This window comes from Aquarana catesbeiana, linkage group LG01, assembly GCF_042186555.1.
Source record: "Aquarana catesbeiana isolate 2022-GZ linkage group LG01, ASM4218655v1, whole genome shotgun sequence".
In the NCBI taxonomy this organism is placed as follows: Eukaryota; Metazoa; Chordata; class Amphibia; order Anura; family Ranidae; genus Aquarana; species Aquarana catesbeiana.
In genome coordinates, this window is record NC_133324.1 from 106,201,006 (window position 1) to 106,447,606 (window position 246,601).

A 246,601-nucleotide genomic window follows, 5' to 3' on the forward strand; every position below is an offset into this window, starting at 1 on the left:
GGAGAGAAGCCATCTGGACATTGAGTGAGCTCTTGAAAGTCTAAAATATTATTAGTTAGGGTGGCAGTTCAGGTTCGTTACAGAGCAAGCCCCACTCTAGTAGATGGCCCACAATGAAGACTAAATGCAAGACGGAGGTTCCTGGAATTAGAGAATTTCAATTTGTGGTGGAAGATAAACCAGGAAGCCAGCAGTAAAGCACTGATGCTCTGTCCTTGGTTCCCAATCTGTTTGCCCACATTGCTCAATCCTACAAGTTTGGATGGAGAAGGGGTGGGATTGGGATTGGTTAATGTAAAGTGAAGCCAGCAAGTCCCTGTGAAACCTAAATCTTTACCTGTTATTCATGTAGTGCTTACCCCTAGTGTTAGTGATCCACTAGACAATACTGCACTCCCTGACACACTGAGACTGAAAAGAAGGGTTGTTTGTTCCAGCAGAGTAAAGGCAAACTTTCTGTTTCAAGCATCGCTTTATGCATTAACATACCTCCCCCAGACCTCGGTCCACCCAGTCAGTATGGTCACTGTTTTGCTTGGTGTCTACGAAAGGTTCTTGCAGTAAAAGCCAACGAAGTTTAGACCTCCGTAGTGTATTAGTGCTTTTACTCAGTGGGAACCCAGTTCCGGCACCTCCTGGACTGAATGTATGTAATGGTAAGGGGTGCTGGGGTGTGCTGAAGGTTCTATTGATCCTCACTGCTGGAGAGATTTATCCCAACTGGAGGGAATCTTTTTTTTACGGGGGGGGGGTCTATTGTTGCTGGTGGGAGACCTACTGTTGCTGGGGTGGGTCTTATATTGTTGGGGGGGTGGTCAGTTGTTGCTGAGAGAGATCTACTGTTGAGGGAGGGATTTATTGTTGCTGGCTGATGGAGAATCTATTGGTGCTGGCTGTGGGGAGATCTGTTGTTGCTGCCAGGAGTCTATTGGTGCTGGGGGGAATTTTTGTTGCAGGTGGTCCATTGTTGTTGGGGGGATACATTGTTGCTGGCAGGGGGCTATATTGTTACTGACTGCAGGGTATCTATTTTACTGCTTTTCTTGTTATCATTACCATATGCCATACAAATCACCTAGCACCACAAAATGATACTTGGTTCTGTATTCTTTAAAAGGGCATTACTGGGAGGTGGGTAGTGGGGGGGAACCAAGGAATGGTGCTCGGAGGTGGGTAGGGGCGGAGAAAAGGGGTGACTCAGAAAAGGGGAGTTCCTGCACCTATTCCCTGAGAAAAAAAGCCCTGTTTTTACTAAACAGAAAAAAAACTACATATAAAACTGCAGGATACACAATTACTAGTATGCAAAGTATTCCAAAATATGCTTACAACATGGACAAGCTAATTATCCTTTCTAGCAAAAATAAGCATGTACAATATGTATGTAATATGTAGTTTCATGATGGGGTCATCAAGATGGAATATTATTCATTGTTCTTTGCTCAGAGTCCAACAGACATGTTGCTTCTTTGTGTTCCAAAACAAATCTCTTTTGTCCCTCACATTCTTGTTCAAAAGTCCTAAACTCCTCCCCATACATCACATACATCATATCTTCTGCTTAGCTCCTAAACCAATCCGACTGGTTCATTTGCATATCGGTAGGAGGAGCCTTAGATTCTTAAAACAGCACATGGGCTTAAAGTCTAACAATTAACAAATAAATATGCTATAAAATCACCCAGAAATATCCATAGCAACACAGTCACCTACTAAATAAGCACCCTCAACAGACAGCTCAACTCTTCAATAATGGCTGAACCAACTAGCCTCAACATACAGGTAAACTAGAATATACCATATACAGACATGACAATAACAAGTTGCAGGTACAATAAATTGTCGCTAGATATCACCAGCAAAACATTTATACATACATAATGAAATCCAATGAAACTGGGATGGATACATGATAAGTGTTACAAAATGATGGGAGCTAAAAAAACATAGTCCCTCCTTATCACCCTCCCACAGGCCAGTGGTAAATAGTTGTCAGCAGCCAGTTTTGGGACCCAAAGTCTGTATGGAGCACTCTAAAGAGAGTTTTTTAATTGACAGCAGTGTGGTAGGCCATGTGGCAGACCAAGCTCAGGCAGTTGCATTAACACAAGCGTCAATGGCTGGGCATGACTACATTTACAATATGTGTACTAAAGCTGGGTTGACCGAGAAGCCTTATGCCGTGTACACACGGACGGACTTTTCGGCATCAAAGGTCCAACTGTCTTTCCGACTGACTTTTGACAGACTTCCGATGGACTTTCGAATGAACGGACTTGCCTACACACGATCACACCAAAGTCTGACGGATTCATACGTGATGACGTACGACCGGACTAAAATAAGGAAGTTGATAGCCAGTAGCCAATAGCTGCTCTAGCGTCGGTTTTCGTCCGTCGGACTAGCATACAGACGAGCGGATTTTTCGACCGGACTCGATTCCATCGGAAAGATTTGAAACATGTTCCAAATCTAAAGTCCGTCTGATTTTCGACCGAAAAAGTCCACTGCAAGTCCGATGAAGCCCACACAAGGTCGGATTGTCCGACGGATTTGTCCCGTCGGACCAGTCCGGTCGAAAAGTCCGCCCGTGTGTATACGGCATTACAAGCAGGGAGGGGTGGTTTTCAAATCCCAAGGACCATGTCTAGGTTTTTCCCTTGACATGTCTACTGATTAAGAATAGTTGGATCAACCTGTGAGAGTTAGTGTGTCTTTCAGCTCAGGGAGCCACAATTAACTGTAAAGTTGCTGCACTATGGCTGCCAGTGCTTTTTTCAGCCTGTTTTTGGCATGCTGTTGTTTCCAAAGAGGAACACTACTTGGAACAAGGGATTAGTTCGGCAGAAGCTAGTTTTGCTATTTATGTATTTATGCATCTGGATGTCTGTAGAGGCTTTATGATTCATTTATATGTAGCCAGGAACTGGCTATTATGCCTGCAATTCAGAGACATTTTGCAGTATTATTAATGTGGGGTTGGCTCCCTCTATGTGTCATTTACTTTTTCTTATGACAAAACTCGGAGCAAAGTATCATGGGATCTGTAGTTCAGAACCCTGAAGTTTCCATTCTAGCAGGACTGGCTTGAACTACGACTACCAGACTGCTGGGAGCGGCCTGCATCGCTCTCTTGGGACGCCGGTGTGAATCTGCCAGCAGGGTGCTCTGCTGCTGGTTAGTGGCTTACACAGCGGGGAGCCTTTCAATTGTACCTCTGCAGGCAGCATTGTTTCACTTCTCCAGCAGACTGGAGGCTGTTTCAGGTTATCCCGCGATGCCTGCACTTCAGATTCGGGTAGGCCACAGCATGGTGTGGTGGACTCCAGACGCCATTTCCCAGAGCCAGGATCCAGAGAGAGAGTTCCTGAAATAGTCCCATTCATCGCCTGCATTGCTCCAGCAGCTTCTTTATCCAGGGTGGTGAGCGGGCATAGCCCATTTAGATGATTGAGAACACTGCTTACAGACACCATTTACTCTGCTCAGTTTGCTGGTACTTGTGGTACCACTGGAAATTAGTTCATATATTCTTTAGAACGCTGTATGCCGACATCTATGCCTGTTCACATCTTCGCTATTGGTAACCTGACTGGATACAACACAGTTAAAATCATATAGGAAGAGTTAAAGTAACATAACACTACAGATCCACCAAATCTGTTATACTCTATTGCCAAGGATCCCTTTGATCACATCATTACAAAGCTAGTGGAAGACATCTGGATTTCAAGGAGTAGCACTTTAACACTTTTTACCATCTCTTTGTCTGCTCAAGTGACTAAAGTTGTTTTAGCATAGAAGGTCTATTCTTATTTCCCTGGAACTTTATTTAAAAGAGCCAGCCAACTTGAACAACAATAGTTTGCATATTGTTTGTTATGTTGTAATATGGTTAATGGCCTGTGGGTTGAGGAAATAGAAGGGATTAAGCCTGACATAGGAAGTAAAGTGCCAGTTCCCCCTTCTGCTGACCTGTTCACAAAGGTTTCTGTGTTTTGGGTAAATTCTAACCGAATTGGAATCATACTGTGTATTTTGTGTTTTCCTAGCTACTGAAGGGTTTCAAATCACTAAGTTTGCCTTTCATAAATAGAGTTATAGTGTTCAGATAAAAATACCTTTTACCATTCAGTGTGTGTTTTATATTTATTATTATTATTATTATTAGTATTATCTCTTATTATTGATACGGTTGGTAGGATGACTGAACCCAGGGTGTCAGAGGTGAAGGAGGATTTGCAGAGTCAGGGCAACCAGTGGGGTACAGAGTCTATTAGCAGCGAGGGTAGCTCTACATATATAATTCAAATTTTATTTAAATTTATATATATATATATATATATATATATATATATATATATATATATATATATAGAGAGAGAGAGAGAGAGAGAGAGCGAGAGCGAGAGGGAGGGAGTGTATATTGGTTTATTCTTTTTGTGACTGTTATCTTTTCATCAATTAGACAGTCAAAGATTCTTGTTTGTGGCAAGCTAATAACTTACAGCCACATATATGACCTGTTTCTATTTCCTCAGACCACTTCCTGATCACTTAAACCTTGCTTAAACCTGTTCTTTGAATATAGAACACTGAAAAATAATTTTAAAAACCCATAAATATCTTTCAGCAAACTTTCATTGTAATATTTGTAGTGCACAGACTTGAACGGGTCCCGCTGTTTGTCCCAAGTTCTATTCCCAAGTGGGCGCAGGCAACCAGGCACAGAGCAGTTTCCTAGTCTTTCTGCATGATAACCAGGCAGCAAGTGTCTTTTAGAGGTTTAATTTTGGTTAAAGTGATTGTAACATCTCGTTTTTTTTGCTAAATGACAAACATGCCATACTTACTTGCCCTGTACAGTGGATTTGCACAGAGCAGCCTGGATCCTCCCTTTCTCTTTGGCTGAGTGACTTTGATTGACAGCAGTGGGAGCCAATGGCGCCAATGAGGAGGGGAGTACCAGGCAGCTGAGACACTCCTACAACATCGCTGGATCGAGATGGGGCCCAGGTAAATATTAGGGGGGTTGCTGCACACATAAGGCTTTTCATCTTAATGTATAGAATGCATTAGGATAAAAAAATATTCTGCCTTTACAATCACTTTAAACTTGGTTGGGGACTACTGTGAGCACTGGGATACTCCAAGTCTACTGCAATATGAAACTGAGGACACTCTTTGGTTGTAGATAAACTCCCTAGAAAGAACCTCTTCTGAGAGATAGTGGACATACAGCTTAGGGAATTCCCTCTTTGAAAGCAGCCCTAAATCACACACTGGAACAGCCTCTCAATGGGTTAAGCAGCAACAGTATCTCTAGAATCTCTCTCTCTTTTAGGCCTTTACACACCGGATCCCTGTGCACATTAATGTCCCCTTCCAATACCCGCCAGACCCAGTACTGTGAGTCCCAAGGCCAGATCCTCAGCAGTTTAAGTTTTAATCACTAGAACTGAACAATGTCCCTCAGTAGGCAACGGCTACCAATAGTAACAGACATTAACGCAGCATTTTTTTGGCTCATAGCTTTTTCCCTGCATATTACTAATTTCTTGCATTCTAATTGTTACATATGATAGTAAAGTTGAGTTCACACCTATGCATTTTGGGCATGTTAAAAAAAATTCTGCTTCCTGCATCTTTGATGTGTTTCATGAAAACGCATGCTATATAGAGTGGGTAACATGCCTAAAATGCCTGTAAAACATGCCTGAAATGTACCTTTAATATAATTTCACACGGGGCTGTCCGTTTTTAGTACTCCGCTTCCTCAGCGGGGATCGCTCCATTGATCCCCGCTGAGCTGGCAGATGAAAAGTCTGTCTCTCACTCTGTGCAGGGACGGACCTGTAAGAGAGTCTACTCTCCCCTATGGGGGCATCGGATGATTATGGATGGCCTGTCCGTTTTCATCCGATCCGATAGTCGGATGGAAAATAGGACATCCATCTGTCTGGATTTTGCGGAGCGGATGGGATCAGGCGGATCGGATGTCAGCGGACCTGTCACCACTGACATCCGACGCTCCATAGAAAAAACTGAAAAAACTGGCAGGCGGTTCTGAACGGTCCGCACATGTGAAAGGGGCCTTAATTGTTTTATAGCAACAACAAAACATTTCTACAACAAACACATCTCTTGCAAGAGGTCCCTGCTAAAATTAAAGTCCAAGTCTGGATAAAATTAGTTGTGCCACATATGATAGGGAAAAAAAGGAAATGGATTAACAGCACAGAAAAAATAAGATAGTATGAAAGTAATAAGCCAAACAATTTAAATACTAGAATATTTCATTATTCCAAAATACATGTGACAACCATGACTTTGGCAGTTCCTTGTTGTATACCTCTTCAATACTACGCAAGGGTTACTGGCAGCCAAAGGTGGTACAATCCACACCATCACAGTGGCCTCTTTATAGTGCTATGCTCCTCATAAACTCCATTACCTTGAAATCATATTCATTAAACTAACATATAAATAAGAAACGTAAACTATTATTCAGAATACTGCCACTAATTTAAAGCAGGATTAAACCCAAAACCAAATATGTACTATTTACTAGTTTACCAGTTCTTAAATATGGTAACAGCATTACATTTCCTTTTTAGGCACCTCCTTATACTTACCTGAGCCCGATCTTGAACCAGCTATGTGCATGAGAGCAGTGACTCTCCCAGGTCTCTATTTCTGTGACGGGAGTCACTTTGGGGCGGGGACCCATGGAACCCAGAATCCCTTGGGGAGGTTGGGAAACCCTTGCTTCAGCTCCCCATACACCACCTATGTCTAAGTCACCCTGTGTCTCTAATAGGGGCACAGGGTGACCGAGAAATCCAGTCTGATCTGTACCAATCAGACTCACTGTACAACTGGAATGTTGTATGTATGTGTGTGTGTGTATATATATATATATATATATATATATATATATATATATATATATATATATATATATATATTGTAGGGTTGTCTCAATTTCATTTTGTTGTGTACTCTTTGCTGAGTCATTTGGGGTGTGGCTGTATTCCATTGTTCTATTGTGTCTGTCTGCCTTGGAAGAAAAGTATATTATGGGATGTATGTCTATGTGGAAGGGGGGGGGGGATTCCTCCAACAGCCCCTCCCTGCTGATAAGACTGTTTTCTGATGAGACCTTTGAATACACCTGACCTGTGTGTCTATTGTTATTGGACAGTTTACCCCTCCCTGAATGCAAAGGGAGGGGGAGGGGTTATCCCTGAGTGTTACCTATCTGTACATGTGTTTCAATAAACAGTTCATGTTCCAACTTGCAGCCAAATAAGTCCTGCCTTGTTCCTGGTTGTAATATGCGGCTCTTATCTAATATCTATATTCAGACTATATAACAAAAGCACTCAAGTGGAGTGTAGGACGTTTTGTTACAATCTCCTCATTGGCTCACACAGCAGGGGCAGCTATTGTCTCTTCCTGCTGTCAATCACAGCCAGCCAGTGAGCTAATGAGGAGAGGGCGGTGGGTGGGGATGAGCCATGCTCTGTGTATGAATGGACAATGTCCATTCACAGGAGCGAGCCTGCTCGAGTGCCCCCATGTTTGTTATTTTTTTTTATTATTACAATCTTTACAATCAATTTATTTTCACCAGTGGGGACACAGACAGCAATACAAATCGAATCCCTCACCAATCAAAATGAAAAGAAAAGTTTAGATACACTTAGAGGATGAGGTGAGATCGGAATTATTTTTCATCTGATATTTCACTGATTGAAGCAATAAAGTATGTTTTACCCCAAAAAATAACATGAAAAATACATGTACAGTAAAACCTTGGATTGCGAGCATAATTTGTTCCAGAAACATGCTTGTAATCCAAAGCACTTGTATATCAAAGCACATTTCCCTATAGGAAATAATGGAAACTCAAATAATTAATTTCATAACCATTTATTCATAAGTCCTTCAGTTTATAGTCCATATAAAAAGACTATAGCGATGTGATATAACAAATGGAAGCCTGCACAAGGGGATTATAAGCAAAATCCAGGAGCTACAGCAGGGGTAGCCTCTTTTGCCGGCACGCGAAGCCTCTTTTGCCGGCACTCGACTCCCTCCCCATCAGCAGAGAAGCGCAGGGAAATGTCAGTGAGACACTAATGCATTCCAATTTCAGAATTCCCCACACCGCACCTGCACTGAGGGGGAGGCACTGTGTGGCACTGTGCCTCCACACATTGTAAAAGATGGGAAACACTGTTTGGTTCTCTAACTTTGCTGTAGCTGTGATCGTCAGCTTTTGTGATGGGGAAGAGATTGGGTGCAGTTCTGCTGGGGGTGGGGGGGGGGGGGTGTGCTGCTAGCCCTGTCCACCATCTGGAGGAAGATGACTCGCTTGGTTGCCACTACCAATCTCAGAAAGAAGGGATTTCACTGTGATTGAGAAAACCACAATCAGGTAACAGTTTGTGAAATTACTGTTGAGTTCCTGGGAACTTTGTTGAAATTATTCCCGAACCTTTGCGTCACTTACTGCTGAACCCTGCACTCTGTGTCCCTTTAAGCCAGAGCCAGTATTCAGTGCAATGAAAATCATACCCAAGAGTTGGATAAGCAGGATGAGTTTGCCAGGACAGGTAGATGTGTCTCATCTCTGCTTCCTTTCATCATTCTGCATATCATGCATATCATAGATGAGAAGAGGGTACAGCGGTAGAGCAGATGAGCAGGAGGATACAGTGGTGAGGAAAATAAGCAGGAGGGGTTCAGAGGTGGAACAGAAGAGCAGGAGGGTACAGCAGTGGGGCAGATGTGCAGGGAGGTACAGCGGTGGGAAAGATGAGCAGGGGGGGCTCAGTGTTGGGGTAGAGGAGAAAGGAGATACATTGGTGGGACAGATGAGCAGGGGGTTACAGCCGTGGGGCAGAGGAGCAGGGGGGTACAGAGGGGGGGCAGATGTGCAGAGGAGAAAGGAGGTACATTGGTGGAACACATGAGCAGGGGGTTACAGTGGTGGGACGGAAGAGCAGGGGGGACAGTGATGGGGCAGATGAGCAGGGGGTTACAATGGTGGGACAGATGAGCAGGGGGTACAGTGTTGGGCCAGATGAGAAGGTGTTACAGCTGTGGGAAAGATGTGTAGGGGGGCTCAGTGTTGGGGTAGAGGAGAAAGGAGAATTATTGGTAGGCCAGATGAGCAGGTGGGTTCAGTGTTGGGCCAGATGAGCAGGGGGGTTCAGTGTTGGGGCAGACAAGCAGGGGGGTAGAGCAGTGGGGCAGATGTGAAAGAAGGTGTATTGGTGGGGTAGATCAGCAGAGGGTTACAGTGGTGGGGCAGGAGAGCAGGGGGAACAGTGGTGGGGCAGAAGAGCAGGGGGGTACAGAGCTGAGACAGATGCGCAGAAGGTACATTGGTGGGGCAGTTGAGAAAGCGGGTTACAGTGGTGGGGGAAATGAGCAGATGGGTTCAGTGTTAGGACGGATGAGAAGGTGATTCAGTAGTGAGTCAGAAGAGCATGGGGAAACCGCGGTGGAGCAGATGTGCAGGGAGGTACATTGATGGGGCAGATGAGCAGGGGGGTTACAGTGGTGGGAGGGAAGAGCAAGGGGGTACAGTGGTGGGGCAGATGTGCAGGAGGTACAGTGGTGGGAGGGATGAGAAGGGGGTTCAGATGTGGGACAGAAAAGCAGGGGGGTACAGTGATGGGGCAGATGAGCAGGGGGTTACAGTGGTGGGAAAGATGAGCAGGGGGGTACAGTGTTGGGGCAGAGGAGCAGGGGGGGTACATGGGGGGGGGGGCAGATGTGCAGAGGAGAAAGGAGGTACATCAGTGGAACACATGAGCAGGGTGTTACAGTGGTGGGGCAGAAGAGCAGGGGGGACAGAGGTGGGACAGATGTGCAGGAGGTACAGTCATTGGGACAGATGAGAAAGGGGGTTACAGTGGTGGGGCAGAAGAGCAGATAAGTTCAGTGTTAGGACAGATGAGAACATGGTTCAGTGGTGGAGCAGATGTGCATGGAGGTACAGTGGTGGGGCAGTTGAGAAAGGGGGAACATTGGTGGGGCAGATGAGCAGGGGGTACAGTGGTGGGACAGAAGAGCAGGGTGGTACAGTGGTGGGGCAGATGTACAGGGGGTTACAGTGGTGGGGCAAATATACAGGGGGTTACAGTGGTGGGACAGCTGTGCAGGGTGTTACAGTGGTGGGGCAGATGTGAAAGGAGGTGTATCGGTGGGGTAGATGAGCAGGGGGTTACAGTGGTGGGGCAGGAGAGCGGGGGAACAGTGGTGGGGCAGAAGAGCAGGGGGGTACAGAGCTGAGACAGATGTGCAGGAGGTACATTGGTGGGGCAGTTGAGAAAGCAGGTTACAGTGGTGGGGCAGATGAGCAGATGGGTTCAATGTTAGGACAGATGAGAAGGTGATTCAGTAGTGAGACAGAAGAGCGTGGGGAAATCGCGGTGGAGCAGATGTGCAGGGAGGTACATTGATGGGGCAGATGAGCAGGAGGGTTACAGTGGTGGGACGGAAGAGCAAGGGGGTACAGTGGTGGGGCAGATGTGCAGGAGGTACAGTGGTGGGAGGGATGAGAAGGGGGTTCAACTGTGGGACAGAAAAGCAGGTGGGTACAGTGATGGGGCAGATGAGCAGGGGGGTAAAGTGGTGGGAAAGATGAGCAGGGGGGGCTCAGTGTTGGGGCAGAGGAGAAAGGAGATACATTGATGTGACAGATGAGCAGGAGGTTACAGCGGTGGGGCAGAGGAGCAGGGGGGTACAGGGGAGGGGCAGATGTACAAAGGAGAAAGGAGGTACATCGGTGGAACACATGAGCAGGGGGTTACAGTGGTGGGGCAGAAGAGCAGGGGGGACAGAGGTGGGACAGATGTGCAGGAGGTACAGTCATCGTGACAGATGAGAAAGGGGGTTACCGTGGTGGGGCAGATGAGCAGATAAGTTCAGTGTTAGGACAGATGAGAAGATGGTTCAGTGGTGGAGCAGATGAGCATGGAGGTACAGTGGTGGGGCAGTTGAGAAAGGGGGAACATTGGTGGGGCAGATGAGCAGAGGGTACAGTGGTGGGACAGAAGAGCAGGGTGGTACAGTGGTGGGGCAGATGTACTGGGGGTTACATTGGTGGTGCAGATGTACAGGGGGTCACAGTGGTGGGGCAGATGTTCAGGGGGTTACAGTGGTGGGGCAGCTGTGCAGGGGGTTACAGTGGGGGGGCAGATGAGAAAGGGGGTACATTGGTGGGGCAGATGAAAAAAGGGGTACATTGGTGGGGCAGATGAGAAAGGGGGTACATTGGTGGGGCAGATGAGCAGAGTGGCACAGCGGTGGGGCAGATGTACAGGGGGTTACAGTGGTGGAGGAGATGAGCGGGGGGTAAAGTGGTGGAGATGAGCAGGGGGGGTACAGTGGTGGGGCAGATGTGCAGGGTAATACAGTGGTGGGGCAGATGTGCAGGGGGTTACAGTGGTGGGGCAGATGAGCAGGGGGGTGCAGGGGGGACAGTGATCTGAGTTGTGGAGTTGCAGGAATTGGGGCTGATCTGAGGCGTGAGTGCAGGATGTTAATTTCTCACTACTAAAGTAGTTTACAGCATTTACTTTATAAAAAATCATTTTCATGATTGAGAGTTTGAAGTTGACATTTTTTTGTTATAAAGTCATCACGCTCAATTTCTTTGAAAACATTTTTCGGCACACTGTGCTCAAAAGGTTGCCCACCCCTGAGCTACAGAGTATAAAAAAGAAGAGAGGCACCTCTCATGCCCCATACACACGGTCAGAAATTCCGCCAGCAAAAGTCGGATGTGAGCTTTTGGTCAGAAATTCCGACCGTGTGCATGCTCCATCTGACTTTTGCTGGCAGAATTCCAGCCAGCAAATGATTGAGAGCAGGTTCTCACCGCGTTCTTGACGGTCGAAAGTTCAGAGAACTTTTGTGTGACCGTGTGTATGCAGGGCAAGCTTGAGCGGATATCCGTCGGAAAAACCATCCAAGTTTTTTCTGACGGAATTTCTGATCGTGTGTATGGGGCATAAGTGTAGCAATATGGTTACATTTAATGAAGGTACAACATTTAGCAACTCACATGGTTGATGATTAAAAGAGGCACATCTAAGTATGCAGGCATCCGGGGTAAAGCTGTCTACATAGACTGTCCTCCGCACCGTCAGCTCTCTCCGCTGTCAGTCTGCAATTGTGACCGGAAAGATTACCCTGCAGTAGATCGATCTGAAAGAGAGGTTTGAACCGCTCATGGAGCGCAGCGTGGAAGTGACGAATTTGATGGCAGTGCAGTGGATGGTCTATATCAGCAGTGTCCAAAACTTTTTGGAAAGAGTGCCAGATTTGATGGAGTGAACGTGCGTGAGGGCCGACCATTTTGCCTGACATTCTTTGAACCATTAAATTTGGTCTAAGTGTGTTCGTCCGAACACTAATACACTGCCCAACAAGAATTATCTTGCCTTTGTGACTGTGTGTGGTAAAGAGATGAGCTTGGGCATGTTAATTGGCTATTTTTTGGCGTATTTATCGGCGTATAACATGCACCTTCACTTTAAGGGGAAAGTTTCAGGGAAAAAAACAAAATTTTTTTTATAAAGAACTGTGAAGCACAATAAGGGTCAGTGCCCATGAATGCAGCCTAATCAGTGCCCATCTGCAGCCCCACCACTGCCATGAATGCAGACCCACCCTTGCCATGAATGCAGACCCACCCTTGCCATGAATGCAGACCCACCCTTGCCATGAATGCTGCCCCACCCTTGCCATGAATGCTGCTCCACCGTTGCCATGAATGCAGCCCCACCTTGCCATGAATGCAGCCCCACCATTGCCATGAATGCAGCCCACCTTTGCCATGAATGCAGCCCACCTTTGCCATGAATGCAGACCCACCGTTGCCAAATATTTATATATATGTATATTTATTTTTTTTTATACTTTGCGGACAATACTGATTGCCATTGGACTTTATCACTCCATTCTCTATGTGGATTTGTGCGCCTTAATCATTTTGTAGCATTTACATCTGCAGCATCCATCCTTTTTTCCTCTCATCTCAGTCCATTTATTTACATTTTATTTAAGTTGATTCTGTATTTGGGCCACCAGAGGGGGCAATTCCTGAGCAGATACTGAGTGTGGGCGTGCTCATCTGTTCCTATGTGCACGCATCCACACACTCACAGCTTCAGGGAATGTCAGCGTTGCAGCGGTCGGAAGTAGCGGGTGGGGCGCAGATACACCCGCACTTCCTGGTTATCCGGGCGGTGTGCGTTCCACCCATGAATGACAGCAGCTGAGGGAGTAATCTCATCTTGTAGGGTTCACCCTAGCATTATCTTATTACCCACAATATGCAACAAATATGGGGGTGGTACAGGTAGATTATACACTTGACCACCTCCTAATGGGAGGCTTATTGCCTCCCCATGCATTTCTATACCATTTTTATTATTAGATACCGCCCTGCCACCTAACAATATCTCCACCGCGCCTACTAAAAAGTAAAAATAAAGGTGTAATTACAAATTCATATATCTGTATAACAGAATAACAAAATGTGTGGTAAACCGACTCCCCACAGCTAAAGTGAAGCTGCCCCTTTAAAATAAATCTAATATGAAATATTTAATCTAGTGCGTCTGTATAGTCATAAGCTGCCCACAGACACCCACAGAAAAAATAAGAGGCGCTAATAATCAATACAAGTGTTCATGTGCTTCAAACCAGTGATGGTGTGACCCCCTAAAGGTGTCAGCGTATCCACATAAATAATGAGAGTAAACAAAATTATATATAAAGAAAATTGTAAAAAAAAAGTTCAAAACCACACACTAAATATGCTAAATGTGTGGTAGCAATACAGTGATGGTGTGACCCTCTCCGTATATAAAACTCACAATCAATGAGTGGATCTTTTAAACAAAAATATATAAATACCTCTCCAGTGATAAAGTGCAAGGTAATCATGCAAAGCATGCACTAAATTAAATACAAAAAAATCACACTTTCAAAAAATCAGTCCAGAAAAATGACATGACATCACACGTGATGAATAGTGTCCTAAACAAGTGATCAATCTTGATGCAACCAGGTGATAACATGTATCTTCCACCTCTCCCTTGGTGCACGGTGCTTCCACTCCCTCAAGAATAACACTCACCGACTAGTTTTGCCAGCACTCTCATGCACGGCAAAAATCGCTTATTTACCACCCCCGGGTAATAGGATCAATCGTTGTTTCCACGGTGATTGTTTAAACATGAGGCCCACATGAAAGAAATAATAAGTGCTCCAATAGTGTGAACCAATTTAACACTTTTATTAAAATCACTGCAATCTTCTAATATTTCACTCACATTTAAAATGATAAAAACCAGCCAAAAATAAGGTGCAGATCACATCAAACTGTGTGTAGTGGAACCAAACTGTAACAAATGGTCACGGCGGACCCGAGGTGTGTCGGCGCACAGCGTTCAATCTCACCACCTCCCTGAATGCTCCTCCGTGCCTCCGTGTAACAACCTTTCTCCCTCCGTAAGGATAGCAGTACTGTGTGTCACGTCTCACGGCCACGCCCCCGACATGTTTCGTCACAAGTTGACTTACTCATGGGATCCCATGAGTAAGTCAACTTGTGACGAAACATGTCGGGGGCGTGGCCGTGAGACGTGACACACAGTACTGCTATCCTTACGGAGGGAGAAAGGTTGTGATTACACGGAGGCACGGAGGAGCATTCAGGGAGGTGGTGAGATTGAACGCTGTGCGCCGACACACCTCGGGTCCACCGTGACCATTTGTTACAGTTTGGTTCCACTACACACAGTTTGATGTGATCTGCACCTTATTTTTGGCTGGTTTTTATCATTTTAAATGTGAGTGAAATATTAGAAGATTGCAGTGATTTTAATAAAAGTGTTAAATTGGTTCACACTATTGGAGCACTTATTATTTCTTTCATGTGGGCCTCATGTTTAAACAATCACCGTGGAAACAACGATTGATCCTATTACCCGGGGGTGGTAAATAAGCGATTTTTGCCGTGCATGAGAGTGCTGGCAAAACTAGTCGGTGAGTGTTATTCTTGAGGGAGTGGAAGCACCGTGCACCAAGGGAGAGGTGGAAGATACATGTTATCACCTGGTTGCATCAAGATTGATCACTTGTTTAGGACACTATTCATCACGTGTGATGTCATGTCATTTTTCTGGACTGATTTTTTGAAAGTGTGATTTTTTTGTATTTAATTTAGTGCATGCTTTGCATGATTACCTTGCACTTTATCACTGGAGAGGTATTTATATATTTTTGTTGAAAAGATCCACTCATTGATTGTGAGTTTTATATACGGAGAGGGTCACACCATCACTGTATTGCTACCACACATTTAGCATATTTAGTGTGTGGTTTTGAACTTTTTTTTACAATTTTCTTTATATATAATTTTGTTTACTCTCATTATTTATGTGGATACGCTGACACCTTTAGGGGGTCACACCATCACTGGTTTGAAGCACATGAACACTTGTACTGATTATTAGCGCCTCTTATTTTTTCTGTGGGTGTCTGTGGGCAGCTTATGACTATACAGACGCACTAGATTAAATATTTAATTTTTATTATTACTGTTATCATCATCATTAATTTTAATTTTTAACATGGTATATTATTTATTCACCCTCTGGCTATGTATGTATTGGGTCACTGTTATAAACCCCTATGGTGTTGCACTCCAGCGATTAGGTACAGTTGGGGAGGGCTTCACTATGTGGGTGGGCGTGTCTTATGTGGGTGGATGCTGGCAGAGATTGAGGCGCACAGACACACATATATAGTGTGTGTGTGTAAGCAGACATTGCCCATTTAGGCTCTGAAGAATAGGGGTTCTCCCCCGAAACGCGTCAGCTATTGCTCTATCTCAGCCTTTCTCAACCAGTGTGCCGCGGCACACTGGTGTGCCGTCAGAGGTTCTCAGGTGTGCCGCGGGATCAGGGGAGAGAAGGGCTGTCAGATGAGCCCGATCTCCCGATCCCCTGCCGAACTGTACATCGGCACTGTGAGAAGCTCCGTCAACCTCAGCAAAGTGAAAGTAAAGTGCAGGGGAGTGTGCTCTGCTCTCTGCTTCCCCCTACAGTGCAGTACCAGGCTGAATGAGGAAACTGGAAAGGTACTGTGCTAGAAGCTAGATTCGTTTTAAAAGGGCTTTATACATGTGTCTCTGTGTGTGTGTGCATGTGAGTGTCTGACTGTCTGTGTGTGTGTGTGTGCATTTGTGTACATGTGTCTGTATGTGTGTCTGTATGTGTGTTTGTACATGTGTGTGTGCATGTGTATGTATGTGTGTGTGCACGTGTCTGTAAGTGTGTGTGTATGTGTGCATGTGTCTGTATGTGTGTGTGCATGTGTATGTGTGTGTGCATGTGTCTGTAAGTGTGTGTGTATGTGAGCATGTGTCTGTATGTGTGTGTGCATGTGTATGTATGTGTGTGTGCATGTGTCTGTAAGCGTGTGTGTGTATGTGTGCATGTGTCTGTATGTGTGTGTGCATGTGTCTGTATGTGTGCATGTGTCTGTATGTGTGTGTGTGCATGTGTCTGGTATGTGTGTGCATATGTCTGTATGTGCGTGAGCATGTGAGTGTCTGTCTGTATGTGTGTGTGTGTGTGTGTGTGTGTGTGTGTGCATGTGTCTGCATGTGTGTGTGCATGTGAGTGTCTGTCTGTATGTGTGTGTGTATGTCTGTATGTGTGTTTGTTCATGTGTGTGTGTGTGCGCATGTGTCTGTATGTGTGTGTGTGCATGTGAGTGTCTGTCTGTATGTGTGTTTGTACATGTGTGTGTGCATGTGTCTGTATGTGTGTGTGCATGTGTCTGTGTGTGTGTGTGTGTCTGTATGTGTGTTTGTACATGTGTGTATGTGTGTGCATGTGTCTGCATGTGTGTGTACATGTGTCTGCATGTGCGTATGTACAAGTGTCTGTATGTATGTGTCTGTATGCGTGTGTGCACGTGTATGTGTCTGTATATGTGTGTGTGTGTATGTTACTTTTAATCCTGACCCCCCCCCCATTCCTGTACCATCAGAACTGCTTTTGTAGGTCTTGTTTGTGATAGCAGCAAGGACTGCTTCTCCTCTGAAAAGCAACCTATGCACAGATTGCTTTTCAGAGGCATTTGACAGGCGGTAAAGAGGCATTATGTTGCCTCCTCACCACCTGTTTTAATGCAGCATCACTACACCGCAACTGTGCAATGTACACAGTTGCAGGGTAGTTGCAGTTCAGCCCCATTCACCCTGGGTATACCTCCAGCTGCAGCCACAACGTGTACACCCCCAGCTGTTGTCTCTACAGCTAAAGGGGAAGAATTTGGGGGTGGTAAAAACAGCTTAACCATGTGCTTTTACCACCCCTCCAACCCGACATGTGAACAAGCCCTTGGTTCACATCTGTGTTGCTGCATGCTGCATGTAGTGCAGCCCATTCATTTCAATGGGCTTCCCTAACCACAAAAATTCAGGGAAGGAAATCCCCGACCTTTTTTTTTTTAACTTGCACTGCACCAAAAGCACCCCACATTTTCCAATGTGTAAGGTACCATTAAGAATTAATGGCACCCCTAAAGAGCAGAGCATTTGCCTGTGTGTCAGGAACGAGTGCGATTTTGCGCATGTTCCGCGACACACAATAACGTGAACTAAGCCTTGGACTGGGGTGCCTCAAGACTGAAAATACTTTTTAAGGGTGCCCCGACTGGAAAAAGGTTGAGAAACACTGCTCTATCTACTTGACGTCAGGTCCTGATCTGTTGGTTGTCATATTGCCAATGCCTGTGATCCATGCTCGTTTGTGAGTATACACTTTGCTGTTTTATGCTTCAATAAAGCTTTACCAGTGGTAATGCACTAGGTCGGTGCGCCTTCCTTTTTTCTTTTTTTCTTCACGCCTTACCATTGCCAGGAATGCAGACTCACCATTGCCATCAGTACAGCTTGATTGATGCCCATCTGCAGCCTCGGAGGGGACAGGGAGGGGGCGGGACAAGCACCAACATATTACATACTGCAGAATCTGTTTTCTTGGCGGCCTCTTTAATACAAAGTTCCGCCTCCTGTGATGGACAGAACAGTCGTCCAATGGCAGCGCAGGAGACAGGACTTCCTATTACAAATTGCAAACAGGAAATTCACCTTTATGTACGGCACTCGTCCCGCCTCTTCCCTGTCCCCTCCAAGGCAGCCAGCATGTATATCTTTTGTGGCTCCCGGCGCTCGGGGATTCATTGGGGGCCACAAAAGATATACATGTCCAAATTACCAGGCGGGCTGTTCGAAACCGGAACCGGACTTTGGACATGCCTGGTCTATGTGAACAGCTTTACTTCAGATGTCTGCATACTTAGATGTGCCTGTTTTTTTTTTTTTTTCCTTGTCAAAAGAAGTTTATTGAGTATACAATGTTATAAAGATACATAAAGATACATAAAGTAAGTTTACAAGGATCTATAAAGTAAGCTCATTGTTTTACAGTAGGGTTTATATAGGTAAATATCATGAAATTTCAAATATTAAACATTGGGTTCACGTAAACCTAAATTAAAGATATATATCATTTCCTTAGTTACTTTTGTAGGTATTTAAATGATTTATACCTACTATACATATTGTTTACAAGTAGAGTGTATATAGGTCAAATAAATTCTGATAATGAGCTTTAATCGTAAGGTGGAGAAAAAGGAAAGAGAAAGAAGAAAAAGGGTTGAAAGGTAGAGGTATGGTCCACAAGGTTGTCCCGCTCGTCAGTTTATTATTCTTTTTAGTTCTTTTTGAAGCCATAGAATGGGTGTCTCTGTAAGTCATTTAATCTGTTACCATGGCAACAGGACAGAGTCATTGAAATTTGACAGGAACTGTTGTTTTATCCAAGGATGCCAAAGTTTTTCAAATTTTGGAATTTGATTTTGATCGATGGCTACCATCTTAGCATGGGACATTGTATTATTCATTCTGTGAATTGTTTCTGCTAGTACCAATGTAGGAGATTTCCATGCCTTGGCCACTGTTTGTTTTGCAGCCGTTATTAGTTGGATCATAAGTTTGAATTGAGAGAGTGTTAACCATTCCGGTTTTAGATTAAGTAAAGTTAAATATGGATCTGGTTGTATTATTTTTTTAAATATTTTAGATGCAATCACGAAGACTTCCTTCCAGAAGGTTTGGATTACTGGGCACGTCCACCATATGTGTAAATATGTGCCTATTTCTGGGCATCCTCGAAAACAAAGAGTTGAGGTATTAGGTGAATATTTTGCCACTCTAGCGGGTACAAGGTACCAGCGAGTTAGGACTTTATAATTTGTCTCCAGTGCCAAGATGTTGGGTGAAGATGACTTAGATGTGAGCCATATATTAGACCAGTCCGTGTCTTCTAAAGTTCGTCCCAGGTCCTCCTCCCACCTCTGAACGTAAGAGGGTCTATTAAGATTTGCTACTCCATATAATTGATTATAAAGTGATGAAATTGTACCTTTAGCAAATGGATCTTTTGTACAGATTGATTCAAAAATGGATAATTGGGATAATGGTGTATCCCCCTTTAGGAATGGTGTATAGAAATTTTTGATTTGGAGATATCTAAATATCTCAGAGTTTGGTAGATCATATTTTTCTCTAAGCGATGGGAATGAAAGGAATGATTTAGATGCTATGAAGTCATTTAGTGTCTGAATGCCTGATGTTGTCCAAGCTTTAAAAGAATTTGGGTAGATCCATGCCGGATAAAAGGCCGGATTTCTGATAAAAGAAAGGAGAGGATTGTGTGGAGATTGTAACTGATATTTGGTTTTTAGTTTATCCCAGAGAGATAAGAAGTGTTTAGTTATGGGATTATGAATTTTAAAGCGGTCTTTAGGATCAAGCCATAATAAATTTGATATTAATAGAGGGTCATTTTCTGAAGCCTCTATAAATACCCATAATGGGATTTCCTGTTTTGCATGGTATTTGGACAGACTGGCCAAATGTGCTGCTCTGTAGTAGTTAGTAAAATTAGGGTATCCCAGGCCTCCTTTATTTTTGGGAAGATGTAGTGTGTGTATAGGTATACGTGGTTTAGAAGAGCCCCATATAAACGAAGTTGCTCTTTTTTGTACTATTCTCAAAAAATAGGAAGGAGTTGGAATAGGGAGGACTCTGAATAGATAAAGCAATTTGGGTAGAATAGTCATGTTGATTGCATTAATCTTCCCTATCCAGGATAAAGGAAGTTGCGACCATTGTTTTATTAGATTTGTGATCTGTCTTAATACAGGAGGATAATTGGTTGAGAATAAGTCAGAATGAGATGCTGTTAAATGAATTCCAAGATATGGGATTGATTTTTCTGCCCATGTGAATGGGAGTGCAGCCCTAGCCGGGATCAATTCCATGTTTGTGAGTGAAATATTAAGCACTAGGCATTTCTTAGGATTAATCATAAGGCCGGATAGGGCTGCAAATCCATCAAGAGCTGGTATTAAGTTAGGACCAGAGACCTGTGGTGATGATAGAAAAAGTAATATATCGTCTGCAAATATACATAATTTGTGTGTAATACCTCCTACTTCAATGCCAGTTATAGTTTGGTTTGTTCTGATGTATTGGGCCATGGGTTCGAGTATAAGGGCAAATAATAAGGGAGATAATGGGCAACCCTGTCGGGTACCTCTTTCGATATTAAAGGCTTCAGATTTGTATCCAGCATATTTTATATAGCCTTTGGGTTTATTATATAATGCTTTGATCCATGTTAAAAAGTGGGGTCCAAAACCCCATTTTTGTAATGAATATTGCATATATTGCCAGGATACTGTGTCAAATGCCCTCTTAATATCGAGAGATAGAAAACATAAAGGGATAGGGCAGGAGGCGGAGCCTAGCAGAGCAGACATGCATTGTTAGATCTCCACACCGCTGAGGAGAGAAGAGAAGGACAAAGCGGAGCCTGCAGGCTCAAAAGGTATCCATTTGAACCTTTTTGCCCCAGGGAACAAACTGTGAAAGTTTGGGCAGGAAATATGGTACTGGGAGGAAACCGTGGCAGAAATAAAAATCACCTCACAAAGAGCTCACAGGCACTCACTGCAGCTGAAGCAGCTCCAGTCACCTCACAAGATACAGCATCAGGGCGCTCTCACAGACAGAAAATGTCACAGCAAGACTCTCCATTTGAGTCAGATACAGAACAAATCCTCTCACAAACTTCTCCACAAGCCTCCTCAGTATCCCCAGTAATATTATTACAATTTGAAAAGATGCTTCATAAGGCTTTAAAACAAACCTCAGACCAAATAACAAAAAGCCTAACCAAAGAAATAAGAGAGCTGGGAAACCGCACCGCAGCCTTAGAAATAAAAATGGATGAAATTGAAATTACAACCCAAGAAAATATAACAGAATTGGAACAATTAAAAAAGGAGAATTTAATACTTCAAACTAAGCCCGAAGATTACGAAAATAGAGCCAGACGTTCAAACTTACGCATAAGGGGAATACCTGAAACTGTGACAGACCTGCAATCTACTATTACTGCTCTATTACAAGAACTAAAGCCAGATATCCCTATTGAACGTTTAGAACTGGACAGAGTACACAGAGCCCTCACAGCCAAAAAGAAAGATGGACCCCCACGTGATATAATCACAAAATTTCATTATTACAGAACGAAAGAACAAATACTAATTGCTGCAAGAGAAAAAAAGGAACTTAATTTTCAAGGACACAATTATCAAATTTTTGCTGACCTATCCCAACTTACTATTACTAAAAGACGATCCATGAAACCCCAACTAATGGAACTGCAACGCCACAACATTATGTATCAATGGGGCTTCCCCTTTTCAGTCAGATTTAACTACCAAGGTACAATTTACAGAAGCAGATCAGCAGATGAACTACAACAAACCCTTTTAAAATTAAATCTGACAGAACCCACAAGCAGCAACACTCCCACACGCAGAAGAATGGCATCATCTTCACCTTCAGGCAGCACCCAGAAAATTTCAGAACAAAATGGGAATCATCATTCTCACAAAAGAGGCCGTTATGCCACATCATCCATGGACCAAGAAGATTCAATGGACTGACATCTTAATTCCTGATATCTCTTCATTTATTATACTAAGAGATGGTTCTCTATAAAAAACCTGTATTTATAACTGAATGTAACTGCATTCTGATAGTCACACACTGTGTGGGATCATGTTACATTCCAGTTATATTTCTTATTACTTCTGATTCATATAGCCTTAGAATATATAAGTGAAATAAGGAAATTCTTGTTCAGTTATATATTATCAGGTAATAACAATAGATTTATTACTTTTTAGGACAAATATGTTCAATAATCCAGAAGTAATGGAAGCTTTTTCTTTCTTTTCTTAAAATAAATATATTATTACCTAACTAGTTCCTAGAATTATGTTTTTGTTTATTCTAATCTGAAGCAATACAACCTCAATTTTATGAGTTAACATATCTAAACAGTTACGTATGAATAAAATATGTAATTGTTTACTCTAAAAGGGTTAAAATCCCAAAATAATTCAAACTATCTTCATCAATACCAAAGTTATTAACAGTACCTTTCTAACTGAATTATTTAGCCTAGGGCAAGACTAACCATATACAACCACCCTGGAATACATAATTTCAACAAAAACTATATTCTGCACTCCAATTAATGAAACATCATTTTGATGTCTTTTGACATAGCACTTCTCTCCTGTAAGCGGAAGATCCGTGTACCCCCATTAGCCCTCCTCATTCTCCCAACCATATTATGTGGGAGTGTGACGAAGGCACTTATTCCCCTGAGAGAGATATTTATTCTCTTTCACGGGTAAATTGTGATTACTTGCAAAAAATAATTTATACAATGTATCATCTAATCTCATATGTTTTTTGTTTACTCTTTACTCCAGAATTCACTGGTTTCTTTTCTATCTATTCATCTCTTCAGTCCACACAGGTTGATCTGCGCAGTCAGCTCTGCATAACAAAAAGTAAGTCAAAACTATTTGATCTATTGCCATGGCACCACTGAATATACTTTCCCTGAATGTTCAGGGAATAAATGTCCCTCAAAAAAGGACCAAAGCCTTCCGTACTTTCCATAACAAGAAGGCTCACATAGTATGCCTCCAAGAAACACACTTCACCAAAGATTCTACTCCAAAATATATTTCTCCTTTTTATCAACAAATTTACACGGCTTCTGCCTGTACCAAGCAAAGGGGAACTCTAATTGCATTTCACTGATCCACACCATTCACCTTATCATCAGAAATTAAAGACCCAGAAGGTAGATACCTGATACTCATGGGTTATATAATGGATACAGCAATCACTGTGATTTCCTACTACGCTCCTAACAAACAACCTACACCATTCCTCTCACATATATTACAAGTGATTAATACACACAAAATAGGAACAGTGATAATGTGTGGGGATTCGAACCAGGTCCTCCTCCCATTTCTAGATAAATCACCTTTTACACCATCCAAAATAACCTCTAGATTACCTTTTTCTCAACTTCTTTCCAAATACAATCTGGTAGATTCGTGGAGAGAAAGTAACCCAATGAAAAAGAAATTCACTTATTTCTCGCACCCTCATCAAACCTTCACCAGAATAGATCATATTTTTCTAACAATAGGAATGATACCAGAAATTATTGCATCAGATATAATTCCGATTCCGTGGTCTGACCATAATGCAGTATACACTACTATAGCCTCAGCCATACCAAAAGCGCATGACCCAACGTGGTACTTACCGGACATAATGCTCAAACACCCATTACATCAGATGGCCATTGAACAAGCTTTAAAGGAATACATATCAATTAATAATACAACAGACATCTCCCCAATAACACTGTGGGAAGCTCATAAGCCTGTCTTGCGTGGTACAATACAAAGACAAATGGCACTATTTAAACGGGAACGCAAAAATCTAGCAAAAAAACCCAGAACTCAATTTTAATGCAGCCCACATATCATTTCAAGATAATCCATCTCAGAGTACAAAATCTCATCTGGAAAAATCTAGATTGGAATACGATCTATTTCTCACTGAGTCAGTTGATAAATCCCTCAAACGCTCCAAACACAATTTCTACATGAATACAAACAAACCAGGTACATATTTGGCTCGGGCATTAAATTCAACTAATAAATCTTTCAAACCAATATGTTTGAAATTATCAAAAAATGTTTACACTTGTAATCCAGTTAAAATAGTCCATAAATTTCACTCACATCTCGCAACTTTATACAAGACAAACAATGAATTTAATCCTACAGAGGCTGAATCCTTCTTCTCAAAAATAACCTTACCTGAGTTATCTCAGAATCAAAAAAGCAGTTTGGATGAGCCTATAACTATAGATGAAGTTGCTAACGCCATAAAAGACCTAAAACTTAACAAAAGACCAGGCCCAGACGGCTACTCGGCTTTATACTATAAAACATTCTCAGAAATACTCTCTCCCATTCTCACTGAAACTTTTAACAAACTTCTAGATGGACATTCTTTTCGGCAAGAAACACTAATGGCAATTGTTTGTATGATCCCAAAACCCCTTTCTGATGATACTTCCTGTGTGAATTATCGGCCTATCTCTCTGTTAAACCTCGATATTAAATTATTAGCAAAAATAATAGCAAAACGCCTCAATAGCATTATAGGAAAATTAATACATAGAGATCAAGTAGGCTTCATGCCAAATAGACAGGCAGGCGATAATATACGCAGGGCAGTGTTATTGGCACATATTGCTAAAAAACGGAAAATCCCTTTATGTTTTCCTTGTCAAAAGAAGTTTATTGAGTATACAATGTTATAAAGATACATAAAGTAAGTTTACAAGGATCTATAAAGTAAGCTCATTGTTTTACAGTAGGGTTTATATAGGTAAATATCATGAAATTTCAAATATTAAACATTGGGTTCACGTAAACCTAAATTAAAGATATATATCATTTCCTTAGTTACTTTTGTAGGTATTTAAATGATTTATACCTACTATACATATTGTTTACAAGTAGAGTGTATATAGGTCAAATCAATTCTGATAATGAGCTTTAATCGTAAGGTGGAGAAAAGGAAAGAGAAAGAAGAAAAAGGGTTGAAAGGTAGAGGTATGGTCCACAAGGTTGTCCCGCTCGTCAGTTTATTATTCTTTTTAGTTCTCTTTGAAGCCTTAGAATGGGTGTCTCTGTAAGTCATTTAATCTGTTACCATGGCAACAGGACAGAGTCATTGAAGTTTGACAGGAACTGTTGTTTTATCCAAGGATGCCAAAGTTTTTCAAATTTTGGAATTTGATTTTCAGTGGTGCCATGGCAATAGATCAAATAGTTTTGACTTACTTTTTGTTATGCAGAGCTGACTGCGCAGATCAACCTGTGTGGACTGAAGAGATGAATAGAAACCAGTGAATTCTGGAGTAAAGAGTAAACAAAAAACATATGAGATTAGATGATACATTGTATAAATTATTTTTTGCAAGTAATCACAATTTACCCGTGAAAGAGAATAAATATCTCTCTCAGGGGAATAAGTGCCTTCGTCACACTCCCACATAATATGGTTGGGAGAATGAGGAGGGCTAATGGGGGTACACGGATCTTCCGCTTACAGGAGAGAAGTGCTATGTCAAAAGACATCAAAATGATGTTTCATTAATTGGAGTGCAGAATATAGTTTTTGTTGAAATTATTTATTCCAGGGTGGTTGTATATGGTTAGTCTTGCCCTAGGTTAAATAATTCAGTTAGAAAGGTACTGTTAATAACTTTGGTATTGATGAAGATAGTTTGAATTATTTTGGGATTTTAACCCTTTTAGAGTAAACAATTACATATTTTATTCATATGAAACTGTTTAGATATGTTAATTCATAAAATTGAGGTTGTATTGCTTCAGATTAGAATAAACAAAAACATAATTCTAGGAACTAGTTAGGTAATAATATATTTGTTTTAAGAAAAGAAAGAAAAAGCTTCCATTACTTCTGGATTATTGAACATATTTGTCCTAAAAAGTAATAAATCTATTGTTATTACCTGATAATATATAACTGAACAAGAATTTCCTTATTTCACTTATATATTCTAAGGCTATATGAATCAGAAGTAATAAGAAATATAACTGGAATGTAACATGATCCCACACAGTGTGTGACTATCAGAAGGCAGTTACATTCAGTTATAAATATAGGTTTTTTATAGAGAACCATCTCTTAGTATAATAAATGAAGAGATATCAGGAATTAGGATGTCAGTCCATTGAATCTTCTTGGTCCATGGATGATGTGGCATAACGGCCTCTTTTGTGAGAATGATGATTCCCATTTTGTTCTGAAATTTTCTGAGTGCTGCCTGAAGGTGAAGATGATGCCATTCTTCTGCGTGTGGGAGTGTTGCTGCTTGTGGGTTCTGTCAGATTTAATTTTAAAAGGGTTTGTTGTAGTTCATCTGCTGATCTGCTTCTGTAAATTGTACCTTGGTAGTTAAATCTGACTGAAAAGGGGAAGCCCCATTGATACATAATGTTGTGGCGTTGCAGTTCCATTAGTTGGGGTTTCATGGATCGTCTTTTAGTAATAGTAAGTTGGGATAGGTCAGCAAAAATTTGATAATTGTGTCCTTGAAAATTAAGTTCCTTTTTTTCTCTTGCAGCAATTAGTATTTGTTCTTTCGTTCTGTAATAATGAAATTTTGTTAATATATCACGTGGGGGTCCATCTTTCTTTTTGGCTGTGAGGGCTCTGTGTACTCTGTCCAGTTCTAAACGTTCAATAGGGATATCTGGCTTTAGTTCTTGTAATAGAGCAGTAATAGTAGATTGCAGGTCTGTCACAGTTTCAGGTATTCCCCTTATGCGCAAGTTTGAACGTCTGGCTCTATTTTCGTAATCTTCGAGCTTAGTTTGAAGTATTAAATTCTCTTTTTTTAATTTTTCCAATTCTGTTATATTTTCTTGGGTTGTAATTTCAATTTCATCCATTTTTATTTCTAAGGCTGCGGTGCGGTTTCCCAGCTCTCTTATTTCTTTGGTTAGGCTTTTTGTTATTTGGTCTGAGGTTTGTTTTAAAGCCTTATGAAGCATCTTTTCAAATTGTAATAATATTACTGGGGATACTGAGGAGGCTTGTGGAGAAGTTTGTGAGAGGATTTGTTCTGTATCTGACTCAAATGGAGAGTCTTGCTGTGACATTTTCTGTCTGTGAGAGCGCCCTGATGCTGTATCTTGTGAGGTGACTGGAGCTGCTTCAGCTGCAGTGAGTGCCTGTGAGCTCTTTGTGAGGTGATTTTTATTTCTGCCACGGTTTCCTCCCAGTACCATATTTCCTTCCCAAACTTTCACAGTTTGTTCCCTGGGGCAAAAAGGTTCAAATGGATACCTTTTGAGCCTGCAGGCTCCGCTTTGTCCTTCTCTTCTCTCCTCAGCGGTGTGGAGCTCTAACAATGCATGTCTGCTCTGCTAGGCTCCGCCTCCTGCCCCCCTAGATGTGCCTGTTTTAATCATCAACCATGTGAGTTGCTAAATGTTGTACCTTCATAAAATGTAACCATATTGCTACCCCTAGAAGCGCTTCTCTTCTCTTTTATACTCAGTTGTGACATGGACTGTACTTGTATATCAAGACATCGCTTGTATATCAAGTCAAAATTTATTTTAAAAAGTTACACTCAAACCAAGGTTTTACTGTATACTGTATGTACTTTAATGATATGGTATGGAAATGAAGCCTGTTCTTTTTTTTACTGCATCATTGTTATAGACATGCCTGTTGATCCTGTCAGTTCCCCTTCTGCTTTTTTTCATTCTGACCATGCCAAGTACAAAAGCAGATCCATGCTGGCACGGTCAGTTCACATCTTTATGCTCCTTCTGTGCATACAGGATGGCATGCCTTTGCACAGTGTGCCCGTATGTACTGTAGCCAGTGCATCTGCAATGCCCCTAAACCAGCCGCTCTTTTCCCCTTGTGTATATCATCCGTTCTGATGGTTTCCTTTCTGTGTTCCAAGTTGTTGGCTGCAGCTAAAATTGGAGAGAGCACAGTTAGTCTTTATTCAAGCATCCCAATTGAAAAAAAAAAGGGAGCAACTCCAGCCAGTACTAGCGTGGACCGTACAAATTAAAGCTTTTGAACATATGATACATACACAGGTGGAAGCACCCAGTCTCTCCCCACTATATGCAGGGCTGTCTTAATGAGAGGGCACACCTAGGCACTGCCCAGGGGCCCCAGCTGCATGGGGGGCCCCTGCACTTTCCCCAAAGCAGCTGTTCCTTGAGCCCATGCTTCCTCAAAATTGGGGGCCCCATGATGGCACTGAGAGTGATGGGTACACAGGGGAGGCAGGCTGGCAGTGGTGCGCCGTGCTGTGCAGAGCGATATCTATAATTTCACAGCCAGCAGGGAGGGGCAGGGCCAGAGCACCAGTGATGCTCTGATGCCGCCCATGCAGCTTGAATGCTCGGGACTCGAAGGCTGCGTGGTAGGAGCTGGAGTGGGAGCTGCTGAGTTGACAGCACTGAGAGCCCACCTGCAGAAGTAGCATTGTGGATGGTGTCATGGTGAGCCCAGCTGTCCAGCACTGTTTGCAACGAAAGGCTCTGAATACCCAGAGGGATGCTCCCTCCTCTGCCCCTCCTTCTGCCTGGTTGATTGGTATAGGTGAGTGCAGTGCTGGAGGTGGGCAGAGAGCCAAATGTTTACATGCACTGTATCTCCACTGGAAAAGGGGGTACTACATGGATGGAATAATGGTGCAGGGGGATATCAAGGGTGTATGGGGGAAAACAATGCTGAGGGGGGATCTGGGTTGTATAGGGGGTAGCAATGCTTGGGGTAGCTTGGGTGGCTATAGTGCTAGAGGTATCAGGGATGTAGAGAGGCCACAGTGTAGGGGGTATAATAATATGTCCAAACCATTGTGACTGATATGCTTTGATATGCTCTGCTATTTCAGTATACAAGATAGCTTAAATCTGCAACTATAAAAGAATGCTTAGAAAGATGCTTGCACAAGCACTGTACTCTATATATATCATTGTGGGTTGGTTTGTCCTTCTTTGTTCTGTAGGCCATGGGACAGGATGCATGACTTATGACTCATAACCAGATGGCCTGTTGACCCGTGTTAACTCATGATAATGTATCTTAAAGGGTAACTGACTTGTATAACCATATAACTATATATTTCTATACAAATACATCATTTACTAACCACTCCCCCCTCCCCTCTTTCTATTGGTATGTTGAACCATATATAAGATGTAACACACCTAATAAAGGCAGAGATTTTACGAATGCACAACCTGCTTCTCGTTTTCATTCGGTGTCTCCAGATATCTGAGGGCCCTGTTGGCGTACCTAATAGAAGGTTGGTCATCCAGAATACCTACTATTTCTTTTCAGGGGGTATCAGGGATGTAGTGGGGTCACAATACAAGGGGTATCTTATGGTATTTGGTTACAGTGCTGGGGGGAATATCTAGGGGAATATCTAGTGTGTAGAGGGGTCAGAGTGCTGGGGGATATCTAGGGTGTAGAGGGGTCAGAGTGCTGGGGGGAATATCTGGGATGTAGAGGTGTCAGAGTGCTGGGGGGAATATCTGGGATGTAGAGGGGTTAGAGTGCTGGGGGGAATATCTGGGATGTAGAGGGGTCAGAGTTCTGGGGGGATGGGGTGTAGAGGGGTGAGAATGCTGGGGGGATATCTGGGGTGTAGAGGGGTCAGAGTGCTGGAGGAATATCTGGGGTGTAGAGGGGTCAGAGTGCTGGGGAATATCTTAGGTGTGGAGGGATCAGAGTGCTGGGGGGATATCTGGGGTGTAGAGGGGTCAGAGTGCTGGGGAGGCATCAATCTAGCAGATATATTACATTCACAGGACAGCTTTGTTACTTTATGTATGTAGTATTTTCCGACTGTTTCTTTGCTGTACAGAATGATTGTTCATGTAGTTAATTCGGAGCTCTACCCAAAAGGGGAAGCTCCGCTTTTCTGCCTCCTATCTACTTGATATCTGTTCACCTGCACTGTTTCCATTGCAGGGAACCTTTTTTTATTATATAAATGGTGAGCTACTATTAGTTGGACTAAAGGGTATTTTTTAAATTTAGATGCTATTATCTTTTGTATAGGGTCCTCCACATTCACTGCTTCCCACCCATGCCAATGTTGTAATTGTGATGCAATAAAGTATAGTCTTGCATTAGGTATAGCGATTCCCCCCTTATCAATAGGCCGTTGTAGTATTCAAATCTATTTCTAGGTTTTCCTTCCCTCCATACAAAGTCCCTAAAAACTAAATTGATGGTTCTAAATAGTCGTAACGTCAGCCATATGGGGCAGTTTTTTAGTACATATAACATCTGGGGCATCCATACCATCTTCATCAGATTCGCCCTCCCTACCATAGATAACGGAAATTTACACCATGTTTTACTCAATTGTCTAAATGTAACAATAAGAGGGAGTATATTCCTATCTGTATATTCTAAAACATTTGGTGTAATTACCACTCCCAGGTATTTAAATTATGTAACCCAGGCCATCTGATGAGTCTGGCATGGGTGCCCCACATGCTCAGGGTCCACAAGCAGCATTACAGATTTGTCCCAGTTAATATTAAATCCTGAAAAGGATCCATACAAGTCTATCAAGGACATAACTGCAGACATGGATAGTCCCGTATCCCCCCAAAACACTAGAGCGTCATCCGCATAGAGTGCTATCTTATCTTCACCTGTAGATCTACGAAATCCCACAATATTTGTAGACGAGCGAATAGCCTCAGCCAATGGTTCGATGGCCAGAGCAAAAAGGAGAGGGGATAGAGGACATCCCTGCCTCGTCCCCCTGGTCATCGAAAAAGGGGCAGATACACATCCATTAACCTGTACCCTTGCATTTGGCGAGTTATAAAAAAAGTTGTATCCATCTAATAAATCTGGCACCCAACCTATATCGTTTTAAACAATTCCACAAATAGACCCACTCTATACGGTCAAATGCTTTAGCCGCATCAAGTGACATTATAGCTCTATTTCCCATATTATCAGTTGGGAGTTGTAAATTTAAAAATAGCCGTCTAATGTTTTTTGCTGTAGATCTATTAGGAATAAAGTGGAATAGTTTGGAGTTTATTCCCTTAATAAATGAAATAATAATTTATAAACTGCACCTTGGGAAGGAGCCTGGAGGCAGAGTCTAGCGGGACAGACATGGAAAGCTAGAGCTCTGCTCCGCTGAGGGATAAAGCCACCTTCATAAGGGACATAGCAGGACAAAAAGGTATCCTTCAGAACTCCCTTGTACCAGGGAACAGGCAGATATAATTTTAAGCCACCATAATGGTGTTGGGAGGAAACCGTGGCAAGTTAAAAATTCTCACAAAGGACATACAGGGGTGCACTGCAGCTAAAATGGCGGCGGCTCCCTTCTCATTCACTGCCAGTGCGTTCCCACGGGCAAAAAGCACCCCAGCTGACATATAAAAAAAGCACCAGTGATGAATAATACCAAAAGAAAGCTCTATTTGTGTAAAAAAAATGATAAAAATTTTGTTTGAGTACAGTATTGCAGTGTCACGCAATTGTCATTCAATGTCTGACAGCGCTGACAGCCACAAATTGGCCTGGGCAGGAAGGGGGTAAAAGTGCCCAGTAAGCAAGTGGTTAAAGTCAGATGGAAGTCGGATCGATGTCAGACCGAAGTCGCAGGGTAAAGTTGACTCAACAGTCACGCGACCTATAAATGTTAGTATCCAGTTATATTATGTACATTTAGGAAAAAATCCAGGCTTTTTTAAAGCAATCTACTGAGCTTGACAAAACCAGCTCTTGAGGAAGTCTATTCCACATTTTCACAGCGCTTACTGTGAAGAAGCCTTTCCTCTTTTCCTCCAGATGTAAAGAGTGCCCCCTTGTCCTCTGTGATGGCCCTAAAGTGAATAACTCAACACCAAGTTCACTATATGGACCACATATGTACAGTATTTATACATGGTGAACATATCCCTCCTTAATCTCCTCTTCTCAACTATTGTACATCCCCCGCCCTATTCAGCTAAATGTAAACTGTGGGATGCTGGCTGACATCATTAACCATATATGGGCACAAAGCCATAATTGGCCAATGATGTCAGCCAGGATCCCCTGCCCCTTTGTTTACATTCAGTTGCTGACTTGTGAATCTCCTGGTAAGAAGTGATGAGGGGGATGAGGCCCTTATCCTGGATAAGGGTCTAGTATAGATGTTGAAGGGAACCCCTAGTTTGTTGTTTGCAAACAGAATTAAGTCTCTGGGAACTTTTTATATTTACCAGCAATTTAAATAGTATTTTTTTGTTCTGTAAAGGTCTATTTTGCTTTAGTGCATTATACAAATGTGCCATTTGACAAGCAGGTTTAGAGCATACCCCAAGCATGTTATTTGAAGTCATTGGGTATTTTCATTGTTGCCCTTTAAGCTTAATTAAAATAATATTTTGTTTTTTTTGGCATTGGTATGTGTTCCCCTGGCCCAGCTTCCCAAATCCTTTGTTTGACAGTCCCTTCCTATTAAACTTAAAAATGGGAAAAATTCAAAGAGAAGTATGGGTTTGGGGTTTTTTCCCCCAATCATACTTACCTAGGTGGATGCAGCATGGGACCGATGCTGCATCTGTCCCCCAGCGTCTCTGCACTGAGAACCGAGCGGTCGAACATTGCCGATGGCTCAGTTCTCTCGGTTCCCCGAGCAGAGACCTGCTGACTGTCAGAAGCTGTCAGAAGCTCTCCTGCTCTGCTCCTCCACAGTCACTGGAGCGCTGAGCTGCAGAGGGGTGGGGAGCGGCCATCTCAGCTGAGAGGCTGAGAGGGCTATCAGTCCAGGCACCTAGGGCATCTCTTATGCAGTGACAGGCAGGTTCCCAACTTTGACCAATATTGCTATCCTCCTTGCTTACTGCAGGAGTATGAAGGTTGTAGTTAGGCCCTTGCACATCCACAAGGTTCTAGGCTCCTGCCTAAGATGCCTTGTGGATGATCTGTTCATCATGTCTTTCTAGTCTAGTAGTAGTTTATATTATTTTGATGTATATATTTCAGGGTGATTCTGGAGGACCTTTACTATGCAAGAAAATGTTTCAGGGAATTGTTTCCTTTGGTCAAACACAATGCGGGAACGCTGAACAAGCAATTGTCTACGCATTCCTCACCAAAGACTATGTCAATTGGATTAAAAGAGTAATAAAAAAGAAAACAGATACAATTTACTAGCCCATTTGTATCTAAAATTACTGCTAGTAATTACGTTTCCCCTCTCACCCCTCCCTCCCTCTTCCACACTTCTTTTTTTTTTGCTTGTTTTTTTTCTTATTCCTTTTCTTTCTATTTTTTTTTTTCTTCATTCCTTTTCAGTCCTACTCCTAGTTACTGCTTGTGATGGAACCGCTTGGCACCCTGGTCTGTCACACTTATACTTACCAGTATTTTGTTGGATTTGCCTTAAATATAGATCTATACTTCCGGTTCCCGCGCCGTATGGAGTAGCTGCTTCTCCCACCAGCTCCCGCAGCTAGACTCCAAATTCAGCCTATAAAACCGGCAAAACCCGCTCCAAGCTCTGGCAGCCTCTCCCCCTACACCCGGTCATCACATGGACCGCTTTGTGGAGAAGACCGGCCCGCGATCGTATGCGGCCGCAATGGGCGAACGGCACAGCCGCAAATCAAGGCCCCGGCTTCGGCCTAAACGGATCATCCCACTGAATCAGTGCCTGACATGGAGGTAGGCGGCAGCCCACCCCCCTCCTCCTCACAGCATGACACTGCCCCACAGCATACTGGAGATCATCACACAGAGCTTATTGCCCAGGCTGTGGCAGCTCTCCTCTCCCCCATGGTAGCAGCCTCTATGTAAGGCAGTCAGCGCAGGCATGCAGAAGCTCCAGGCCCAATTACGGGAACACGCTTCCAGAATAAATGAGGCCAAGCACCGCATTTCCAACATTGAGGAAGAACTCTACCAGGCTCAGTCCTCAGAACAGGCTCAAGACAAGACGAACAAATATATTTTAGAGAAATTAGATGATTTAAAAAATAGATCCAGAAGGAGCAACCTGCGATTCGTTGGTGTCCCAGAATCATTGCAACCTTCAGCCCTCACGGACCTCTGCGCGAGGCACATACCCGAAGCACTAGGTCTCCCAGGCCCCTGCATTGTGGAACGTGCCCACCGTGTGGGAACCTTTAATTCGGATCGCAAATCGTCCCGACCAATTATTGCAAAATATCTGAACTATTCCGACAAAGCTTTCATCCTACAGCAATACAGACAATCCAGATCTCTTCAGATCGATGGAACGAAGATCCTGATATTCGCAGATTACTCCATAGAAGTGTAGCACTAACTCATGGTGGAGCTGCTGGTTTAAGCGGGTCTGTTACCTTCACTTTGCTTCCCTCTGTTTGACCGGCACCGGGTCTAGGGGTTCCGTTGAGTTTACTGCTGGACGACACATGCACCAACACTGGAGTACGTTTTCAATGCTTTATTAAACAGTCAAACTTTAGGAAGTAGCAGGAAAGAGACGGAAAAGGAAACCTTCAGGAGAAACTCACATATCTTCTTACAAAATCTTAGTGACAAATGTCCCGGTAGAATTCAGATAATTATGTGGAATGCATTCCCCTCATGGGACGCACTCTTTGCTCGTCTGGATAGGCCTCTCTCACCGGTCTAGCAGCCAGCACGCAGCACGAATCTAAAGTCTCTGCCACAGACTTACTTGGGGGGTAAATCTGCATGATCCTCTGCCACAGGATGTATCAGATCTTCTGCAGTGAACAGTCAGTCACAGTGCCTGAACCTTTAAGCCGAACCGGCGACACTATGCTGTATAATTACTTCTTTTGGATACATCCTGCAACCGAGTCACCAGGCCCCTCTATAGACCAGCACGCTGCGTGATCTCTCCAAGACGGGTCTTCCCCTGGGATCTCCTCGGCTGTCCAGCTTCGTCACACAGGACCGACAGCTCAGGACCATTCCTCGGCCGCAGTGGTAGGCCCCAGACAAGCCTCTGGACCCACCCCTGCGCCGTAGCATCGTGGGCCTCCCGATCGGAGGAACACGAGGTAGCTCCTTAACGCATACCTGTCGGCCAGGAGGGCCAGCAGGTGGCTGTAAAACGACCCTAGAACATGGCGTCTGTCCCATAAATACCCCCTTCCCAGAATGCAACTCGGAGGACCACCTCCACCGAGCTTGTCTCTGAGACAGAGGAGCATCTATACACTTCGACACGTTGCCCTTCCAACACTGACTAATGGTAACAGCGACACCCACCGGTCAGCACAGAAGAACACACAACGTCAGCCAAACTGGAACAGAGGCGAACTTTTAACCTTCCTAACACCCAATTTACTAAATTTACCTAATCTGCCGTAAATTGTAAATCTACCAGCGCTACAGAAGTATCCAAGAAAAGAAAAGCATTTCAACAAATATGCACGGAGCTGCACCAGCAACAAATAAAATTTACCCTAGCCTTTCCAGATATCCTCTGGCTCAAAGCCCCTAATGGCGACCAACTCTCCTTCCATGACCCATCCGAGGCGGAGGCCTTCTTAAGATCGCTACGCAAAGGGCCGCACCTGAGCCCTATGTCCAAAACAGCCCCCATCAACCGTCCTCTTGATCAAAGGAGCCCACGCAAGGACTCCCCAAAACGATTCAGAGCCTCTGGACCGGATCAATGTCACTCCACGCCTCATTGAGTGATCTCTTCAAATGGCACTACTGCCTCTGGTAATATTACTACTCAACCAGCCTTATGGACCAGTCCAGGCTAAGATGACTCTCTCTCTACCCCTCATCATACCTCCTACATACTGGTAGGCCGAACCTTTATAATAATGAGCACAATGTTAATCTGTTACTACTAGTTCAATGCTTTTTTTATTTCTCTTAAAACGCAGTTTTCTCCCCTGGCTTCCCTGCGTAGATCAGACCACGCCTCCCGACCACAACCTGACCTGCCAGCATGATATACCCTCCAACAAGCAGGTTTAGAAGCTGCAGTCACAGGGTCTTGTAATGGGAGCTGGACTACACAGTGAGCTCCATGCGGAAAAAAGCGAAGTTTTACAGTAATGTTGTATTGTTTCTACCTCTCACCCCCTTCCTCCTAAATCCTTTCCTCCTCCTCGTACTTCCATCCCTTGATTCATTAGCACCAACAGACCCTAACTCAGCACTCTCATATAGCTTAGCCTCCTACATATCCCTGTGGGTATTCGCAGCGCTCCTACGTATGATCTATCACTCAATTCATACAACGTCGGCCCATACCTCAATTATGGCCCTCCCAACATGAAAATAATCTCCTGGAATGTGAAGGGACTTCGTTCCCCATCCAAGAGAATGAAAATTCTTCACCATCTCAAAAGGCATAAAGCCGACATTGCCCTACTCCAGGAAACCCACCTCTCCACTCCTGACTTCCAACATATGAAAAAAATCTGGGTGGGCACGGTTCTAGGCTCTGACTCAAATGGCCGCAAAGCAGGGATTCTAATACTCATACATAAAAACTTCCCCTGCAAGGTCCTATCAGTTGACTCGGACTCTCAGGGATGCCTTTTATCTACACATGTTCAAATAGGGACCAGAGACCTAGTAATCTCAAACGTATACGCACCCAACAACCCCACAAAACAGATTTTTAGTGAGCTAACAACCTGGCTCCTTCGCGACCCACACCTCCCACACATAATTGGCGGGGACTTCAACACTACCCTCCACCTAATTGATGACAGATCCTGTCCCAAACGCACAAGACCCCTCCATGACCCCAGTGCTCCATCACTTCTGGCCTCCACAATGGACTCCCTCCATCTTCATGACATTTGGCGCCTTCATCACCCCACTGATAGAGAATTCACATTCTACTCTAACCCCCATAATGTCTTCACTAGAATTGACTACCTTTTCTGTTCGGATAACCTTGTCCCACTGATACCGGATGCTGACATACACGACATTGTTATATCTGACCACGCACCCATCTCAGTGACGCTAGACAACCCTGACCTACACCCAAGTCCCAAAATGTGGCGCTTCCCTTCCTACCTTCAAAATAATTCTGATTTCAGATTATACATGGAAAAGGCATGGTCAGAATACACCTCGACCAACGCACCACATGCAGACAACCCAAATCTGTTCTGGGAAGCAGGCAAGGCCTTCCTCAGTGGACACATTATCCCTTATGCTGCCTCTTTCAAAAAGACCACGCTTAAAAATTACAAAATGGCCAGCTCCCGACTACACCAAGCTCAACGTTCCATGTACACGGATGACTCCCCTGACAACAGGAAGATTTGGCAGGTAGCTAAACAATCCTTTGATACTTGGGCTGAAACCCTGGAATTAACTAAAAAAGCACACTTAGATGCCACCCTCCACAAATTCGGCAACAAGGCAGGCAAACTACTTTCCAGGGACGCATCAGGCACTATCCAAACCTCACAAAAAGGCATAAACGAAGCTATGTTACACTACTATTCCTCCCTATACGCGACTGACCCTATAGACAATTCAATAGCTTTCTCCTTTCTTGAGAAAGTAACCCTCACATAAATCTATCCCTCCCAATTGGATGCTCTCAACGCACCCATCTCCCTTCCTGAAATATCAACTGTCATTTGGAACCTAGCCCCTTCTAAAGCCCCAGGCCCAGATGGCTTCACGGGCAAATTCTACAAATCCCTATAATCAATCCTAGAACCCACCCTCCGCGACGTCTATCATCACATTTGGACAGGCGGCCCCCACGGGTAACCAAGCCATTATTAAACTATTAGCAAAAAAGGGTAAGGACCCACAAGAACCAGGTTCATATAGACCTATTTCACTTTTTAATCTTGACTTCAAGATTTTCTCCAAAATTATAGCCACCAGATAAGCCTCTATTATCCCCTCTCTGATACACCCTGCCCAATCGGGGTTTGTGAAGGGCAGGACTGCCACCATGAACCTCAGAAAGGTAATGATGGCCCTGGAACACGCTAAATGCACTCCAGAGGGTAACCATGCTATCATCACCCTAGATGTGGAGAAAGCCTTCGATAACGTAAGTTTGGAATGGCTTTCCATGGTCATGACCAAAATGGGTTTCTCCGGCCCCTTCGCTCACCTTATTACCACCATGTACACCGCCCCGGCGGCTAGGCTTGTAACAGCAGGACTCCTTTCGGATGAATTCCATCTCCACAAAGGCACAAGACAGGGATGTCCTTTATCCCCACTCCTCTTCAACATAGCCTTGGAACCCCTATCCAGGTACCTTTCCTACATAGCCCCATTACATGGCATCAAAATCGGCGAACATGAACTACGAACTTCACTCTTCGCTGATGATGTCCTTATTTTCAAAGCGATTAAATCTACCTTTGACCAATTTAGATTATGCTCAGGCCGGCGCATAAATTACAATAAAAGTGAAATAGTTCCCATAGGTACTCAGTCAAAACCTCTCTGGCCCAACAAAACATCTTCACTGTCGCAAAATCCCATATCACTTACTTAGGAGTAAAAATAGGGAAACTTCCCTCCTCTCTCTACCACCTTAACTATCCCCCCTTACTCACAAAAATTTCTCAGGAACTAGATAACTGGATGGATCTCCCCCTCTCGCTCCTGGAAAGATGCCATCTGGTGAAAATGGTCAGTTTTGCCCGCCTACTCTACCCGCTCCAAACCCTTCCTTTGCTTCTACACCATAAAGATACGAAATTCCTCAATACTGCCATCTCTAAATTCCTTTGGCGAAACAAAAGACCACGCATAGCCTTCACAAAGTTATATCTTCCCAGACGCGAAGGGGGTATTAGCCTCCCAAACATCAGAACATACAACTTAGCCTGTCTACTGAGGATAGGTCTGGACTGGGTAGCCCAAAAGTCTTGCTACTCCAATTATCATCTGGAAACCGCATTGACACACCCTTACTCCTTGGTAGCCCTCCTCCACTGCAAGTGGAAATCCCTTCCACCATCACTTCAGCACAACCTCCTGTTACGGGACACTGCAATTGCCTGGAGAGAAGTGAGGAAAAGCCTCAAACTACCACCCTTCATCTCTAGCCATCTTCAGATACAAGGAAACCCAAGCTTCCATCCAGGTCTGGAACATCAACCCTATGTCACATGGCAACAAAATGGCCTCACCAAATTCTCTTTACTATGTGACATAGAGACTGGTCGGCCTATCAATTTCCAAACTATAGCTGACAAATTCTCACTCCCACCATCACATGCCTTCCAATATTGACAATGCATCAGCTTTCTGAAAAATGCCTGCAGAGACGACCATAAAAGGTTCAAGTCATCTTTCATGGATATCCTTCTCTCTGAGGACTCATACAAAATTTCAGATATTTACAAACCTCTTCTTCTGAAAACCACTCCCCCTCTCACAGCCTCATCAGCGGCCAATTGGGCAAGAGACTTTCCGGATACTGAGCTGGTGGATAAAATTCTACAAGGCCTTAATGCCATCCACAAATTGGTTCCCAACAAATCTTGGAGGGAAACCCAATTGAAAATAGTGCACCGGGTTCATATACCCTTCCTCTCGACCAAACAAGGTCAAACCGCCTCTATCTGCCCTCTCTGTCAACACCCCAGGCCTTCCCTGACTCATCGCTTCTGGTCATGCACATATATCTCCATATTCTGGGATCGAGTCCTATCCTACATCTTTGAAATAACCTTGCTGAAACTGCCCAAAGACCCCCTGCTCCTTATCTTTGGCCACTGGGACCACCAGCTGCTGCCCTAGTCACTCAATTCTACCTCTTCTGGCAAAGACTGGTCCCTAATATGCCTCCTACTAGCCAGAAGAGCCATCCTGAAAAACTGGATCTCCAGCTCACTGCCGAACACCTCACAAGTCAAAAGAGACCTCTTACAACTACTATTTAAAGACAAACTCAACACAGACCTATCGCATGAAAAAAACAAAACATGTTTCTACCACACATGGCAACCTTTTATGGTCTCAACGCTCACTCCTATGAATTAAACAAAACTCTCATTCTCATACCATGGGCCTCCCTCAACACCGTAAGTGAGGCTGCTTTCTTCAACTGAAAAACCCACTACAACATAAGGTACTCACCTTTACCCGTGAGACAATCTCGCACCCACCAACTCCTTCTCCTCATTCAAACGGAGAATGCTACCCTCGACTCCACAGCCACAACCTCAAAGCCTACCCCCAAGATACCTCTTTAACATGAACTTGGTGCTTATCCCCTTCCCCCCATCCCCCCCCCCCCTTTTTTTTTTCTTCCCTCTCCTCTCCCCACACCTCCTCCTAGATCATTCATTGGTATTGCCTTGGTTAATCTAGGAACCCTTCTCCTTAGATCCATCCAGTTACCCCCCTTCTTTTTAATCTGAAGGCTACAACTTATGATCCCCTATAAGACATATTGTTACTGTTATTTATGTTGATTCTTCCATCATAACTGTTTTTTCTCTGTACAAAAAATACTGATACTGTTGAAATTACACTCTGGTATGTAGCATCTTTCAATAAAATCTAAGGAAAAAAATATAGATCTATAAACTTATTGAACTATTTTATTTTCAGCTTACTCGACCTTTGCCTACTATTTTTGAAATAGTGATTCTGCTCTAAATACCATCATGTTTCCTTGCATAAAATGTATTGTGTAATCTCATGAATAAGTATGTAATGTAGCTGAAACTTTGAAATTAATCTTTTTTGTTCCTATATACCTTTGAAAAATAAAGACAAGAAATGTAATTACTGCTAGTGATATTCAAGGCATCCAGGTCTTGTATAAAACAGGTGGAGAGAAATGTGCATTTTATGCCGCGTACACACGGTCGGACTTTTCGGCTACAAAAGTCCGACAGCCCGACCGACAGACTTTCGACGGACTTTCGATGGACTTTTGGCGGACTTGCGGTGGACTTTCTAACGAACGAACTTGCCTACATACGATCACACAAAAGTCCGACGGATTCGTATGTGATGATGTACACCGGACTAAAATAAGGAAGTTGATAGCCAGTAGCCAATAGCTGCCCTAGCGTGGGTTTTTGTCCATCGGACTAGCATACAGACGAGCGGATTTCTGGGTCCGGCGGAGTTACGACGTAAAGATTTGAAGCATGTTTCAAATCTAAAGTCTGTCAGATTTGTGGCTGGAAAAGCCCGCTGAAAGTCCGGGGAAGCCCACACACAATCGAATTGTCCGCCGGATTTGGTCCGTTGGCGTATGTCGGACTTTTGTAGACGAAAAGTCCGACCGTGTGTACGCGGCATTAGTCACAGGAAAAAAATCTCATGCTGGTTAGAAAAAAGAAAACAATTGCTGTGTCCCTGCTAAATGTTCAGTTTGTGTGTTATTTCATGCATTGTATTAGACAATAAAGCTTTACCTTCTAGTCATCCTTTTTTTTTATCATTTCTTCCTAATAACTGGCTTATTCACTAAACTAAAAAATGTAAGATGCGTAGCTCAACTATACATAGCAAGGTATTAGAATTCATCTCACACCTTTCTCACATGTCTGATTAGCATAAATTGACATTATATTTGTCGCTATACAGTGGTATATTAAATGAGGAATTCTAGTTTATTAGAAGCCAGCAGCCAGGAGTAGGAGCATTGAATTGTAAAGGGACTGTAAAGGCAGCGATCTCTAGCAGTCATCCATTCTCTCAAAGTGATACTAAATGTTCCTATTTTTTAGAAAAATAAACATGTTTTACTTATCTGCTGTGTGCAGTGGTTTTGCACAGAGCAGCCCAGATCCTCCTCTTCTCGGGTCGCCCGCCTGCACTCCTGGCTCCTCCCCCCACTGAGTGCCCCCAGGGCAAGCTGCTACTGCGAGCCTCCCCTGCTCCCCTTTCACTGGCTATGACTAACATCAGCAGGAGCCAATGGTTCCCACTGCTGTGTCTTGGCCAATAGCTGGATCAGGTTCGGGCTCAGGGGAGTATAAGGGGGACTGAGGGGGAATCCGCACACAAAAGTTTTTTTTTTAACCTTCATGCATAAAATGCATGATGGTTAAAAAAAAACCTTAAAGGGGTTGTAAACCCTTGTGTTTTTTCACCTTAATGCATCCTATGCATTAAGATGAAAAAGCACCTGGCAGTGACCAGCCCCCCAGCCCCCCTGTTTTACTTACCCGAACCCTGGAATTTCACATGCCGGAGACACTCTCTTCCTCTGCCCGGGGTTCTCGGCTCTCGATTGGATAGATTGATAGCAGCACAGCCATTGGCTCCCGCTGCTGTCAATCAAATCTAATGATGCGGACGATGGGGGGCGGGGCCGAGTCCGGCATTCATGTCTATGGACGCAAATGCTGGACTCGGGAGTGCGCCCGCAAGGTAACCCACCGGTAGAGCGCTTCTCATAGGGGGTTATCTCATGCGGGGAGGAGCCACGAGAGCCTCAGAGGGACCGCAGAAGAGGATGTTCGGGGCCACTCTGTGCAAAACGAGCTGCACAGTGGAAGTAAGTATGATATGTTTATTTAAAAAAAATAAAAAACAATCCTTTACAATCACTTTAAAGTTTTACTAAACCCAGGAAACTGCATTCACCATATCTGGTCTCCCACAGTACACATAACATGGAAATACAATAGTTTTAGTAAATATAAACGGCTAAATACTTTTTCTCATCAGCAGTTAGAACAGTCCTGTGACTTCTATCAGTGTCTGGTTAAAGCTTGTAGGAGGAGTTTTAATTCTCCCCTGGTTGTCCTATAAGGCTGCAGGGCCCCTGACCCTCTGTCTAGACAGCGCTGATTGGCCCTGTGCTGATCACATGCACCCTGCCAAGAAAAAAAAACTCTGCAATACACACCAAACTAAACATGTGCAGCTTGTCCCCTAGCCTCTGTTCTATGAGGAGATGGCTTGGGAACAGTGGAAGAAGAGGAGGAACAGAGAAAATAGGATCAAACAGCCTCTTTACAGTGTAGAGGATTAAGCCCTTAGTTTCCACAGTGACTATAACAAGCATGTTTTACTGCATATACAGGCTGATTTTACTGCTGTTGGTTTAGTAACACTTTAAGCCTTTTGAACCACTTTAACTGTCTCCTACAACATGTCCTAACCACACCATTAGCATGCCCAGTCTCTAACGATTTCCTATAGTAAGTCTGCACACTTTGGAAGTTTTCTGTAACATTGCATATACTAAATATTATGTGCAGCCCTTTCATGATATCAGGGGTGATAGTTGAGGGCACCTATATCTCCTACGTTTGTGGACAGGGCTTAACGCACTCGAAAGGGGACACTGGGAACTTCACTTGCTAATACCTGTATGGTGGAAGCTGTGGTCATGAGAACTCTGCACTCCAACATAGAAGTGTGTAAAACTTTCAGTACAATTAACACTTTGTGCACAGTTCACTTCACCATGACTTCACACTTGTTTAACCACATTGGCCATCTTCTTCACCATGCAGCACTTCAGAGGGGAAACCGTAGAGCCTGTATCCCGCTTCTCCAGCCTAACTTTGATGTCACCTCACTCACAGTGATATACTTGGGCTTCTCAATAGTATTAAATATAAACTCTCTGAGTTTCTGTACTTCTGAGGAGACTCTCATTCACTCTTCCCCGAGACCTAAAGGCTCGCTAGATAGGGGCTTCACTCCGTGATGTTGGTCCCATATACATGGCAGCGGTCGCTAGAGAGGGGGTTCAACTAAGAAACCCCCCCCCCCCCCCACTACCAGAGCACTTTGTCATCCCTGCCAAGTCCCACTATGTACTCGCCAGCTGGCAGCTAAAACACCGAACACTCCTCTGGTTATTCATGGCAATGGCAATAAATATAGCCTTTACTTTACAGCATTTATCACCACTTGTTAACCCTTGGTAGTGCTCATCTCCTGTTGTAAGCCATGTTCTTTTGTACGCCTTACATGCACCCCTTTGTAAAAAATTCAGACCAGGCACTTTTAGAACTTCCAGAACATTTACTTTAATGTCTTGCAGATACAGAATTAATGTAACACAGTCTCTTACAAGTGTCTCCAAACACAGCTCTAGTTCATCCTAGCTTAGGCTGTCCAGTTCCTACCTCTTAGTTAGGAACATTTCCTTCAGTAGAGTGCATGATCTGACTTCCGACAGCCCAACTGGGTACCCCAAAAGGGGAGGCCACATGCTCAGAGGAGAATTAGATTCGGCAGCATTTCTGCCTATCTGTTCCCATGAGGAAGGCCAAGAACCCCAACAGGTTGCCTCCCCTTGAGATTACAGCCCACCTCAAGGGGAAGATCTATGAACACCCAAGAGTTAGTAACCCTTACTCGTTCCTGGGCAGCCTGCTATACACAAACCTTATTAACACATACTAGAAACAAAGTAAATGTTAATAACATGAGGTTGTGTGAACCCCACAGAAGGCACCTACCTACAAGTTAACAACCACTGGCTTACAGTGACCAATTCCTTTGCATATTCTAGTAAAAGAAACAGGATCACTTAACTCCCCATCTTCCCACCAGTAGTTTCTCCCCTTTTGTCACTGCTGCTTCATTCTGCTTGGATAATAGAAGTGGAAGTGTAACCTCCAAACCATCCTTAGCAAAGCAAATTTTGATACATACAGGGCTGGGTTATTTGACAATACATTTCTTTAAGTAGTTGGTAATGAATGTGTAAGGTCTGGGATTTGGCAGGGCAGTAACTGTCTCACTTCAGATAACATCTGACTCCTGACACTCAAGCTAAAGGTTTAGGCTCAGACAGAAGTAGATAATGAAAGGTTCGTGGGTCCAGTAGCATATGCTACCATTTTTGCTGCACAACTGTTTCCATGTGATGCTGCACTTTGCATGTCATATTGTGCTGCATTATTTTTTTGGGGTATGGGTACCAAAATAAAGGGTTGATGGCTAAGATAAGAGGTATCAGCTCTGTGGACATAGTTATGCAGCATGCATGGCTAACATCCAAAGGACTCTATGTCACTTGTATGAAAGTTTGGGGTTTTTGTGTCAACAATTTTCCTGTACAACATGTAGGTAGGTGCAGTCTGCTTTCTCCACTGCAGGTTGCGCTTGAAGGAAGCAGTACCACAGCTGGAGAGGAAGTCAGGAGAAACTTGGTTTCTCTATGGTTTTTGGGCCCCCTGAGGCAACGTTCCAGTTGGCTATGCTACATTCAAATGACCCCTGGCAGCCATCTTGGGTCAGCGGAGTGAATGTTTCCCGGTGGGGCATTCTCCTGCTGGGCTAATTGTAGCTGAGCATTCTCTTCAATACAAATTGAGTTACAGTACCTGCAACCAGGCTCTGTGTCAATACTGTCACTGCACCTGCCTACAAACACACACATATTGAGCAGACAGGGATGTATAAAGGTTCACTTTATACATCAGCCTTCCTTTACTACTCTAGTACAATAACCTTTAGGTGTCACAGTAGTGTGCCCAACTCAACACATTTTAAATGTCAGGACAAAGTTGTCAAGGCTGACCTACTGTTAACCTGACTACTTTCTGTTGATTAGTGCTCTCTTTAATGTAATATCACAGTTAGACCAAAACAGACATTACAACATACATTATTAGTAAATGGAAGAAGGTGCCAAAATGGTGTCCTATGGTGGAATTAGGCTGCAATACTTAACCAACGTAATTTATGCACGTCGACTCCGTATACTGCATATGGCATTTCATATTATTAGTCCCATAGCAGGGGTGTATCAATCGATTGCTCCATACACCATGCAATCAAAGTGGGAGTACTGGAGTTTTCCAAAATCAAAAATGATTAGTAATTACTACACTTGATCAGAAGTAATTTTTCAGTTAAGCAACCGGATCAACTGGTTAGCACTACACCCAGTACTAGTTCTAGTAGTAGTTCTCCCATAGGTACCAATAGACTATTATTAGCAAAAATACTGTAGATTGTACCCTTAAGACAGGATTTACACTGTTCCATGTTTAGTTATTTATTTTTATGAGCACATAAATGGATTAACTAGCTTAAAACTGCCAACATTTAGGTGCCAAGTTTAATTTCACTCTTCCCACTTTCAGAAAGTGCGTAAAGGCCAAGTACACCAGGAAATTCACTCACTGATGCCAGTTCCTTCTGTCAATGGCTGTACAAACAAGGCTGTTTTGATCACCCTGCTTGCCAGTGTAGCCAAGTCCTGGGCCTCTCCGGGCCTAATGGTGACTTCCAGAGTTATGCTGCGTACACACGAGAGGACTGTCCGACAGAAAAAGTCAGACGGAAGCTTTTCATCGTATATACCGATCGTGTGTAGGCCTCATCAGACTTTTTTTTTCAAAAAATCTGATGGGCCTAGAAATAGAACATGTTCTAAATCTTTCCGAAGGACCCAATTCCTATTGGGAAAACCGATCGTCTGTATGCTGATCCGAAGGACCAAAAAAGACGCATGCTCTGAAGCAAGTACAAGACGGAAGCTATTGGCTACTGGCTATTGAACTATCTTTTTCTAGTCCCGTCGTAAGTGTTGTACGTCACCGCGTTCTGGACGGTCGGACTTTGGTCGGACTTTGGGTTGACCGTGTGTAGGCAAGACTGCTTGAATGGAATTCCATCGAAGTTACATCGGAGAAACCGCCGGAGTTTATTACGACGGCTAGACCGGTTGTGTGTATGCGGCATCAGGGACAGCTGACATCCTTCTGTGTAGAATGGGTTACAAGGCATGGTGGGTGCAATGTAAGGTAGATTAATGGGCGCCAGACACTTCTTGAATGCAAAGAGATTTATTCTCTCTTAAACAGAACTGTGGGAGAGGGGGTTAGGGACAGGACACCCTTCAGTAGTTGCAATGTTAATTAGCAGACTTCGAGACTTCTATAGGTAGACAGCCATGCAGGGAAAGACACCCAGCCGGACGCGACATCCGCATGTGTAGACACGCTGTCTCTCTTATGGCAACAATCTTAAACAGTTTCTAACAAAGGTTGCAATTAACTCTTTCACTTCCTCCACAATCTCCTCTTTCGGTCTTCACTCAACTGAGCTCACAGCCTATCACCTAGACCCACTGATCCCCTGCCATTGAATCTCCTGAGCTCCTGCAATCTTCTCACTGAGTATCTTCCTCAAGCGTCACCCCCGCGTCCCTGCTGGGTCCCTAGCATGGCACTCACAGATTTTCCTCAAGCGTCACCCCACTGGCCTGCTCGGTTCCAGGCTTGGCAAACAAGACTGCCTAGCAAGCATCACCTCTGCTGGCTGGGTCCCTGTCTTGACACCTGCCAAAGTTTCCCAATTCTTCACCATCCCCGGTTAGTGAGAATGCTGCTCTGGTACTTTCTTCGCTTATTTACGGTGGTCCCTGGTAATAAGGTGGATGGTCCCTTAGTGGCAACAGCTTCCTCTCTACCTTCGACCATGACAGGTTCTCCGTCCAGGAGAACTGTATGCTTCTCTCTTGCTTCTGGATAGGCCCTCAGACAGCCTAGCAGCCCAGGGCAGGATAGGCCTCAGGCTCTGGTCTAGCAGCCCAGGGCAATACAACACACGTCCACCCCGACAGCCGTCCAGGTGGCACAGAACCCGATCTCCTGACCTCACCCAAATAAATAGGCTCTCCCAGCAGGCCAAGGGACCCAATAAAATCCCTGCCCATTGGCTGAGATACCACATCTATTCCTAATCCTTAGAATGCTCTTGTCTTATCTAATGCCACCAGATACCCGGCCATCTAGTGACAGAGAGAAGTGCAGCAACTCCAGAATTAGGGTGGAATCAATTGATCTCATATCAACTGGCCAAGGCAACTATCACTTGGCAGATAAATTTAAGAGCAACCCTGCCTAAACAACAGGGTGCTACACCAGCTTGTGTAAAGTGACCCAAAGGTTTTGGTCCGCCAGACTAGCATACAGAAAGAAAAGGTCCGGTGAAGCCCACACACGATCGGAATGTCTGACGGAATGATTCTGTCGGACCTTTTCTACCCGGAAAGTCCGGTCGTGTGTACGTGGCATAAGGCCCCATGCCCATGGGCATTTTAAAAAATGAGCTGCAAAGCTAGTACCAACGCTAGGAAAAAAATCCGCGCCAAAAACGCAATTTTTTTCACGTTTTGCTTTGGCGTCAATGCGCGTTTAGCCACGCTAGCTTTGAGCCGTGTTTCTCTGTCTCTATTCAAAATCAATGGTTCCCTATGGGAGCCCATTGATTTGAATAGAAGTCGCACCAGAAGTCGGATCCAGATGATCAGACTTGCGGTGTGACTTGTGTGCTGAGAATCTTGAAGGGGAACCCTGACAAAATTGTGCGTGAGGTTCCCCCCAAGATCCATGCCAGCCCCTTATCCGAGCACGCAGCCCGTCAGGTCAGGAAAGGGGGGTCCATACCAGGCCACATGCCCTCAACATGGGGGAGTTGGTGCTTTGGGCCAGAGGGGACCCCTGCTCCCCCCCCCCACCCCAATGCACCTTGTCCCCATGTTGATGAGTACAAGGGCCTCTTCCGGACAACCCTTGCCCGGTGGTTGTCAGGGTCTGCAGGCGGGGACTTATCGTGATCTGGAAGCCCCCTTTAACAAGGGACCCCCCAGATCACGGCCCGCCACCTTAGGTGAATGAATATGGGGTACATCGTACGCCTACCAATTCACCTATATAAAAATGTGTAAAAAATAAACACATTACACTGGTCCTGGTTTTTTTTTTGGAGCTTAAAAACGCCTATGCCACTTACAGCTCAAAAACGCGTTGGTGGGCATGAGGCCATAGGTTAACATGGAGAGGCGTTTTTAAGCTGCAAAAAACGCTCATAAAAGCGGCTGTAAAAACATCTGTGGGCCTGAGGCCTTAAAGGCATAATGTCCTTCGGGTCTCTTTTATGTGGAATTCCCAATGGGGCTGATGTCTCAACTTGCCTGACTAAAGACTACAAAGGGCTGCCTTTAATGCTGGGCAAAAGGGGCAGCTGCCCCGGGTCCAGTCATTCTTGTGGGGCCAAAAGCAGCTGCCCCTTGAGCCAGTGCTGCCTGGAAATAGTTGTTCAGTGGATTTGTCTATCACTCACGAGATGGGGGCGGAATTGAATGTTGGGAGTGCTGGAGATTGGTTGGGGGTTATGTCTGTAGACTTTGCGGTAATTGACCAGCTTGGTAAGGTAAACCTTTTCTGGGGAGAGCGTCTGTCAGTCCTGGGCACAGTCACACAGACCCCTCTCAGTCATCGACCCGCTGCAGAACTACTTCACTGGAGGGTTTGGCAGGGTGTGCCTGGTGTTCGCCTGACATCCTCTGGACATAATCAAGGTGAGACCGATGGGGGGAGACAGGGGAGGAGGTCCTGTGTAATGATGGGGGTAGTATGAGGAAGGGGGTCTTGTGTAATGATGGGGGTAGTATGGGGGAGGAGGTCCTGTCTAATGATGGGGGTAGTATAGGGGAAGGGGATCCTGTGTAATAATGGGGTAGCATGGGGGGAGGGTTCCTGTGAAATGATGGGGGTAGTATGAGGGAGGGATCCTGTGTAATAATGGGGTAGTATGGGGGGAGGGATGCTGTGTAATGATGGGGGTAGTATGGGGTAGGGGATCTTTGGTAATGATGGGGATCAAGCTAGGGACTTGTTTGTGGACCATTTTTTTATGTTTACATTATTAAAGTTCTTCTTAGATAAAGTATCTCACAAAAGTGAGTACACCCCTCACATTTTTATTATATCTTTTCATGTGACAACACTGAAGAAATGACATTTTGCTACAATGTAAAGTAGTGAGTGTACAGCTTGTATAACAGTGTAAATTTGCTGTCCCCTCAAAATAATTGACACACAGCCATTAATGTCTAAACCTCTGGCAACAAAAGTGGGTACACTCCTAAGTGAAAATGTCCAAATTGGGCCCAAAGTGTCAATATTTTGTGTGGCTACCATTATTTTCCAGCACTGCCTTAACCCTCTTGGGCATGGAGTTCACCAGAGCTTCACAGGTTGCCACTGGAGTCCTCTTCCACTCCTCCATGATGACATCACGGAGCTGGTGGATGTTAGAGACCTTGTGCTCCTCCACATTCCATTTGAGGATTCCCCACAGATGCTCAATAGGGTTTAGGTCTGGAGACATGCTTGGCCAGTCCATCACCTTTACCCTCAGCTTCTTTAGCAAGGCAGTGGTCGTCTTGGAGGTGTGTTTGAGGTTGTTACCATGTTGGAATACTGCCCTGCAGCCCAGTTTCCAAAGGGAGGGGATCATGCTCTGCTTCAGTATCAGTGGCGGCTGGTGAAGTTTTAGGATGGAGGGGGCGCCAGACCCCGCCCTTCCTTTTTGACTCCTCCCACTTGGTGAAAATGGGTGTGGTTTCAGTGAAATAATAGGCGTGGCTCTAAGGTGGTGTGGTTAGCGTCTGAGATGAACAAGGGATGGAGGGACAGCAGCCCAAGATCCTACACAACAATAGAAATATGTGTATTCTAGAATGTTTAACAATCAGCAGATAAAGATATTCCAAACGCCTGGTGTTAGCACTTCAATCATCCCGGTACCATGGTTGTTATGATGTCAGGATGATTGAAGCGCATTATTTCTATTATTACATTGTAATATAAAATGAAATCATTCAACTCACCATAATGCAGAATCAGTGGGAGCCCTGAGCGTCTCACTAGCCATGTCGCCTGCCACCAGATGCCATCAGGTGTCCCCAGCGGAGTCCGTCCTTACATCAGGTGCCCCCAGCAGAGTCCCTCCTTACATGCAGCCTGTCTCACATAAAATGCAGCCTGTGTCACCACCAAATGCAGCAGTCTGTGTCACCACCAAATGCAGCAGCCTGTGTCACCACCAATTGCAGCAGCCTGTGTCACCACCAATTGCAGCAGCATGTCAAAGCCACAAAATCTCTGCGCTTAGGACAAAAAACCAAGGAGAGAGAGGAGAAGAGGAAGAAGAAAGAGGTCGGGAGAGGTGGGGATGAGAGAAACAAGGGGGTGTATACCCCACTAAAGAGAGAGAGGTCAGTGAGGAGAGATGGCGAGAAAAGGGAGAAATAGCTGAGGAGATGGTGTGCTGCCTCCCCTAGTTAAGCCCTCAAAGAGGGCTAACGTATGTATCAGAATATAAATGGGGGTATGGCGCTACCTTGTGGGGGGTATATAAGTGGTAACAGTAAATGCTGGTAAGGATGTTATATTAAATAGTATATTGATTAATATATACCATACGCAAAAGGTGAAATAGTGCAATAACTCATAAATGGATAAATACCATAAGTATATGCCATACACAAAGGGTGAAAAAGTGCAATAACTCATAAATGGATTAATACCATAAAAAATTGTGAGTCCAACAAAATGTGATGAAAACACCCCATAATTCATGCACATATAATAACAAGTGTGAGATGTTGGTTAGTTGCAAGTAATGACCACTAGGTGCTACTACTATATGTAAACTGTGCCACTCTTGTGTTGAGTCCAACGTGTTCCTAAGTAAATGACAAATGCAATCCAATCGGAAAAATAAAGAAAAAATATATAAAAAAATATAATAAATAATAAAAAAATATTAAATAAAAATACAAATACAAAATACAAAAAGTCTATTCAAAAAGTGATATATTCCCAAAATGTAGATATCATGACAAAGTTCCAAGAGCTTTAGTGACTGTAGTGCCCACAGAGGAGAATATCCGTGACTTCTGTGCTCCCCCTTTTGGCTCCCCACTCACCGGCTCCCAATACCCCTGCAGGGGTAACAGACACTTTAAGATCCCAATGCCGTCCTCTTGGTGGGTATCCCGTGGTTGCTGAGATATGGTATCCTCTCTCCCAGGATTTCCAGGTCACTCCTCCATATCACCTTATCACCTTACTCCACGTCCAAAAAGGGAATCGCCAGAAGAATCCTCATAAGAAAAGATGCCACCTCATAGTGTAGTATGTGTCCCCAACAAAATGCAGTAACCTGCGTCACCACCAAATTGCAGCAGCCTGTGTCACCACCAATTGCAGCAGCATGTGTCACCACCAATTGCAGCAGCATGTGTCACCACCAAATTGCAGCAGCATATGTCACCACCAAATTGCAGCAGCCTGTGTCACCACCAAATTGCAGCAGCCTGTGTCACCACCAATTGCAGCGGCATGTGTCACCACCAATTGCAGCAGCATGTGTCACCACCAAATTGCAGCAGCCTGTGTCACCACCAAATTGCAGCAGCCTGCCTGTGTCACATCAAACACCCCCTCCCCCCGTTACTTGCCTTGCTGTGTGTTGTCCTCTCCAGCGGTGTCTCCTGTGGAGAGGTCCGCTCCTCTCATACTTCCTGTTTCCTCTCTCTCTGGCGCAATAGGAAAGAGAAACAGGAAGTGACATCAAATTGAGATGTCAATCAAATCTGAAGCGCGGAGTAGTTTCCGCTCGGCGCCTGTAGTATATATTACTATAGGCGCCGGGCGGAAGCTACTCGGTGCTGCAGAAAGCGCCGCAAGGCAGGCTAAACGCCCGCAAATGTAGTGCCAAGTCTGCAATCTTGTGATTGCATAGACGTGGCGCTTCCCATAAGTGCGTCCGAACACAGTGCACTTAAGGACCTTTTTTTGTATTTTTTTTTTTAAGGGCCAACTTTAAAAAATTTTTTTTTTTTTTACAATTTTTTTTTGTGACTGCCTGGAAGGGGGGGGGGGGGGGTGGATGTGCGGCGACCAGGCACCCCCTATGGATGGGCCACCACTGTTCAGTATGTCACAGTACATGTTGGCATTCATGATTCCCTCAATGAACTGTAACTCCCTAGTGCCGGCAACACTCATGCAGCCCCAGACCATGACACTCCAACCACCATGCTTTACTGTAGGCATGACACACTTGCCTTTGTACTCTTCACCTGGTTGCCGCCACACACGCTTGACACCATCTGAACCAAATACAGTTATCTTGGTCTCATCTGACCACAGGCCATGGTTCCAGTAATCCATGTCCTTAGTCTGCTTGTCTTCAGTAAACTGTTTGCGGGCTTTCTTGTGCATCACCTTTAGAAGAGGCTTCCTTCTGGGACGGCTGCCAAGCAGACCAATTTGATGCAGGTTGCGGCGTATGGTCTGAGCACTGACAGGCTGACCCCCCACCCCTTCAACCTCTGCAGCAATGCTGGCAGTACTCATACATCTATTTCCCAAAGACAACCTCTGGATATGATGCTGAGCATGTGCGTACAACTTCTTTGGTCGACCATGGGGAGGCCTGTTCTAATTGTAACCTGTCCTGTTAAACTGATGTATGGTCTTGGCCACTGTGCTGCAACTCAGTTTCAGGGTCTTGGCAATCTTCTTATAGCCGAGGCCAGTGATGGCAAACCTTGGCACCCCAGATGTTTTGGAACTATATTTCCCATGATGCTCATGCACTCTGCATTGTAGTTGAGCATCATGGGAAATGTAGTTAACAAAAAAAAAAATCTGGGGTGCCAAGGTTCGCCATCACTGGCCTAGGCCATCTTTATGTAGAGCAACAATTCTTTTTTTCAGATCCTCAGAGAGTTCTTTGCCATGAGGTGCCATGTTGAACTTCCAGTGACCCGTATGAGAGAGTGAGAGCGATTACACCAAATTTAACACACCTGCTTCCCATTCACACCTGAGACCTTGTAACACTAACAAGTCACATGACACTGGGGAGCTAAAATGGCTAATTTGGCCCAATTTGGACATTTTCACTTAGGGGTGTACTCACTTTTGTTGCCAGCGGTTTAGACATTAATGGCTGTGTGTTGAGTTATTTTGAGGGGACAGCAAATTTACACTGTTATACAAGCTGTACACTCACTACTTTACATTGTAGCAAAGTGTCATTTCTTCAGTGTTGTCATATGAAGAGATATAAAATAAAAAATATTTACAAAAATGTGAGGTGTGTACTCACTTTTGTGAGATGCTGTAAGTCAGGGGTAGGCAACCTCAGCACTCCAGCTGTGGTGAAACTACAAATCCGATCATGCCTCTGCCTCTAGGAGTCAAGCCTGTGATTGTCAGGGTCTTGCAATGTCTCCTGGGACTTGTAGTTTCACCACAGCTGGAGGGCCAAGGTTGCCTACCCCTTCTGTAAGTCTATGTGTGTGTGTTTGTTCTTTGGAGTGTTGGGGTGGAGAGCGAAAATGCATGGGGGGGGGCAAGAAAATTTTTGCCCAGGGTCCAATCAATATTAAAGATAGCCCTGAGACTACATGAAGCGGATCAACGAAGAAACCAAGAAAAGACCATAGATCTGTATAGGCAGGCCTTTCTGGTTGGTCCCACTTTTAACCCAGGTTCTGCATTCTTGATTATGCAAACAGCCAGGCACAAGGCAATTTTCACAGCCAGGTGCACACAATCTCAGTATTGCACACACGGAACATGCAGATAGTGTCTCTTTTGTTTTTTTACTGTTTGTCGAACTGGGATGGGGCTAGGGATAGGATTACTCAGAACTAGACAAACTTGATCAGGGACACTATCTAGAGCACAGCTAACTCCTATAGAACAGTCTCTTGTGCAGAAAATTATGTAGAGCCCAGCACAGGGGGAATCCCACAGTGGAAACAGCCTTGGCAGCAGGTCTGGAACAGTCCCTCCTCAAAAACGTCTTGTCATCTTTTTGATGATTTCATGGTGTTCTATAATTGAACAAAGGGCATTGGAATGTTGTAATGTCCCCTTGTCCATTCAAAGAATGCCTTATAGCCTTTGAAAATGGCTTTACATATACTTTAATATTTCACATTTTATTTACCAATTCCAGTTTTTAACCACTTGACCACTGGGCACTTAAACCCCCTTAATAACCAGACCAATTTTCAGCTTTTGGTGCTCTCACATTTTGAATGACAATTACTCAGTCATGCCACACTGTACCTATATGAAATTTTTGTCCTTTTTTTCACACAAATAGAGCTTTGTTTTGGTGGTATTTAATCACCGCTGGGTTCTTTATTTTTTGCGCTATAAAAGAAAAAAAGACCGAAAAATCTGTAAAAAAATGCATTTTTCTTAGTTTCTGTTACAAAATTTAGTAAATTAGTAATTTTTCTTCATATATTTTGGGCAAAATTTATACCGCTACATATCTTTGGTAAAAATAACCCAAATCCGTGTATATTATTTGGTCTTTGTGAAAGTTATAGAGTCCACAAGCTATGGTGCCAATATCTGAAAATTGATCACACCTGAAGTACTGACGGCTAATCTAATTTCTTGACCCCTTTTTGGAAAGAAGACATTCCAAGGTATTTAGAAAGATGCATGGTGAGTTTTTTGAAGTTGTCATTTTTTCCCACAATTCTTTGCAAAATCAAGTTTTTTTTTTTTTTTTTTTCACAAAATTGTCATATTAGAAGGTTATTTCTCACACACAGCATATGCATAGCACAAATTACACCCCAAAACACATTCTGCTATTACTCCCGAGTATGGCAATACCACATGTGTGAGACTTTTACACAGCGTGGCCACATACAGAGGCCCAACATGCAGGGGAGCACCTTCAAGCGTTCTGGAGCACCCAGGCCAATTCTGACATTTCTCTCCTACATGTAAAAATCATCATTTATTAGCTAGAAAATTACATAGAACCCCAAAACATTATATATGTTTTTTTAGCAAAGACCCTAGAGAATACAATGGCAGTCATTGCAACTTTTTATCTCGCACGGTATTTGCGCAGCAATTTTTTGAACACTTTTTTTTGGAAAAAAAACTGTTTTGTGCTTTAAAAAAGAAACAAAACAGTAAATTAGCCCAATGTTTTTGCATAATGTGAAAGATGAAGTTATGCCGAGTAAATAGATACCCAACATGTCACCTTTCAAAATTGCACGCGCTTGTGGAATGGCGCCAAACTTCACTACTCAAAAATCCCCATAGGCGACGCTTTAAAATTCTTTACTGGTTACATGTTTTGAGTTACAGAGGAAGTCTAGGGGCAAAATTATTGCTCTCGCTCTACCGATCGCAACGATACCTCACATGTGTGGTTTGAACACCGTTTTCATATGTGGGCGGGACTTACATATGCGTTCGCTTCTGCATGCAAGCACACAGCAACAGGGGCACTTTAATTTTTTTTTTTTTATTGTTCATTTTACTTTATTTTAGTTTGACACTTTTTTCCAAACAAACATTTTTTTGACCACTTTTATTCCTATTACAAGGAATATAAACATTCCTTGTAATAGGAATATGGCATGACAGGTCCTCTTTACAGTGAGATATGGGGTCAATAAGACCCCACATCTCACCTCTAGGCTGGGAAGCCTGAAATAAAAAAAAAGATCCTGGCTTTGATCGTAGTGGTGAGTCGGTAGAAGCACCGGAGGGCGGCGGGAGGGGGGGACGTCCCCACTCGCCTCCCGTAAGAACGATCAAGCAGTGGAACAGCCACTATGATCGTTCTTATGGTGTAGGGAATAGCCGGCTAAAAAAGTTGATATCAGAATGATACCTGTAGCTGCACCCATCATTCAGATTTCCCCGCACAAAGTCAAGGACGTCGTATGACAGCCGGCGGGCAGGAAGTGGTTAAAACACATTTTTTTTAACACAAACTTGTACATTTATACAATATTTCTAACACATAACATGTACATACCAAAAATGACACATGTGTGAGACTTCCACAGCCTGGCCACATACAGAGGCCGACTACAGCCGAGTATAGCAGAGTATGGCTGAGCATGGCTGAGCATGGCAGAGCATGGCAGGGTATGGCCAAGCATGGCTGGGTATGGCTGAGTTTTGCAGGGTATGGCTGGGTATCACCAAGTATTGCAGAGTATGGCTGGATATCACCGAGTATTGCAGAGTATGGCTGGGTATGGCGGGGTATGGCAGAGTATGGCAGGGTATTGCAGAGTATGGCGGGGTATTGGAGAGTATGGCAGATTATCGCCGAGTATGGCTGAGTATGGCAGGGTATTGCAGGATATCGCTGAGTATGACTGGGTATGGCAGGGTATCACAGAGTATTGCAGAGTATGGCTGGGTATAGCAGAGTATTGCAGGGTATTGCGGGGTATTGCAGAGTATTGCGGGGTATTGCAGAGTACTGCGGGGTATTGCAGAGTATTGCAAGGTATTGCGGGGTATTGCAGAGTATTGTGGGGTATTGCAGGGTATTGCAGAGTATTGCGGGGTATTGCAGATTACTGCGGGGTATTGCAGGGTATTGCGGGGTATTTCAGAGTACTGCGGGGTATTGCAGAGTATTGCGGGGTATTGCAGGGTATTGCGGGGTATTGCAGAGTATTGCGGGGTATTGCAGAGTACTGCGGGGTATTGCAGAGTATTGCGGGGTATTGCAGAGTACTGCGGGGTATTGCAGAGTATTGCGGGGTATTGCAGAGTATTGCGGGGTACTGCAGAGTATTGCGGGGTATTGCAGAGTATTGCGGGGTATTGCAGAGTATTGCACAGTATTGTGGGGTATTGCAGAGTATTGCACAGTATTGTGGGGTATTTCACAGTATTGTGGGGTATTGCACAGTATTGGGGGGTATTGCAAAGTATTGTGGGGTATTGCAGAGTATTGCGGGTATTGCAGAGTATTGCGGGGTATTGCAGGGTATTGCAGAGTATCGCACAGTATTGTGGTGTATTGCAGAGTATTGCACAGTGTTGTGGGGTATTGCAGGGCATTGCAGAGCATTAGGGATGGCTGGATGTCACTGAGCAGTGCTGTGGGCACTACACATCCAGCCCACAACGCTGCTACCATCCATCCATCCATCCCCCCCTCCGCTCACAGTGTACCGATCGGTACACAGAGGGGAGGAGAGGAACCCACGTCATGAGATGACACCGGTTTGTTTACATGTGATTGCTCCGTCATTTGACGGAGCGATCACATGGTAAACGGCCGCGATCAGCGCCCATTTACCTGGATCCATGGTGCGCCGGGTCCTCTGGACCCGGCGGTCACGGATGTGTTTGGGTACACGCCCCAGGGGGTGCGCGAGAGGGGAATTCTGGGAGGACGTCATACAAAAGGTAATAACTGTGGGGAATGAGCTTATGGAGAAAAAGAAAGTACAGTTGTTAGGTGGAGGCAAGATAGGATTCTCTGAATAGAAACTTTTTTTAGGAATTGCCTAAAAGTGGACAGAGTTGGAGCTAGTCAGACTAAATGGGGTAGGGAATTCCATAGGATGGAAGAGACTCTGGAAAAATCCTGGAGGTGAGCATGGGAGGAGGTGACGAGGGAGCTAGAGAGCAGGAGGTCTTGGGAGGAGCACAGAGAACAATTTGTTTGAAATAGTAAAAGTGAAACTGCAAACAAGGTGGTGTCTGCCCACAGTGTATATAACTAAGATGAAAACTCCAGTTGCTATCTTTGCTGTTTAGAAAAACCAAAACCAAGATGCTCCGTTGGGTTTCCGCATGTCTGTTAGCTTCCCTACTGATTCCAAATGGTAAGTTTGACCTATGAAAGAGAAATCAGTACAGGTAAATGAAAGGCATTTTCTTATCATAAATGCTTAAAGGCCAGACTCATGTTTGCTTTGTAATTTTTACACAGTTTATCAGTAATTATTTTTTTTTTTTAAATATAACATCCACCTAAATTTGAGGTAATTTTTGATGACACATATGGCTTTCTACATAATTACTAAATTACATTTGTCAGATTTTTTTTTTTTAACTTTACATTTTTATTAGCATTATAAAGAGCAATCCAAGGAGTGTGAACATTCTTAGTTACAGTAAGTATATTATGGTTAACATTATTTAACAACAAACAACCGTAAATTTTTAAACCATCGTACAGTACAAGATCTTGCAGTGAAATAAGTTTGTATAGTGTCCTTTGATCCGCCTACCCAATGGGTGCTAACTATAGACGGATCCAATTCCACTCTTTATAAAGGTGACAAATACAATAAAAATAGATCAGTAGTATCCAATATGGTATTAATTATACATCACAACCTTTTAAATAGTTAGAGGCTCTTTGATTTTTAAGCCATTCTTGCCAGTTTCTTATAAAATTATTAACCGAGGAGTTTTTCTGAGCTAGAAGAAGCTCATATTGTGCTTGAGTGTTTATTCTAGCGACCACCCTTGACAAGTAAGGAGTTTCTGTAGATTTCCACATGCTTGTGATGGTTAGCCTTGCTGCTACCAGAGTATGTGTTACTATCGTCCTAAAACATAGTGGGTATCTTTTCAGATTTATTTCTAGTAAGGCCATTTCTGGTGTCAAATCTATTAACATGCCTGTGAGGTCTGCTATAAAAGAGGAGATAGCGTTCCAGAAACGTGTTCAATTTTTGCAGGCCCATAGTGTATGGTATAGGTTACCTTAAGACTCATTGCACCTCCAACATAATGGCGATATGGAGGGGAATATTTTTGCCAATCTATATGGGGTCAGATTTTTTGAGAATTGTCCCAATATTCAATGCAAGCAGATGTTTTGTTATTGTTGTTGGCATGTAATTTTTTTTGGGGTGGAGCGGAAACCCTCTTTTTAGAGGGTTCCAGCTCCCACTTCCTCCCGGGGCACCTCAAAGTATGTTCACCTCTCCCCCCTCCGTCTCGGCAATCATCTGGGACACGTCACAGGTCCCAGATGATTGCCTGGCCAGTCACAGCGCGGCTCGCGCATGCGCAGTGCGGCTCGACTGTCGCTCGCAGTGACAATGACAGCACCGCAGAGAGGAGGGGGAGAGGAGCGGGGCTTCATTCCCCCGCATTGCTGGACCCTGGACAGGTAAGTGTCGGATTATTAAAAGTCAGCAGTTGCAGTATTTGTAGCTGCTGACTTTTAATTTTTTTTTTTTTTTTTTAGTCGGAACTCCGCTTTAGGTTTTTCTTTTATCACGGACAAATGGCTTTTTTGAGATAAAATATAGGTATTGTTCCTCCATAATTTGTTATTAGTACAGATTCGGCCTGGTTTGATTTCCAATGTTATTGGAGCGTGGTCAGACCAGGAAATTGTATGGATCTGAGCTTTAATTACATTTGGGAGCAAGATTTTGTCCGTGATGAAATAGTCAATCCTGGAATAGGATATGTGAACCTGGGAATAAAAGGTGTAATCCCTTTCAGTGGCATGTAAATACCTCCAGGGATCATACATATCTTCCATAGAGAACATTTTATTGAGTCCAGATCTATTGGGTTTGCCTTGCTTGGTGGTGTTGATATTGGAGTCTAGAGGTGCATTAAAGTCCCCACGTAATATTAGGCGGCCTTTCTGTATTTTTCGAGGTTTGTGTAGAGTTTTTTGGATAAAATGTTGTGGGTTCTTGTTGGAGCATATATACAATAGTGTAGTTTTCATCCTCAATATTTGCAGCTAATATAATAAATGTTCCTTGAATATCAGTCTTGACTTCTAATGGTTGAAAGGACACCGAGTCTTTTATTATCGTTATTACTCCTTTCTTTTTCCGAGAGTAGTTGGATACATATATACGAGGAAAGTTATTATGAGAACATTTCGGAGCTTTATCCTCTGCAAAATGCGATTCTTGTATGCATATAATATTGCTGTTCAATTTTAATATGTCTTTCCAAAGAGCTTTCCATTTGAATGGGCTATTAAGGCCCCTTACATTCAGTAACATAAATTTAAGTGCCATGAAAATGGTAATTTTGGATGCTAAAGAAAAACATAATTGAATTTATCCTGATGGTTTTTAATTGTTGTATCCTATTTTGTCCAGTAGGTGGTAGTCTTGTACCATTTATAAATCCAGAGACGTTTTAGTTTCCAACTGTTCAACAAAAAAGTCAAGGTAACAATAACAAGGTAACAATAAACTTGGCAATATAAAAAAGAGAGAGATAAAGATATACTCCCGTGTACAGTTTATATGTACTTGTTTTTGGGGTTAACATAGAAACAGTTCAACTGAAAAACAATAATTTTCTGGTTTAAGGTTCCCTGAGCTGAGCTTTCGTGAGAAGCTACTTTGCCTTATGATTGGATAGATTTTTATATTTCAGTATGTATTATTTAGAGGCAGATCCATAGAAAGGTAATGAAGAAAGCGTGTCATTTATGGCTAGTTTGCCATTGTGTGGCTTTTTCCCATGCGTTATCTTCGCTTGGAGGTAATAAGCCCCATTTTTTCAAAAGTTTCAGGCCATCTTCCATATTCATGATGGTATATTCTTTTCCATCTCTTTCCAGCATTAGTTTTGTAGGGAAACCCTACAGTACAATATTATTCCCACATATGGGCCAGGTAGTGGTGCGTTATGTCTTGCAAAATACATTGGTTGCTCCTTCACTTCGAAAAAATGAATTTTAGCAATCACATCTCTGGGTAGTTTTTCTGGTATATGTTCGGGTTTAGGTAGTCTATGTGCTCGGTCTATCATGAGCTCTTGATGTGAGATTTCAGGTAGAAGAGTCCATATCATCTCTTTTAGGAAGCGTTTCAAATCAGAAGGTTTAACATTCTCTGGAATACCTTATAATTTTATATTGTTCCTTCTTGAACGATCTTCCAAATCAATTACCTTCAATTTAAGGTTTTTAACTTCATCTTATAATTCAAAATGTGCATCTACCAGCTCATTGTGTGCATCCGTAAAATCGCACGTTTTATTTTCCACATACTCCACTCGTTCTCCTAGTGCATCTATTTCTTTTTTGGATTGATTTATAAAACACTTCATATCATACTACAGTGCTCCTCTTAGAGACATTATTATGTCCTTAATAGTTGTGTCAGAGACAGGCTGACCTGTAGTGGGTATAGCTGTAAGTTGTGCATCATAGGGGTTTTGTTCCATTATAATAGCATTGTCATGTATAATAGCACTTACATTCTCCTCAGATAAAGTGATTTTCCTCTTCTACTTCAGAGGGCTGCTGGTGTCATCCTGGGCATGCAGAACTTTCCTTGCTAGTTCTGCTTGTGATACATTTCCTTCTGCAGCATGTTCACCTTGCTGCCTCATGCTGTGTGGAGCTGAGGAGGAGTCAGGGCCATCTTGGCTTTCTCCATGTGTTCCGGCTGGGCTGCAGAAATTTTCTAGTTTGCGGGGTCCCCCGGGATCCTTTCTCTTCCTTATTCTCCCTGGGTGATCTCTGATGTCCCCTCTCCCTGTCTGTGCTCTCAGGGAAGCTTTAGGTCGCGATTAGGGATGAGCCGAACACCCCCCGGTTCTCACCAGAACCTGCGAACGAACCGAAAGTTCACGCAAACTTTAGAACCCCATTAAAGTCTATGGGACTCGAACGTTCGAAATCAAAAGTGCTAATTTTAAAGGCTAATATGCAAGTTATTGTCCTAAAAAGGGTTTGGGGACCCAGGTCCTGCCCCAGGGGACATGTATCAATGCAAAAAAAAGTTTTAAAAAAGGCAGTTTTTTCAGGAGCAGTGATTTTAATGATGCTTAAAGTGAAAAAATAAAAGTGAAATATTCCTTTAAATATCGTACCTGGGGGTGTCTATAGCATGCCTGTAAAGTGGCGCGTGTTTCCCGTGCTTAGAACAGTCCCTGCACAAAATGACATTTTTAAAGGAATAAAAGTCGTTTAAAACTGCTTGCGGCTTTAATGTAATGTCGGGTCCCGGCAATATGGATGAAAATCAGTGAGACAAACAGCATGGGTACCCCCCCCCCCTCCCAGTCCATTACCAGGCCCTTTGGGTCTTGTAAGGATGTTAAGGGGAACCCTGCACCCAAATTAAAAAAAGGAAAGGTGTGGGCCCCCCAGGCCCTATATACTCTGAACAGCAGTATACAGGCGGTGCAAACAAGACAGGGACTGTAGGTTTGTTGTTAAGTAGAACCTGTTTGCAATTTTGAACTGGTACATTTTTAAAGTGTAGCTCCAGCCAAAAAAATCTATTTTTAAGCTTTTTGGAAAACATAGGGAAGGGTTATCACCCCTGTAATATTTGTTTTGCTGTCTGTGCACCTCTTCAGAAGATTTCACCTCACTTTCTGTCCCAATGACGAATGTTTTTTGAAAATTTTGGGTTTTTAGTGAAACAAGGATTGGTGATAAAGCATCAGAGGAGAGGAGACACGTTTTTCCCATATTAACTCTTACAGGAGAGAATTTCCCTTCCTAGGGATATATTTCATCTCACTTCCTGTTGTCTCCTTCCGTTAGCAAGTAGGAGTCGTTTGTAAGTTGGATGTTTGAAAGTAGGGGCCTGCCCTATATACTCTGCAGAAATTGGGGCCTTAGGTGTTGGTGTTGCTACAACACTGTAAGCCCTCACAGTTACTCTTGGTAGGCGCAGGAACGGGCTGTGCTGTGAAATATTACATCAAGAATTGTAATTGTAATTACATGCCATTGTTGAACAGTGGTAGAAAAATTGGGCCTTTGGTCGTGGTGGTGGTGGTGGTGCTGGTGCCACAACACAAGTCCTCACAGTTACTCTTGGTGGGCTCTGGAACGAGCCCTGCTGTGAAATATTATATCAAGAATTGTAATTACATGCACCTGTTGAACAGGGGCAGAAAAATTGGGCCACAACACTGTAAGCCCTCACAGTTACTCTTGATGGGCGCAGGAATGGGCCCTGCTGTGAAATATTAGATCAAGAATTGTAATTACATGTCCCTGTTGAACAGGGGCAGAAAAATTGGGCCTTAGGCACTGGTGCCACAACACTGCAATCCCTTACAGATGCTATAGTTGGAGCGCAGGAATGAGCCCTGTTGCAAAGTATTGCATCAAAAATTGTAAACATAATAAAAATGCAGCACTAATGTGACATACAAAATCCCCAGAGTAACCCCCAGGGGTAAGTATTTGACTGATGGCTGCTCATGATTGAGAAGCCAACACCCAGTGAATATAACATAAGGTGAATCAAAAAAATCAATATACAGTGAACAAAGAAAAAAATGTGATAAACAAATCCATAAAGTTTTGGTGAAAGAAAAACCAGCAAACAGTCCGTGATGAACAAAAATTTCAACCAAACCAAAGTTTGTTACTAGCCGGATCACCAGATGAATTAAGGATAAAAGCCCAAAAATCGAAAAATTTGAGAAGGCATTAAAAGGCACGTAAGTAAAATCAAATATCGCAGTGGCATCAGCAGAGCCCGTCCCGACCGGTTTCATCTCAATAAGACACCATCCCCAGTCTGCCTATTGGAGTTCCCGGTGTGTATCATCTATCCCTCACCATCCTGGATGTGACCATTGAAGCACACCATCATACCATCTCTGTCTTCAATGAAAGATTTGCTGGATTGAATGATCCAAACGCCTGTCTGACCCACCGCCGTACGGCGTGTGTGTCCACTCTCTGCGGTAAGCGTACCCAATCTTTCTGTTACTGTACATACATATATGTGAATGTTATATAGAGAAGCCTGTGCATTTTAATCCATCATCTGTGGAAGAGGAATTACTTTAATGTTCCCCTCATATGAGACTATACCATACTTTATAGAGGAGCGTTTTGGTTGAAATTTTTGTTCATCACGGACTGTTTGCTGGTTTTTCTTTCACCAAAACTTTATGGATTTGTTTATCACATTTTTTTCTTTGTTCACTGTATATTGATTTTTTTGATTCACCTTATGTTATATTCACTGGGTGTTGGCTTCTCACTCACGAGCAGCCATCAGTCAAATACTTACCCCTGGGGGTTACTCTGGGGATTTTGTATGTCACATTAGCGCTGCATTTTTATTATGTTTTCTAGTTACTACACAGTTTACAACACTGTTGATGCTGGCTGCTGATTTATTGTTTTTTAGATTTTCTAGTAGCGCAACTTTTTTTCACGTATATGAAAAATTGTAATTACACGCCCCTGTTAAACAGTGGCTGAAAATTTGGGCCTTGGGCACTGGTGCGGGTGCCACAACACTGCAACCCCTCACAGATACTCTAGTTGGAGGGCAGGAATGAGCCCCGCTGCAAAGTATTGCATCAAAAATTGTAATTACACGCCCCTGTTAAACAGGGGCTGAAAAATTGGGCCCTGGGCACTGGTGCTGGTGCCACAACACTGCAACCCCTCACAGATACTCTAGTTGGAGCGCAGGAATGAGCCCTGCTGCAAAGTATTGCATCAAAAATTGTAATTACACACCCCTGTTAAACAGGGGCAGAAAAATTGGGCCTTAGCCACAGCTGCCACAACACTGCAACCCCTCACAGATACTCTAGTTGGAGCTCAGGAATGAGCCCTGCTGCAAAGTATTGCATCAAAAATTGTAATTACACGCCCCTGTTAAATAGGGGCAGAAAAATTGGGCCTTGGCCACTGGTGGCGGTGCCCAGAACCAAAAATGTTCTTACAAGCTATCAGCATGAAAATTGAGGAGGAAGAGGATTGTCAATCAATCGGTTACATCAGCATCAAGTGCTTGGTAGCTGGTGATCCAAGACTCATTCATTTTTATGAAGGTCAGCCGATTGACCGATTCGGTGGACAGGCGCACCCTGTGATCGGTTACAAAGCCTCCAGCAGCACTGAATGTGCGTTCCGAAAGAACGCTGGATGCAGGACAGGCCAATAGCTCAATTGCATACTGTGCAAGCTCTGGCCAGTGATGCATCCTCAAGATCCAGTAAGCCAGAGGATTTTCGGTGGGAAAGGTGTCCAAGTCTGATCTTGCCCCTAGGTAATCCTGCACCATGTGAATCAGATGCTGGCGATGGTTGCTGGAACCGATCAGACCTTGGGGCTGCGGACTAAAAATTGTCTGAATGTATCAGTGTGACGGCCACCTTCTCCATCGCTCCTTCTGTGACTGACTGAAGCCTCAGCAACACGTTGTCCAGGAGGACCAAGTCATTGTAACCTCCCAGGCTCTGGAAACGCGTTGCACAAACCTTTCTGCAAGGCCTCCCGAAGATGTTTCATCATCTGCTCCTTCTGCAACGGCAAGATAAGGTCCGCAACCTTACCCTTGTAACGTGGATCAAGGAGGGTTGCCAGCCAGTAATCATCCCTCCCCTTGATACCACGAATAAGGATGACATGATCCGCAGCCACCTCCTCCCAGCCACGTACAAGTCAATGGGTATCTTCGGACTGTAAATGATCCCTTGAAGACTGCTGCTGATGCTAAGTGCCAGGCTCCACCTCCATGCTGACAAAATCCTCCTCCTCATCCTCTTCCTGTGTGATCAGCGGGCACGCAAGAACACTGTCTGGATAAAGGAGGCCTTGAGAGGTAAGGAAGTCCTCCTCTTCCTCCCTCTGTTCTGCCTCAAGTGCCCTGTCCATTATTCCACGCAGCGTGTGCTCCAACAGGTGGATAAGAGGGATAGTGTTACTGATGCATGCACTGTCACTGCTCACCATCCTCGTGGCCTCCTCAAATGGTGACAGGACAGTCCATGCATCCCTGATCATAGCCCACTGGCGTAGGGAAAAAAAAACAAGGTCCCCTGACCCTGTCCTGGTGCCATAGTTGCATAAGTACTCATTGATGGCCCTCTGCTGCGTGTGCAGACGCTGCAGCATGGCCAACGTTGAGTTCCACCTGATGGGCATGTCACAGATTAGGCGGTTCTTGGGCAGGTTAAATGCCTTTTGGAGGTCAGCCAGTCGAGCACTGGCATTATATGACCTTCGGAAATGCACACAGACTTTCCTGGCCTGCCTCAGGACATCCTGTAAGCCCGGGTACCTGCCCAAGAACTGCTGCACCACCAAGTTAAGGACGTGAGCCAAACAGGGCACATGGGTCAGTTGTCCCTGTTGGAGGGCGGACAGGAGGTTGGTGCCATTGTCGCAAACCACCATACCTGGCTTAAGCTGGCGTGGCGTCAACCACCTCTGAACCTGCCCCTGCAGAGCTGACAGAATCTCTGCCCCAGTGTGGCTCCTGTCCCCCAAGCACACCAGCTCAAGCACCGCATGGCATCTTTTTGCCTGCGTGCTTGCATAGCCCCTTGAACGCCTACGGAGCACCGCTGGTTTCGAGGACAAATCAGCACAGGAAAAGGCCATGGAGGAAGAAGAAGAGGAGGTGGTGGAACAGAGAGGTGTGGCAGAATCACCACTAGTAGAATTTTGGAGGCGTGGTGGTGGAACAACCTCCAACACTACTGCACCCTGTCCTGCATCCTTCCCAGCTGCCAGAAGAGTCACCCAGTGCGCGGTGAAAGATAGGCAACGTCCCTGTCCATGCCTGCTGGACCATGCGCCAGCAGTAATATGGACCTTACTGCTGACCGCCCTGTCCAGCGAGGCCAAGACATTGCCTTCCACATGCCGGTAGAGAGCTGGAATCGCCTTCCGTGAGAAAAAGTGGCTTTTGGGAACCTGCCACTGAGGAACCGCACATTCCACAAACTCACGGAAGGTGGCAGAGTTTACCAACTGAAAAGACAGCAGTTGAAGTGCTAGCAATTTAGCCAAGCTAGCATTCAGCCGCTGGGCATGTGGATGGCTGAGAGCAAACTTCTTTCGGCGGTGCAGCAGCTGGGGCAGGGAAATTTGCCTGGTACAATCTGACGTCGGTGTAGCGATAGCAGATTGCCCAGAAGTACTTGGCTGTGACACACCTAATTCTACACCTTCATTCCTCTCAGTGCAGGTTTCAGAGAGGACTGAAGGTATAGTGGGGTTGGAGATCCCAGCTGATGAGGAGCAAGGAAGGGTCCGCATTTTTCTTTGGTGTGGGTCTTTTAGGTACGCTTGCCAACGAACTTCATGGCAGGTCGACATACGTCTGGTCAAGCATGTGGTGCCCAAGCGGGTGATGTTTTGGCCACGCGAGATACGCTTGAGACATATGTTGCAAATAGCAGCAGTGGGATCTGATGCACTCATCTCAAAAAAGGCCCACACCAAAGAACTTTTGGAATAACGCGCAGAGACAGCAGTGCCCTGCACATGCAGAGCTCTGCGGTGTGCTGCCCTTAAGCTGGCCCCTGGAGGGCATCCTGCCTCGTTGGAGATGTGCCTTCTCCTCCTCCTCTTCCTCTCTCCTATCAGGCACCCATGTGGAGTCAGTGACCTCATCATCCCCTCCCTCCTCATCACTGGAGCAAACTGGCAGTATGCTGCAGCTGGGGGAACATGACTGCCAGATTGCTGTCCTTCTTGGGCACCCCCTCTCTCTGGGCTCACGTCACTGCCTTCCTCTAGCTGGGTACCATCATCGGAGCCTAAACGCTGGGCATCCTCCTGGAGCATGTACCCAACACTGTGGTCAAACAGTTTGGGGGACTCCTCAGGAGGACATGGTGGGGCTAGGGAAGGAGTGACTAATGCCATTGAGGCGAGGGAAGAGGCCGTGTTGGCAGCTGCTTTGCCAAACAAAGTACCCTGAGCCTGGGTGAGAGAGGATGAGGAGGATGAGGACAGCTTGGTCATCCACTCTACCAAGTCTTCCGCATGTTGCGGCTCAACATGACCAGCTGCCGAAAAAAAGGAAAAGCGTGTCCCACGGCCACGTGCTGATGAGAATTCACCGTCTCCATGACCAGCACTGTTGCCTCTAGACACAGAGCCTGCTTGCCCTCTTTTATTGGCTTGTGACTCTCTGCCTCTCCTTGTTGGCCTTCCAGACATACTAATGGCCTGCAGTGAGATGTAACTGCACAAAGCTAGGATGTAAAGATATACTGATACTGCAGCTAGCAGAATCAACTGCCTGCCTGTAGTATTATTAGTATGAGAACACCAGCCATTGTCTTCAGGTAGCTTTAGGTGCACACTGTGCAGAGGACACAGTACGCTAACTGTAAACACTGCAGCTGCCTGCCTGTGGTATTAATAGGATCAGAACAGCAATTGCCTTCAGGTAGCTTTAGGTGCACCCTGTGCAGAGGACGCAGTACACTAGCTGTAAATATTGCAGCTGCCTGTCTGTGGTACTAAAAGGATCAGAAGAACACCACCAATTGTCTTCAAGTAGCTTTAGGTGCACACTGTGCAGAGGACACAGTACACTAACTGTAAATACTGCAGCTGCAACAGCAATTGTCTTCAAGTAGCTTTAGGTGCACACTGTGCAGAGGACACAGTACACTAACTGTAAATACTGCAGCTGCAACAGCAATTGTCTTCAGGTAGCTTTAGGTGCAAACTGTGCAGAGGACACAGTGCACTAACTGTAAATACTGCAGCTGCCTGCCTGTGGTATTAATAGGATCAGAACAACAGCAATTGTCTTCAGGTAGCTTTAGGTGCACACTGTGCAGAGGACACAGTACACTAACTGTAAATACTGCAGCTGCCTGCCTGTGGTATTGATAGGATCAGAACAACAGCAATTGTCTTCAGGTAGCTTTAGGTGCACACTGTGCAGAGGACGCACTACACTAACTGTAAATACTGTAGCTGCCTGCCTGTGGTACTAATAGGATCAGAAGAACACCACCAATTTTCTTCAGGTAGCTGTAAATACTGTAATAACACTTGCCTGCCTGTCAGTAGGAAGAGAATAACAGGAACGGATCTAGCTAAACCGAATACAGTGTATATATATATTTACAACAGGATGCATATATATATATACACAATACACTGTAAGTGCCGCTAACTGACTCACCTGCCTACTCTATCTAACTTAAATCAAATGACACTGTCTCTCTGTCTATCTCTCCGCCGCCACAACACACTACACAAGGCCGCCACGCAGGCGGCCTTATATAGTGTGGGGCGTGTACTAAACCCCCTGAGCCATAATTGGCCAAAGCCACCCTGGCCAATCATCAGCCAATAATGCACTGCACTCGAATTTGGCGCGAACGGCCCATAACATTCGCAATTCGATGAACGGTCGAACATGGGTTCGACTCGAAGCTCATCCCTAGTCGCGATGGGTTGCTTTAATGGGAGCCTTTGTAGCAGAGCTCTCTCAAGCTGCTTCCATCAGCCTCTGTAGCCGGCCCCGTCCCCTCACGTTTGTCAGATTTTTTAGTATTTCATAAGTTTAATAAGGTGCAATGTAAGCACCTCACTTAATTAATATCTAAACCACTGGTAACAAAAGTGAGTACACCCCTAAGTGAAAATTTCCAAATTGGGCCAAATTAGCCATTTTCCCTCACCCGTGTCATGTGACTCCTTAGTGTTACAAGATCTCAGATGTGAATTTGGAACAGGTGTGTTAAATTTGGTGTTATCACTCTCACTCTCTCATACTGGTCACTGGAAGTTTAACATGGCACCTCATGGCAAAGAACTCTCTAAGGATCTGAAAAAAAAAATTGTTGCTCTACATAAAGATGGCCTATTCTATAAGAAGATTGCCAAAACTCTGAAACTGAGCGGCAGCATGGTGGCCAAGGCCACACAGCGGTTTAACGGGACAGGTTCCACTCAGAACAGGCCTTGCCATGGTTGATCAAAGAAGTTGAGTGCACATGCTCAGCATCATATCCAGAGGTTGTCCTTGAGAAATAGACGTATGAGTGCTGCCAGCATTGCTGCAGAGGTTGAAGGGGTGGGGGGTCAGCCTGCCAGTGCTGAGACCATACGCCGCACACTGCATCGAATTGGTTTGCATGGCTGTCATCCCAGAAGGAAGCCTCTTCTAAAGGTGATGCACAAGAATTCCCACAAACAGTTTGCTGAAGACAAGCAGACTAAGGACATGAGTTACTGGAATCATGTTCTGTGGTCTGATGAGACCAAGATAAATGTATTTGGTTCAGATGGTGTCAAGCGTGTGGGGCAGCAACCAGGTGAGGAGTACAAAGACAAGTGCGGCACTGGGGAGCTACAGTTCATTGAGGGAACCATGAATGCCAACATGTACTTTGACATACTGAAGCAGAGCATGATCCCCTTGTTTCGGAGACTGGGCCGCAGGGCAGTATTCCAACATGATAACGACCCCAAACACACCTCCAAGATGAGCACTGCCTTGCTAAAGAAGCTAAGGGTAAAGGTGATGGACTGGCCAAGCATGTCTCCAGACATAAACCCTATTGAGCATCTGCGGGGCATCCTCAAATGGAAGGTGGAGGATCGCAAGGTCTCTAACATCCACCAGCTTCGTAATGTCGTCATGGAAGAGTGGAAGAGTACTCCAATCGCAACATGTGAAGCTCTGGTGAACTCCATGCCCAAGAGGGTTAAGGCAGTGCTAGAAAATAATGGTGGCCACACAAAACACTTTGGGCCCAATTTGTGAGTGTACTCACTTTTGTTGCCAGTGGTTTAGACATTAATTGCTGTGTGTTGAGTTATTTTGAGGCGCTAGCAAATTTACACTGTTATACAAGCTGTATACTCATTACTTTACATTGTAGCAAAGTGTGATACTGTATATATATATATATATATATATATATATATATATATATATATATATATATATATATATAATATAAAAAGCAAGGTCCCAGGCCTTCTTCGGTCTAATGAGTACCTCCAGGGCCAGAGATAGCTGACATCCTTCTGTATATGGTGGGTTGTGAGGCATGGTGGGTGTAATGCAAAATAGATAAATTGGGTGCCAGACACTTCTTGAATGCAAAGAGTTTTTATGTCTCTTGAACAGAACTTTGGGAGAGAGGGTTAGGGCCAGGACACCCTTAGGCAGTTGCAATGTTAATTGGCAGACTCCGAGACTTCTACAGGTGGACAGTCATGCAGGGAAAGGCATCCAGCAAGACACCACATCTGCATGGGTAGGAATGCTGTCTCCCATGGCAATCGCTTCTTGTAGTTCTTAAACCCACTGAGCTTCCAGTCTCTCTCTCACTAGACTAGACAATTCACTGCCACTGAATCCCTTGAGCTCCTCCAATCTTCACTGTAGTATCTTCCTAAAGCGTCGCCCCTGCTTCTCTGCTGGGTCCCTAGCTTGGCAATCCAGATACTTCTCAAGCTTCAACCCACTGGCCTGCTTGGTCCATGGCTTGACACCCAAGGCTGCTCTGCAAGCGTCACCTCCACTGGCTGGGTCCCTGGCTTGATATCTGCTGAAGTTTCCCGATTCTTCACTGTCCCCGGTTGGTGAAAATTCTGCTCTGGTACTTGCTTCAGCTACTCACTGTGGTTCCTGGTAATAAGGTGGTTGGTCCCTTAATGGCAACAGCTTCCCCTCTACCTCGGACCATGACAGGTTCTCCGGCTGGCAGAACCATCACTTCTGGTTGGACTGCAAGCCGAAATCCCAACCCTGCGCTTCTCTCTTACTTCTGGATAGGCCCTCAGACAGCTTAGCAGCCAGATGTGCCTGATGTGCCTGGGATAGACCCAAACTCCGGCCTAGCAGCCCGGGCACTACAACACACATCCACCCAGACAGCTGTCCAGGTGGCACAGAACCCTGATTATCTGACTCCACCCAAATATATAGATTCTCCCAGTAGGCCAAGGGATTTAGAAAAACCCCTGCCCATTGGCTGAGATACCCCATATACTCAAAATCTGACCTTGCATTGCCCTTGTCTTATCTAATGCCACCAAGTGCCCGGCCACCTTACGGCAAAAGAGAAAAGTACAGCAATTACAGACTTATGTCCCATACACACGATCGGACTTTCCGCCAACAAAACCATGGATTTTTGTTCAAAGGTTGTTGGCTCAAACTTGTCTTCCATACACACGGTCACACAATTGTTGGCCAACAATTACGAACGTGGGAACGTGGTGACGTACAACACGTATGACGAGCCGAGAAAAAGGAAGATCAATAGCCAGTGCGGCTCCTTTTGCTGGATTCCGAGCATGCATGAACTTTTGTGTGATGGATTTGTGTACACGCGATCGGACTTTCCGACAACAAAGTTTTGTTGGCGGAAAATTTGAGAACCTGCTCTCAAACATTTGTTGGTGGAAAGTCCGACAGCAAATGTTCGTTGGAGCTTACATATGGTCGGACTTTCCGACAACAAGCTCAGATCCAATATTTCCTGTCGGAAAGTCCGACCGTGTGTACGCGGCATTAGAGTGAAATCAATTGATCCTAAACAATTAGCCAAGGTAGCTATACCTGGCAGGTAAATCTAGGAGCAACCCTGCCTAAACACCAGGGTGCTACATCCTCCCCTGCCCACAAAACTATATCTCGGAATTTGCAGAAAAATAATTTGAGCTCTCAAGCCAGAGAGCGAATGTCCTGGCAAAAACTGGGATGGGTGGGGAAACAGGGAAAGAATAACAATAACAATAGTATATGTGGCGTACCACATTAAATGAACATAAGCATCAAACACATGAAATCGTAGATCATCTATGACAAAGAAATACAATTTTTTATGTACAGTGTCAAAGGTAGAAATAAGCAATGACTTTACTTCCTAATTATCTATCTAATATATACAATGATAATAACATATAAAAAGGGTTAGTGTTGTCATCAGGTTAGATCCCTGTCTCTCCTTGTCCAAGGAAGACGCAGCGATACAGCAACACCTGAAAGAGAGATCAACAGCAATGCAAATGCATCCTATCCTATTGTAACATGATGCAGTATATAAATACATAATTAAATGGTTTTCAATTGTCCTCAGCCGATGTCAGTATAGCAGTGTAAATACATCCTATAAAATATTATATACATAATGAAAGCAGGCCCCATTCTCAGCCGAGAATACCACTCCCTTTCCTAATCAAATATAAACTTTGTCATGGTTTCAACAAATAACACTCTTGATGCATGGATGAGTCCATTATTAAAATAAAGGTAAGAATTTGCCCTTCTGCCACACCCAGTGGCATATCCAGGGTATGGCACATATGGCAAGTGCCATGGGCGCCATATGAACAGGGCGCTTGTGAGTCGCTGAGCAGCAAGGCACTGACTTACCAGGGTCTCTTCTTCCCAGGGCCGGATTAACGTAGGGGCTATTGGAGCTGCAGGTCCAGGCCCCTACCATAATATTGACCCAATACAGAGATTCTACACACAATTACGGGCCGGCCGCCAGCCGCTACATTGCCTTGCAGTCTCGCCAGACAGCTGAATTATAGGCCCAAGACAGTTAGCCGGCCTGCGGCGGTAGCCGCTGCTTATATTGCCCAGCAGAGAACGCTGTGCTGCATAGCTTCTGTACTAGTGCGCTGAGGCTGAGCGCATTCCTCCCCTTGTCGTCCCGAGCGGCATGACATCATCCAGAGGCCAGCCCGAGAGGCTGGTGGGAAAGGAGTGTGTACGGCGCCGACGCTGCTGCAAGCAAGGTGGAAGAAGGGCTGTACAAGTACAAGAACAAGTAAGCTCTACCTCTGCATGGGGCTGGAGAAGTCATGTAGATAAGTGCAACGTATAACTGTTTGGGAGGGAGGGCGGGCAGGGGGCTGTCAGTGCCTCCTAGGCCTATCACTACCAGTGCTCATTATTGCAGTTCATCAGTGCCAGTGCCACCTATCAGTACCAGTGTCACCTATCAGTGCAGCTCATCAGTGCCACCTATCAGTGCCAGTGTCACCTATCAGTGCAGTTTATCAGTGCCACCTATCAGTGCCACCTATTAGTGCAGCTCATCAATGCCACCTGTTAGTGCCAGTGTCACCTATTAGTGCCCATCAGTGCAGCTCATTAGTGCCACCTATCAGTGCCAGTGTCACCTATCAGTGCCACCTATCAGTGCAGCTCATCAGTGCCACCTGTCAGTGCCATTGTCACCTATCAGTGCCAGTGTCACCTATCAGTGCAGCTCATCAGTGCCAGTGTAACCTATTAGTGCCCATGAGTGCAGCTCATCAGTGTCACCTATCAGTGCCAGTGTCACCTATCAGTGCCACCTATCAGTGCAGCTCATCAGTGCCACCTGTCAGTGCCAGTGTCACTTATCAGTGCCAGTGTCACCTATCAGTGCCACCTATCAGTGCAGCTCATCAGTGCCACCTGTCAGTGCCAGTGTCACCTATTAGTGCCCATCAGTGTAGCTCATCAGTGCCACCTATCAGTGTTAGTGCTGAATTATCAGTGCCCATAAATGCTGCAAATCAGTGCCCATCTGTGTAGCCCATCAGTGCAGCTCATCAGTGCCACCTATCAGTGCCAGTGTCACCTATCAGTGCAGCTCATCAGTGCCACCTGTCAGTGCCAGTGTCACCTATTAGTGCCCATCAATGCAGATCATCGGTGCCACCTATCAGTGTCACCTATCAGTGCCACCTATCAGTGCAGCTCATCAGTGCCACCTGTCAGTGCCAGTGTCACCTATCAGTGCCACCTATCAGTGCAGCTCATCAGTGCCACCTGTCAGTGCCAGTGTCACCTATTAGTGCCCATCAGTGCAGCTCATCAGTGCCGCCTATCAGTGTTAGTGCTGCCTCATCAGTGCTGCCTTATCAGTGACCATAAATGCCGCAAATCAGTGCCCATCAGTGTAGCCCATCAGTGTCAAAACATAATTTGTTAATTGAAAGTTTAAACAGCTTGACTTGTAGTTTTGTTAGCTGTTTTTTTTGTTAATATTATCTGAAAGATGGGTTTCAAATGTTTTGACATGAGCACAGTTTCAGTGCTTGCCATAGGTGCCATTTTCACTGGATATGCCTCTGGCCACAGCCTATTCTACCTAACTAATTACACATCCAGTGTCCATTACATGTCACAGTCCATCAATTTCACTCAGGGTGGACAAAATTTCCCAACAGTTTCCCTTCTTCTTTCAGGGACAACTCTGGGGACAAGAGGCACAGCTGCATTCAGACAACAAGCAGCCAGGCCATGGTGCAAGGGACCGCACTTTGGGACATAGGTCCCCTTGCAAAGATGTCCCCAATTTGTCCATATGACTCCAGGGGACTGAGATTTCCTTCGTCAATTGAAGAATAACAACCTGCTGAAGATCACAGGTCACTTTTCAGGGTGGAGCACCCCAGCAACTTCATTAGCCAACGTGGCTCAGGTGGGCACTCCCTGTATCTGCCAGCAGCATTCAGTCCAGCACAATCCTAGCAGTACAGCCCTCTGGAATGTTCCCCACTAGCAACAACTTTTATGTGAGTGTGAAGTGGCTGTCAGCATAGCGTCCTTGACATCACAAAACATATATTTTTAATCCACAGGGCAAAGAATGTATGCATCTTCATGAAAGTCACCAGTAATACCCAGGATCGGGCAATATCAAGCACTCTCCTTTTGCATTCACCGTAGTGATAAAGCTTTTAATGACATTCTTGTAGAGTTAAAGTGGAGTTCCACCCAAAAGTGGAACTTCCACTCATCAGATTCCTCCCCCCCCTCCGGTGACACAGTTGGCACCTTTCAGGGGGGAGGGGGGTACAGATACCTGTATATTACAGGTATCTGTACCCACTTCCGGCATAGATAGCCGCAGAATCGATTATTTACAGTTATTTACGCCACTTCCTGCTCCCTCCCCCCTCCCCGCTGCCTGCTGGGAAACACACGGGTCCCAGAGACAGCAGGGACCATCCGTATTGCGCTGCGCGACTCGCGCATGCGCAGTAGGGAACCGGGAAGTGAAGCCGCACGGCTTCACTTCCTGATTCCCTTACCGAAGATGGAGGTGGCAGCACCCGAGGACGGAGAGACGGTTCGGCCTCGGGTGCGGACATCGCAGGCGCCCTGGACAGGTAAGTGTCCATGTTTTAAAAGTCAGCAGCTGCAGTATTTGTAGCTGCTGACTTTTAAAAAAAAATTTTCGGCGGAGCTCCGCTTTAACATTATTCACATTAGTTCAACGAGCATATGTAGAAACAGGTAATACTGGGGCCTTAAACCCTGGGTACTATGCCATAGCCAACGATAATAACTTTTCATGAGGCTCATGAGGCGGCGCTATCTTAGCGACTAATGCAAATAGTCTTGCTATCCCAAGTAATACTTCATATTCCCATCGCACACGGTCCAGGTATAGGGTCTGAAGGTTTGGGTGCTGCAGCAACAACCAGCTGGATACTGGTTCAAGTCACAATGTAGATACTTGCCAGCACACCAAGGATCAGCACAAAGTGGCGTCCAAACAGTTTAGTTTATTGCATGATCACAACACAAAAAGGTGCAACATTTCGGAGTCACGCAGGACCCCTTCATCAGGCAGATGCACTTTTTTGTGTTGTGATCATGCAATCAACCAAACCGTTTGGTCGCCACTTTGTGCTGATCCTTGGTGTGCTGGCAAATATCTACGTTGTAGTTTTGCTATCCGGCACATCTCAACAACTTCATGCGTCAATCACTTTACTCATCTTGTACATCTTCCACTCTCTCTTTGCTTACCAGTCTCAGGCACCGCCAGGGAGGAACGGGAGATCGCCCACCTTGTTTTCTGCGAGATGAACGGACATACTGGGCCAGGCGAGTAAGAACCGTAGGGTCGCAATCCTCAGTAACAGTGACACCCGGGGTGGTAGTTGAAGCAGGCGCTTGAGTTTCCTTAGGAAGGAGGTGGGGTGTCGGTACTACTTGTTCTAGGATGGCAGTTGCTGTAGATATCTCAGATTGAACGATGGCAGTGGGAACTAATGCCCTGTACACACGGTCGGACATTGATCGGACATTCCGACAACAAAATCCATGGATTTATTCCGACGGATGTTGGCTCAAACTTGTCTTGCATACACACGGTCGCACAAAGTTGTCGGAAAACCCGATCGTTCTGAACGCGGTGACGTAAAACACGTACGTTGGGACTATAAACGGGGCAGTAGCCAACAGCTTTCGTCTCTTAATTTATTCTGAGCATGCGTGGCACTTTGTGCGTCGGATTTGTGTACACACGATCGGAATTTCCAACAACAGATTTTGTTGTCGGAAAATTTTATAGCAAGCTCTCAAACTTTGCGTGTTGGAAATTTCTATGGAAAATGTGTGATGGAGCCTACACACGGTCAGAATTTCCGACAACAAGGTCCTATCACACATTTTCCATCGGAAAATCCTATCGTGTGTACAGGGCATTACTCTTCCACTGTGGTCTCGGTGTGGTCACTGGATGAAATGTGCTCCTCTGGAGAGGGATCTACCCATGCAGGGACGGGCCGGCCAGAGTCAGCGGCAGTGATGCTGGAGGTAGGTTCCTCCACCGTAGCATATCCGCAAGTCCAATCTGCTCTCATCACCTGCGATGGTAGTGGCGGTCTGGCAGCCACCAGTAGCAATTATCCACATTGATAGCACCTATTCCATATGGTGAACATGTAATCTATGAAAGTGACCCCACTACAGGAAATATTCTTGAAATAATTCATAAGAAAAAATAAATTTCTTCACCACTCATGTCACTAATCATTTGCGTAAGTCAAAGCTGCTTTTGTACCCATTGCAGATCCACACAGCTGTAAATAATAATCCTGTTTGAATGAAGAATAATTATTTTCCAAAGAGATCCTTAACCACTTCAGCCCCGGAAGGATTTACCCCCTTCCTGACCAGAGCAGTTTTTACAATTTGGCACTGCGTTGCTTTAACTGCTAATTGCACGGTCATGGAATGCTGTACCCAAACAAAATTTGGGTCCTTTTCTTCCCACAAATAGAGCTTTCTTTTGATGGTATTTGATCACCTCTGCGGTTTTTATTTTTTGCGCTATAAACGGAAAAAGACCGAAAATTTTGAAAAAAAAATGATATTTTCTACTTTTTGTTTTAAAAAAAATCCAATAAACTCAATTTTAGTCATACATTTAGGCCAAAATGTATTTGGCCACATGTCTTTGGTAACAAAAATGTCAATAAGCGTATATTTATTGGTTTGCGCAAAAGTTATAGCGTCTACAAACTAGGGTACATTTTCTGGAATTTACACAGCTTTTAGTTTATGACTGCCTATCTCATTTCTTGTGGTGCTAAAATGGCAGGGCAGTACAAAACCCCCCCAAATGACCCCATTTTGGAAAGTAGACACCCCAAGGAAATTGCTGAGAGGCATGTTGAGCCCATTGAATATTAATTTTTTTGTCCCAAGTGATTGAATAATGACAAAAAAAATTTACAAAAAGTTGTCACTAAATATATATTGCTCACACAGGCCATGGGCATATGTGGAATTGCACCCCAAAATACATTTAGCTGCTTCTGCTGAGTATGGAGATACAACATGTGTGGGACTTTTTGGGAGCCTCTCCGCGTACGGGGCCCCGAAAACCAAGCACCGCCTTCAGGGTTTCTAAGGGCGTAAATTTTTGATTTCACTCCTTACTACCTATCACAGTTTTGAAGGCCATAAAATGCCAAGATGGCACAAAACCCCCCCAAATGACCACATTTTGGAAAGTAGACAACCCAAGCTATTTGCTGAGAGGCATGTTGAGTCCATGGAATATTTTATATTTTGACACAAGTTGCGGGAATATGACAAACTTTTTTTTTTGCACAAAGTTGTCACTAAATGATATATTGCTTAAACATGCCATGGGCATATGTGGAATGACACCCCAAAATACATTCTGCTGCTTCTCCTGAGTATGGGGATACCACATGTGTGGGACTTTTTGGGAGCCTAGCCGTGTATGGGGCCCCGAAACCAAGCACCGCCTTCAGGATTTTTAAGGGCGTAAATTTTTGATTTCACTCCTCACTACCTATCACAGTTTTGAAGGCCATAAAATGCCCAGATGGCACAACCCCCCCCCCCAAATGACACCCCAAGCTATTTTCTGAGAGGCATGTTGAGTCCATGGAATATTTTATATTTTGACACAAGTTGCGGGAAAGTGACAAATTTTTTTTTTTTTTTTTTGCACAAAGTTGTCACTAAATGATATATTGCTCAAACATGCCATGGGCATATGTGGAATTACACCCCAAAATACATTCTGCTGCTTCTCCTGAGTAAGGGGATACCACATGTGTGGGACTTTTTGGGAGCCTAGCTGCATACGGGGCCCCGAAGACCAATCACCACCTTCAGGATTTCTAAGGGCGTAAATTTTTGATTCACTCCTTACTACCTAAAGGGAAAAAAAGGCTGCGCTACAAATGGAAAGTCCATAAGTAGTTCTTGGATGGACAGTAACCAATTCAATCTAGTGACAAATACCAAGGTGAATCAGAGGTTATATCAAACGTGCCACCACCTGAAGAAAAACCTGCTTACCACCTGGCAGGTAAGTCGGGCAGTTGGCTTATACCCAGCCAGGGCCTTTCCTCATAGGGAGATCCGCTGAAGGACTGGAGGTTGGATAATAGGATGAATGGATTGGATGCTTGGACCCCTCCTGACAGCACGCGACCCGGCAAATGAGCAGCACCTCCTCTTTTTTAATCATTTTTATTGTTATCTCAGGGAATGTAAATATTCCCTATGATAGCAATAGGTAGTGACAGGTACTCTTTTTTGAAAAAATTGGGGTCTATTAGACCCTAGATCTCTCCTCTGCCCTCAAAGCATCTGACCACACCAAGATCGGTGTGATAAAATGCTTTCCCAATGGCGCTGTTTACATCCGGCGAAATCTAAGTCATGAAATGCTCGTAGCTTCCAGTTTCTTAGGCCATAGAGATGTTTGGAGCCATTCTGGTCTCTAATCAGCTCTATGGTCAGCTGGCTGAATCACCGGCTGCATTCTCAGGTTCCCTGTTGGGACAGGAGAGCCAGAGAAAAACATGGAAGACGGTGGGGGGGACATTCCCTCCCACTGCTTTTAAAAGCAGTCTAGAGGCTAATTAGCCGCTAGGATTGCTTTTACATGAAAGCCATCCGCTGGCTGAAAAGAATGAATGATACCAAGATGATACCTAAACCTGCTGGCATCATTCTGGTATAACCACTCAAAGTCCAGCAACATACCAGTACGTTGCTGGTCTTGTTGGGCATATATTGTAAACTTTTTTTTCATGCAGCCTGTGGGCTGAACGAAAAAAAGAGATTGATCGGTGGGTATGCCCACCATTAGAATACCTCCCTTCCTCCACCCACTTCTAACGCTTCGGCATATATATATAACTGAACGGTGTACCTGCTAAGCAAATGATGGTTAACAATAAAACAAAGTAACATTACAGTATAACAGTAAGACTTACCATACTTGCAAAGCAAATACAAAAAAAACATAGTAAAAATAAAACATTTTACGCAACCTGTGCCTAAAATATATATATGCTGAAGCATGGGGGCATCCTCCCGCAAAAGGTAGGAGCAAATCGCTCCTCCGCCCACTGCTGCCCCCACGCTTTGGCATATATGCTGAAGTATGTAACTGTGGTGGTGAAATCACCTCCGACAGCGCTGGAGTCACGGCTTTATGTATTGTGGGAGCAAACGCTGTTGCTGTCAAGATAAATAAATCCATCTGCAGCTGAATTGCGTACCTGAAAACAAAAAAATGGTTAACAATAAAACACAGTAAACCGTAAAGTATAACAGAATTGCATACCTATAAAGCAAACATGATAAAAACATAATAACAATAACACATTGCAGAATAGAATACAGTAAAAAAGAGCAGAACAATAGAGAGAATAGAGAGAGAACAATAAAACGACAACTATTTTTTTTTTTTTTTTTTTTATTTTTTTTTTGTTTTTTTTTTTTACTTTTTTTTGGTAACTTTTATAACTGTAAGCATTTCCAGGTTCGGGTCTCTCAAAATGCGATGGCATCTTAGGAGACCCTGTGAAAGTGTGTCCTAGTCTGTGCAGTGCTGTACCCTACGCTAAAACTCAACTAGTGTATGGTCGCGTTCAAAACATTCACCAATGCAAAGACCAGGATTGTCAGGACAGGAGGGACAATAATACCAGGTGTCACGCCTATATCCGTGCTTTCTGCAGACACGACATTTTCTTTGGGGGGCTCGTTGGGTAGGAGTACTCGGGAGGACATAAGGAAAATGCCTCTCATGCAGCCGGCTTAATGCATTTGGTTGGGGAAGGTGAGGTGGAGCACCATCTGGAAACAGAGGGGCTCTGACGATCTCTTCCTGGAATTTAAGGAAGGATCCAGTCCATCCTGAAGCTCTGTATAGCACATGAGCGTTCAGCAAAGCCAATTGAAATAAGTATACAGACACTTTTTTATACCAGCGTTTGGCCTTGCGGGCAACTAGGTACGGCGTCAACAACTGGTCGTTGAGGTCCACCCCTCCCATATTGAGGTTATATTTGTGGACACAGAGGGGTTTCTCCACAACACCAGTCGCCGTAGTAATTTGGACCATCATGTCTGCATGAAGGGAGGTAAGAACGAAAACATTCTTATTATCCCTCCACTTCATAGCGAGCAAATTATTACACTGCAAGCAGGCTCTCTCCCCCAGCCTAAGACGGGAATCTACAAGCCGCTGGGGAAAGCCCCGGCGATTAGGTCGCACGGTGCCACATGCTCCAATCTGCTCATCAAAAAGGTGACTAAAAAGTGTCACGCTCGTGTAATAATTGTCCACATATAAGTGGTACCCCTTTCCGAAAAAGGGTGACACCAAGTCCCACGCAATCTTGCCAGCGCTTCCAATGTAGTCAGGGCAGTTTGTCGGATCTACGTGACTATCTTTGCCCTCGTAAACCATAAAACTACATGTATAGCCTGTGGCCCTATCACAGAGCTTATACATCTTGACCCCGTATCTGGCACGCTTGCTGGGAAGGTACTGTTTGAATGACAAGCGGCCAGAAAACGTAATCAGGGACTCATCAACGCAGACAACTTGATGGGGAGTAAACAAGTCTGCAAAACGTTGGTTGAAGTGGTTTACGAGGGGCCGAATTTTGTAGAGCCGATCATATTCAGGGTCTCCATGAGGACGACAGAGTTCATTGTTGTTGAAGTGCATGAACTGCAAAATCTGCTGGTATTGTGCCCTGGCCATGGAGGCAGAGAACACGGGCATATGGTAAATTGGGTCAGTGGACCAATATGACCGCAACTCACTCTTTTTTTATTGTTTATCATTTATGCCCATGTTGAGGGAAAGGCCCAGAAAGATCTCAAATTTGCAAACCGTAATTGGTTTCCAATCTCTGGCAAGGGAGGACTGGGGAATAGTGGCGATGTGTTGAACAGCGTACAAATTGTTTTGGTCCACAATAGATCTATAGAGATCTTCGGTGAAAAACAGCAAATAAAAATCAATTGGCATAAAGTCAACTGTTTCCACATGAATGCCGGGTTGGCCAGTGAATGGGGGAAGTACGGGTGCTGCAGAAGTGGTGGGTTCCCAATTCGGATTGGCGAATGCAGCAGGAAGGGCACTATGGGCACGACGGGCCTGTGTTCGTCTTCTTGGTGGCAGCGAGTCACTACTTGTGCTTGCCACCTCACCAGCTTGAACTGCACTTATGGGACTCGCCACGTCACCAAGTGTTACTGCAGTGCTGGATGTATGACCAGGGTGTACTAGGCCGCTGGTGCTTGCCAGTTCATCAGAAGGAATAGCGGCGCTAGTACTACTCTGCTCCATACGAGAGACCTGCGGTTCTTGGACATCAAGGACAGAAGAAGAAGTTTGGGGTCTGGTACGCCTGACCTTGGCAGGGACCACAACTCCGTCAGAGCTATCTGTCATGGAGCCGCTGCTGTCTACAGGTTCGTATTCTGAGCCTGAATCTGACAGATGAGTGACTTCCTCTTCACTATCTGTCATGCTCAGAAATGTGTAGGCCTCTTCATTAGTGTACCTTCGATTTGCCATTTTGGGCTCTAAATTTATTGGTACACTAGTGAGACTCACAGGCAAAAAAGCTCCCGACTGTTAGTGACTGATTCAAAACGCTACCAAAAAACTGTTAGCGATCGCAGGGATCAGGCCTGACTCTGCGAATGCTGCAGTTATGTGTTTAGTGTTTTGTAAGTGAAAGTGATCAATCGATACTGCACTTGGGTGGGCTGGGCAGGGCTGGGCCGAGGGGCAAAACGCAGGTGCTAGCAGGTATCTGGGCTGATCCCACTAACACTGCGTTTTTGGGGACCCTAAACTGCTGGGGACACTAGTATAGATCTTATCGGATCAGATATTGATCCGTTCAGATACTATACCATTAAGGGAGGTGTATGCTGCATGCGTGCGTGTTAGCGGTACTGGCACTAACCTGATGCTGCCTGGGTCAACGCAGACCTTATCTGACCCTAAAAACTTAACTTATATCACCTCCGGGCAATTAGGGGGTTAAACCTTTATAAGGTAATAAACGGCGGGTGCCCTAAAGCTATGATAAACTAACTAACCAGCGTCACCCGTAACACTTATACGGTGATCACTGGTGAAAGGGTTAACTAGGGGGCAATCAGGGGGTCAGTATATGGGGGTTCCTGTCGCTATAAAACACTGACGGTGAACCTATATACTTACCTCCCTAACTAGCGTCACCAGTGACACTAATACAGCGATCAGAACAACGATAGCTTAGTGACACTGGCGACGGGGGGTGATCAAGGGGTTAACCTTTATTAGGGGGGGTTAGGGGGTACCCTAGACCTAAAGGGGGGTACCCTAGACCTAAAGGGGGCTAACCCTAACTGCCCTAACACTTATAACTGTCACAAACTGACACCAATGCAAAAAAAAAAAAACTGCTATTGGTGTCACTGTGACAGGGGGTACAGGGTGGTGATCGGGGGGTGAAAAGTGTGCCTGCATGTTCTACTGTAAGTGTAGTGTTGTGCAAACTCACATTGATGTCTTCTGTCCTCGGCGCCGGATTGAAAAGACCGGCTCGAGGAGAGATGACATCACTTCCTCTGCTTCTGTTTGCTGAGGAAGCTTGTCATTTGCCAGGAGCGATCGCGAGGGGGTGGCCACGAATGAGTGGGCTCCCCCTCACCTCTGATCGCCCCTGACCTGAATCCGACAGCCGCAGGCACCGGGGGGGGGTCCGATTGGACCCCCTGCCCGCGGGCAAGCAGGGACGTACAGGTAAGTCCTTATGCCTGCCCGTGCCATTGTGCCGACGTAAATCGTCGTGCGGTGGTAGGCAACTGGTTAAAGGGTTAGTTCCCCTTTATAGAAAACATGTAAAGGTGAATTAACACTGGACACTCTCCCCCTTCCCTCCTAGGTCCCCGCTGTACTTACCTCCCATTTCAAACCCACTGGAGTGACGTGGGGGGGCTGACAGCTCAGAAACCCTGGAGGTAAGTACAGCAGGGATTGGGAGAATGGGGGAGGGTGTCCGGTGTTAGTTCATGTTTACAGAAAAAATGTAATGGTGAACTAACACCGGTCCAAAATAAACTGTATTTGTACCTCTGTTTACCTCTCTAGGTGCTGGTGTTTATAGTGGTTGTTGTAGGTAGATTTGGCTTGGCTAGCAGCCAAGCCTGGGTTAAATCTGGGTCAGGACTGAGTGACTCAGGGAGGCTGGATGACTCAAGCAGCATCTCAGGTGACTCCCACCTTGGAGAAGCTTCCAGAAGCAGAAGGTGGAGTCTAGGAGGAGCTACTTGGAGCATTGATGAGGGCCCCAAACAATCCCCAGCACAGTGGGCTGGCAGGGGGCGGGCACCTCCTAAATACTCTTGGGTCATGCTAGCAGGGGCAGTTGGGTGGAAGATGGAGAAGGAGCACTGAGGAGGCTATCAGTGGCCTTTAAGGGTGCCCCCTAGTCTGGGGGGGTGACCTGGGGCTCGGGTGCTGGAGGGACCCTCTACAACACACAAAGGATATCCTTCCTGGAGGCACGGGAGCATGTGTGAGGATAGCGGGAGCATGGCAGCACATCCAAGAGTTCTCCAGGAGAAGTCAGCCAGGTGGGCTGGTGAGTGTGGCAGTCTAGGATTACTATGGGAAGTAGCAATGAGGGATAGTGAGAGAGGCAGCTGTAGCCAGGCAGGCTGGCAGTGCCTAAAGAGATGGTGCTGAGATCAGTAGCTACAGGAATGTAACCTGGACACTGGACTTTGCTAAACAAGTAATGGAGCCTGGGGTCCCTGCCTGTAAAGGACTTTTGCTTAATCTGGCTAAGTGCTTTGTCAGATTCATTAAAAGTGTCCCAGCTGAGTATGTGTCTTTTCTGAAAGCAGGTAAAGTGCTAGAGGAAGAGAAAGGAGTGTAAATAGCTGTATATAGGGAGAGTTGTCCCTGAAGAGCTTTGTTTCAAGTGGGCATCCCATAACATCACCACTCCCCATCCAAGTTTTATCCCTTCAATAAAATACAAAAACAACATGCTGGACTGTTTCCTGTCTCAAGTGTGCCTGTGGAAATTCGGTGTGCTCATTACCAGTGGCTCCTATGTGGGGTGCGCTACATATATATTATACTGACCAGCTTCAAGTAAACAAGGAATACAATGTGGAATCAAATGTGTAAGGCAATAATTTAGAAGGCAGTTTGGATTTAGACCTGACCACCAGTGCTGTTGTGGAGAACTTGTGCATCATTATTGTTACTGGGGTAGTTCCAGAATGAGAAGGTGTGGGATTAAAAAACAATGCTAACAGAGATTATTAGAAGCCAGTATGTGTAGAAAAGGAGCCCTGAGGGTATGACAGCAGGCAGAATGTGCAACAGAGAACTGCTCGGGGTATGTCAGTGGGCAGTATGTGCAGGAGAGTATTTCAGAGTATATGACAGAAGGCATTAAGTGCAGGAGGGCCGTACCAAGGGTATGACACCATGAAGTATGTGCAGGAGAGAAATTTTAGCTTGAGCTATTGAGTTCTGTAAATGATGGACTTTTTTAAGCAAAGAAGCTAAGTCTTCTAATCTGGTAAACATGTGAAAAGGAGCCTACAACTAACTGAAAATAAACATATAAAATATTCAGATACAGTATTTAATATTTTTCTGAATCAAAAAGTACAAACTATTTTTTATTCCAAACATAGTAAAAACATATTTTAAAAAAGTACATATTTAAAAAAGTACATTGCCTAGTTGCTGGTTTGACCCTTTTCATACATACCACTTTCTGAGCCTGTTTGTCAGTAGGGCTAGCCATGTTTTAAGGTGCCCATGTTTCTGACAGATTTATTTACAATGTTTTTTTTTTTTTTTCATATAATCTTTATTTTAAAGATTTTATACAAAACAGATCAGAAATCAACTCAGAAGGAAAAATAAAACTAGAGAGGGATATGCAGAAAAAAGAAATAAAAAGGAGTAGTCATCCTCATCCGAGGAAAACAATATCTTTAGCTAGTGAGCCATATCGTCAACATTTTTAACCAATAAAGGTACTCCTTTGTTCCGGACAATCAGTCCCTGTGAAAGTACCCCTTCCCCTAAGGGAAGGGGTAGGAGGTCCCTGCCAACTACAGACAATATCACAATCGACATACAGTCAGGTCCATAAATATTGGGACATCGACACAATTCTAATCTTTTTGGCTCTATATACCACCACAATGGATTTGAAATGAAACGAACAAGATGTGCTTTAACTGCAGACTTTCAGCTTTAATTTGAGGGTATTTACATCCAAATCAGGTGAATGGAGTAGGAATTACAACAGTTTGTGTATGTGCCTCCCACTTTTTAAAGGACCAAAAGTAATGGGACAATTGGCTGCTCAGCTGTTCCATGGCCAGGTGTGTGTTATTCCCTCATTATCTCATTTACAAGGAGCAGATAAAAGGTCCAGAGTTCATTTTAAGTGTGCTATTTGCATTTGGAATCTGTTGCTGCCAACTCTCAATATGAAATCCAAAGAGCTGTCACTATCAGTGAAGCAAGCCATCATTAGGCTGAAAAAACAAAACAAACCCATCAGAGAAAATATACAGTAGATAAGCCTTGCGAGCCACATAAGGGTTAATGCCTTATAAAATGTGGAATGAAACCTCAGTAAAAAGCAGCTGCAAACACTAATCACGTTCCATAACCGTGTGAATGGTGTCAAAGAAATACAAATGTGTCTGCGCTAAATTGAAAAAATACCATATAGACGATTACAATAAGTGTTAAGTGCCAGAATAACCAAACAAAAATGATAAATAAATGTGTTTAAACTGACCTATGATCAATCAGAAATAACTCTAAGTGATCAAACCTTATAATTTTCAAAGTGCAAAGTGCAATATAAAATACACAATCTAAGTGCCAAATCAGGAGTGAAATAGCAGCAATCCTCATAAAAGTCCTTATAATTCAAAAGGTGTATATCCAAAGAAATGTAAATATGAAGTGCTCAAAATTTGTGTCCATAATTAGTGAAGCTCTTCCATCTTGTTCTTCCAAAGGTGCAACACCATAAAGCATGCCTTAGTGTCTTTCAGTGACCCCCAAAAGCGTATGCGCTCACCTTACAGTGTGTGACACAGTAATTAAACTCTGTCAAACACGCTTTAGAGCCACTCCTGTGCTCAAATGGAATCAACTGTGCAGACCTCCAATGTTCCCAGTCATGATGTTATATGCAAGAGAAAAGAAACTCCATAGCGCAATATTGTAAGATAATGAAGGATCTTTTATTAAAATAACCCTCCCCTCATAGGGGTACTCACATGCTGTGGGTGCGTGAGTGCACCATCCTACATAGGCATAGACACAAACAGGCCGATCGTAAGGTATAACGTGCGGTGTGTGCCTCAACCTCTCTCTCTGCTGACAGCTCTGTCCAGGCCCCTCCCCTACGCGTGTTCGGCACCGGGATCACGTGCCTTCATCAGGGGGATTTGATTGGACGGACGCTCTATGATCCATTTATAGTCACGGCGGCCATTTTGCCTTAGACCGCGGACAAAACTAGCAACAGGCTACGGCCATGTATATCCCTGGCAGCCATTTTCCCTTAGATTGCAGACTGAGTTAGCAACAGGCTACAGCTATGCTTATCCCCTGTTGCCTAACGAACCCTATAATTATCATTCTAGCTATTTGTAGTCTGAGGAGCAAAGTGATTCAAAACCAGAGAGCAAAGCATATAGATAAAATCAAATAAATAGATGCTAAAAACCACTGTTATGGTGAACTAAATAAACCCCAGAACGGAGCTGCCATACATAGAGCCCACCGCCGCGCACCTCATACACAGAGACAGCCATAACAATCACAGTAATACAATTAAAAAACAGATAGTGTAATGAATACTAGATTCTAATTGATATATAGATACTCATGATACATATATAAAAATAGATATAGATAAAATCCCTGTAAGAAGTTAATGATAATATTAAAACATTTATTAAAATATATAATAAGAAACTGTAATCACTAAAATTGCTGTGGGGGAGTGACAACAGCAAAACCAAATAAAAACCAGAAAAACTCAGAATAGACTACTGTGTAAACAAAGCTCGTATTAAAAATGGGAGATATATAATGAAAGAATGAGCAGGAGTATGGGACAATATACTAATAATATAAATAGGGCCAATATACAATGCATGCCCACCTAAGCCCAATATACAGTGCATGTATACCAAAACCTAAAATATCAAACTAAAACCGTTAAAAGAGAACAAATAAAAAATCATGGAGGAAAACGCTATAGTGGAGTCCTCCGGCGGAGTAAATGCTATTAATAATTGCTGAGAAAGCATCTTAAATCGAACTCTCTATTTAGTCCACCGGGCACCAAAGAGCCAAGGTGGTGTATCCACCAGGATTCCCGTTTACTTATTTCTCTAATGAAATTCGAGCCTCTCCAGTGGCGTTTAGGTGCTTCAATTCCCCAAAATTTCATACCGGTGGTGCTCTGATTATGCATTCTTTTAAAGTGCACATATAAATTATGCTTATCAGACCCCTTACGTATGTGTCTCACGTGTTCCTCTATACGGTCTTTCAGGGCTCTGGTAGTACGCCCTACGTAAATCAAATTGCATGGGCATTTTAAAGCATAAACGACACCAATCGTGTCACAGGATATAAAGTCCTTAATAGTGTAAGATAAATCATTCCTAGGATTCGAAAATTCTTTTACCCTTCTAGTGTTGTCCGGAATCCTAATACAGCTGTAGCACCTGCCACAGCCATAGAAACCTTTAAGATCCCAAAACATTTTTGGTTTTGGGGGGGGTGGTTCCACTACGTTGTGTACCAGCTTGTCCCGTAAATTAGGAGCTCTTTTAAAAACAATCTTGGGTTTGTCTGGAAGCACATCCTTAAGATGAATATCTTGCTTTAGCACGCTCCAATATTTACATATAATCCTCCTTACTTCATTACTCTGCACAGAATAATCCAAAACGACGTTGATGCCCTCATTATTATCCCTATCCATTGCCCTGGTGTTATCTCTTAATAAGTCATCCCTGTTCATGCGTCCAACTTCAATCTTTTCCCTCTCCAAAAATTCCTTTCGATACCCCTTCTCCAAAAACATGTTGCTTAGCTTATCAGATTGGACCTCATAATCCTCAGCTCTTGTACAATTCCTTTGCATCCTTGTAAACTGACCTCTAGGGATGTTGCTAAGCCAAGGTTTGTGATGACAACTGGTGATCGGAATATACGAATTACGGTCCGTGGTCTTAAAAAAGGATCTGGTAGTGATGCCTTCATTGGTATTGAAAATTTCCAGATCTAAAAAGTGTATGCATTCTCTACTAACATTCCAAGTAAGAGAAATACTGCGATCATTAACATTCATGGAGTCTAATAACTCCATCAATGTTTCCATATCCCCTTTCCAAATAATTAAAAGATCATCAATAAACCTCTTATATAATAAAATACTACCACAGTCATTACTCAAAATCCCCTCCTCTTCCCATTTGGCCATGTACATGTTTGCTACGCTCGTGGCGAACTTGGCGCCCATAGCAACACCTTTCTTCTGTAGGTATATCTTACTGTCATACCAAAAAAAATTATGGCGCAAACAAAAGTCCAAACATTTCAAAAGGAATAACGTAAAACCCTCATCCGCTGAGTCTTCTCTCTCCAAGGCCCATTCTACAGCATTTAGGCACCCTCATGGTCAATATTGGTGTACAATGAGGCTACGTCACCCGTTGCCATAATCATATTCTCATGTACGGTACACTCACCAAGAAGTTGTAAGGTGTGTTTGGTGTCCTTGAGATAGGCCTTGGTTTTCTTCACTAAGGGTTGCTGATGGATATCTATATATTCTCCCAGTCTGGAAGTCAGAGATTCAATACCGCTCACTATCGGTCTACCCGGAGGGTTAATACTATCTTTGTGGATCTTGGGTAAGTAGTATATCACAGGTATCCTGCTGACCATGGGAACTAAATATTTGGCTTCCTGTTTGTTCAAATAACCTTCATCAATTCCATATTTAATAATACATTCCAATGTATCCTTAAAGGGTTTGGAGGGATTACTGCTGAGTAACTGGTATGTATCCGTGTCGCTCAATATTCTTCCCATTTCATCTTTATACTGTTGCAATGAAAGAATAACGACCCCCCCCCCCCCCCTTTGTCTGCTGGTCTGACCACTATGTCCGTTCTTTTTCCCAATAAGTCCATTCCTCTCTTCAGGTCCTTGTGTTCATACACCTTCTTAACCAGTAATTGCTCCAATTCTGTAGTAACCAGTTTTTTAAATAGATCAACATATTTGTTGTTCGGTATATGAGGGTTGAATACGGAATTGTTTCTTAAGCTCGTAAACCTATGGTTGGTAATGGTCCTTTCAACAGGGTTAAGGGCATAATACTTCTTAATGTTAAGTTTTCTAATCAACTTTTGTACACCAACATATGTTTCAAATTTATTGAGACCTTTTTTGGGGGCATATTTAATCCCCTTATCTAACACCAATATTTCCTCTCTTGATAGTTCTACTCCACTCAAGTTATATATTCCCTGCCCTAATCTTCCCGCCTTCTTTTTCTGTTGTATTCTTCGTCCAGCTCTCCCTCCTCTCTTCCTGGGTTTCGCGTTTCTCAGGTGGACCCTCCCCTGGTCCCCCCTAAAAAAGATTCATCCAGAAAGTGCTCATTATCTTCCAGAGGTTGAAAACTGTTATACACAGGTACCCTGTATTGATCTTGTGGGGGTTTTTCATACCTAACTCTTTGTGGTTTAGGTGAATAGTAAGCACCATCCCTTCATGTATCTTCTCTTGGATTAGGGGGATATCCCCTAAATGGAGCTTGATAAGATGGGGGACCCCTGTGCGGTAAATGGTTCCCTCTATAGGGTGTGCCCTGTTGGTACCCATAATTCCTTTGTTGTCGGTATGGGGTACTCTGCTGGTATCCATATTGTCTATGATACCCATATGCATTCTGCCGTCCACCTCTATACTGGGGGGGTGGGTTTGAAGGATAGCCCCTATCATAATGATTTCCTTCATACTGGGCTCTATTACCATTAACCTGATGGATAGGTGCCCCATAACCCCAATTCCCTTGATTGGGTGGTGGGCCATTTCTTCCCTCGTTGTTTGTCCGTCCTTGTTGATCATAATGGGGCCTCTTGGGTGGCTGACGGTAAGGTGTGTGGGGTTGTGTATCATCCTGTCGATACGGAGGGTATCCCCTATTGAGTTGCTTGATATTCTGCTGTTGTGGATTCTGCTGACCCTGTGGATGTGGTGCTCTCAAATACCCATTCATGGCTGTCCCTATCTGTGGCTGAGAATTAGCCACAGTGTTAGACGCCAGCGTGGATTGCCAACGAAAAACCTGTTTATTTTGGTAGTCCTCGAAATCCCTCAAATATTTTTTCTTCTTTGTATTCTTGTTCTCAATATCTTTCTTCTGCATATTTTTATGTAGCTCCCCCATGAGTCTAGTATATTCAGGATTATTAATGAAGGGGTTAAGTTTATCTCTAATCTCTTTAATCTGATTCTCTAGGAGCTTCAATTTCCGTTGCTTTCTTTTAATAAGAAATTCCATAATCTCTCTACCTTTACCCGCAAAAAATGAATACCACTCCTCTATATCATCATCACCCAGCAAACCATCATTAATGGGAACATCCCACCGTAGCTTCCTAGGAACCGTCCAATCAAATCCCCCTGATGAAGGCACGTGATCCCGGTGCCGAACACGCGTAGGGGAGGGGCCTGGACGGAGCTGTCAGCAAAGAGAGAGAGAGAGATTGAGGCACACACCGCACCGCACGTTATACCTTATGATCGGCCTGTTTGTGTTTATGCCTATGTAGGATGGTGCACTCACGCACCCACAGCATGTGAGTACCCCTATGAGGGGAGGGTTATTTTAATAAAAGATCCTTCATTATCTTACAATATTGCGCCATGGAGTTTCTTTTCTCTTGCATATAACATCATGACTGGGAACATTGGAGGTCTGCACAGTTGATTCCATTTGAGCACAGGAGTGGCTCTAAAGCGTGTTTGACAGAGTTTAATTACTGTGTCACACACTGTAAGGTGAGCGCATACGCTTTTGGGGGTCACTGAAAGACACTAAGGCATGCTTTATGGTGTTGCACCTTTGGAAGAACAAGATGGAAGAGCTTCACTAATTATGGACACAAATTTTGAGCACTTTATATTTACATTTCTTTGGATATACACCTTTTGAATTATAAGGACTTTTATGAGGATTGCTGCTATTTCACTCCTGATTTGGCACTTAGATTGTGTGTTTTATATTGCACTTTGCACTTTGAAAATTATAAGGTTTGATCACTTAGAGTTATTTCTGATTTATCATAGGTCAGTTTAAACACATTTATTTATCATTTTTGTTTGGTTATTCTGGCACTTAACACTTATTGTAATCATCTATATGGTATTTTTTCAGTTTAGCGCAGACACATTTGTATTTCTTTTAAACCCATCAGAGAGATAGCAAAAACATTAGGTGTGGCCAAATCAACTGTTTGGAACATCTTTAAAAAGAAAGAACGCACCGGTGAGCTCAGCAACGCCAAAAGACCCGGAAGACCACGGAAAACAAGTGTGGTGGATGACCGAAAAATTCTTTCCCTGGTGAAGAAAACACCCTTCACAACAGTTGGCCAGATCAAGAACACTCTCCAGGAGGTAGGTGTATGTGTGTCAAAGTCAACAATCAACAGAAGACTTCACCAGAGTGAATACAGAGGGTTCACCACACGATGTAAACCAATGGTGAGCCTCAAAAACAGGAAGGCCAGATTAAAGTTTGCCAAACAACATCTAAAAAAGCCTTCACAGTTCTGGAACAACATCCTATGGACAGATGAAACCAAGATCAACTTGTACCAGAGTGATGGGAAGAGAAGAGTATGGAGAAGAAAAGGAACTGCTTCATGATCCAAAGCATACCACCTCATCAGTGAAGCATGATGGTGGTAGTGTCATGGCGTGGGCATGTATGGCTGCCAATGGAACTGGTTCTCTTGTATTTATTGATGATGTGACTGCTGACAAAAGCAGCAAGATGAATTCTGAAGTGTTTTGGGAAATATTATCTGCTCGTATTTAGCAAAATGCTTCAGAAAATTGGATGGCGCTTCACAGTGCAAATGGACAATGACCCGAAGCATACTGCGAAAGCAACCAAAGAGTTTTTTAAGGGAGAGAAGTGGAATGTTATGCAATGGCCAAGTCAATCACCTAACCTGAATCCGATTGAGCATGCATTTCACTTGCTGAAGACAAAACTGAAGGGAAAATGCCCCAAGAAAAAGCAGGAACTGAAGACAGTTGCAGTAGAGGCCTGGCAGAGCATCACCAGGGATGAAACCCAGTGTCTGGTGATGTCTATGCGTTCCAGATTTCAGGCTGTAATTGACTGCAAAGGATTTGCAACCAAGTATTAAAAAGTGAAAGTTTGATGGATGATTGTTAATCTGTCCCATTACTTTTGGTCCCTTAAAAAGTGGGAGGCACATATACAAACTGTTGTTATTCCTACACCGTTCACCTGATTTGGATGTAAATACCCTCAAATTAAAGCTGAAAGTCTGCAGTTAAAGCACATTTTGTTCATTTCATTTCAAATCCATTGTGGTGGTGTATAGAGCCAAAAAGATTATGATTGTGTCGATGTCCCAATATTTATGGACCTGACTGTAGATATCACTACAGGTGCAACAAACTTGTGATAACAATGACGATGAATAATATGGAACCAACCTAATGTTCCCGCAAAGTTAACACTTTGTTCACCATGTTCACACCCGGTTCGATGGTCGCATATGCTCAGCCACCAGTGGGGTGTCAATCACAGGGTTCTGGTCTGCCAGGACCAGTTGTTTAAATTTGGGATCAGCCAGTGACATCAAGGCTGTGTCCAAGCTCGGCGAGACAGAGAACATCCCTGAAATGTGGTCTTTCCAAGATGCCCATGTGGAGTCAAATCTTTTCCGAGTATCCCTGCAGGTGGCGAGCCACTCCTCCACTTCCATGATCTCCCCCAATTTCCCCATCCATTCCGCTTCACTTGCAGTGCGCAAACTATTCTAGTAGATTGGAATGAGGGGCTTAGCTGCGTTGAGAAGTTGGGGGAGAGCACTATGTTTATATTGTGATAGAGGCCTGGAGGGGAGGTGGAGAAGGAAGTGCTTCAGTGAGTCAGGGATGTCCACACTGACACCATCAGAGGTATGCTTACTAACCATTGACCAAAAGGGTTTCAGTATAGGACACTCCCAATATATGTGGAGAAGCGTTCCTCTCTGTTTGCAAACCCTCCAGCACAAATCAGAGGTCGAAGGATAAATCCTGGCCAGGGTCACCGACACCCGATATCACCGTGAGAGTATTTTATAATTGTTTTCTTGAGTCTTTGATTCCACAGGACCCGAGTGTGTTAGGCAGTAAAGGTGATTCAATTGTTCGTTCATAAATTCACACTGGAGGTCTCGTTCCCATTCCCTAATGTAAATTGGTCTAGGGTTAGGCTTAGCTGCTTCTAGTAACTTGTAGAGCAGAGATCATGTGTGGCAGAGGGTCTTGTTCGGCCCAAAGGCTTTCAGAATCCATTAGGGTAGTTCTAATCTGCGACCCATGATGCTGCAATGCCACAAAATTAGCAAAGAAATATAATTTTAAGTGTATAGAGCAGTGATGGCGAATAGGGATGAGCTTCGCGTTCGAGTCAAACCCATGTTCGACTTGAACATCGGCTGTTCGATCATTTGCCGACTTGCGAACGTTATAGGCCGTTCGCGCCAAATTCGTGTGGTGCGTCACGGCCCATAATTCACTGCGGCATCACAGTGCATTGCTGGCTGATGATTGGCCAAGAATGCACTATGACCCGCATGCTTGGCCAATCACAGCGCCGTCGGTAGAGAGAGCTGTAATTGGCCAAAGCCAGGGTGGTTTTGGCCAATTATGGCTTAGGGGGTTTAGAACACACCCCACACTATATAAGGCCGCCTGCACGGCGGCCCTGTGTAGTGTGTTCCGGCGTGCTGAGAGAGAGAGACAGTGTCATTTCATTTGAGTTAGCTAGATTAGGCAGGACAGTCAGTGAGTTAGCTGCACTTACAGTGTATTGTGTATATATATATGCATCCCAGGTGTTGTATATATACATATACACTGTATTCAGTTTAGCTAGATCCGGTCCTGTTATCTTCCTACTGACAGGCAGGCTTGTCTTGTTACAGTTTTTAGAGCTACCTGAAGAAAATTGCTGGTGTTCTTTTGATCCTATTAGTACCACAATCAGGCAGCTAGACTATTTACAGTTAGTGTAGTGCGTCCTCCTCACAGTGTTCAGTTAAAGCTACAAGTTAGTTTAGTGTGACCTCTGCACAGTGTTCAGCTAAAACTACAAGTTAGTGTAGTGCACAGTGTTCAGCTAAAGCTACAAGTTAGTGTAGTGCGTCCTCCTCAAAGTGTTCAGCTAAAGCTACAAGTTAGTTTAGTGCGACTTCCGCACAGTGTTCAGCTAAAGCTACAAGGTAGTGTAACCTCTGCACAGTGTTCAGCTAAAGCTACAAGTTAGTGTAGTGCGTCCTCCTCACAGTGTTCAGCTAAAACTACAAGTTAGTGTAGTGAGACTTCTGCACAGTGTTCAGCTAAAGCTACAAGTTAGTGTAGTGCGTCCTGCTCGCAGTGTTCAGCTAAAACTACAAGTTAGTGTAGTGCGACCTCTGCACAGTGTTCAGCTAAAGCTACAAGTTAGTGTAGTGAGACCTCTGCACAGAGTTCAGCTAAAGCTACAAGTTAGTGTAGTGCGTCCTGCTCACAGTGTTCAGCTAAAACTACAAGTTAGTGTAGTGCAACCTCTGCACAGTGTTCAGCTAAAGCTACAAGTTAGTGTAGTGCGTCCTCCTCACAGTGTTCAGCTAAAACTACAAGTTAGTGTAGTGAGACCTCTGCACGGTGTTCAGCTAAAGCTAAAAGTTAGTGTAGTGCGTCCTCCTCACAGTGTTCAGCTAAAGCTACAAGTTTGTGTAGTGTGTCCTCCTCACAGTGTTCAGCGAAAACTACAAGTTAGTGTAGTGAGACCTTAGGACAGTGTTCAGCTAAAGCTACAAGTTAGTGTAGTGCGTCCTCCTCACAGTGTTCAGCTAAAGCTACAAGTTAGTTTAGTGTGACCTCTGCACAGTGTTCAGCTAAAGCTACAAGTTAGGGTAGTGCGTCCTCCTCACAGTGTTCAGCTAAAGCTACAAGTTGGTGTAGTGTGTCCTCTTCACAGTGTTCAGCGAAAACTACAAGTTAGTGTAGTGCAACCTCTGCACAGTGTTCAGCTAAAGCTACAAGTTAGTGTAGTGCGTCCTCCTCACAGTGTTCAGCTAAACCTATAAGTTATTTTTTTGAGAGCTCTGCACAGTGTTCAGCTAAAGCTACCTGTAGAAGGTTGGTGGTGTTTTCCTGATCATATCACTACCGCAGGCAGCTAAATAAGCTACAAGTTAGTGTAGTGCGAGCTCTGCACAGTGTTCACCTAAAGATACCTGTAGAAGGTTGGTGGTGTTTTCCTGATCCTATTACTACCACAGGTAGCGAAATAAGCTACAAGTTAGTGTAGTGCGAGCTCTGCACAGTGTTCACCTAAAGCTACCTGTAGAAGGTTGGTGGTGTTTTCCTGATCCTATCACTACCGCAGGCAGCTAAATAAGCTACAAGTTAGTTTTTGGTGAACTCTGCACAGTGTTCACCTAAAGCTACCTGTAGAAGGTTGGTGGTGTTTTCCTGATCCTATCACTACCGCAGGCAGCTAAATAAGCTACAAGTTAGTTTTTGGTGAGCTCTGCACAGTGTTCACCTAAAGCTACCTGTAGAAGGTTGGTGGTGTTTTCCTGATCCTATTACTACCGCAGGCAGCTAAATAAGCTACAAGTTAGTGTAGTGCGAGCTCTGCACAGTGTTCACCTAAAGCTACCTGTAGAAGGTTGGTGGTGTTTTCCTGATCCTATCACTACCGCAGGCAGCCAAATAAGCTACAAGTTATTTTTTGGTGAGCTCTGCACAGTGTTCACCTAAAGCTACCTGTAGAAGGTTGGTGGTGTTTTCCTGATCCTATTACTACCGCAGGCAGCTAAATAAGCTACAAGTTAGTGTAGTGCGAGCTTTGCACAGTGTTCACCTAAAGCTATCTGTAGAAGGTTGGTGGTGTTTTCCTGATCCTATCACTACCGCAGGCAGCTAAATAAGCTACAAGTTATTTTTTGGCGAGCTCTACACAGTGTTCACCTAAAGCTACCTGTAGAAGGTTGGTGGTGTTTTCCTGATCCTATCACTACCGCAGGCAGCTAAATAAGCTACAAGTTAGTTTTTTGTGAGCTCTACACAGTGTTCAGCTAAAGCTACCTGTAGAAGGTTGGTGGTGTTCTCATACTACAGGCAGGCAGTTGATTTTGCTAGCTGCAGTATCAATAAATATATATATATATATCTATATCTATATCTATATCTATATCTATATATATATATATATATATATAGATATATATATATATATATATATATATATATATATAGATATATATATATATCCCAGCTTAGTTCAGCTACAGGCCATTAGTATGTCTGGAAGGCCAACAAGGAGAGACAGACAGTCACAAGCCAATAAAAGAGGGCAAGCAGGCTCTGTGTCTAGAGGAAACAGTGCTGGTCGTGGAGATGGTGCATCCTCTTAAGCACATGGCCGTGGGACACGCTTGGCCTTTTTTTCGGCAGCTGGCCATGTTGAGCCGCAACATGCGGAAGACTTGGTCGAGTGGATGACCAAGCCGTCCTCATCCTCCTCATCCTCTCTCACCCATGCTCAGGGTACTTCGTCTGGCAAAGCAGCGGCCTCTTCCCTCGGCTCAATGTCATCAGTGACTCCTTCCCTAGCCCAACCATGTCCTCCTGAGGAGTCCCTTGAACTGTTTGACCACAGTGTTGGGTACATGCTCCAGGAGTATGCCCAGCGTTTGGAAGGCTCTGATGATGATACTGAGCTAGATGAAGGCAGTAACGTAAGCACGGACAGAGGGGGTGCCCAAGAAGGACAGCAATCTGGCAGTTATACTAAATTAGAAGTCCGCTATCTGGCAGTCATGCTCCCCTGCTGCAGCATACTGCCAGGTTTGCTCCAGTGATGAGGAGGGAGGGGATGATGAGGTCACTGACTCAACGTGGGTGCCTGATAGGAGAGAGGAGGAGGAGGAGGCGGCACATCACCAACGAGGCAGGATGCCCTCCAGGGGCCAGCCTAAGGGCAGAACACTGTGCAGAAAAAACCTATAAACCATGCGCTTACTCCAAAAAAATCATAGATGTAAGCAGCTAACACAACAAATAGAAAATTTGTAATAAATCATATATAACCAAGTGTAGCGCTAAAAAATGAGAAAGAAAATATTGCTATACCACATATAATAGCAAAATGAATTGTGAAAAGATAGTGTTTTGTATACTTTGTGAACATTCATACATATAGAACACTTATGTTATAAAGCCTTAGGGTCACCAAAAGTGATAACAGGATGTAAAAATGGCAATAAAGTCCAAAACTGAATGTGCAGATACGGTGAACATAAATTTTGCAATGGTGATAAATTCCAAAACATATACTCGTGAGAGATTTCTGTATGTAATCCAACATGTGCTGACAGACCCTTGTGCGAAACCGCCACCTAGGATGACTGGAGGCTTACCAGAAAGTTGGGACCCACCTAGCATACGCTATATGGGTCAAACAGGCTTGGATTGCTCACTGGCAATGAAGGTAGGGAACCAAGGGCTGGTGAATGGTAAAGTTGTAACGTTGCTATCCCAAAGAGGTCTTCTTCATATGGAAGCTCGGACACCAACGGACATTACCCACATGTAATGAAGAAGGGGCTCATAGCGTAATTCCGTAAACCATAAAAAATTTATTAAAAGGAAAAACACTTACATTTCAGAATAAAAAGCGCTTGCAAGTAAAATGGTGGCAGTGGAGTCCTCCCGACGCGTTTCGTCATACAAGACTTCTTGTATGACGAAACGCGTCGGGAGGACTCCACTGCCACCATTTTACTTGCAAGCGCTTTTTATTCTGAAATGTAAGTGTTTTTCCTTTTAATAAATTTTTGAGTGCATCAGATCACACCGCTTCTTGTATGACGAAAAGCGTATCTCGCATGGCCAAAACATCTCCCGCTTGGGCACCACATGCTTGACCAAACATATGTTGACCTGCCACGCAGTTCATTGGCAAGCGTATCTAAAAGACCCACACCAAAGAACTAAGAGGACCTCTCCTTGCTCCTCATCAGCTGAGATCTCCAACCCCACTATACCTTCTGTCCTCTCTGAGACCTGCACTGAGAGGAATGAAGGTGTAGAATTAGGTGTGTCACAGCCAAGTACTTGTGGGCAATCTGCTTTCGGTATACCAACGTCAGATTGTACCAGGCAAATTTCCCTGCCCCAGCTGCTGCACTGCCGAAAGAAGTTCGCTCCCAGCCATCCACATGCCCAGCGGTTGAATGCTAGCTTGGCTAAATTGCTAGCACTTCAACTGCTGCCTTTTCAGTTGGTAGACTCTGCCCCCTTCCGTGAGTTTGTGGAATGCGCGGTTCCTCAGTGGCAGGTACCCAAACGCCACTTTTTTTCACAGAAGGCGATTCCGGCTTTCTACCGGCATGTGGAAGGCAATGTCTTGGCCTCGCTGGACAGGGCGGTCAGCGGTAAGGTGCATATTACATGGTCCAGCAGGCATGGACAGGGACGTTACCTAAGTTTCACCGCGCATTGGGTGACTCTGCTGGCAGCTGGGAAGAATGCAGGACAAGGTGCAGTAGTGTTGGAGGTTGTTCCGCCACCACGCCTCCAAAATGCTACTACTAATGATTGTGACACACCTCTCTCCTCCACCCTCTCCTCTTCTTCTTCCTCCATGGCCTCTTCCTGTGCTTTGTCCTCGGAACCAGCGGTGCTTCATAGCCAGTCAAGGGGCTACGCAAGTATGCAGGCCAAAAGATGCCATGCGGTGCTTGAGCTGGTGTGCTTGGGGGACAGGAGCCACACTGGGGCAGAGGTTCTGTCAGCTCTGCAGGGGCAGGTTCAGAGGTGGTTGATGCCATGCCAACTTAAGGCAAGAATGGTGGTTTGCGACAATGGCACCAACCTCCTCTCTGCCCTCCGACAGGGACAAATGACCCATGTGCCCTGTTTGGCTCATGTCCTTAACTTGGTGGTGCAGTGGTTCTTGGGCAGGTACCCAGGCTTACAGGATGTCCTGAGGCAGGCCAGGAAAGTCTCGGCTGGCAGACCTCCAAAAGGAGTTTAACCTGCCCAAGAACCGCCTAATCTGTGACATGCCCACTAGGTGGAACTCAACGTTGGCCATGCTGCAGCGGCTGCACATGCAGCAGAGGGCCATCAATGAGTACCTGTGCGACTATGGCACCAGGACAGGGTCAGGGGAGCTTGTTTTTTTTTCCCCATGCCAGTGGGCCGTGATCAGGGATGCATGCACTGTCCTGTCACCATTTGAGGAGGCCACGAGGATGGTGAGCAGTGACAGTGCATGCATCAGTGACACTGTCCCCCTTGTCCACCTGTTGGAGCACACACTGCGTGGAATAATGGACAGTGCACTTGAGGCAGAACAGAAGCAGGAAGAGGAGGACTTCCTTAGCTCTCAAGGCCCCCTTTATCCAGATAGTGTTCCTGCGTGCCCGCCGATCACACAGGAAGAGGACGAGGAGGAGGAGGATTGTGTCAGTACAGAGGTGGAGCCTGGCACTCAGCATCAGCAGCAGTCTTTAAGGGATCAGTCCCAAGAAACACATGGACTTGTACGTGGCTGGGAGGAGGTGGCTGCGGACCATGTCATCCTTAGTGACCCAAAGGACTCCAGACCGAATGCCTCAGCAAACCTACACTGCATGGCCTCCCTGATCCTGCAAAGCCTGCATAAGGATCCTTGTATTCGTGGTATGAAGGAGAAGGACCAATACTGGCTGGCAACCCTCCTTGATCCATGTTACAAGGGTAAGGTTGCGGACCTTATCTTGCCATCGCAGAGGGAGCAGAGGATGAAACATCTTCAGGAGGCCTTGCAGAAAGGTCTGTGCAACGCGTTCCCAGAAACTGGGAGGTTACAAAACTCCTGTTTCTGGACAACGTGTTGCTGAGGCTTCGGTCAGTCAAAGAAGGAGCGGTGGAGAAGGTGGCCGTCTGACCGATGCGTTCAGACAATTTTTTGGTCCGCAGCCCGAAGGTATGATCGGTTCCAGCAACCTTCGCCAGCGTCTGTTTTACATGGTGCAGGAATACCTAGGGGCAAGATCTGACTTGGACACCTTTCCCACCGAAAATCCTCTGGGTTACTGGGTCTTGAGGATGGATCACTGGCCAGAGCTTGCACAGTATGCAATTGAGCTACTGGCCTGTCCTACATCCAGTGTTCTTTCGGAACGCACATTCAGTGCTGCTGGAGGCTTTGTAACCGATCGCAGGGTGCGTCTGTCCACCGACTCGGTCGATCGACTGATCTTCATAAAAATGAATCAGTCTTGGATCACCACCAGCTACCAAGCACCTGATGCTGATGTAACCGAATAATTTTTTTTGAAATCTCAGATCCCTTCAAAGACTGCCTATGCTGATGCTGAGTGACTATCCTGAGTAATTATCCTCTTCCTCCTCAATAATCACGCTGATAGATTGTAAGAACATTTTTGGTTCTGGACGCCACCACCAGTGCCTAAGGCCCAATTTTTCAGCCCCTGTTTAACAGGGGCGTGTAATTACAATTTTTGATGCAATACTTTGCAGCAGGGCTCGTTCCTGCGTTCCAACTAGAGTATCTGTGAGGGGTTGCAGTGTTGTGGCACCAGTGCCTAAGACCCAATTTTTCAGCCCCTGGTCAACAGGGGCATGTAATTACAATTCTTGATCTAATATTTCACAGCAGGGCCCGTTTCTGCGCCCACCAAGAGCGAGTGAGGACTTACAGTGTTGTGGCACTAGCACCACCACCACCAAAGGCCCAATTTTTCTGCCCCTGTTCAACAGGGGCATGTAATTACAATTCTTGATCTAATATTTCACAGCAGGGCCCTGTGAGGGCTTACAGTGTTGTGGCCACAACAACACCTAAGGCCCAAATTTATTGCTGAGTATATAGGGCAGGCCCCTACTTTCAAACATCCAACTTACAAATGACTCCTACTTGCAAACGGAAGGAGAAAACAGGAAGTGAGATGAAATCTACCCCTAGGAAGGGACATTCTCTCCTGTAAGAGTTAATATGGGAAAAACGTTTCTCCTTTCCACTGATGCTTTATCACCAATCCTTGTTTCACAAAAAACCCCAAATTTTCAAAAAACATTTGTCATTGGGACAGAAAGTGAGGTGAAGAGCACAGACAGCAAAACAAATGTCACAGGGATGATAACCCTTCCCTATGTTTTCCAAAAAGCTTAAAATAGATTTTTTGGCTGGAGATACCCGTTAAAAATGTACCCGTTCAAAATTACAAACAGATTCTTGTGACAGACCTAGCCGGGAAAGAGACTTTTGGAGGGGACTGTATGCTAGCCTCTTGCCGATCGATCGGGGGCCCTTGTATTTGGGGGAACGGTGCTCTTTGTGAGCTGTATGTCTGGGGACCCTGGATTTGCCATATTGGAATAGTGGCTGATTCCTAATGCTGGGACAGATACTGTTAGGAGATGCTGATGTAAATTCCAACACCTGTCTGTCTATTGTCTGCTAAAATGTGTATTGTAAATAAGTCTACTATGGGATCTAAGAGTCATTAGATCCCCATTGTTATTTGTGTTAATTAACTCTGCTATTGTGTGAAGAAGAGTCTATGTTGACTGTGATAATGTTGATTGGATTTTCTGAACTACAAGACGGCCAGTCTGGCCTAACGGTCATGTCTGAGTCATCTAGGCTGTCTAATGGGATTAGTTAATTAGCTCATGTTAATTAGGTTAATTAGGTTACAGCTGTATTGTTAGAGTAATATGAGCAGGAGGTCTGCACCTCCACTTTGAGTGTATAAAAGCCTGTATTTTCCAATAAAAGAGATTCCTGTTTGAACTTACATACAGCCTGCCTGGTGTTTGTTCTGAGCTATCACAATTGGACTAGAACGGCACAGAGCTGTAGTTCTAATCCCGGAGCATTGGATGACCGAACCATCAGACGTTGCAATCTGATTCAATAGCTGCAGAGGAGTGTCGGGAGAGTGGAACCGAGCGAGCAAGGGGCTCGTTACAATTCTACTTAACAACAAACCTACAGTCCCTGTCTTGTTTGCACAGCCTGTATACTGCTGTTCAGAGTATATAGGGCCTGGTGGCCCTACGCCTTTCCTTTTTTAAATTTGGGTGCGGGGTTCCCCTTAATATCCATACAAGACCCAAAGGGCCTGGTAATGGACTGGGGGGTATGTCTCACTGATTTTCATCCATATTGCCAGGACCCGACATTACATTAAAGCCGCAAGCAGTTTTAAATGACTTTTTTTCCTTTAAAAATGACATTTTGTGCAGGGACTGTTCTAAACACGGGAAACATGCGCCACTTTACAGGCATACTATAGACACCCCCCCAGGTACGATATTTAAAGGAATATTTCACTTTTTTTAACTTTAAGCATCATTAAAATCACTGCTCCCGAAAAAACGTCCATTTTTAAAAGTTTTTTTTGCATTGATATATGTCCCCTGGGGCAGGACCCGGGTCCCCAAACCCTTTTTAGGACAATATCATGCAAATTAGCCTTTAAAATGAGCACTTTTGATTTTGAACGTTCGAGTCCCATAGACGTCAATGGGGTTCTAACGTTCGTGTGAATTTTTGGTCCGTTCGCAGGTTCTGGTGCGAACCGAACCGGGGGGTGTTTGGCTCATCCCTAATGGCAAACCTTTTTGAGCCCAAGTGCCCAAACTGCAACACAAAACGACTTATTTTTTGCAAAGTGCCAACACCCCAATTACACCTGAATGCTGAGGTTTTAGTTTAGAAAAAGACAACTCATACAGTTGTCCAAACTAATTAACAGCTTTTGATTAAAAAGAAAAACACAATAACAGAGATTTACATTAAACATTTTTTTTGGGGCAGAGTACTGCAGAGTATGGGCAGAGTACTGCAGAGTATTGCAGAATGTGGGCAGAGTACTGCAGAGTATTGCAGAATATGGACAGAGTACTGCAGAGTATTGCAGAGTATGGGCAGAATACTGCAGAGTATTGCAGAGTATGAGCAGAGTACTGCAGAGTATGGGCAGAGTACTGCAGAGTATGGGCAGAGTACTGCAGAGTATTGCAGAGTATGGGCAGGGTACTGCAGAGTATTGCAGAGTATGGGGAGAGTACTGCAGAGTATTTAAGAGTACTGCAGAGTATGGGCAGAGTACTGCAGAGTATAGGCAGAGTATTGCAGAGTATTGCAGAGTATGGGGAGAGTACTGCAGTGTATTTAAGAGTACTGCAGAGTATGGGCAGAGTACTGCAGAGTATGGGCAGAGTACTGCAGAGTACTGCAGAGTATGGGCAGAGTACTGCAGAGTATGGGAAAAGTGCTGCAGAATATTGCAGAGTATGGGCAGTGTACTGCAAAGTATTGCAGAGTATGGGCAGAGTACTGCAGAGTATGGGCAGAGTACTGCAGAGTATTGCAGCGTATGGGCAGAGTACTGCAGAGTATGGGCAGAGTACTGCAGAATACTGCAGAGTATGGGCAGAGTATCGCAGAGTATGAGCAGAGTACTGCAGAGTATGGGCAGAGTACTGCAGAGTATTGCAGAGTATGGGCAGAGTACTGTAGAGTATTGCAGCGTATGGGCAGAGTACTGCAGAGTATGAGCAGAGTACTGCAGAGTATGGGCAGAGTACTGCAGAGTATTGCAGCGTATTGCAGCGTATGAGCAGAGTACTGCAGAGTATGGGCAGAGTACTGCAGAGTATTGCAGCGTATGGGCAGAGTACTGCAGAGTACGGGCAGAGTACTGCAGAGTATTGTAGAGTATGGGCAGAGTACTGCAGAGTATTGGCACAGTATTGCAGAGTACTGCAGAGTATTACAGCGTATGGGCAGAGTACTGCAGAGTATGGGCAGAGTACTGCAGAGTATGGGCAGAGTATTGCAGAGTATGGGCAGAGTATTGCAGAGTATGCGCAGAGTACCGCAGAGTATTGCAGAGTATGGGCAGAGTATTGCAGAGTACTGCAGAGTATTCCAGAGTATGGGCCGAGTACTCCAGAGTATGGGCAGAGTATGGGCAGAATATTGCAGAGTACTGCAGAGTACGGGCAGAGTATTGCAGAGTACTGTTGAGCATGGGCAGAGTATTGCAGAGTATTGCAGAGTATGGGCAGAGTATTGCAGAGTATGGGCAGAGTACTGCAGAATACTGCAGAGTATGGGCAGAGTATTGCAGAGTATGAGCAGAGTACTGCAGAGTATTGTAGAGTATTGCAGCGTATGGGCAGAGTACTGCAGAGCATGGGCAGAGTACTGCAGAGTATGGGCAGAGTACTGCAGAGTATTGCAGCGTATGGGCAGAGTACTGCAGAGTATGGGCAGAGTACTGCAGAGTATTGCAGAGTATGCGCAGAGTACTGCAGAGTATGCGCAGAGTACCGCAGAGTATGCGCAGAGTATGGGCAGAGTATGGGCAGAGTATTGCAGAGTACTGCAGAGTATGGGCAGAGTATGGGCCGAGTACCCCAGAGTATGGGCAGAGTATTGCAGAGTACTGCAGAGTATGGGCAGAGTATTGCAGAGTACTGTTGAGTATGGGCAGAGTATTGCAGAGTATGGGCAGAGTATGGGCAGAGTACTGCAGAGTATTGCAGAGTACTGCAGAGTATGGGCAGAGTATTGCAGAGTATTGCAGAGTACTGCCGAGTATGGGCAGAGTATTGCAGAGTATGGGTAGAGTATGGGCAGAGTATGGGCAGAGTATGGGCAGAGTATGGGTAGAGTATTGCAGAGTATGGGCAGAGTACTGCAGAGTATGAGCAGAGTACTGCAGAGTATGGGTACTGAGCAGCACTGTGGGCTGGATCTGTAGTGCCCACAGCGCTGCTCAGTACCCATACTCTGCAAACGATCTCTCTCCCCCTCTCCCCTCGTAGGGCGTGTGGGAGCAAGATTCTGGGAGGATGTCCATGGACGCCAGACCCCAGACCTAGCCGACCGCACTGTAGCCATCTTTTGGCTATGGCCCGGTCGGCAAGTGGATTACAATTACAATTACACTCACATTTCAGTAGTTCAAATCAGTCGGTTGTCCTCTGGTTTCCATCTGGGCTGCGATGTCGGCTCAGTCCCCGGTCGCTCCGGTGATGTCCGTTGCTCCAAGGAAGTGATTTCCCACAGCAGGCACGTCAGCAGGTGTGTCGGTAGGGAACGTCAGATGCTCGAGAATGGGGGGCGTGGCTTCAGAGTACTGCAGAATATGGGCAGAGTATGGGCAGAGTATTGCAGGGTATGGGCAGGGTACTGCAGAGTATTGCAGAGTATGGGGAGAGTACTGCAGAGTATTTAAGAGTACTGCAGAGTATGGGCAGAGTACTGCAGAGTATTGCAGAGTATAGGCAGAGTACTGCAGAGTATGGGCAGGGTACTGCAGAGTATGGGCAGGGTACTGCAGAGTATGGGCAGGGTACTGCAGAGTATGGGCAGGGTACTGCAGAGTATGGGCAGAGTACTGCAGAGTATGGGCAGAGTACTGCAGAGTATGGGCAAAGTGCTGCAGAGTATTGCAGAGTATGGGCAGTGTACTGCAAAGTATTGCAGAGTATGGGCAGAGTACTGCAGAGTATTGCAGAGTATGGGCAGAGTACTGTAGAGTATTGCAGCGTATGGGCAGAGTACTGCAGAGTATTGCAGCGTATGGGCAGAGTACTGCAGAGTATGGGCAGAGTACTGCAGAGTATTGTAGAGTATGGGCAGAGTACTGCAGAGTATTGCAGAGTATGGGCAGAGTATGGGTAGAGTATTGCAGAGTATGGGCAGAGTACTGCAGAGTATGAGCAGAGTACTGCAGAGTACTGCAGAGTATTGCAGAGTATGCGCAGAGTACTGCAGAGTATGGGCAGTGTACTGCAGAGTATTGCAGCGTATGGGCAGAGTACTGCAGAGTATGGGCAGAGTACTGCAGAATACTGCAGAGTATGGGCAGAGTATCGCAGAGTATGAGCAGAGTACTGCAGAGTATGGGCAGAGTACTGCAGAGTATTGCAGAGTATGGGCAGAGTACTGTAGAGTATTGCAGCGTATGGGCAGAGTACTGCAGAGTATGAGCAGAGTACTGCAGAGTATGGGCAGAGTACTGCAGAGTATTGCAGCGTATTGCAGCGTATGAGCAGAGTACTGCAGAGTATGGGCAGAGTACTGCAGAGTATTGCAGCGTATGGGCAGAGTACTGCAGAGTACGGGCAGAGTACTGCAGAGTATTGTAGAGTATGGGCAGAGTACTGCAGAGTATTGGCACAGTATTGCAGAGTACTGCAGAGTACTGCAGAGTATGGGCAGAGTACTGCAGAGTATGGGCAGAGTACTGCAGAGTATGGGCAGAGTATTGCAGAGTATGCGCAGAGTACTGCAGAGTATGCGCAGAGTACCGCAGAGTATTGCAGAGTATTGCAGAGTACTGCAGAGTATGGGCAGAGTATGGGCCGAGTACTCCAGAGTATGGGCCGAGTACTCCAGAGTATGGGCAGAATATTGCAGAGTACTGCAGAGTACGGGCAGAGTATTGCAGAGTACTGTCGAGTATGGGCAGAGTATTGCAGAGTATGGGTAGAGTACTGGAGAGTATTGCAGAGTATGGGCAGAGTACTGCAGAGTATGGGCAGAGTATTGCAGAGTATGGGCAGAGTACTGCAGAGTATGGGCAGAGTATTGCAGAGTATGGGCAGAGTATTGCAGAGTATGGGCAGAGTACTGCAGAATACTGCAGAGTATGGGCAGAGTATTGCAGAGTATGAGCAGAGTACTGCAGAGTATTGTAGAGTATTGCAGCGTATGGGCAGAGTACTGCAGAGCATGGGCAGAGTACTGCAGAGTATGGGCAGAGTACTGCAGAGTATGAGCAGAGTACTGCAGAGTATTGTAGAGTATTGCAGCGTATGGGCAGAGTACTGCAGAGCATGGGCAGAGTACTGCAGAGTATGGGCAGAGTACTGCAAAGTATTGCAGCGTATGGGCAGAGTACTGCAGAGTATGGGCAGAGTACTGCAGAGTATTGTAGAGTATGGGCAGAGTACTGCAGAGTATTGCAGAGTATGGGCAGAGTATTGCAGAGTACTGCAGAGTATTTCAGCGTATGGGCAGAGTACTGCAGAGTATTGCAGAGTATGCGCAGAGTACTGCAGAGTATGCGCAGAGTACCGCAGAGTATTGCAGAGTATGGGCATAGTATGGGCAGAGTATTGCAGAGTACTGCAGAGTACGGGCAGAGTATGGGCAGAGTATGGGCCGAGTACTCCAGAGTATGGGCAGAGTATGGGCAGAGTACTGCAGAGTACTGCAGAGTACTGTCGAGTATGGGCAGAGTATTGCAGAGTATGGGCAGAGTATTGCAGAGTATGGGCAGAGTACTGCAGAGTATTGCAGAGTACTGCAGAGTATGGGCAGAGTATTGCAGAGTATGGGCAGAGTATTGCAGAGTATGGGCAGAGTATTGCAGAGTACTACCGAGTATGGGCAGAGTATTGCAGAGTATGGGTAGAGTATGGGCAGAGTATGGGCAGAGTATGGGTAGAGTATTGCAGAGTATGGGCAGAGTACTGCAGAGTATGAGCAGAGTACTGCAGAGTATGGGCAGAGTACGGGTACTGAGCAGCGCTGTGGGCTGGATCTGTAGTGCCCACAGCGCTGCTCAGTACCCATACTCTGCAAACGATCTCTCTCCCCCTCTCCCCTCGTAGGGCGTGTGGGAGCAAGATTCTGGGAGGATGTCCATGGACGCCAGACCCCAGACCCCAGAATTAGCCGACCGCACTGTAGCCATCTTTTGGCTATGGCCCGGTCGGCAAGTGGATTACAATTACAATTACACTCACATTTCAGTAGTTCAAATCAGTCGGTTGTCCTCTGGTTTCCATCTGGGCTGCGATGTCGGCTCAGTCCCCGGTCGCTCCGGTGGTGTCCGTTGCTCCAAGGAAGTGATTTCCCACAGCAGGCACGTCAGCAGGTGTGTCGGTAGGGAACGTCAGATGCTCGAGAATGGGGGGCGTGGCTTCAGAGTACTGCAGAGTATGGGCAGAGTATGGGCAGAGTATTGCAGAGTATGGGCAGGGTACTGCAGAGTATTGCAGAGTATGGGGAGAGTACTGCAGAGTATTTAAGAGTACTGCAGAGTATGGGCAGAGTACTGCAGAGTATAGGCAGAGTACTGCAGAGTATGGGCAGGGTACTGCAGAGTATGGGCAGAGTACTGCAGAGTATGGGCAGAGTACTGCAGAGTATGGGCAAAGTGCTGCAGAGTATTGCAGAGTATGGGCAGTGTACTGCAAAGTATTGCAGAGTATGGGCAGAGTACTGCAGAGTATGGGCAGAGTACTGCAGAGTATTGCAGCATATGGGCAGAGTACTGCAGAGTATGGGCAGAGTACTGCAGAATACTGCAGAGTATGGGCAGAGTATTGCAGAGTATGAGCAGAGTACTGCAGAGTATGGGCAGAGTACTGCAGAGTATGGGCAGAGTATTGCAGAGTATGGGCAGAGTACTGTAGAGTATTGCAGCGTATGGGCAGAGTACTGCAGATAATTGCAGCGTATGGGCAGAGTACTGCAGAGTATGGGCAGAGTACTGCAGAGTATTGTATAGTATGGGCAGAGTACTGCAGAGTATTGCAGAGTATGGGCAGAGTACTGCAGAGTATGGGCAGAGTACTGCAGAGTATGGGCAGAGTATTGCAGAGTATGCGCAGAGTACTGCAGAGTATGCGCAGAGTACCGCAGAGTATTGCAGAGTATGCGCAGAGTACTGCAGAGTATTGCAGCGTATGGGCAGAGTACTGCAGAGTATGGGCAGAGTATTGTAGAGTATGGGCAGAGTACTGCAGAGTATTGCAGAGTATGGGCAGAGTACTGCAGAGTATTGCAGAGTATGGGCACAGTATTGCAGAGTACTGCAGAGTATTGCAGCGTATGGGCAGAGTACTGCAGAGTATGGGCAGAGTACTGCAGAGTATGGCCAGAGTATTGCAGAGTATGCGCAGAGTACTGCAGAGTATGCGCAGAGTACTGCAGAGTATGGGCAGAGTATGGGCCGAGTACTCCAGAGTATGGGCCGAGTACTCCAGAGTATGGGCAGAATATGGGCAGAGTACTGCAGAGTACTGCAGAGTATGGGCAGAGTATTGCAGAGTAGGGATGAGCCGAACACCCCCCTGTTCGGTTCGTACCAGAACATGCGAACAGGAAAAAAAGTTCGTTCGAACATGCGAACACCGTTAAAGTCTATGGGACACGAACATGAATAATCAAAAGTGCTAATTTTAAAGGCTTATATGAAAGTTATTGTCATAAAAAGTGTTTGGGGACCTGGGTCCTGCCCCAGGGGACATGGATCAATGCAAAAAAAAGTTTTAAAAACGGCCGTTTTTTCAGGAGCAGTGATTTTAATAATGCTTAAAGTCAAACAATAAAAGTGTAATATCCCTTTAAATTTCGTACCTGGGGGGTGTCTATAGTATGCCTGTAAAGGGGCGCACGTTTCCTGTGTTTAGAACAGTCTGACAGCAAAATGACATTTTGAAGGAAAAAACTCATTTAAAACTACTCGCGGCTATTGCATTGCCGATAATACACATAGAAGTTCATTGATAAAAACGGCATGGGAATTCCCCAAAGGGGAACCCCGAACCAAAATTAAAAAAAAAAATGACGTGGGGTTCCCCCTAAATTCCATACCAGACCCTTCAGGTCTGGTATGGATTTTAAGGGGAACCCCGCGCCAAAAAAAAAAAAAAAACGGCGTGGGGTCCCCCCAAAAATCCATACCAGACCCTTATCCGAGCACGCAACCTGGCAGGCCGCAGGAAAATAGGGGGGGACGAGAGTGCGGCCCCCCCTCCCTCATGAACCGTACCAGGCCACATGCCCTCAACATTGGGAGGGTGCTTTGGGGTAGCCCCCCAAAACACCTTGTCCCCATGTTGATGAGGACAAGGGCCTCATCCCCACAACCCTGGCCGGTGGTTGTGGGGGTCTGCGGGCGGGGGGCTTATCGGAATCTGGAAGCCCCCTTTAACAAGGTGACCCCCAGATCCCGGCCCCCCCCTGTGTGAAATGGTAAGGGGGTACATAAGTACCCCTACCATTTCACGAAGAAAGTGTCAAAAATGTTAAAAATGACAAGAGACAGTTTTTGACAATTCCTTTATTTAAATGCTTCTTCTTTCTTCTATCTTCCTTCATCTTCCTGTTCTTCTGGTTCTTCTGGCTCTTCTGGTTCTTCCTCCGGCGTTCTCGTCCAGCATCTCCTCCGCGGCGTCTTCTGTCTTCTTCTCCTCAGGCCGCTCCGCACCCATGGCATGGGGGGGAGGCTCCCGCTCTTCTCTTCTTCTTTTCTTCTCTTCTTCTCTTCTTCATTTTCTTCTCCGGGCCGCTCCGCAATCCATGCTGGCATGGAGGGAGGCTCCCGCTGTGTGACGGCGCTCCTCGTCTGACAGTTCTTAAATAACGGGGGGGCGGGGCCACCCGGTGACCCCGCCCCCCTCTGACGCACGGTGACTTGACGGGACTTCCCTGTGGCATTCCCCGTGACGTCACAGGGAAGTCCCGTCAAGTCATCGTGCGTCAGAGGGGGGCGGGGTCACCGGGTGGCCCCCCCCCGTTATTTAAGAACTGTCAGACGAGGAGCGCCGTCACACAGCGGGAGCCTCCCTCCATGCCAGCATGGATTGCGGAGCGGCCCGGAGAAGAAAAGAAGAAAAGAAGAAGAGAAGAAGAGAAGAAAAGAAGAAGAGAAGAGCGGGAGCCTCCCCCCCATGCCATGGGTGCGGAGCGGCCCGAGGAGAAGAAGATAGAAGACGCCGCGGAGGAGATGCTGGACGAGAACGCCGGAGGAAGAACCAGAAGAGCCAGAAGAACCAGAAGAACCAGAAGATGAAGGAAGATAGAAGAAAGAAGAAGCATTTAAATAAAGGAATTGTCAAAAACTGTCTCTTGTCATTTTTAACATTTTTGACACTTTTTTCGTGAAATGGTAGGGGTACTTATGTACCCCCTTACCATTTCACACAGGGGGGGGCCGGGATCTGGGGGTCACCTTGTTAAAGGGGGCTTCCAGATTCCGATAAGCCCTCCGCCCGCAGACCCCCACAACCACCGGCCAGGGTTGTGGGGATGAGGCCCTTGTCCTCATCAACATGGGGACAAGGTGTTTTGGGGGGCTACCCCAAAGCACCCTCCCAATGTTGAGGGCATGTGGCCTGGTACGGTTCAGGAGGGAGGGGGGCCGCACTCTCGTCCCCCCCTCTTTTCCTGCGGCCTGCCAGGTTGCGTGCTCGGATAAGGGTCTGGTATGGATTTTTGGGGGGACCCCACGCCGTTTTTTTTTTTTTTTTGGCGCGGGGTTCCCCTTAAAATCCATACCAGACCTGAAGGGTCTGGTATGGAATTTAGGGGGAACCCCACGTCATTTTTTTTTTTTAATTTTGGCCGGGGTTCCCCTTAATATCCATACCAGACCTGAAGGGCCTGGTATGGAATTTAGGGGGACTCCCACGTCATTTTTTTTTTTTAATTTTGGTTCGGGGTTCCCCTTTGGGGAATTCCCATGCCGTTTTTATCAATGAACTTCTATGTGTATTGTCGGCAATGCAATAGCCGCGAGTAGTTTTAAATGAGTTTTTTCCTTCAAAATGTCATTTTGCTGTCAGACTGTTCTAAACACAGGAAACATGCGCCCCTTTACAGGCACACTATAGACACCCCCCAGGTACGAAATTTAAAGGGATATTACACTTTTATTGATTGACTTTAAGCATTATTAAAATCACTGCTCCTGAAAAAACGGCCGTTTTTAAAACTTTTTTTTGCATTGATTCATGTCCCCTGGGGCAGGACCCAGGTCCCCAAACACTTTTTATGACAATAACTTGCATATTAGCCTTTAAAATTAGCACTTTTGATTTCTCCCATAGACTTTTAAAGGGTGTTCCGCGGCATTCGAATTTGCCGCGAACACCCCAAATTGTTCGCTGTTCGGTGAACTTGCGAACAGCCAATGTTCGAGTCGAACATGAGTTCGACTCGAACTCGAAGCTCATCCCTATTGCAGAGTACTGTCGAGTATGGGCAGAGTATTGCAGAATATGGGTAGAGTACTGGAGAGTATGGGCAGAGTATGGGCAGAGTACTGCAGAGTATGGGCAGAGTACTGCAGAGTATGGGCAGAGTATTGCAGAGTATGGGCAGAGTACTGCAGAATACTGCAGAGTATGGGCAGAGTATTGCAGAGTATGAGCAGAGTACTGCAGAGTATGGGCAGAGTACTGCAGAGTATGGGCAGAGTACTGTAGAGTATTGCAGCGTATGGGCAGAGTACTGCAGAGTATGGGCAGAGTAGATTACTATTACGATTACACTCACATTTCAGTAGTTCAAATCAGTCGGTTGTCCTCTGGTTTCCATCTGGGTTGCGATGTGGGCTCAGTCCCCGGTCGCTCCGATGGTGTCCGTTGCTCCAAGGAAGTGATTTCCCACAGCAGGCACGTCAGCAGGTGTGTCGGTAGGGAACGTCAGATGCTCGAGAATGGGGGGCGTGGCTTCAGAGTACTGCAGAGTATGGGCAGAGTATGGGCAGAGTATTGCAGAGTATTGCAGAGTATGGGGAGAGTACTGCAGAGTATTTAAGAGTACTGCAGAGTATGGGCAGAGTACTGCAGAGTATGGGCAGGGTACTGCAGAGTATGGGCAGGGTACTGCAGAGTATGGGCAGGGTACTGCAGAGTATGGGCAGAGTATGGGCAGAGTACTGCAGAGTATGGGCAGAGTACTGCAGAGTATTGCAGCATATGGGCAGAGTACTGCAGAGTATGGGCAGAGAACTGCAGAATACTGCAGAGTATGGGCAGAGTACTGCAGAGTATGGGCAGAGTACTGCAGAGTATGGGCAGAGTACTGCAAAGTATTGCAGAGTATGGGCAGAGTACTGTAGAGTATTGCAGCGTATGGGCAGAGTACTGCAGAGTATGGGCAGAGTACTGCAGAGTATGGGCAGAGTACTGCAGATTATTGCAGCGTATGGGCAGAGTACTGCAGAGTATGGGCAGAGTACTGCAGAGTATTGTAGAGTATGGGCAGAGTACTGCAGAGTATTGCAGAGTATGGGCACAGTATTGCAGAGTACTGCAGAGTATTGCAGCGTATGGGCAGAGTACTGCAGAGTATGGGCAGAGTATTGCAGAGTATGGGCAGAGTATTGCAGAGTATTGCAGAGTATGCGCAGAGTACCGCAAAGTATGCGCAGAGTACCGCAGAGTATTGCAGAGTATGGGCAGAGTATTGCAGAGTACTGCAGAGTATGGGCAGAGTATGGGCCGAGTACTCCAGAGTATAGGCAGAGTATGGGCAGAGTATTGCAGAGTACTGCAGAGTATGGGCAGAGTATTGCAGAGTACTGTCGAGTATGGGCAGAGTATTGCAGAGTACTGTCGAGTATGGGCAGAGTATTGCAGAGTATGGGCAGAGTATTGCAGAGTATGGGCAGAGTATTGCAGAGTATGGGCAGAGTATTGCAGAGTATGGGCAGAGTATTGCAGAGTATGGGCAGAGTATTGCAGAGTATGGGCAGAGTACTGCAGAGTATGGGCAGAGTACTGCAGAGTATGGGCAGAGTATTGCAGAGTACTGCAGAGTATGGGCAGAGTATTGCAGAGTATGAGCAGAGTACTGCAGAGTATGGGCAGAGTACTGCAGAGTATGGGCAGAGTACTGTAGAGTATTGCAGCGTATGGGCAGAGTACTGCAGAGTATGGGCAGAGTACTGCAGAGTATGGGCAGAGTACTGCAGAGTATGGGCAGGGTACTGCAGAGTATGGGCAGGGTACTGCAGAGTATGGGCAGGGTATTGCAGAGTATGGGCAGAGTATGGGCAGAGTACTGCAGAGTATGGGCAGAGTACTGCAGAGTATTGCAGCATATGGGCAGAGTACTGCAGAGTATGGGCAGAGAACTGCAGAATACTGCAGAGTATGGGCAGAGTACTGCAGAGTATGGGCAGAGTACTGCAGAGTATGGGCAGAGTACTGCAGAGTATGGGCAGAGTACTGCAAAGTATTGCAGAGTATGGGCAGAGTACTGTAGAGTATTGCAGCGTATGGGCAGAGTACTGCAGAGTATGGGCAGAGTACTGCAGAGTATGGGCAGAGTACTGCAGATTATTGCAGCGTATGGGCAGAGTACTGCAGAGTATGGGCAGAGTACTGCAGAGTATTGTAGAGTATGGGCAGAGTACTGCAGAGTATTGCAGAGTATGGGCACAGTATTGCAGAGTACTGCAGAGTATTGCAGCGTATGGGCAGAGTACTGCAGAGTATGGGCAGAGTATTGCAGAGTATGGGCAGAGTATTGCAGAGTATTGCAGAGTATGCGCAGAGTACCGCAGAGTATGCGCAGAGTACCGCAGAGTATTGCAGAGTATGGGCAGAGTATTGCAGAGTACTGCAGAGTATGGGCAGAGTATGGGCCGAGTACTCCAGAGTATAGGCAGAGTATGGGCAGAGTATTGCAGAGTACTGCAGAGTATGGGCAGAGTATTGCAGAGTACTGTCGAGTATGGGCAGAGTATTGCAGAGTACTGTCGAGTATGGGCAGAGTATTGCAGAGTATGGGCAGAGTATTGCAGAGTATGGGCAGAGTATTGCAGAGTATGGGCAGAGTATTGCAGAGTATGGGCAGAGTACTGCAGAGTATGGGCAGAGTATTGCAGAGTATGGGCAGAGTACTGCAGAATACTGCAGAGTATGGTCAGAGTATTGCAGAGTATGAGCAGAGTACTGCAGAGTATGGGCAGAGTACTGCAGAGTATGGGCAGAGTACTGTAGAGTATTGCAGCGTATGGGCAGAGTACTGCAGAGTATGGGCAGAGTACTGCAGAGTATGGGCAGAGTACTGCAGAGTATTGCAGCGTATGGGCAGAGTACTGCAGAGTATGGGCAGAGTACTGCAGAGTATTGTAGAGTATGGGCAGAGTACTGCAGAGTATTGCAGAGTATGGGCAGAGTATGGGCAGAGCACTGCAGAGTATTGCAGCGTATGGGCAGAGTACTGCAGAGTATGGGCAGAGTACTGCAGAGTATGGGCAGAGTATTGCAGAGCACTGCAGAGTATGCGCAGAGTACCGCAGAGTATGGGCAGAGTATTGCAGAGTACTGCAGAGTACTTCAGAGTATAGGCTGAGTACTCCAGAGTATGGGCAGAGTATGGGCAGAGTATTGCAGAGTACTGCAGAGTATGGGCAGAGTATTGCAGAGTACTGTCGAGTATGGGCAGAGTATTGCAGAGTATGGGTAGAGTACTGGAGAGTATTGCAGAGTATGGGCAGAGTACTGCAGAGTATGGGCAGAGTATTGCAGAGTATGGGCAGAGTATTGCAGAGTATGGGCAGAGTACTGCAGAGTATGGGCAGAGTATTGCAGAGTATGGGCAGAGTATTGCAGAGTACTGCCGAGTATGGGTAGAGTACTGCAGAGTATTGCAGAGTATGGGCAGAGTATTGCAGAGTATGGGCAGAGTACTGCAGAGTATGGGCAGAGTACTGCAGAGTATGAGCAGAGTACGGGTACTGAGCAGCGCTGTGGGCTGGATCTGTAGTGCCCACAGCGCTGCTCAGTACCCATAATCTGCAAACGATCTCTCTCCCCCTCTCCCCTCGTAGGGCGCGTGGGAGCAAGATTCTGGGAGGATGTCCATGGACGCCAGACCCCAGACCCCAGAATTAGCCGACCGCACTGTAGCTCACATTTCAGTAGTTCAAATCAGTCGGTTGTCCTCTGGTTTCCATCTGGGCTGCGATGTGGGCTCAGTCCCTGGTCGCTCCGGTGGTGTCCGTTGCTCCAAGGAAGTGATTTCCCACAGCAGGCACGTCAGCAGGTGTGTCGGTAGGGAACGTCAGATGCTCGAGAATGGGGGGCGTGGCTTCAGCGCTCGCATTCGGAGCATGCGTCACGCCCACTCGGACACGTCACCGCTAGCCCAGAGAACTGTGGGAGATGTAGTTTGCGGTGCGGTGTGAACAATTCAATGATTTGTCAGTGCAATGTATAATTTCTCAACTGTCAAGGCGTGCCCACAGAGACGGCCCGGCGTGCCGGCAGCGGCACGCGTGCCACGCGTTCACCATCACTGGTATAGAGTATCGATGTTGTCTGTGAGGTGGATACCAAGGTAAAGTATTGAGAAGGATGTCCAGGTAAAGGGAAATTATCTCTTTAGGGCAGAGGCCATAGCTGGAGGGACAGTTACAGGTATAATTTCTGATTTGGTATAATTAACCACTTTACGCAAATTGACATACCCTGACGTTGGTTCTTTGACACTAAATACTGTTGTTATTGCAGCAGCTAGCTGCCATAACCCCAGTATTTTTGGGAACAGTGCATGTTTCTCCATAAGATAAAAGTGGTCTCTGCGGCGATTCCCGGCGAGATCACTTTTATCGGTGGCGGGAGAGGCCCCCTCCCTCCGTGCTCCAGTCGTCTCCGACGCTTACCGGAGACGATCGCGTCCGCTCCCCTCACTGCCTGGATGCCAAGTAAGGGGAAGCTCGGCTCCATAGCATTGGAGGGCGGAAGTGACATCAAACATCACTTACACCCAATGCTCTTAAAGGAGACTTTTTTTTTGTTGCATTTTAGTGTAAATATGAGAACTGAGGTCTTTTTGACCCCAGATCTCATATTTAAGAGGTCCTGTCATGCTTTTTTTCTATTACAAGGGATGTTTACATTCCTTGTAATAGGAATAAAAGTGACCACTTTTTTTTTTTTAAAAAGACAGTGTAAAATAATAAATAAAAAGTAAAATAAATAAGAAAAAATAAATAAAAATTTAAAGGGCCCAGTCCTGAGAAGGCTCGTGTGCAGAATCGAACGCATATGTGAGTAGCGTCCGCATATGAAAAACAGTGTTCAAACCACACATGTGAGGTATCGCCATGATCGTAATGCCCCGTACATACGGTCGGATTTTCCAACGGAAAATGTGTGATAGGACCTTGTTGTCGGAAATTCCGACCATGTGTAGGCCCCATCACACATTTTCCATCGGATTTTCCGACACACAAAGTTTGAGAGCAGGCTATAAAATTTTCAACAAAATCCGTTGTCGGAATTTCCGATCGTGTGTACACAAATCCGAAGCACAAAGTGCCACGCATGCTCAGAATAAATAAAGAGATGAAAGCTAATTGGCTACTGCCCCGTTTATAGTCCCGACGTACGTGTTTTACGTCACCGCGTTCGAATGATTTTCCAACAATTTTGTGTGACGGTGTGTATGCAAGACAAGTTTGAGCCAACATCCGTCGGAAAAAATTCTAGGATTTTGTTGTCGGAATGTCCGATCAATGTCCGACCGTGTGTACGGGGCATTAGAGTGAGTGCAATAATTCTAGCCCTAGACTTCCTCTGTAACTCAAAACTGGTAACCTGTAAAAAAATGCCTATGGAGATTTTTAAGGGTAAAAGTTTGTCACAATTCCACCAGTGGGCGCAATATTCAAGCGTGACATAATGGATATCAATTTACTCGGTGTAACATTATCTTTCACAATATAAAAGAAAATGGGCTAACTTTACTGTTGTCTTATTTTTTTATTTCAAAAAAGTGTATTTTTTCCAAAAAAAGTGCGCTTGTAAGACCGCTGCGGAAATACGATGTGACAGAAAGTATTGCAACGACTGCCATTTTATTCTCTGGGGGGGGGGGGGTACAAAAAGATATATAATGTTTGGGGGTTCTAAGTAATTTTCTAGCAAAAAAAAAAATATTTTAACTTGTAAACACAGGGTCTTAAAGAGGAAGTAAACCCTGATGAGTTTACTTCCTCTGTTTCCCTGCAAAGATAAAGCATAATGGGCATCGCATAGTAGCCCATTATGTGTCACTTACCTGACAAGGGAGCCTGTGATGTCACCGCTGTCCCTTCTCCTACGAAGCGATCATCTTCTTTCCGGGTATCGCGGCTCCGGCGCTGTGATTGGCATGCGCGCTGGTGCCGCCACTAACGGCACTAACGGAGGGGGACACAGAGGAAGAACGGAGGGGGACACAGAGGAAGAACGGAGGGGGACACAGAGGAAGAACGGAGGGGAACACAGAGGAAGAACGGAGGGGGACAGCAGGACGGAGGGGGACAGCAGCAGAATGGAGGGGGACACAGAGGAAGAACGGAGGGGGACAGCAGCAGAACGGAGGGGGACACGGAGGAAGAACGGAGGGGGACACAGAAGAAGAATGGAGGGGGACACAGAGGAAGAACGGAGGGGGACACAGAGGAAGAATGGAGGGGGACACAGAAGAAGAATGGAGGGGGACACAGAGGAAGAATAGAGGGGGACACAGAGGAAGAATGGAGGGGAACACAGAAGCAGAATGGAGGGGGACACAGAAGAAGAATGGAGGGGGACACAGAGGAAGAACGGAGGGGGACACAGAGGAAGAACGGAGGGGAACACAGAGGAAGAACGGAGGGGGACAGCAGGACGGAGGGGGACAGCAGCAGAATGGAGGGGGACACGGAGGAAGAACGGAGGGGGACAGCAGCAGAACGGAGGGGGACACGGAGGAAGAACGGAGGGGGACACAGAAGAAGAATGGAGGGGGACACAGAGGAAGAACGGAGGGGGACACAGAGGAAGAATGGAGGGGGACACAGAGGAAGAATGGAGGGGGACACAGAAGAAGAATGGAGGGGGACACAGAGGAAGAATGGAGGGGGACACAGAAGCAGAATGGAGGGGGACACAGAAGCAGAATGGAGGGGGACACAGAGGAAGAATGGAGGGGGACACAGAAGCAGAATGGAGGGGGACACAGAAGAAGAATGGAGGGGGACACAGAGGAAGAACGGAGGGGGACACAGAGGAAGAACGGAGGGGGACAGCAGGACGGAGGGGGACACGGAGGAAGAATGGAGGGGGACAGCAGCAGAACGGAGGGGGACACGGAGGAAGAACAGAGGGGGACACGAAGGAAGAACAGAGGGGGACACGGAGGAAGAACAGAGGGGGACACAGAAGAAGAACGGAGGGGGACACAGAAGAAGAACGGAGGGGGACACAGAAGAAGAACGGAGGGGGACACAGAAGAAGAACGGAGGGGGACACAGAAGAAGAATGGAGGGGGACACAGAAGAAGAATGGAGGGGGACACAGAAGAAGAATGGAGGGGGACACAGAAGAAGAATGGAGGGGGACACAGAAGAAGAATGGAGGGGGACACAGAGGAAGAACAGAGGGGGACACAGAGGAAGAACGGAGGGGAACACAGAGGAAGAATGGAGGGGGACAGCAGCAGAACGGAGGGGGACATGGAGGAAAGATGGAGGGGGAGAGCAGAAGAACTGAGGGGGAGTGGGGGACAGCAGCAGATCTGAGGGGGGTGGGGGACAGCAGCAGAACTGAGAGGGAGTGTGGCTGTGTGGGGGACACAGCAGCAGAACTGAGGGGGGTGGGGGTCTGGGGACAGCAGCAGAACTGAGGGGGGTGGTGGGGGTCTCTGGGGACAGCAGCAGATTTGAGAGAGGGAGTGTGCTGTGTGCATGCATTGCTCACTGATTGTGGAAGTTACACTAACCTTTCAGGACGTACTCTGGCGGGCGGTCCTCGTGGGCGGGAGGGAGCCGGAGGGAAGACTCGGACGAGGAGGCGGCTCAGTCAGGACCCAGTCACGGGCAGGCGGGAAGCTCGGAGTCGGCCCGGGTTGCGCTGCTGGCTGGCCGCTGGCAATGTGTGGCTGCTGTAGTCGGCTGGGCGGCGGCTCCGGGTCCGGGACTGGCAGGCACCACCACTGACTGGGGCTGGGCACTGGGCAGGCTAGTAAGCGTGGACTGGACTGGCTCTGCTGGCAGGCTGGCGGCTGCTCTCTCTTTCAGAGGCGCGCTGCTCAGCCGTAGCGTGTAGAGTCTAGAGTGCGCCGTGCGGGTGCCCACTGCACTGACTCTCCCACGTGACTGACGCTGCCAGCTGATGTCACTGGTTGCTAGACGCGGGGCGGGCGGCCCTAGCCTAGCAACCAGATAGCTGCGCATATCTGTGTGTGTTTAAGGAAGTATACTGTACTGTAAAATGATAAGGGTGGCAGTCGGACTGGTACAAGCCGGCGGTGTGTTTTTTTTTTCATTCCGGGACACTGTATTGTCCCGGAATGAAGGTACCCGGGACACGGGACAAAAAAACTCAAATAAGGGACAATCCCGGGCAATCCGGGACACGTGGCCACCCTACTCCTAAACCATGTAGGTTTAGGAGATATTTCTTGCACCTACAGGTAAGCCTTAATCTAGGCCTACCTGTAAGTAAAAGTGGTCTGTAAGGATTTACAACCACTTTAAAAATAGGCTCAGTCCTTAAGTGGTTAATCTGGAAATTGGAGACTTGGCTATACACCGATAATTCCTCCACCAGTTTAGGCAGTGAGACAGTGGGGTTTACAATGTGAAAAAGGACATTGTCTTTTGATTGCTATTTGATTTATTCATAATGCGTTCCTATTATTGTACAGGTGAGTGCAGTGACATCATTGGAGGACGGGAAGCTGCTCCTCACTCTAGACCATATATGGCTCTACTGAAGACAGGAAGATCCCAATGTGCTGGAACATTAATAAAAGCTGACTGGGTGTTAACTGCAGCTCACTGCAAAGTGTAAGTAAACATTAAAACTATTTGTTTCAATTTTTTCTTAAAGTTAAATCCTGGAAATCAAAAAGGATCCCTTTCAGCCCTCCCCTCCACTCTGGCAGTGGACTGGACTGTCCCTCGACATCCTCATCAGTGGCGTCGCTGGGGGTGGTTGTGGCCCACACCCGGGTGTCATTCTCACACGTGCTGCGGCTCATTATACATGGGGGGGTTATCCTGAGGGGAGTCTACACTTATTGGGGGGGTTTGTCCTGAGGGGGGTTTGCACTGATGGAGGGGGGGTTTATCCTGAGGGGAGTCTGCACTTATTGGGGAGGTTATCCTGAGGGGGGCCTGCACTGATGGAGGGGGGTTTATCCTGAGGGGGGTAGGCACTTATTGGGGGGTTATCCTGTGGGGGGTCTGCACTGATGGAGGGGGGTCTGCACTTATTGGGGGTTATCCTGAGGGGGGTCTGCACTAATGGAGGGGGAGTTTATCCTGAGGGGAGTCTGCACTTATTGGGGGGTTATCCTGAGGGGGGTCTGCACTGATGGAGGGGGGTTTATCCTGAGGTGGTGTCTGCACTTATTGGGGGGGATGGTGGTTTATCCTGAGGGGGTCTGCACTAATTGGGGGGTGGTTTACCCTGAGGGGGGCCAGCACTTATTGGGTGGGTGGTGGTTTATCCTGAGGGGGGTCTGCACTTATTGGGGGGTTGTGGTTTATCCTGATTAGGATCTGCACTTATTGGGGGGTTCATCCTGAGGTGGGTCTGCACTGATGGAGGGGGATGGTTTGTCCTGGGGGGGTCTGTACTGATGGAGGCGGTAGTTTGTCCTGAGGGGGATCTGTACTGATGGAGGAGGGTAGTACTGATGGAGGGGGGTCTATACTTAGTGAAGGGGGGTCTGTACTGAGGGAGGGGAGTCTGTACTGAGGGTTGATTATACATAGGTACCTCCGTCTTCTCTGGGACGCTTGATTGGGTATATTTACACTTTACATATATTTTTACTTTAAATAGTGCTTTTTTAGTCTACCTGTTTAACTTTAACCACTTTCCAACCGCATACAGTACAGTACATATAAGGAGGCAAAGTGGCTCCCCTGTGCAGGATCACGTACTTGTATGTGATCCTGCACTTTCAGGTCTGGGGCGCCGGTGACCCGCTCCCGCTGTGATTGGACACAGCGGGAGCCAATCAGCGGGTCCGGTGGACACAATGTCGGCCGGGACCCGCTGATCGTTCGGGACACAGGCAGAACAGCGGTCTACCTATGTAAACAAGGCAGTTCACCGTTCTATAAGAAGGAAAGGCTGTGATCCTGTATTCCTACAACGCAGGAACATGGATCTCTGCCTTCCTATAGTAAAAGCACCCCCCCATACAGTTAGCAAGCACTCCCTAGGCACACATTTAACCCTTATGTTAACCCCTTCCCTGCCAGTGTTATTAGTATAGTGATTATTTTTGCAGTACATATGTTTAGCACTGATCACTGTATTAGTGTCACTGGTCCCCAAAAAGTGTCACTTAGTGTCCGATTTGTCCGCCGCAATGTCGCAGTACCGCTTTAAGTCACTGATTGCCACCATTACTAGTAAAAATTAAAAAAAAATAAAAATTCCATAAATATATCCCATAGTTTGTAGACCCTATAAGGTTTGTGCAAACCAATCAATATATGCTTATTGGGATTTTTTTAACCAAAAACATGTAGAAGAAAACATATTGGCCTAAATCCCCGATTTTGAGGGACTATCCCTGATTTGGAATAAAGCCCCTCTTTCCTCCTCAGTTGTCCCTAATTTTGATCTGATCTATATAGTTGTATATAAAATGCACTTTTTGTTTTTCAAAAAGTGTTTCCCAGTGCTAAACCTTTCATCCAATTTCTAAATTGTTAAATTTGTACATTTGAAAAGCCAGTATAAAGGAATAGTAGTGGTAAAAAAAAAGCACTTGTGGGTTTAATTAATTTTTTTGTTGCAATTCTCCTTTAAGGGGGCGTGTGCCCTATACCAAAATACTTTTGCTAATAGGGGTCCCTAAAACCCTTCACAAAAGGTTGGGAGGTATGTATGCTGTGATGTCCGGTGGAGTGTGGATAGCAATATATGCCCCTTAGGTGCTGATTTGAAAACACCAAATACACGGATGTCTTATAAAAAATAGTGTTTTAGAAAAGAAGTTGTCAAGCATTTTGTAGTAATTTTTCATGAAGATGTGTGTACATGGTTATTCCATTAGATGTCACTAGATTAAAGAGAAAAGAAACAGAAAAACTGTATTTAGTCAGAGCAAATTTTACATTAATAAGAAGCTTCAGGCAGAAATTGCTATTAACTCAATACCAGGCAGCATAATATTTAGATGTGACTTCTTTTGATCAGAAGGGCCAGTTTTAAACAGTTTTTCACATATTGCTAAAATTTTTCAAACTTTGCAGTGAACCCCATTGGAATTTATGGGGCAGGGTGAATATTCAGGTCTGGAATTTTGTAGGGCTAACAAGCAAGCTACAGTGAAATGTCGGTTTGCGAGTAACACGGTATATGAGCATTTTGCAATACGAGCTATTTAAAAAAAAAATTCTGACTCGATTTGCGAGCGTTGTTTTGCAAGATGAGCAGGATTCAAGCCGCTGGGGTGTGCAGTACTGGATGTGGCCAGAGAGGTGGGGGCGCCGGTGACGCTCTGAGATGCTCTGAGACACTCCGTTCCCAAGTGCCTCTGAATGTCTCCAAGTGTCTCAGAGTTTCTCCGGTGCCCCCGCACCTCTGGCCACATGTGGTACTGCATACACCGGTGCCCCCGCACCTCTGGCCACATACAGTACTGCATACACCGCTGCCCCCGCACCTCTGGCCACATACAGTACTGCATACACCAGCAGTGACTGTGGAACTAATTATTTGAGTTTCCATTGTTTCTCATGGGGAAACTTGCTTTGATATACAAGTGCTTTGGATTACAAGCATGCTTCTGGAAAGGATTATGCTCGTAATCCAAGCTACTTCTGTATTTGTAAACAAAAGGCATGGTAAGACACACACTGCCATGATGGGCATTGTAGCGGCCCCATTGGCTTTGAGTAAATAACGAGAGGAGAGCTTCTGACGGGTGCAGTACTTTTATTCTTTTGCCTCAAAGGTGTGCATGAAGGTTGAACACCACAGAGGTTAATCCTTTTGACTCCTTAAACACCTTAAGCACCATAAGCACCGTAAGCACCATTTGCACCATGAAAACTGTAAAATGACATACAATACATTAGTTTACAGAGATCACCAAAAAGGGGGTTACAACAGAATTACAAATGTGGAGTTACAAAGTTGTGTTCCATTTTCATTACACATATATCTAAGTTAACATTAAACATTTAAGGAAAACATGACTATATGTTCAAACATGTGGTTTGTCTACAGCATATGTTTTAACTAACAGCATAGACTCCATTTATGCCTAAAAACATACAGTATCTCACAAAAGTGAGTACACCCCTCACATTTTTGTAAATATTTTATTATATCTTTTCATGTGACAACACTGAAGAAATGACACTTTGCTACCATGTAAAGTATTGCGTGTACAGCTTTTATAACAGTGTAAATTTACTGTCCCCTCAAAGTAAATCAACACACAGCCATTAATGTCTAAACCGCTGGCAACAAAAGTGAGTACACCCCTAAACGAAAAAAGTCCAAATTGGGACAAATTTGCCATTTTCCCTCCCCGGTGTCATGTGACTCGTTAGTGTTACAAGGTCTCAGGTGTGAATGGGGAGCAGGTGTGTTAAATATGGTGTTATCGCTCTCACTCTCTCATACTGGTCACTGGAAGTTCAACATGGCACCTCATGGCAAAGAACTCTCTGAGGATCTCAAAAAAAGAGTTGTTGCTCTACATAAAGATGGCCTAGGCTATAAGAAGAGTGCCAAGACCCTCAAATTGAGCTGCAGTACGTTGGCCAAGACCATACACCGGTTTAACAGGACAGGTTTCACTCAGAACAGGCCTCGCCATGGTCAACCAAAGAAGTTGAGTGCACGTGCTCAGAATCATTCCAGAGGTTGTCTTTGGGAAATAGACGTATGAGTGCTGCCAGCATTGCTGCAGAGGTTGAAGGGGTGTGGGTTTAGCCTGTGCTCAGACCATACGCCGCACACTGCATCAAATTGGTCTGCATGGCTGTTGTCCCAGAAGGAAGCCTCTTCTAAAGATGATGCACAAGATAGCCCGCAAACAGTTTGCTGAAGACAAGCAGACTAAGGACACAGATTACTGAACCCATGTCCTGTGGTCTGATGAGACCAAGATAAACTTATTTAGTTTAGATCAGTGGTTCTCAACCCCAGTCCTTGGGACCCACCAACAGGCCAGATTTTAAGTATTACCTCGGGGAGATGCAGACTAGAATACTGCAATCACTGAACAGCAAATTATATCACCTGTGATGTATTTCAGTTATCTTGCAAACCTGGCCTGTTAGTGGGTCCTGAGGACAGGAGTTGAGAACCACTGGTTTAGATGGTATCAAGCATGTGTGGCGGCAACCAGGTGAGGAGTACAAAGACAAGAGTGCCTTGCCTACAGTCAAGCATGGTGGTGGGAGTGTCATGGTCTGGGGCTTCATGAGTGCTGCCGGAACTGGGGAGCTACAGTTCATTGAGGAAACCACGAATGCCAACATGTACTGTGACATACTGAAGCAGAACATGATCCCCTGGGCAGTATTCCAACATGATAACGTCCCCAAACACCTCCAAGACGACCACTGCCTTTCTAAAGAAGCTGAAGGTAAAGGTTATGTGCTGGCCAAGCATGTCTCCAGACCTAAACCCTATTGAGCATCTATGGATCATCCTCAAACGGAAGGTGGAGGAGCGCAAGGTCTCTAACATCCACCAGCTGCGTGATGTTGTCATGGAGGAGTGGAAGAGGACTCCAGTGGCAACCTGTGAAGCTCTGGTGAACTCCATGCCCAAGAGGGTTAAGGCAGTGCTGGAAAATAATGGTGGCCACACAAAATATTGACACTTTGGGCCCAATTTGGACATTTTCACTTAGGGGTGTACTCACTTTTGTTGCCAGTGGTTTAGACATTAATGGCTGTGTGTTGAGTTATTTTGAGGGGACAGCAAATTCACACTGTTATACAAGTTGTACACTCACTACTTTACATTGTAACAAAGTGTAATTTCTTCAGTGTTGTCAGATGAAAAGGTATAATAAAATATTTACAAAAATATGAGGGGTGTACTCACTTTTGTGAGATACTGTATATACTGACAATGACAATGCACCTTTACGGCATACCTTGCTCCGCTTACCAACTTTAAACTTTAGAAATCTTCCATAGACTGTCTCCTTCCCACAAGGTACTGCTGCATTGCCTGGATGCTGAATTAAATGAAAGCCCCTTGCAAAACTAGAGGAAGCAGGAAGTGTCTTGTGATTAAAAGATTCCCCAGAGAAAGAAGAGGAAGGCAAAAAGGTTCCACCTGTCATTCAGTGCTGAACAAAGATTTAAAGTGACAAGCGGACAGTTACATTCCCACCAAATTATGTTATAATGAATAAGACTTATGCCCCGTACACACGGTCGGATTTTCCGACGGAAAATGTGTGATAGGACCTTGTTGTCAGAAATTCCGACCGTGTGTAGGCTCCATCACACATTTTCCATCGGATTTTCCAACACACAAAGTTTGAGAGCAGGCTATAAAATTTTCCAACAACAAAATCCGTTGTCGGAATTTCCGATCGTGTGTACACAAATCCGACGCAAAAAGTGCCACGCATGCTCAAAATAAATAAAGAGATGAAAGCTATTGGCTACTGCCCCGTTTATAGTCCCGACGTACGTGTTTTACGTCACCGTCTTCAGAATGATTGGATTTTCCGACAACTTTGTGTGACCTTGTGTATGAAAGACAAGTTTGAGCCAACATCCGTCGGAAAAAATCCTAGGATTTTGTTGTCGGAATGTCCGATCAATGTCCGACAGTGTGTACGGGGCAGTAGAGTCATACGTTATTTACAGAACATAACCATGGCCACTATAAAACATGAGTCTTACACAATGTAGCTTGTAGGTACTTCTGTGACTGGCTACTGTATTGTGTGGTGCTATGCTAGTGTATCACTAAACTGGTAACTCATTTACTTTCTATGAGAACTACTAGCTTTTGAATAGGACGTTCAATAATTGAGGGTTTTGATACATAGTCCTTCTTATCTTGCAATCTTCTGTCACCCACTAACACCTTGACGAGCATTAACCAACTGGAAAACTTGTTCAGACGATTTAGAATATCAGTTTGTCCACTGACTTGTGAGGCAAGGGTTGTAATGGGTTTGACTTCTGTCATTTTTGTACCTAAGGTACGAACAGGCACCATATCCTACGTTGCTGGAATCAGAAAAGTGGTGTAGTTCCACCTTCACTATTTTACCGAAATAGGATGGTAGCATCTGGGTATCTAGATTTTTCTTAAAGCTTGCAGACTACTCTTCCAGGCCTCCCACCGTGGGCTTAAGCTCTCAGGAAGTGCTTCATCCCAATTGATGCCCCTGCGACAAAGTTCCTAGAGAATTCACTTGCCACTCAGTATGAAGGGAGCTATGAAGCCTAGAGGATGGTAAAGAGAGGCTATGACTGACAGGATACCACGACGAGTTGAGGGTCGATCCTTTATGTCAACGCTGAAACTGAAGGTGTCGTTTTCAATTGACCACTGAATACCAAGTACTTGTCCTTCTGATGTTGAGTCTGGGTTAAGTTTGAGAGGTTCACTAGTTGTTGCTCTTTCTGATGGAGCTACACAAGACAGGACGTCCCTTTTATTAGAGTTGAGTTTATGCAGTCTTAAGCCAGCATTTTTACATAACCCTTGCGCTTCGAGGATTAGATTTGTAGCTTCACTGATTGTTGAAACGCTGGTTAGGCCAGTGGTTCTCAGCCCTTTTAGTGTCATGACCCTTGCTAAAATTTCCCAAGTTGTAGGGACCCCTAACAGTAAAATTATTTTCGTAGCATGGGTTGTCAGCACCCAAGGCAAGACAAGTAATTTGCATCCCTAACCTACAGACATTTAGCACTCCCTGAGAACCTTCCACTCGTACAGTATTAAAACCCGTTATGGTACATTTTAGGATGTACCACTCTTTCTCTCCTTTCTTTCCCTTTTATCTCTCTCTATCCTAATTTCTTGGGGTTTTTTCCCCCATCCCTCTCTCTATCCGTCTTTCTGTTCTTTCTCTTATTCTTTCTCTCCCTTTTTCTTTGTTCCTCCCCCTCTTTTCCTCTCCCTTCCATGTATTCTCGATTTTTATTCCTTCTCTTACTCCTTGGTGGGGGAGGTGGGGGAGGTGGGGGGGAGAATGGGATGAGTGGCAGTGCTGGAGGGAGTTCTGATCAGCCAACTTAGGTGCTCTTGATCAAGGTCATCTGCTGAGCTGAGAACTGTAGTGGGGACTTTTAATGGCAACTATAATCCCAGGTAGTGTTACTCACTGCGTCCTCGGCTTTACTGTGTCTCTGACTTTGTGGTGTCTCATAGCAGTGACACATATGCCAAAATCAGGAGATAGGGTCTCCTCCAGCCCCTCTCACTTCACATTTCTCACCAGTCAGCTTACCTCTAGTCTCTGGCTCCCAGCCATTCCGTGAACTGAATCGGCGGCTGTGAAGAAGCTGAGTGGGCGGCCGCGAGCTCCAGTAACAGCCCAGCTGGGCAGCCACAGGCTCCAGGGACATCCCTGCTGGGCGACCACAGGCTCCAGGGACAGCCCTGCTGGGCAGCCACAGGCTCCAGGGACAGCCCTGCTGGGCGGCCACAGGCTCCAGGGACAGCCCTGCTGGGCGACCACAAGCTCCAGGGACATCCCTGCTGCGTGACCACAGGCTACAGGAACAGCCCTGCTGGGCAGCTGCAAAAAGGTTGGGAAAGCGGTGCGGGCTTCAGGAACAGCCCAGGATTTGGTGACCCCTGGCAAATCATCATTCGACTCCCAAGTTGAGAACCACTGGGTTAGGCCGTCGTCAACATAAAAGTTCTTCTCAATGAAGGCTGATGCTGAAGGATACTCTGCCTTGTGTTGTTGTGCAAGATACTTGAGGCCAAAGTTGGCACATCCTGGAGATGAACTGGCACCGAAGAGGTGAACTGCCATTCTGTGTTCTTTTGGTTCTGTTTCTAACTAGCCGTTCTCCCACCAAAGGAACCTTAAGTAATTGTGCATTTCTGGGGGGGTGTAGAACTGGTGGAACATCCTTTCAATGTCACATATCACAGCAACTTCTTCCTTCCTGAAGCGACAGAGGACTCCCACTAGAGAATTTATCAGGTCGGGATCTGTCATTAAGGTGTCGTTTAGGGAGATGCCTTGAAATTTTTCTGAACAATCAAAGACGACTCTTAACTTGTCTGGCGTCTTGGGGTGATAAACCCCGTGATGTGGGATGTACCACACTGTTTCTTCCTCTGATAATGAAAGGGTTGGTTCTGCATCACCCTTTCTGATCGTTTCTTCCATGAATGCAGTGTAGTGTTCGTAGTACTGTTTATTTGCCTTTAGCCTTTTCTTTAGATGTTGAAGTCGAATGATGATCAACTTCTTATTGTTTGGTAGTGTTGGTTGACTGTTGTCTTTGAAGGCTAACGGTATTTCATAGTGTCCATCTTTCCTTTTCATTATGGTTTCAGAGAGAAGCTGCACAAAACGAATGTCATCTTGAGACACGTACTTATCTTCATAATTTCTTTCAGAGAAGTCCATCTGTCCATGTCTATCAAGATGTGGATTTGCTGATCCTATGATGCGCCAGTCGAGCATAGTTTTTTTAGCAAAGGGTTCATCTTCAGAGCCTGCAATGACCTCCAAGGGAGCCAGTGCTGATGGGCAATCGTAACCAATCAGCAGTCCGACTTTGCAGTCATGAAGTGGCTGTAACTTGTTTGCTAAATGCTTGAGGTGTGGCCACTGAAGTGCAGTCTCCTTGGTAGGGATGTGAGACTGATCTACTAGAATGAAGTCTCTCGTATAGGCTTGACGGAGTTGGACTATAGCTTTAGAGTGGAAACCACGCACTTGCAGGCTGTGAGCAATTTGACTTGATATAACTGTATCAATGGCTGTCATGGTGCTGAGCTTTAGCTGTAACGGCTTGGTGCTCACACTTAGCTTAGATACCAGGTCTGCCAAAATAAAAGTTGAATCACTCTGCGTGTCAAGTAAGGCGTATATGAGCATTTTTCTCTGAGGCTCCGTCACAGCTGACAACAGAACTGGAACAATGCAGGAGGTGGCAAGAGTATGCCTTGTCAATGTATGGGACATAACTTTGGGAATGTTGTCGTTTACCTTATCTCCTGTAGCTACTGAATCATCGTTTGGTGTTTTGACAGGCTCAGTGTTTCTCTGTATGTGCAAACAGGTTGGATGATGACAACTACATATGCTATATGTGTGTCTTCCTTTGCAGTCTTTTGAAGTATGGCCCTTTCTTAAGCAACCAAAGCAGAGGTGGTTTTCATAAATGAAGGCCTTCCTTTCATCAATGGTCCTTGCTGCAAAAGTCAGACATTTAGTGACACTGTGGGTTTTGTCTTTGCAGACTAGGCAGGGTGGTTTTGGTCTTGAAGCTGAGATCTCTGGAACACTGGAGGTGGAGGGCTTCATTTGAGTGGTTGTGTTGAGCGCCTTGGCTCTTTTGGGAAATCTCTCATCTGTGGTCTTGGTACTAAGGAGGAAGGGGGAGCCAATGGGGTTGCACGCTATCTTGGCTTCCTTCTGCAGGAACTCTGTGAAACGAGCAAAGGTTGGGTATTCTTGAGACTTGTCTATTTCGTCCACAACGATGCGACTCCATCTACGCACGACCCATTCAGGCAGTTTCTTGAGAAGCTTGTGGTTTTCTTTACAATCATTTAGAATAGCTGGGCCTTTAACATTGGGAATGGCCTCCACATAGCCTTGAAGGAAATCCGCAAACTCTATTAATGCTACAGGGTCGTTTGCTGATATCTTTGGCCATTTAGTCAGCCTTTCTCTGAAAGCTCTTTGCACTATGAATAGACCTCCATACCTGTCCTGTAGGACACCCCAGGCACCCAGATAAGCGTCTTCTGAATTCCGATAGAAGAAAGCTTCCACTGCCTTATGAGCTTCACCACCGAGATACCTCTTCAAGTGCAGCATTTTTTCGCACACAGGGATTGGTTTTTGATCAATCAGCTCCATAAAGGATATCTTCCAATCTATGAACTTTAAAGGATCACCTGTAAATACAGTTGGTTCAGGTATAGGGAGACGGTTGGAGATGAGCAGATTTGCAAGTTCTGGAATTAGACTACCTTCTTCTTGTGGTCTTGACACCTCAAGTGGTGTGTTTGAAGGTTGAAATGACACAGCTTTCGGATTCAATGAGGTTTGTGGTTCATTCTTTTTGTAAAGGTTTTGTACTTTGTAGTCTGTCTCCTGTTCACAATATTCAAAAATATCATTGGCATTGTAAGCTTTCACTTTTGCTGCAGCTACCTTGACTTCATTTTCTGCTTGTAGCTGTTGCAGTCTTGTCTTTTCCTCTTCTAACTTAAGTTTAATTTCTGCCTCCATTTTGCTTAGCTTAATTTGTTGCTCACGCATTTGTTGCATCGCCTTTGCCTGTTCTATCTTGGCTGCAAGTTCGGCTTCTGCGTCTGCGCGTTTGCTAGAAGATCTGGAAGTGGCTCTCGAGCTTGAGATAGAGTCTGGTAATGACTCTAAGAGGACAGTTTCTGTTTCTGTGTTTCCGAAGACTGACTCGTGCTCTTCTTTATTAAGTACCATCCTTACTCTTTCCTTCTCAAGTTGATCATTAAAGGTTTCCTCCACATTCTCTAGCCGTTTGTTGGTGAGGTTGCAGATTTCAGCTGTTAACGTGGTGCATGCATCCATTCTTTTAACAACGTATGAGGTAGTGGAATGATTACGGCAAATGGACTCATACTGTTGGTGTACTAACACTTCTTTGGCTTTAATCTCCTTCATTCTTGTAGGTCTTCGGCTAGGCAGAAGTTCTTTAAATTCATCCTAATTTCTTTTGCTAGCTCCTTCCAAGAGTCGTATGCCTTGTTGAATGCTATTTCATTTTTCTTAACTGTTTCTTTGTGCATTTCTTGGCCCTTTTCTGTTAATCTTCGCTCTCTGGAGCTGGACCGCACTTCTTGTGACTCGGTGGGTTTGTCTGTTTCTTTAGTGGGTGACAACATTTTGTTTTAGCGTGCCTTTGCCTTTCAAGTGTGTGTGTGCCTGAAACCTAATCAGAATGAGAGTTGGCTCAAACTTGCTACCAATAGGCTACGAAGGAAAATAGGCATTTACAATTGTAACTTACAAAGATTAGCAAACAATGCATACCATACGACAAAATGTTGTTAAACGAATATACTGCAAATTTTTTGTAACCAGACAATTTACCCTTTACGTAATTAACAACAGTTTAGTGGATTAGGAACTTAGGAGCGAGTGTTGTTTACAATTTGACACTAGGCCTCTAAACACTGGGCATCATATCACAAATATAATAACAATCATTTCTTTAGTAAAATATAAATTATTTGGTTTGTATACTAATTAAAGGCGATTTCTAGGCCGCGTACAAAGCAGCCCGCTATATTTAAATGTCCATGTGACGCGTTTACTTTTCGGCCTATTCTCTGTTGCTAAGATCCGCATCCGCACGTGTCCTTGCGAGGCATTGGGAAGCCCTTACTCACAGTTTGATGAAAACAGCGATGCAGTCAGTGATGACAGAGATGTGGCGTAGAGTCTCCACCTCAGCGACAAGTTTTCACTGTAGCGGCCCCATTGGCTTTGAGTAAATAACGAGAGGAGAGCTTTTGACGGGTGCAGTACTTTTATTCTTTTTCACATTTGCACCGTGAAAACTGTAAAATGACATACAATACATAAGTTTACAGAGATCACCAAAAAGGGGGATTACAACAGAATTACAAATGTTGAGTTACAAAGTGGTGTTCCATTTTCTATACACATATATCTAAATTAACATTAAACATTTAAGGAAAACATGACTATATGTTCAAACATGTGGTCTGTCTATATCATATCTTTTAACAAACAGCATGGACTCAATTTATGCCTAAAAACATATATACTGACAATGACAACGCACCTTTACTGCATACCTTGCTCCCCTTGCCAAGGGGTGCAAACTTTAAACTGTAGAAAACTTCCATAGACTGTATACTTCCCACAAGGTACTGCTGCATTGCCTGGATGCTGAATCAAATGAAAGCCCCTTGCAAAACTAGAGGAAGCAGGAAGTGTCTGGTGATTAAAACATTCCCCAGAGAAACAAGAGGAAGGCAATAAAGGTTCCAACTGTCATTCAGTACTGAACAAAGATTTAAAGTGGCAAGCGGACAGTTACAGGCATGAATCAATGCCAAAATATAAAAAAAGTACATTTTTTCACAGAATTGTTAGCTCTGTCAGTTCCAAGACACGGCTACCGTGAGCCCAACTGAACTTGCAAATCCTGGGAATTCACCCCAAACCCATGGTAGCAGAAGACCCAAACCTTAGGCCCCTTTCACACTGGGGCGGTTTGCAGGCGTTATTGCGCTAAAAATACCGCCTGCAAACCGCCCCAAAACAGCCTCCGCTGTTTGTTCAGTGTGAAAGCCCGAGGGCTTTCACACTGAAGCGGTGCGCTGGCAGGAGAAGAAAAAATCTCCTGTCAGCCGCATCTTTGGAGCGGTGAAGGAGCGGTGTATTCACCGCTCCTAAACCGCCCCTGCCCATTGAAATCAATGGGACAGCGCGGCTATACCGTGGCAATACCGCGGCTATAGCCGCGCTATACGAGTGGTTTTAACCCTTTTTCGGCCGCCAGCGGGGGGTTAAAACCTCACCGCTAGCGGCCGAATACCGCAGTAAAACAGCGCTAAAAATAGCGCTGTTTTACCGCCGACGCCCCCTACCGCCCCAGTGTGAAAGGGGCCTTACTCCTAGACTTTTTCAGCCGTGGCTAATCTTAAAGAAAAGAATAACACTTGGACACAAGTTTTTACACATGTCAGATCAATCTTTGCCTTACAGGGGCAAATGTGCCTGGGTTCAATTTGTCAAGGGTTAGGCAAATATTGTTCAACATTTAGGCAACCCAAAATTAGAGGCAAATCTCGCCATTTTTAGAGGTAAGTGGCAAATTGCTATTAAAAAAGTTTGTAAAGCTGGACACGGGTGACAATGTACTGATGCCAACAAAGTTTTAAAAAGTACCATACAGTGGGGACAGGGTCTTCTCATGTGGCTTTGAGTGAAACATTTAAAGTACACAAATCCTTTAAATAACATGCTTGGGGATGTTTTATAGCTGCAGGTGGTGTACAAGGACTATTCTAATATAAGTTTATAATCACTAAAGAGACCAACTTAAGGCACGCTGACCTGACCAGCTAGAAGTGGTTCTGTTCCGCCATATTGCCAGTGGCGGCCACTCCATACGGGCGCAGGGGCGCTGCACCCCTAATCCATGTGCCCAGCCCCCAATCTACATACAGGGCGCTGGACGCATGAATTTCTATGATTTTTTTTTTTTTTTTTTAAGCACGTGATTAGAGCCAAAGGCTCTGAATAGCTTCACAAAAGGGTGGGCAAAAGGGCGAGCCCACACCCTTGTGTGACAATAGCAAATTAATATTCGCTATTGTCTTCCTGCTTCTCCTCCCAGCCAATCAGGAAGCAGGTCTTAAGACCTGATTGGTCAAGAGGAGAAGCGACCGTATTGGCCGGAAGCAAGGGGGGAGGCACAGAGGAGGAGATGCAGGGGGAAGCCGCTGGAGCTGCCTGCGGCCTGGATAAGGTAAATGCAGGGCTGATAGACAGATGGACGATCGACCGATTGAGTAAGGGTCTGACCGAGCGATGGCGGGGGGGTTGGGGCTTTAACCAAATGATGAGGGTTTGGGGGTTTGACCGAGCGACGGGGGGTGGGGGTCAGGTGGTTTGTTTGCCACAACCCCCCCCAAAAAAAAATTTAGAGCACTAGCTGCCACTGCATATGGCTTACATTGTTGACAGCAAAAGGGTTAAAGTAAATATAAACCCATTAAGAAAAATATTATAAAAGGTTAAAGATGAATTCCAAGTATAAATATTTTAACATGGTTATACACTGGTCCAGCCTGGAAAAATATAACTTAGCAAATACCATATCTGTGGGATCCCCTTGGTAACTGAAAATCACTGTAGTAGGCACTAGGGATGGGCCAAACACCCCCTGGTTTGGTTCGCACCAGGACATGTGAAAATGCAAATGTGCGAACCCTATTAAAGTCTATTGGACACGAACATGAAAAATCAAAAGTGCTCATTTTAAAGGCTTATATGCAAGTTATTGCCATAAAAACTGTATGGGGACACGGGTCCTGCCCCAGGGGACATGTATCAATGCAAAAAAGTTTTTAAAAATGACCGTTTTTTCAGGAGCAGTGATTTTAATAAAGCTTAAAGCAGAATTTTCAAAAAATCCCCCATTAGTATCCCCCCCCCCCACACACACACACACACACAGAAAACACTATACAGTGATTACATTTGTGAAATGTCTTACCGGGTAAGAGATATGACTGATTACATTTTCAGGAAGTCAGCTCTGTGATTCAAAAAAATGCAGCCTGTATTCTGGCAAGGAGGATGGGTTAGAACAGTGATTGCGTCATATCCTCTTCTCTCTCTCTAACTGTAATCAGCCTACATTTCCCATGAATCCTTGGGATGGGAGTGAACATGGTAGGATACACTAGGCCTGTACATGTAAATGTGAACTTGTCCACTTCAACATAAATCACACCCCTCATTCTGCAGCCAGCAAGCCATACATAATACACGGTATGATAGGTTACAGCCTTATAAATACAAAGCATTTTAATATAAATGCATTTAATATAAATGCAAACCAGTGCAACGTGTCAGTGTCCACCAGTGCAGCTTATCAGGGACCACCAGTGCCGAATGTCAGGGACCACCAGTGCTGCATGTCAGGGACCACCAACAGGGCCGCCATCAGGGGGGTACAGGCATTACACCTGTAAGGGGCCCGCATGTCTCCAGGGGCCTGGCCGTCCCCCCCCACCATAAATCTTTGCCATAGTTTGTAGACGCTATAACTTTTGCACAAACCAAGTCCTGCTAGCAGAATCTTTGGAGTGGTGAAGGAGCCGTGTGTATGCCGATCCTCCACTGCTCCTGCCCATTGAAATGAATGGGGCAGCGCGGCTAAACTGCTGCAGCAGCGCTTTGCGGTGGATTTAACCCTTTCTCGCCCGCTAGCGGGGGGGGTAAAAGCGCCCCGCTAGCGGCTGAATAGCGCAGTGAATTTGACGGTAAAGCGATGCTAAAAATAGCGGCACTTCCGCCGGCGCACCCACCACCCCTACCGCCCCAGTGTGAAAGGGGCCTTACTGTTAAATATTTAAAGCACTGATGACTTTTAATCCACTTTTCATATATTAAGGTGTAAGAGTGTTAAAATAAAAGTGGGTGCACTGAAGAACTCGGTGGGATGGCCAGTGGGTCGATTCGGTGGGATGACCAGTGGGCGGGCCCTGGAGAATGTTGGGGGTCGGGCCCGGGGGGGCCCAGGCCTAAAGCTGTGTAAGGGGCCCCAAAATTTCTGATGGTTGCCCTGACCACCAGTGCCACATGTCAGGGACCACCAGTGCCGCATATCAGGGACCACCAGTGGACCACCAGTGCCACATGTCAGGGACCACCAGTGCCGAATGTCAGGGACCACCAGTGCCGCATATCAGGGACCACCAGTGCCGAATGTCAGGGACCACCAGTGCAGATTATCAGTGCCCATCAGTGCAGAGTCACCAGTGCCTTATCAGTGCCCATCAGTGCGGTGACATCAGTGCCTTATCAGTGCCCATTAGTGCGGTGACACCAGCGTAGATTATCGGTGCCCATCAGTGTGGTGACACCACTGCCTTATCAGTGCTCATCAGTGCAGTGTCACCAGTGCAGACTATTAGTGCCCATCAGTGCAGTGACACCAGTGCAGATTATCAGTGCCCATCAGTGCGGTGTTACCAGTGCAGATTATCAGTGCCCATCAGTGCGGTGACACCAGTGCAGATTATTAGTGCCCATCAGTGCAGTGTCGCCAGTGCAGACTATCAGTGCCCATCAGTGCGGTGTCACCAGTGCACATTATCAGTGCCCATCAGTGCAGTGACACCAGTGCAGATTATCAGTGCCCATCAGTGCGGTGTTACCAGTGCAGATTATCAGTGCCCATCAGTGCGGTGACACCAGTGTAGATTATCAGTGCCCATCAGTGCGGTGACACCAGTGCAGATTATCAGTGCTCATCAGTGCAGTGTCACCAGTGCCTTATCAGTGCTCATAAGTGCGGTGGCAGTAGTGCCTTATCAGTGCCCATCATTGCAGAGCGGGATAGTTACAGATAATCTGGAGACAGATTGCATCTTGGGCTGATAGATCACATACTTACCAACTGTCCCGGATTTCCCGGGACATTCCCGGGATTTGGACTCTTTTCCCGATTTTATTGTTTCCCGGGAAATGTCCCGAGAAATGCGTTCTTTTTACGAATTTTCCACCGCCGCCGCTTGCCGCTGCTTGCCGCTGCTATAGGTCAGCAGCCGGCGGAGACAATGTCTCCGCCGGCCGCCATTTTTAAGAAGACCAGGAATGGCTGGGTGGCTAGATGAAGCTCCTGCGTCGCCGCCCACCCTGCGCCTCGCTCTGCCTCGCCCCACCTACCCCCCCCCGCTGCCGGTCTGTTATGGACAGGGGCGAGGGTTCTATTGTAATCACGCGGCCAGCGAAGGGAGACATTTTGTATGCCCCCTCCTACTAGGACACCTGAGGTAAGGGGGGCACCGCTGGGGACACCTGAGGTAAGGGGGGGGGGCACCGCTGGGGACACCTGAATGTAAGGGGGGCACCGCTGGGGACACCTGATGTAAGGGGGGGCACCGCTGGGGACACCTGATGTAAGGGGGGGCACTGCTGTGGACACATGAAAGTAAGGGGGGGCACTGCTGGGGACACCTGATGTAAGGGGGGCTCTGCTAGGGACACCTGATGTAAGGGGGGGCTCCGCTGGGGACACCTGATGTAAGGGGGGGCACCTCTGGGGACACCTGATGTAAGGGGGGCACCGCTGGGGACACCTGAATGTAAGGGGGACACCGCTGAGGACACCTGATGTAAGGGGGGCTCCGCTGGTGACACCTGATGTAAGGGGGGCTCCGCTGGGGACACCTGATGTAAGGGGGGCTCCGCTGGGGACACCTGATGTAAGGGGGGACGCCGCTGGGGACACCTGATGTAAGGGGGGCTCCGCTGGGGACACCTGATGTAAGGGGTGCTCCGCTGGGAACATCTGATGTAAGGGGGGCTCAGCTGGGAACATCTGATGTAAGAGGGGCTCCGCTCGGGACACCTGATGTAAGGGGGGGCTCAGCTGGGGACATCTGATGTAAGGGGGGCTCCGCTGGGGACACCTGATGTAAGGGGGGCTCCGCTGGTGACACCTGCTGTAAGGGGGGGGGCTCCGCTGGGGACATCTGATGTAAGGGGGGCTCCGCTGGGGACATCTTATGTAAGGGGGGCTCCACTGGGGACATCTGTTGTAAGGGGGGGCTCCGCTGGTGACACCTAATATAAGAGGGGGGCTCCGCTGGGGACACCTGATGTAGGGGGGCACCGCTGGGGACACCTGATGTAAGGGGGGCACCGCTGGGGACACCTGATGTAAGGGGGGCTCCGATGGGGACATCTAATGTAAGAGGGGGGGCTCCGCTCGGGACACCTTATGTAAGGGGGGGCTCCACTGGGGACATCTGACGTAAGGGGGGGCTCCGCTGGGGACATCTGATGTAAGGGGGATCTCCACTGGGGACATCTGATGCAAGGGGGGGCTCTGCTGGGACACCTAATGCAAGGACGGACGGCTGGTGGCAGGTGACATGGCAGGTGACATGCTCAGGGATCCCACTGATTCGACATCATGGTGAGTTGAATGATTTCATTTTATATTACAATGTAATAATAGAAATAATGCACTTCAATCATCCTGTCACCATAACAACCATGGTGTCGGGATGATTGAAGTGCTAACACCAGGTGTTTGGAGTATCTTTATCTGCTGGTTGTTAAACTTTCTAAAATACACATATTTCTAGGATCTGGGCCTGCTGTCCCTCCATCCCTCCCCCCCCTTTCCCTCTCCATCCCTCATTCATCTCAGACTCTAACCACACACCCTTTGAGCCACGCCCACTTAAGACACACCCACGATTTTGCATAAACCACGCCCATTTTTCGCTTCGCAAATCTTTCCTTTCCCCCTGCGCCACGCCTACAACTGCATGCCCCAACCCCTAATTATAATAAGACTCCGCCTACAGCCAAAAAAGTGTCCCTAAATTTTTTTTTTAAATGTTGGCAAATATGAGATCTGTATGCGAGAATACCGTTCATCGTACAGCCCCGCCTCCCTGCACCGGAATTGTGAGCGCACTGTTCCAATCATTTCCCAAGCTATCCAAAATTAGAAACATTTTTGACTTGATATGTACTTTATTATATTGGGTATTTTCATATCTTGGTGATCTTATCATAAATGTACTTGTTATGGGGGGACAACTGTCTCCTGACTGTGGTTCTGTGTTTGCACCCTATCACCTGTGCCCCTAGGTGGGACTACAGGCAGCCATGCTGACACACATTGCACAGGCACGGTCCACTATTGTCACTATTAGGATGGTCATCTAGAACAGACTTTTTCAACCAGGGTGCCCAGGCACTCTGAGGTGCCTTTAGGTTTCTTCAGGGGTGCCTTGGCAAAATGCCTAAAAATTGCCTAACAATTGTATACAAGCCAGTAGGTGGATGAAACCTGCCTTCTAGTTGCCACAGGTCACCATTACACCATTACAACCTTCCAGCCTCCAGCATCCTAAAAACCAATGACAAAATTATTTGATAAGGAGGACCCCAGGCACCTACATAGCATCCTTGTAGGTGTATGAGGTAGAAGAGAAACATTGGAATACTAGTCAGTACTAGTGTTCAAAAGTGTATTTGCTTTGGAAGAATAAATCACCTCCAACGCTGGGTGTACTACGTGTGTGGATGTTGCTGCGTTATGCAAAACTATTAGTTTAGTTTTTTAAATTTTTGTATAGGGTGCATAATTTTAAAGGGCACCTTAACTGAAAAAAAGGTTTAGAAACACTGATCTATAACAATGACATGCATGCAGCTAATGCTAAGTCAGGTGCATTGAGACAGTAAGTAGCTGAAAAAGGAGACGATCAGCTGTGCTGAAATGCAATAAAAAAATTAATAACAATATTTTATGGAAATAATACTAAATGTTGTCCAGCAGGGGTTTGTATTTACATTAATTGTAGATAAAACATTTGTTTTGATCATATTTAATTCTTAGCAACTCTTCAACTACAATCAAACTGGGTGTCCACTCAAAGAAAGTAAAAGATAAATATGTACAGGAGTTCAAGGTCTTAAGAAGCATAAGACACAACTATGAGGAGAAAACAAAGGATAATGACCTCCAGCTTGTACAGGTAAAAACATCAAGTAAATAATAAAAATCAAAGTGTATTTCAAACAAAGAAAAGAAAAACAAATATATTGCAGTTTGCCTTAGATGTGGTGGCTGCTTTATGTTTTTTTTTTATTAGGCTAGCTTCTTTTTAATTTATTTTTACCCAGTGATACTGCCAGTAACACACTTTCTGCCTTAGGATGCCAATATTCAATAATTGTACTGTATCTATGGAGGAATTATGTTGTCATCTAGGACAGGAAGTATATTAATTATAATTCCTGGTCTTCTTAACCGACCAGCCGCCGCAGTAATACTGCGGCAGAATTGCACGGGCAGGCGAATCACCATTATGTTACAGCGGCCACAACGATCGGTTTTGATCCAGAACCGATCAATCCCCAGGCCCAGGCCAATGAAATCTGGTCTGGACCCCGGTGATCGCTTCTGGCGAATGAGATCCTTCCCCTGCATGTGTAAGTGTAAACACAGTAGGGGAAGTGATGTAATCTTTCCTCGTGTCGGTCTTTTCCATTTTCCAGACCGCTTTCCAGACCGAGGAGAGAGAGAGAGGATCTCACAGTAATTGCACCAACACTACACTGACACCAGTTCACGTAGGTACACTTGCCACCCCCCGATCACCCCCAGTTAACCCCTTCACCCCCTGTCACTGTGTCACCCAGTGCAGTGTTCAGATTTTTTTTTGATCACTGTGCTGGTGTCATTAGTGACACCAATCAGTGTTAGGGTAATTAGTGGTAGGCCCAGATAGGCCCAGGGACCTCCCCCTAATAAAGGTTTAATCCCTTGATCACCCCCTGTCACCAGAGATCACTGTATAAGTGTCACAGATGACGCTGGTTAGCTAGATTTTTTTTTTTAATAGTGTCAGGGCACCCGCCGTATATTACCGTACCCAATAAAGGTTTAATCCCCTGATCACCCAGCGGGTGAGATCAGTTAGGTTTTAGAGTCAGATAGGGTCTGCGTTGTGCCAGGCAGCATCAGATTAGTGCCAGTAGCGCTAACACCCGCGCACGCACCATAGACCTCCCTTAGTAGTATAGTGTCTGAACAGATCAATATCTGTTCTGATCAGAACTAAATTAGCGTCCCCAGCAGTTTAGGGTTCCCAAAAATGCAGTGTTAGTGGGATCAGCCCAGATACCTGCTAGCACCTGTGTTTAGCCCCTCCGCCCAGCCCAACCAAACCCACCCAAGTGCAGTATCAATCGATCACTGTCACCTACAAAAACACAACACACATAACTGCAGTGTTCGCAGAGTCAGGCCTGATCCCTGCGAACACTAACAGTTTTTAACCAGTAAATTTAAAGGCCAAAATGTCAAATTGAAGGTACAGTAGTGAAGAGGCCTACACGTTTCTGAGCATGACAGATAGTGAAGAGGAAGTCACTCATCTGTCAGATTCAGGCTCAGGCTCAGGCTCAGAATATGAACCTGTAGACAGCAGCGGTACCCTGACAGATTGCTCTGACGACGGAGTTGTGGTCCCTGCCAAGGTCAGGCATACCAGACCCCGTTTTTCTGCTGTCATGGAGGTGCAAGGACCGCAGGGCTCTCGTATGGAGCAGAGAGCCAGTACAGGTGCCGCTCATACTTCTGGTGAACTGGCAAGCACCAGCGGCCAAGTACATCCTGGTCGTACATCCAGCACTGCAGTATCACGTGGTGACGTGACGAGTCCCATAAGTGCAGTTCAAGCTGGCGAGGTGGCTAGCACAAGTAGTGTCCCGCTGCCACCAAGAAGAAGACAAAGACAGGCCCGTCGATCTCATAGTGCCCTTCCTGCTGCATTTGCATAGTTGGCAACATTGCAAAAAAAACATTTTTGCATGTAGGACGGAGCCTTTCTATAATTAGGGGGTGGGGCATTCGTTTGTAGGCATGGAATAGGCTAATAGAAAAATGCGTCATGGAAGGGGTGTGGTTAGAGTCTGAGATAAATGAGGAATGGAGAAAGAAAGAACCAGTGGAAGCCCTGAGCGTGTCACCTGCCACCAGATGCCAGCAGAGTCCGTCCTTGCATCAGATGCCTCCCCAGCAGTCCGTCCTTGCATCAGGTGCCTCCCCAGCAGAGTCCCTCCTTGCATCAGGTGCCTCCCCAGCAGAGTCCATCCTTGCATCAGGTGCCTCCCCAGCAGAGTCCGTCCTTGCATCAGGTGCCTCCCCAGCACAGAGTCAATCCTTGCATCAGGTGCCTCCCCAGCAGAGTCCGTTCTTGCATCAGGTGCCTCCCCAGCTGAGTCCGTCCTTGCATCAGGTGCCTCCCCAGCACTCCGCCCTTGCATCAGGTGCCTCCCCAGTACTCCGTCTTTGCATCAGGTGCCTCCCCAGTACTCCGTCCTTGCATCGGGTGCCTCCCCAGCACTCCGTCCTTACATCGGGTGCCTCCCTGGCACTCTCCGTCCTTGCATCAGGTGCAACACGCACTACACTACACTACACTGGTTACTACACCACCCACTACACTGATTACCACAACACTAACTATTACAACACTCACTACACTTAATTACCACAACACCCACTACACTACACTAATTACCACAACACCAACTACACTACACTAGACTAATTACCACAACACCAACTACACTACACTAATTACCACAACTCCCACTACACTGATTACCACTAAACAACACTGATTACTACTACACTATCCACTACACAGCAATACCCAGCAGAACCATGTCCAGAAGATGGTAAAATATAAAAAGGAATCTGCGCTATGGTCAGAGAAAAATATAGTAATAAAGCTTCTCCCCTAAAGTGTTATAAATAACAAACTTTGTAATGTGGGTGGTGTATGGCGACAATGGGGCGGTACCCTGACAGATTGCTCTGACGACGGAGTTGTGGTCCCTGCCAAGGTCAGGCATACCAGACCCCGTTTTTCTGCTGTCATGGAGGTGCAAGGACCGCACGGCTCTCGTATGGAGCAGAGAGCCAGTACAGGTGCCGCTCATACTTCTGGTGAACTGGCAAGCACCAGCGGCCAAGTACATCCTTATCGTACATCCAGCACTGCAGTATCACGTGGTGACGTGGCGAGTCCCATAAGTGCAGTTCAAGCTGGCGAGGTGGCTAGCACAAGTAGTGTCCCGCTGCCACCAAGAAGAAGACAAAGACAGGCCCATCGAGCCCATAGTGCACTTCCTGCTGCATTTGCATATTTGCCAACATTGCAAAAAAAAAAATTCGGGACACTTTTTTTGCTTGTAGGCGGAGCCTTTCTATAATTAGGGGGTGGGGCATTTGTTTGTAGGCATGGCATAGTCTAATAGAAGTCTAAGGGGTGTGGTTAGAGTCTGAGATAAATGAGGAATGGAGAAAGAAAGAAAGAAAGAAAGAAAGAAAGAAAGAAAGAAAGAAAGAAAGAAAGAAAGAAAGAAAGAAAGAAAGAAAGAAAGAAAGAAAGAAAGAAAGAAAGAAAGAAAGAAAGAAAGAATCAGTGGAAGCCCTGAGCGTGTCACCTGCCACCAGATGCCAGCAGAGTCCATCCTTGCATCAGATGCCTCCCCAGCAGTCCGTCCTTGCATCAGGTGCCTCCCCAGCAGAGTCCGTACTTGCATCAGGTGCCTCCCCAGCACAGAGTCCGTCCATGCATCAGATGCCTCCCCAGCAGTGTCCGTCCTTGCATCAGGTGCCTCCCCAGCAGAGTCCGTCCTTGCATCAGGTGCCTCCCCAGCAGAGTCCGTTCTGACAGCCGCTCACCTCAGAGCGTGTGACTTAGCTGTGAGACTGAGTCTAAACACGCTTATGAGCCATCCCACGGCTCAGTGATGGAATCCAGATACACAGTTTTCAGCAGCAACTCCACAGTTAGGAATAAAGGAAAAGAAAGACTGGATAGTGTGATATCGTTTATAAATGTTTATTAGAATCAAAGCTCCCCACATTAGGGTACTCACATTTGCAAGGTGCGTAAGTGCACCAATCTGCTAGGCAAACTTTAAGGCAAACTTTGGAGACTGTTATCAGATTGGTGCACTCACGCACCTTGCAAATGTGAGTACCCTAATGTGGGGAGCTTTGATTCTAATAAACATGTATAAACAATATCACACTATCCAGTCTTTCTTTTCCTTTATTCCTAACTGTGGAGTTGCTGTTAAAAACTGTGTATCTAGATTCCATCACTGAGCCATGGGATGGCTCATAAGCTTGTTTAGACTCAGTCTCACAGCTGAGTCACACGCTCTGAGGTGAGCGGCTGTCCCCGGGGGGTCACTGGATGGCACTTGAGCATGGAATTCTGAGCACTAAGCACTAAGATTAATGCACGCACGTTGGATTTTTTATGAACTGTTTTTATGGCCTTTATGTGCATTTCTTTCATAAATTGGACTTTAATAACCACGTATCACATCTTTGGTTTGATATTCCCACTCATTGTGTGGCACTTGGCACTTTGTTGTACTTTTGTTTTACACGGTAAATTTCAGATTATATAAATAATTTTTCATTTATTATATATACAGTTAGTAGTTTAGTCATCGCTACTCTTATTCTAATGGAATACATCTAGCATATTATTTACACATTGCACCTTAAAGTCACTTGTTTTTTATATATATCCTTTGTGCCTTGCTGTGGCTGGATAAGTCGCTTATGGGGTATTTTCAGTACACCTCATATGCATTAATAATCTCCAGATTGATATTTTCACCTTAGCGCAGCGTATCTTTTGTTTACAAATGTATTTAGTTACTCCCGAAATTCGTTTTTATTTGTTTTGTTTCGTTAAAAAAAGCATTGGTCCAAAAATCCGAAATAATTAAGGTCAAATCTGTCATTGAAGGCTTATAGTGTCTGTCGAAAGCTCTAAGAAGATTCAACAGAGCAGCTAAACTGTACAACGCCGCAATCGTACATTTACGGTCGAATGTTCCGCCTACAAGCTATAGTAGAATTCTAATGTTGTATGACTCTAGTAATAATTATATTTATTAATTATTATTACTAGTCAACCAAGATTAGAATTCTTCTATAGCCTATGGGGGCGGAGCATTTGACCATAAATGTCCTCTCGCGGCGACTGCTTTGTCGAATCTTCATGTAGAATCTTTTCTCTCTATGTCGAATAATCTTGGACTAATAGAGTTAGGTTAGGCACATTCGACCTTTTTTGCTATTGTCTCTATAATGCCGAATCTTTTCTCTCTATGTCAAATAATCTTGGACTAATAGAGTTAGGTTAGGCACATTCGACCTTTTTTGCTATTGTCTCTATAATGTCGAATCTTTTCTCTCTATGTAGAATAAGCTTGGACTAATGGAGCTAAGGTTAGGCACATTCGACCGCAGGTTCGATGGACACAAATCGCTATTGTCAGCGTCATCTTGAATCTCCTATCTATAGCGAACTGTTGTTGCAACAAAAATGAAAATAAAGCATTTGTTTATGTCGGATCTTTCAGTTTTCGGATTCTGCACGTTCGTTATTGTTTGTTAAAACGATAACAAAAATGCATTTGGACGAAAACGAATGCACATGTCTAATTTTTACTATGTTTTATTGTATTTGCTTTGCAGGTATGGTATGTTATACTGTAATGTTTGTTTTATTGTTAACCATCATTTGCTTAGCAGGTACGCCATTTAGCTTATTTATTCTGACAGCAATAGCGTTTGCTCCCACTATACATAAAGCCATGACTCCAGCGCTGTAGGTGGTAATTTCACCACCACAGTTAAAAAAAAGAGCATATATGCCGAAGCATGGGGGAAGGGGTGGAGGAGTGATTTGCTCCTAACATTAGGGGTGGATTGCCCCCATGCTTCGGCATATATTTTTTAGGCATAGATTGCCTTAAAAAATGTTTTATTTTGACTATGGGGGGTATGCCTATATATCAAGAATAATTTACAAGTGAATGTGAGAGATGACATCACTAAGGGAGCTAGGGAGGAGGTGAAATCCTTATAGGTAGAGCTCCAAAGGGATGAAGCTAAGGGGAAAATAATACTGGGAGTATGCTATAGGCCCCCTAACTTGAGGGAGGAGGGGGAGACAATATGGATTAGCAGCAAGGATGGGAAGTGTTATCATAATGGGGGATTTTAATTATCTAGACATAGACTGGGCGGAGGGAACCACGCATTCATCTAAGGCTCGCCAGTTCCTAAATGTCTTGCAGGACAATTTTATGGGTCAGATGGTAGATGCACCAACTAGAAATAAAGAGTACTCGATCTACTGATTACCAACAATAAAGACATCATCACAGATGTGGAAATACGGGGCAATTTAGGTAACAGCGATCACAGGTCAATTGGCTTCAGTATAAATTACACAAATAGGAAACATAAGGGGCATACAAAGACACTGAATTTCAAAAGAACCAACTTCCCTAAACTACAAACCTTGCTAGAAGGCATAAATTGGGATAAAATCTTAGGAACAAAGAACACAGAGGAGAGATGGGTTTGCTTTAAAGCATATTAAATAAGGGCATTACCCAATGCATCCCATTGGGTAATAAATTTAAAAGAGCGAACAAAAGTTCTGGATGGCTTAACTCCGATGTAAAAATGCATATAAAAGCAAAGGAGAAGACCTTCAAAAAATATAGGGTTGAGGGATCATCAGCATTCAGACTTTATAAAGGATGCAACAAGAAATGTAAGGGTGTAATAAGGACGGCTAAGATAAAACATGAAAGACACATAGCGGATAGGGATGAGCCGAACACCCTTGGTTCGGTTCGCGGCAGAACATGTGAACAGACCAAAAATTTGTGCGAACACGCGGACCCCATTAAAGTCTATGGGGCTTGAACGTGAAAAATCAAAAGTGCTAATTTTAAAGGCTAATATGCAAGTTATTGTCATGAAAAGGGTTTGGGGACCCAGGGGACATGTATCAATGCAAAAAAAGTTTTATAAAACGGATGTTTTTTCGGGAGCAGTGATTTTAAAGTGAAACAATAAAATTGTAATATTCCTTTAAATATCGTGCCTGGGGGGTATCTATAGTATGCCTGTAAAGTGGCGCATTTTTTCCGTGTTTAGAACAGTCCCTGCACAAATTGACATGTCTAAAAGAAAAAAAGTCATTTAAAACTGCTTGCGGCTGTAATGTAATGTTGCCCCCCCCCCCCAGGCAATTACCTTTGGGTCTGGTATGGTTATTAAGGGGAACCCCGCACCCAAACACAAAAGGAGAGAGAGTAGCCAGGTAAGAGTGGCTGGCCTCTAAAGGTGAACACATGGAGGAGAGGTAAGCTGACAGACAAAGATTACTGCATAACCATGACAGCTTCGTTCAGTCAGAGGAAGAACAGTGGAGAAGGTGGCCAGCTGACCGATGCCTTTAGACAATTTTTCAGTCCTCAGCGCCAAGGTCTGATTGGTTCAAGCAACCATTGCCAGCGTCTGCATTACATGGTGCAGGAATATCTAGGGGCAAGAGCAGACTTGGAGACCTTTCCAACAGAGCATCCACTAGGTTACTGGGTCTTGAGGATGGACCACTGGCCAGAACTTGCTCAATATGCAATTGATCTACTGGCCTGTCCTGCATCCAGCGTTCTTTCTGAAAGCACATTCAGTGCTGCTGGAGGGTTTGTAACGGATCATAGAGTGCTCCTGTCCACAGACTCCCTTGATAGGGTCACATTCATAAAAATGAATAAGTCTTGTATCAGCAGCAGCTATCAAGCACCTGATGTTGATGTAACTGATTGATTTTTCTATAGAAGTGGGATCCCTTGAAGACTGCCTATGCTGAGTGACTATTCTATTCCTCCTCAATCTTGATGATGCTAGCTTCCAACAATATTTTTGGTTTAGGGCACCACCACCACTGCCTAAGGCCCAATTTTTCTGTCCCTGTTTAACAGGGGCATGTAATTACAATTTCTGATCTAATATTTCACAGCAGGGCCTGTTCCTGTGCCCAACAAGAGTATCTTCGAGGGGTTACAGTGTTGTGGCACCACCACCAAAGGCCCAATTTTTCTGCCCCTGTTCCAGCAGCAGAAAAAAAGGACAAGCATGCCCCACGGCCACCTGCAGAAGATGCACCATGTCCATGACCAGCACTGTGGACTGTAGACACAGAGCCTGCTTGCCCTCTTTTAGTGGCCTGTGAGCATCTGCCTATCCTTGGTGGCCTTCCGGACATGATGGGGATTTTGTTTTCCAACACCACACTACACTGTATTGTGTATTGTGTACACCACCAGAAAGGTAGTAGCAACTGCACTATGGGTGCACGGTATTGTGCATACCACCAGAAGTCTAATAGCAACTATGGGTGCACTGTATGTATTGTGTACTATGTACACCACCAGAAAAGTAGTAGCAACTGCACTATGGGTGCACGGTAGGGATGGGCCGAACACCCCCCGATTCGGTTTGCACCAGAACCTGCAAATGGACTGAAAATTTGCACGAACGTTAGAACCCCATTGACGTCTATGAGATTTGAACGTTCGAAATCAAAAGTGCTAATTTTAAAGGCTAATTTGCATGGTATTGTCCTAAAAAGGGTTTGGGGACCCGGGTCCTGCCCCAGGGGATATATATCAATGCAAAAAAAGTTTTAAAAATGGCTGTTTTTTCAGGAGCAGTGATTTTAATGATGCTTAAAGTAAAAAAAAAAAAAAAAAGTGAAATATTCCTTTAACCAGTTGCCAACCGGCCCATAGCCAAATGACGGCTGCAGGGTGGTTGGATAACTCTGGGAGCACGTACTATGACGTGATCCCAGAAAACCGCTCCCGTGCCCCCTGGGGCGCGCACACGGGAACATCCGTGAACATCCTGATCGCGGCCGTTTACCATGTGATCGCTCCGTCAAATGACGGAGCGATCACATGTAAACAAACCGGCGTCATGTCATGATGCCGGTTCCTCCCTCCCCTCTCTGTACCGATCGGTACAGAGGGGGAGGGATCGGATGGTAGCAGCGCTGTGGGCTGGATGTGTAGTGCCCACAGCGCTGCTCAGTTACAATTGCTGTCACATCCATGGATCCATCCATCCATGCTCAGCCATCCCTCCATACTCAGCAATGCCCTGCACTACTCTGCAGTACTCTGCAATACCCCGCAATACTCTGCAATACCCCGCAATACCCTGCAATACTCTGCAATACCCTGCAGTACTCTGCAATACTCTGCAATACCCTGCAATACTCTGCAATACCCCACAATACTCTGCAATACTCTGCAATACCCCGCAATACTCTGCAATACCCCGCAATACTCTGCAATACTCTGCAATACCCCACAATACTCTGCAATACTCTGCAATACCCCGCAATACTCTGCAATACTCTGAAATACCCCGCAATACCCTGCAATACCCTGCAATACCCCGCAATACTCTGCAATACCCCGCAATACTCTGCAATACTCCACAATACCCTGCAATACTCCGCAATACCCCACAATACTCTGCAATACTCTGCAATACCCCGCAATACTCTGCAATACCCCGCAATACTCTGCAATACCCGCAATACTCTGCAATACCCAGCCATACTCTGCAAAACCCAGCCATACTCTGCCATACCCAGCCGTACTCTGCAAAACCCAGCCATACTCTGCAAAACCCAGCCATACTCTGCAATACCCAGCCATAATCTGCAAAACCCAGCCATAATCTGCAATACTCGGTGATATCCAGCCATACTTTGCCATACCCAGCCACAGTGGCGGCTGGTGAAATTTTAGGATGGGGGGGCGCCAGACCCCGCCCTTCCTTTTTTACCCCTCCCACTTGGTGAAAATGGGCGTGGTTTCAGCGAAATAGTGGGCGTGGCTCTAAGGTGGTGTGGTTAGCGTCTGAGATGAATGAGGGATGGAGGGAGAGGGAGAGAGGGACAGCAGGCCTAGATCCTACACAACAATAGAAATGTGTATTCTACAAAGTTTGACAATCAGCAGATAAATATACTCCAAACACCTGGTGTTAGTGCTTCAATCCTCCCGGCACCATGGTTGTTATGGTGTCAGGATGATTGAAGCGCATTATTACTATTATTACATTGTAATATAAAATGAAATAGTTCAACTCACCATAATGCAGAATCAGTGGGAGCCCCGAGTGTGTCACTAGCCACGTCGCCTACAACCAGATGCCATCAGGTGTCCCCAACAGTCCCTCCTTACATGCAGCCTGTGTCACATAAAATGCAGCCTCTGTCACATAAAATGCAGCCTCTGTCCCCCCAAATGCAGCCTCTGTCTCCCCCCAAATGCAGCCTCTGTCTCCCCCCAAATGCAGCCTCTGTCTCCCCCCCAAATGCAGCCTCTGTCCCCCCCAAATGCAGCCTCTGCCCCCCCCCCAAATGCAGCCTCTGTCCCCCCCCAATGCAGCCTCTGTCCCCCCCCCCAAATGCAGCATGCCTGTGTCCCATTACATGCAGCATGCCTGTGTCCCATTAAATGCAGCCTCTGTTCCCATTAAATGCAGCCTCTGTTCCCATTAAATGCAGCCTCTGTTTCCATTAAATGCAGCCTCTGTTCTCCAAAATGCAGCCTCTGTTCTCCAAAATGCAGCCTCTGTCCCTCCAAATGCAGCATGCCTGTGTCCCATTAAATGCAGCCTCTGTTCCTCCAAATGCAGCATGCCTGTGTCCCCCCCCAAATGAAGCCTCTGTCCCCCCCCCCCAAATGCAGCCTCTGCCCCCCACAATGCAGCCTCTGCCCCCCACACATGCAGCATGCCTGTGTCCCATTAAATGCAGCCTCTGTTCCCCCAAATGCAGCCCCTGTCCCCCCCAAATGCAGCCTCTGTCCCCTCCCAAAATGCAGCCTCTGCCCCCCCAAATACAGCCTCTGCCCCCCCCAAATACAGCCTCTGCCCCCTTACATCAGAGTTGCAATCAGTGTCCCCCCACAGCATGTGTCCCCATCAGAGCCCCCCACAGCAGGGTGTCTCCATCAGAGTCCCCCCACAGCAGGTGTCCTCATCAGAGTCCCCCCACAGCAGGTGTCCCCATCAGAGTCCCCCCACAGCAGGTGTCCCCCATCAGAGTCCCCCCACAGCAGGTGTCCCATCAAAGTCCCCCCACAGCAGGTGTCCCCCATCAGAGTCCCCCATCAGAGCCCCCCACCAGAGCCCCCCACAGCAGGTGTCCCCTATCAAAGCCCCCCACAGCAGGTGTCCCCCATCAGAGTCCCCCCACAGCAGGTGTCCCCCATCAGAGTCCCCCCACAGCAGGTGTCCCCCATCAGAGTCCCCCCACAGCAGGTGTTCCCCATCAGAGCCCCCACAGCAGGTGTCCCCCATCAGAGTCCCCCCACAGCAGGTGTCCCCCATCAGAGTCCCCCCACAGCAAGTGTCCCCCATCAGAGTCCCCCCACAGCAGGTGTCCCCCATCAGAGTCCCCCCACAGCAGGTGTCCCCCATCAGAGCCCCCTACAGCAGGTGTTCCCCATCAGAGCCCCCCACAGCAGGTGTCCCCATCAGAGCCCCCCAACAGCAGGTGTCCCCATCAGAGCCCCCCAACAGCAGGTGTCCCCATTAGAGTCCCCCCACAGCAGGTGTCCCCATCAGAGCCCCCCACAGCAGGTTTCCCCTATCAGAGCCCCCAACAGCAGGTGTCCCCCACAGCAGGGTGTCTCCATCAGAGCCCCCCAACAGCAGGTGTCCCCATCAGAGTCCCCCCACAGCAGGTGTCCCCATCAGAGTCCCCCCACAGCAGGTGTCCCCATCAAAGTCCCCCCACAGCAGGTGTCCCCCATCAGAGTCCCCCATCAGAGCCCCCACAGCAGGTGTCCCCTATTAAAGCCCCCCACAGCAGGTGTCCCCCATCAGAGCCCCCCACAGCAGGTGTCCCCCATCAGAGTCCCCCCACAGCAGGTGTCCCCCATCAGAGCCCCCTACAGCAGGTGTTCCCCATCAGAGCCCCCCACAGCAGGTGTCCCCCACAGCAGGTGTCTCAATCAGAGTCCCCCCACAGCAGGTGTCCCCATCAGAGTCCCCCCAAAACAGGAGTCGCCCATCAGAGCCCCCCACAGCAGGTGTCCCCCATCAGAGCCCCCCAACAGCAGGTGTCCCCATCAGAGTCCCCCCACAGCAGGTGTCCCCATCAGAGCTCCCCCACAGCAGGTGTCCCATCAGAGCTCCCCCACAGCAGGTGTCCCCATCAGAGCTCCCCCACAGCAGGTGTCCCCATCAGAGCTCCCCCACAGCAGGTGTCCCCCATCAGAGCCCCCCCACAGCAGGTGTCCCCCATCGAGCCCCCCCACAGCAGGTGTCCCCATCAGAGCCCCCCCACAGCAGGTGTCCCCCATCAGAGCCCCCCCACAGCAGGTGTCCCCCATCAGAGCCCCCCACAGCAGGTGTCCCCCATCAGAACCCCCCTACAGCAGGTGTCCCCCATCAGAGCCCCCCACAGCAGGTGTCCCCCATCAGAGCCCCCCACAGCAGGTGTCCCCATCAGAGCCCCCCACAGCAGGTGTCCCCCATCAGAGCCCCCCACAGCATGTGTCCCCCATCAGAGCCCCCCACAGCAGGTGTCCCCCATCAGAGCCCCCCACAGCATGTGTCCCCCATCAGAGCCCCCCCACAGCAGATGTCCCCCATCAGAGCCCCCCACAGCATGTGTCCCCATCAGAGTCCCCCCACAGCAGTTGTCCCCATCAAAGCCCCCCAACAGCAGGTGTCCCCCCTATTCTCCACACAGCGGTACTTACCTTGGGTGAGTTGCCCAGGCGCCCCCTATGGACGGGCCACCACTGCCCAGCCATGTTCAGCCATACTCTGCCATGCTCAGCCATACTCGGCTGTACTCGGCCTCTGTATGTGGCCAGGCTGTGGAAGTCTCACACATGTGGTATCGCCGTACTCAGGAGGAGTAGGAGAATCTATTTTGGGGTGTCATTTTTGGTATGTACATGCTATGTGTTAGAAATATTGTATAAATGGACAACTTTGTGTTAAAAAAAAAAGCATTTTAACCACTTCCTGCCCGCCGGCCGTCATACGACGTCCTTGACTTTGTGCGGGGATATCTGAATGATGGCTGCAGCTACAGGTATCATTCAGATATCAGCTTTTTCAGCCGGCGATTCCCTACACCATAAGAACAATTATAAAGGCTGTTCCACTGCTTGATCGTTCTTACGGGAGGCGAGAGGGGACGTCCCCCCTCCCGCTGCCCTCAGGTGCTTCTAGTGACTCACCGCTACGATCGAAGCCAGGATTGTTTTTTTTTTTATTTTAGGCTTCCTAACCTAGGGGTGAGATGTGGGGTCTTATTGACCCCATATCTCACTGAAAAGAGGACCTGCCATGCCATATTCCTATTACAAGGATGTTTACATTCCTTGTAATAGGAATAAAAGTGTTAAAAAAATTTATTTTTTGGACAAAAGCGCCAAACTAAAATAAATAAAGTAAAATTAACAATTTTAAATAAAATTTTTTGTCCCCGTGTGCTCGCATGCAGAAGCGAATGCATACATAAGTCCTGCCCACATATGAAAATGGTGTTCAAACCACACATGTGAGGTATCGCTGCGATCGGTAGAGCGAGAGCAATAATTTTGGCCCTAGACCTCCTCTGTAACTCAAAACATGCAACCAGTAAAAATTTTAAAGCGTCGCCTATGGGGATTTTTAAGTAGCGAAATGTGGCGCCATTCCACGAGCGTGTGCAATTTTGAAGGGTGACATGTTAGGTATCTATTTACTCAGCATAACTTCATCTTTCACATTATGCAAAAACATTGGACTAACTTTATTGTTTTGTTTTTTTTTTTAAGCACAAAACAGTTTTTTTTTTTTAAAACGCGTTCGAAAAATTGCTGCGCAAATACCGTGTGAGATAAAAAGTTGCAATGACCACCATTGTATTCTCTAGAGTCTTTGCTAAAAAAACATATATAATGTTTTGGGGTTCTATGTCATTTTCTAGCAAATAAATGATGATTTTTACATGTAGGAGAGAAATGTCAGAATTGACCTGGGTGCTCCAGAACGCCTGACAGTGCTCCGTGCATGTTGGGCCTCTGTACGTGGCCACGCTGTGTAAAAGTCTCACACATGTGGTATTGCCATACTCTGGAGTAATAGAAGAATGTGTTTTGGGGTGTAATTTGCAGTATGCATATGCTGTGTGTGAGAAATAACCTGCTAATATGACAATTTTGTGAAAAAAAAAAAAAAGAAAAAAAATCTTGATTTTGCAAAGAATTGTGGGAAAAAATTACAACTTCAAAAAACTCATCATGCATCTTTCTAAAGACCTTGGAATGTCTTCTTTCCAAAAAGGGGTCATTTGGGGGGTATTTGTACTTTTCTGGCAAGTTAGGGTCTAAAGAATTTAGATAAGCCATCAGTACTAAAGGTGTGATCAATTTTCAGATATTGGCACCATAGCTCCACTCTATAACTTTCACAAAGACCAAATAATATACATCGATTTGGGTTATTTATTTTTACCAAAGATATGTAGCGGTATAAATTTTGGCGAAAATATATGAAGAAAAATTGCTAATTTGCAAAATTGTATAACAGAAACGAAGAAAAAAATTTTTTTTTACAAAATTTTTGGTCTTTTTTCTTTTATAGCGCAAAAAATAAAGACCCCAGCGGTGATTAAATACCACCAAAAGAAAGCTCTATTTGTGTGAAAAAAAGGACAAAGATTTCATATAGGTACAGTGTTGCATGACTGAGTAATTGTCATTCAAAATGTGAGAGCACCGAAAGCTGAAAATTGGCCTGGTTATTAAGGGGGTTTAAGTGCCCAGTGGTCAAGTGGTTAAATATCGTACCTGGGGGGTGTCTATAGTATGCCTGTAAAGTGGAGCGTGTTTCTCGTGCTTAGAACAGTCCCTGCACAAAATGACATTTTTAAAGGAATAAAAGTCATTTAAAACTGCTTGCGGCTTTAATGTAATGTCGGGTCCTGGCAATATGAATACAAATCAGTGAGACAAACGGCATGGGTACCCCCCAGTCCATTACCAGGCCCTTTGGGTCTTGTATGGATATTAAGGGGAACCCCGCACCCAAATTAAAAAAGGAAAGGCGTGGGGCCACCAGGCCCTATATACTCTGAACAGCAGTATACAGGCGGTGCAAACAAGACAGGGACTGTAGGTTTGTTGTTAAGTAGAATCTGTTTGTAATTTTGAACTGGTACATTTTTAACGTGTTTAGCTCCAGCCAAAAAAATCCATTTTAAGCTTTTTGGAAAACATAAGGAAGGGTTATCACCCCTGTGACATTTGTTTTGCTGTCTGTGCTCCTCTTCAGAAGATTTCACCTCACTTTTTGTCCCAATGACAAATGTTTTTTGAAAATTTGGGGGTTTTAGTGAAACAAGGATTGGTGATAAAGCATCAGTGGAAAGGAGAAACTTTTTTCCCATATTAACTCTTACAGGAGAGAATTTATCTTCCTAGGGGTAGATTTCATCTCACTTCCTGTTGTCTCCTTCTGTTTGCAAGTAGGAGTCGTTTGTAAGTTGGATGTTTGAAAGTAGGGTCCTGCCCTATATACTCTGCAGAAATTTGGGCCTTAGGTGTTGGTGTTGCCACAACACTGTAAGCCGTCACAGGGCCCTGCTGTGAAATATTAGATCAAGAATTGTAATTACATGCCCTGTTGAACAGGGGTAGAAAAATTGGGCCTTTGGTGATGGTGGTGGTGCTGGTGCCACAACACTGTAAATCCTCACAGTTACTCTTAGGGGGCACTGGAACGGGCCCTGCTGTGAAATATTAGATCAAGAATTGTAATTACATGTCCCTGTTGAACAGGGGCAGAAAAATTGGACCTTAGGCACTTGTGCCACAACACTGCAACCCGTCACAGATACTCTAGTTGGAGCGCAGGAACAAGCCCTGCTGCAAAGTATTGCATCAAAAATTGTAATTACACGCCCCTGTTAAGCAGGGGCTGAAAAATTGGGACTTAGGCACTGGTGCTGGTGCCACAACACTGCAACCCCTCACAGCTACTCTAGTTGGAGCGCAGGAACAAGTCCTGCTGCAAAGTATTGCATCAAAAATTGTAATTACACACCCCTGTTAAACAGGGGCTGAAAAATTGGGCCTTAGCCACTGGTGGCGGTGCCAAGAACCAAAAATGTTCTTACAAGCTATCAGCATGATCATTGAGGAGGAAGAGGATAATCACTCAGCATAACAGGATAGTCACTCAGCATCAGCATAGGCAGTCTTGAAGGGATCTGACATTTCAAAGAAAATTATTCGGTTACATCAGCATCAGGTGCTTGGTAGCTGGTGGTGATCCAAGACTGATTCATTTTTATGAAGGTCAGTCAATCGACTGAGTCGGTGGACAGACGCACCCTGTGATCGGTTACAAAGCCTCCAGCAGCACTGAATGTGCGTTCTGAAAGAACACTGGATGCAGGACAGGCCAGTAGCTCAATTGCATACTGTGCAAGCTCTGGCCAGTGATCCATCCTCAAGACCCATTAACCCAGAGGATTTTTTCGGTGGGAAAGGTGTCCAAGTCAGATCTTGCCCCTAGGTATTCCTGCACCATGTAAAACAGACGCTGGTGATGGTTGCTGGAACCGATCAGACCGTGGGGCTGCGGACTAAAAAATTGTCTGAACGCATCGATCAGACGGCCACCTTCTCCACCACTCCTTCTTTGACTGACCGAAGCCTCAGCAACACGTTGTCCAGGAACAGGAGTTTGTAACCTCCCAGTCTCTGGGAATGTGTTGCACAGACCTTTCTGCAAGGCCTCCTGAAGATGTTTCATCCTCTGCTCCCTCTGCAATGGCGAGATAAGGTCCGCAACCTTACCCTTGTAACGTGGATCAAGGAGGGTTGCCAGCCAGTATTGATCCCTCTCCTTGATACCACGAATACGAGGATTCTTCCGCAGGCTTTGCAGGATCAGGGAGGCCATGCAGCATAGATTTGCATTTGCATCCTCTGGGTCACTAAGGACGATATGATCTGCAGCCACCTCCTCCCAGCCACGTACAAGTCCATGGGTTTCTTGGGACTGTAAATGGTCCCTTAAAGACTGCTGCTGATGCTGAGTGCCAGGCTCCACCTCCATGCTGACACAATCCTTCTCCTCCTCCTCCTAGTCCTCTTCCTGTGTGATCAGCGGGCATGCAGGAAAACTGTCTGGATAAAGTGGGCCTTGAGAGCTAAGGAAGTCCTCCTCTTCCTGCCTCTGTTCTGCCTCAAGTGCCCTGTCCATTATTCCACGCAGTGTGGAAAAAAAACAAGCTCCCCTGACCCTGTCCTGGTGCCACAGTCGCACAGGTACTCGTTGATGGCCCTCTGCTGCATGTGCAGCCGCTGCAGCATAGCCAAAGTTGAGTTCCACCTGGTGGGCATGTCACAGATTAGGCAGTTCTTGGGCAGGTTAAATTCCTTTTGGAGGTCTGCCAGCCGAGCACTGGCATTATATGACCGGCGGAAATGCACACAGACATTCCTGGCCTGCCTCAGGACATCCTTTAAGCCCAGGTACCTGCCCAAGAACCGCTGCACCACCAAGTTAAGGACTTAAGCCAAACAGGGCACATGGGTCAGTTGTCCGGGTCAGAGGGCGGAGAGGAGGTTGGTGCCATTGTCGCAAACCACCATTACTGCCTTAAGTTGGCGTGGCGTCAAGCACCTCTGAACCTGCCTCTGCAGAGCTGACAGAATCTCTGCCCCAGTGTGGCTCCTGTACCCCAAGCGCACCAGCTCAAGCACCGCATGGCATCTTTTGGCCTGCGTACTTGCATAGCCCCTTGAACGCCTACAGAGCACCGCTGGTTCCGAGGACAAAGCACAGGAAGAGGCCATGGAGGAAGAAGAAGAGGAGGGGGTGGAGGAGAGAGGTGTGTCAGAATCATTAGTAGTGGCATTTTGGAGGCGTGGTGGCGGAACAACCTCCACCACTACTGCACCTTGTTCTGCATCCTTCCCAGCTGCCAGCAGAGTCACCCAATGCACCATGAAACTTAGGTAATGTCCCTGTCCATGCCTGCTGGACCATGAGTCAGTGGTAATATGCACCTTACCACTGACCGCCCTGTCCAGCAAGGCCAAGACATTGCCTTCCACATGCCGGTAGAGAGACGGAATCGCCTTCCATGAGAAAAAGTGGCGTTTGGGAACCTGCCACTGAGGAACCACACATTCCACAAACTCACAGAAGGCGGCAGAGTCTACCAACTGAAAAGGTAGTAGTTGAAGTGCTAGCAATTTTGCCAAGCTAGCATTCAACCGCTGGGCATGTGGATGGCTGGGAGCGAACTTCTTTCTGCGGTGCAGCAGCTGGGGCAGTGAAATTTGCCTGGTGCAATCTGACGTCGGTGTACTGATAGAAGATTGCCTGCAAGTACTTGGCTGTGACACACCTAATTCTACACCTTCATTCCTCTCAGTGCAGGTTTCAGAGAGGACTGAAGGTATAGTGGGGTTGGAGATCCCATCAGATGAGGAGCAAGGAGAGGTACTCTTTGTTCTTTGATGTGGGTCTTTTAGGTACTCTTGCCAACGAACTGCATGGCAGGTCAACATATGTCTGGTCAGGCCACGCGAGATACGCTTGAGACATATGTTGCAAATAGCAGCGGTGCGATCTGATGCACTCATCTCAAAAAAGGCCCACACCAAAGAACTTTTTTAATAACGCGCAGAGACAGCAGCGCCCTGCACATGCAGAGCTCTGCGGTGTGATGCAGTCAGTGTGCTGCCCTTAGGTTGGCCCCTGGAGGGCATCCTGCCTCGTTGGTGATGTGCCTCCTCCTCCTCCTCTCTCTCCTATCAGGCACCCACGTGGAGTCAGTGACCTCATCATCCCCTCCCTCCTCATCACTGGAGCAAACCTGGCAGTATGCTGCAGCAGGGGGAACATGACTGCCAGATTGCTGTCCTTCTTGGGCACCCCCTCTATCCAGGCTCACGTTACTGCCTTCATCTAGCTGAGTACCATCATCAAAGCCTTCAAAACGCTGGGCATCCTCCTGGAGCATGTACCCAACACTGTGGTCAAACAGTTCGAGGGACTCCTCAGGAGGACATGGTGGGGCTAGGGAAGGAGTCACTGATGCCATTGAGCCTAGGGAAGAGGCCGCGTTGGCAGCTGCTTTGCCAGACAAAGTACCCTGAGCCTGGGTGAGAGAGGATGAGGAGGATGAGGACGGCTTGGTCATCCACTCGACCAAGTCTTCCGCATGTTGTGGCTCAACACGGCCAGCTGCCGAAAAAAAGGCCAAGCGTGCCCCACGGCCACGTGCTGATGAGGATGCACCGTGTCCACGACCAGCCCTTTTGCCTCTAGACACAGAGCCTGCTTGCCCTCTTTTATTGGCTTGTGACTGTCTGCCTCTCCTTGTTGGCCTTCCAGACTTACTATTGGCCTGCAGTGAGCTGCACACTGGGATGTATATATATAAATATATATATATATATATATATATATATATATATATATATATACTGATTATACAGCTAGCAGAATCAATTGCCTGCCTGTAGTATTATTAGTATGATAACACCTGCACTTGTCTTCAGGTAGCTATACTGTAGGTGCAACTGTGCAGGGTACACAGTACAGTAACTGGAAATACGTCATGAGCCTACACAAGCACCTGGCTGCAGGTAACTATACTGTAGGTGAGACTGTGCAGGGTACACAGTACAGTAGCTAGAAATACTTCAAGAACCTACACAAGCACCTGGTTGCGGGTAGCTATACTGTAGGTGAGACTGTGCAGGGTACACAGTACAGTAACTGGAAATACTATAAAAACACATGCCTGCCTGTCAGTATATTAGATAGAGAAGAACAGGATCTAGCTAAACTGAATACAGTGTATATATATATATATATATATATATATATATATATATATATATATACACAACACCTGGGATGCATATATATACACAATACACTGTAACTGCAGCTAACTGACTCGACTTGCCTACTCTATCTAACTTAAATCAAATGACACTGTCTCTCTCTCTATCTCTGTCTCAACGCCAGAACACACTACACAGGGCCGACGTGCAGGCAGCCTTATATAGTGTGGGGCGTGTACTAAACCCCCTGAGCCATAATTACGGCTCTCTTTGCACACAGCGCTGTGATTGGCCAAGCATGTGGGTCATAGTGCATGCTTGGCCAATCATCAGCCAGCAATGCACTGCGATGCCGCAGTGAATTATGGGCCGTGATGCGCCACTCAAATTTGGCGCGAACAACCCATAGCGTTCGTAATTCGGCGAACGACCGAATACACGATGTTCGAGTCGAACATGGGTTCAACTCGAACACGAAGCTCATCCCTAGTGCACGGTATTGTGTACACCACCAGAAGTCTAATAGGAACTATGGGTGCACTGTATGTATTGTGTACTGTGTACACCACCAGAAAAGTAGTAGCAACTGCACCATGGGTGCACGGTACTGTGTACACCAACAGAAGTGTAATAACAACTATGGGTGTACTGTATTGTGTACACCACCAGAAAAGTAGCAGCAACTGCACTATGGGTGCACGGTATTGTGTACACCACCAGAAGTCTAATAACAACTATGGATGCACTGTATGTATTGTGTACTGTGTACACCACTAGAAAAGTAGTAGCAACTGCACTAGGGGTGCACAGTACTGTGTACACCGCCTGAAATATATTAGAAACAGTACACCAGGAACGGCCTGCAGTGAGATATAGCTAAACTGTATGCAGTGGATATATATATATATATATATATATATATATATATATATATATATATACGAGACTATCTGTATATATGTATTAAATACACTGCAGCTAACTGAATCACCTGCCTGCCTGAAGTATATTAGAAACAGTACACCAGGAACGGACTGCAGTCAGATCTAGCTAAACTGGATACAGTGGATATATATATATATATATATATATATATATATATATATATATATATATATATATATATATATATATATATATATATACACAAGACTGTCTGTTTATATATTAAATACACTGCAGCTAACTGAATAATCTGCCTGCCTGCTCAATCTAAATGACACTTTCTCCCTGTCCACGCCAACGACACACTACACGAGGCCGAGGGCGGCTTTATATAGCGAGGGCCGTGGACTTAGTCCCCCTGAGTCATGATTGGCAAAATGCACCCTGCCTTTGGCCAATTATGGCTCTCTTAGCTGAGGGTGCTGTGATTGGCCAAAGCATGCAGGTCATGGTGCATGCTCTGGCCAATCATCATACAGCTATGCACTGCGGGAGCGCAGTGCATTATGGACCGTTACGCGCCGCTCAAATTTGGCGCGAACGGCCCATAATGTTCGGTTTTCGACAAACAGGCGAACAGCCAATGTTCGAGTCGAACTCATGTTCGACCCAAACAGAAAGCTCATCCCTAATAAATCCCAAGAAATTCTTTTAAGTATGTAAACAGTAAAAAAGGTAGGACAGACCATATTGGCCCCATAAAGAATGAGGAAGAACATCTGGTTACAAAGGATGGGGAGATGGAGAAGGTATTGAATTTATTCTTCTCCTCAGTCTTCATGAGGGAATCGAGGGGCTTCAGTAACCAAAACTGCAGTGTTTATCCTCATGACACATCACAGGAAGCACCTCCATGGTTAACAGAAGACAGAATTAAAATTAGACTTGGGAAACTTAACATTAATAAATCACTGGAACCAGGTGGCTTGCACCCGAGGGTAATTAGGGAACTCAGTCAAGTAATTGACAGACCATTGTTCCTAATTTTTACTTCCAGTCTACTGACTGGAATGGTACCACCTGATTGGAGAAAAGCCAACGTAGCACCAATATTTAAACAGGGCCCAAAATACATCCCAGGGAATTACAGACCATTTAGCATAACATCAATAGTGTGTAAACTCTTGGAGGGGTTTATAAGGGACTATTTACAAGATTTTGTGAATTTTGAGAACGGTATCATTAGCAGTAATCAGCATGGATTCATGAAGAATCATTCTTGCCAAACCAATCTATTAACCTTTTATGAGGAGGTGAGTTGCCATCTAGATAAAGGAAGGCCCGTAGACGTGGTGTATCTGGATTTTGCAAAAGCATTTGACACAGTTCCCCATAAACGTTTATAGTACAAAATAAAGTCCGTTGACATGGACCATAGGGTGAGTACATGGATTGAAAACTGGCTACACAGGGGAGTTCAGAGGGTGGTGATAAATGGGGAGTACTCAGAATGGTCAGGAGTGGGTAGTGGGGTCCCCCAGGATTCTGTGCTGGGACCAATTCTGTTTAATTTGTTCATTAACGACCTGGAGGATGGGGTAAACAGTTCAATCTCTGTATTTGCGGACGATACTAAGCTAAGCAGGGCAATAACTTTTCCGCAGGATGTGGAAACCTTGCAAAAAGGTCTGAAAAATTAATGGGGTGGGCAACTACATGACAAATGAGGTTCAATGTAGAAAAATGTAAAATAATGCATTTGGGTGGCAAAAATATGAATGCAATTTATACACTGGGGGGAGAACCTCTGGAGGAATCTAGGGTGAAAAAGGACCCGAGGGTCCTAGTAGATGATAGGCTCAGCAATGGCATGCAATGCCAAGCTGCTGCTAACAAAGCAAACAGAATATTGGCATGCATTAAAAAGGGGATTAATTCCAGAGATAAAACGATAATTCTCCAGCTCCACAAGACTCTGGTCCGGCCACACCTAGAGTATGCTGTCCAGTTCTAGGCACCAGTCCTCAGGAAGGATGTACTGGAAATGGAGCGAGTACAAAGAAGGGCAACAAAGCTAATAAAGAGTCTGAACTTATTCTCTCTGGAGAAAAGATGCTTGAGAAGGGATATGATATCAATATACAAATACCATACTGGTGGTGACCCCACAATAGGGATAAAACTTTTTTGCGGAAGGGAGTTTAACAAAACTTGTGGCCACTCATTAAAATTAGAAGAAAAGAGGTTTAACTTTAAACTACATAGAGGGTTCTTTACTGTAAGAGCGGCAAGGATGTGGAATTCCCTTCCACAGGCAGTGGTCTCAGCGGGCGGCATCGATATTTTCAAGAAACTATTAGATAAGCACCTGAACGACTGCAACATACAGGGATATACAATGTAATACTGACATATAATCACACACATAGGTTGGACTTGATGGACATGTGTCTTTTTTCAACCTCACCTACTATGTAAATAGCCCACCCCTAGCGACGCCACTGTTAGGGGGGGCACAAGATTTACACTGTGGGGTGGGCTTAAGTATTCAATATTTAATTTGTCCATAAGGTAGATATTGAATATTGCAATCTTCTCTAGCTACTTGTCAGAAACCATGAATCAGACCGAGACAGAAGTACAGTTAGATCACACTTGTTTAATAATAAAAGTAAATAGAACAAACGTAGTCAAAACATAGCCAAGGTTCGGTAACCGGAATGGATAGTCAGCCAAGCCAGAAAGTCAGGGATCAGTGTAGTGGAACAGTAAGCAGGATCTGGAGCCAGAAGTGATGTCAGCCAAGTAAGTCTTAAACAGGAACGCAGGAGATAGTCTCTGTGATGTTGACCAAGGCGAATGCAGAGATCCTCTGGGCTGTACAGCTTAATTAGGCAGGACTGACCAGCAGGATATTAGCAACAGGTGAGTAACTGTGGAGAGATAGGAGCTGGCAATTAGCCGACAGCTGAGCGGCCAGCTCAGAGAAGGAAGGGCTGAGCCCAGCCCTGACACTACCGTGGCAGACTCAGTCGGAACTGTGAGCTGGTACAGGTCAAAACCAGGTACCTGCTCCCCCCAAAAGGTGCCAAATGTGGCAACTGAGAGGGGGAGGAGGCAGACAAATGGAGTTTCCCCTTTTGGGTGGAGATCCGCTTTAAGTTTAGTATTATGCACTAAACAATGACCAAAAAGGGTGTATATAGACCTTGGATTATTCATGGTGTCTAATGGTACCAACATCATGAGTATAAAAATATATATAGGAGAAAAAGAGTGATGCCCCGTACACACGATCGGGAATGCTGCCAGCAAAACTCTGATGAGAGCTTTTGGTCGGAAATTGCGACCATGTGTATGCTACATCAGACTTTTGCTCGCGGCGATGAGAGCAGGTTCTCTATTTTTCGGTCGGAAAAAGTTCCTATCTGAAAATGCATTCATCTGTATGCAATTCCGACGCGCAAAAAAACCATGCATGCTCGGAAACAATTCGACGCATGCTTGGAAGCATTGAACTTCATTTTCTCGGCTCATCGTAGTGTTGTACGTCACCGCGTTCTTGACGGTCGAAAGTTCAGAGAACTTTTGTGTGACCATTTGTATGCAAGCCAAGCTTGAGTGGAATTCCGTCGGAAAAACCATCCAAGATTTTTCCGACGGAAATTCCGCTCGTGTGTACGGGGCATAAGGGATTTTTAAGGTATCAGAAAAAGTGCATACAGTATATAAAAAATTGAAGAGGTTTCATTACTTACAACCTTGAAACACGTCGGCCCTTCCTGTCTCAGCCCACTGGTTGGACAGTTGTGTGTGATGTTTTTCAGTATCGTTGTACCAGATATACATATACTCTCTTTGCTACCATCTGACCTTATTTGCATCCATCTCTTTTATATTTGTCATATTTTAACTTTTTGTAATACATTTATATTTTTGATTTAATTATTGTTTGAAGACTCCTGCCTTTTAAAGTCCCACAAGAGGAAAATTTCCCAATGGATAGTTTTTTTGAGACAGTCATGAAGCAGTAAAGAATTAAGCTCAATACAGCAAGACTCACACATTGTAAAATACTAATAAGAGCAAAAATATGAGATGGCGCTATATCCGATGACATACTGTAAGTGTGAGTAATAATATTAGCAAAGGTCAAATCATGTAAATGAAATGATTAATTGTCAAAATCAACACTATCTATGAAATAAATGTGCAGACAAATGTACAGACATAAATATCAAAATAATGTGCAAAATCAACATATGATGCATAAAAATCCAGTGATATTAAAGCGGAGTTCCACCCTAAAGTGGAACTTCCACTCATCGGATTCCTCCCCCCTCCGGTGCCACAATTGGCACCTTTCAGGGGGGAGGGGGGGGGCAAATACCTGTCTAATACAGGTATCTGCAGCCACTTCCGGGCTTAGATAGCCGCAGAGTAGCCGCAGATGCCCGCCACCCCCATTGTGTTCTGGGAAACACACAGTTCCCAGAACACAACGGGGACCAGTGAAGATGCGCAGCGCGACTCGTGCATGCGCAGTAGGGAACTGGGCAGTGAAGCCGCAACGCTTCACTTGCTGATTCCCTGACCGAGGACGGTGGTGGGGGCAGCCGAGAGACGAGCGACAAATCGACTTCGGCTGTCGACATCGCTGGACCCTGGGACAGGTGAGTGTCCATTTATTAAAAGTCAGCAGCTACAGTATTTGTAGCTGTTGGCTTTTAATAATTTTTTTTAAGGTGGAGCTCCTCTTTAAGAAGAAAATGATAAAAAATATTAACGTGGTGAATCCAAGTCCAGTACAAAAATGGTGATAAACTCAAGAAAACAGTCTATCAATATACAATGTAATCCAATGAAACTCAGACGGTGATTCAAACAGTGCTCAATCCCGACAATCCACCATTGTGTGCAGTAGCCGCTCACCTTATAATCAAGTGTAATGCGCTTTCAATACGGTCAGTCATCAACTGGTGCAGATCATCTTATGGCAGATGGAATTCAACTCGCACATTAAATATAAATAAGGTTCTCCATAGTGTAGTAAATTAAAATGATGTAGTAACTTACATGTAAAAAATTAGAAGTGTATGTACAGTAGAATACCGTGACTGAGGGGTTAGGCAGTAAAGCAGTGTAAAGATTCCGAACTTCCGGTCACGATCGTAGACCGGAAGTGACGTCACCCGGTTCCTCCAGACACGTTGCACCACTGACATGTGACTTTATCAAGGGCCCTGATTTAACCTTTGCTAATATTATTATATCACACTTATGTCATTGGATATATAGTGCCGTCTCAAATTTTTGCTCTTATTTTTGCTCTTATACGTTTTGGTTTGACACTACAGGGAGTGGCAGCTGTATTTATTGATATTTTTAGACATATACTGTATCTTTCTCTTTTTTATTTTCATCACACCTGGTAGTGCATTGGCTTTTTAACTATTATTATAAAATACTAAACCTCCACACTCAAAATCCCCATGTTGCCTGCCTATTATTCTAAATAATGAGAACACTGTCTTCTAAAGGTCCATTTATGGCATATTTGCAATTTTATTTATAATATGGTAAACTATTTGGAGCTGGTTACACTTCCTTTATACATAGACCTTTGCGATAGTGTTCTCCTGAGTTCCCTGGCAGCGCCTTCTCTTGTTCCTGCCTTGTTAATGCTGATCTCCACATGATGGAATATGGATGGGTTTTTGATTATGTTTCTTGATTACACATCATAAACTCCTGAAGAAGTTGGAAATCAATTAAACTCGTAGTCAATTGCTTATCTCTCCCCAATAATGTTGCAATTAAGTTAAAAATGGACCTACAGTGTTCTCATTATTTAGAATAATAGACAAGCAGCATGGAGCATGGAGATTATGGGCATGACAATGTAATATTTTACTACCCTGTTTCCTCGAAAATAAGACCTAGCATGATTGTCAATGATGGCTGCAATATAAGCCTTACCCCCCAAATAAGCCCTACCCTGTTTCCCCGAAAATAAGCCCTACCCTGAAAATAAGACCCACAAGAACTTTAACTAGGGCTTATTTGGGGGGTAGGGCTTATATTGCAGCCATCACCGACAATCACGCTAGGTCTTATCTTCGGGGAAAATACACTTTGACTCTTTCTGGTATCTTAAAAGTCCCTTACGCTTTTTCTCCTATATATAATGCACAAGAATATGTCCAGGATAGTTGAAAGGAGATTCCATTATCTTTATCAACAAGTCATTGTTTATTTATTTATTACGTGCATTTATATAGTACTGACATTTTATGCAGTGCTTTACATATATATTGTACATTCACATCAGTCCCTGCCCTCAGGAGCTTACAATCCAGTGCCCCTAGGGCCAATATAAACAAGAGCCAATTAACCTACAAAAATGCAAGTGCTCTCCTCCACTATGATATTGGGGTGGAGGAGAGCACTTGCATTTTTAACGTTTATGCACTAGTGGTGTGTTGTGTGCTTTGGTGCAGAAGACTCTGAGGATTATTTTTGTGCATTTGAACTCTTATAATAACTATTTTTGAGTGTGTGGACTTTATCTTTATTGTCTATTGTTCATTATTCCCATATAGGGAACACGTATATTTCATTATTGTGTATTGTTCACTATTCCCAGTCACTGAACACGAATATTTAATTGTGCACTCAGTATCTTGCTTTATTGCAAGTAATGTAATGTAATCATTAGGGATGAGCCGAACACCCCCCGGTTCGGTTCGCACCAGAACCTGCGAACGGACTGAAAATTCGCATGAACGTTAGAACCCCATTGACGTCTATGGGACTCGAACGTTTGAAATCAAAAGTGCTCAATTTAAAGGCTAATTTGCATGGTATTGTCCTAAAAAGGGTTTGGGGACCCGGGTCATGCCCCAGGGGACATGTATCAATGCAAAAAAAACTTTTAAAAACGGCCGTTTTTTTGGGAGCAGTGATTTTAATGATGCTTAAATAAAAAAAAAAAAAAGTGAAATATTCCTTTAAATATCTTACCTGGGGGGTGTCTATAGTATGCCTGTACAGTGGCGCGTGTTTCCCGTGCTTAGAACAGTCCCTGCACAAAATGTAATTTTTAAAGGAAAAAAGTCATTTAAAACTGCTTGCGGCTTTAATGTAATGTCGGGTCCTGGCAATATGGATGAAAATCAGTGAGACAAAAAACATGGGTACCCCCCAGTCCATTACCAGGCCCTTTGGGTCTTGTATGGATATTAAAGGGAACCCTGCACCCAAATTAAAAAAGGAAAGGTGTGGGGCCCCCAGGCCGTATATACTCTGAACAGCAGTATACAGGCGGTGCAAACAAGACAGGGACTGTAGGTTTGTTGTTAAGTAGAATCTGTTTGTAATTTTGAACTGGTACATTTTTAATGTGTTTAGCTCCAGTCAAAAAATCTATTTTAAGCTTTTTGGAAAATGTAGGGAAGGGTTATCACCCCTGTGACATTTGTTTTGCTGTCTGTGCTCCTCTTCAGAAGATTTCACCTCATTTTTTGTCCCAATGACAAATGTTTTTTGAAAATTTGGGTTTTTTTGTGAAACAAAGATTGGTGATAAAGCATCAGTGGAAAGGAGAAACGTTTTTCCCATATTAACTCTTACAGGAGAAAATTTCCTTTCCTAGGGGTAGATTTCATCTCACTTCCTGTTGTCTCCTTCCGTTTGCAAGTAGGAGTCGTTTGTAAGTTGGATGTTTGAAAGTAGGGGCCTGCCCTATATACTCAGCAGAAATTTGGGCCTTAGGTGTTGTTGTGGCCACAACACTGTAAGCCCTCACAGGGCCCTGCTGTGAAATATTAGATCAAGAATTGTAATTACATGCCCCTGTTGAACAGGGCCAGAAAAATTGGGCCTTTGGTGGTGGTGGTGCTGGTGCCACAACACTGTAAGTCCTCACAGTTACTCTTGGTGGTTGCAGAAACGGGCTCTGCTGTGAAATATTAGATCAAGAATTCTAATTACATGTCCCTGTTGAACAGGGGCTGAAAAATTGGGCCTTAGGCACTGGTGTTGGTGCCACAACACTGCAACTCCTCACAAATACTCTAGTTGGAGCGCATGAACTAGCCCTGCTGCAAAGAATTGCATCAAAAACTGTAATTATACGCACCTGTTAAACAGGGGCTGAAAAATTGGGCCTTAGGCACTGGTGCTGGTGCCACAACACTGCAACCCCTCACAGATACTCTAGCTGGAGCGCAGGAACTAGCCCTGCTGCAAAGAATTGCATCAAAAATTGTAATTACACGCCCCTGTTAAACAGGGGCTGAAAAATTGGGCCTTAGGCACTGGTGCTGGTGCCACAACACTGCAACCCCTCACAGATACTCTAGTTGGAGCGCAGGAACTAGCCCTGCTGCAAAGAATTGCATCAAAAATAGTAATTACACGTCCCTGTTAAACAGGAGCTGAAAAATTGGGCCTTAGGCACTGGTGCTGGTGTCACAACACTGCAACCCCTCACAGATACTCTAGTTGGAGTGCAGGAACTAGCCCTGCTGCAAAGAATTGCATCAAAAATTGTAATTACACGCCCCTATTAAACAGGGGCTGAAAAATTGGGCCTTAGGCACTGGTGCTGGTGCCACAACACTGCAACCCCTCACAGATACTCTAGTTGGAGCGCAGGAACTAGCCCATGCTGCAAAGAATTGCATCAAAAATAGTAATTACACGCCCCTGTTAAACAGGAGCTGAAAAACTGGGCCTTAGGCACTGGTGCTGGTGCCACAACACTGCAACCCCTCACAGATACTCTAGTTGGAGCACAGGAACTAGCCCTGCTGCAAAGAATTGCATCAAAAATTGTAATTACACGCCCCTGTTCAACGGGGGCTGAAAAATTGGGCCTTAGGCACTGGTGCTGGTGCCACAACACTGCAACCCCTCACAGATACTCTAGTTGGAGCACAGGAACTAGCCCTGCTGCAAAGAATTGCATAAAAAATAGTAATTACACGCCCCTGTTAAACAGGAGCTGAAAAATTGGGCCTTAGGCACTGGTGGCTGCGCCCAGAACCAAAAATGTTCTTACAAGCTATCAGCATGATCATTGAGGAGGAAGAAGATAATTACTCAGCATAACAGGATAGTCACTCAGCATCAGCATAGGCAGTCTTTGAAGGCATCTGACATTTCAAAAAAATGAATTCGGTTACATCAGCTTTAGGTGCTTGGTAGCTGGTGGTGATCCAAGACTGATTCATTTTTATGAAAGTCAGTCGATCGACCGAGTCAGTGGACAGACGCACCCTGTGATTGGTTAAAAAGCCTCCAGCAGCACTGAATGTGCGTTCCGAAAGAACGCTGGATGCAGGACGGCAAGATTATGTCCGCAACCTTACCCTTGTAACATGGATCAAGGAGGGTTGCCAGCCAGTATTGTTCCTTCCCCTTGATACCACGAATACGAGGATCCTTCCGCAGGCTTTGCAGGATCAGGGAGGCCATGCAGCGTAGGTTTGCTGAGGCATTCGGTCCGGAGTCCTCTGGGTCACTAAGGACAACATGATCCGCAGCCACCTCCTCCCAGCCACGTACAAGTCCATGTGTTTCTTGGGACTGTAAACGATCCCTTAAAACTGCTGCTGATGCTGAGTGCCAGGCTCCACCTCCATACTGACACAATCCTCCTCCTTCTCCTCCTCTTCCTGTGTGATCGGCGGGCATGCAGGAACACTGTCAGTATAAAGGGGGCCTTGAGAGCTAAGGAAGTCCTTACCTGCCAAGAACTGCTGCACCACCGAGTTAAGGATGTGAGCCAAACAGGGCACATGGGTCATTTGTTCCTGTTGGAGGGCGGAGAGGAGGTTGGTGCCATTGTCGCAAACCACCATTCCTGCCTTAAGTTGGCGTGGCATCAACCACCTCTGAATCTGCCCCTGCAGAGCTGACAGAACCTCTGCCCCAGTGTGGCTCCTGTCCCCCAAGCACACCAGGTCAAGCACCGCATGGCATCTTTTGGCCTGCGTACTTGCATAGCCCCTTGAACGCCTACAGGGCACCACTGGTTCCGAGGACAAAGCACAGGAAGACGCCATGGAGGAAGAAGAAGAGGAGGGGGTTGAGGAGAGAGGTGTGTCAGAATCATTAGTAGTGGCATTTTCGAGGCATGGTGGCGGAACAACCTCCAACACTACTGCACCTTGTCCTGCATCCTTCCCAGCTGCCAGCAGAGTCACCCAATGCGCCGTGAAACTTAGGTAACGTTCCTGTCCATGCCTGCTAGACCATGAGTCAGCGGTAATATGCACCTTACCGCTGACCGCCCTGTCAGCCGGAATCGCCTTCCGTGAGAAAAAGTGGCGTTTGGGTACCTGCCACTGAGGAACCGCACATTCCACAAACTCACGGAAGGGGGCAGAGTCTACCAACTGAAAAGGTAGCAGTTGAAGTGTTAGCAATTTTGCCAAGCTGGCATTCAACCGCTGGGCATGTGGATGGCTGGGAGCGAACTTCTTTCGGCGGTGCAGCAGCTGGGGCAGGGAAATTTGCCTGGTACAATCTAAACGTCTGTGTACCGAAAGCAGATTGCCCACAAGTACTTGGCTGTGACACACCTAATTCTACACCTTCATTCCTCTCAGTGCAGATCTCAGAGAGGACTGAAGGTATAGTGGGGTTGGAGATCTCAGCTGATGAGGAGCAAGGAGAGGTCCTCTTTGTTCTTTGGTGTGGGTCTTTTAGGTATGCTTGCCAACTAACTGCATGGCAGGTCAAGTGTCTGGTCAAGCATGTGGTGCCCAAGCGGGAGATGTTTTGGCCACGCGAGATACGCTTGAGACATATGTTGCAAATAACAGCGGTGCGATCTGATGCACTCATCTCAAAAAAGGCCCACACCAAAGAACTTTTGGAATAACGCGCAGAGACAGCAGCGCCCTGCACATGCACTTTGTGGTGTGATGCAGTCAGCGTGCTGCCCTTAGGTTGGCCCCTGGAGGGCATCCTGCCTCGTTGGTGATATGCCTTCTCCTCCTCTCTCCTATAAGGCACCCACGTTGAGTCAGTGATCTTATCATCCCCTCCCTCCTCATCACTGGAGCAAACCTGGCAGTATGCTGCAGCAGGGGGAGCATGACTGCCATATTGCTGTCCTTCTTGGCCACCCTCTCTGTCCGTGCTCACGTTACTGCCTTCATCAGAGCCTTCTAAACGCTGGGCATCCTCCTGGAGCATGTACCCAACACTGTGGTCAAACAGTTCGAGGGACTCCTCGGGAGGACATGGTGGGGCTAGGGAAGGAGTCACTGATGCCATTGAGCCGAGGGAAGAGGCCGCGTTGGCAGCTGCTTTGCCAGACAAAGTACCCTGAGCATGGGTGAGAGTGGATGAGGATGAGGACGGCTTGGTCATCCACTCGACCAAGTCTTCCGCATGTTGCGGCTCAACATGGCCAGCTACCGAAAAAAAAGCCAAGCGTGTCCCACGGCCACGTGCTGATGAGGATGCACGGTGTCCACGACCAGCACTGTTGCCTCTAGACACAGAGCCTGCTTTTATTGGCTTTTTACTGTCTGCCTCTCTTGTTGGCCTTCCAGACATACTAATGGCCTGCAGTGAGATGTAGCTGCACTAAGCTGGGATATGTGTATATATATATATATATATATATATATATACTGATACTGCAGCTAGCAAAATCAACTGCCTGCCTGTAGTATGAGAACACCACCAATCTTCTACAGGTAGCTTTAGCTGAACACTGTGCAGAGGTCGCACTACACTAACTTGTAGCTTTAGCTGAACACTGTGCAGAGGTCGCACTACACTAACGTGTAAATAATGTAGCTGCCTGCGGTAGTGATAGGATCAGGAAAACACCACCAACCTTATACAGATAGCATTAGCTGAACACTGTGCAGAGGTTGCACTACACTAACATTTAAATAATGTAGCTGCCTGTGGTAGTGATATAATCAGGAAAACACCACCAAACTTCTACAGGTAGCTTTAGCTGAACACCGTGCAGAGGACGCACTACACTAACGTTTAAATAATGTAGCTGCCTGCGGTAGTGATAGGATCAGGAAAACACCACCAACCTTCTACAGGTAGCTTTAGCTGAACACTGTGCAGAGGTTGCACTACACTAACTTGTAGCTTTAGCTGAACACTGTGCGTTACACTAACTTGTAGCTTTAGCTGAACACTGTGCAGAGGTCGCACTACACTAACTTGTAGCTTTAGCTGAACACTGTGCAGAGGACGCACTACACTAACTTTTAGCTTTAGCTGAACACTGTGCAGAGGTCGCACTGCACTAACTTGTAGCTTTAGCTGAACACTGTGCACTACACTAACTTGTAGCTTTAGCTGAACACTGTGCAGAGGTCGCACTACACTAACTTGTAGCTTTAGCTGAACACTGTGAGGAGGTCGCACTACACTAACTTGTAGCTTTAGCTGAACGCTGTGCGGAGGACACACTACACTAACTTGTAGCTTTAGCTGAACACTGTGCAGAGGTCGCACTACACTAACTTGTAGCTTTAGCTGAACACTGTGCACTACACTAACTTGTAGCTTTAGCTGAACACTGTGCAGAGGTCGCACTACACTAACTTGTAGCTTTAGCTAAACACTGTGCAGAGGACGCACTACACTAACGTTAAAATAATGTAGCTGCCTGCGGTAGTGATAGGATCAGGAAAACACCACTAACCTTCTACAGGTAGCTTTAGCTGAACACTTTGCAGAGGTCGCACTACACTAACTTGTAGCTTTAGCTGAACACTGTGCACTACACTAACTTGTAGCTTTAGCTGAACACTGTGCAGAGGTCGCACTACACTAACTTGTAGCTTTAGCTGAACACTGTGCAGAGGACGCACTACACTAACTTGTAGCTTTAGCTGAACACTGTGCAGAGGTCGCACTACACTAACTTGTAGCTTTAGCTGAACACTGTGCAGAGGTCGCACTACACTAACTTGTAGCTTTAGCTGAACACTGTGCACTACACTAAGTTGTAGCTTTAGCTGAACACTGTGCAGAGGTCGCACTACACTAACTTGTAGCTTTACCTGAACACTGTGAGGAGGACGCACTACACTAACTTGTAGCTTTAGCTGAACACTGTGCAGAGGACGCACTACACTAACTTGTAGCTTTAGCTGAACACTGTGCAGAGGTCGCACTACACTAACTTGTAGCTTTAGCTGAACACTGTGCACTACACTAACTTGTAGCTTTAGCTGAACACTGTGCAGAGGCCACACTACACTAACTTGTAGCTTTAGCTGAACACTGTGAGGAGGACGCACTACACTAACTTGTAGCTTTAGCTGAACACTGTGCAGAGGTCGCACTACACTAACTTGTAGCTTTAGCTGAACACTGTGCACTACACTAACTTGTAGCTTTAGCTGAACACTGTGCAGAGGCCACACTACACTAACTTGTAGCTTTAGCTGAACACTGTGAGGAGGACGCACTACACTAACTTGTAGCTTTAGCTGAACACTGTGCAGAGGTCGCACTACACTAACTTGTAGCTTTAGCTGAACACTGTGCACTACACTAACTTGTAGCTTTAGCTGAACACTGTGCAGAGGACGCACTACACTAACGTTAAAATAATGTAGCTGCCTGCGGTAGTGATAGGATCAGGAAAACACCACCAACCTTCTACAGGTAGCTTTAGCTGAACACTTTGCAGAGGTCGCACTACACTAACTTGTAGCTTTAGCTGAACACTGTGCACTACACTAACTTGTAGCTTTAGCTGAACACTGTGCAGAGGTCGCACTACACTAACTTGTAGCTTTAGCTGAACACTGTGCAGGGGATGCACTACACTAACTTGTAGCTTTAGCTGAACACTGTGCAGAGGTCGCACTACACTAACTTGTAGCTTTAGCTTTACACTATGCAGAGGTTGCACTACACTAACTTGTAGCTTTAGCTGAACACTGTGCAGAGGACGCACTACACTAACTTGTAGCTTTAGCTGAACACTGTGCAGAGGTCGCACTACACTAACTTGTAGCTTTAGTTGAACACTGTGCACTACACTAACTTGTAGCTTTAGCTGAACACTGTGCAGAGGCCGCACTACACTAACTTGTAGCTTTAGCTGAACACTGTGCAGAGGATGCACTACACTAACTTGTAGCTTTAGCTGAACACTGTGCAGAGGTCGCACTACACTAACTTGTAGCTTTAGCTTTACACTGTGCAGAGGTCGCACTACACTAACTTGTAGCTTTAGCTGAACACTGTGCACTACACTAACTTGTAGCTTTAGCTGAACACTGTGCAGAGGTCGCACTACACTAACTTGTAGCTTTAGCTGGACACTGTGCAGAGGATGCACTACACTAACTTGTAGCTTTAGCTGAACACTGTGCAGAGGTCGCACTACACTAACTTATAGCTTTAGCTGAACACTGTGCACTACACTAAGTTGTAGCTTTAGCTGAACACTGTGCAGAGGCCGTACTACACTAACTTGTAGCTTTAGCTGAACACTGTGAGGAGGACGCACTACACTAACTTGTAGCTTTAGCTGAACAATGTGCAGAGGTTGCACTAGACTAACTTGTAGCTTTATCTGAACACTGTGCACTACACTAACTTGTAGCTTTAGCTCGTGTGTACACAATTCCGACGCACAAAATTCCACGCATGCTCGGAATCAAGCAGAAGAGCAACAGAGAACAGCTCAGTCTGGTAAAATTAGCGTTCGGAATGGATAGAGCACTTTCGTCAGGCTGCAATGTTTAAAATTGTTTAATACAGCGCACTCTCTTCTTCTTTATAATGCTAGAAGAATTAAGTAGTTTTGCTGCTCATATTCACACAGACTTCTCACAAACTTATTTCTTTATTATTTATCGTGATTCCCTCAATATATTTTGATTTGTCACATCTGACAAAAAACTTTTTTTTTTTTTGTTTTTTTTTGTTTTGTATTTTTTTCAAGGCTGATTTTTTTTTTTTTTTGGGGGGGGTTTGTATTTGTTTCAAGGCTGATTTTTTTTTATTTTTTATTTTTTTTACTCCAGAATATTTTTGTGTGTGTTTTGTGTGTCAAGTTACCACAACACCATTATTATCTTGTATTATTTAATCTCAAGGAGATTGTTTGGTGTTGGTGTCTATTTTTAATTTCACATTGTAGTTTACAAATGTACCTGCCTACTCACAAAAAAAAACTGTCCTTTTTGAAGGGAAACACACATAGGCAAGTATAATTGAACCAAAAATTCCTTTATTAAGGGCTCAGAACCAAACAAAGAGGGAGGCAACGCTAGATAAACATCATAAATTGGTGAAACCTTTGACACCCAGGGCAGACATCAATTATTTTACAGCAAAATTGGTGGCCTGAGGTATCCATATGTAAGGGAGTGCAGTCTGGTCCAGAAGTCCCAGAGATCCTGAAAGCAGCAGATGACATGTATGTCCCCAGGCTGTGGTACTACAAGAGGCTGCATATTTTGCCAGACCAGACTGAACCCAGGGCCATCACTCTCTGGTCTTCCTTCAACGCTTCCTTCCCGGCTGTGGCTCTGGTGTTGGAGATGTGGCAGGAGGAGGAGTAGAACCTGGAGGAGGGGGAAGAGGAGGAGTAGGACCTAGAGGAGGAGGAGGAGGACTATGGTTGAGGTGACAAATGTGGGTTGCACATGTGATTTGGCCCCTCAACCCCTTAATTAGAGCTTCCAAAATTAAGAACTCACATAGGAGTCGTTGGTCCTCCTCCATCTGCATCATTTTGCATTCAGTTATGGTAGCAAAGTCCTCCTCCACACTGTGGGGTGTTCTGAGGGCCTCTGTAGCCTTCCAAAAGAGGCCTATGGCAGCCTCCTCCAGGTTACTCCTCTTCCTGCCACTTTGTCTTTGAAGGTGTAGGGGAGGGACCTGGATATCAGGCAGCCTGCTTGGCCCGGCCACCTCCTGGCTGAGACTTCCCTGTGTATGAAAAAGGGACATGGTTTTAGTTTTTGCATCATCAATCACAATCCTAAATTAGTACTCCAGACTAACATCTAGTTAACATCATTGATTGGACAAACAGAAATATTTAGAAGAATGCTATACCTGACTCAAGCTGGGCTCCTCCTCATGTTGCTGCCTGGAAGGCCCAGGTTGGGCATCAGAAGCCTCAGCTGGGGGGGAAGGAAGCGTGGAAGGAAGAGTAGAGAGTGCTGGCCTGGGTTCAGTCTGGCCTGCCAGAAAATGCAGCCTGTCATAGTACCACAGCCTGGGGACATAAACGTCATCTGCAGCTCTGGATCTCTGGGAATCCTGGACCTTCTTGTGCTCGCTTAGATAAGTACTCCTCAGGCCACCAATTAGAACCTTCAAATAGGTGATATCTGCCGTGGGGATCACCAGCTTCACAAATTGCGGCAAATTATCCAGCTCTGCCTTCCTCTTTGTTTGGTTCCTATATTCAGGGTGGTTTATCTGCCATAGACAAGGCAGCTCCCTGAACATATCTATGAAGATTGGTATAAAGTCATGATCCTTCAAGATATCCATTTTAACTGCAAGACACAACACAAGACAAACCCTAATGTCAGCCTAAAGTCTTCTAAACTTGTGCAAATACAGGCCTCAATCTAGAAGCAGTATAGGCCCAATGTTAAATCTTACCTTCGCTATCATGATCGGCGCCTCCATTACTCCTTCCTCCGCTCACAGATCGTACGTACTACGCACGCGTGTTACGCTTTATAGACACTGCGCATGCGTGAAACTCCGCCCGCCCCTGATGTTCATTCTAGTTTATTCCCCGCCCCTTCTCGTTCGTCGCAGTGGGGGAAGAGCACATGGCGGAGACAGAGCAGGTGTCTGATAATTACACCAATGAGGAGGAGGAAAGGCCAGAGGCATAAACGTCCCGATCCAAAAGGAGATGATTTAAGGCATCAAATATGTCCTTTGGGGAGATGCTGGAGATGGTGGACATCCTGAAGACGGCCGACTATGATGGGAAGTATGGACCTTACCCCAACCCCAATGTCAGAAAGGCCAAGATCATGGCGAAAGTGGTCAAGAGTCTGCACTGGAATTTCGGGGTACGGCGATCCAAGGATCAGCTCAGGAAGCGGTGGTCGGACCTCACATTAAGGGAGCATGAGCAGTACAGAAGGATCAGGAGAGTGCTGCAAAAAAGTAAGTAGTTGTGCTGTGTTCCTATTCTTTATGTCTATTACGTTCGTGCTGCTCCATGTGCTTTTCTTTACTGTTGTACAGTTTAAAATGGCAACTTTCATGTTCATGGGCACATTATTCGTTCGTATGAAACATTGTTCGTTCGGCTTAGAAAACACCATTGTTTTGGCCATATGCATTTGAAAACATTTTTTATGGCCTACTTGTCAGAAAATAATTTGGTTGTGTAGATGGGTTTGTAACTAGAATGAAATGCAAACTAGATTCTGTGTAAGGAGAGGACACTCAGTAACTGGTTACACATCTGGACACTGGAGCACTAGTGTGGGACCCCAGAACACCCTTTTTATTAGGGGGTCCCACACAGGTGCTCCAGTGTATACTATAGGGGTGACTCCATCTGTGAAGCTTGTACTAAACAGGTAAGTATTTAAGCTTGACAAAGGACAAAAAAATTTCAACATCTTGGAACTCTGCCAAAACAGACAATTGTACCCCACTTCCAAGCAATGTTTCATATTTATAGTTATGCCATCAAATATCTGTGTGCTAACTATACCTATTTGTTTTAACATAGGGGATAAAAGACTCGAAGGACATCCCTCATCCGAGGAGACCACAGACCCCCCACCTCTGGAAGAAGGGGAAATCCCACAAACACAACAGGAGGAGGAGGAGGAAGGAGACGTGGTGGAAATTGTCACCACATCAGGTAAGTGTCTGCGACCACAGGCTCAGGTAAGAGATGGATGCCGGCATATTTATAATACATGGTGTGTTTTTGTTTCTATCTTTTTAGGTGATCGTGATGTTGTGGATCCTGATCATTTCACCTCTGAAAGTGCACAGATCCTGATCGGGGAGATCATGGGGTGTAATAGGGACTTGGAAAACATCCAGAAAAACATCAATGATGTTAAAAAAAAATGAAGAACATCATTGATGTTTTAGGGAGAGTTTAAAACCCATCCAAATCCCTTAGTTTTTTTGTGCTTTTTGTGATCTCAAAATTTATACCATTTTTTGACATATTTGCGAAAAGCCAAATTTTGAAGATGCACACAGTGTGTCAACATGTGCTATCTGCCATCACGGGAGATCAATGTAGGCATTTTGGGGGTGCAACCCCTTCCTCAATAATAAAGTAGCTGTGAGGAAGGGGTTGCACCCCCAAAACACGTCCCTTGATCCCCCGTGATGGCAGGTAGCACATGTTGACATTCGGCAATTTGTGTGCATCTTCAAAATTTGGCATTTCCTGGGGTGACTTCACACCATCTGAACGCAATATCAAACACAGTTTGTAAATACTCATGTCTGATATTGCCTTCAAGTTCTACCAAATGCGAACTTTGTAAGATTTGTGTCTTTCTTGTTGGTTTTAAACATGCCTGTCTTATCTTAAATGGACATTTCTACTTTTTCTAATGTGACCCAAAAATTGTTATACAACAAACATGTTGGTTTGTTTTAAATACCTTTTACAAATGCCATTGTGATTGTGCTGGGATTAAAAAGATTGATAATCAAGAATGTGTGGATTATTGTTTCAACGCTCCAAAACTTTTGTTGTGCTCTAATTGGTGTTTTCTGTGACAATGGGTGTTATTTCCTAAGGTAAAATCCACTTTGCACTACAAGTGCAGTTTCAAGTGCACTTGTAGTGCAAAGTGTCTTTGCCTTTAGTAAATAACACCCAACAGTGCTTTGTAATGTTACACAATCACGCCATTTTCAGGACTCCCCACATTTTTGTCAGGGTCAGCTAAAAGAAACACAAGCAGTAAATGTCACCAAAGATTTTAGTAGTTAAAATGATTTTTTTATTTGAAAAAGGTTTCAGACATTGTCTGGCATATTGATGCCCCCCTACCCGCAAAGTATTCAAGGTATCTTAGATGAACCTCACGGGCACTCAGGGGGGGCAAGCCAGGACGGCCACTTTCAAGCGCCGTCAGGGTTGGTTCATTCGGAATTCTGGCCTCAGGCCCAACTGAGCCAGCATAGTTGGCAGAATGTTGCCGTAAAAAGTTGTGTATAACACAGCACGCCAGGATGATATGATTCAGTTTGTACTCCGCCATGTGTATGGGTGTAAGAAATAGGCGGAATCGGCTGGCCATGATTCCAAACGTGTTCTCCACCACTCTTCTGGCTTTGGCCAGCCGGTAATTAAAAACCCTCTGGTCCGGGGTGAGGGTCCTCATCGGGAATGGCCACATAAGATGGTCCCCCAGCGCAAACGCTTCATCCGCTGCGAAGACGAATGGGAGTCCTTCCGCATTGTCTGCTGGAGGTGGCAGGTCCAAGCTGCCATTCTGGAGATGCCTGTAGAACTCCGTCTGGGCGATGACTCCACCATCGGACATCCGGCCATTCTTCCCCATGTCCACATACAGGAACTCATAAGTAGCCGACACCACTGCCAACATCACAATACTATTGAACCCCTTATAGTTGAAATAGTATGACCCCGAGTTGGGTGGTGGGATGATGTGGACGTGTTTCCCATCAATTGCCCCTCTGCAGTTAGGAAAATCCCACCGCTGGGCAAAGTGGGAGGCCACAGTCTGACATTCCTATGGGTTGGAAGGAAACTGTGGAGTCAAACAAGAAAAAAAATTAGTCATTTTGCACATAAACAGGGAAAGCAGATTAGACACAAACATTCTTGGCCAACGTCAGTATAACATTTATTTTAGGGAGTTTTGAAAGACCAAGGTATAAGGTCCACCTATCACATTTCCCCCCTCCCCCTCATGGGCCATTTCTAACATTATAGGGGGGGGGTCTTGGACAGGTAACCCTCTCCACTTGATTGAGAGATGAATGCCTAAATAATGTGTGTTACTTTGGCCAGCCCCTCCTTAGTTACACTATTGATAGCCCACTGGACAGGTAAGAAGTGTCATAATACAAAGATATAAATACACACTGTACACATTTGAGCACATTTGGACATTCTGCTATTACCTATCAAGATAATAATAGTATACCAAAACTTTAAACAGTATTATTTGAAAGTATACAGGCAGGCCCTTGCACTACATGCTTCGGGGAATTCATCCATACATCTGAGTACAAATGAGGTGGGTATAGTGTGTGAAATACAATACATTATCAAACATTAAATACAATAAAATGTGATATTAAAGGATAAATCTTACCTTAATATACTCCTTCTGCAGGACCTGGATGATGGCAGAACAGGTCTCTGGGATAATGATCCCCAGAGCCTGGGGGGAGATGCCTGTCAAGAACTTCAAGTCCTGCAGGCTTCTCCCCGTCGCCAAGCACCGCAGGGTGATGACTAGCCTCTGCTCCGGAGTGATGGCTTGCCTCATGCAGGTATCCTGCCTGCTAATATAAGGGGTCAGCAAAGCCAACAAACGGTGAAATACGGTGTCCGTCACTCGGAGAAAGTTCCTGAAATCATCAGGATTATTCTCACGGTTCTCACGGAGCAAAGGCATATGACAGAACTGATCAAGCTGGAGCAACCACTTCTTGGTCCATGAACTCCTCCCCACCCTGTTCATGGACTGGGCTTGTGTCAAGGTAAGGACCCCAACATCAAGCCCTCGCACAGCACGAACTCTACGAGGAGTACGTATACGCAACATGGCTAGAAAACGGTTGGCTGCTCAGAACGAAGTAACAGAACGCACTGAAGAACAGCAATGCCTGTGAAGAGCGACCTGAAAAACAGCAACGAGCGGACAAGATCACACAGAAAACTCCAATACTAACTCACTGCATGCACTGAAGAGCAGATACAAACCCACAAGCACAAACTGAACAGTAGAAAACGATCTGAAAACCATGAGTCTGAAAAAGTGCGAATCGTCTCTCACCAAACTTTTACTAACACGAGATTAGCAAAAGGAGCCCAAAGGGTGCCGCGCTTGGTTCGGACCTGCCCTTTTCTAGTCTCGTCGTACGTGGTGTACGTGACCGCGTTCTTGGTGATCGTAAATTCTGACAACTTTGTGCGACCGTGTGTATGCAAAACAAGTTTGAGCCAACATCCGTCGGAAAAAATCCATGGATTTTGTTGTCGGAATGTCCGATCAATGTCCGACCGTGTGTTCGGGGCATAAGTGTTATCGTGTGCTTAGGGTTACTGCTAGATTTAAGGTGTATTGGAAATTTTATAGATAGGCAAATCCTATCCCAATATTGATCAGTGGTTCCAAATTAATAATAACTACTACATTAGGGAATAGACACAAAAAACACACCCAACATTTTTCCAAATAATTGTTCTGTTTATTTGGCACATTTTTCTATAACTATGCTTACATAGACATCACATTAATATTACACTTGTACTTACTTAAGATAACAAAGTGTGTAACTGAAGCAGTACATAGGCAGGCTAGTTTTTATTAGGGTCTAAGGAATGTGAATACCTGATAGAACAGGGTGATCATGTGCAATACATTAGTGCCGTTTGTAAGATATGAGTGTGCAAAGCATAAGCAATGCATACAAAAGAGAGTACAATTTAATATAGAGTGTAACATTTCTTTCACAAAGATTAGGGTTGTTTGCCACAAGAACAGGTCCAAGATAATTTAAAGGAGATTCCTTAACTCACGGGAGTTAGTCAAAACTCACTACTAGCAAAACGTTCCAATTTTTGCCAATATTTTGGCAAAAGAAACTCTCCCAATATTGTTCAGCTCTAAATATAATTTATGTTTGCTTCTCATATTCATTTCGCACTCAGAAGAGACCTCAGAATTTAAATATTTGAATAAAAAAATGAATGTGGTTTTCCAAATCTCTTTCAGCTGTCTTGCAAAGCAAAACTAAACAAAGCTGTGAAGATTTTGCCATTGCCAAAGAAATTTGATGATGTCAAAGATGGGACTGTGTGTGACACAGCAGGATGGGGTTTAACCAGTAACAATCTTTTTCAACTCCCAGACAAGCTTATGGAAGTCAGCCTTACAGCAATAAACAGAGTGAAATGTGCTGCAATGTGGAAATCTAGCATAAAGATCACCACAAACATGATGTGCACCTTGGATGCGAGTGGAGAAAAAGATGTATGCAGAGTAAGTATGGAATAGTTGTTGTAATTTAAAGTGGAGTTCCAGCCTGGGTTAAAAAAAATGAAAAGTCAGCAGCTACAAATACTGTAGCTGCTGACTTTTAATATAAGGGCATTTACCTGTCCAGAGAGCCTGCGATGTCGGCACCCGAAGCTGACCCATCCATCGGCTCCTTACTAAGAGAAACAGGAAGTTAAGCCTTGCGGCTTCACAGCCTGTTTTCTACTGCACATGTGCGAGTCACGCTGTGCTTTCTGAATGGTCCCGTCGTCTTCTGGGACACACACAGGTCCCAGAAGGCGATGGGGCGAAGAAGGAGGGCACAAAAAAAACCGCAGAAGTGACGTACGTTACTGCGTCGCAATGGGACGAAAGTCCCAAAGAAAACATACCAAAAAGGTATTTAAAAAAATAAAAAGTATCCCAAAACGAGCGGGAATGGGTTGTGCTTACGTTTTAGAAGGAGTTCAATTTTTGCCTGCTTTAAGATACATTTTCCAAGTAGGGATGAGGTACAAGTTCAGGGAAATGCAGGTTTCATCCTGAACTCTAGCTGTTTGCGATTTTCGAATTAAATGGCCTGTTTGCCTAACCCCCCATCAAAAATTCTGGTGTGCAGTAAGTCATTCATTAGTAGCAGTATTATTACCTCCATCAATGAACGGCAGCTTCCTGCTCAGCACTGTAGATTCTAAAATGCTGGTGGCTGCTGGATCTCTAGCAACTATTTTACATCCCAACCCCATTCAGCTGAATGTAAACAGTGGGGCTGGGGATGATGGCTGACATCATCAACTATATATGTAGCAATAACTCACCGTGGAGCTGCTGGTTTAAAGCGGGCTGTTAACGTCACCTTCGTTACCTCAATTTCACCAGAACCGGGTCTAGGGTCCCGTTGAGCTTAATACCAGACAATGTAGGCACTGGACACTTGAGTATCTTTTCCAAGGTTTTATTAAAGAATAACTGAAGGAAGTAGCAGGAAAGAGGTAGAAGAACAGTTGCAGGGAAGTTCAAATACCTTTTCTTAGTGTAGTATTAGGAATTGGAATCTTGTAGATGAATGTACTCTCCTTTTAGAGTTGAATCTTTGCCCGCCGGATAGGTTTCTCTCACTAACCCAGCAGCCGGTACGCAGCACGAACAAAAGTCTCTGCCACAGACTTGAATGTAATAGAAACCCATACGATCCTCTGCCACAGGATGTAATGGTTTACGATGAACTGCAAACACAGCACTAGAACCTTTAAGCCGACCCGGCAGTACTATGTGGTAGGTTAACTTTAGGATTTGTCCTCCAACTGAGTCACCAGGCCCCTCTCCAGACCAGCACTCTGCATGATCCTTCCATGACGGGTCCTCCCCTGGGATCTTCTCAGTTGTCCAGCTTCTTCCCATAGGACAGACAGCACAGGACCATTCCTTCACCGCTGTGGTAGGCCCCAGACAGGCTTCTGGGCCCACCCACATGCTGCAGCAATGTGGTCCTCCCGGTTGGAGGACCACGAGGTAGTACACCTAACACATACCTGTCGGCCAGGAGGGCCAGCAGGTGGAACGAAAGAAACTCTAAAGCATGACGTCTGTCCCATAAATACCCTCCCCCAGAATGCAACTTGGAGGACCACCTCCACCGAGTTATCTCCTGGACAGAGGAGCACTCATACACTTTAAGGTGTTGCCTTTCCAACACTGACCTATGGCGACAACGACACCCACAGGCACAGTGTGAAACTACATGCAACACAGCCAAACTGGAACAGAGGCTAAATCTGACTATGTATGCACAGGTAACCCACTAAATTTACCTATAAGCGGTAGATTGAAAAATCTACCAGCGCTACATACTCCCCCCACTACAATAGACGTTGTCCCCAACGTCTGTCAAAATAACTCTCAAGCCTGAGAGTAGGTATTTGAACTTAAAACTTGGATAAGGGCAAGGAAGAAGAAAGGACAGTATAGAGATATTACAGTTTCAACATTTATACAACAACATGTTCACAGACTGTCACAAACCCCACTATCTATCTAGCTGAAAAGCCTAACAGCTTGATAGGAGATCCAATTGTTCCTGAAAAAAAAACAAAGTTAAACACACACTAAATATGTACAGTATCATCACTAAACAGTTTAGGAGCAAAGCCTCATTCCAGAAAAGAATGACACTCTCTTCCCACATATTTTCCTTTTAATGGAAATAAACTAAGATAACTTGAAAAGTCCATCCCTATCTTTGAGTGAATTACATCCTAGCAATCAAGAAGATCCAGCTAGCAAAGAGTCTTTGGATTTGAGAACGCTGGGATGAATATTATCTCTTGACCACAGTGATCTCTAGACACTGACACTTTCTAACAACATACCCTAAAGTCCTTTTTCATAATCACCAATAAAACCCGAGGATTTGGCAATGTCAGTTTCTTTCCTAGTTTATCCACGGTAGTGATAAAGTACACAACATCATCTTTTCCTGGTCTGCAAATGACCACTTTGTCAGCATAGATGTGCCGACCATAGTTCCAATGTAGGAAACATCCACTGAAGCTTTCATCCATGGCAACAGAATATCCAGCTCTCCGGAAAGGTTTTGGCACAGACAAATAGTCCCAAACAGCTTCACTGTACCACTGTTCCCGGTTGTCCTCAATTTCCTGCATAATTTCCTGAGTAACATAGGGAAATTCCAGACCATATTCTGTGGCAGCTCATTTAATGAGCACTCTCTGTAAACGGGCAAGTTTAGGCAAACGTCTATTTTTCCCCAAACCAGGAGGCACACAAGAGTTTGGTGATTTACTCACCATAGATCCGACGGGTATCGGAAGCAAACTAGCAACTTTAGACAATGTCTCTTTGGTAGTACTGTGCGGCTCCACACAAGGTGATGTCTTCCCAGAATCCAGGGCTGTCCACTCTGAGAAAGTAAGGGCAGAAGCAACATCTTCACCCTGGGCCCACAATAGTTCCTGTGACATTGTTTCAAACAAATTATCATCATCAGAGAGATCTGACATAGAATCTATCTCCGAGTCTCTCAACTCTTCTGCTGGCAAATATTTACAAAGACTCCCAGATATGTTCCCCTTTGATCTCTCACCCGTCCCTGACGTGGACTTCTCCGGATCCATATACTTCTCCGGCTCCGGTTCGGGTAGTCTCTGGGGTAGGCCTCGACCACGGCCACGGGAAGCCTTCACATATCCCACCTTCCTCTGGACAGGTACAACGGGGATAGGTGTGTAGAAGTAGAAATGAAAGTGATGAAGCGGTGACAGCGACATCTCCCTTGAGAAACACTCTCGGTAGCAAGCGAGATCACGGCCTGTTGCTCTCCAGCAGCAATGGCAGCAGTCTCCACTGTGGCAATTCCTGTAGCCCAATCCACACGATAAGCACGGGGCGACATGGTAGGTTGTTCCACTGTGAACAAATATTCTCCGCACTGCAAACATCTGACAAATGGACGGGAATGTATGGCCAGTCCTTCACACTTGTGGCAAAGCATGCCCAGCCCTTCGATATCTCCAACTGTGTATAGCACAAACTGCCCCTGCGGCTTCAGACGAATGCCGGTATCTGTCAGCAGGGTTCCGATCAGCATAGCACCCGCAGCGTTACTTGTAGGGAACATCTTGGATCCCATAATAGACGGTACCAATGGAAAAGAAGACATGGCAGCACTCTGATCCTTTCCGCGTGATCACGAGGCCTCTCTTCTCCACACACACACGCAAGAAAACGCATACGGAAGTCACGCCCGCATATGTAAACGGTGTTCAAATCACACATGTGAGGTATCGCCGTGATCGTCAGAGTGAGAGCAATAATTCTAGCACTAGACCTCCTCTGTAATTCTAACCTGGTAACCGTAAAAAAAAATTAAGGTGTCGCCTATGGAGATTTTTAGGTACCGTAATTTGTCGCCATTCCACGAGTGCGTGCAATTATAAAGCGTGACATGTTTGGTATCTATTTACTCAACGTAACATCATCTTTCACATTATACAAAAAATTGGGGTAACTTTACTGTTTTTTTTAAATTCATGAAAGTGTCCCTTTTCCCAAAAAGTTGCGTTTAAAACACCGCTGCACAAATACTGTGTGACATAAAATATTGCAACAATCACCATTTTATTCTCTAGATTCTCTGCTAAAAAATATATATAATATTTGGGGGCTCTAAGTAATTTTCTAGCAAAAAATACAGATTTTAACTTGTAAACACCAAATTTCAAAAATAGGCTTAGTCATGAAAGGGTTAAAATGCTGCTCCCTGTCAAACTGTATTATTTTTTTATGCATTGGTACATGTTTCCTGTCCCAGCCCCCAAACCATGAAGGTTAACAAAATGTACTAAGCTCAAACCATTTTAATTTGAATACAGATGGTGTCCAAAAAAAACAATTTAACCTTACAGTAGGGAAAAGTCTTCCCCGATTTCATCATTGACAGTTGCTCTTGCCTGGAATAGTCATTTCACTGACATTTTCCATTGATGAATCCTCATACCTGGAGTTCCAAATATAATTAAATAAAAGTAAAACCTAAAATAAATGTAACAGTTCATTCACTTAAACTGATCATACACTGAACAAAATTCAGCCAATCCAGCAGGCGGGTTTCACTGTCAGAATACAATATCCCAGTAGTGGGGATTCCTCCATCCACCTCATTTATATCCCTTTGATTGACAGTTTGCAATAGGCACCAACTGCTTACAAGTGTATTGTTTCTTGTGAAGTGGAAGGCAAGTTCACAGCTTTGATCAACCGTGCTATCTCCCAGGTTTACTGTAAGAGCATGAAGTTGTAGCTGGGACCCTGCACATCCACCAGGCTCTAAGCTTCTGCTTAGGCTGCCTTGTGGATGATCTGGCTTTGCCTACTCAACATCATGTCTTCTTGGTCTAGTTGTTTTTGTTTATATTATTTTGTTTTATATATTTTAGGGTGATTCTGGAGGACCTTTAATATGCAAGAAAATGTTTCGGGGAATTGTTTCTTTTGGTTCACAACTTTGTGGGAAACCTGAACGTCCAAGTGTCTACACGTTCCTCACCAAAGATTATAAAAATTGGATTAAAAATGAAATAAATAAGAAAACAAATACTATTTATTAGCCCTTTTGTGCTTTTGTATCTAAAATTGATGCTAGTTCCTCTTCCCCGATCCCTTCCCCATAGCTCATTCCTTTCCCTCTGCTAACTATAACATAACACCCCTTTTTCATTCTTTTCTGTTTTCAAAATTCTCTAAAATGTCCTTAATTTTGTCTTCAATCTCTCTTTATTAAACTTTTTCTTTAAAAACAGTAATACAAATACATATAAACATCCTACATCCTCAACCTATACATCCTATTATTTCATAACATCCTCTTCTTAAAACTTCATCATTTCTAATATCCTATTCTATACTTAGCCATTTAACATATTTTCTCTACAACATCCATACAACTCCCACCCACACCATCCATCCACTCCTACTTTTCCATTACTACACTCTCTTTAATTCCTCTATCATTCTTCTCTATTTCATTTTCCTAAAAAAAAAATTAGAAAAAGTTTTTTTCTTCTCTCCAATCTCTGTGAGATGTTCTACTCCCCTTTACAAATATTGTTTCATTATCGACATCCAAAACTTTTCCCATTGCTGCCACATTATAGGCTTTTACTTCTTTTCTGTCCCCTATCTCATTATCTGTTCTTCCATATATTGTATTTCATTCATTCATTTCACATATCCATTCCATTATTGTATGACCGATTGTTTTTCTCCATTTTTGAGCTGTTATCGTCCTAGCTGCATTTGTCATATGGTGAAGAATATCTGTCTTTATGGATTTCATTGATCCAGGTATTATTGACAGTATCGAAACATTAACGCTTGGTTGCATCTCGTTTCCGGATACCACTTTATATATTTCAAATATTTTATACCAGAATTCCTTCACCACATGACATTCGTACCAAATATGTATCATTGTTCCTTTATCCCTTAGACATCTCCAACATTTCTTTGTATTATCTATATTTATATTTATATTTCAAATCTACAGGACTCCAATACCATCTCATCATGATTTTGTAACTGAGCTCTTGATGCTTAAACTGCTATTGATAAATTATGTGTTAGTAAAATTGCTTTATCCCATTCTAATAATGATATTGGACTCTCTAATTCATTTTCCCATTTTTTAATACTAGCTCATTAATGGGTCCCACAGGAAGTAAAAGTTTATAGATTTTAGATAATTTATGACTTGGTTTTCGTTCTTCTATTAACAACTGTTCGAATTTGGTTAATGGTCTATTCATCCTGGACTGCTGTGTCAAAGATTTCATATATATTTTTAATTGATAATATTGTATCCATTTATTATTACGTTCTGGCCCTATTTCATACAATTTTTGAAGTTTACCTTCTTTTAGGGTCTGAACTAATCTTGTGTTCTCCATCCTGTTCCATTTATTAAAATAACTGCCATTACTGCAGGTGGAAATTCCTGGTTGGAGAACAATGGAGTCATTGGCCCATTCATTGTAGATAGTCTCCCCTTTTTCAATACCTTATCCCAAATTTTTAATGTCACTGATGTAAAGATAGTTAAGTCTTTTTTTCCTGGTCGAAATTGAGGTTTAATCCATGGGAGGGATTTTAGTTGTAATCCTATTATATCTTCCTCTAAAGCAAGGGTCTTCAAACTACGGCCCTCCAGTTGTTCAGGAACTACAATTCCCATCATGCCTAGTCATGTCTGTGAATGTCAGAGTTTTACAATGCCTCATGGGATGTGTAGTTCCGCAACAGCTGGAGGGCCGTAGTTTGAGGATCCCTGCTCTAAAGTTATCCATTGTTTGTTTTCTGCATTATGAAACCAATCTATTATCCTTATTATTGATGCTGCCTCTGAGTATATACTGCGAAATCGGGCAACGCCAAACCTCCATCTTTTTTATTTTTGATTAAAATTTCTCTTTATATTTGTGGTGTTTTTTTGGGGTCCATATAAAACTACTTATAGCTTTATGTATCTGTGTTATTAACTTCTTTGGGAGAATTATAGGAATAGCTTGAAATACGTATAACATTTTAGGCAATATATCCATTTTTACTACCAAGAGTGAATTATATTATCATAGTTTGGAAGTGAAGTGCTTTTATAGTTTTACCAATTATCACATGATGATTTAATTCTTGTAGTTGATTCAAATCCTTTGGAATAAGTATCCCTAAATATTTTATTGCTTTTTTGTGCCATTTAAAAAGGGAAAGTCCTTTTGAAGGAGTTCTTGTAACCTTAGGGATACATTTAACATTTCAGATTTTTCATAATTAACTTTAAAATTACTTACTTTCCCAAATTTTTAAAATTTCTGTATAAGATTTGGTATTGTAACCATCGGATTGGTGACATATATTAACAAGTCATCCGCATACACTGCCATTTTATAATCCTTACCTTTAACCCTTATCCCCTGAATATCCGTATTCTTCCTTATTGCTGTAGTAAGATGGTCCATCACTAATACATATAACAATAGGGACAAGGGGCATCCTTGTCGAGTACTATTTGTTATTTCTATATATTCTGAAAGCATTCCATTTGTTCATATTTTTACCCTGGGATTGGCATATAATGCCATAATTTTACTAAGCATATTTGGTCCCCTCCCCAATTGAGTTAAAGTTTCCTCCAAAAACCGCCATCCCACCCTATCAAATTCCTTAATTTTGAATAGGGATCTCTAGAATTCAGAGAGACTTAAGCCTCGTACACACGATTGGATTTTCTGATGGGAAATGTGTGATGACAGGCTATTGGCGGAAAATCTGACCTTGTGTATGCTCCATCGGACAATTGTTGTCGAATTTTCTGTGGACAACTGTTGGATCGCAGGTTTTAAAATTTTCCCCAGACAAATGTCTGTTGTCGGATTTTCCAAGCGTGTGTACACAAGTTTGTAAGACAAAAGTCCAAAGTACAAACACGCATGCTCGAAGCAAGGACGAGCCAGAAGCAGTCGGTCTTGTAAACTAGCGTTTGTAATGGAGAATTAACATTCGTGAGCTGGCAAATTATGAAATCTTGAAATGCAGCACACATTCTCTTCTTCTTTAATGGGATAATAATGAAGCTGCTTTGCTGGTGATACTGATGGAGTTATTGCAAACGAATTTTCAAAGGCTTTTTTTTTCTAGTGATATCAAGAATAATATTATTATGCTTCTTTTTTTTTTTATTTGGGCAAGTTACCACAACACCATTATCCCGTAGTTTTTAAGATCAAAGATACAACTATGTTTGTGTCCCTTGTCAATTTTACATTGTATTTTTTTAAATGTAACTGCCTACTCCTAAACTGTCATTTGAAGTAAAACACATAGCCAAGTATTATTCTCCACAACTTTTTTATTGTGCATTAAAAAAAGAAAACAAATAAAATTAGACATGTTATCTGCCAATAGAACTTAACCAAAAAGTGCATTCTATGCATCCAAAAATATAGAAAATATACCAAATCAAATCATTATTCAACCAAAAAAAAAGTCAAAGCAATAACTCCAAGGCCAATAATAAATAACACGTTATCTCCTCCGATTCCGCAACATGGCTGGTTGATGAATGGCCGTTCAGAAATGAACTGAAAAGCGAAAAATGAAAAGCGTGAAATGAAAAGTGCGAATCAACACTCACCAAACTTCTACTAACATGAAATTAGCAGAAGGAGCCCAAAGGGTGGCGCTAAAGAGCTGAAAAACAACGTAGTATGTCACTTTTTATTACATGTTAGAAAACAGCTGATGCGTAATTCTTTCTATCATCCTGATACTACCACATATTCAAGATCATAGGTGTGTACAGCCTATTGCATTAGGGTGTGCACCCCAAAGCTCAAACACACATGGATTTCTCTGCAGCCTTAGCTGCACGGGGCAGTGAATGAACGAGAAGTGCTCTGTGCTGAGCGGCTTCCTGTTCATTCACAAACTGAAGAATAGTAAACAATTTGCTATACTTCAGTTATGAATGAACACAGTATATGAGTGTGTTCACTGTGTTCATTTAGAAAAGGAAGAGCTGGTATTTACTAGTCCCTTCCCCCATTCTCCAACCTGAAACATCCCCCACAGCAGCTGGGGGACGAGGAGAGGAGGAAAGCCAGAAGCATTACACAGCGGGGGGGGGGGGACCAACATGGGGGAAGTCTGGGCAGAATGGGTGAATCGGTACTGCACGTAGTGATTAGGGTGTGCCCAGGCACACCTGGCACGCCCCCTGCGCACACCTATGTTCAAGATGACTATTTATTCCAACTCAAATTATGGTTATTTTTGTTGTTTGATTCGATGGTTATTTTATATGACTCTGTACGTGGTTTGTTTGTAATTTGTGGAATGTTGACATTTTATTGCATTTACATTGTATCTCTGACTTTGGGGAGCGTTATTTAAAATGACTTCTAGTAATATTAGATGTACCCAGGTGTTATATAAAACAGGTGAAGAGACACAGCAACCAATTCTCATGCTGGCTTGACAATAAAGTTTTACCTTACAGTCATCCTCTTTTTTATTTTACTGTTTTCCTAATAACTGGCTTAGTCACTAAACTAAAAAAAGTAACATGCATAACTCAACAATAGCAAGCTAACAGAATTCAACTTACGCCTTACTCACCTTTGATTAGCTGCCATACAAATATAGTAAAACATGTAATTCATTTCTACCTTACTGGAACTCAGCAGTCAGGAGTAGGAGCATTTATTTGTAAAGGAGCTGTAATGGTAATAAACTCTATCAGTCTCATGTACAGTAACGTGTCTTTATTATCTTTACTGTCTCCTAACCACACCTGTAGTGTGTCCAGTCTCTCACAGTCTCCTTTATTAAGTCTGCATTCTCTGAAAGTTTTCCGTAGCACTGCATATACTAAATACTGGATTCCTGTGTTGATGAGAGTGAAGAATGCAAAATCTGTTACAGCTCAGCTTCCAGGTTTTATTGTCAAAGCTTAATTGAACAAGCTAAAGTTAGAAGCTGATTGGCTACCATGCACAGCTGCACCAGATTTTGTACTCTCCAATTTTAGTAAATCAACCCCTATGTATGGCCCTTTTGTGATGTCAGAGGTGACAGTTGAAGCCCCCTATACCTCAACCACTAGCTTACAGTATCCAATTCCTTTGCCTATGCAGGGAAAAGAAACAGGGTCAATTTACTCCCCAACTCCCAAGCAGTATGTAGTCTCCTCACTGTTGCTCGATTTTGCTTGGTCAGTGGAACTGATTGCATTCAGTAGTGTAGTGGGATGCCCTTTTGTCCAGATTCTGGTGCAGGTCCCTTTAACTCAACTCCCCACAATCCTCTGAGCTCCTGGACACGCCCGGGGAATATAAAAGTCAGCTCCACCCAGCTTCCTGTGCTCAGAGAGATCCTGCCTGATGGGACAGCAGTGACTGGGCAAGTGAGCTGTTCCCAGGTGCTGGGTCCTCCCCTGTTAAGTCTGGTGTGCGGGCCACCAGCAGTGAGCACAAGAGCACGCAGTATCTTTCCAAGCCCCAGTCACTGGAGAGGACTCTGTTACAGTTCATTGGTGGAAGCTGTCCATGAAGTGAGTTGGCCCTATCTCCAGCCACCAGAAGCCCCTGACCAAAGCAAGTAGAAAGCAGTGCCAGCGTGAAGTTTGTGTCAGCAGGAGGTCCACTCAGCTCACAGTCTGTGGAATGAATGATTACTATTTTGGAACACGTGAGATTCTTAAGTTTTCATTTCTATCTGTTGATTGGACTCAGAACACGCTGCTGCCACCTTGTGGACATCAGTTGAAAGGCAGTGAAATTGTTATATCCTCTTCCTTTATTGTTCATATTAATGTTCTGTACTGTATACCCAGTTTCGCACAATTTCCGGTACAATTTATGTTGAAGTTCACTGTTAAGTAAAGTAGAGATTGCATATCACCACTGGTCTGATTATTTGGCTGTGACCGTTACACTACACTTGGCGTCACGAACAGGATACAGCCATGTCAAACAGTGATGAGGAGAACAGCACAAGGGCAGAGCCAGTCCGCAGCGGCACTGAGGGAGTTAAACAGTCTGCCATAGCTTCTCTACTGCTGGCAGGATTGCTACCACAACAGCTGCCTAAGTATACAGGACCGGATCAGGATTTAGATGAATGGATTAGGAGGTTGCAGGGCTTGATCCGGTCATATGGGCTCCCACCTGCACAGCAGGCAGACCTGGCCATTAATGCCCTTGAAGGGGAAGCAAGGAAGTTGATCCTACACCTTCCAGCAGAGGACCAGGACTCCCTAGACAAGATAATCAGCCACTTGGAAGCAGTGTACACCCAGACGGTTTCATTAGGGGATCTTAGAGCTCGCTTTATCAGTAGAAGGCAGAGAGTGGGAGAATCCATTCCGCAGTATGCGCTGGAACTGCAGGATATAGCAGCCGAGATTCGCCGCAAGGAGAGGAGGCGAGCAGGACGTGCTGGCTGGAGTGATACAGATGGGTGGCTGAAGGATCAGTTTGTGGATGGGCTTCTATCTGACAAAGTCAGGGAAAAGTTACAAGAGAAGGACAGAAGTAACGCAAACTTAAAATTCCACGAAATTCTGGAAGCAGCTATCCTATATTCAGAACCCAGACATGCCAGTACGGACGTCCTCATGGCCAGCACAGGTGATAAACCATGTAAACCGCCACAAACTGGACACAGAGCTCCGTGGGAGGTGGCCATCCACAAGCTGACAGAAGGAATGGCCCAGCTCCAGATAGAACTTGTCACACTGAGACGTGAGCGAGACAATCCAAGGGGGCCAAGGGAACACACCCCTTCATGGAGAAACCGATCACTGCCCCGCAGACGACCAAGACGGGAGAGGTCACCCTCTCCATGTTGGGGCTGTCGACAAAAGGGACATCGCTTGAGGGACTGTCCTGATTGAATACCGAGGAAGCCATTAAACTCAGAGCGCCCCGCCGCTAGGAGTCAAGCAGTGGGGCGGCCCAGCAAAATGACTCCCCCGTCACACATGGAGAGCATGGTGGTCGATTGTCCTGTGGTACACGGGTACTTCGATGGCCAAGAGGTCGAATGTCTTTTCGACACTGGGTCCCAAGTCACCATTCTACCAGAACCCTTGTTCCAGCGATACTTCCCAAAGAAGAAAATGAGTCAGGATACCCCCTGGATCTCACTGACAGCTGCCAATGAACTTCCTATAGAAGTGGTCGGGATTACCTGGATGAAAGTAGAACTGTGGGGACAGGACCTTGGCCAAAAAGGTGTTGTGGTTACACGAGCATCCGGAAAAGGTCGACCGCAGGTGATATTGGGCATGAATATAATCCAGGGGCTGAGGCCTGAGCTGTTAAAACGGTGTCCTACACACCTGGGACCACCTAAAGAAGTTAGAAAGCTGCTCCTTACCTTGACAGCACTAAAGGGCTCTGACGCAAGTATCGCAAACATTAATGAAAAGGCTGGTGTCGTGAGGGTTCCTTTTGGGACAGAGATTGTAATACCTCCCTGCAAAGAACTTGTACTTCCCATGAATGTTGGATCATGCCATAGACTGCAGGGCGTCCCAGTGCTAGTGGAACCCTTACCCTCAGATATGGCCCCGTTTGTTGCTAGAACTCTCACAGTAGTTCGTCAAGGCACTGTGCTAGTTAGGATGCGGAACAGTAAGATGATCCCACTTCACTTGCCCCCAGGGACACGAGTGGTGGAACTGGCCCTGATTTCAGGTGTGATTTCTCCCAAAGTGGACCACATAGAGCTCCAGAAATTTCACGGACGACGTTATGTAGCTAAAGTGAATGTTGCCAAATGTCCAGCAGGAGCAGACCCAGCATGGGTAGGAGAACAGATACTTCCACTTCTACAGCTGTCCACTGAGGAACTCACACCCACCCAGATAGAAGCAGTAAGGCAACTGGTGGATAAGTGGTCAGAGGCGTTTTCCCAGGGGGATTTTGACCTGGGCTGTAGCAATGGAATTGAACATGAGATCTCAACAGGAGGAAATCCACCCATCCGGGATCGTTACAGAAGCATACCCCCTCACCTTTATCAGGAAGTCAAGCAAATGTTGGAACAGATGATGCAACAAGGCGTAATTGAAGACAGCAAGAGCCCATGTGCAGCTCCCGTTGTATTAGTGCGGAAAAAGGATGGCACCCTCCGCTTCTGTGTAGATTATAGACGTTTGAATGCTGTCACTACAGGAGACGCCTATCCCCTGCCGCGGATTGAAGAGTCCCTAACAGCTCTAGGGAAAGCAAAGTTCTTTTCCACGCTTGATCTCACCAGTGGGTATTGGCAGATCCCTGTGGCCAAAGCCGATCGACCAAAAACTCCTTTCATCACCCCTATGGGACTATGGCAGTTCAAGAGAATGCCTTTCGGATGAACAATGCACCTGCTACCGTCCAGAGGACAATGGAGCATTGTCTTGGGGATATGAACCTGGATAGCATCTTGATTTATCTTGATGATATCGTGGTGTTCTTTGCCACCTTCGAGGAACACTTCGCCCACCTCGATGCTGTTCTAGCCAGGCTACATCAGTATGGGCTGAAGCTTAAGCCAAAAAAATGCCACCTGTTCAAAAGTGAGATTGAATATTTGGGACATGTCATTTCAAAACAGGGTGTGCTCCCCAACCCAGAGAAAATCAAGGTAATACAAGAATGGAAGGCACCATCAACAGTGACTGAGGTTAGAGCCTTCCTAGGGTTAGCGGGGCACTATCGACGCTTCATCAAGCACTACGCCCATCATGCTGCTCCAATCCAGAAGTTACTACATGGAGTAGACCAGAAAGGAGGTCACAAGAGGGTAGAATGGGGACTGGAACAGCAAGAGGCATTTGACTTCTTAAAACAATGGTTGGTGTCAGCCCCTGTATTGGCCTTTGCTGATTTCTCCCTTCCCTTTCGGTTACAAACTGATGCCAGTAACCAGGGCCTGGGGGCCGTGCTCTCACAAATGCAAGATGGTAGGGTATGGGTTATTGCTTATGCCAGCCGCAGCCTTCATCCAACCAAGAGAAACCCTGCAAACTACAGCTCTTTCAAGTAGGAACTGTTAGCGCTGGTGTGGGCCGTCACAGAACGTTTCACCGAATATTTCACAGGGTCTAAGTTCGAAGTCTGGACGGACAATAACCCCTTAGTACATCTCCAGACATCCAAACTTGGCGCTCTGGAACAAAGATGGGCAGCACGTCTGGCAAAGTTTGACTTTTCCCTGCATTACCACCCTGGAAAGGGGAAACACGTGGCTGATGCCCTGTCACAGTACTCTTCAGCCCAACCACAGCGAGATGCAGATGAAGAGGCCGAAGATGAAGAAATCCCACCCTTAATGGGGGCTAGACCTAAGAGTAGACCACGGGTGGACCTCATCCAGGTATTGGAAGATTGTAATTGGGCAGAAACGCAGGATGACCCTGTGATTGCCCCAGTCATAAAGGCAATGCAGTTACGGCGCTGGCCCAGTAGAATTGAAAGATCACAACTGCTACCAGAAACACAAAAACTGCTGAATGAATGGTCACACCTCCTCTTGAGAAATGGCATATTGTATCGCAGAATAATGTTCCCCCATGACTCTTCGGTAACCTGGCAGGTCGTACTGTCCCGGGCCAGAGCTCGACCAGTGGCAGAAAAGATCCATGTGGAAGCAGGACATTGGGGTGTCCACAAGACATTCACCTGGTTCAAAAGGCAAGCCATGTGTGTGGGGCTGTTCCAGTTGATTAATCAGATATGTCGGCAATGTGCAGTATGCTCCGTGACCAAGGGGGCTGAGGTCCAGGTGCCTCCCATGACTTGGAACACGTCTGCCCCATTGGAAGTATTGACAGTTGACCTACTCACCCTCGACATGTCGGAAGATGGACATCGCCATGTCCTTGTCATGGTGGACCACTTTACCAAGTTTGCAGTAGCTGTACCAACTCGTGACCAGACTGCAAAGACTGCAGCTCAAGCAGTGTGGAAGCACTTCTGTCTCCCTTATGGTTGCCCTCAGAAGATACATTCAGATCAAGGGCCCTGCTTTGAAAGTGAGTTCTTCCAGGAGTGGTGTCGCTCCTTAGGTGTCAAGAAGACGCATACGACCCCATATCACCCACAGGGTAACGGAGCCTGCGAGAGGTTTAACCGTACCCTGATACAACTGTTGAGAGGGCTGGCCCATGAGAAACGAACCAGATGGACCCATTACTTGGCCGAAGTGGTTTGGAAGTATAATCATACTGTGCACTCAGCGACAGCTCGGTCTCCTTACCACGTGATGTTTGGCTGTACTCTTTGGGGACCCACAGATCTATGGGGTGCTGTCCCCACTGAAGATCTGGAGTATACTCCAGCAACTTGGATTCAAGAGTGGAGGCGACGCCTGTCAGAAGTCCAACAGTTTGTAAAGGAGAGAACTTGGGTGGAACAAGAAGAGTCAGGAACGGAGGTCTATGACCTGAAGCCGGGAGACAGGGTCTTGATCAGGCACAAAGGTGCCCATCAGCAGGGCAAGCTACAAACTCTATGGGAGGAAGTGCCCGGAGTGGTGCTACAGCAACCAATTCCAGGAGTGCCAGCCTATGACGTCCAGAAAGAAAATACACAAGATAGGCCAAGGAGGCTACACCGCCGGCTCCTCAAACCTATTAGAAATTACGTAGAGGTGCCTGAAAGCTTATCTAGAGAGCCGGAGGAACAGGTTTCAGAGCCACCCATAGCAGTCCCAGCAGAGAATCAGTGGTGGTTACTCCCTGTCCCTTCACTGTTGCCTCCAAATCTCCAAGGAGAGATTACAGATACAGACAATGCCAGGCAGCCCAATGATTGCCCAGCTCGGATTCCTACTCCTGCTGTGGAGCTCTCTGACCCACTGTCCACTGAGATGCCTGAAAGTGAAGATGTACCTTTGCCTGCTCCTGAAGAGGAGCCTGAACCTCAACCCTCAACCCCGGAGATGCTCTCAGAGACACAACTTTGGGAAACCACCTGAACATTTTGCACAGGAGGACTTTGTCTGGTCGGTAAACTTGCCTGGAATCGCAAGTTCAAGCAGGGTGGAGTGTAGTGGGATGCCCTTTTGTCCAGATTCTGGTGCAGGTTTCTTTAACTCAACTCCCCACAATCCTCTGAGCTCCTGGACACGCCCGGGGGGATATAAAAGTCAGCTCCACCCAGCTTCCTGTGCTCAGAGAGATCCTGCCTGATGGGACAGCAGTGACTGGGCAAGTGAGCTGTTCCCAGGTGCTGGGTCCTCCTCTGTTAAGTCTGGTGTGCGGGCCACCAGCAGTGAGCACAAGAGCATCCAGTAACTTTCCAAGCCCCAGTCACTGGAGAGGACTCTGTTACAGTCCATTGGTGGAAGCTGTCCATGAAGTAAGTTGGCCCTATCTCCAGCCACCAGAACCCCCTGACCAAAGCAAGTAGAAAGCAGTGCCAGCGTGAAGTTTGTGTCAGCAGGAGGTCCACTCAGCTCACAGTCTGTGGAATGAACGATTACTATTTTGGAACACGTGAGATTCTTAAGTTTTCATTTCTATCTGTTGATTGGACTCAGAACACGCTGCTGCCACCTTGTGGACATCAGTTGAAAGGCAGTGAAATTGTTATATCCTCTTCCTTTATTGTTCATATTAATGTTCTGTACTGTATACCCAGTTTCGCACAATTTCCGGTACAATTTATGTTGAAGTTCACTGTTAAGTAAAGTAGAGATTGCATATCACCACTGGTCTGATTATTTGGCTGTGACCATTACACTACAGTAGCTGGTAAAGAGTCTGTATAGTTAGGGATTTGACAGTGCAGTGACTGTCGACCTTCAGATGACATCTGGCTCCTGACTAGGGATTAGCCGAACACCCCTCGGTTTGGTTCGCACCAGAACCTGCGAACGGACCGAAAGTTTGCGCGAACTTTAGAACCCCATTAAAGTCTATGCGACTCGAACGTTCAAAATCAAAAGTGCTAATTTTAAAGGCTAATATGCAAGTTATTGTCCTAAAAAGGGTTTGGGGACCCGGGTCCTGCCCCAGGGGACATGTATCAATGCAAAAAAAAGTTTTAAAAACGGCCGTTTTTTCGGGGGCAGTGATTTTAATGATGCTTAAAGTGAAAAAATAAAAGTGAAATATTCCTTTAAATATCGTACCTGGGGGGTGTCTATAGTATGCCTGTAAAGTGGCGCTTGTTTCCCGTGCTTAGAACAACCCCTGCACAAAATGACATTTTTAAAGGAATAAAAGTCATTTAAAACTGCTTTAATGTAATGTCGGGTCTCGGCAATATGGATGAAAATCAGTGAGACAAATGACATGGGTACCCCCCCACCCTCCCCAGTCCATTACCAGGCCCTTTGGGTCTTGTATGGATATTAAGGGGAACCCCGCACCCAAATTAAAAAAAGGAAAGGCATGGGGCCCCCGGCCCTATATACTCTGAACAGCAGTATACAGGCGGTGCAAACAAGACAGGGACTGTAGGTTTGTTGTTAAGTAGAATCTGTTTGTAATTTTGAACTGGTACATGTTTAAAGTGTAGCTCCAGCCAAAAAATCTATTTTTAAGCTTTTTGGAAAACATAGGGAAGGGTTATCACCCCTGTAACATTTTTTTTGCTGTCTGTGCACCTCTTCAGAAGATTTACCTCACTCTCTGTCCCAATGACAAATGTTTTTTGAAAATTTGGGGTTTTGGGGGGCAGGAGGCGGAGCCTAGCGGAGCAGACATGCATTGTTAGAGCTCCACACCGCTGAGGAGAGAAGAGAAGGACAAAGCGGAGCCTGCAGACTCAGAAGGTATCCATTTGAACCTTTTTGCCCCTGGGAACAAACTGTGAAAGTTTGGGCAGGAAATATGGTACTGGGAGGAAACCGTGGCAGAAATAAAAATCACCTCACAAAGAGCTCACAGGCACTCACTGCAGCTGAAGCAGCTCCAGTCACCTCGCAAGATACAGCATCAGGGCGCTCTCACAGACAGAAAATGTCACAGCAAGACTCTCCATTTGAGTCAGATACAGAACAAATCCTCTCACAAACTTCTCCACAAGCCTCCTCAGTATCCCCAGTAATATTATTACAATTTGAAAAGATGCTTCATAAGGCTTTAAAACAAACCTCAGACCAAATAACAAAAAGCCTAACCAAAGAAATAAGAGAGCTGGGAAACCGCACCGCAGCCTTAGAAATAAAAATGGATGAAATTGAAATTACAACCCAAGAAAATATAACAGAAGTGGAACAATTAAAAAAAGAGAATTTAATACTTCAAACTAAGCTCGAAGATTACGAAAATAGAGCCAAACGTTCAAACTTGCGCATAAGGGGAATACCTGAAACTGTGACAGACCTGCAATCTACTATTACTGCTCTATTACAAGAACTAAAGCCAGATATCCCTATTGAACGTTTAGAACTGGACAGAGTACACAGAGCCCTCACAGCCAAAAAGAAAGATGGACCCCCACGTGATATAATCACAAAATTTCATTATTACAGAACGAAAGAACAAATACTAATTGCTGCAAGAGAAAAAAAGGAACTTAATTTTCATGGACACAATTATCAAATTTTTGCTGACCTATCCCAACTTACTATTACTAAAAGACGATCCATGAAACCCCAACTAATGGAACTGCAACGCCACAACATTATGTATCAATGGGGCTTCCCCTTTTCAGCCAGATTTAACTACCAAGGTACAATTTACAGAAGCAGATCAGCAGATGAACTACAACAAACCCTTTTAAAATTAAATCTGACAGAACCCACAAGCAGCAACACTTCCACACGCAGAAAAATGGCATCATCTTCACCTTCAGGCAGCACCCAGAAAATTTCAGAACAAAATGGGAATCATCATTCTCACAAAAGAGGCCGTTATGCCACATCATCCATGGACCAAGAAGATTCAATGGACTGACATCCTAATTCCTGATATCTCTTCATTTATTATACTAAGAGATGGTTCTCTATAAAAAACCTGTATTTATAACTGAATGTAACTGCATTCTGATAGTTACACACTGTGTGGGATCATGTTACATTCCAGTTATATTTCTTATTACTTCTGATTCATATAGCCTTAGAATATATAAGTGAAATAAGGAAATTCTTGTTCAGTTATATATTATCAGGTAATAATAATAGATTTATTACTTTTTAGGACAAATATGTTCAATAATCCAGAAGTAATGGAAGCTTTTTCTTTCTTTTCTTAAAACAAATATATTATTACCTAACTAGTTCCTAGAATTATGTTTTTGTTTATTCTAATCTGAAGCAATACAACCTAAATTTTATGAGTTAACATATCTAAACAGTTACATATGAATAAAATATGTAATTGTTTACTCTAAAAGGGTTAAAATCCCAAAATAATTCAAACTATCTTCATCAATACCAAAGTTATTAACAGTACCTTTCTAACTGAATTATTTAGCCTAGGGCAAAACTAACCATATACAACCACCCTGGAATAAATAATTTCAACAAAAACTATATTCTGCACTCCAATTAATGAAACATCATTTTGATGTCTTTTGACATAGCACTTCTCTCCTGTAAGCGGAAGATCCGTGTACCCCCATTAGCCCTCCTCATTCTCCCAACCATATTATGTGGGAGTGTGACGAAGGCACTTATTCCCCTGAGAGAGATATTTATTCTCTTTCACGGGTAAATCGTGATTATTTGCAAAAAATAATTTATACAATGTATCATCTAATCTCATTTTTTGTTTACTCTTTACTCCAGAATTCACTGGTTTCTTTTCTATCTATTCATCTCTTCAGTCCACACAGGTTGATCTGCGCAGTCAGCTCTGCATAACAAAAAGTAAGTCAAAACTATTTGATCTATTGCCATGGCACCACTGAATATACTTTCCCTGAATGTTCAGGGAATAAATGTCCCTCAAAAAAGGACCAAAGCCTTCCGTACTTTCCATAACAAGAAGGCTCACATAGTATGCCTCCAAGAAACACACTTCACCAAAGATTCTACTCCAAAATATATTTCTCCTTTTTATCAACAAATTTACATGGCTTCTGGCTGTACCAAGCAAAGGGGAACTCTAATTGCATTTCACCGATCCACACCATTCACCTTATCATCAGAAATTAAAGACCCAGAAGGTAGATACCTGATACTCATGGGTTATATAATGGATACAGCAATCACGGTGATTTCCTACTACGCTCCTAACAAACAACCTACACCATTCCTCTCACATATATTACAAGTGATTAATACACACAAAATAGGAACAGTGATAATGTGTGGGGATTCGAACCAGGTCCTCCTCCCATTTCTAGATAAATCACCTTTTACGCCATCCAAAATAACCTCTAGATTACCTTTTTCTCAACTTCTTTCCAAATACAATCTGGTAGATTCATGGAGAGAAAGTAACCCAATGAAAAATAAATTCACTTATTTCTCGCACCCTCATCAAACCTTCACCAGAATAGATCATATTTTTCTAACAATAGGAATGATACCAGAAATTATTGCATAATTCCGATTCCGTGGTCTGACCATAATGCAGTATACACTACTATAGCCTCAGCCATACCAAAAGCGCATGACCCAACGTGGTACTTACCAGACATAATGCTCAAACACCCACTACATCAGATGGCCATTGAACAAGCTTTAAAGGAATACATATCAATTAATAATACAACAGACATCTCCCCAATAACACTGTGGGAAGCTCATAAGCCTGTCTTGCGTGGTACAATACAAAGACAAATGGCACTATTTAAACGGGAACGCAAAAATCTAGCAAAAAAACTAGAACTCAATTTTAATGCAGCCTACATATCATTTCAAGATAATCCATCTCAGAGTACAAAATCTCTTCTGGAAAAATCTAGATTGGAATACGATCTATTTCTCACTGAGCCAGTTGATAAATCCCTCAAACGCTCCAAACACAATTTCTACATGAATACAAACAAACCAGGTACATATTTGGCTCGGGCATTAAATTCAACTAACAAATCTTTCAAACCAATACGTTTGAAATTATCAAAAAATGTTTACACTTGTAATCCAGTTAAAATAGTCCATAAATTTCACTCACATCTCGCAACTTTATACAAGACAAACAATGAATTTAATCCTACAGAGGCTGAATCCTTCTTCTCAAAAATAACCTTACCTGAGTTATCTCAGAATCAAAAAAGCAGTTTGGATGAGCCTATAACTATAGATGAAGTTGCTAATGCCATAAAAGACCTAAAACTTAACAAAAGACCAGGCCCAGACGGCTACTCGGCTTTATACTATAAAACCTTCTCAGAAATACTCTCTCCCATTCTCACTAAAACTTTTAACAAACTTCTAGATGGACATTCTTTTCGGCAAGAAACACTAATGGCAATTGTTTGTATGATCCCAAAACCCCTTTCTGATGATACTTCCTGAGTGAATTATCGGCCTATCTCTCTGTTAAACCTCGATATTAAATTATTAGCAAAAATAATAGCAAAACGCCTCAATAGCATTATAGGAAAGTTAATACATAGAGATCAAGTAGGCTTCATGCCAAATAGACAGGCAGGCGATAATATACGCAGGGCAGTGTTATTGGCACATATTGCTAAAAAACGGAAAATCCCTTTATGTTTTCTATCTCTCGATATTAAGAGGGCATTTGACACAGTATCCTGGCAATATATGCAATATTCATTACAAAAATGGGGTTTTGGACCCCACTTTTTAACATGGATCAAAGCATTATATAATAAACCCAAAGCCTATATAAAATATGCTGGATACAAATCTGAAGCCTTTAATATCGAAAGAGGTACCCGACAGGGTTGCCCATTATCTCCCTTATTATTTGCCCTTATACTTGAACCCATTGCCCAATACATCAGAACAAACTATAACTGGTATTGAAGTAGGAGGTATTACACACAAATTATGTATATTTGCAGACGATATATTACTTTTTCTATCATCACCACAGGTCTCTGGTCCTAACTTAATACCAGCTCTTGATGGATTTGCAGCCCTATCCGGCCTTATGATTAATCCTAAGAAATGCCTAGTGCTTAATATTTCACTCACAAACATGGAATTGATCCCGGCTAGGGCTACACTCCCATTCACATGGGCAGAAAAATCAATCCCATATCTTGGAATTCATTTAACAGCATCTCATTTTGACTTATTCTCAACCAATTATCCTCCTGTATTAAGACAGATCACAAATCTAATAAAACAATGGTCGCAACTTCCTTTATCCTGGATGGGGAAGATTAATGCAATCAAAATGACTATTCTACCCAAATTGCTTTATCTATTCAGAGTCCTCCCTATTCCAATTCCTTCCTATTTTTTGAGAATAGTACAAAAAAGAGCAACTTCGTTTATATGGGGCTCTTCTAAACCACGTATACCTATACACACACTACATCTTCCCAAAAATAAAGGAGGCCTGGGATACCCTAATTTTACTAACTACTACAGAGCAGCACATTTGGCCAGTCTGTCCAAATACCATGCAAAACAGGAAATCCCATTATGGGTATTTATAGAGGCTTCAGAAAATGACCCTCTATTAATATCAAATTTATTATGGCTTGATCCTAAAGACCGCTTTAAAATTCATAATCCCATAACTAAACACTTCTTATCTCTCTGGGATAAACTAAAAACCAAATATCAGTTACAATCTCCACACAATCCTCTTCTTTCTTTTATCAGAAATCCGGCCTTTTATCCGGCATGGATCTACCCAAATTCTTTTAAAGCTTGGACAACATCAGGCATTCAGACACTAAATGACTTCATAGCATCTAAATCATTCCTTTCATTCCCATCGCTTAGAGAAAAATATGATCTACCAAACTCTGAGATATTTAGATATCTCCAAATCAAAAATTTCTATACACCATTCCTAAAGGGGGATACACCATTATCCCAATTATCCATTTTTGAATCAATCTGTACAAAAGACCCATTTGCTAAAGGTACAATTTCATCACTTTATAATCAATTATATGGAGTAGCAAATCTTAATAGACCCTCTTACGTTCAGAGGTGGGAGGAGGACCTGGGACGAACTTTAGAAGACACGGACTGGTCTAACATATGGCTCACATCTAAGTCATCTTCACCCAACATCTTAGCACTGGAGACAAATTATAAAGTCCTAACTCGCTGGTACCTTGTACCCGCTAGAGTGGCAAAATATTCACCTAATACCTCAGCTCTTTGTTTTCGAGGATGCCCAGAAATAGGCACATATTTACACATATGGTGGACGTGCCCAGTAATCCAAACCTTCTGGAAGGAAGTCTTCGTGATTGCATCTAAAATATTTAAAAAAATAATACAACCAGATCCATATTTAACTTTACTTAATCTAAAACCGGAATCGTTAACACTCTCTCAATTCAAACTAATGATCCAACTAATAACGGCTGCAAAACAAACAGTGGCCAAGGCATGGAAATCTCCTACATTGGTACTAGCAGAAACAATTCACAGAATGAATAATACAATGTCCCATGCTAAGATGGTAGCCATCGATCAAAATCAAATTCCAAAATTTGAAAAACTTTGGCATCCTTGGATAAAACAACAGTTCCTGTCAAACTTCAATGACTCTGTCCTGTTGCCATGGTAACAGATTAAATGACTTACAGAGACACCCATTCTAAGGCTTCAAAGAGAACTAAAAAGAATAATAAACTGACGAGCGGGACAACCTTGTGGACCATACCTCTACCTTTCAACCCTTTTTCTTCTTTCTCTTTCCTTTTCTCCACCTTACGATTAAAGCTCATTATCAGAATTTATTTGACCTATATACACTCTACTTGTAAACAATATGTATAGTAGGTATAAATCATTTAAATACCTACAAAAGTAACTAAGGAAATTATATATATCTTTAATTTAGGTTTACTTGAACCCAATGTTTAATATTTGAAATTTCATGATATTTACCTATATAAACCCTACTGTAAAACAATGAGCTTACTTTATAGATCCTTGTAAACTTACTTTATGTATCTTTATAACATTGTATACTCAATAAACTTCTTTTGACAAGGAAAATTTGGGGTTTTTATTGAAACAAGGATTGGTGATAAAGCATCAGTGAAGAGGAGACAAGTTTTTCCCATATTAAATCTTACAGAAGAGAATTTCCCTTTCCTAGGGGTAAATTTCATCTTACTTCCTGTTTTCTCTTTCCTTTTGCAAGTAGTTTGAGTCGTTTGTAAGTTGGATGTTTGAAAGTAGGGGCCTGCCCTATATACTCTGCAGAAATTGGGGCCTTAGGTGTTGGTGTTGCCACAACACGGTAAGCCCTCACAGTTACTTTTGGTGGGCACTGGAACGGGCCCTGCTGTGAAATAGTTACATAGTTACATAGTAGGTGAGGTTGAAAAAAGACACAAGTCCATCAAGTCCAACCTATGTGTGTGATTATGTGTCAGTATTACATTACATATCCCTGTATATTGCGGTCATTCAGGTGATTATCTAATAGTTTCTTGAAGCTATCAATGCTCCCCGCTGAGACCACCGCCTGTGGAAGGGAATTCCACATCCTTGCCGCTCTTACAGTAAAGAACCCTCTACGTAGTTTAAGGTTAAACCTCTTTTCTTCTAATTGTAATGAGTGGCCACGAGTCTTATTAAACTCTCTTCTGCGAAAAAGTTCTATCCCTATTGTGGGGTCACCAGTACAGTATTTGTAAATTGAAATCATATCCCCTCTCAAGCGTCTCTTCTCCAGAGAGAATAAGTTCAGTGCTCACAACCTTTCCTCATAACTAAGATCCTCCAGACCCTTTATTAGCTTTGTTGCCCTTCTTTGTACTCGCTCCATTTCCAGTACGTCCCTCCTGAGGACTGGTGCCCAGAACTGGACAGCATACTCCAGGTGCGGGCGGACCAGAGTCTTGTAGAGCAGGAGAATTATCGTTTTATCTCTGCAGTTGATCCCCTTTTAATGCATGCCAATATTCTGTTTGCTTTATTAGCAGCAGCTTGGCATTGCATGCCATTGCTGAGCCTATCATCCACTAGGACCCCCAGGTCCTTTTCCATCCTAGATTCCCCCAGAGGTTCTCCCCCCAGTGTATAGATTGCATTCATATTTTTGCCACCCAAATGCATTATTTTACATTTTTCTACATTGAACCTCATTTGCCATGTAGTCGCCCACCCCATTAATTTGTTCAGGTCTTTTTGCAAGATTTCCACATCCTGCGGAGAAGTTATTGCCCTGCTTACCTTAGTATCGTCTGCAAATACAGAGATTGAACTGTTTATCCCATCCTCCAGGTCGTTTATGAACAAATTAAATAGGATTGGTCCCAGCACAGAACCCTGGGGAACCCCACTACCCACCCCTGACCATTCTGAGTACTCCCCATTTATCACCACCCTCTGAACATGCCCTTGTAGCCAGTTTTCAATCCATGTACTCACCCTATGGTCCATGCCAACGCACCTTATTTTGTACAGTAAACGTTTATGGGGAACTGTGTCAAATGCTTTTGCAAAATCCAGATACACCACGTCTACGGGCCTTCCTTTATCTAGATGGCAACTCACCTCCTCATAGAAGGTTAATAGATTGGTTTGGCAAGAACGATTCCTCATGAATCCATGCTGATTACTGCTAATGATATCATTCTTATTACTAAAATCTTGTATATAGTCCCTTATCATCCCCTCCAAGAGTTTACATACTATTGATGTTAGGCTAACTGGTCTGTAATTCCCAGGGATGTTTTTTGGGCCCTTTTTAAATATTGGTGCTACATTGGCTTTTCTCCAATCAGCTGGTACCATTCCAGTCAATAGACTGTCTGTAAAAATTAGGAACAACGGTCTGGCAATCACCTGACTGAGTTCCCTAAGTACCCTCGGATGCAAGCCATCTGGTCCCGGTGATTTATTAATGTTAAGTTTCTCAAGTCTAATTTTAATTCCGTCCTCTGTTAACCATGTAGGTGCTTCCTGTGTTGTGTCATGAGGATAAACACTGCAGTTTTGGTTACTGAAGCCCCCCGATTCACTCGTGAAGACTGAGGAGAAGAATAAATTCAATACCTTTGCCATCTCCCCATCCTTTGTAACCAGATGTCCTTCCTCATTCTTTATGGGGCCAATATGGTCTGTCCTCCCTTTTTTACTGTTTACATACTTAAAGAATTTCTTGGGATTTTTTTTGCTCTCCTCCGCTATGTGTCTTTCATGTTCTATCTTAGCCAACCTAGTTGCACCCTTACATTTCTTATTGCATTCTTTATAAATTCTGAATGCTGTGGATGATCCCTCAACCTTGTATTTTTTGAAGGCCTTCTCCTTTGCTTTTATATGCATTTTTACATTGGAGTTAAGCCATCCAGGATGTTTGTTCGCTCTTTTAAATTTATTACCCAATGGGATACATTGGCTAATGCCCTTATTTAATATGCTCTTAAAGCAAACCCATCTCTCCTCTGTATTCTTTGTTCCTAATATTTTATCCCAATTTATGCCTTTTAGCAAGGTTTGTAGTTTAGGGAAGTTAGCTCTTTTGAAATTCAGTGTCTTTGTGTTCCCTTCATGTCTCCTATTTGTGTGATTTATACTGAAACTAATTGACCTGTGATCGCTGTTACCTAAATTGCCCCGTATTTCCACATCTGTTATCAGGTCTGTATTGTTGGTAATCAGTAGATCTAGTAATGTTTTATTTCTAGTTGGTGCGTCTACCATCTGACCCATAAAATTGTCCTGCAAGACACTAAGGAACTGGCGAGCCTTAAATGAATGCACGGTTCCCTCCGCCCAGTCTATGTCTGGATAATTAAAATCCCCCATTATGATAACACTTCCCATCCTTGCTGCTAATCCAATTTGTGATAGGAGATCCATCTCCACTTCCTCCCTCAGGTTAGGGGGCCTATAGCATACTCCCAGTATTATTTTCCCCTTAGCTTCATCCCTTTGGAGCTCTACCCATAAAGATTCCACCTCCTCCCTAGCCCCCTCAGTGATGTCATCTCTCACATTCACTTGTACATTATTCTTGATATATAGGCATACCCCTCCCCCTTTTTTACCCTCTCTGTCCTTGCGGTATAGGGTATACCCTTGAATGTTTGCCAGCCAATCATGAGAGCTGTTGAACCAGGTCTCTGAAATTCCCACAAAATCCAAATCCTCCTTGTACAACAGTATCTCTAGTTCACCCATCTTGTCCGCCAGGCTCCTGGCATTGGTGAACATGCCACATAGTTTAGACCGGTCGCATATTGTCCTCGTATTGGGTGTTTCAAGATTGCAACTTGGACTTGCTACTATACTCACCTTGTGTTTTTGTGCTTTGGTTAACCTACCACTAATGCCCCCAATACTACCCTCTGGAATATCTTCCGCGCTGGCTATCACTGTCTCTGGACCCTCCCCCCCATCGCCTAGTTTAAAAACCCCTCTAACTTTTTGGCCATCTTCATTCCCAGCAGATCTGCACCCTCCTCATTTAGGTGCAGTCCGTCCCTTCTATAGTACCGGTTACCGACTGAGAAGTCGGCCCAGTCCTCCAGGAACCCAAACCCCTCCTTACTACACCAGCTCTTCAGCCACTTGTTTACTTCCCTAATCTCCCTCTGCCTCTCTGGTGTGGCTCGATGTACCGGTAGTATTCCTGAGAACATTACCTTGGAGGTCCTTTTCCTCAATTTAGCTCCTAAGTCCCTAAAATCGTTCTTTAGGACACTCCATCTGCCTCTGACTTTGTCATTGGTGCCAACGTGCACCATGACAGCCGGGTCTTCCCCAGCCCCTCCCAGTAATCTGTCCACAAGATCCGTGATGTGCCGAACCCGAGCGCCCGGTAGACAACATACTGTTCGGCGCTTCAGGTCTTGGTTACAGATTGCCCTCTCTGTCCTTCTAAGAATTGAGTCCCCTACCACCAGAATCTGTCTTTCCTTTCCCTTTGCTGCCCCCCCACTCTCACTGGAGGAGTTCTTCCCCTGGCAGCTAGGAGAGTCCCTCATCTCCAGCAGTGCTGGTCCCTGACTGGTTACACCAATGTCACTCAATGGAGCGTACTTATTGGGATGCTCCAGTCCTGGATCGGCCTCCCTGGCACTTCCCCCTCTACCCCTCCTGACTGTCACCCATCTACTCTTTGCTAGTGCCTGCACCTCTTTGTCTCCACCCGCCTCTGTGCTGGCCCCTGCCGGCACCTGCCGTGTACGTTCCTGGCTCACCTTTAGTATGGAGGGACTTCTCAGTGCTGACAGTTGCTTCCCCAGATTCAGAACCTGGGCTTCCAGGGAAACAATGTGCTTACATTTTGCACAGCAGTATTCGCCCTCGATCGGATGATCAAGGAACGCATACATGCGGCAAGATGTACAAAGAGTCGCCTCTCCACACCCACCGGGCATCGTACCTATTAAATTTGGTGAGGATTTGGGGATTTTACCCTGTCCAAATTACCTAACAACTAGCTTCCTGGCACTAATACTCAAGACAATACACAGGTACACGACAAGACAATACACAGGTACACAATACACAAGTACTAACGATCCACACACACTACTCAGACAACACTCAGATACTCACACTACACAGGTACTATGACCCCTGTTATAACCTCCTGTTTTAAACTCTTGTTTTTAACTCCCACTTAATCCAGCTCCACTTACACCAAGCTCCACAGCTTCAGACTGAGCACGCTCAGACTGAGTCACCAAGCTCCACAGCTTCAAACTGAGCACTGAGAAATATTAGATCAAGAATTGTAATTACATGCACCTGTTAAACAGGGGCAGAAAAATTGGGCCTTTGGTGGTGATGGTGTTGCCACAACACTGTAAGCCCTCACAGTTACTCTTGGTGGGCGCAGGAATGGGAACTGCTGTGAAATATTAGATCAAGAATTGTAATTACATGTCCCTATTGAACAGGGGCAGAAAAATTGGGCCTTAGGCACTAGTGCCACAATACTGCAACCCCTCACAGATGCTATAGTTGGGGTGCAGGAATGAGCCCTGCATCAAAAATTGTAATTATACGCCCCTGTTAAACAGGGGCTGAAAATTTGGGCCTTGGACACTGGTGCTGGTGCCACAACACTGCAATTCCTCACAAATAGTCTAGTTGGAGCGCAGGAATGAGCCCTGCTGCAAAGTATTGCATCAAAAATTGTAATTACATGCCCCTATTAAACAAGGGCTGAAAAATTGGGCCTTGGACACTGGTGCTGGTGCCACAACACTGCAACCCCTCACAGATACTCTAGTTGGAGCGCAGGAATGAGCCCTGCTGCAAAGTATTGCATCAAAAATTGTAATTACATGCCCCTATCAAACAGGGGCTGAAAAATTGGGCCTTGGGCACTGGTGCTGGTGCCACAACACTGCAACCCCTCACAGATACTCTAGTTGGAGCGCAGGAAAGAGCCCTGCTGCAAAGTATTTCATCAAAAATTGTAATTACACGCCCCTGTTAAACAGGGGCAAAAAAATTGCCACAACACTGCAACCCCTCACAGATGCTATAGTTGGAGCACAGGAATGAGCCCTGCTGCAAAGTATTGCATCAAAAATTGTAATTATACGCCCCTGTTAAACAGGGGCTGAAAAATTGGGCCTTGGGCACTGGTGCTGGTACCACAACACTGCAACCCCTCATGGATACTATAGTTGGAGCGCAGGAATGAGCCCTGCTGCAAAGTATTGCATCAAAAATTGTAATTACACGCCCCTGTTAAACAGGGGCAGAAAAATTGGGCCTTAGCCACTGGTGGCGGTGCCCAGAACCAAAAATGTTCTTACAAGCTATCAGCATGAAAATTGAGGAGGAAGAGGATTGTCACTCAGCATAACAGGATAGTCACTCAGCATCAGCATAGGCAGTCTTGAAGGGATCTGACATAAAAAAAAAATCAATCAATTACATCAGCATCAGGTGCTTGGTAGCTGGTGATCCAAGACTGATTCATTTTTATAAAGGTCAGCCGATCCACCAATTCGGTGGACAGGTGCACCCTGTGATCGGTAACAAAGCCTCCAGCAGCCAGGGATCCATCCTCAAGACATAGTAACCCAGAGGATTTTTGGTGGAAAAGGTGTCTAAGTCTGATCTTGCCCCTAGGTAATCCTGCACCATGTGAATCAGACGCTGGCGATGGTTGCTGGAACCGATCAGACCTTGGGGCTGCGGACCAAAAAATTGTCTGAATGCATCGGTCAGACGGCCACCTTCTCCACTGCTCCTTCTGTGACTGACCGAAGCCTCAGCAACATGTTGTCCAGGAGGACCAGGAAATTGTAACCTCCCAGGCTCTGGAAACGCGTTGCACAAACCTTTCTGCAAGGCCTCCCGAAGATGTTTCATCCTCTGTTCCCTCTGCGACGGTAAGATAAGGTCCGCAACCTTACCCTTGTAATGTGGATCAAGGAGGGTTGCCAGCCAGTAATCATCCCTCCCCTTGATACCACAAATGCGAGGATCCTTCTGCAGGCTTTGCAGGATTAGGGAGGCCATGCAGCGTAGGTTTGCTGAGGCATTCGGTCCAGAGTCCTCTAATTCACTAAGGACGACATGATCCGCAGCCACCTCCTCCCAGCCACGTACAAGTCCATGGGTTTCTTCGGACTGTAAATGATCCCATGAAGACTGCTGCTGATGCTGAGTGCCAGGCTCCACCTCCATGCTGACACAATCCTCCTCCTCTTCCTGTGATCGGCGGGCATGCAGGAACACTGTCTGGATAAAGGGGGCCTTGAGAGCTAAGGAAGTTCTCCTCTGCCCCCCTCTGTTCTGCCTCAAGTGCCCTGTCCATTATTCCACGCAGCGTGTGCTCCAACAGGTGGACAAGAGAGACAGTGTCACTGATGCATGCACTGTCACTGCTCACCATCCTCGTGGCCTCCTCAAATGGTGACAGGACAGTGCATGCATCCCTGATCATAGCCCACTGGCGTGGGGAAAAAAAACAAGCTCCCCTGACCCTGTCCTGGTGCCATAGTCGTATAGGTACTCATTAATGGGCCTGTGCTGCGTGTGCAGCCGCTGCAGCATGGCTAATGTTAAGTTCCACCTGGTGGGCATGTCACAGATTAGGTGGTTCTTGGGCAGGTTAAATTACTTTTGGAGGTCAGCCAGCTGAGCACTGGCATTATATGACCTGCGGAAATGCACACAGACTTTCCTGGCCTGCCTCATTCTGTAAGCCCGGGTACCTGCCCAAGAACCGCTGCACCACCAAGTTAAGGACGTGAGCCAAACAGGGCACATGGGTCAGTTGTCCCTGTCGGAGGGCGGAGAGGAGGTTGGTGCCATTGTCGAAAACCACCATACCTGGCTTAAGCTGGCGTGGCTTCAACCACCTCTGAACCTGCCCCTGCAGAGCTGACAGAATCTCTGCCCCAGTGTGGCTTCTGTCCCCCAAGCACACCAGCTCAAGCACCGCATGGCATCTTTTTGCCTACATGCTTGCGTAGCCCCTTCAACGCCTACAGAGCACCGCTGGTTCCGAAGACAAATCAGCACAGGAAGAGGCCATGGAGGAAGAAGAAGAGGAGGGGGTGGAGGAGAGAGGTGTGGCAGAATCACCACTAGTAGAATATTGGAGGCATGGTGGTGGAACAACCTCCAACACTACTGCACCCTGTCCTGCATCCTTCCCAGCAGCCAGAAGAGTCACCCAGTGCGCGGTGAATGATAGGTAACATCCCTGTCCATGCCTGATGGACCATGAGTCAACGGTAATATGCACCTTACCGCTGACCGCCCTGTCCAGCGAGGCCAAGACATTGCCTTCCACATGCCGGTAGAGAGCCGGAAAAGCCTTCCGTGAGAAAAAGTGGCGTTTGGGAACCTGCCACTGAGGAACCGCATATTCCACAAACTCACGGAAGGGGGCAAAGTCTACCAACTGAAAATGCAGCAGTTGAAGTGCTAGCAATTTAGCCAAGCTAGCATTCAACCGCTGGGCATGTGGATGGCTGGGAGCGAACTTCTTTCAGCGGTGCAGCAGCTGGGGCAGGAAAATTTGCCTGGTACAATCTGACGTCGGTGTACCGATAGCAGATTGCCCGCAAGTATTTGGCTGTGACACACCTAATTCTACACCTTCATTCCTCTCAGTGCAGGTTTCAGAGAGGACTGAAGGTATAGTGGGGTTGGAGATCCCAGCTGATGAGGAGCAAGGAGAGGTCCGCTTTGTTCTTTGGTGTGGGTCTTTAGGTACGCTCGCCAACGAACATACGTCTGGTCAACATGTGATGCCCAAGTGGGTGATGTTTTGGCCATGCGAGATACTGCCTCCCTCTAGCTGGGTACCATCATCGGAAGCTTCAAAACGCTGGGCATCCTCCTGTACCCAACACTGTGGTCAAACAGTTCGAGGGACTCCTCAGGAGGACATGGTGGGGCTAGGGAATGGGTGACTGATGCTATTGAGCCAAGGGAAGAGGCCGCGTTGGCAGCTGCTTTGCCAAAGTACCCTGAGCCTGGGTGAGAGAGGATGAGGAGGATGAGGACGGCTTGCTCATCTACTCTACCAAGTCTGAGGATGTATAAATATACTTATACTGCAGCTAGCAGAATCAACTGCCTGCCTGTAGTATTATTAGAACACCAGCAATTGTCTTCAGGTAGCTTTAGGTGCACACTGTGCAGAGGACACAGTACACTCACTGTAAATACTGCAGCTGCCTGCCTGTGGTATTAATAGGATCAGAAGAACAGCAATTGTTTTCAGGTAGCTTTAGGTGCACACTGTGCATAGAACGCAGTACACTAACTGTAAATACTGCAGCTGCCTGCCTGTGGTACTAATAGGATCAGAAGAACACCACCAATTTTCTTTAGGTAGCTTTAGGTGCACACTGTGCAGAGGACACAGTACACTAACTGTAAATACTGTAGCTGCCTGCCTGTGGTATTAACAGGATCAGAACAACAGCAATTGTCTTCAGGTAGCTTTAGGTGCACACTGTGCAGAGGACACAGTACACTAACTGTAAATACTGTAGCTGCCTGCCTGTGGTACTAATAGGATCAGAAGAACACCAGCAAATTTCTTCAGGTAGCTTTATGTACACACTGTGCAAATGACACAGTACACTTATGCCCTGTACACACAGTAGGACATTGATCAGACATTCCGACAACAAAATCCATGGATTTTTTCCGACGGAGGTTGGTTCAAACGTGTCTTGCATACACACGGTCACACAAAGTTGTTGGAAATTCCGATCATTCTGAACGCGGTGACGTAAAACACGTACGTCGGGACTATAAATGGGTCAGTAGCCAATAGCTTTCGTCTCTTAATTTATTCTGAGCATGCATGGCACTTTGTGCGTCGGATTTGTGTACACACGATCGGAATTTCCGACAACGGATTTTGTTGTCGGAACATTTTATAGCAAGCTCTCAAACTTTGTGTGTCGGAAATTCCTATGGAAAATGTGTGATGGAGCCTACACACGGTCGGAATTTCCGACAACAAGGTCCTATCATACATTTTTCATTGGAAAATCCTATCGTGTGTACAGGGCATAACTGGAAATACTGTAGCTGCCTGCCTGTGGTATTAACAGAGATCAGAACAACAGCAATTGTCTTCAGGTAGCTTTAGGTGCACACTGTGCAGAGGACACAGTACACTAACTGTAAATACTGCAGCTGCCTGCCTGTGGTACTAATAGGATCAGAAGAACACCACCAATTTTCTTCAGGTAGCTTTAGGTGCACACTGTGCAGAGGACACAGTACACTAACTGTAAATACAGTAGCTGCCTGCCTGTGGTACTAATAGGATCAGAAGAACACCAGCAAATTTCTTCAGGTAGCTTTAGGTGCACACTGTGCAGAGGGCACAGTACACTAACTGTAAATACTGCATCTGCCTGCCTGTGGTATTAATAGGATTAGAACAACAGCAATTGTCTTCAGGTAGCTTTAGGTGCACACTGTGCAGAGGACACAGTACACTAACTGTAAATACTGCAGCTGCCTGACTGTGGTACTAATAGTATCAGAAGAACACCACCAATTTTCTTCAGGTAGCTTTAGGTACACACTGTTCAGAGGACACAGTACACTAACTGTAAATTCTATAGCTGCCTCCCTGTGGTATTAATAGGATTAGAACAACAGCAATTGTCTTCAGGTAGCTTTAGGTGCACACTGTGCAGAGGACACAGTACACTAACTGTAAATACTGCAGCTGCCTGTCTGTGGTACTAATAGGATCAGAAGAATACCAGAAATTTTCTTCAGGGAGCTTTAGGTGCACACTGTGCAGAAGACACAGTGCACTAACTGTAAATACTGTAGCTGCCTACCTGTGGTATTAATAGGATCAGAAGAACAGCAATTGTCTTCAGGTAGCTTTAGGTGCACACTGTGCAGAGGACGCAGTACACTAACTGTAAATACTGCAGCTGCCTGCCTGTGGTACTAATAGGATCAGAAGAACAGCAATTGTCTTCAGGTAGCTTTAGGTGCACACTGTGCAGAGGACACAGTACACTAACTGTAAATACTGTAGCTGCCTGCCTGTGGTACTAATAGGATCAGAAGAACACCAGCAAATTTCTTCAGGTAGCTTTAGGTGCACACTGTGCAGAGGACACAGTACACTAACTGTAAATACTGTAGCTGCCTGCCTGTGGTATTAATAGGATCAGAACAACAGCAATTGTCTTCAGGTATCTTTAGGTGCACACTGTGCAGAGAACACACTACACTAACTGTAAATACTGCAGCTGCCTGACTGTGGTACTAATAGGATCAGAAGAACACCACCAATTTTTTTCAGGTAGCTTTAGGTGCACACTGTGCAGAAGACACAGTACACTAACTGTAAATACTGCAGCTGCCTGCCTGTGGTATTAATAGGATCAGAACAACAGCAATTGTCTTCAGGTAGCTTTAGGTGCACACTGTGCAGAGGACACAGTACACTAACTGTAAATACTGCAGCTGCCTGCCTGTGGTACTAATAGGATCAGAAGAATACCAGCAATTTTCTTCAGGTAGCTTTAAGCGCACACTGTGCAGAGGACACAGTACACTAACTGTAAATACTGCAGCTGCCTGCCTATGGTATTAATAGGATCAGAACAACAGAAAATGTCTTCAGGTAGCTTTAGGTGCACACTGTGCAGAGGACGCACTACACTAACTGTAAATACTTAAGCTGCCTGCCTGTGGTACTAATAGGATCAGAAGAATACCACCCATTTTCTTCAGGTAGCTTTATGTACACACTGTGCAGAGGACACAGTACACTTATGCCCTGTACACACGGTTGGACATTGATCAGACATTCCGACAACAAAATCCATGGATTTTTTCTGACGGAGGTTGGCTAAAACTTGTCTTGCATACACACTGTCACACAAAGTTGTTGGAAATTATGATCGTTCTGAACACGGTGATGTAAAACACATACGTCGGGACTATAAATGGGGCAGTAGCCAATAGCTTTTGTCTCTTAATTTATTCTGAGCATGCGTGGCACTTTGTGCATCGGATTTGTGTACACACGATCGGAATTTCCGACAACGGATTTTGTTGTCAGAATATTTTATAGCCAGCTTTCAAACTTTGTGTGCCGGAAATTCCTATGGAAAATGTGTGATGGAGCCTACACACGGTCGGAATTTCCGACAACAAGGTCCTATCACACATTTTCCATCGGAAAGTCCTATCGTGTGTACAGGGCATAACTGTAAATACTGTAGCTGCCTGCCTGTGGTATTAATAGGATCAGAACAACAGCAATTGTCTTCAGGTAGCTTTAGGTGCACACTCTGCAGAGAACGCAGTACACTAACTGTAAATACTGCAGCTGCCTGCCTGTGGTATTAATAGGATCAGAACAACAGCAATTGTCTTCAGGTAGCTTTAGGTGCACACTCTGCAGAGAACGCAGTACACTAACTGTAAATACTGCAGCTGCCTGCCTGTGGTACTAATAGGATCAGAAGAACACCAGCAATTTTCTTGAGGTAGCTTTAGGTGCACACTGTGCAGAGGACACAGTACACTAATGCCCTGTACACACGGTCAGATTTTCCGACGGAAAATGTGCGATAGGACCTTGTTGTCGGAAATTCCGACTGTGTGTGGGCTCCATTACACATTTTCCATCGGAATTTCCGACACACAAAGTTTGAGAGCTTGCTATAAAATTTTCCGACAACAAAAATCCGTTGTCGGAAATTCCGATCGTGTGTATACAAATCCGACGTACAAAGTCCCACGCATGCTCAGAAAAAATTAAGAGACGAAAGCTATTGGCTACTGCCCCGTTTATAGTCCCGATGTATGTGTTTTACGTCACCGCATTCAGAACGATCGGATTTTTTGACAACTTTGTGTGACCATGTGTATGCAAGACAAGTTTGAGCCAACATCCGTCGGAAAAAATCCATGGATTTTGTTGTCGGAATGTCCGATCAATGTCCGACTGTGTGTACAGGGCATAACTGTAAATACTGCAGCTGCCTGCCTGTGGTATTAATAGTATCAGAACAACAGCAATTGTCTTCAGGTAGCTTTAAGTGCACACTGTGCAGAAGACGCAGTACACTAACTGTAAATACTGCAGCTGCCTGCCTGTGGTACTAATAGGATCAGAAGAACACCAGCAATTTTCTTCAGGTAGCTTTAGGTGCACACTGTGCAGAGGACACAGTACACTAACTGTAAATACTGCAGCTGCCTGCCTGTGGTTTTAATAGGATCAGAACAACAGCAATTGTCTTCAGGTAGCTTTAGGTGCACACTGTGCAGAAGACACAGTACACTAACTGTAAATACTGCAGCTGCATGCCTGTGGTACTAATAGGATCAGAAGAACACCACCCATTTTTTTCAGGTAGCTTTAGGTGCACACTGTGCAGAGGACACAGTACACTAACTGTAAATACTGTAGCTGCCTGCCTGTGGTATTAATAGGATCAGAACAACAGAAAATGTCTTCAGGTAGCTTTAGGTGCACACTGTGCAGAGGACACAGTACACTAACTAAATACTGCAGCTGCCTGCCTGTGGTACTAATAGGATCAGAAGAACACCACCAATTTTCTCCAGGTAGCTTTAGGTGCACACTGCGCAGAGGACACAGTACACTAACTGTAAATACTGCAGTTGCCTGTGGTATTAATAGGATCAGAACAGCAGCAATTGTCTTCAGGTTGCTTTAGGTGCACACTGTGCAGAGAACGCAGTACACTAATTGTAAATACTGCAGCTGCCTGCCTGTGGTACTAATAGGATCAGAAGAACACCAGCAATTTTCTTCAGGTAGCTTTAGGTGCACACTGTGCAGAGGATGCACTACACTAACTGTAAATACTGTAGCTACCTGCCTGTGGTACTAATAGGATCAGAAGAACACCAGCAATTTTCTTCAGGTAGCTGTAAATACTGTAAAAACACCCGCCTGCATATACATGCATATGCCAGCAGATCAACACAAGCTGTGAAGAAGACTGAGAGGACATGAATGCTGTTTGCTTTCAACTGATTGCTGCAGTTATTATCCAAGATGGAAACTTTGAGTAGGGATGAGCTTCAAGTTCGAGTCGAACATGAGTTCAACTCGAACATCGGCTGTTTGATTGTTCAACGAAGATCGAACATTATGGGACGTTCACACCAAATTCGAGCCATGCGTCACGCCCCATAATGCACTGCGTCAAGCATGATGATTGGCCAAGTATGCACTATGACCCGCATGCTTTGGCCAAACACAGCGCCGTCAGCAAAGAGAGCGATAATTGGCCAAAGGCTCAGGGGCCCACACTATATAAGGCCGTCTGCACATCGGCCTTGTGTAGTGTGTTGCTGGCAGAGAGAGATAGAGAGAGTTTCATTTCATTTACTTTGAGCAGGCAGTTTATTTAGTTAGTTAGATCTCACTGCAGACCATTCCTGCTGTACTGTTTCTAATATACTTCAGGCAGGCAGTTGATTCAGTTAGCTGCAGTGTATTTAGTATATATAGGGATGAGCTTCGTGTTCGAATCGAACCCATGTTTGACTCGAACATCGTGTGTTCAGTCGTTCGCCGAATTACGAACGATATGGGCCGTTCGCACCAAATTCGAGTGGCGCGTCACGACCCATAATTCACTGCGGCAGCGCAGTGCATTGCTGGCCGCATGCTTGGCCAATCACAGCGCTGTCTGAACAGAGAGCCGTAATTGGCCAAAGCCGAAGAGGCTTTGGCCAATTATGGTTTAGGGGGTTTAGTACACACCCCACACTATATAAGGCCACCTGCACGGAGTCCCTGTGTAGTGTGTTCCTGCGTTCAGATAGAGAAATAGAGAGAAAGAGAGAGACAGTGTCATTTGATTTAAGTTAGATACAGTAGGCAGGTCGAGTCAGTTAGCTGCAGTTAGAGTGTATTGTGTATATATATGCATCCCAGGTGTTGTATATATACATACACTGTATTCAGTTTAGCTAGATCCTGTTCTTCTCTTCGTAATATAATGACAGGCCAGCAGGTGTTTTTACAGTATTTCCAGCTACTGTACTGTGTACCCTGCACAGTCTCACCTACAGTATGGCAACCTGCAGCCAGGTGCTTGTGTAGGCTCATTGAAGTATTTCCAGCTACTGTACTGTGTACCCTGCACAGTCTCACCTACAGTATAGCAACCTGCAGCCAGGTGCTTGTGTAGGCTCATTGAAGTATTTCCAGCTACTGTACTGTGTACCCTGCACCGTCTCATCTACATTATAGCAACCTGCAGCCAGGTGCTTGTTTAGGCTCATTGAAGTATTTCCAGCTACTGTACTGTGTACCCTGCACAGTCTCACCTACAGTATAGCTACCTGCAGCCAGGTGCTTGTGTAGGCTCATTGAAGTATTTCCAGCTACTGTACTGTGTACCCTGCACAGTCTCACCTACAGTATAGCAACCTGCAGCCAGGTGCTTGTGTTGGCTCATTGAAATATTTCTAGCTACTGTACTGTGTACCCTGCACAGTCTCACCTACAGTTTAGCAACCTGCAGCCAGGTGCTTGTGTAGGCTCATTGAAGTATTTCTAGCTACTGTACTGTGTACCCTGCACAGTCTCACCTACAGTATAACTACCTGCAGCCAGGTGCTTGTGTAGGCTCATTGAAGTATTTCCAGCTACTGTACTGTGTACCCTGCACAGTCTCACCTACAGTATAGCAACCTGCAGCCAGGTGCTTGTGTAGGCTCATTGAAGTATTTCCAGTTACTGTACTGTATACCCTGCACAGTCTCACCTACAGTATAGCTACCTGCAGCCAGGTGCTTGTGTAGGCTCATTGAAGTATTTCCAGCTACTGTACTGTGTACCCAGCACAGTCTCACCTACAGTATAGCAACCTGCAGCCAGGTGCTTGTGTAGGCTCATTGAAGTATTTCCAGCTACTGTACTGTGTACCCTGCACAGTCTCACCTATAGTATAGCTACCTGCAGCCAGGTGCTTGTGTAGGCTCATTGAAGTATTTCCAGCTACTGTACTGTGTACCCTGCACAGTCTCACCTACAGTATAGCAACATGCAGCCAGGTGCTTGTGTAGGCTCATTGAAGTATTTCCAGCTACTGTACTGTGTACCCTGCACAGTCTAACCTACAGTATAGCAACCTGCAGCCAGGTGCTTGTGTAGGCTCATTGAAGTATTTCCAGCTACTGTACCGTGTACCCTGCACAGTCTCACCTACAGTATAGCAACCTGCAGCCAGGTGCTTGTGTAGGTGCATTGAAGTATTTCCAGCTACTGTACTGTGTACCCTGCACAGTCTCACCTACATTATAGCAACCTGCAGCCAGGTGCTTGTTTAGGCTCATTGAAGTATTTCCAGCTACTGTACTGTGTACCCTGCACAGTCTCACCTACAGTATAGCTACCTGCAGCCAGGTGCTTGTGTAGGCTCATTGAAGAATTTCCAGCTACTGTACTGTGTACCCTGCACAGTCTCACCTACAGTATAGCAACCTGCAGCCAGGTGCTTGTGTAGGCTCATTGAAATATTTCCAGCTACTGTACTGTGTACCCTGCACAGTCTCACCTACAGTATAGCAACCTGCAGCCAGGTGCTTGTGTAGGCTCATTGAAGTATTTCCAGCTACTGTACAGTGAACCCTGCACAGTCTCACCTACAGTATAGCTACCTGCAGCCAGGTGCTTGTGTAGGCTCATTGAAGTATTTCCAGCTACTGTACTGTGTACCCTGCACAGTCTCACCTACAGTATAGCAACCTGCAGCCAGGTGCTTGTGTAGGCTCATTGAAGTATTTCCAGCTACTGTACTGTGTACCCTGCACAGTCTCACCTACAGTATAGCAACCTGCAGCCAGGTGCTTGTGTAGGTTTATTGAAGTATTTCCAGTTACTGTACTGTGTACCCTGCAAAGTCTCACCTACAGTATAGTTACCTGCAGCCAGGTGCTTGTGTAGGCTCATTGAAGTATTTCCAGCTACTGTCCTGTGTACCCTGCACAGTCTCACCTACAGTATAGCAATCTGCAGCCAGGTACTTGTGTAGGCTCATTGAAGTATTTCCAGCTACTGTACTGTGTACCCTGCACAGTCTCACCTACAGTATAGCTACAAGCAGCCAGGTGCTTGTGTAGGCTCATTAAAGTATTTCCAGCTACTCTACTGTGTACCCTGCACAGTCTCACCTACAGTATAGCAACCCGCAGCCAGGTGCTTGTGTAGGCTCATTGAAGTATTTCCAGCTACTGTACTGTGTACCCTGCACAGTCTCACCTACAATATAGCAACCAGCAGCCAGGTGCTTGTGTAGGCTCATTGAAGTATTTCCAGCTACTGTACTGTGTACCCTGCACAGTCTCACCTACATTATAGCAACCTGCAGCCAGGTGCTTGTGTAGGCTCATTGAAGTATTTCCAGCTACTGTACTGTGTACCCTGCACAGTCTCACCTACAGTATAGCTACCTGCAGCCAGGTGCTTGTGTAGGCTCATTGAAGTATTTCCAGCTACTGTACTGTGTACCCTGCACAGTCTCACCTACAGTATAGCAACCTACAGCCAGGTGCTTGTTTAGGTTCATTGAAGTATTTCCAGCTACTGTACTGTGTACCCTGCACAGTCTCACCTACAGTACAGCTACCTACAGCCAGGTGCCTGTGTAGGCTCTTGACGTATTTCCAGTTACTGTACTGTGTACCCTGCACAGTTGCATCTACAGTATAGCTACCTGAAGACAAGTGCAGGTGTTATCATACTAATAATACTACAGGCGGGCAGTTGATTCTGCTAGCTGCAGTATAATCGGTATATATATCTATATATATATATATATAGATATATATATCTATATATATATATATATAGATATATATACATCCCAGTTTTGTGCAGCTCACTGCAGGCCAATAGTATGTCTGGAAGGCCAACAAGGAGAGGCAGACAGTCACAAGCCAATAAAAGAAGGCAAGCAGGCTCTGTGTCTAGAGGCAATAGTACTGGTCGTGGACACGGTGCATCCTCATCGTGGGACATGCTTGGCCTTTTTTTCGGCAGCTGGCCACGTTGAGCCGCAAAATGCGGAAGACTTGGTAGAGTGGATGACCAAGCCGTCCTCATCCTCCTCATCCTCTCTCACCCAGGCTCAGGGTACTTTGTCTGGCAAAGCAGCTGCCAACGCGGCCTCTTCCCTCGGCTCAATGGTATCAGTCACTCCTTCCCTAGCCCCACCATGTCCTGAGGAGTCCCTCGAACTGTTTGACGGCTCCAGGAGGATGCCCAGCATTTTGAAGGCTCTGATGATGGTACTGAGTTAGATGAAGGCAGTAACGTGAGCACGGACAGAGGGGGTGCCCAAGAAGGACAGCAATCTAGCAGTCATGTTCCCCCTGCTACAGCATACTGCCAGGTTTGCTCCAGTAATGAGGAGGGAAGTGATGATGAGGTCACTGACTCAACGTGGGTGCCTGATAGGAGAGAGGAGGAGGAGGAGGCACATCACCAACGAGGCAGGATGCACTCCAGGGACCAGCCTAAGGGCAGCACACTGACTGCATCACACCGCAGAGCTCCGCATGTGCAGGGCGCTGCTGTCTCTGCGCATTATTCCAAAAGTTCTTTGGTGTGGGCCTTTTTTGAGACGAGTGCATCAGATCGCACCGCTGCTATTTGCAACATATGTCTTAAGCGTATCTCGCGTGGTCAAAATATCTCCCGCTTGAGCACCACATGCTTGACTAGACATATGTTGACCTGCCATGCAGTTAGTTGGCAAGCGTACCTAAAAGACCCAAACCAAAGAACAAAGAGGACCTCTACTTGCTCCTCATCAGCTGGGATCTCCAACCCCACTATACCTTCAGTCCTCTCTGAGACCTGCACTGAGAGGAATGAAGGTGTAGAATTAGGTGTGTCACAGCCAACTACTTGGGGGCAATCTGCTATCGGTACACTGTCGTCAGATTGTACCAAATTTCCCTGCCCCAGCTGCTGCACAGCAGAAAGAAGTTTGCTCCCAGCCATCCACATGCCCAGCGGTTGAATGCTAGCTTGGCAAAATTGCTAGCACTTCAACTGCTACCTTTTCAGTTGGTAGACTCTGCCCCCTTCCATGAGTTTGTGGAATGTGCGGTTCCTCAGTGGCAGGTTCCCAAATGCCACTTTTTCTCACAGAAGGTGATTCCGGCTCTCTACCGGCATGTGGAAGGCAATGTCTTGGCCTCGCTGGACAGGGCGGTCAGCGGTAAGGTGCATATTACCGCTGACTCATGGTCTAGCAGGCATGGACAGGAACGTTACCTAAGTTTCACGGCGCACTGGGTGACTCTGCTGACAGCTGGGAAGGATGCAGGACAAGGTGCAGTAGTGTTGGAGATTGTTCCGCCACCACGCCTCCAAAATACCAATACTGGTGATTCTGACACATCTCTCTCCTCCACCCCCTCCTCTTCTTCTTCCTCCATGGCCTCTTCCTGTGCTTTATCCTCGGACCCAGCGGTGCTCCATAGGCGTTCAAGGGGCTACGCAAGTACGCAGGCCAAAAGATGCCATTCAGTGCTTGAGCTGGTGTGCTTGGGGGGACAGGAGCCACACTGGGGAAGAGATTCTATCAGTTCTGCAGGGGCAGGTTCAGAGGTGGTTGACGCCTCGCCAACTTAAGGCAGGCATGGTAGTTTGCGACAATGGCACCTACCTCCTCTCCGCCCTCCGACAGGGACAAATGACCCATATGCCCTGTTTGGCTCACGTCCTTAACTTGGTGGTGCAGAGGTTCTTGGGCAGGTACCCGGGCTTACAGGATGTCCTGAGGCAGGCCAGGAAAGTCTGTGTGCATTTCCGCTGGTCACAAAATGTCAGTGCTCGGCTGGCAGACCTCCAAAAGGAATTTAACCTGCCCAAGAACCGCCCAATCTGTGACATGCCCACCAGGTGGAACTCAACATTGGCCATGCTGCAGTGGCTGCACATGCAGCAGAGGGCCATCAATGAGAACCTGTGCGAGTATGGCACCAGGACAGGGTCAGGGAGCTTGGTTTTTTTTCCCCACGCCAGTGGGCCATGATCAGGGATTAATGCACTGTCCTGTCACCATTTGAGGAGGCCACGAGGATGGTGAGCAGTGACAGTGCATGCATCAGTGACACTGTCCCCCTTGTCCACCTGTTGGAGCACACGCTGCATGGAATAATAGACAGGGTACTTGAGGCAGAACAGAGGCAGGAAGAGGAGGACTTCCTTAGCTCTCAAGGCCCCCTTTATCCAGACAGTGTTCCTGCATGCCCGCCGATCACACGGGAAAAGGAAAAGGAGGAGGAGGAGGATTGTGTCAGCATGGAGGAGCCTGGCACTCAGCAACAGCAGCAGTCTTTAAGGGATCATTTACAGTCCCAAGAAACCCATGGACTTGTACGTGGCTGGGAGGAGGTGGCTGCGGATCATGTCCTCCTTAGTGACCCAGAGGACTCCAGACCGAATGTCTCAGCAAACCTACGCTGCATGGCCTCCCTGATCCTGCAAAGCCTGCGGAAGGATCCTCGTATTCGTGGTATCAAGGAGAAGGATTAATACTGGCTGGCAATCCTCCTTGATCCACGTTACAAGGGTAAGGTTGCAGACCTTATCTTGCCGTCACAGAGGGAGCAGAGGATAAAACTTCTTCGGGAGGCCTTGCAGAAAGGTCTGTGCAACACGTTCCCAGAGACTGGGAGGTTACGAACTCCTGTTTCTGGACAACGTGTTGCTGAGGCTTCGGTCAGTCAAAGAAGGAGCGGTGGAGAAGGTGGCCATCTGATCGATGCGTTCAGACAATTTTTTAGTCCGCAGCCCCAAGGTATGATCGGTTCCAGCAACCATCGCCAGCGTCTGTTTTACATGGTGCAGGAATACATAGGGGCAAGATCTGACTTGGACACCTTTCCCACCGAAAATCCTCTGGGTTACTGGGTCTTGAGGATGGATCACTGGCCACAGCTTGCACAGTATGCAATTGAGCTACTGGCCTGTCCTGCATCCAGCATTCTTTCGGAACGCACATTCAGTGCTACTGGAGGCTTTGTAACCGATCACAGGGTGCGTCTGTCCACCGACTCGGTCGATCGATTGACCTTCATAAAAATGAATCAGTCTCGGATCACCACCAGCTACCAAGCACATGATGCTGATGTAACAGAATAATTTTTTTTGAAATGTTAGATCCCCTCAAGACTGCCTATGCTGATGCTGAGTGACTATCCTGTTATGCTGAGTATTTATCCTCTTTCTCCTCAATGATCATGCTGACAGCTTGTAAGAACATTTTTGGTTCTGGGTGCCGCCACCAGTGCCTAAGGCCCAATTTTTCAGCCCCTGTTTAACAGGGGCGTGTAATTACAATTTTTGATGCAATTCTTCGCAGCAGAGCTCGTTCCTGCACTCTAACTAGAGTATCTGTGAGGGGTTGCAGTGTTGTGGCACCAGCACCAGTGCCTAAGGCCCAATTTTTCAGCCCCTGTTTAACAGGGGCGTGTAATTACAATTTTTGATGCAATTCTTTGCAGCAGGGCTAGTTCCTGCGCTTGTGATTACATTTGGCCGCAGTCCATTTTTGGTCCATAGCAATATGGACGTCTTTGACTACAGAGCCTCCCGTACCGTGAATATGGAGGGAGTCTTTGTGGTCACAGGCAATGACACCGAATTAGGAGGTTTATTTACGAGGCTTAAGAACATTATGTCCTCCGAACTCCATCTACAATGGGACATAGCGTTCCTTGAACAATATATTTCAGACCAAATTGTTCCCAGAAGTCTCAGGTGGGATGTACAGCCCCCACAGGGAGAACCAGAGATTGATTCTTGGTTCAGATATTTTAACGAGGCAGGGATTGGCCTCCTTGGTGTTCTTATCACTAAGAAAAGAAATAAACTTTCATCATTGGATAAGGAGATTAAAGATAAACTTTCATCCCATAAAAACTCTCCTGAGTACAATGCTCTTTCATCCAACCTCCAGAATTATCTGGAAAAGGAGGATAAAGATCAGAAAAATAAAAAACAAAAAAAGTACGTTAGGGATATGGGGGACTACAAGAATGGTACCGTATTTGGTTGGCAGAAACTATATGCCTCCAACCTAACCGTTACCACTTCTTTACCTTCTGTAGCAGGTCCCTCCAACATCTCCACATCCGGAACAACAGATATGGAGATCCAACATATAGGCACTCCAACCGGTGTCAGAAGGAGAGATGATTTGAGATATGAATCTCCATCACGCACCAGAGCACGTCATTACAGCCCACATACCCCTTATGGCAGCCAGAGAGGTAGAGGCCAAAATAGAGGTAAACGTGGGGCTAGGGGCCAACAAGGTCGTGGTATGCATCACTCTGAATCCTATTCGGGACCTACAGATACTTCTACATCCCGACATAGAGGCCATGTTGACACATACCACACTGATCCCTATTATTATCATCAACCTACCCCTTCCACGTACAATAGGTTCTCCCCCCTCAGGGGTATGCGAGATAATGAATATAGAGATGACTATAGACATGATATTGGATCTAGACATGAGCAGTCATCGTTATCCTAGATAAGAAGGACTACGAACTAGAGATGCATAGAATTCTCAATGAACCTGATACATACAAAATTATACCCAACAACCCTACTTCTGTATACAAGAGAGAGCTGTCTGATATTGTGAAAAGAGGTTATGATCAAGGTATTTTGAACAGAAAAGAGAGAGATTTTTTGGTACCCTTGGCACCTAGGGTTTCAACCATCTATTATCTGCCCAAGGTCCACAAAAATCCAGTACAACCTCCCGGCCGGCCTATCGTGAGTGGGATAGATACTGTCACCTCACGTATAGGCCGGTACATTGATTTCTATCTCCAACCTCTAGTAAGATGTTTGCCATCTTACTTGAAGGATACAGGAGCTACCATCCGCTTACTGGAGAATTTCGAACTACATGAGGACCATATTATTGCGACAGCAGACGTTGCATCCCTTTACACATGCATTCCCCAAGATAAGGGTATAGATGCCGTTCAGTACTTTCTAGAGAAGGACCCCAGCATTGCCTCTTTCCAACGCTCTTTCATCATAGAATTGTTGGAATTCGCCACTAAGCGAAGCTATTTTTGGTTCAATCAACAATATTATTTACAGCTGTGCGGCGTGGCTATGGGTGCGAAATTCGCCCCTAGCCTCGCCAACCTATTTATGGCGAAGTGGGAGGAGGATGTCGTCTATGCCAGTAGGGACCCTTCCCTCACGTTGTGGGTGCGGTACATAGACAACATCCTCCTCCTTTGGAGAGGTAGTGCTGAATCTCTTGATTCATTTTTCAAGTTTTTGAATGATAATGACAGAGGTATTTCTCTATCCTATACAGCCAGTAGAGACAAAATTAATTTCTTAGATTTGGAAATTGGAATACGTAATGGTAAACTTCATTTTCAGACACATTTTAAAGCCACGGATCGCAACAGCTTCATACCACCAGACAGCTGTCATCATCGATCCTGGCTTGATTCTGTGCCACGTAGTCAATTTCTCAGGCTGTGAAGAAATTGTTCTGATGTGGACACCTTTAGATCACAGTCTGAACTTTTAAGAAAGACATTTTTAGATAAAGGCTACGACCCTAGCCTTGTTGATCGTGAGTTCCAACATGCTCTCGCGGTTGACAGGGAGTCCCTACTAGAGGAGAAACCTAAAAGAGAACAGGGAGACATCTCCAAATGGTACATGTTCACTTCCTTCTCCACTCAGCACAAACAAATCAAGGCTATCCTCTCAAAACATTGGGGCATTCTGAGAAACGACCGAGTTCTAAATACAGTTTTGCCCGATCGGGCTAAAGTCATCTTCAGAGGAGCCCCAACTCTACAGAGTAAAATTGCTCCAAATATCATCAATCCCCCCATACGTCAGCCATTCTTTCATGAGATGGAAGGGTTCTACTCGTGTAGAAAGTGCACAGTGTGCCAACATAATTCTGGGATAGAACGGAAAACTGTGTCATTTACATCCACAGTCACCCAGAAAAGATATCCTATCAAGCAGTTTTGTACGTGTAGTACCAGTTACATTGTATACTTGATTACATGTCATTGTGGGAAACAGTATGTAGGTTGCACCATCCGCTCTTTCGCGGTTAGCGTAGCGGAGCACATTGCTCTTATCAAGAACGGTGATACCAAACATACTGTCCCAAGACATTACAAGTTAAATCACAACCGTGTAATTGAAGGAACACAATTTGTGGTGATTGACAAATACATTCCTCCCTGGAGGGGTGGTGCCAGGACTAGAGCGGTATCACGGTTAGAGACCTTCTGGATTCACGAGCTCCGTACATATTTTCCTCTGGGTATCAATGTGGAGCTGGACATCAGTGCCTTTATTAATAGGGCCTGATGCCCAGCTGCACTATATATATTTTCTTTTTTCCCCATTGGCTCTCTCGTGTTTGATTTCGTATCTATACACATTTGTTCTTCTGGATTTTGATACAGCTCATCCCTCTTTATTCATATACGTTTTATAAGGGTGTGTCCCTTTAGTTGTGCACGCAATACATATATGCGTTTTTAGATTATAAATGTGTGAGTTTTATCTATATATTGTTATGGGGGTCCACTCCACTTATATGTATTCACACTACTCTGTGGGTTAGCTATTGACATTACCCAATTACTCTAAAGGCACACATTGACATATGGACAGTTCACATGTATACTTTTTACATGTAAACTCTATGTTTTGTTTTTTCTGTTCATTTTTGACATTTCTTCACATTGCCACTTTTGACACATTATATTGGTTTTTGGACAGGTACACTTTATGTTTCAACACACGGAATGTCCTCCTAATTTGATATGGACAGCGTTTATTTATTAATTACAGATCACATGTGTTGTTCACTATATACACATACATAATCATTTGGTGTCACATGCACATTATGACACACTGTTGTATTGCACATGCAGTGTTGGCTCTAACGTAATGTCAGTTTGGGGCCACTGCATAGCATATATGTCACGTTGTTGTTTCCCATATGTGGCGTGTCACCTTCTATGTACGTAACGCCTATTCTCAGGCGGGGTCACCATAGTACGTAGGTGGGACCGCCTCTCGTAGGAGTTGCCATTCCCCGCTGCTTCCACCTAGTCATTGCGCGTGCGCAGGGTGCGCGCGCACACTAATGTTGACTAGAGTGGGTCATACGTACGACCTAACTTGTGCACATGCGCGATGCGTGCACATACCATTGCCGGCCCGAGTTGGGCGTGCTTATAGCACGGAGGAACGCAGCGCGGTTTACTATTTTCACATCCATTCACTTAAACATCTTTAGAGTTACACAGCTTTATATACAATTTGATTTTATACAAGCTTATATGGGACAACCTCAGGTTGTTCCATCAAGCACACTATTAACCCCAATGGTTTCACTTCCGGCGGGCATCTGGCTCCATGGAGAGGCGTGGAACACACGCCGGGTGGCCATTTTGCCCGCATACCGGAAGTGACATTTTTTACACAGTGTGGAGCTGTCCCTCATCAACAAGATTACTGTCTCTATATATACTTTGCTGGCTGCAGTGGGGGGACCCCCCAGACGATGTCTAAGAGGATGAAACGCGTCGGTTAGGACCCCACTGCCGCCATTTTTTGTACAGCGCTGATTTTACAAGACGTACATGTGAGTGTATTTCTTATTTTAATAAATTTGGATACTTGTTTTATGGAATTACGCTATGTGGCCTTTTTCCTCCCTGCTTTACATCATCACCATCTATTCCTCAACTTTATCCTGAGGGACACACAAGTCCACGGTTTACGTCTTGATGTCCATCCTCATCATACTTTTGGAATATCTACCATCACCCACCACCCAAGCCTGATTTGACCCCTTTGGGCGTACGCCCTCTAGGGTCCACGAGATCTGGTAAGCCTTCCCATTTTCGGTGGTGGTGTGCCTCTTCTGTCTTCACCTTGGATGTCACGCATTTGAAGTGTTTTTCACACGAAGTCATCATATTTATGTGGACTATTAATGTCTATGAGTCTTATAAATATTGAGGACTTTTCTTCCCTTTTTTAGATGTTTTTCATTATTGGTTGGAGTTCAGCGTCCCTATATTGAACTTTTAGCGCTACACATATTTTTTGTTTTATAGTTCCTGCGCTCCAACTAGAGTATCTTTGAGGGCTTGCAGTGTTGTCGCACCAGCACCAGTGCCTAAAGGCCCAATTTTTCTGCCCCTGTTCAACAGGGACATGTAATTAGAATTCTTGATCTAATATTTCACAGCAGGGCCCGTTTCTGCGCCCACCAAGAGTAACTGTGAGGACTTACAGTGTTGTGGTACCAGCACCACCAAAGGCCCAATTTTTCTGCCCCTGTTCAACAGGGGTAGGGATGAGCTTCGTATTCGAGTCGAACCCATGTTCCACTTGAACATCGTCTGTTCGCCCATTCACCGAATTGCGAACGATATGGGCCGTCATCGCAGTGCATTGCTGGCTGATGATTGGCCAAGCATGCATTATGACCCGCATGCTTGGCCAATCACAGCGCCGTCTGTAGAGAGAGCTGTAATTGGCCAAAGCCAGGGTGGCTTTTTTCATTCTATATGTGAAACCACCACCTCAAGGAAAGTGTCCGGTCTATAGAGCAGTGGATATTTATGATCGCATACTAACCCCCATGAGAGTGGGTTGAGGCTCTGTCCGGCCAAACACGAGAGTGGGAGGCCTTACTAGCTGGTGAGTTTGAACTTCAGAAGGGAGTGGAATCACGTCACGGAGGTGTGGTGGATGCTTTGAATCACAGCTGAGCGGATTGGATACACCCTCACTTTTGGAATTTCTTCACTTCACGATTTCACGACTGTTCATCTTGCTTGTTTTTTTGTTTTTCTTTTTTATTTTTGGATTTTTGGATTTTTGAGTCATGAGTCATTCATTCATTTCACATCAATTTTTCTCTTTTATTAGTCCTTTTTTTTTGCTGATACTAACATACCGGTCTAACACTACTGTCACAGGGTGTATTATATTGAATTTATTGATTTCACAGTTCGATTACATTTGGTTTATCACTTCTGTTTTATATATTTAATTTTTTGGATTTCACCTATGTTAGAGTGTCACAGTCTACTAAGGTGTTCTATATAGGGTTATATACTTTATAGCAACAGGGGAGGTCACCTTGCCTGTGCATTTTAAACTCATCCTATATAGTTTGCCTTTTAATTCAGGGCACTTCCAGCTCACTTTATAGCACCAAGGTGTGCAGGAGTGCCTGTCTTATTCCCACAATTGGGGGGATAGCGCCACTATTCATCTTCATATTTTAGGGGTGAATTTAGTTTACACAGGTACCCGGGCTTACAGGATGTCCTGAGGCAGGCCAGGAAAGTCTGTGTGCATTTCCACTGGTCATATAATGCCAGTGCTCAGCTGGCAGACCTCCAAAAAGAATTTAACCTGCCCAAGAACCGCCTAATCTGTGACATGCCCACCAGGTGGAACTCAACGTTGGCCATGCTGCAGCAGCTGCACACGCAGCCGAGGGCCATCAATGAGTACCTGTGCGACTATGGCACCAGGACAGGGTCAGGGGAGCTTGTTTTTTTTTCCCCACGCCAGTGGGCCATGATCAGGGATGCATGCACTGTCCTGTCACCATTTGAGGAGGCCACGAGGATGGTGACTAGAGTATCTGTGAGGTGTTGCAGTGTTGTGGCACCAGCACCAGTGCCTAAGGCCCAGTTTTTCAGCCCCTGTTTAACAGGGGCATGTAATTACAATTTTTGATGCAATTCTTTGCAGCAGGGCTAGTTCCTGCGCTCCAACTAGAGCATCTGTGAGGGGTTCCAGTGTTGTGGCACCACCACCACCACCAAAGGCCCAATTTTTCTGCCCCTGTTCAACAGGGGCATGTAATTACAATTCTTGATCTAATATTTCACAGCAGGGCCCGTTTCTGCGCCCACCAAGAGTATCTGTGAGGACTTACAGTGTTGTGGCACCAGCACCACCACCACCACCAAAAGCCCAATTTTTCTGCCTGTATATACCTTCGTTAGGCAGGTGCTGGCACTCTCTCCTTCCATGTTTTTGTGTGTTCATGGTTTGGCTCGCTGGGTCTTGTAGTTCACCTCCTCCACATGTACTCCTTTCAGGAAGATCAGAGTTGTGCAGGTGAGGTCAGAGGTAGCTTCCTCTTTAGGTTGTCTAGCAAACACCAGAACGCTCACTGCTGATTGCAGCAGCCTCTGTCCTCTAGGCTGATCTCAATCTCCAGCTGGTCAATCTGCTTCTCTGCTCTGGTAAGCCTCCTTCCAGGTACTTTCTGCTGTGTTACTTGTCTGTTTGCCTGCCTGCCTAGCTGCCTTAAAGTGGAGTTCCACCCACTTTTACAACTCTTCAGCATCTCTCACTAAACTGTGCACTGTAAACGAATTGGATATTTTTTTATTTTTTTTCTCAGCACCTACTGTATATCTGCTGTATTCATTTTTCACTTCCTCCTCCCTGGCCGTGGCCCATCGCATCATTTCCTGTTCGCAATGCCTGCTGGGAAGGGGCGGCAACTTCCTCTGACACTGCCGTTGCTATGGAAACCTGACCTGAAACCTATTACACTGCTTGTGCTGCACTGAGCATGTGCAAGATCTGCAAGGATGAGATCCAGGAAGAAATACAGTCTGGCTTCAGATGCCCACACTTAAGATGGCCACGGCCTGCTGTAAGTTTATAAAATAACAAACTACTGCTATAAACTAACAAAACAGACCTTAGTTTAAAGACTAACTTTACTAGAATACATTAAGCTTTTGTATTATAAGGGTATTTTTATTTAAAAAGTATAATTTCAGCCGGAACACCACTTTAAGCACCGAAGATTTGGATGGAGAAGTTTTTTTTAATTGTAGTTATTTATTTATTTAAAAGAGAGCACATCCTCTGTGTGTTACAGAGAGAAGGGCCCACTGCGAGATAAACTCCCGCAAAGAGGTTCCAAATCAGCATTCCAGCCTCAAAAGAGTAAAGAAGGGACTAGACATGACAAATCGCAGAGTCGCATGCAGCTGGATAGATGCCTGTTGTCACAGCATTCCATATCTCCCTCGCTCTTACCTCACTTTAGTCGCTTGGACCCAAGCCAAAAGAGGTCAAGACATCAGACGGCTCAGAACAATGCTGTGAAAGCATGCCAGGTTAAATCCTACATTAAGCATGCAGTCAAGGAAGGGTTAAAGAGTGTTTCAAGGAATCCTGCTCATCCTCCTGCTCATCCTGCTGTATCTTCACCATCTGCAGATTCAGATTATGTGTTTTCAGTGCGTTTTAACTCTGAAGTCGATAGCGATTCGGATCCATCTGAGGCTGAGATGGTCTCAGAATCGCATACGTTTGATCTTTGCACTGGTTCCCCCCTTGGTGGAGGCTGTTAAGGAAAGAATCTTGCCTCCAAATAAACAGCAAAGATACTACCCGTATTTAAAGAGATCGTTACCCTCCTTCCCATTTCATTTCTGAAATTAAAAAAGTAATTGACGATGAGTGGGGGGGGGGGGGGGGCGGCTGAGAAGAAGCTCAATGTGCATAATGGAGTATCGAAGCTGTACCCCTTGGGACACTACGCCTAAGGTGGATGCTCCATTACATATATTCGCCCGCCACATTATGCTTCTGCTGGAGTATTCTCTTTTAGGAATCCTATGGATCGCAAAGTAAACGCAGACCTAAAAAGGTTATATATTTTTAACAGCAGCCTGCAGACCGGTGGTAGCACTCACTCCTGTGGCAGCAGCACTTGGGCTGGGTTCGCACCTGTGCATTTTTTGGTGCTTTTTGCGTTTTGCGGATTTGCACTACCGTCCGTTTATCATGGTCTCCTATGGAACACGTTCCGCGGTGCGGTTCTGTGGAATGCTCAGGGTCAAGGGAGTGCAAATATTTCATTATCTAGATGACATGCTACTTCTGGGTCCGTCAAATGAGCTCCTTCTAGTTCATGTGAATTCACCTGCAAAACAATAACTCGTTTTGGTTGGTTGATCAACTTTCTGAAGAGCCAGATGCATCTGACCCAAATGTTGGAGTATTTAGGAGTACAATTCAACACGGATCGGGGTCGTGTTTTTCTTCCTCAGAGGAAGGTCCAGGGGATCCAGTCTCAGACAAAGCAGTGATGGCCAGGCCTTCTATGATGCTGAAGGAATCCATGCAGTATCTGGGGGTTTTATCAGCCACAGGTCCAGTAGTCCCGTGGGTCAGGTGGCGCAGAAGGAGGTTTCAATGCAACTTTCTTCTTCAGTGGGATCATCTGCCAATTCTGATAATCTGGTCCCTGGTTGATGGTCAGTAGCTCGCAATCTTTCCAGCGGAGTTCCGTTGAAGGCCTCAGAACCAATAGTGGTGTCGACCAATGCCAGTCTGGCAGGCTGCAGGGCACACTGTCTGGGACAGCAGGTTCAAGGCCAATGGTACATTTGTGGGGCGAAGAGTTCAAATTTCCTGGGATTGGATGCTGTCAGACGCGCTCTTAGTGTTCCAACCTATGTTGCGAGGTCGAGCTGTCAAGATTCTTTTGGACAACAAAACTATGGTGGCTTATGTGTCTTATCAAGGGGGCACAAGAAGTCACCCTCTCCTTCAGGTGGCATGTCAATCTTCTTCTGCACAAAGAAGAATCTCGGCTCTCTTACAGCATCTTAACTCCCAGGGCCTGGCAATGTTTTAGCAGATCGCTTGAGTCAAGGCTTTGGGGATCACAACAAATGGGGCCTCAACCCCAAGTACCTACGCAAGATCTTCAGGATCTGGGGGACGCCTTTGATAGATCTTATGGCATTGGAGAATTGTCAACTGCCTTGCTTCTTCACCCGGACCTAGCATCCACAGGCATTGGGTCAGGGTGCTCTGTCCAGGTCTTGGAACTTCCCCTTGGTGTATGTGTTCCCGCCGCTTCCATTGGCTCTCAAAATCCTGCTGAAGATTCAGCAAGAAAGGGTCACAGAAATAGTAGTCTGCAGAGTGGGGCCTGACACCTGAACCGCAGGAGGATAAAGTTTATGACATTATTACAGGATCGTCAGAACGAATGTAACCTATCACCGGATCTGGAATACTACGGAAAGGGGTTGGGACCTTGGATCTCCTTCAGTATCTAACATTTTGGAGTTTCTGCAGAGTAGTCTCCAAAGGTTAGCTTATAATTCCCTAAAGGGTCAAATCCCTGCCTTGTCGGCTATGTCATGTATGAGATAGATCACCAACGGATGTAGAGCATGATTTTTAGGGGCAGCCATAGAAATCAGTCCTCCATTGAAATTGTTTTTTCCAAAAGAGGACTTAACACTAGTCTTGGGAACATTGCTGGTTCCTCCTTTTGATCAAGCTTTCTCTTGTTCATTATTTCTTTTAACAGTTTTGTTTTTTACTAGCCGTGGCCTCGGCCAGAAGAGACTCCAAGTTGTGCGCCTTCTCATCTAAAGAACCATATTGTTTGGTGCTCCCAGACAAGATAGTCCTTAGGCCGATACCAAGGTTTCTACCTAAGGTGGCCACATAATTTCGTATGAACTGGGAGGTCATTCTCCCAGCCTTTCCGGCGGATACAGCTGATGATGAGTGGAGTAGGTTAGACCTGGTCTCTGCGGTTTCAACCTACCTGAAATGGACTAAAAGCTTTGGCAAACAAGATCACCTGTAGGTTTTCCAAATGGGGCCTAAAGGGTATGCCAGCAACATCCAGAGTTGGGTCTTCCTGGTTTGTCAAGACCATGCATATTGCATACAAAATGCTGGGCCTTCCTCCTCCTTCAGAGATCAAAGCACATTCGACGAGGGGTACTCAGCATCCTGGGCATACACGAAGGTCGCCCCTGAGGTAGTTTGCAGAGCAGCAAGCTGGAGCGTGCCCAACACCTTTTTTAGGCATTACAAGCTTAATATGGCTTGTCCGCCTGAGGAAACATTTGGCTCTACAGTATTACGGCGGCTGTTGCCCATTAAAACATTTTGAGTAGCATTGCATTGAGGGTTTAGCTTATTTTTTATTTTGTCTTCCCTCCCTTCTTAATATTGCTTGGTACATCCCATAGTAGGCTGACATGGGGAGGTCCAGGAATAAGGAAAGTTGTTGTCCATACTTACCGTAATTTTCCTTTCCTGGATCCTCCCCATGTCAGCTGGCGGATTCCCACCCAGTTTATCCGTCGCCAGGCGGGGTTTTTTGAACACTGGTGTGGGCAGCCAGCCGCCCTTTATGGGCTAGAAAAGAGGTGGTCCTGGAGGGGTCAGAGGGGGTGGAGCTGACCCATAGTAGGCTGACATGGGGAGGATCCAGGAAAGGAAAATTACGGTAAGTATGGACAACAATTTTCTTTAATATACACTGCATCAAGTTTAGCTAGATCTCATTGCAGACCGTTCCTGGTGTACTGTTTCCAAAATACTTCAGGCAGGCAGTTGATTCAGTTAGCTGCAGTGTATTTAGTATATATACACATCCTGGCTTTGTATATATATATATATATATATATATATATATATATACACACACACTGTATCCTGTGTAGCTAGATCTCACTGCAGGCCATTCCTGGTGTACGTATTCAAACACACTTTTAGGCAGGCAGGCCAGGCAGGTTATTCAGTGATCTGCAGTGCATAAAATATATATACTATTTCCTACATATATATCCACTGCATTCTAGTCTAGCCAAGCCTATATCTGACTGCAGGTAGTTCCTGGTGTATGTTTTCAAATACACTTTCAGGCAGGCAGGCAGGTGATTCAGTGATCTGCAGTACATAAAATATATATACAGCCTCCTACATATATATATCCACTGCATTCTAGTTTAGCCAAGCCTATATCTGACTGCAGGCCATTGCTGGTGTACGTTTTCAAATACACTTTCAGGCAGGCAGGCAAGTGATTCAGTGATTTGCAGTGCATAAATATATATATACAGTCTCCAACATATATATATATCCACTGCATTCTAGTCTAGCCAAGCCTATATCTGACTGCAGGTAGTTCCTGGTGTATGTTTTCAAATACACTTTCAGGCAGGCAGGCAGGTGATTCAGTGATCTGCAGTGCATAAAATATATATACAGCCTCCTACATATATATATCCACTGCATTCTAGTTTAGCCAAACCTATATCTGACTGCAGGCCATTGCTGGTGTACGTTTTCAAATACACTTTCAGGCAGGCAGGCAGGGAGGCAGGCAAGGGATTCAGTGATCTGCAGTGCATAAATATATATATATATATACAGTCTCCAACATATATATATATCCACTGCATTCTAGTCTAGCCAAGCCTATATCTGACTGCAGGTAGTTCCTGGTGTATGTTTTCAAATACACTTTCAGGCAGGCAGGTGATTCAGTGATCTGCAGTGCATAAAATATATATACAGTCTCCTACATATGTATATCCACTGCATTATAGTCTAGCCAAGCCTATATCTGACTGCAGGCCATTCCTGGTGTATGTTTTCAAATACACTTTCAGGCAGGCAGGCAGGCAGGTGATTCAGTGATCTGCAGTGCATAAAATATATATACAGTCTCCAACATATATATATCCACTGCATTCCAGTCTAGCCAAGCCTATATCTGACTGCAGGCCATTGCTGGTGTATGTTTTCAAATACACTTTCAGTCAGGCAGGCAAGTGATTCAGTGATCTGCACTGCATTAAATATATATACAGTCTCCAACATATATATATATCCACTGCATTCTAGTCTAGCCAAGCCTATATCTGACTGCAGTACATTTGTGCCTGCAGTGCATTAAATATATATACTCTCCTCACATTGAAAACGAACTAAGCAAAACACTGTGCAGCAATCTCAGAGTATTACTAGATATAAAAACAATGTTCGTAAATATTTAAATAAGAATGGAACAGTCCTCAAAGATACATTGAATGTAACCACAAACAGGGTTCCTGCAGCCTGCAGGCAGGGGAGGGCTGACCATTGAGTCACTCGGGCACTGCCCGAGGGCCCTGGGCCACTAGGGGGCCCCATTAGGGTTGCCAGCCTCAGTAAAACCAGGGACAGTATGTATAAATCTGTGTTTTTTTTTACATCTGTCTGTGTATACTGTGTGTACATGTATGTGTATACTGTGTGATTGTATACTGTGTGTGTGTATACTGTGTGGCCCCATGATCTCTGATTGCCTGGGGGCCCCATAATCTCCTATTGCCCAGGGGCCCCATGAGTTATCAGTCCGCCCCTGCCTGCAGGTAAACTCTTGACACTGTAGGACTTAAGCCCAGTCTCCTAATACTCACTCCATTACCCCACATTACCCTCCCTCCAAAAACATCATAAACGACTCAAACTAGTTTTTGGAGTAAATGGCCTGATGGCCTTATATTTATTAAAATATAAATTACCATAAATATAACATAAATAACCGTAAACTTTTAATAATAATAACTTTATTGGGGTAACTATCAGTAAACAACTATCACCATGGTCACTGTAAACAATTCTTTTACTTTTGAACCTACCAGTCGGCAACCCCTGACTCGGCAGTACCCTAACTTCCAGTGACCTAAACCTTTTACCTCCTCCAAGGCCTTCATAGCCTGAAAGTACACAACCTCCATCCCCATCCTTCATGGATGGGTACCAGCAAAAACCCCCCATCCGATGGATGGGTACAACATGTTTCATACATGTAACTTGAAATATCCTATTCAAGGAAACCAAAAAACTTCCACAGCACGAAAGGGGTAACCCCTTACCCTTGCGCGCACCTCCACACCCTCAAGCCTCTCTGAATCCCCTCTTGCAAACCTAGAGACCATAGATCCGTCCCCACCTCATTCAAATGTACCCCGTCACTGCGTAAATACCTCCAGGTATCTACCTCCAGCTCTCTATGGCAGATGGCTAAACCCCGGTTCTTAACAAAGAATCTGCTCACTTCCTTGTTAACCTTTATCCTTGCCCTGTCCACCTTCTTTGCTGACCATGCCCAACGCCATGACAACCTACCCACCATGTCTGACCAAACTAAAACCATCCTAGGGTATGCCGCTCTCAAACGCAAAAAATCACATTTAATATCCCGAATAAGGTCCCTCATGGATCTTGCTCCCATGTCATTCCCACCTACGTGCAATAGCAAAACATCAGGAGCCCCTATCTAGTTTGCAAAATCTGTGTATTTCCCCCAACACCCTGTTCCATCGCATACTCAGGACCCCGATCCACCTGATGAGTGCTTCTTGCCTGGGGATCCTTAACTGCCTGCCGTTCAGCCGAACGTCGGCTCTCTTGGCCCCCCAAAAAACATACGAATGGCCGAGTATCCATACCAGGCCAACATCATTACCTGCAAACAAGAAAATAATACAAACTCCAGTAAACATACAGCATCAACCCACACCCTGTAAACTTAACCAACTATACTTGCAACAATTGTGGGCGAACGTACAATTTAAATCTATCCGAATCCCACCTTCCAATACGTCTAATGACGTCCTGGCTCAAACCTGGCCTTGCAGCCTCAGTGGCCGCCCCAATTCTAAAGGAATGAGAAGAAAATTGACGCGGGTCGCACCCCACCCTGACCACGCATTTTTTAAAAACCGCTATAAACTGAAATTTTGATAAAAAAAACACCATCCTCATGCATTAACAAAGGCCCCTCAAACTCCGGTCTAACCTCCAAAAAGGATTTCACTGCATTAACAGGGCAGATACTTACCTCGTCAATCCTGCCAACATCCAAGTACCTGCCTTTTCCAGCCTGATCAGTCTTAGACCTTCTGATCCATACTCTAATAGACTCGTGCAACAACTCTACATCTCCCACCATGAGGCCCCCTTGTATTGTCTTAGAGAGGCTGACTAACTCACTGATGCGCAGTGCCCCAAAAAATGCCAAGGCAAAGGCTGCCCGAAATAACATGCGTTCGTAAACGGATATACATACCGTTTCCAAACTACATCAACATATCAAACGACACTGGTCGCCTCCCATCCTTACTTTTGTGTGTCTTCCTATACCCTTTTACAGCCTGTCTTACCCAAAATTCCTTTGTATAATCCCGGAGCCCTTGCCATTTAAAAAGAAAGGCCAAACCTGCCAACTCGCGGTCTATGGCAGCTGCCGAGATACCCTTTTCGAAACCCCTAATAATGAAATACAGGACAGCATGTCCAACTGCCGGATCATCTGAGGCTATTCCCAGGTCGGTTAAACAGGTAAACCAGGCTTTCCACACCTTAGAGTAGGCAGTCCACGTAGCCATACTCACGGATTGCTGAATCCACTTTGCTGCGATCCCAAAGCAATGTTCCACATCCAGTTGGGACAGGCGATCCCTTGTTGTTCTGCCTCTGGCACCAACGTCCGGAACCTGTCCCACTGAAAACGAGACAAAGCGTCAGCCAAAGTGTTTTCGACCCCCAGTAAGTGTACAGCATAAATTAATGCGTTCACTTGCAAACAGCGAAGCACCAAATGTCTTAACAACCTGACCACCTGAACCGATGCTGCAGTAAGCCGGTTAACCACTTGGACCACCCCCAAATTGTCACAATTAAAGCGTACTTTTAAATTTCTGAACGAGTCCCCCCACAGTTCCATGGCCACAACAATTGGGAACAGTTCCAATAGAACCAGGTTCTTCAAGAACCCTGCCTCCTGCCATGCCGATGGCCATTTGGCCGCACACCAATGACCTTTGAAAAAAGCCCCAAATCCCGTGGAGCCGGCCGCATCGGTGAATAGTTCTAGATCGCAATTGCTGATGGGACCCGACATCCAAAGAGCCCTTCCATTAAAGGACTCTAAGAAAACCTGCCATACGTAAATCTTCTCGATGTTCACGAGTAAGACTGACAAAATGTGTTGGCGCCCTAATCCCTGCTGTAGCAGCTGCCAGCCGCCTGCAAAAAATTCTGCCCATCGGTATGATTCGGCAAGCAAAGTTCAGTTTTCCCAGTAAAGATTGAAGTTGTCGTAGCTGTAGTTTCCTGACCCCTATGGTCCCACGCACTTCCTCTTGTAACTTCACCAGTTTGTCCTTCGGAAGCCTGCACTCCATCCTCATCGAGTCTATCTCTATGCCCAGAAACGTAATAGTCACTGTTGGACCTTACGTTTTCTCAGAGGCTAATGGAACCCCAAATCGGTCCGCAAGGTGTTGCAGCGTCCCCAACAGCACCGCACAAATATTAGAGCCCGCTGGGCCAACACATAAGAAATCGTCTAAATAATGGATGACTGAGTTGATGCCCACGACATCCCTAACTACCCATTCCAGGAATGAGCTAAACGTCTCAAAAAGGGCGCAAGATATAGAGCATCCCATGGGCAGGCACCTATCCACATAGTAAGCCCCTTCCCAGTTACATCCTAGTAACTGAAAACTGTCCGGGTGGACCGGCAATAACCGGAAAGCCGATTCAATATCAGACTTTGCCATTAAGGAACCCTGCCCATACCTCCGCACCCATGACACGGCCGTGTCAAAAGATGTGTACGTCACCGCACACTCCTCGGGTGCAATGGCAATGCCGTCCATGCACTCGCGGGACTTGTCC

At 45.3% G+C, this 246,601-nt stretch overlaps 1 protein-coding gene across 2 annotated transcripts; it reads left to right on the forward strand.

Moving 5' to 3' along the window:
• Positions 1 to 29,366: 29,366 nt before the first annotated feature.
• Positions 29,367 to 192,434, forward strand: LOC141133260 (granzyme A-like). Of its 2 annotated transcripts, none has more exons than XM_073622536.1 (5): positions 29,367 to 29,447; positions 122,804 to 122,945; positions 142,431 to 142,569; positions 185,182 to 185,448; positions 190,401 to 192,434. In XM_073622536.1, exons 2-5 carry the CDS (start codon positions 122,860 to 122,862, stop codon positions 190,569 to 190,571), a joined length of 663 nt encoding a protein of 220 aa, XP_073478637.1. In that variant the 5' UTR covers positions 29,367 to 29,447; positions 122,804 to 122,859; the 3' UTR covers positions 190,572 to 192,434. The 2 variants fall into 2 exon arrangements, with proteins under 2 accessions (XP_073478637.1, XP_073478629.1); XM_073622528.1 differs by lacking the exon at positions 29,367 to 29,447 and adding an exon at positions 58,411 to 58,529.
• The last annotated feature ends 54,167 nt before the right edge of the window (positions 192,435 to 246,601 follow it).

Bases quoted from the DNA above. Each gene is read 5' to 3' on its own strand.
- LOC141133260 (XM_073622528.1), top strand. From the start codon at position 58,478: ATGCTCCGTTGGGTTTCCGCATGTCTGTTAGCTTCCCTACTGATTCCA. The intron at 58,530-122,803 runs GTAAGTTTGACC...ATTATTGTACAG, and splicing joins TTCCCTACTGATTCCAAATG to GTGAGTGCAGTGACATCATT. The intron at 185,449-190,400 runs GTAAGTATGGAA...TATATATTTTAG, and splicing joins GAGAAAAAGATGTATGCAGA to GGTGATTCTGGAGGACCTTT.